Source organism: Mytilus californianus, unplaced genomic scaffold (assembly GCF_021869535.1).
Source record: "Mytilus californianus isolate M0D057914Y unplaced genomic scaffold, xbMytCali1.0.p SCAF_3, whole genome shotgun sequence".
Classification (NCBI taxonomy): domain Eukaryota; kingdom Metazoa; phylum Mollusca; class Bivalvia; order Mytilida; family Mytilidae; genus Mytilus; species Mytilus californianus.
Window position 1 is genome coordinate 54,947,215 of NW_026262679.1, and position 288,358 is coordinate 55,235,572.

The 288,358-nt window shown below is 31.8% G+C and overlaps 1 protein-coding gene across 3 annotated transcripts; it reads right to left on the reverse strand.

Annotated features, from left to right (window-relative positions):
- Window positions 1-16,960: 16,960 nt before the first annotated feature.
- Window positions 16,961-234,086, reverse strand: LOC127734904 (adipokinetic hormone/corazonin-related peptide receptor variant I-like). 3 transcript variants are annotated; one of them, XM_052244936.1, is made up of 6 exons: window positions 233,484-234,086; window positions 33,946-34,150; window positions 31,388-31,495; window positions 24,052-24,115; window positions 19,515-19,603; window positions 16,961-17,667 (listed from the first exon to the last, which is right to left on the reverse strand). In XM_052244936.1, the coding sequence occupies exons 1-6, from the start codon at window positions 234,012-234,014 to the stop codon at window positions 17,315-17,317; spliced, it is 1,350 nt and encodes a 449-aa protein (XP_052100896.1). In that variant the 5' UTR covers window positions 234,015-234,086; the 3' UTR covers window positions 16,961-17,314. The 3 variants fall into 3 exon arrangements, with proteins under 3 accessions (XP_052100896.1, XP_052100895.1, XP_052100899.1); XM_052244935.1 differs by lacking the exon at window positions 233,484-234,086 and adding an exon at window positions 94,868-95,659; XM_052244939.1 differs by lacking the exon at window positions 233,484-234,086 and adding an exon at window positions 94,868-95,659 and having other exon boundaries at window positions 17,534-17,817.
- Between the last annotated feature and the right edge of the window lie 54,272 nt (window positions 234,087-288,358).

Genomic DNA, 288,358 nt, shown 5'->3' on the forward strand with positions numbered 1-288,358 from the left:
TATTTAATTATTATTTTCTTTCGTTGTTTTAAAGATTAAAGAAGAAAACTAATTATTAAAAGCAACCAGCCTTCTAAAGTTCTGATGAATCACAAGCTTACCTAGTTTATCCTCTAAATGGCTATCAAAGTAATACAGAACTGAAGCCTGATTAGATGAACGCCCATATTTGTTTTTACATAATTTCTCTGCTTTCAAGGTTATTATAACTACTTTCTTGTTAATACATAGATCGTCATTGTCATAAACCGGATGTACAGTTGTACAGAGGGATACACGAAAAGTAAACATGACTCTCAAGAAGGGAGAACTTAGTTTGCTAAACATTTTTCTCATTGTAAAAGGTTGTTTATAAAACAGGGACGAAAGATACCAGAGGGACAGTCAAACTCATAGATCGAAAACAAACTGACAACGCCATGGCCAAAAATAAATAGTCAAACAGACAAATAATAGTACAGATGACACAATATAGAAAACTAAAGACTAAGCAAAAACTGGGGGTGATCTCAGGTGCTCCGGAAGGGTAAGCAGATCCTGCTCCACATGTGGCATCCGTCGTGTTGTTAATGTTATTACAAATCCGGTTAATAGTCTAATTCGGTAAGTCACATTCGTGAAAAGGGAAGGGTATAGTAGTTACGACATAAGGAACATATCCGATATCATCTGTGAAACGTTTATTCCATAACGGTCAACCAACTCGTGATGGCGTCCGTAAAATTTACGAACGTTAAAAACGTTCCCCATGTTGTTCAGAACCACACTATGATAATAAAATCAATCATTTTGAAAACTCTGATGGTACACAGAGCAAAGTTCTTTTTCATGTATCGGTAGTAATTTACAATCCCTGTTAATATAAAAATAATGATATATGGTACGATTGCCAATGAGAAAATTATCCGCCAGAGACCAAAGGATGTGGGATTATTATTTTCTCGCGGTTCGAAAATAAAGCGGGAAAATATTGTATTGACATTATGGGTAATATGCTTAAGGTCCAATCAGAGGGGTTGATGTAGATCCAGGTATGTAGGCATGCTCGATTTGTTTGTCACTTTCTAGCCGCCGTTCGTACAGACAAGACTTAAAAATGGACGCCAACCTCCGAGAAATAACCCAAATCGAACTTCAAAGCGCCATACAAGGAACTCAGGACAAACAACTGAACAGCTTAACGTCACAAGGTTAAATGGTTGCAGCAAAACGCCAGGATAGCCATAAGGCATTATCCGAGTCGCAGTTAGCAAAAATTGACGAGACCATGACAGAGACCTTCAAGTGTCGAAAAAGGGGCAATGAAGAACAATATAAAAACAACAAAAGGTCTTCGTGAAATTTCTGGAAGCAAGCAACCATTTAGAATCAGAAAATTTGACAAATGACACCATCCAAACCGTGAATAGAAAGATTTCAGAAGGTATGGAACTAGCTAAGTCAAGACAAAAGCTTATTAAGTTAACAGATTCATCAGACGAAGGATGGAGAGTTGTCGCCGAAAACACCACAAATCCATTAGCGGAGGATTCCGAAGATGAAAAAAGATTATACAAGGCACAGTGTAGAGCCGATTCAAAGTTAAAGAAAGAGAAGGCTAAACGCAATACAGATTTAAGGCCAACACATTACAAGACATATTAACTGGCCTTAGAGAATCCGATTCCAGTTAATACGAACAAGATGTTTCGCCAAGGAATATGTTTCAATTGTAATGAAACTGGTCATATATTGGTATCTGACGTCAGGGCTGATATGCATAAAACTACTTAAGTTAAGATTTGTTCCGAATGCACGGATTTTTCTACATGTCTTACGATAAATTGGTACTACGATTGGATATCTCAACTTAAGTGGTTTTATTTATATCAGCCCAGACATATCAATCAACATTTCTTTATATTCCGTCACAAATACGAAGACGCCGTTACAACTAGACAGATGTTTAACAGACAAGATTACACTTTGTCATATGATTTGAAAAGTACATACCATCATATTAGAATTTCACATTCTGATACTACATACCTAGGTTTCAAATGGGGGAATGAGTATTACGGATACAATGTATTACCATTTGGCTTGAAAACTAATGGTTATATTATCAGTAAAGTATCTCGAGAAGTCGTAAAACATTGGAGAAGTAAATTGTTGAAAATAGTTATGTATTTAGACGATGGCTTAGGGGAAGGTGCTTCTTTTTCAGAGGCATTAAACGCTAGAGATACAAACAGGAATGATTTAAAAGATTTTGGGTTCGAAATAGCACATGATAAATGTAATTGGACACCAATTCCAAAACTGGAGTGGTTAGGTTTTTGTTGCATGGATTTTGTGAATGGAAGAAGGTGTACTGACGGTCACCGATAAAAGGTTTAACAAGTCAAAAGGCTCTTTGATCTGTTACAACAATATGAAAAGGGATTGATATATTTCAAAGTAAGGTCACTTCCTAGTATTATTGGACAGATCATTTCAACACAAGCTGTTTCAGTGGATATTGCACGTTTAAGAACACGATTTATATATGATTAAAATTGAGAATGGAAATGATTGCATACTTACAACAGAAGACTGGAATTCCAGCGTGATATTCAGTTTGGAAGCTGTAAACGAATGCAGGTTGCACTGAACTAGTATACATATTTGTTTAGGGGCCAGCTGAAGGACGCCTCCGGGTGCGGGAGTTTCTCGCTGCATTGAAGACCTATTGGTGGCCTTCGGCTGTTGTCTGCTCTATGGTCGGGTTGTTGTCTCTTTGACACATTCTCCATTTCCATTCTCAATTTTATTTGTTTAGACAATATAGTCAGTTGACATACAACGAAGCACAAGACTATCACGTCTTTTGTGACGCTTCAGAAACAGGTTTCGGAGGTCATTTGACCACAGGTTCAGAGGACGAACCGATAGAGATATACGGAAGTTGGTCTTCCACTGAAAAAGAAAAAAAGCTCTACATGGAGAGAACATTGAATCTGAGTAAAAAGGGTTTTAAAAAACTGTTATCAAATTGCACGGTATGACAATAAGACTTTACACCGACAATGAACATGTGCCTCACATTATGAAAGTTGGAAGTAAGAAAACAAAATTACACAAAAGCGTTATGTCTGTTCATAATGTTTGTCACGATAACAAAATAAAACTAAAAGTAGTATAGATACCACGTGAGCATATTGATAAGGTAGACAGCCTGAGTAGAAAATCAGATCGAGATGATTGGGAAACCGACGATTGGATTTTCATGTATCTAAATAAGTCATAAAGTCCATAAACGTTTCATCGCTTTGCACAAGATTACAATCCAAAATGCAAGAATTTCAATTCGAAATTTTGGTGCAGAGGTACATCAGGCATTAATGCTTTTTCTATGTCGAAGATTGCCAAGAACAATTGGTTAGTCCTACTATCTCGGTTGGTCCCACAGACCATTAACAAAATGATACATGATAACGGTAACTATACTTTGATTGTACCTGAGTGGATATCTTCAGCTTATTGGCCTATGTTAGTGGACGTACAAAGTTGGTCAGTTTAAAGCTACAGTTTTTTTTCAAGGTGAGAGTCTCACAAAACGAGGGGTTGGTCAAAACGTTATATTTGGCTCACAGTTCTAAAAATTCAGATTAGTTGCTATAAGCATAAAATGAAAAACATAGATATTTATATTTGCATTTTCTTAACAGGCATCAGTGAAGATCGTCATGTAAAGGACGCAATAAAGGATGTAGAGTAGAAACAGGAAGCCTACTAACCTCTTTTGTTATTTGCATCGTGGAAGCTTCTAAACAAACAACAACTAAAAGAAAATCCGATTTCAGCAGATATATTAATTGAACTATGTACAAAATTTAAAGATTCGGCTGATTTGCTCATATCAGATCACTGGTTGTAGATCTTACATATGTTATGATTACTATACTATATAATAAAATAAATGTTTTGGTGAACCATTTTGGTCGGAAAATTCTACCAGAAAATTCAAGTATAGGGAGAGAAATACAAATCATGTGCATACACAGAACCCCGTCCAAATCCTTCTTTTGCTTAAAGAGTTCATTATTCTCTGTTTTGTATCTACTAAAAGCGTTCTATTTTTTTATAATTTCCATTTAAGTCTGCGAATATCTGCATCACAAATAGTTATGGTCAAAATTAAAATTACGCTGATTGGTTTGAATTTACTTTTCGGAACGCATTAAATGACGTCAGCTGTCTTCGGAACAATCTCAACCGACAAAAACATCAAGAAAGAAATAGAAGGCCATCGCTTCAAAAGTAAATCGAACCAACTAAAATATTAACGTACTGCTGAGAAATTGTTTGTCTTTAATTCTGAAATGGGTTACACAAATATATCTGTATTCAGCTGGAATGTTGATTAAATCTTAAGATTACAGATAATCTAGTGAGTCAACAAATTGTCTCCCTTGAAAGCATGCGGTTTTATGTAGGGTACCCTTATGAGTTTGAATGTCCCTTTGGTATCCCTCACCTTCCTTTTAAAATGTTACCTGTAACTATAAGTAAAGTACACCAATAAGGTAAGCCTAGAACACAGTTTATGTAGGTTTATATTTTATCCAACCTGAACAGTTCAATGAATCTGAACGTACAATGTGGGCACTATAAGAACGTACCCTGTGTATGCTGGGTACGTTTTATGTAAGTTACCTGTGATGAAATTGAAGCTGCCAAAGGTACCCAGGATGAATTTACCTCAATCTTAACGACGTACCATTGCTGCAGTTTTAGGAATCTTTTGGTAATTAAGTTGATGAAGCTGATACTGTACTTACATCATGGCAGCATTACTTGGAATCAATAAACAGTTTTAATTTGCCAAAATTCTAAATGATTTGAGTACCTTTCTTCTTCCAAGTTAACCTGGTCACTATTACACAATACAAATAAATATTGGTACCATTTGATCAAGTGTTAGTACCTGCACGGTAGTGTCGTATGGTACCAAGTACAACAGGACCTGTTTTGCTTTTATGGAGTTTATCGACAATATAGTTTTTGTTAAGTGATGGTGCAGAGTAAATCTTCCGTCAATATATATGGTTGCATATAATTTTTATATTGCTTTTTCCCTTCATTATTATGTATAAACTACATGTATTTTTAAATGTATATGCAACCAAATATATATATGTAAGTATTATCACTGAACTAGTATATATATTTGTTTAGGGGCCAGCTGAAGGACGCCTCCGGGTGCGGGAATTTCTCGCTGCATTGAAGACCTGTTGGTGGCCTTCTGCTGTTGTCTGTTCTGTGGTCGGGTTGTTGTCTCTTTGACACATTCCCCATTTCCATTCTCAATTTTAATGTTTGCTTTATTTTACTTTATTAATCATTTTTTGTAAATAGGCCATGCATGCAGTAGAAATTAATTATTATCAGCCTGCTTGATAGTACATATATGTTGTATATTTACCTTTGCGGAGCACCTGGGATCACCCCCGGGGATTGTGTTGCTCAGTCTTTATTTTTCTATGTTGTGTTTTGTGTATTGTTGTTTGGTTTTTTCATTGTTTTTTTTTGCTACCACATTGTCAGTTTGTTTGAATATCCCTTTGGCATCTTTCACCTATCTACATTGTATTAAAGAAGAATTGGAACATTAATCTGTAATCTTATACGACGTCAGATTGTACGAATTCAATCCTACATACTACCACCATTTCATGGTTCCAACTGTCACATTAATGATTTAATAGTTTACAATTTTGATATAGTCAGAGGGGCAACAATCTAATGTTGTCTCTAGTATGCATATTGTACTTTACTTTTTTACTTTACTTGATTTCCTTTATTAATTTGTGTATCATGTTTTTCTCCTCTATTTTCTGGTCCATAATTCTTTATTCGGAAGATCCAACAAAACATTTACTAATTTTTACATTAATAAGATGGACTGCACATAATTTGGGAAGTTCTGACCTGTTGGTTCTGTTCTGTTTTTACATGTGATATCAATATCAATAAGAAAGGTCTTGACATGTGAAAGATATGTTCATGATAACATTCTATAAAAAAATAGTAAATCCGAATGAAAATGTTTGCGACCCTAATCGCTTTTCGGTTCGCATGCTTATTTCTCATTACAATAATAATATTTCTTCAAAAAGGGATCATAACTAATTGGGCCATATAGACCATTTTCGAGATTGTTGCATTTCCGTCAAAACTTTGGTTTTAGTGTTCAGACATCAATCGTGTGTTTATGGTCATCGTCACTTCCTTCCCATGTTGAGCGAGTGGTTGAAAAAATATGATGCTATATTGCACGAGTTATTCGGCAAATTAAAATCTTATAATTGATAATCAGCACTGCTGTCATAAGGGAATTGTAATTAAGTACCTACGGAACAAACATTATTTCTAGTTTATCCTGCATAATGACCATCACGAAGACGCTTGATGAATTTTAATAGTGCAAGAATACAGTCGGTCCTTTCTATCTGGTAATTGACCAACTTTTCCGGTGAAGGACATAACTCGAAAGTGGTCTATTGGCGGAAGACTTACTCTGCACCACCACTTAAAAAAAACTAAATTGTGAAAGAACCCCATAAAAGCAACACAGTTCCTGTTGTCTTTGGTACCATACGAAAATACCGTGCAGGTGCTAAAACTTGATCAAATGGTACCAATATTATACCTACATAAATTGTGTTTTAGGCTTACCTTATCGGTGTACTTTACTTATACTTACAGGTAACATCTAAAAGAGAGGCGAAGGATACCAAAGGGACATTCAAACTAATAAGGGTATCCTACATAAAATCGCATGCTTTCAAGGGAGACAATTTGTTGACTCACTAGATTTTCTGTAATCTCAATATTCAATCAGCATTCCCGTTAAATAAAGATACATTTTTGTAACCCATTTCAGAATTGAAATACAAAAAAGTTCTCACCACGTTAGTGTTTTAGTAAGTTCGACTTACTTTTGAAGCGATAGCCTTATATTTCTTTCTAGATGTTTCTGTCGGTTGAGATTGTTCTGAAGACCGCTGACGTCATTCAATGCGTTCCGGAAAGTAGATTTCAACCAATCAGCGGAATTCTAATTATGACCATAGCTAGTTGTGATGCAGATATTCAATGCATTTCAACCAATCAGCGGATGATCATATCTATTGTTGATGCAGATATTTGCAGACTAAAATGGAAATTATCGTAAAATAGAACGCTTTTAGTAGATATAAAACAGGGAACAATGAACTCTTTTAGCAAAAGAAGGATTGGACTGAGGTTCTGCGATTCACATGATTTGTATTCCTCTCCCTACTCTTGAATTTTCTGGTGGAATTTTCCGACCCAAATGGTTCACCAAAACATTTATTTTATTATATAGTATAGTCATCATAACATATGTAAGATCTACAACCAGTGATCTGATAAGACTACAATGAGGCGTTTGCCAACAATTCGTTGATAAATTATTTAGATTGCTGAAATAAGGATAGTTTCATGTGTTTTAGAAATAATGTATATCATCAAAGTTAAATTTGTAGACGATGTATTTATAGAATTAGAAAGTATTCTAATATTATACATTGGCTAGACACCACAAATTACGAAACCATATAAACTATTTTACTTGTTACATTATACTATTACGTAAAATATATACAGCAAAGATAGACAATTTTGTTATAGTAATTGATTGATGCAGACATTCATGTTCGTTTTTTTCTGATATTACATGTCCATTCACAATTTTTTGAATTTGTTTCATTGAAATACTTATTTTCAAATAAATGAGTTAATATACGTAGTAGCTGCCAATGGGCGTAACCTCCCAATTAACCGCTTCCCAATTATTTCTTTTGTCGAAAAGTACCCTCTTTATAAGAAAAAAAAAAGAGTTTTAATTGCAATATTTAATGTACTACATTTTCGAGTTATTTTAAGGTTTATTGTGCTCATGATTCTGCTGCCTGTTCGCACTGGACAACAGGTGACTGGCACAATTGGTATGGGTGATATTTTCATTGGGCTGTAAAAATTAAAATATATTCAGTTTATTTAAAAAATAAATTGCATTATTTAAAGGTGCGACATGTGTAAATATACATGTTTAAACTCTGATGTTTGCTTTTTGGAGGTTTTTGGAGATTTTGTTTATAATTTGTTTATCCCATTTTACTTTAACATAGTTCACTATGTGAACTAATTTATTGTCGCGTCGGACATTTTACAGATTACTATACCGTATGGGTTTAGCTGAATGTTGAGATAGTATGTGACCTATGGCTTAGAATTATCTATACGATCTATGCCTATAACAAACAACAAAAACGCAAATATCAAATTTGCCGACAGCCGCCGTATTTGATAAAAATAGCACATACAACGGGGCCAGAATAAAACAAGAGAAAAACAAAGACCCAATTTTTCGAGACCTGCAAGCCTTTCTCTGCGGAGTCAACAATGTAGCGATCTTTGCTAAAATAAAATCTGACTTCCAAAGGCCGTGTTTCTTCAAACACCTCTCGTTTACGTTTTCATTTGCCGCAGCTGTTGCCCCACTGGCTCTGAAAGAATCAGAGGCGGATTTATGGACCTACATTTTTGGTAATCCAGACTTTTTCCCGGTTCCTCTCCAAACTTTGTCTTATTTAGGGGCCCGCGGGCACCCCCTTTTTCAAAATCCTGAATCCGCATATGAGAATGTAGACATTTATTACAATCTGGTGACACTAAGCTAACTCTACCCAACAAAGCCTCTCCCTATCCGCCGTATAGCTAAGTTTTTTTTTATCTTTATATATAAATTTACAATTTTTGCCCGGTCTGCAAATGGGCCTTAATAATAATTCACTTTTAGAAGCCAGTTTGGTTCAATTTTGTCAAAATAAGCTAAGAGACATCGTTGATGAATTATTCACTTGTAAGTGAATAATTTCGACCTCATTGAATCCGTATTCATGTGACCTTCAATTTAACTCCTTAGCTAGATATGGGTTACGCATGAATCAGGCGTGTTCAGTTATTAAAAGGAAAAGAATGTCAACATTGAAAGTGAAACAAGGGTAAACCATTTGATGGACTGATTCGATCCACAAAAATTCATTCTTATACAAGTAAAAACGATGATTAACATATATTTTTAACCTAAAATATGAAATCAAACATACCTAGAAAAATCAAATTGCACGAGTTTGCTATCTATTTATACCTATATTAATGTGTATATTGGGATATATTACCGTCGGCAGTCTTCGGAGGTCACCTCGATGATAAATTAGATTGCGTCTAGACTAAAATACACACGAAATGTTGATACATATCATCGAGCCAAAACATTGTAAATTGTTTATTTTAGACTTTTTATAATTTGGATGTACGTTTTAGTATGTTATTAATCAAATATGAGAATTTGAGTCAAATCGTTGAACATGAATTTGACAGCTAATGCCCTTTTAAAGATGACAAAAGGCTTGAGATCGAAGTACCGATCTAAAAGGATTCGCATTTACGAAACTTTATTCGGATTATAATTTCAATTAATAGTTTGATTAGAGGGGACACAGTAGTAAACCGATGTTCAAATCCCATAAAACCATTAAAGATAAAAAGCGAAAACTGAGGGAATCACATAACCTACACAAGGATCGAAACGTCATGCATCTCAGACTGATCAAATAACAATTAGTACTTTCTCAAATTATTAGTGTGAAAGATACGTCATTTGCAGTCTGCGAAAATCAAGTATTTGTCTTCTTAATATTTCACTATGGATTTTCTTTTTTGTAAAACAGCATATTGATTATTTACTCTATCAGTCTTTAATCACCCTAATGATTTGTATGCAGCGTTAAGAATCTTCGGGTTATATAACGCCCGTCATCGCAGTCATCCAATTATACTTACATTACAAAACAGTTTACAGGTAAGGTTACTCGTGTATCTTTCGAGTCTTTAATCTAGTTTGAATGCCAAGGAAAGTAAAATGTAGGATACATTCCTAAAGAAAAGATACAGGAACTCTAAAACTAGTAAATGATTACGCTATGGAATTCATTACCACAACTCACCTTAAGTTAACCTTTACCACAATGGTTTATACATACACATATTTAGTTTCAAACATTGTTACTCGATGATTGTTTTACTAGCTAAATTGTTAGAGCAGATTTTGGCAAATGGGAATGCTTTGATGGGCGCGTACTCAACGGGATAAAAACTCTATTTGCAAATCATATAAAATGTTTGGATGGGCTGTGGAAATGAATTAAAATTTTCAGTCGTTCTTTGCATTTTAAATAGTGCTTTCCTGTAAGTGTTACATAGTATAATTATCACATACTATTTATATGGTGCAAATGTGTAGTTAAGGATGTAGTCAGGTGAAATAAAAAAAATCTGAAATTTAAAATGGATACTATAAATAGGAAGAGCATTAGTTAAGGAACAAAATAAGCTTAATATATTGATAGGTTATGGAACTCCTTTTCGAGATATTTAATTTAAAAAAAAATGGGAGGAAAAGGCTGACTCGGACTTTTACCTTATATTAGCATTGGCATTATTTGGGTCTCAAATCCTAAGAAAAGAAATAATCTAGAATCTGCTTAAATTTTGGTAAATGACCTTTTATGAGCTGTTGAAGTCTTATATGAAAAGAAAAGTGGATAATATGGTGCAAAGTATTTTACCCTTTAGCGTAGGAAATCCAAGGAGTCCGGACATTTGACAAAAATTCTCAAACTTGACATGACTACATCCTTAAAAAAAAGAGAATATTTATAAAATAGTCAAACAAATTATATCATTTCTTTAATTGAATTCATTGTTGAATAGATGAACACAAATGCTCGAAATTAATATCTCTACATGAGGGCCTCCTTCAACTAAAGGCAACAGTAGTATACCGCTGTTCAATAGTCATAAATAGACCACATGATTTATGAAAAGTAAACTATAAAAGGTTAAATCACAAAAATACTGAACTCCGAGGAAAATTCAAAACGGAAAGTCCCTAATCCAATGGCAAAATCAAAAGCAGAAACACATCAAACGAATGGACAACAACTGTCATATTCCTGACTTGGTACATAATTTTCTGAGGTAGAAAATGGTGGATTGAACCTGGTTTTATAGCGCTAAACCTCTCACTTGTATGACAGTCGCATCAAATTCCATTATATTGACAACGATGTGTGAATAAAACAAACAGACAAAATAGGTAAAAAGGTCAAAATAGGGGTACAGCAGTCAACACCGTGTCACAATCTTAATCATAACAAAAAAAAACAAATATTCAACAAAGAAGCACAAAAAAGCATATATCACATTTAACAATCTCGTTCATTGCTTACTTATTTTTATATTTTATTTATGTATGCCAAATCAACCCATAAACGCATACTTAAATCTTTTGTTTCAACACGTATCTGACAAACGTACACAATTCATTGAAATTTTCAATTAAAAATTTATATAATTGTAAAATTCCGCTTCTACCATGCATGATCGCAATTAACCTCTTTTTGTTAAGACGTCATCTTTTTTATGTGGACTAAGTAGAAATTCCAAAAGAAACATTGTATCTAATGTTTTGTTAACGAGACCTGTTTGTTTGGTGTGAAGTTTTGAAACATTCTTCATGTAAATACACTCCTCATAGATACTGGTCTTAACAGTTTGTACGCCAGACGCTCGCTTCGTCTACACAGGACTCAACAGTGACTCGAGAATCAACAAAAGGTAAAAAGGCCGAATAAAGTACGAAGTTGGAGAGCATGAAGACCTAAGAAGACCCAAACTTCCGATAGGTTTTGCCAAGTACAGCTAACTAAGGTAATCTATTCCTGTGGTAGAAAATCCGTAGTATTTAAAAAAAAATCAACGTTTTGTAAACAGTTAATTGAAATAGCAAAACAGTGGATTATATTCCAGCAGTTTCATGTTTTATAAACAAACGTTTAGGCAAATTTGTTCTTAGATGGATTTAACTATTATTTTTAGATTCTTATGGTCAAATAGCTCTTCAACTGTTTCGGTTCTTATACATCATGGCTTTCAAATATTCGACTTTGCGCGTTCCTGAAAAATGTTAATCCATAAAAGTGCTTCGAACGCATGCAATTTATAAAGTGTTGTTTTCATTTTAAAGACAGGTTGTGGCCACGAACATTGTGGAATTGTGTGATTTCTTTTTTCTATTTTTCAGCATTAGAGTTGTTTAAAATGTAAATCGTCGTACAAAACGACGTTACTCAAACCTATTTTTAATTTTAAGGTGGTACAGTCCTTGGATGGTGTAAACTTCCCACTAACACCATAGATCATTATACCATTCACCATACACCATTACATCATACACCCTGTGCCATTACACCATACACGTTACATCTTTTCCACATACACCTTACACATTACACCATAATGCAATTTAATTTCAAAGAAAGTGTGCGACTACAAAATTATTTCTTTATTTTAAAAAACGAATTTTGATCACAATATTGTAAATTAATGTATAAAATTGAAAATCAGTTCTAATCAATATTTTGCATAGTTTTAAATGTCGGACACCATTCATTCACACGATTCCCGATCGCACGTTACACCATTTCACCATTCCCTTTACACCATACACCATAGCACCATACACCTTCTACCATTGCACCATATGCCATACACCATTACACGATACACGTTTTTTGGTGAAGTTTACACCATCCAAGGGCTGTGCCAAACACCTTAACTAAAATTAATTTGGCTCGTTTAATTTTCATAAAATTTTGACAAAATATTTACTTTGACCCTTTGACCAAAAAAATTCAAAAAACTTGAACCACACACTTTATCGGAAAATTTCATTGGATATATAGCAGATTGACAAACACCAATTTTGATCATTGAGAAGCTTAATATTTCCTTAACAATAGAACGTGATTAAAACGTTCAGCTGATTTTTACAGAGTTATCTCCCTGAAGTGTTATGTACCACCTTAATGTTGTTTTGCTTTTTGTTACTGGTAACCAATTATAGAAAAAAAAGTAGATTCTTCTATGAAATTCAAAATCACCCTACAGGAAAATAATACATCTACAGTTTGAATAGTAATTTGGTATTTTTGATGCAGATAGTTATTATTAACACTTGTACCAAGTCAGGAATATTGCAGTTATTTTCCATTCGTTTGATGTGTTTGAGCTTTTGATTTTGTCATTTGATAAGGGACTTTCCGTTTTGAATTTTCCTTAGAGTTCGGGATTTTTGTTATTTTACATTTTGAAAATGAAGTTAGAATGTCTATACATGTGCTTGCGTTTCTTTATTTGTTCTTAGCTGCCTAATTATTAACCTTTTCGTGCGAACAAAAACTACAAGAAGTAAAATAATCACATTTTGTTATTTACTTATAACAATATATTCCAGGTTCAAATTGGTCTAGTAAATTATGAGTTTCGGTATTAAATGTTGCTCTTAACCTTCGTATTTGATCGAGCGTGTCTAATGAGTCTGATGTAGAAGAAACCCGCGACTGACGTTCAAATTTTAATGAGTTTATACAACCACTACGTCGATGCCACTGCTGGTAGACGTTTCTTCCACATGGTATCACCAGCCCAGTAGTCATCACGTTTGTGTTGACATGAACTATCATTGATATATTCTTTTTCTATGAACTTACTGTTATTAAATGTTGAAATATTCGAAACACTTTGGGTTTTATAGATTACCTTAGTCGTATGTGACACAACCTATCGGAAATTTCTGTTCAACTTTGCAATTCATTTGGCCTTCCAACTGTTTTGGTGGAACGTCACTAATGAGTCTTATGGAGACAAAACACGCGTCTTGCCTACAAAATTACATGCCTTGTATCTTTAATGAGATTTTACAACCACTGGCCTGGGTCGACACCACTGCTGGTTAACGTTTCGTTCCCCAAGTTATCACCAGCCCAGTAATCAGTACATGAAATATCATAGATAGGTACTTGTTGTGAATGTACTGTTATAAAATGTTGACCTATTCGAAAAACTAAGGTTTGTATATCCACAGACATAGATTGCCGTTGTCGAATTTAGCCCATCTTTTCGGAATTGTGTTGTTAATGATTTTCAACTCTGTTTTTGTTTTGAATTTCAAATATTTTGGTTCAAGTACCACTGTCTAATGTAGGCGAAACGTTCGTCTAGCGTACCAAACTATATGCCTGGTATCCTTGATGAGTTTTAACAACCACTGTTGTTGGAATTTTCTTACCCGAGGGTATCACCAGCCCGGTAGTAATCACGTTTGTGTTGACATAAAATAAAGTTGATAGGTTCCTTTTCTCTAAATTTACCCTTCCAACTGTTTGAACGCCACTTCTGAGTCTGATGTAGACGGAACTCGCATCTGGCTTACCAAATTAAAAACCTGGAATTATCAAAGTTAAAACGCAAAACTATCTTAAAACAATAGCGTTTAAACGATTGTGAAGTATTCACTTTAAACAATTATTTTTATAATAGTTGTAAAAAAAACCTCACTTAAAAGTAGATGGGGGTCTAAATAGAAATTCATAGAATATTTTGATAATTTGCCAAAATGTAGTTTAGAGTCACGTGACTCGTTTTCTTACTACAAAACAAAATAGATAAATTCATCACACATTCGAGTATATAAGTTACATTATCTGAGTTATCTCCCCTTATATGGTAAAGGAAAAACAAAATGGAATCAATCAACAAATATTTTGTATTTGTAAAAATACAGTCACAAAATTTTTTTAAACACACTATTGTCTTCATGAAATTCTAACAAATGAATGACATTCTTCTCTCAAAATTTGCACATTTCATTGAAGATCTAGACTGATTGTTTATTGATATTTTACAATTCATGATGGCGAAAGACTCCCGAGCTACCTTAAGTGAAATGTGAAGCCATCCAACCAGACAATTGCAACATTTTTCTGACATGAAATAACATTCAGCAAGATGTAAGATTACTATTCCGTCATCAAATTGTCCAAAGCGGTGAATTGATTCCGAGAAAGTTTTGAAGTTGCCTTCTCTGAAATTACTTAACTTTTAAGTATAAGAAAAATAGCGCTAATGAAAAACGCTGTGCAATTTCATTACTGGTGAACTGTGCATTTCATTGAAGAGATGTATGTTGACTGTAGTGAGGTATACCTTCGCGTAATGTTTCAAAATGTCGGTTTTTACTGGATTCTACATGGAATTCGGTCCTCCACCGTCGGAGATATCAAATATCAAGGGTACAAAAAAGTCATATGTTAATTCGGTCTTATTGATTTATGCGAAAGACAATGCTAACCTTAGCAGACTTTATGTACTGAAAAAAAAAATTCTTGATAGAGGGAGGATATGGAACCAAATGTTCCAAGTGGTAAATTTGAAGTCATCATTTCGAAAGTTTTACGGACGCCATCACGAGTTGATTGACCGTTAAGGAATATATACGTCACAAAACACCACTGATTTTTCCCAATTGTCGTAACAATAATCCTGTCCTCTTTTCCTCAGTTGTGACATCACCGAGTGAGACTTATCACAAAATGTGAACTTACCATGAACATCATGACGAGATCCACTAATGTCTGCTTACCCTACCAGAGCACATTAAAATCACCCCTATGTTTTTGTAAGGTTCGGACTGCCCAGTCTTTAGTTGTCTTTGTAGTGTTTTTGGATCTGTTTGTCCTTTATTTGGATTTGTTCTATTAATAATAATAGTATGTTCCTTTTGGTGGTAAGGTAATTGTGCATCCAGGTTTCTGGTTTTTGGCTTTAGACGTCCCGGATGCGGGTGTGTCCATAAGTACGATTCGGACGCATGGTTTTTTTTAAGTTATGTTTTCATTTTGTTTAGCCTTGTATATATATGTTACTTAATTTGTACTTAATAGGGAAAGTTTATATGACATTATGCTTACTATAATGCTGTATGTACTATCAGCTGCTGGGTCAAAATTATTGTCACGTTACCCAATTATGTCTGTTTGGTCAATATAACGGAATTATACCACGTCCGGTCTGTGTTTTTGTTAGATGTTTTTCTGCTTTGTATCCATCTAATGAGTAAGGCTTTTTTTTAACTGATTTTTATATTTTTTTTCTTATGTTTTTGCAGTAAAACTTCTGTCCAGGTTAGGGGAGCCCGCCACATTCTTTATGTGCATGTCCCAAGTCAGGAGCCTGTATTTCAGTGGTTGTCGTTGGTTCATGTTTATCATATTTGTTTTTCGTAAATTGTTTTGTATTAAATTTGGTCGTTAGTTTTCTCAATTGATTTGTTTCATATTTTTCAATTTCAGGTCTTTTATAGCCAACTATACGATATGGGGTTTTTTCATTGTTGAAGGCCGTACGATTGTCTATAATTGCCTACATCCACTTCATTTGAACTTTGGTGGAAAGTTGTCTCATTGGCAATCATACCAAAGCCCTTTTTATATACACAACTGTCATGCAAGTGGGAGTTTTAGCTAGAAGTATTTATAAATGATCTTGTTAGTGCCAAAAGGTATTTGAAGTAAGACAGTGTGCAGGTGGAACAATTGACTGTTTGTGTAGCTTCACTTGACATTTGTAGCTTAGACTGGTATCGCACTGTTGTAGAATATTGAAGTTAATGCTTTTCAACAGTTAAAATGCTTCTTCGCAGACATGTTATGGTATATTTGAATCAACTGCAAGTCAGATCGTAATTTCTATAGACAATTATTATACAGTTAGGCATTGCGGTTCATTCAAGTCATATTGAATGTTATTCCTTTTACTTTTTTAGATTTTTCAAATTAGGATTTGTATATGCTTGATGTGGATCGATCCTTTTAGAAGTCCTTTTAAATAGCTGATTTTGTTTGTATTGCAAATCATTTTAAATGTCATGATGCTTGTCAAATTTTTGATTATAAATTGTTTTAAAATGAATAAAAAGTATAAAGTTCATCTCAAAGAAGTTCTCAAATAAATTTATACACAGTTTAATGAATGAAAAATGTTTTTTTATTGAACGTCTGAGTTATGACATGTAATTCCCCCTCGAAAGACACCCTTTATTATTTGCATCTTCATACATGTGCAGAAAGAATTACACAAAACTCTTTTACAAAGGTAGCGAGAAGTGTATCCACTTGCATCGCCTTTAAAGAAATCCGATAAAACATTGAAATAGAGAAAGAAATATGCTACTTGTCCTTTAAAGTATATATATATATATATTTTAATCACATAAGAGCAAAAATAGATAGAAAAATAAATTAATATAAGATTAAGTTTCAAGTGTGAGAATTTTTTTTAGTACTAGAACAAGAATAAAATTTCATTGAATGGTTGTTGTCATATTCTTCTTTGTATCTTCTAGAGGTAAATTTAGACACAGAAAGTTATTCATATTAGCTCTGTTCTCATTCACAATCCTTGGTTCCGGCGTGCATGGTCGATACCGTGACGATCTGTCGGATATCGATGACTTCAAGTTTGACGATGATTGGTCACTGTCTACTTCGACGTATGGCGTGGAGGTTGATTTTCGCAATGACGTCTTGAGCGGTGTCCTCTGAGAATTCACCTGTGGATTCCGGGTATTCTCTGCCATGTGTCGACTCCTCCAACTTTTACTCAGACAGCAGCAGCATCTCAAGAATTCTCTTTTGAAGTTTATTGTAAACATCCCTGGAACAAAGGGAAATAACTCTTATTTGGATCCCAGGATGTTACATTGAATTGGGTGTTGGATTTGGGGCCTGTCTCTTCTACCTATTTGCACTTTAATCCAACGACCCCATTTTCGTGCCTCTCGACGGAAGGCTGTTGTAAACATCCCTGCAAGTAAAATGTGTTTCTTTTTTGAGTCTAGGGATCACTCTAGTGTCGGAAATTATAGTTACATTTTACGGTGGTTTTATTTGGGTTTGTTTGTCCTCTCAAGTCCGTATAAAAACAATCGTCGTCTACATTTTTGTTCAATACGACAAGTAATAATGGATGGGTATTTAGCCGATGAAATTTCCCAAAGATAGAAAACTTCTAGTATTTATTTTCATTAAAATCTTGAAATGTATTCCAAAAATTAACAAAAAACTAAAAAAATTATAAAAGTTCGGTTTTCAATTGTTCGAATGAAAATGAAGCGAACCGATCGACTTTATGCAGAAATTAGCGGACCCCAAATATACATCGGCTATTTTTGATCCGAAAGTTCTGTAAAATTTTAGGACAAAAGCAAACAAAAAAGTGGATGATGAAAAAGAACAAAAGGAAACAGTGGTAAATCATGTTTATTGAATTAATAATTTATCAGGGTTCTCGAAGGCCAAATTGTCTACGTAAAGTAGACGGATTTCTACAGTTTGACCATTTACTAAAATGACTGACTGACCTACCGACACGCGAAGTATTCTGTTAGTTACGCACCGATCGTTAAGTGTAACACCCCAGTTTCCTCCTCTAAAAATATAGGACTACATGTATCTCATTAGAGTATATGCATGTTTAGATGTTGGTGGAATTCGTGTTGCTCAGTCTTAAGTTTTCTATGTTGTGTTTTGTGTACTGTTGTTTGTCTGTTTGTCTTTTTATTTTTTAACCATGGCATTGCCAGTTTATTTTTGACTTATGAGTTTGAATGTCCCTTTGGTATATGTCTCCTCTCTTTTAAATGGAATTATACTGCAAAAGAAAGAAACTTTACCACAATTGTCTGTTGTCGGGCAAATATTGGTTTGATTTCTAGACGACTTTATAATGCGTCATTCACAGATTCAGCCCATCAGATTGACCTACTAAGACCAATAAGTTCTTAAATTTCAACTTATGCACCATTCCGTAGCGATCTTTTCTTATATATTTTTTTTACATCTATTAAACAACCTCTCTTTTTAATACGTTTGTAATTATACACCTGTTGTTCTTTCATGGACCACTAGTCATTCCATCGATCCAGATTCAAAGAGATAGTATGAAGATCTCGAGAAATAAGTGCGCATGTGCCTATCCAAAGTAAGGTATCTTATGATCATCATCATTAGCATTTAAATTTTTTTAGTTTTTAGTATATCATATCCATTTACTAAATCTGCTACAAATCAATTGTTAACTGTAATTAGTATTGTCTGGACGTTTTGCACAAAGCAAATCCGTATTCTCTATTCACAGATTCTTATATTTTGTGATAGCCGACATACCAAGTGAGGTCAACAATTTTTTAAAGAAAAGAAAAGAAAATGCGTAATTTGCATATATACACGATATAATTATTCTCCTTTTGATGAGCTATAAATATATAAATACGGCTTCTTGCAATTCATATGCGAATGGTAGTGGTTATACTGTGAATGTTATATATTCATAATTGCTTTCTCATATACGGAAATCATAGCATACGTTTATAAAATTTAGATTTTCAGGGTTTCTGGTAAATAAGATAAAGAAATGATTCTTTTTTTTGTGTTAGTTTGTTTTGATTTGTTTGTTTGATGTTTTTATTGCAGGTTAAAGTTGTCTTTGTAATGAAAACTTACCATATACAATAGGATCCATACATGAATTAGATACTGCGAACAGGAATAAACCTTTCTTTATCTTAGAATTTAATCTCTTTGCTGATTCTCTGTAAAAGACATACAGATAATTGTTTGAATCGTAAACTAGAGAAATTGTATTGCGTATGTATAAAAAGAGATATTGGGTATACAGACATCTAGAGATCAACATAAATCTCCAACAATAGGCAAGTGTCTTTACAAAATGAGTCTATAAAAGTCGTGTATAAATTCCCAATTCACCCACTTCTCCAAATAAAGAAATACATTAAGAAAACCGTATGAATTAGTATCTATATCCGAAATGATATTCCTTTACTTCAATGTATATCTAACGTATCGTAGATAAACAAAGGCAGTGCTTATTGACAGTGGAAATGTATTAGAAATTATATCTAAAATAGCGAAGACAAATGTGCAAAACCATGTACCAAGTGGTTTTGTCACGATCTCTAACTTACATAGTTTAGTGATGATACTAATAGGTGTAATACAGATATGAAAACATATAGGAACGCGGACAATCAAAAACCACGTCAAAGAAATTTGACCATTAAATATTGGACAAAATGAATAAACAAAACAACACCCGACAAAACACACTACGCTTAAAACTAATAATTGAGCTACAACAACCTCATTAAAAAAGGTAAAGACGCTCAAGTGCGTCCAAAGTGTTAGCTGTATCTGCTCCAATCATCGTGTTGTCCATGGTCTTCATGGAATGTACAAATACGTTAATACGTTGCATTCGGTGATATCACAATCAAGGGAAAAAAAAACTTCAAAAAGACATTTTTATCATATGCATTGATAATATAAATCTATCAATCGTATTTTGCCATTTGGTGTTAAAATAAATCATCGACTAAAACAGATGAAATTTGCTGAGTAAACTTTGTACGGTTAAAAAAAAAGTTTAACAATTGAAATATCAATTTGCAACAGCATCTCACCAAATAAAAACTGATTATTCTCTACAAAAACAGTAGTAACAGCACTTCAATAAATTTCAGGTTAAAATATATAAAATTGTTTTTCAGTAGTTAAATTTGATTCAGTAGGGTTGAAAACGTATATAAATATTAATCTTATATTTACTGTTAAAAGAAACTAAACTATATTAAGATGTTTATCACATAACACAATTCATTAGTTTTCTTTTTTGGTTCCTTTAAGTTAATTTGAATCTTTTTATATCTCTTTTATCCAGTTATTGAACGATTGTGATTTTTTTTTACATCATGGTCATTCAAATCATTAATTAGATATATTTAAAGAAAAATATAAATTGTTATGCTCTTATCAAATCATCTTCACAATTTAAATCTTCGTAAAAGGATGAAATGAATATAACCTTTTGTCTGAAATGGTGCTTAGAGCTTTCGAGATTGTTAATATCATAGGTTGGAAATATTTATTATAAATCATGCTAATGATTGCAACATAAACATTTTAAAAACATGATGTCCTTCTTCGCCTGCTATTTGTCTTTTGTCATTTTACTATTTGCAAAATATTCAAATTGAATACTTGAATCATGCGGAAAAGGATTGTCTACTCTTTACCTTACATGATCTGATGGTTTCTGTGTCTGTGTAACTCAATATTTAGTTTTTTATGTTGTGTTTTTTACACTGTTATTTGTTGTATTTCGAGTTTTATGTTGTGCTTTATACACTGTTATTTGTTGTATTTCGTGTTTTATGTGGTGTTTTATACACTGTTATTTGTCGTATTTCGTTTTTTGCAATGTATTTGTCGGTCTCTCTTCGGCATATCAGTTTTGATTCTTACTTTGGTATCTCCCGTCTTTTTTTTTTGAATGATCAGATTTCTTTTAGATTACCGACAGCATCTAACTCATATTGATTTATTACGATATGTTTTTAATTTAATGAAAAATTTAAATTACTGATTTTATATTCCCCCATATGTGTATATCCTGGTAATGGGAAAACCTTATTAGCGTACAGATGAAACTCCATAAATAGGAGAAAACTATTTTCTTAATACAACGAAGAATTATTAGCATATAATAAATAATAATATGGTCTAGACTAAGGTCTATTTCATCAGATGTAAGATTAAAAAAAAGTCAATATTATACCAGAAGAACTAATTCAATAATCAGGCAATACAATTATATCGAGGTTAATCAAGTATTATGAAAAGGTCACTTCCTTGTAGAAAAAAACATCCATAACTTATCAATTGGCATTTTTGTTTCCCAAATCTTTTTTAAGCAACAAATACAATCATGTTAACGTTTTGCATCCTGAAAACTAACAAGGTGCTACACCGAGGACAGTCAAAAGCGGAAAAAATAATTTCAATTTAAGCTTGTGGAGTAAATCTTAGTTTTATATAGAATTTCACAGAAATCACAAAAGCGACACTTTAACATCACCACGTATTTATTCAATCATGTCATTTTCTCCGGACTGATTACAACAGGGAATAATCAAAGTACTGAAGTACTGAACATCGGATGACCACAAGTTCTTGAGGATGGTCAAAAGCACTTGTCTCAGAAAAAAAACAACATATCTCTTTACCTGAAACTGAGGTTAATGTACAGAGATATATTTTTTTCTAGACAAGTGCGTGCGAGTATGATGAATAAATGACAGGAAATTCAACTTCACCGTAATAACTATTATATTGTAGTGATACAAATCAGTATACACTGATTTGTTGTTATATATTATATTAAAATAACAGTTACATATATATATGATTTGCATCCGTTTGTATATCATTCTATTCTACTGTTCTAATAATAGTGCAATGCAAGTGCATGGTGGACACTTTTCTGTAAAAATTCGATTTTTCTAAGATTGGATACGAGTAGGCATTCATATTTTCCCGCAAAAACAATTACAGAGTTACCGGTCCTGTCGCAAAACGTTCTTTGAGATATTCTTCCGCATGCTTTAACACAATTTTTCGGTACGTGTGCATTGATATTATCAATGATTTTTTACTTATATATATATATCTAACTACAAAACATTTTCATATTATTAATTTATGTTGTAAACAAAAATATTTTTTATCAGTATTCATTGAAGAGATGTATTTATATCAAATGACAAGGAATGTTATTTTGCACTCGTTTATGTGCGCATATTTATCATGTTTATAGATCGGTTACAAACCCAAAACTAATTTACATAATGGAAATCTAGGCGATAGCAATACATCGATAATGACCTCAAGGTCATCGCGATGTAAAAAGCGTATCATTCCAGTGGCTATTATTGAAACTTATTGCACGACAAAGCTAAACGAGGAATATAGTATTTTAGTGTATATTTATATCTTTTTCACATGACAATAATCTATGAAAACTGATAAATATAACAATAAGTCATCAGAATGACTTACGGAACAAATGGAAGACTGACTAGATTGATAAACTCATTTTCAAGATAATTGGAAGGAACCTTTAAACCTATCCCTTAGATTTGTTAGTTTATATCTTTTGTAATCCGGTCTTGTTTTGGTGTTGTTTTCATGCACAATATTCATGTATATAAAAAGAGGTGCACAGAATACAGAAATTCAACAGCAACAACAAAATTACAAACCCAAATAATCATATATAAAGGCCATCACAGTGTATTCAAGAATGAAGTTTTCATTTATAATCAAGCTCTACGTTGCTTTAGTCTGACTAAATGAAAAACTATGTTTTCAGAATAACACAAGCTTCCTTATGAGCGCGCTAGCTTCCACTAAATGGGTATACCAATCAGTTTAATGCAAAAGAACCCGAATGGCCATTAATCTATTCAAGTTTAGATATGTGTCACTTGTCGTTACAACAATTCCGTCCTCTTTTCTTCCATTTTGACATGACTAAATGTTACTTATTACGTATTTTTACTTACAATGAGTAACACGATGGGTGACGATAGTGGAGCATGAACTGTTTACCCTTTCAGAGCAACTGAGTTCACTCTTGGTTTTTGGTAGTATTAGTATTACTCAATATTTAGTATTTTGAGTAGTGTTTTGTAATAGTTGTTTATCTTTTGTTCGTTCGTTTATCATATTTTTCTCGTTTTTTTTTGGACATGTACTTGCGATATTGTTTTCCCCACGAAAATCCCCTCTCTCTTTTAACATCTACTGTTTTCAAATAAAAATAATATTTTTCCATCAATTCATTGCCAAGTACGAACACAAAACGAATTTCAAACATAGCAATCAGAATGTCATTACCGTATAAGCAACGTAACTTTTATATTTACTGTGTAATATGCTGCGTCGCACGTTGCTTCGCGAAATTTCAATATTTTTAAGACGGTACTACTTTGACTATGACCCTCCTTTACAAACTGAGAGGTTGTGGAAAATTACATGGCTACCAAATTGGTCTCATATAAATTTCTAGCAGCTACATGTATGAACTGAGTTACGTTAGTACACTTCATTTAATCATTATTATGTGACTTATCATCTTAATGTCCGTGAGTCTTATATAAAATTTACTAACATTAATACTTACATATCGAACCACCACCAAGCAGATATAACATAATAAGGCGTCCAACACATTATAAAAACACTAACTGAAAGAAAGAATAAACAACATGAACATATTTTAAAGAAACATATCAGCTCAATTAAGTCTAACCTCAAATATTTAGTAGTTGGGTTGTTCACCCAATTTTGTCAATATAAAAGAACGATAAACAACCGTCATACAAATGGGAGGTTTAGCTAGCAATACAACTGGGTTTAATCCACAATTTTGTTCGGCAAATGTGTTTACCAAGTCAGGAATATGGCAATTGTTTTTCGTTTGTTCCGTTGATTGTAAGCGTTGATTTTGTTAGTTTTTATGGACTCTCTCTTTTTAGATTTGTCTTGGAGTTCGATATTTTTGTTATTCTATTTTGGAAATACTAACATGAGTATAAAAACTCATTTGATGCAATATGAATCTTTTAAGATTTCAAAAAAGTTCAAAAAACCTTATTAATAGCTTAGAGCATAAACACCAAGTGCAGAAAGTCTATTATTCTCAAGCAAAAAAATATTTAATACTGATAACAGTCTGACATTTTAGCATTCTAATATCCTAACAACTCTTTTTATGAACATGTTTACACTATTTATTCATATTGAACTATAAGTTTTCTTTTGATTGTAGTAACTTGACTCTTTTTTTCAAACATTAATTGAAAAAAAAACATTCATTCAATGTCATTGAAATGTTTTCGAGGCAACATATAACTGCTGATCTTCGTTGTTTATATTAAACAGAAGAACTATTCGAACTTATTTTGTTAAGCACTTGTAATTCATCATTCCTGTTAGGTCGAGCATCTTCTGTCACTATCATATAATAAGTAATCCCAAATATATATTGAGGAGTATGGTCATAAAAAGCAGATTCGTTGGCGCTCATTTGTGTTTCAATTTTTTTCGCATTTCTGCAAGGTGACTTTCATTCTGAGCTGGTAATTCGTGGCAATTAAAAAAAAAACATTAAAAAATTAAGTAACACTTATCGAATCGATACATTAATTATGAAATGTCAACGTGTTTGTATTAAGTAAGCAAGGTCAGAAAGTTATTGTATGTTCTAAGAAACTACATATTGAAATTTACAGATATGAGTTCAAATGAATATGTTCATAAAATTTTCAAGTTTTGAAAATGCATACATGCAATAAAATAAAAAAAGGTGGCTTACCGGGTAACATCAACAGAGTGACAAAAGCAGAGCGTTATACAATCTTATAAAAAGACATGATTGTAAAGAACAGACATAAAAAAAACAAATGCGAAACATGGATGAGAAAAATACCATAGGTTCGGCTATAGAATTATTCTTCAATATAATACTTTTAGTCTTTTTTTCATTTCTTACGTACATTTATAAATGTCGTCCATTCTCAGAGCTAGTCGAGTTCAAGTAAAGCCCAGTTGGAAGAACAGCGGCTTACTATCATAGACTATCTTAGGTTCTATATCGTCCTGAATATACATGAAATCTCTGCATCTTGACTTAAACAAACTGTCATCTCATATCTATCGACCCGTACCCGTCCTCTGCATATCATGTTCCGGCATGGGTTTTTAATTCTCCTCCGCTTGACTATACTCATAAAAATAAGACATGCTTAGTTTGAGTCGTTCAGTGTACATTTCAAGATTTCTTGCTGTTTTCTCAGCACCCAGTGGCAAATTCTTTATGCACAAACAAGAGGATAACAAATTGAAAATTTTTGAAAAAAATGTCGGTTATGCAGATGGAAACTGTGACGGAAGGCGATACATTTGGTTTGCCATTTTGAAAAGGAGGCATTGTGGGATACTAACAGAAAGGTGATCATGCAACTGACAAGGAGATTTCAAGTGCATATAGTGTGGTACTCTTTACGAGACATAGTATTTAAGTCCCTTTCTGTCCAGAAGTGGCATTAAAAGAATAGTCAGATCTGTTCTTTACATGTAGCTACTTTACTTGAGGAATTTGCATCAATATCTTTTTTTACATTTGATAATGGTAGTGGCATTTAATTGTAATATATCAAGGTCAGAGTCGAAACACTTTCTACTTTGGGAATTGATTGATGACGTATACTCCAGCCGGATTTTATACAAAAAAATAAAATTCATAGAGATCAGAGAAAATAAAATGTAGCAAATGATTAGTAAATGGTAGATGATGGTCACTGAAACGATTGGTTTTTTTTTATTCAAAGAATCGTCAAGAAGTCAAAACTTCTTTGTAATTCTATTTTTTTTAATAATTGTTTTAAAAAGTTTCAGTTAAATAAATAGACGAAGGGACTTCTTTGCCATCAATTTGCCTGTCACGTTTTGCCGAAATAGGATTGACCAAATCGCATTGTTTATAATGATATAAGGAACTATGATATGCAGATGAAGTTTGGTGGTTATTACTTTGATACGGTTGCATTCTTATTACATGCTTGCCAAACGGGGTCGTACCAAATATCTTGTTTCTACGATCTGCTACTACAAAATTACAGGAAACAAAATAAAGTTCCAATTCAATTGGGTTTGAAAGATTCAGATAATGGAAAAGAACTGATTTTTGTGGTTGGAACTATATAATGAAGATAAAAAGAACACAACACAGAAGAGCGCTTGAAATGCAGCCAATTATGTATGAAATATGGTAATAATTATATATAGTTATGATGATATATGGTTATGTCAATTTTTACAATTTAGCGACACCGATTCCGAGCGGCTGATTTATTTTACAGGATATCAAGCGCCCAATGCGCGCATTCCGAATTTACAACCATTGCAGACAATGGAATGTTTATTGCTATTTATTCTTGTCGCAACTGAAACCTAAAACGTAATTTATCAAGAGTGATTACTTTACATAGGTCATTAGGTTAACTGACGATTAAGGTCACTGTTACGTACAGAGCGGTGTAATAATGTTCAGCCCAGAAAACTATTTTAGGATGTTCCTTTTATGTCATTTTGGCGGATAGCAGGGGAAATTGGGAATGTATAGTTTTAGCCTATATATAATAACCTTCTAAAACAAATTCATCGTTTCATCTTTAGAAAAAAAGATTGATTTGATTCTATTCTTGTCTTAACAGTTGATGAGGAAGTCCGAAGTTCACTTGTATTAGAATTTATTACTCCCATGACATTTTGGGAGGAATTACCTTTTTTGTTTCTGTAATGACATACTTTGAAGCAGTCATAATACCTAATGATTTAAAGCAGTTCTAATTAGTTTGAAAAGCCATGTATAGTTAATATTGACAGGGTTCATAGTAAATAATACGGAAACTTCCACATCATATTAGGTGGTTTATTTGGTTTTGATTATGAATGAAAATTGTATACGGTCACTAGTGTATTATCATTCCGTGTTTAAAATAATAATAAAAGTGCGTTTTTCAAAAAAGATCGTTCACATTTTCAAGCTGCGGAAGAAAACTATTTGCACGGCACGATACACTTTGTCTCGCTACCTTTTGGAAGTAGAATTTGCAACAAACAACGCCTGTGCTAACTACAAACAGGTCAAACAGTATTCTGAATGTGCAACTCATACTTTTAGTTTTCTTATCCACTTTAATGATACAAACATGGCTTATCCCAGCTTGTGAATATTGTTGGTTTTATGGATAAAAATGACGTCATTGCAAACTTACTAAAATGAAGAAATTTGTATACTTTTTTCTTCTAAACACATTCCCTGAACTAAACTACTGTACAATACATGTTATCTTTCCTCAAAAGGTTAGAATGATTCAAATGTTAAAGGACGGATTTATGTGTTTGGAACTATATAAAGAAGAGACCAAATGACAAAACACAGAGAAGACAAAAGAGCGCTTGAAATGCAAAACTATATAAAATATGGCAATAATGATATATGATGATAATGTTAACTGTTACGGCTGATTCGACACCTCTTCTGGGTTTTTAATATATTTTGAGGATATCATCCGCCCAATACACGAGTTCCGAGTTTTTACACCCTTGCAGACAATGGAATGATTATCGCAATTTGCTAACCTGTAACGTAATGGATCATGAGTGATTGCTTTGCAAACGTCATTAGATTAACTGACGATTAAGGTCAGTGCTACGTACTGAGTGGTAATGTGATGTCTAGTCCTGTAACCTATTTTATGATGTTACTTTTAAGTAATTTAGGCCGAGTAATCAATTCGAGCAGAGGAAACTGGGAATGCATAGTTTAATCGAATATATATAACCTTCTTAAAACAAATTGATAGTTTCATCAGACAGTTTTAGTAAAAAAGCTTAATATGATTCTATTCTCGTGAACAGTTGATTAGCAAGTCATAACTTCATTCGTGTTAGAATTTATTACTCCCATGACATTTTTGGGGGAATTACATTTTTAGTATCTGGAATAAAAGATTTTGAAGCTTTGGCAAATACTTTATTATTTTAAGAAGTTCTAATTACTTTTAAAGGACCGTGTCTCATTAATATTGACAGGGTTCATAGAATATTATACGGAAACGTCCACATCATATTAGGTGTTTTTTTTGGTTATATTATAAATGAAAATTTTATACGGTCATTAGTGCATTATCATTCCATGTTAAAATAATAATAAAAGTGCATTTCTCGAAAAAGATCGTTTACAATTTCAAGCTGCGGAAGAAAATTATTGACAATGCATGGTATTCTTTGCCCTGCTACCTTTTGGAAGTAGAATTTGCAAAAAAAAAAAAAAAAAAAAAAAAACTGTGATAACTACAAACAGAAGCAAACAATATTCTGTATGTGTAACTCATACCTTTAATTTTCTTATCCACTTTTATGATACAAACATGACTTATCTCAGCATGTGAATATTGTTGGTTTTATGAATAGAAATGACGTCATTGCAAACTTACTAAAAACGAAGAATTTTGTAATTTTTTTTTCTTTCTTCTAAACACATTCCCTGAACTTAATTACTGCACAATAAATGTGAACTTTCCCTAAAAGCACTTTTTGCAATGGGAACAATCAACAAACTAATTCAAGTCCTTAGAATGATTCACATGTAAAATAACTGATTTTTGTTTTTAGAACCATCTAAAGAAGAGACCAAACTACACAACACAGACACGACAGAAGAGCGCTTGAAATGCAAAATATATAAAATATGGTATAAACGATACATGGTAATGTTAATTATTACTGTTGAGGCGAAAAAACCTCAGAGTGGCTAATCAATTTTGAGGATAATTCTATTCTCGTCAACAGTTGATTAGCAAGTCATAATTTCATTAATGTTAGAATTTTTTACTCCCATGACATTTTGTCGGGAATTACATTTTTAGCATTTGGAATAAAAGACTTTAAAGCTTTGGCAAATACTCTATTACTTAAGCAGTTCTTATTAGTTTGAAAGGACCGTGTCTTGTTAATATTGACAGGGTTCATAGTATATTATACAGAAACATCAACATCATTTAAGTTTGGTTTATTTGGTTCAAATTTTGAATGAAAATTAAATACTCTCACTTGTACATTATCATTATGTGTTAGTAATAAAGATAAAAGTGTATTCTGCAACAGGAGCATAAACATTTTCAAGCTGTGGAAGAAACTTGTTGGTACTGCACAATACTCTTAGTCCAACTACTTTTTGATAGTAGAACTTACAAAAAATGCCTTTTGCTAACTACCAACAGGACAAAACTTTATTTTGTATATGAACCTCTTATTTTCGTAGAGTTTTAGTAGTTTAGTAGTTTTTTTTCCCACTTTAATGATACAAACATGGCTTATCTCAGCATGTGAATATTGTTGGCTTTATGGATAAAAATGGAATCAAAATTTTGGTATATTTGTTTTATCAAACACATTCACTTACCTAAACTACTGTACATTAGATAATAACCCTACTCCAAAACACTCTCTCAAGTAAGTATTGCATTCTGACATGTTAGTTGAAAAAAATTATTATTGATGAATCAAAAGGCTATCTAGATAGAGGTTTCATGTTTTAGATCGTCTGGGAATTTTGACATAAAGCGCACACACCCCGTATTACCCCTTAGTTATATATATGTAAACAAACAAAACTATATAATCAGAAGAGTTTCAAATGTCAACAGGGCACAAATTTATAATGAAAATACATTTTCCATTTGGGAATGTTTTAAAAAAGTAGTAATTTTGCAATTTTGACAGAGTACAAATTAAGAAATCAGTTTTCTATACTATTTCTTTTTAATACGTTTCCATAAATAGCAACTTAAATTGATTTTGGCATTTGGGATTACTAGAACCGTTACTTGTACTTCTTCATGAACGTAGAATGCTTGAACAAGTACATTTATCAAAGAGGATCGTGTACAACATCTATTTGTATTTGGAAGAAAACTAAAGTGTTGTCGGAATACATATTGAGAGTCGTAAACTCATCATAGATACTAGGATTAAAGTTTTGTACGCCAGACACACGATTCTTCTACAAAAAACTCGTCAGTGACGCTCGAATAAAAAAGTCTAAAATGCCTATAAAGTATAAAGTAAAAGAGCATTGAGGACTAAAAATCCCGGAAGGTTTTGCCAAATACAGCTAACGTAATCTATTTGCTATAATGTATGTACTTACAGGTTATAACATTTACCTATAATTTTCGCCTTCTCATATATCTATATTGTCAAATAGAAAATGCTAACTAATTTTATACATTTGGTCCTGCTACATTAAACATTTCTACTTGTGCAATGTTGCTCCTACGTAACAGAAGTTAAGAGGAGCAAACCTGGACATTTTTTTTAAAACTGAAATAATAAAAACCGTAAATTTAAAAAAATCAACAACAAAAAAAAAACCGAACCCCAAGGTAAATACAATAAGGGATAGTCAATAAAAACTGACAAAATCAAACGTTAGACTTTATCGACCAATGGAAAGAATGGAAAACAACTGTCATATTCCTGACTAGGTACAGGCATTTTCCGAAGAACATGGTGGGATAAACCTGGTTTTATTATTAAAATGAAATATTTTATGGTTTTTGGATCATAGGCGACAAAACAGGACGAGAAAAGAGGATATATTGCCAACCAGGATATCATTGGAAGGTTTTGGGGTTTAAAATTATGTTCTTGTCCCGAATTATGAAGTCGAAACTTTAGAAAGGCATTTGAAAAATCCTCAGTTGACCTATACTGCATATGCATTGGCGTTAAGAAAACTCGATTTACTTATAATATCTATGTATCTGTAAATTAACGTATTTACTGTCTATTGTATATCAATTTCAACTTTAACGTCCATTAACATATCGACACAGTTGTATTAGACATCCACTTCGTTAAAAACAAATCTACAAAACAATTATTACCTATTACAAGAGTCATTTTTAAAGTTCTCGATCTTGCTTTTTCTATATTTCCAACAGCAGATCGACGTAATCGAGATCTTCGTTTAGTTGCAAAACCAAGTGCCTCTTCTGAAATAACAAACATCAACATAAATCGTATTACAAAAGAAAATTGGTGGACGTAGTTTACAAAATTACAACACTCCTGTATATTATTTGTTAACACAAATGTACTTTCTGAAGGGGATGACATCAGTCATCAATTATGGTCCGCATAATTGAAGAAAATAAAATTCCTTAGACAATTCTACATCTATAACAAACAAAATGTTAGAACTTTGATGGAATATGTGTACAATCAGATAGATAATGAAGTAAAACATCTCAATTAAGATGATAAATGTCCATTTTCTTATGTTTACTACGGAAGTCAAAATCAGACAGAAAAAAACTCTGTATATTTGTGTGAAACACGATCATAATATTTGATTTATTAACTATAACATTAAATTAAAGATGTATTTAATATTCATATAATAACTTTGATTTTATGTTCAATAATACAAAAGTTGTGTTCTAATGTTTCCCCGGAAAATTTAACAAATATGTTTAGTTTTTATTAATAAATAATAACACCTGCTAAGCATCATGTACACAGAAAGAATATAATTTCACTTAATTGTTTTGTCGAGAATACACCCATCAGTTTTACCTTTGTATACAGGAATATTACTACGCTTTCTAAAGTTAACATTCAAATGGAAAACAATTTCAAAAACGCCTCTCTTTTATTGAAAGTAAAGTCAAAGTACTTAATCTGGTGATATGAAAATAGCGAGGAAAAAAACCAAAACTGTAATAACATATGTTATTATTTCCAGCTTTGTTTTTATCTCCCGTCATGAGACCTAGTTGAATAAAGATGGCAAAGACGCGATATCGATGAAATAACCCTATGTAGTGTTGACAATGTATTTCGACTCATTTAGTAGTAAAACATACAAGGTACGAAAAATGTTCGGTATACATCTCCTGAACTGATTCCTGATATGCAGAAATAACTTCTGAGAGATTCGCTACTCAGCGCCTAATTTAAGGAAATTTCATAGGATTCGATATAAAACCTCATAAAAATACCAGGCTGATAATTTATGACGTCGGACGCGTTTCGTCTTCATACGAATTATCAGTGACGTCACAGTTAAAACAGTTGGAAGGGCAAATCATATGCGAAGTTGAAGGCCAAAGACGAGTTTATATTTATGCAATAATGAAAATATAAAGATCCAAGCACTGATTTTGAAACTAAAAATATGATTTGGAAAGATAATCGGTGTGTACATATCCCCTGTACTATGATTAATTATCCTCCTATTCTATAAATGCTTAAGGCAATAGTTTTGTCAAAAGTTATAAACATACACTTGTAACGTCTTAAGAATATAGATCCAGGCAAATTGAAAACAAAAGACATTCAAAAACACCATCTGAGGTTACCCAGTGTTTGCGGAATAAGTGTTCAGACAATTTAAGAAAGACAGACGTTGAATAATTTTACCTTAAGAGGTTAATTGTTTTTGATAATAAACAAATAGGGTTCAAATTCGAAGAAAACGATAGCTTACTATAGTGATTTTGGTTTCGACCTTCATTTTAGATAAAACCGCGAAATATATAGCAAAGGAAGTACAGATTACCACCATGCATCGTCAGTAAAGACAAATAACTTTGTCATGAATTGTCATCGTACATATTATTTTATATAGCATACAGAATTTGAAATTTTCATGAAATTATCATAAACACACCCCATTATGACTTATATGGCGTAAACCATTGTCCCTTCTGTAAAAGCTGACATTGAGTTAAATACAACAGAAAGCCCTTTATTGGGAACATAAAATTGAGAATGGAAATGGGGAATGTGTCAAAGAGACAACAACCCGACCAAAGAGCCGAAAACAGCCCCAGGCCACCAATGGGTCTTCAACACAGCGAGAAAATCTCGCACGCGGGTCCTTAAACAAAACTGTGTACTAGTTCAGTGAAAATGGACGTCACACTAAACTCCAAAACATATAATAGAATTAAAATAATAAAAAAAAAATAAGAATACTAACAAAGGCCAGAGGCTCCTGACAAGCGCAAAAATGTGGCGGGGTTAAATATGTTTTTGTGATCTCAACATTCCCCCTATACCCCAAGCCAATGTAGCATAAACAAATACACAAACGTTCTTTGGATCATATTGACGATGCTTGATTGGACAATCATTATAGTAACTGTAAACCAAATATAACTTCTTTGATTTGACACGTGTGAAATAGGAACACGTGCATTTATCTCGAAAAGATCTTCTTCTAATGGAAACGACTAACTTGTCTCTGCTCGTTGGCGAGTGATGCCTGTATAGCAGGAAACGTTTATCGTGTTGACGCAACCGGTCTCGCTTCCTTTAGAGTTCATGTGAATCCCTCAATTTAGTTTTATTGCCTTTTAAGTCGATTAACGAGATTTGAACATCCGTAAACTACTGTCGCCTTTATTGATCTAACTTTGTAATGGAATACAGTACTTACCTTTACTTTGTCTTGTTTTCTTTGAAATTTGATATAAAATTGAGCAATATGACACAGATATAATAATTAACGGTAATCCATATAAAGTTGTTAAATTGAATAGATTATAGGCAAGTTCGTGAGCTGTCGTTGGAAAAAAATTAAATGTCACACACTGTGTAAACCATGTATATTTCGGATGTCTATCTACATGGAATATAACACTCTGAAAAAGAAAAAGTCAATAATGAATGAAAAAAAAAAAAATGAAAACGCAATACAGAAGTTATGACGAGTCTTTAATCAAAATAAAGTAATGCCAGCACGAATATTTTTTCATGTTGTTATAATCCAGACAATCTATCTTCTGACACTTGGAAACTGTCCATAGGAATTGTTTAAAATGTCCATAGATAATAATGCTAATTCAATTAAACAAAATAGTTGAATTTATTTTAGAAAAGATAACCTTTGTTTGTCCCATGATATAATAGACTAATGTAATATCACCAAACAATGATACATTTTCGTTTTACTGTTATTATGAGAAGGGAGTGCATGTGTAAATTAGTTACAGCAGCCGTTTTATTTTTTGGTTTCAATGTATAATCTTCAAGATTCAGTCTAGGTTATACCTTTTCAATTCAGAATTGCGATGCCGCAAAAAATGAAAAAGACAGGCTAAACAGCCTTCTTTAATGGATTAAGACACAATATCCATTAAAAGAGGAATTCCTTTATCGTCCCCTTTGTAGTTTTTGACGAGTTTTGATTATCTTGTTATATACTTTCTGTTTGAACCATAATTCTTTGTCTTTAGATTCATTGTATTTTCCTCGTTCGTTTAGGTACCTATCTCCCAGTAAAGACAGGGTTAAAGTAATCTCACACTGAGATTTTTATGTGATTACTTTAATTTTAATCAAGAATTGAACAAACTGAAATTGATTTTTACCATCAACTGCTTAGTTTTTTAAATTTTTTTTGTGATATAGCTGTTGTTCCGGTTGTCAAGGATACTTCTTTTCTTTTGATGAAGGATAACCAGAAGTTACATTTTAAGTGCTCATCAAAATTAAACCAGATGAAGATTGCCTTTTTAGTTTATTAAGATGGCAGCAAACAAGTTGAAGTACATCAAATATACAGAGTATTACATAATTACAAACCATTCTTATGCAGAAAACAACTGATCAAAGAAAATGTGTTAAAACTTAATCTGCCTATCTTAAATTTGGAAACCTTATTGCATTGATAAATGTATGATTTGCATTCATTCAGTACAATACGACAAAAAAAAAATTATATCCCAGATTCCGTCCAATTAAATTCATCAGAGATTAAAATGGTTTACGCTAGACGCGCGTTTCATCTACAAAAGACTCATCAGTGACGCTCGATTCAAAACATTTAAAAAGTCAATTAAAATTAGGTGTTGAAGAGCATTGGGGACCCGAAATTCCTAAACGCACCCTTACAAGTATGTGTCATTCAATGTTTCATTTAACAATGAGGGATTAAAATGTGGTCATTGAATTCCATTTTAACTAGTACATATCTGTACCATATTAAATTTGCTTGAAATATGTAAGCATATGCAAATATTGATTCTGGTTCATAGTATATCGAATCTCAAATACTCAACTTTAATGTATACAAAAAAACCTTAAATACCATATTTAAAGACAGATTGCACTAGTTTATTGCCAATAATTTTATAGGCAAGGAGTAATTAAATTCGTTAAATTATTGTTAGGAAATAACGGTGTCAAGACAGATCGCAATGTTTTGTTCTGATTGGTCATAAAACAGTTGATTACATTGTTATTTAACCATTAACGCCGTTTGTTCCGTCTGTTGGCTTTTGATCATTCTTTACGAGGAAACGACACGAATGTGATACGAATAGCTGTAATCGATATACAAAAGAACGGGGAATCTGCAAGTCAATTGTCGTCTAGTCGTCACTTTACAACACAAAGCTTAATTGCAATTTTCTTCTTTTTAAGGCTACTTTTCTTTCTTTTAACCACATTTCCTCTACATTTAGCCCATCAGAAGGTTATTGCGCCTCAAAGACTCGAGCCTATAAATTTTTTTAGCGAAATGAATATCCTTATTGCGATTTCCTTTTTCTATATCACCCTGCTTAGTAGCTCTTGAGACGTTAGCAGGCTTGACTTCGTTTAATTGTCTCAAGGAGTAGGAAAAAGACCAGATTTAGCACGATCAACAGATTATCAGATTTTATGGGTATATATATCGTAAAATATCAGCCGTTCGACACAATGTGAAGCTTTAGAGCTAGTTCGTTATGCTCACTCGCCTAAAAGATTCATATTGTGGATTGCGGTGGATTATTTACGTTATCAATGTGTAGAAAACCCGATAATCTATACTAATTTAATCATATTAAATATATAATGGAGTTAATTCCAAAGTAATTTTTATCTTTTCATTCAAGATGATCTCTACCTTTTAAAATTTCAATAACATATTCGTTTCTTTATCAAATTAGGATTTTTAAAAAAATATTAGTATTATTTTTATTACTATGTTTAGAAGTATTGCATAAATTTGTCGAAGAGTTTAATCAGTGTTGTCTTCCTTATTATAACTTTTGAATATTTCGCATGTAGCAACGTTCACTCAGTTCTTGCTTACTATACATTTCTTTTTGTATATTTCATATGTAGAAAAGTTCCCGCAGTTCTTCGTTCCTACCATTTCCTTTTTAATATTTCGTGTGAAGAAATGTTTATATGATAATGTTAATGTTAATCAGTTTTTGCTTCCTTACCATTTTTTGACATTTCGTTTGTGGAAACGCTACTTTATTCTTTCTTTCTGATCATTTTTCTGTAATATTTCCTACCAGTACGATAACGAATACCAGAATATAGAAATTTCACTGTCTTTTTTTTTTAATGTATCACAAGGAGAAAAGTTCATTCAGTTCCTGCATCCTTACCATTTCTTTTCATGAGTTTTAAAGAAGTTAGCTCAGAACGAATTGCGCCTTCACAGTAAAAATAAAAATCACATGATTTGAGGTCAATAGCCTTTATTGGAAAGTTGTATGTCCAATTTGTCTCCGTTTTTGTAAAATGTGGGAATAAACATCAAGATTTTTTAGGACAAATTGGCGTTACGTGCAGAATTTTGCTGGCGGATGTTCGGCTTCTATCCCTTTTTGTTTCATGCGTAACCAAATGACAGCTATTAAAAACATGTCTGGTACAATGAAATTAGTTTCGTGCGTTTTATTTTAGTCAGTTCTAAATGGCTTTATAAGAATACTTTTATTACTAAATAGACGCAACATTAAATGTTCATTCAATTTATTGGTATTTTATATTCAATTATAAAACAAATTACAAACAAACACGACAACAAGTACACAAACTGCCATTAAATGACTATCTTCAATTAAACAAAGCTCTTTAGTATATAAAAAATATTTAAATGAAACTGCTGCAAACTGAATGTAACAAAGCAATAAAACGATAATACAGTTTCTTTGTCCAATTCCAAATCCAAAAAGTGTTTTAATATTGTTATCTTGTTATAAACGTGGCTAGATGGATATAAACATTATGTCAAACCGGTTTTATGATGTTTTTGCACGACAATGAAAACATTTTATTCTTTATTGCTCAATGTGACATCATTTCAGAGGAAGCTACAAATAAAATCTTGTCTGATTTTGTGGCAATTGGTTATTGATGTGGCATTAAAAGGACATATATGTATATAATCAATGAACCATAAGCTATGACATGATATTAGCAAAATAATATCATAATGGGCTGATGTCGATATCAATTGACAATAGTTCTAATAAACTTTATTTGATATTGCTTTAGCTGTTTTTGAAAAAAAACATGTCGGAATTTGGGTCCTCAATGCTTTTCAAATTCGTTCTAAATTTGGCCTTTTTAACTTTTAGGATTCGAGCATAACTGATGAGTCCTTTGTAGACGAAACGCGCGTCTGGCATACAAAATTATAAGCCCGGTATTTATGATGGGTTTATTTAAAAAGTGGAATTACTAAGAATATATATTAGGAATCATTGATGTACAATGTATGTACTTGCTCTCCATGTCGTACGATATTCTTTAAATAGATAAAAGCATATATGTCTCACTAAAAAAGTGTACTCGACAACCAAGCTAATCATAATTTTGAAGAGTTGAATCTGGTTTTACGTTGTGTAATTCTTCGTACCAAAGACCACTTGCATAAACAGTATGCAAACAGTGTTGGAAAATATATGATGTTTGTATACGATCTACAGAAAAAGTATGAGAAGCAAGACTTTTAGATTTTGAGTTTGTATTGTGTTTAGTCTAACAACCTAATGTCCACACTTAAACCTTAAGTTTTTAAAGTTATATTAATTACCAACCGATACCTGTAATTTATGGTAAAAAAAGTATCGAAAAATACCGAACGCTACGGTAAATTCAAAAAGGGTTGGTCCATAAAAACTAACAAAATTAAACGTTAGACTTTATCAACCAACGAAACGAATGGAAAACAACTGTCATATTCCTGACTTGGTGTAGGCATTTTCCGAAGAAATTGGAGGGTTAACTGTGATGTTAACGGTAATAAGCGTATTACAGTAAGCTTGTAATAGAATCTGAGTCACGAAGATGATATCATTTTAATGTGTTCATATTTGTTTGATTACAAATATGACCGATTGGATGATAACTGTATTGATGAAATTCATTGCACAATATTCCCACGAAAACACGGAAAGGCGACAATGAACTGGTGGTGTAGAAATCGATTGTTTAGAGTGTAAAGTGATTTTGGCCCAAAGTAAAAGCAGAGTAGTCAATTGAACGTTGTCAGCATTTATTGAACATTTGATTATAAGAATTTTGTTCTGCAATAATGTTATCTTATACTCTTAACGGTTCTTTTATTTTCCAAAAAAAATGACCGTTAAAATAACTGTTCTGTGGCATAACAATGAGTTTTACTCAGTAATGTAGTGGTTTAATTTTTTGATGATGGATGTCTCTCTTGAAAACATGATCTTTAATTGCCCCTTGACACATCTTGTCTTCTTTTAATCACTAATAACGTTGAAACAACCGGCCATATTAAGCATTGAAACACAAACAGTGTACGTCTTTTTTTCCATTTAAATTTAATATAATTTTTTCGCAGCAACGAATGCAAAATTCATTTATTTATTTTGATTGGATAACAACATAAATTCAATGTCAATTCAAGGATTGATTGTCTAAAATTGTGAGCAATAAAGCGCCGTTAGTCAACTCAATTTGTGACCATCAAAACGCCAATTGATGCCAGCAAAATTTAATCTTTAAGTACAGTACTATTATCTTCTAATTATAATGACTAGGAGTATAAGGGAGACATATTTATATAAGAATACTCTCCCGTCTCCAAATGTTAGAATTACTTGTATATCTATTTTGTATCTATTTACTCTTGAAGCTATATATATATATATATAACGAATTCTTTGATAAAATATGTTTAAACTATAATGACTGGCATGCACTTATACATAATGTCCAAGAAGTGCTAGAAATCTGCAGTCTAACCTCTGAAATTCACAGGACAATACATTGAAAGTATGCTAAATCTCTATGGGGGTTGATCGATTAATACTATTTTCTCAAATGTGAATACAAAATGTTTAATACAGATTAATTGCAGTAACATTATAGTTCAACAATCATAAAACAGATACAAAATCATCACAGTGGGATCATGTCACTCGTAATCGTTTATTGTGATAAGCTTCACATGGAAATGATATACTGTTAATGTCAATTGTAATTTCCAAACCATTTGTTAACATGGAAAAATTATGAAAATGAATTACAGTCATAATTTTAGATTACTATTGGCAAAATAATAACCGACAATTATGTAGCTTTGATAACTACATTGCACTTTAATAAAATCGGTTACTTGCATGCTGGCATTTTGAAGTCAATGGAGGACTTGTGTTTTGTTTATTCCTATTTCTAATACTCTCGACGATTTTTTCATTTTGAAATGATTTCCCGTTAACATAACCGTGATCTGTAGCATAATAATGATTTTTTACTCAGTTATGTGGTCGATGGATTACTTATTCAATATTGCTAAACTGATAAAGGTGACTTTTTGTACATTTTGAAATAACTAACGTTTAAAAAAAAAATAGGAAATCATTCCACGAAAAAAATGCAGACACACATTTATTATTTACCAAATAAAATTAAAAACACTTTAGAATACATTAAGAAGAATGCCAAAGTACAATTAGTTTTTTTTCTTTTCTCATCCTTGTATTCAACTGTTCACTGTTGACTTTAAAAATAAAGAAATAAAAAATATATATTTCAGACGTGTAGGCTGCCCAAGTGTTTACCTTCAACTTTTGTAATAAATGTACGATCAAGTCCTTATGAAGGGATTGTTAAGAATTATAAACAACATAAACAAATTCTGAAAATACGTTGTAGAAAATTCTTTGTATGCTTAAAATAAATTTCAGATCCATACAGGTTGCCATCTTATTCTCTTTATTACATGTTAGTTCAGTCGCACTATATGGTGGGATTGTTAAAAATTACAATACACTCAAAAACAGTTGTGGAACTGCTTTATTGAAAAATCTTTTTTATGCTTGTATTATATATCGACAAGGCTATTATCTCACGCCACTTAACAATCTTATGATGACAAGTATCTCATCATAACAACGTGACACATGATAACGTTTTCATAATAAAATATCTTCCAGGATAGATCGGATTTATAATGCCCTTTTGTTAATTGTAGTAACCTGCATCACAAAGTTTTTATTAGGAAGATAATCATATCACTGTATAGAAAGGACTGTTAAATCGATCTTATGTAAGGTACATTGTAAGAATCAGATCTGAAACACATTGAAAAACAGCAAAAATTTAATTGTTTATTGATTTTATTGAAGTTACTCGAAATAATTCCCCTTATAAGGATTTTCTTATAATTTTATAGTTAACTGAATTTTTTCTTCATCTGAAAGTAAGGAAATGAGGTCCAGACAAAATCGTATGGATTGAATAAATACAGAGTCAGATAAATATTAAGAAGTGCTGACTGCTGGCCTGGTGTTGACATCCATCTACATGCAATGGCAAAGATTGGGGTTTATTACTTTTCAACATATGAAATTGTTTATTATAAAAATGAGGAGATGTAGTATGATTTCTAATTAGACAACTATCCAACAGAGTTAAAATGAAGTGGTAGTTACCAATTACAGGCCACCACACGGCCTTCAATATCAATTTACACCCGATACACCTTTAGAATACAATCACTAATTTAAACATTCTAATTCGGCAACATTAACGTCATTTGTCTTTTTCGAATAAAATAATTTGCTTCCATGCATCTCTGCAAAATAACATTTCAAATTTACTCTTTTGTCGAGAGCAGTATTGTTCATATCAATAATTGCACTTTAAAACAGTATGAACACAAAAAATTGTCAACCGAGTTCATCAATGAATAGAAATTGAAAACATTCACATTTAATGAAAATCTATAATACGTGTATTACTTTTCACTGAGACAACGTGAATTATATATCAAGATACCTACACAAAATAGATTTTATTTCGCGTGTGTTTGTTTTTCAATTATCCGAATTAGAAAGTCAATCCTGTAATCATAGTGCATGTACCGATAAAGAGAAAGAGGTGGTGTCGAATTGACATAACCACACGAAGAGTGATGAAAACAAATGGTATTAAATAAAAGTTGATTTTTTCCAGATTTGGAGAACATTATGCTGGGAAAAAATCTTTTTTTGCACACAAGTGTGAGGCAAAGTTGCTCATCCGTTTGACATTGCAGGAAAAGTACAAAAAAATCATTTTTACATACAAGCGTGAGGCAAATTTTGTTTAGTCTTCATATACTCTACTTTCAAATATGAATAACCTCATCATGGATACCAGGATTAAAATTTTGTACGCCAGACGTGCGTTTCGTCTACAAAACACTCATATGAGACGCTCGAACCAAAAAGATAAAAAAAGGCAAAAAAAAAAAAAAGAAATATATAGAATTGAAGCATTGAGGACCCAAAATTCCGAAAGGTTTTGGCAAATACAACTACGATAATCTAGTCCAGGGGTTGAAAATCACTAGTAGGTCAAAATTTCAGTTTTATTAAGAGTTAATTTATTATTTTGACCATATCGATGATAATTCATGTCAAATCAGAAGTGCTGGCTACTGAGCTAGTGATACGTTTTTAAAACGATTTTATAAATGAGAACAATCCAATCATATTACGATGATGAAGCGTGATTTTAAGTACAATTTTCTGCTACAGTTCACTGTTTTCGTCCAAAAAATCTCATTTGCATAATGAAAACGCATGTGATCCATTATTACGTTTCACTGAAAATTCAAACAGATTAATGTCCAATTAACTTTAATTTTAACCGCTCAGCGTAATAAATTGGGTTAAATAGTTAAAGCTTTTCAGCAAAATATATTATCCCATTATGAAAATTCCTATTGATGGCATTTCTGTAATATAATCCAGTTTAGATTAATTAGCAACGTCAGACGCCATTCCCCAAGAAATTGGAAAATTTTTAACTGGACACGCGTCAATCATTGAAGATTTTTTTGTCCACCAAATGCTGTTTTGTACATTGGTGTTTGAAAGTTGCTTATTTGTTTGATGAACACCTTAGATCCTCCTGTTTTCATATGTAATTAACTAATTCGTAAAATGATATGGTAGTTAATCGCATATTTTTCTTTTGTAACTAACCGATTAACTGGGTTAATGTAACAGATCCAGAAACAAAATATATGAGATTTCTATAAAAGAGAAATGCATTGTCGTTGAAAACTCTACATAATAGCTAAAATGCCCTTGATTCAATTACAGACTGTAAAATCTATTTCATCACAGACAATGTGATTTTAAAAATCCAGCACAGGGTGATTAACGAAGATTAAGTCATGAAATATGAGTATTTAACTTAAGCTAGATTCATTGGAAAGTAATCTAATCAGTATTTGTATAATGTTATAATTTAAAATATAATATTTTATGTCAAGTTTTCTCGAGATACATGAAATCGTTTCAAAAGACGCAACTGCCATGGCTTACTTTGTTCTGCCGTTTATGCGAAAATTACTCAGAAGACAATAAGTCTCATTCTTGTTCAGGAGCACTCACTACAATCTGCAGTTGTTATAATTATAAGTTAATTTTATTTTCAACTGCTGGCTTCACCTTAAACATTGGTTGATATGCAGTGTTTCCTGACTCACAGAAGACAACAGATGTAGTTTAACCAGTTCAGATTCGTTGCTGCACACTGGAGGCTTACTTCATATACGGTACCAAGAAAGAGCATAGGCTTTGACAACATAAAAGGATACAATCATTTTCAATCCAAATGGTTGGAAACATCAAATCCAAATTAAAACAGAGGTCAAGTATAGAGAAGTTCCAAGGTCAAGAGACAGTGATTTCATGAATGTTATTTAATATGGCCTAGTTGAAAATTAACGCATATTGCACTGAGTATATTACTTTTCTTTAATAAATTATAAAAATAATTAATTGTTGCGTTTTTTGAGAAAAGACAATTTAAAGCCTATTTTGGTTAATATCCGATCTTAAAATTGTACATCCCTTTTCTTTGTGAGCTATGTTGATATGACATTTTGAGAAACATTAAGTTATAAACTATTGTATAAGATATCCATTAAAACGGAAATGTATTTTCAGTGAAATGGCTACAGGATCATTAAATTGTTCTTGGTTTAATTACTCTATAGGTCATTCAGTAAAATCTTAATGGAGAGTAGATGAATCCTTGACATCAGCCCGATTGACGTTTAATAATAACTCATAAAGTTTTATCCTTTGTAATTGATTAGATATATATCAAATGTGATGCTTTTTGCGGAGGTCCCCACAGTATATTTTATTCTGTTTCACAGCCACTTCCTCTTAATTCTGTGCATTAGATACATATGTAAATGTCATCTCTTACTCTTTTTACTACTCCTAGCGTATCTACTTTTCTTTAAAATTTCTTGTCGCTTGGTAAAATATATAGTCAGACATCGAAATTTCATGATATGGCATAAAATTGCTATTTTGACAATATAATGAGTTATACCTATTGATAGAATTGCTAGGAGGTGAACATATCACTTCTATTTTGTCTCAAGTGGAGAGTTGTCTCATCGGCAGTCGTACCACATCTTCTTATTTTTATATAAACCGCTTGTGAATATTGATTTTTTTTCACACTCAGTAAGAAGTACGCAATAGACTTCATGATCTGTATCATCAAAGAATATTGAACATATTCAACGACGTCAATAAAAGATATACTCACCTTGAGTTCAACAGAGTAAAAACTACCAAAACCAATTTTAAAAATAAGAGTCATGTCAAGAGGATCTTCGTGTATAAGCTCGTGTTTCTTTATGATTCCAATATACACTTAAGGAGATGTAATATGATTGCAATTGAGACAACAATCCACGAAAGACTAAAGGACAAGCAATAATACAGGTCACTGTACGGCCTTTAAAACTGAACAAGACGCATATCTCTGTTAAATTAATTTTTCAACTATTCTAACCTCGGGATGATTAAGAGCTTAACATAAAATACATGTACCTACATCTAGATGTCTTGACTTTTTTTGGCTGGTCTGCTCTAACTTTTCCTTTTATTCATATGTAAATTGTTTTGTTTTTTTTACAAACCATTTTAAACAATTAGCTGCTTTCCCGAATTAACGCAAGATACCGATGTCAGTGCGTAAAGATAAAGGCAACAGTAGTAAACCGCTGTTCAATAGTCATAAATCGATTGAGCGAAAACATATCCTGGTCACAAACCAAAACCGAGGGAAACACACCAACTACAAGAGGAAAACAACAGAACAACAGAAACACTGAACCGCAACAAAAACAAACGCAAGCATACATAGAAACAAATGGACTATTTGATAACGACTGCCATATTCCTGACTTGGTACAGGACATTTAAAGAAAACATGGTGGGTTAAACCTGGTTTTATGGCTAAAGAACGTGTTTCTGGAATAATCCTAATAAGATTTACTCAAGATCAAACGGTTAATAGTGGCCTCGGGGGCCGAGTGGTCTAAGCAGCTTGTCAACACTGAGGTTGTGAGATCGAATCCTGCACGTGGGGGCTCGACTACAATCTTAATTGACTGGGCTCTCAGTTTTCCTACCGAAGGTCAGTGGTTCTCTCCGGGCACTCCGACTTCCACCACTAATAAAAACTGACCACCACGAAATAGCCCAATAGTGCTGGAAGTGGCGTTAAACACCAATCAATTAAATCACAAAGTTAATAGAATGATTTTGATGATGGTAGTAGAAAATTTATGTTTATTTTCCAGTTGAAAACATAACATCCATTTAAGGATGCGAAATGATTATAAACACTATTATGTACTAGACCAACATGTTGAGCTTGAATTCCAACATGTTAGTTAACAAAGTAACAGTCTGTAGGATACATTTATCTTACTCCTACATACTGAGCTTAACGGAGGAGTAGCAAATAACAGTTTCCAAGCATTTGATTTGGCCCGACAGGGGATTAAGTCAAAGAACTCTTTCACTCGAGGCCAGCAAGCTTCCTCAATACATCCATGGTGGTTGAATCATTAAAGTTTGTGAGCATATAAATCAAATGTACTCGCACAGAAAAACTGGCCAATTTGTCTGAGGAAGTTTTAATCTTAGTTCTGCACAATATCAATATTTACAAGCAGAACAGAGTCAGAATGAATCATTTAAATTAAGACATGCTAATTTCGAAGTACTGATTACTTTGTTGTTATTGACAGTCCACCAGAAACAATATGTGTGAATAGTACAAATGCATTTGACATATTAACATTTGGTCTTTTCAGTATTGGCGAGACTAACCAGTCATTTAACAAGCGCTTCAATAAGTATATGAGCAGTGTAACAAAGCAGTCGTATCTCCCAGTGAGCCAAAACTTTAGACTACAATCTCGATTACTTCAATCTCACTAAAGTCTGTATTGTTAAACAGAACTATCAATGTTAAAATACTTAGCTAGAGGATGAAGAGGGGTGTAAAGGGGGGTATCTGCACGGAAGAACGCGAAATAGAATTGCCATTTCACGATGAACGAACAATTAAAAATTTCTTGCACGTTGATCTTTTTATCGATTTCACGAAACACGGTGAATAACGAACCTTTTTCACGACTGCACGTGAAATAAAAATGGCAAAACACGTTGCACGAAAATAACCCTTTACCACCCTCGATGACAGAAGACTTTGGAAGACATTATAAAAACTTCTCAAGATGTTAAGTGTTGTAGGATTTGTAAATATATTTTTGGAGTGATAAATACATTTTAGGATGTATAGATAAATGATGAAGATATATAAACATGAATATAAAGCAAATCGTTTCTCATTACCGTCAATGTGACGATTGTTTTGTTTTATATTGTTCAAAAGGTTTAATATATATATATATATATATATATATAAAACATTATATGGGTAGGGGGGATCTGAATTTGCAAACAATGGATTACACAGAATTTTTAAAGTGTATTTCATTTCGAAAAAGCATTGATACGTACGAAGGCCGTTTGTTGTGGCAAAACATGTTTTTCCTTAATTCCATCTTTTACGTAGTTATATATATATTACAATTTCAAACTCAATATACATTTCAAAACTAATTTAGAATGGTTTAATGCACTTTAATAATTGCTTGCTGAACTAGGTTAATGAATTATTTTTTTTCAAAACATTTAATTGGTACTCGAACTTATGAAATATGCAAATACATGTAGCTAGAAATGTATTACACGTCTAGATATTGAAACGTATTCTACATATTAAATAATATATATATATATATATGATTTTTCAAGTATACTATATTCAATTACTGACTTAATATCTAACTCAGGACATAGCTGATGTAATTTTGAAAATACGAACATTCTCTAAATGTTCAGTACTTTGCAAAAATAATAGAAAATCCCCTATTTAAAAAAAAAATGATTCTTTTACCCTTGTATTTTATATGTGATGTGGTTGTAAAGATACTTTCTCTGACTTCATTGTAACAAGCCTCAGGTAAAACTATGGATGTTTTAATATAGTCTTATGGTTACACTGCGCCCATTATTATTGTATATATTAGATAATTATTATTATTCGTTCTGCTTAACGATTCAGTAACCTATAATAGATATGGGTCATTTTCATTGTTTTATGATGATTTCGATTAATCATTCTTTAGAAGAAGAAAATAGGTCATTATTTTTACCATGAAATCGTCAAATTCAATAGTTGTTGTGACCAGAATAGTATATCCGAATGCAGAATTACTTAATGATTAGTATGACATATAATCCTAAGGGACGTTTCCAAAGTCATATAAAAACCATATAGACTTACAACTGATAATGCGTTTTTAATTGCATTTTGAAAGAGATCCTGTTTAGTATAATTTAGATCCAATGAGGTCATATTGCGTATGGCAATACACAAAGTAAAGAAAACTTCGTATAAACTAAAAGCATTTGCCGGAAATTCGTCTACAATTGTTGTAAATATAACTCTTCTATACTCATGAAGCAGTACAGCAAGGTCGTCAAATTCTCTGTCGGAAGTGAGATTAATGAAACTGATTAAGTTTTCTACATGTACTGCACTTTCACAATTGTTAGTTGAAGTAGGTTAAAGAAGCATGTGTTCATAACCTTCAAATGGCTTTTGAAAATGTAAAAAATGCAAATGACAAGATCTTTATTTCCCATTCATTCAAATGAAATGTTTTCTAAATCAAATGTCTGTAGGATTGTTAAATTACACTGTATTCAATTACAGATTTAAATTTAATTCAGTAAAATATATGGAATTTTAAAAATAGGGACATTTGCAAATCTTATTTAATGAGTTTCTGTAAGTTCAGTTCTTTGCATAAGTAATAGATGATTTCGAGTTGTTTGTAGTTTAAAACATAAAAAGACATACTATAAAATATCAATTGAAATGGCTTAACTCGATCAAAAAGACATTTAAACAAAAACAAGTAAACATACACTGAACGAATAAGTTTGATCTATGACACAATATAAATACAATATTAAAACGTAGGTGCCTATATAACATAGACGTTACAGGTAGTAATAAAAAAAATGTAGTAATAGTGTCAAAAAGACAACTCTTACCTGGGACAAAATGGCATTAAATAAAACAACGTAAATTTAAATACAATAATTTTGTAAAAAATGTTTACTTCCGTAATTAATAAATTTTTTGTTCAGAGTACGAGTACAGATGTGAAAATGTATCGTCATACTAGATATTTATCAGAGGTGGTACATATAAAAAGAAAATGTGAGACTAGATATAACACAAAATAAGTAAACATTGAAATACAGAAATGCATTATAAATTGTGTCAACAGGTCAAATTAAAACGAAAGTACGATATGATGGAGCCAAAGGAACATCGCCGACTAAAAAAGGAAAATTAACAATAGGGAATGAAAAATCGTCTCTTTTGTCGTAAATTTTAGTATGGAGTTTCCCTTTAGAAATTGAAATGTCTAAATCTAGAAACGGACAACTACTGCTGTTTATGTTAGATTTATTTAAAGTAAGTTCCTTTGGGTAAATTTCGGTAGTATATTTAGAGAACTCTGGATTATTTAACGAAAATATATCATCAGGAACGAAACAATATCATCAAGATAACGGTAGGTATTGTTGAATGTGTCAACCAAATGTAACAATGACGTGTCTTTACTGAGTTTTGCCATAAAATGTAATTCATAGCAATACAGGAATAAATCTGCTATTAAAGGGGCGCACTTAGTGCCCATAGGAATACCTACTACCTGTCGATACACTTTATCGCCGAAATGTACATATATGTTGTTCAGGAGAAAATTTAAAGCTTCAATCATATCTTCACATTTCCAGTAAGTGTATCTAGCATTTAAACTAGTTACAGCAAATAAATTTTTCAAAAGACCATTTACTTAGATATGTAAACTTTTTCTTGATAAGATTGTGTGGAAGTGTAGTGTAGAAAGTAGAAAAATCATAACTGTCAACAGCATTAAAAGGACCATCAAAAACACATATTTTATCTAAAACCTCTAAAGAATTTTTAACACTCCAAAAAAAATTAATACCATTATTTTCATAAACTGTATTACAAAAGTTAATAATAAGTTCTTTGATAGTAGTAAAGGAGGTAGTTAGAAGCACTGACAGATTAGTAGTAGAACACTTACTAGATGCGGAGATGAAACGAAATTTAAATGGTTGTTTGTGTAATTTAGGTAACCAGTACATAGTCGGGACTTTCAAATGTTCGGAAGAGGCTTTAAGCTGGGTAGTGGCAGTGATATGCTTGTTTATAATTTGACTCTCTGTGGAGCGTACGAACCTGAATGTAGAAGAATTGATAATTTCGTTTTGGAGAACTTCTGTGTAGTATTAGCGTTACACCAACACTACATTATTGGCAACTTTGTCTGCCGGTGCGAACACAAACCGCTTTGCGAGTACTTGGAGTTTATTTTTTATTCTAGAAATGGGTATATCCAGAATTGTACTTTATTTTATGCAATATGGGTTAAAAGATCCTTTCTCTACTTAACAAACCTTATATAAGCCTGAAAAGTTACATTTGTTCATTGGGAACTGTTGGTTATAATACTCCTTGCATTTCAATATGATAATTGAATTATATTTGGCTTTTCAGACTTTTGCTGTATACTCTAGATATTTTGTTTTTATTTATCAAGATGTTTCGGAATGCAATCTTCGTTTCGGGTCTTTTATATGACCCCTGAAATATTTAAACATTAAGATAATTGAATACTAGTTGTGGTCAAAATAGAATCTAAATGAATAACATGATATTCAATCCACAGAACATGAATTATTATTTTTACTTTCTGTCCACCCATAATGCATTATCAATCGTCATGTATCGGGTTTAACCTTTTTATCCTTTTAGAATCTTTTATAAATTGTATTGTCGTTGGAAAAGACCCTCCACAGTTTAATCCTTATCCGTTTTGGTCTTCTTTCGTAAGGCAATAAAATGTTTGGTTTAAGGGAACTAAAAGCTTTGGCCGGAAATTCGTCTATAATCGTTAATATTACTTTTAGATACTCGTATAGTACACCAAGGTCGTCAAACCTTTATCACGCAAGGACACCGAACATGCGTACTGTCAGCAGAAAAGGGTACAATAACCTTTAAAAAATGTAACATTGAGAAAAAAAACCCAAAAGATACGAAAACAAAAAACAAGTCTTAATTAATAAGAAAAGTCATTGTTAAAACATAACGGATTAAGGAATAGTTAAAAAGGTTTCCCAGGAGAGGTAAATGAAACTAATTAAGGTTGATTAAGCTGCTGTTCTTAAAACATGCCTGTTAAACTATGTTAATGAAGCATCTGTTAAAGCATTTTAAAAGGCATTTAGATTTATAACAAATACAATCGACAAAAAAATATACTTCAAATTCATACAAAATGCAATATATTCTAAATAAAATCAGTGTAGAATTGTTTTAAAATACTCAACAAATATAATTCAGTTAATATTTGATAGAATTCGTAATAAGAAGATTAGAATCTTTGGGTTTAGTATTTTCATAAAAAATAGATAATTAGATTTGCAAGGTGATGTTCGTTCATCCCTGAAGTACTTAATCAAGTGATACTTTCTCTTAATAGTTAGTCTCTGGCATTGAACAGACACGGTTGTTCTTTCAGGCACTGTTGTTTACACAGGTCATAGAATTCTTATATCATTATTAATTTTTGGTTTTCTAGACTTTTCCTGTAAGCTATAAACATGTGTGATCATCATCAATAATGTTTCTTACTGCTAATTTCCTTTCGGGTCTTTTGTTTGTTTCAGTTTAGTGTCAGTTAGAAATTGTATAGAAGTCAATATTTGAACCATAAAATTTTTAAGATAGTAAAACATGTTGTTGTGACCAAAATAGAACTTTATGCAAAAATACTTAAAAAATTATATTCAATTAGTAAATTTTACTGCAACTTGCTCAAAATATATTTTATTAATAAACTTATAGTGCATCATTTATCGTCATGTTTCACATTTTATTTTGTTGATCCATTATAAAAGTTGTGTCGTAATAGAGAAGACCCTGCAAAATATAATTTTATCCATTTTTGTCTTATTTCATATGACAACAATAAAAGTCAACTGTATCAGGTGTATAGGGAGTTTTATGCCAACCTTTAAAATCATTAGCCGGAAATTTGTCTAGAGTCGTTGTTAATAATGTATAACAACATTCTTAACTCTTGAAGAAGTAGACCAAGGTCGTCAAAATGTAATTAAGAAAGGACACTAAACACGTTAAAATATACAAGAAAAGGATACAATGACCTTAATGCAACCTTGAGCAAAAAAGGCATAATTAAAAGAACTGATGTCGTCTCATTTGTTGTTACAAAATAATGAACTTAGGAATAGTTTGTAACATCTCTTTAATGAGATTAATTAAAATACTTGGTGTATGTAATATGCCATGTTGTTAACGTTAGGACTTACTGGGAAATTTAATATGGACTGAAATATCAAAAACTATCACCTACCGTGACTCACTTCAATTATAATTCAGAAAAAAAATGTATTTTAAAGAAATACAAATTGGAGGTATGTTGCTTATTTTGTTTGTTCATTTTATCTTAACAGTAGCTTCATTCTTTTCATTATTAGTCATATTATCTATGCTAATCAGGTAGAATGTTCACATATGTAAAACTTATAAAATCATTAGACTTATATTTTAATACCAAAGGCATGCGTTTCGTCAACACAAAACTCATCAGTTGCGAACCCAACCATGAGGAACGCCAAATAAAAAACGAAGTTAAAGAAAATCGAAATTCTAGGATTTGTGCCAAATCTTGCAAAGACTATCTATGCCAGAGAGTAGAAAAACCTTTGTGTTTCTAATTTTTTTTAATTTCATTTACATACAAACGGTATCATTCCTATTGCATGCAATCACAGAAGACTTATGATACCTTTATAGACAAAACCCATCAAAGACACAAGACTGATAATTGAGTACGCCAGAACCGTTCCATAAGACTACATTGAGATATTTTCGGGAATTGCTGGACTGCTTTTTTGTAAATGTATCGCTTAATGTATAATACTATTACACCAAAGCACATTTTTCGATGACATAAATATTTATTAAATAAGAAATCTATTAATAGCATTTGAGATTCAGTTTGATTGTATTTGATTACTTCTGTCAGATTTGATTTAATTACTGAAAAAGACCTCGACAGATTTTGTTTTCGTACAAAATGTATATGCTTTCATATTAATCTACTTTAAATTTAGTGAATTGAACAAACACAAAGCATTTTCAAAACGATTACCGGTACTTTAAATTCTTCCAGATATTTCTTTATAAAAATCATTTTTTAGTACAATTGTAAATAAGGGCATAATATGTAATATTACAAACCGAATATTTACCATTACCAAGGACAAAAGACAAGAATTTGACTAAATCTAATTAAGCAGGTATACATTAGGAGGTATATACTACTGATCGCTAAAGTTCTTTCAATTCAAATTTAAAAATGTTAAATCTCACTCAAAATTTGTACGATCACGGAAAATAATTGAATTAAATTGGATTATAAAATTACAGAGTCTATCCATAATATCATGGTAATTGGTAATATATCCAGAACCGATTCTGTTTTGAATATAGTTTCTAAAACTGTTCATAAAAACCGTCGTTCTCATGGACGCAGAATAAATCGCATCAGAGAAAATTTCGTACTAACAAAACATTTCGGACCTCAATAACTATTTCAAAAACAACGGCAGACATTTTCTGGTAACCAAGGTCTGTCCTTTACCTGTTAATAAATTACATCAAATTTTGGAGGTTTGCAACACAATTCCATATTGCAGTCCTAAGTATGAAATCGTCCAAATTATAATGGCATATTGTTATTCTAAATTGTTTCCCAAAATTGATCGCCCTGAAGATCATAAAAAAACATTTTATTAAAATCAAATGTCAATAAAGATTTCAATTTTGTAACTATTGCCGTTATTCTTAATGATCATTCCGTAAAAGAACAAATTCCTAGTTATTTTGATAATACTGAGCTCCCTCTTATTTGTTATATTTACAAAAAAATCGACCCGTAAATATGTGTTTAATTATAGCGAGATGTGTAAAGATGTTAATATAGGTAACAATACACCTACGTCATGAAATTGCAGTAATTCAAAATACATTTATGGCCTCAGTTCCGATGTTATAACATGAGACCTTAACATTGTCCAGGACCGAGAGTTGAAATCGTTCCTTAAAAAAGAAACTAATTATCAATTGGAATGAGTGTCGTAACATCATCAATGACTCACTCCATACTTACTGTATGAAATGGATAAAACGAGAAAAAGCTGACAAAAAAATCCAGATTCTTTGTTTAATTCAGTAATGAACATAGTTGATATTCATATTAAACATTTTAAAGAACATTATATTCCTAACAACAACCATAATAGCCTTATTTCTCGTATCAAACATAAGCCAAAAAAAACTCGCAAAGGAATTGTCTTTTGTCCCGGCTGATAAGGCTGCCAATTATATCATTATTGTTTGACGTAAATTTTATATTGCGGTTCTATAAAAGGAAATCACGAGTTCATCAACATTTCAACTGACTCAATTTTCGAAAAATGACATCTGTAACAAACGTAAACTTTTAGCTACCTCTTTTCAAGCAGACCGAATAACATGAAAGTTCAAACTATGTACTAACTTCCGAAGCTGCACAAAACACCTTACAAATATAGATTCATTTCGTCTTTAAGACATTTTCCACCCCCTCAACTGCCTATTCTACTTACTAGTACACTTGGAACAATCAAAAACCTGGAAATAAATTGTTCAGATAAGGCCTTTGAAAATGGTGGAATTAATTACTTTTTGAGTGTCAAAAATTCATTGGAAGTACTTGATAAATTGCATGCTCATATTGGTGATTTGTTCATAACTTTTGATTTTTTTACCCTATATACTACTTTGCCTCGTAATCTCATTAAGAAAAAATACACATACATAATTAAATGGGCATTTAGAAAGTCAGAATGCATATATACATGTTCAAACTCTTTTAGGTCATTTCTTAGTAACAACAAACAAAAGAACTATGTCAATCAGACCTGCTTTGATACGATAACTGCACTTGAATGTTTATTAGATAACAATTTTGTTCGCTATGGAGATTCCGTATATCGTCAAGTTATCAGAGTTCCAATGGGGACTAACTGTGCACCACTTATTGCGCACCTGTTTCTGTGTTATTACGAGTTACAATGTATGACTAGAATCAGTACAAAGACCCATCGAAACAACATCTGATACAAAAATTCAATAATACTATTAGATATTTGGATGATGTATTGGCTCTCAATAATGACGACTTCAGTATGCATACTAAAGAGATTTATCCTGCTTAACTGTCTTAAGATAAAGCTAATACTAACAATGAACACTGCCCTTTCCTGCTTCTTGATATCTATATCTTTAACGGAAAGCTTAATACTAAAATTTACGATAAAAGAGATGATTTTATTTCCTATTGTTAATTATCCATTTTAAGATGGTGACGTTCCCTTGGCACCATCCTATGATGTTAATATCTCAACTTGTTCGATTAGCTCGTGTATGTAACAACGTATTAGATTTTAACGAAAGAAATCTCTGTATTACTGAAAAATTATCACACCAGGGTTTTCGATATCACAAACTTGTCAAAACATTTAATAAATGTTATCATCGGTACAAGGACATCATTCGTAAATATAAATCAACGTGCAGACATCTAATACATTAAGGTATTTCACCTCCCATCTTTTATCTAATATTCGATACAAACAACAAACATGTCGTCATTCACCTCAAAAGCTTACCAAACCTTTAAATAGACTTATTCAGAAGGGATATAGTTACGATACTGTTGTCAGGTCATTAAAGAGGGCATTTTTTAGAACTAATACTGATTCACTCACATGGTCTTTGCATCGGAAATAAACACATTTATTCTAAAACCAGTTGTTGGCATGATACGGGTTATGTTCTTCTCGTATATTTTATAATGTAATGATACTGAACCCCAAACGGGAGGGATTGTGCTTGATTTTCATATGATGAAGACATAATCTTTCAGTCAGTTAAATTGAGGTCTGGAGGTGGCGTGTCAGTAACTGCTAGTAGTCATTTGTTAATTTATGTTGATTATTGTCATTTTACTTAGTTTCGTCTGTTACCAATTCAAACATCGGACTCTGACGTCTTTTAAACTGAATTTTACTGTGCGTATTGCTGTGTGTTTGTTCATTCAACATTGGCTAGAGGTATAGGGGAGGGTTGAGATCTCACAAAACATGTTTAACCCCGCCGCATTTTTGCACCTGTCCCAAGTCAAGAACCTCTGGCCTCTGTTGGTCTTGTATGTTCTTTTTTTTAATTTGGGTTCATTTATATTTTGCGGAGTTTAGTGTGACGTCCGTTTTCGCTGAACTAGTATACATTATTGTTTAGGGGCCAGCTGAAAACCGCCTCGAGGTGCGAGATTTTCTCGCTGTGTTGAAGACCCATTGGTGGCCTTGGGCTGTTTTTTGCTCTTTGATCGGGTTGTTGTCTTTTTGATGTATTTCCCGTTTCCATTCTCAATTCTAAAAGTTTTAAGTCCATTCGTTTTTTAGTTCACTAATATTGAAGATACAGAATAAAAATGATCGGATGTTGAGCAGGGGTATTCCATCAATATAATGAATAATACATACAACTGGTATCTTGACAGGAAGATAGGATTGTTTTCTGATTCAAAAGAGTAAATTTGGACTAGAAATGGTCATTAATAGTTTCGTATCAAAGCAATTTCGAATTATGCATAGCTTGTTTATCAAATCTTACTTGATATGCAAATGATAATCGGATTTCAAACTATCGTATATTTTGAGAAAATAAAATTTCGATTGATGGCTTGGAAGTTAAATCTATTTAAATTCACGAAGTGTAGTGTCTACTCTAATGCAAATGTAATTGTACGTATGGATGAACTCAGGTGAGGTTTAGGAATTTTTGTCAGATGTTCGGACTCCTTGGTTTTTTTCCTACCATACAGGGTAAATTATTTTGCCCCATAACACCAATTTTTCTTTTCATATAAGACTGCAATAGCTCATAAAAGGTCATCTACCAAAATTTAAGTAGATTCTAGATTTCTTTTCTTTCGATTTGAGACCCAAATAATACCAATGCAAATATAAGGTAAAAGTCCGAGTCAGCCCTTTTCCGCCATTTAAAAAAAAATTAAATACCTCGAAAAAGAGCTCCATAACCAACAATATTTTTTACCTTTTTTTGTTCCTTAACTAATGCTCTTCTGACTTATAGTATCAATCTTTAATTTTAGATTTTTTGAATTTACCTAAGTACATCCTTAAAAAGGATTAAAATGATTTGCAAATAAACAATATGATAATATATATAATAAAGGCAAATAACACCCTTTTGTTGTGACACTTTATAAATCTAAAACAAGTGTTGATATTTCCTATCTACAAAGAATTGTCTGCATGCAACTTATATGTTTAGCTGATGAAATATTTGGCAGATATGATATATATATTAATATTAATTAGCTGCGAACATTTCTTAGCTTGATGGAATGTAACAGGTTGTCTTGTCATGAAAAGAAATACAGCATAGGTGTACTTGAAACAACATTTAATTAAAACCTTGTTATGCTGATCATTACCCTACTGAAGGAACTGTACTTTTGTTTCTGTTTTTCATCTTACAATTAACTAAAGAAAATTGTGCAGCCCCAGAGCCATGTATGCTTGCCATCATGCATCATTTCAAAATACCCCTTATACAATATATTAAATATTATCAATGAAGTAATTCATTTACACAGAAAACGTGCGCGTTAAAATTTCATTATTTAAAAAACGTAAATGTAAACCCCTCAAACCGGTTCCAAACAAACAAACAACCTACCAAATGAACTATTTGTGTAGCAATTTATTTCTTGTTTATATTTTCATTATGGAGGGATTGACCATTTAAATGAAATCACCGCTGGTTTTTGGTTTAGTACGTGTTGCTCAGTCTTTTGTTTATTGAGTTGTGTTTTGTGTACTGTTGTCTGGCTTTTTCGTTTTTCGTTTTTTTTTTGCATTGTCAGTTTGTTTTCGACTTGTGAGATTGAGTATCCCTTTGGTATATTTCGCCCCTCTTTTAAAATCTTTAAAGTTTACAGTATCACTGTATCTCTTAGAACAAACTTAATCGAACTAGTAACATAAAACTGCCAAAAAAGTAGTTCGGATTTCAAAATATGAATGATTAAAGCCGAAAACTCCTGGATAGCCTTTGTCTTTCGCACTGCATACTTCCATTTACCAAGGAGTAAATAAGGTACACCAAAGCGGTAGGCATAGTCTGCTAAGTGTGCGATGTGTTTAATGTAAAAAATATCACATGTACTATCAAATTGATATGAAGGTGATATTCAAAAGTGTCTTACTTATAGTTTTGCACTGACGCACACTAGCTTCTACAGGCAGGATTGATTTATTTAATATTCATCGTATTATATGGCGTCACATTTGTCAATGTCAAGTTCCAAATTGACAGTCTTAAACTCAAGAAAATCACACTGTCTGCCCTTTATTTCATTTAGAATTGTTTCCATTTTTGTTTGCTTTTTTTAACATGCTTAACGTTCTTAAAAAGTGAAGTATTAATTAATGTCAATCTACTATTATAACAGCGTGACTTCTTATTAAGTTTTTCTGCACCGTATGCAACAAACCCTTAAAATAGATATATGAAATTTAAAATGATTAGGGGGGATTTTGCTATGACGTCTTCTGGCCATTATAAATTCTGAGAGTTATTAAGTCTTGTTATAATTGAGAACTATTTAAAAACCTATCGCGCGAGTCTTAGAAATTACGTGTGAAAAAAGAAAGAGATAAAACATAGGCACTTTATTACGTGCACACCCATAACAGAGGAATAAGTCAAAATGTAATTAGGAAACAGAAGCTTACATGACATACATACTTCTGATCTAGACAAGACACATAATAGGAATGGACGAACGACATAAACAAATATGTGGTTTTACCGTTTCAGGATTTCATGCAATCTGTGTAGTATTATATATTTTTATGTTATTTCGATTTTTATGTTCAAACAATTACCTATAAAACCTAACATTCTATACAAATAGCAAGGAAGTGGAATCAAGTGCATCGATATTGTCAATATGATTACCTATGCATGCGAAATACGTAAAGGAAGACAGAAATACTGTGCCTGAAAAGATTTTCTTTTTTTCCACTACAGAATTTTCCGTCTACAATATATCACATCCTTTGAGGTTCAAATTACCCTTTGATTTTCTTTCTTTGCCTAGAAATACGAAATTTGTACTGAATAACTTTTAGTATATTTATATTTTGAATTGTCATATATTTTCCAACTACTCGTCCTTCAGGGAAAACGGTACTATTTATTCTGCCATAGGCGACAATACTAACATTTTCTAAATTTACCACTTTTTATAATAAAAACCCCGATAAAACAGTTATGTGTGGTGTTAGTACTTTATTATTCTGTTTTGAAAATTGAAGCCAAATAGTATCATGACCAACTTCCAATGGAGCTTGTTAATGTTATCCATGCCCACCGTCATTTTACACCAAATTTATGAAATTTTTGAAGTCTTTTCGAATAATTCTCTAGAAAATATTTCAATAGGTTTCAAAATTTATATTGTAAATATACACACTGCAGTTATTCATAGATAAATAAAAAAATATATTGTACCCTAACATCCAATCACAGCGCTCCTAAGTTGACTTCCTTCACCTGCCTTGGGTACACAAAAGACCAACCTAATGCTGGGAAAATGTAATAGTACCGTTTTCCCTATACTGTGACATTAAGATATAAAGAATTCTTTTGACACCATTAATGCAATACTGGGTTATTGTGAAAACCTTGGCTATAATAAGTACTTGTATGTTCCCATTACTTAAAGAAACATGGATCATTTAATGTCCCCACCCCTACATTCTGGTTTACCTCTTTCTCTACTTCTTTCAGATAAGGCTTAATAAACAACATGTATCCAATCATATCTTATCTTATTTAAAAAGAATAATAAACAGTTCCATTTAAACAGAAAAAAATAACAGTTCCATTCAATCTGTATTCATTTCATCCAAAATTTACAACATAAGCACAAACTCAAGATTTTTCATACTAATCTCCATTCCATGCTTTAGTATATGCCATATTGTGGTTCAAAATTTCAGAGCTTGTTATAAAATCCATTATTCTGTCTTGAGATGATGAGATCAAAGATATTAGACACTTTTAACATTAAATATGCAAAATACTCAGCTGTAAAGTTGCCTTTGTTGCCTGTATTAATCTATGAAAAAGCTGAATTATGTCCCTTGGGAGTATTAATTTCCAACAAAAGTCCTTTCAAACAGTAGAAAATGAAAAATTATATATGCCTGATATAATAAAAGATAGAAACTACAAAATGAAGCACTATTGAAATATTTGCTGCATGAATTGCCAAGAATATGACCAATTCTTTACACAGGAGAGTATAAATTCTATCTAAATTTAGCCTCAAGTGGGCCTCTTTTTTTCTTAGATGGACAATTTTAACACTGAAAATGCTTCTAGTATGACCAAATGTTGCCTTACTCCATAAACAGTACAAACTTAACCAGACAATTTCCCATTTGAATAGATTATGTCTACAGAAATACCCAAGTGATACATTTAGGGAATTACACAGCAAAAAAGGCAAATATTTCAGTTTAAAATATTTGTCGCTACTTGAATTCTGGTGTTTCCAATTAAATTAATCATTGCGAAAGGTGAAAACAAATACAAAAGAACTATAGTTTGGTGCATTTTATACAATATAGTTAATATTGAAATCCTAGAATAAAGTTTTATATCAGTACCCATCAATTTGACTTATTATGATGACTCAGCACTTTTCTCAACACAGTATTGTTCTCAGTGAAAAAATTCTATTCTTTGTGATAAAAATCAAATGTACTAACCAAAAGCTTCAAAATAGTATACTTTAACTGAAGTCGGATTGATTTTGATTTCCCTTGCTTTCTTCAGTATAGGGAAAACGGTACTATTTATTCTGCCATAGGCGACAATACTAACATTTTCTAAATTTACCACTTTTTATAATAAAAACCCCGATAAAACAGTTATGTGTGGTGTTAGTACTTTATTATTCTGTTTTGAAAATTGAAGCCAAATAGTATCATGACCAACTTCCAATGGAGCTTGTTAATGTTATCCATGCCCACCGTCATTTTACACCAAATTTATGAAATTTTTGAAGTCTTTTCGAATAATTCTCTAGAAAATATTTCAATAGGTTTCAAAATTTATATTGTAAATATACACACTGCAGTTATTCATAGATAAATAAAAAAATATATTGTACCCTAACATCCAATCACAGCGCTCCTAAGTTGACCTCCTTCACCTGCCTTGGGTACACAAAAGACCAACCTAATGCTGGGAAAATGTAATAGTACCGTTTTCCCTTCATATGTTAACCGTATACATATTATTCAACACAATAACGGACACGTACATGTTATTCTTATATAGGTTTTAAAATGTTGCACGTGCATTTTTCATGTGTAAAGAAAAGTCATTTATGAATCTTTAAGTTTATAATTAGTGGCATGCATGTAGACGAACCACGCATTATGCGTACAAAATTATAAGCCTCGCATCTTTACAGAGTATACAACCACTGTGTGGAAAACAGTACTGTTTGACTAGGATAGTATCAGCCTAGTAGTCATCACTCATAGGTTGACATGGAATATCATTTATACGGTCTTTTTCTATAAATTTACTGTTTATCAAATAATGATCATTATCGAAATAGTACGGTTTTCCTTCCGCAAGTCAATCATGGCCTTAGCCTGCTTTTCAGTGAGAGCGTAGCCTGATATAAATCTAGAAGAATAACAATGACAAAATATTCTGACTTATACTCCATAAATTCTGTTCTCAACAGGAAGAAAGCTATTTTATTCTGGTTCGATAGGAATGTTTGGCGATAAATTCCGTCGTCTATACGTCTAATGAAGTGTAATAAATATATTCATTATTACAGATTGAATATTTCTTTTTTGATAGGAAAGAGGTATGGGAATTTTTCAATGTATTTGTGTCAGTCATCCGGTCAATATTGGAAATTTCATAATGAATAAAACATCCAAATGTTGGTAGTTATTACCAAAAAAAAAAAAATAAGCAGTACAACTGACCATGAACAACATCAAGACTGGACTCCGCCGATAATACAGACATACACGCATAAATAATTACAAACAGCACTTGTCGAGATAGCCTAAAATCTTACAGGTACATAATACGATGTCTTTTAACCTACTTTACCTTTACAAACTCTCCCTTTACCCTTTTAGACCATCTGTCCGAATATTAAAACACATAATAAAAACCTTTGTTGAGACTGAATATAATATAGTCTAAATATTAACATACCTGAACCCTAAAAGTTAAAAAAGTGTGTACCCCTTTGCAATGTTGTCGCAAAACAACTCTGAAAACAAATTGTAAATTTTTAATTGTTTCTGTTCTATTTTGAAATAAAAACCTCCAAAACCAGAAGAATTTTTTGTTTATCTGAAAGACATGTACGGTTGCCTATAATTGCTTATATTTGAATTTTGGTGGATAGTTGTCTCATTGCAGTCATACCACATCTCCTTAAGTTTATACATTTCAGCTGTCGTTTCCGTAAAGCTATGTTTTGGGGTTAGGATGTACTTTCTTTTCATATAAGCGATAAAATCTCGAATTTGACAAAATGTTCGACAATAAAAATTTGCAGTTACGTGCTATTTTAAGCATTCATTATTTAATTAAATATTCAGAAACATCACGAAATCTTGCCATACTTTATATAAACATATGAATTTACTTGATAGGAAATATATATATATATGAAATTATCGAATGGAAATTAGAGGCAACAGCAGATTACCAATGTTCAAATCTCATATATTTATTAAGAAGATACATATCGAGGTTGAAAAAAGAGGCAAAAAAGTATTAACAATAACACCGAACTCAAAGGTAAAGTAAAAAAGGGTGAAAATAAAAAGGAGATGTGGTATGATTGTAAATGAGACAACTCTTCACAAGAGAGCAAATGACACAGAAATTAACAACTATGGGTCAACGTACTGCCTCCAACAATGAGCAAAGCCCATACCGCATAATCAGCTAAGTCCATAAAACTTGTCAAAATAAAACGTTAGACTATATCAAGTAAGATGGCTTCAAAATGACTTCCATAAACGTAGTGTACATTTATGTCACCTTATGTTAATAAACATCGCATGAGATATAGTTGACTAAAATTTTGAATATTTATAAAAGGTAAACACCAACAAACGGAAAAAACATAGAAAAGAGATCTATAATAGGTTAGAGATATATAGGTTAAGATTTCGTCTCAAAGACCAGGTAACAATACCATAACTCGAGCCTAAAGATTTCCGAGAAGAGACTAGTTGTTAATATTTTTGTGAGATAGAACATGTATTAAGGAATTGCCATCAACATCCAGTTTTTTAAATTAATTGTTTTTGCATTGCACTTTTCGAATTATCTAATACAAAAAAGGAGACGAGGTGTTATTGCCAATGAAACAACTAACCATCAAACGTATAGTAGTTTTTTTTTCCAAATAACGCTCTGATGATTAAAATGTTTCTGCAATGAAACAAATGTTCATGTATAATAACAAGATATTCAATAGAAATACATCTGCCATTTAATATTTAAAACAATGCTGCCATTACATTTAACATCCTGTTTGATGTAAAAGTAATAAATTAAGAAATCTGTTAGAGATGAAAGGCATTATCAAATATTCGGTACTATTAAGATTTAATATTATTGACATATTTTTCACTGAATTGCAATAAAAGACAAAAGCATGTATATTAATGAGACGTTTACCATTTCTCGTAAGCCCTGGCATGAATCCTCAATTTAGAAAGCCAAGGAAGTGAAATAACTCATCTCGAAAAAAAGTAATAGTGGTACTGCGAGCAAAGCTAAAACCCAGTCTTTTGTGTATAGCATGTTTTAATGTGGTTATTAAAATAAGAAACTCAACCGTTCATCCGTCTTAAATGGCGGCAAACAAAATAACACTAAGTCAATCATTCGAAAACTATCCATAAGCGTATATTTTTTGCAACAGACCATCCACATTATGTGATTTAAGCAGTGGGTTTTGCTCATTGTTGATTGTTGAAGGCCGTACGGTGACCTGTAGTTGTTAATTTCTGTGTCATTTGGTCTCTTGTGGAGAGTTGTCTCATTTGCAATCATACCACATCTTCTTATTTTTATATTTAGACAAATGCACAGGTCAACAAATCAATACTCCATGAGTTGTGTTGTACAACTTAAAAGACAATTTAAACACTCAGATAAAAAAACATTTCCTTGGAAAGATTTTTTTAACTTTTGGAATTGTAAGTTGAAAGTTGCTTTTAAAACAAATGAGAACGTAGCTTAAAATTAAAGCAACGAAACTTACCTAGGATAGAATGGCTATAACCTAATATTTTTATAATAGATATATGAAATTATTAGATTAACGTTATTTACATCAATCAGTAGTAACAATAAATCACAATGATTTTAATAAAAGAGAAATTAAACCCATTTCTTATGTAGATAAGACAGGAAAGCATTAGTTATTCCAAAATAAAGAATCAAATTGACTATCGCTGTTAAATCTTAACGAAAAAATGTCGAGATTCGCATCATTTTCTATTTAATTTGGAAACTAATTTACCGCATAGAATACAACCAACTTTGTAATTTCTTGAAAAAGTGATTTTTAAAAATGTCAAACGGGAAAATTGGTTTTGTATTATACGTAGTATCAAATGCAATGAAATAGATTAAAATGGTGACATTGGTGTACTGAATTCTATCTTAATCAGGAGTCTTCTGCAATGTTTACGTGTCTGATTCAAGTCAAGAAACTCGTCAGTGGTTGTCTGGGTTATGTTTTATTGTTGGCTTTTTTCCCTTTCAGGGAAATTTGTGTTGTGGTAGATCTGTCAGTCTTTATATCTGTTGTTGAAGACAGTATGTTGCCAGCAAGATGTCTCTGGTTGTGTGTTTATATATATATATATATATGGCTGTCTAATTGGTGTATACTTTATGTCTCATTTTATTCAAATTAATGTGTCAAACCAGTTCTTTGTATCTATATTTTGTACAACGTCCTGTGTTTAAGATAATTCTTACAAAGAAATCTCGAAAAGTACTGGTATTCATTAAGTCATTTGGTTGTATTTGCTAAAATAGCTGCTATTATTTTGGAGAGACATTTAGGTCAGCCAACCTATTTAAACGTTGTTTAGACATGGCGTTGTCAGTTTATTTTTGACTTATGAGTTTGAATGTCCCTTTGGTATCTTTCGCCTCTCTTTTATCCACAATGTAGTTAATATGGTCCTTTTGTGAATAATAAAGCCCAGTTAATCGAAAAATGAAAAGTTATTCCATTGTTATCATGTATGGACGGATAGCGTTTTAGAGTATCTCTTTTTATTTTAATATATCTTGTAAGTAAACTTTAACAATCGATGATTTATAAAGTACATTTGTTTGATTTTGGATCTATACTTTTGATACATTTAATGTTGAAAAAATAAGATCAACATATTAATTATCTTTTTTTTTATCACATTCAAATCATTTTAATATATCATTTGAAGATATGTTGCGTCAAAATAATTGAGCTGTTATTATTTTGTCTAGTTGCAACAAACGTTCTATAATAATAGTTTGATAAAATGCACCGTACTTTGAAGTCTTTATGAACATGACCATTATATTTTACTACCCAAGGCGACTCATTCCTCATTTTTTGACGTTTTCTATCTCAAAGATAAAGATCATTCGAATTCAATTATTCTGACAATTCAAGTAACCGATAAAATCTTTTTCTGCATATCAACAGCAGGGAGGTTTAGTTATCAAATTGATAATAATCATTAAATATTACTTTTCATGTATCAATTGCACACAGTTTTTGCCACCTAGTAAACATGTTCTTTAAAATGACTATTCAAATGAATGTAATATATCACCCTCATTTTTTCTGTATTTAGCCAAACAATGTTAGATCTTCAAATTTGCGTTAGCAAATTTTGGTCTTCCCTCCGCGGGATCCGAACCTTTGCGTCTTTGACATCGTATCAACACCGCCTGCACCGTGTCCAGCGCCCTAGACCACCCGACCTACAAGGCTACATGAGTCCCACCGAGGGAAGAACAAAATTTGCTGGCGCAAATTTGAAGATCTAACATTGTTAGCCTAAATTTGAGACGAATTATATATATATGGTGTTAGCACCTGTATAACCACGTGTTATCCGATGGAGAATGTCTGTCATAAAGTTGTCACATGTTTAGACGTGTATACATATACATATATATATAGTCTATAATAACGACCAACCAGCAAGTTTAATGGGTATCGGATCGTCTAGGATAGACGATACTACACAATTAAGAAAAAAATATTAAGCCTTGGGATTTGTGCAAAGATACTGATACTAGTATATGATAGTAATATACAAACAAAATGTAATAAAATCGTAGTCAAAAAGTTAGGCTCAACAAATTGAGATCTTGAGTGTCAATGTTTTCTATTGATAAACTTTCCTCGAATATTTGCCGTCATATATATAGTTTTTTTTTACAAATCATTATTTACAAACTTGTAGTATAGCATATGAAGTATATGGGTCTTGTAGAGCCATTTATTAAAATAATTGGTTTTGTATAAGAGTTTGTTGTAACACGTCTTTTTTATTAGAAATAAGCAAAAAAAAAAAAAAACAAATATCGCAAATATTCAGAAAAAAAATGATCATGAAAGAATAAAACTCATTTAACTAAAAGAAATAAGATTTGTTAAAGATCAACAAACGATTCACTGTACGTTGTGTTAGTTAAGCTGGATATATCTGATGTGTTGCGTCAAGTCAAATTTTCAAATCTACCAGCCAACCAGGTGACAACACACGAACAAAAATTAATAATGACCCGTACACTAAACATGCTAAAGATGGCATACAGTTTGATGTCATTTTAAGGTCAAAAACATTTGTGTTGTTCATAAAGTAATCTAGTAAACAACACATTATTATTGAATGTTTGTCTTTGAAAGGGGCATAGCTCTCAAATTCATGATCACAGAATTGCCTTAAATTTTTATATTTGATTCATATCATACTTGAACGTTTATCCAAATTACAAAAAGTCCAAAAGAAACAATTAACAATGCATGGACTCATGAGAATGTATCAGCATTCCGCTCGTATTTCAGACAAGACGCCATCTAATTAACTATCGAAATTGCCTCCGAACACTGTCGATAGTCATTCGCCTCGGTATAAATATAGATATCAATATAAATAGACGGAGAAGCACGTGGAGTTGTGTAATTACGATTTTTCCTGATTTGTTTGATTTCATGTCATAGATTTAAAAAATGAAAATCACCGTTTTACCTGTATATGAAGGATTTCTTGTGGGTCGAATCGGTCAAAGAAATCTTTTTTGATGGTGGCTCTCTTGTTTCACTTTTCAATGTTGACATTCTTTTCTTTTTTAATAACTGAACACGCTAAGGGCATACGTATCTGATCTTCAGCTAAAGGTCAAGTTAGGGTTAATGAATACGGATTCAAGTTAGATTAAGTTATTAACCTGCAAGTCAATAAATACATTTGCGATGTTTTTGATCTTATTTTGACCAAATTGAATCAAATTGACTGTTAATAGCGAAATATTATTTCAATATTCCGCTTTAATAGATGTTTGAAACAAAAAAAAATTGTCTAATCACAGCTTATGTCCTTAAAACCAAATTATAAATGATTTCAGACATACATTTGAAATGTCACATAAACCATATAAAGGGTCCTAATGTCTTGATTTTCTAAAATATTTTTGTGTTTTGTTTGTGATCTTAGACCACCAAAAGCCTTCTAACAAACGATATTCAAAAACTAAGAAAAATACACGATTGGCCTTTATACTAATAAAACACCTGGAAAAGATCTTGTCAAACAAAAAAGTCGGACATTGCATAGCATGGGGATGTTATGATTAGTTCATCAGCTGTCAAAGATAACTCAGTATTTGAGCACAGCTGTCAATTTCACCTTTAACAGGAAACGAACAAATTAAGTAGCCGTGAAAATTACATAAAAAGGAAGTACATATTTTTTATTCTTTTGACTTAATAATTCATTTCTGTGATTAATACAATGAAAAGGATATTGGACTTTCATTACACCCACTTAAACATATGGGCTATGCATTAGACATGAACAAGATGCGATTGACAAAGGCGCTGAAATACTATATATATTGATACAAACGTGATCAAAAATGCCGTCCATCGATTTTGAAAATGTTTTTCATATGAGGAAGAATCGCCTACCATTGATGGATATGCATGTGACCAGGGAAAATGCAGCTTCAGTTTAATATTTTGGACTTTAATATAAAATTCTCAATTTTGATAATTTAGAATTTATTTCTACGTGTTTTAAAATTCATTTAATTTTATATTTTCGTTTCTATTTACATTTAATATCCAGGACTTAAAATCAACTTGCTTTGATATGCAATTTAATTCTCAGTTTGGACATTGAGTGAACATGTTTTGGGGTGTTTTAATTATTTTACAGTGGAGTAACTGATGATTGGTTAATTAAAGACAAGACACTTATATATGATGTTATGTATGTTTATATGTTAAATATTATGTATCGTATTGAGTTTCATTCTGACCAGCACTGAATAAAGTTGTATTCTTTAAAGCTTGTTTTCATTACAGTCTCGCAAGCAGCAGAACATCAGCAAACATACAAACAAGAACATCATCACTACATTCAGTTGTCATAACCCCCAGAACACACCCAAAACCTCGTTCACAGCTATATCAAAACTATATGAAAACGAGATTTTGTATGATCGCCATATAGTATCAATGGCATTCACACAAGAAGGAGGAAAATGATAAAAACAATTACGAGTCATCGTATGGCCATAATCAAGTATACAGTTTACATGAACTCATTCTGAATTAATTTTATTGTGCGTTATTGTGCGTTTTACATGCATATTTGTCTGTTACTGATCCTGATGGTAGAAGAATGATACCCCATAAAACTAACGCTAACATGTGTAGATGTGAATGAACTACGTCATGAATATCGCCAATGGCTATTAATGTTATATATTAAGTGTTGGTGATATTTTCCACAGTTTGTCTGCACTAGAGGCAATTTGATATTTGATAAAGTAATACTTTCTTAGCATAATACGGAAACTGTTTTATATTTTCTTTTCTGTGGTTTTGGTTTTGAACGCACCTATTATAAATGATTGAAACAAACATGTGTCGTGCACATATACCATAATCCTACTGGTTCGGTATCGTTAGGCGCTAGTGGTTGTATATCAAGGGCATTCCATCAACTTCGAAACCAGTACCTCGGTACTTGTATAGAAAAAATGATATTTTGATTAAATTGTTTGGAAATAGATTGTATAGTTGTATTTGTAAAACCTAAGGCTGAAATTTCCCCAACAAAATAGATCTTGAGCGGTTTAAAATTGAAGTTGTACTTCTAAGGTCAATCTGGTTTGAGTGATCATTAACATTTTCAAGTATTTTTTTTCTTTCTGAATCTATGCACTTTTACACGACTTGACAAATTATATGTCTAATATCACTTCCACGTTGATGCAGCTGCAAATTGTCACAAACATAGAGTGACATTTACATTTATTGTAAAAACTTGAAAATAATGAAATTCAAAATGGAATGAAAATAGATGGAATTATATTCCGTTGCTAAGCTGTGTATTTATAATCTTCCAATTAACGCGAGACATGTCGGAAGTGTGGAAAAATCAACCCTTAATGAGATTGAATGTACAACTTTACTGACATGAGGAATTAATAACTCTTTGTAAAAGGATAGTCTAATGTCTGACTTCATATGTTTTATCACAAGTCTACGTTTTCCATCCAAATGCTAATCGTTTTCCGTTTCTTAGACTAAATTTGAGCTGTACTTTTTTTATTCATATTAAACCAACATTCACGTGTTGTTTCAAACAACTTATAGACCACGTGGATATTGAGATGATAAAAATAGTAAAGACTAAGTACAAAATCCCATAAAATTGCAAATAATTCGCTTTACTTTAAATGCTTCCTCAAAACGAATGGTCAAAGATAAATGAGATTAGACGGCAACAGATAATATTAGTTTAAGGTAGAAAAGTGCCACAAAATGCACTTTTCTTCAAAAGAAAGCATTTAAACTGTATTATCTTAGAGTGTGAATTACAAGTTCTAAATGGTGAATTTAAGACTCTCTTTAAACTTTGCTTTATAGATGTAATTATGTCAAAGTCAAAATGAAACATAACATTTATGAAGTAAAATGCTGTTATTGAATAATTAGCATCAAAGGTTTTGCTACTATCAAATATAATGACAATGTCCATTTGTGATAAGATTCATACATGCTTCTACGTTTATCAGTCTAATATATTAAGGAGGAAATGCATACACGTAATGTTGCAATAAACTTGAAGAACCTTTTAAACAAACAACACGTAGATATTAAGGTAATAAAAAATTGAATAGACTAAGTTCAAAATTCCATAACTATGCAGATATTTCGTTATACTTAAAAGGCTTCTTCAAAGCGAATGGTCGATGGTAAATGATATTAGACTGTGACGGATAATTGTAGTTTTAAGTAAAACAGTGCCCCCAAATGAACTGTTCATCAAACGAAAACATTTCAACAATTATAATCTTAGAGTGCAAATTACAAATTCTAATTAGTGATCATAAGACGCTCTTTCGACTTTGCTTTATCAATGTAATAATGTCAAAGTAAAAAAGAAACATTACATTAATGAAGTTGCTGCTGTTATTTAATAACTATAATCAAAGGTTTTGCTATGATCAATATAATGATAATGTCCATTTGTTATAAGATGAATGCACCATTCAACGTTTATCAGTCTAATATGTTTAGTAGAATATGAATCCAATATTGAAGAATGCTGAATATGATAATACAGATAAAAGTGGACTCATTGTTGCTTTAATGATTTTTTTGAAATATAATCCTGTATTCGTGATCCAAACTATGCAGTTGTCTCATTGGCACTCATACCACATCTTCCTATATCTAGAGATTGCATTTTAGTTGTATATAAACTTAAATCGCTTCAAAATCGTACAACTACCACTTTTTATTTCATTTTTTAGGGATAAAAAGCCAACTGATAATATTCCGATATGTACGAAGAAGGCATACAATGTATTTATGAGAATACGTTATTTTGCTGTTTTGCTCTTCCTCTTTTATGTAAACATATTTGATGATTGTATTTCAAAACAAAATTTAAGATATAGTAGCAAAATAAATATTTCAAAATTATTTTGATAAATTACCTCTGATTGTAACTTTTTAAGAACCTGATCCACTATAATATTACATTTGTACTAAAAGCTAATTCACCCATCAATCATTCTTATCATTATTTACTCATAATTCACGAGAAGATTAGGAAATTAGACAGTGATATTGTAAGTTTCAACCTATATCATACATTCTATATTAAAACTAATTCATCAATTTTCTAAGTGTAATATTGACGTAAATATGGTAAAACAAAGCACTAGGGTTTATAATAATATAAGATCGAAGACTTATTACAAATTCCCAAGTCAGCTGATATGTCAGAGCTTTGAATGATTGATGTTAAAACCTAAAGTGTTTATTTACGAGAAAACATATATTCGATTTTTAAAAACAGAAAGTACATACTGCTTTAACTTTCACAATTTGAGAAACATATACTACTTTTTGTTCCATATGTTAAAACTCTTGAGAGAAAAATGTTGCTAATAAATTATTTGGTATAAAATTTTGAAGAAAAAATTTCTATTTTAACGACAAAATTGATCAATTTATATATATTTTTTTAAACGCATATTGATGAAATTGCTCTTCTGTACATAAACGAATTAAATTAAAGAAGACATTTTTGTAAACAACAACTGTACAGAGGTAAAGTTTGTACTCTTAATCGGCGTAAAGATTTTATTTTAGTCACATCATTATAATTATATTCCTGTTATATACGGATTATTAGTGTTTATATGAAAACAAATATTGTTGTTTGTTATACTAGACCTTGAATAGTCTAAACTACTAAAATTAATAGGGTAAAACTTATAAAAAATATAAGAATTATAAATTTAGTACGACAGACGTACAATTTCTCTACATAAGATTCACTAGTGGTGCTCGAATAAAAACAGTTGAAAGGCCAAATCAATTACAATCATGATAGCAAGGAAAACCCAAAGTTCCAAAAAGTTGCATCAAATATGGCTAGTAGTTAGTTGACCTATGTCTGGGATAAAACAACATTGTGTTTGGAATAGTTTTAATATTTAATGAACAATTTATTGACAGATCAGGACGTTGTAATGCACCTGAATTGCACAGAAGCGCTGACGACTGGGCTGATGAAACCCTTTGGGACGAAACGACCATCAGCATTGGTATCGACCCAGTGGTCGCCAAAACTAACCAAGGTAGCAGGCTTATAATGTTCGACCCCACACGCGCGTTTCGTATGTCAATATTATCAGATGTTATAGCATGATACGGATGTTTTATCTGCGTCTATTGAATCTACAGTATTACTCATGTTCAGTTATCATAAGTCATGATCAAAACTATTACGTGACGAAAAATATTTAGGAAGTCGTCTTGGACAAAAGATCTAAGGCGTTATCCTTAACATTGCAGTATACCTTGCGTTCGAAATGGCGTCTTTCTGCGTTGCACTGTTATTTTGTTTTCAATTGTGACTTCTCATGGTAATTCTAACTGTGTCAAAAAGTAAAGCATGGTCTGTCTAATTGTAAGTTTAACGTTGATAAAGGATATTTGCTAAATCGCCGCAGTTTCTAACTTTCAATTAACCTCATACATTATATACAGTAATTCTCAGTACGGCATTTTGAAATATATCATTTCTTTATTTTGAGAAAAGATCAAATAAAAAGTGTTCTCATATCTTTTTCTCATGCATGTTTTTCGAAAACAATGTCTTTTGAGAATAACACTATCATTGTTGAAATGGCTGATTCTGGCTTTCTACAACTCATTGTGACAGGTATTGTCTTGTTAATGATTTTGGATTTATCTTCTGGCACTTTTCGTTTGTTTTGATGAAAGTTAGTTCGAAATATATAATAATTTACTGCTATCGATCATGTTCTTCAACTATAATAACATACTTCAACACACAACGACATTACTTTTATTTAACACTTGAAAACAATTCAAAGTTCTTCAGGTTCCAGGGCGTGCTATAGTATGACGTTTTCTTTTGCAGTAATATGTATGACTCAGGAAATACAACAAAGTCTTTGATTTTGTGTTACTGTCCACCACCCTTTTAATCATATCTTCCGGTATAATGAAATGAGAAAAGATTATTTAACTAATTTAATAGTAAACGGCAACGTTTTCTAAAAGGAAAAGGAAAACTGCAAAAACACCATTCATAATAAAAGTTTAACATACTCGAATGTTTTTACAGTTTTTCTTATGAGTACCAAATGAATGAACCAGATTTGAACTACATTATGCCAAAAAAGAAAGGTAAAAGAAAAAACAGCACTAAATTGCAATAAGAAGTTACAACGGCCAAGGTTCACCGGAAACGTATCGTACAGCTATTCCTGTCTCTATGCATTATGGAATATATTTGAATTAAATGTTTATTGTGTCTTTAAGATTACGAATTTCTCAAATATCTACATTTATTTGATTATTTCTGAGCACCGGAGTGGGATAAAATTCAATTATAGACAATGGTTTTACTGGAAAAAACGTATACTTATGATGTAATATTTGTACACTACAAAAAAATGGCAATAACTTTTTTAGAACTTTGGAAAGTCCTATGAAAATCGCACCAATTCATCCTCTGCAAATTTTGATACATAATGCCATTACACAAGCCAGCTAGCTAAAATACTTATTCTAAATTATATAAATGTTTTTTTAGCAAATGAAAAGAAATAAAATGTAAAAAAAAAATACTTGTAGTGATTAAATTGCTATTTCCTGGACATAAGAAGCAGACTTCAAACGGTAAATTCTAATATGTATTAAAGATAACGCGAAGCAAATATCTTCAGGAACATCATGTAATTATCACGTACATAAACAAGTAATTAAACCCCATTTATTAAACGCTACAGTTGCTACACAAATAGAAATATGACATCGAAGTATTTTGTTATGTATTTTGCTGTGGTGAACTTCTGACGGTTATGAAATTGCAAATATATAAGATATCTCAGAAATTTCATTACATTTTATCTTAAATTTTAAACACGTTTTGTTTTGTGAAATTGATCGAGTTTAAAATGTTTGTTTCCAGTGTTGTCCTCCTTCAGTATTTGATCTTGAGAATTTTTTTTTTGGCAGAGAAAATAAAACGGTCAACTCTCTCTGTAACTGAATGTTCAAAACTTTTGTTAATTTCTATTGTTCTTCGTAAGGTTAAGAAATTCAACGTGGTTTTACTGCCTGTCCAGTCATGTTAGGAAGAAAAAAAACATGTCTGCCCCAAAGAACCATTTTCATGCTTATTTAATGTCTTTTGAACATTAAATACACCGAAAAGTACTGTAAATTCAGAAATTATTGCGTGCATTTATTATTGCGATTTTGGAAGAATGGACTAAAATGCGAGATTAATTATTGCGATTTCAGGAAAATCAACATACAGATATAAGTATCAGATATCATAATGCGAGTTCTTATTATTGCTATCTTCATCCACTCGCATTATTCGCATTAATAAAAACCTCGCAATAATTTCTGAATTTACCCTTTGCGTATTGAAAAGAGCCGTGTAACTGGCCACAATTTAGATAGATGACCTCATAAATTACTAACCCCATCATGATTCCGTTCACCGTAAACCGTAAAACACATTAATAAATAACAGAAGGAAAAACTGTGGTATCAGGACTAACACCATATCTTCGCCTCATACCAGAAACTTTGCTTACACCTTCAGTTGTTTCACATTTTTCCATTTTTCTTGTCGGGGCCTTTTATAACCGACTATACGGTACGGATTTTTGCCATTATTGAAGGTCGTACGGTGGCCTATTATTGCTTACAACTACTTCATTTAAACTCTGGTGGATAGTTGTCTCATTGGCAATATTACCATGTTTCATTATTTGTATACAGAAGTTTTGGTATGATATCAGGACTGATAAGGAGCATGATATATCACATCGAATAAATAACCCAATCGTATGTAGCACTTGATAAAACATACACTTATTCCGCTAAGGCCAACCAAAGGAAAACTTATATGTTGCCTTCAGCTATCCTTGATTAAGCTTGACCAGTACCAATGAAAAAGGCCAACCAAAGGAAAACTTATATGTTGCCTTGAGCTATCCTTGATTAAGCTTGACCAGTACCAATGAAAAAGGCCAACCAAAGGAAAACTTATATGTTGCCTTGAGCTATCCTTGATTAAGCTTGACCAGTACCAATGAAAAAGGACAACCAAAGGAAAACTTATATGTTGCCTTCAGCTATCCTTGATTAAGCTTGACCAGTACCAATAAAAAAGGCCAACCAAAGGAAAACTTATATGTTGCCTTCAGCTATCCTTGATTAAGCTTGACCAGTACCAATGAAAAAGGCCAACCAAAGGAAAACTTATATGTTGCCTTGAGCTATCCTTGATTAAGCTTGACCAGTACCAATGAAAAAGGCCAACCAAAGGAAAACTTATATGTTGCCTTGAGCTATCCTTGATTAAGCTTGACCAGTACCAATGAAAGCAAAAGAATCGGAAAACATAAAAATTAAACATACATTAGAAACTACATGTAGTCATAAAAAGGCTGAAAGTGTCTAAACTTAATTTTCTCAAAGGCTTTTGGGTCATCTTGTGCGCTTGTAGCTAACTGGTTAATCTGTCAATACATTCAAATTAGCGTCAAGCTGAAAAACAGCAGTAAATACACAAGTCATTTTATAATTATTAGTGTTATTCATATAACACTATGTTGCTCGTCCTTAATACGCACGAAATATATGCCACTGGACGTAAACAAACGGCAATCAATCAAACATACATGAGATTGACGAGCCTAATCATATTTTTTTCCAATCTATACGCCAGGACATATAGGAAAAACAAGGGTCAAGGCAATGCTCAATACTGATGTCATCTCTTATAATCTAAGTCAATGTCACATTGAGGCTTGACTTATGACATTAAATCAAATATATTCATAATTCAAGGTTCAGTTTCTCATTACAAGAAAAAATCTTCATACATATATATATATATAGAGATATCTCAAAAAGACTTTATCATGTTCCTATCTTAAATGAAGATTTAAAATGTTTCCTGATAATCAATCAAATTGACAATTACATATCTTATTTTTATAAATATGGGAAAAACAGCGATATAAAAGTCTTTGTAACAAAAGAGAAAAAAATTTAAATCAAACATATCGTAAAATTAGCATAATTGTTTATAGTTGCTTCATTTCCAAAGTGATCAAATGCATTGCAAACCTGGTAAGTGCATTAAAGAAAAAAAGGCAAAAAACTTAACTATATATAATAAGTTACACAAAGAAAAACTGACATTAACGACTACTTAAAACCCACAAACTAACGGTTTTATAGTCAATAAACAGATAGTTTTAAGATAATACAGAAATCTTTGCAATAGCTCATATGAACTTGTGACCCTTTTAAAAGAATTTGCAGTTAAAAGCAATTAGTTAACGCCACTTTCCACGTGTGCATTCAGTTTTGCATACCATAATCACTTTTGTTTATAAAAAGGCAAAGGTATACAGGAAAACCTGCTACGATCAACAAGTTACTTACAAGAGGGTCTGGATAGGGGGTCTTTAATTTCTGTATTCTTTACATATCTAGGGCATTTTTTTTCTGTATCTTTACAAACAATGCTTATTTTGTAAAATTCATATGATAATAATTTTACAGTGATTTTTATCTGTAATTAGATGATTTGTTTATTCTATACATCGTTTATTTCTGTAATCAGTATAACATAACCTTACTCTTTTATTTTCCAGTTTTTTTTTTTACGTTTGCAAACCTTTACTCTCTATTCTTTATGTTTTGCTCTATTCTGTTAAACCCACCCAGACCCTCTTACAATGGATCAATGCACTTACTAATTTTACATCCACAGCGTCACACAGACTAAAGTAATGTGAGCAAATATCTGTAGAACCTCATAAGAGATACCAGGCTTATAATTTGGTACGCCAGACTCGCTTTTCGTCTACATAAGACTCATCAGTGGCGCTCAGTCAAATTAAAACAGTTGGAAGGCCAAATCAAATACGAAGATGAAAAGCTTTAAAAATTGAATATTCCAAGAAGTTGCGCCAAGTCACGTGTCGTGTTGCCTGTCATAGTAAATATCAGCCATCTATCCAGACTTTTGTAACATTTAAAAATGGTTCACCGTATGTTGAAAAGGAGTGTCAATAAAGTAGTTTAAAGTAAATTTAGGTTAAAAATATTGGTTGTTCAATTTATCTAGTATAAATAAAAAAAAACCTCTTGTTACATATTTTGTAAGAAAGGAAATGAGAACTATTGAGTAGAATAAAAAAAAACAATTTATTGTTACACATGTAGCGATAAACAATATAAAATCTTATAAAGATAGCTTTGTGTGATAAGTAATTTACAAAATTATGGACAAAAATTAAGTAGAGTCAAAAAGGAAGGAATTGTTACAGGTTTTTGGTGGGGTTCGTGTTGCTCAGTCTTTGGTTTTCTATGTTGTGTTTTGTACACTGTTGGTTGTCTTTTGATCTTTTTCGTTTTTCGTTTTTTGCCATGGTATTGTCAGTTTTTTTTTCGACTAATGAGTTGAATAGATATAAGAAGATGTGGTATGAGTGCCAATGAGACAACTCTCCATCCAAGTCACAATAAAAGTAAACCATTATAGGTCAAAGTACGGTCTTCAACACGGAGCCTTGGCTCACACCGAACAGCAAGCTATAAAGGGCCCCAAAAATTACTAGTGTAAAACCATTCAAACGGGAAAACCAACGGTCTAATCTATATAAAAAACGAGAAACGAGAAACACTTATGAACCACATCAACAAACGACAACTACTGAACATCAGATTCCTGACTCAGGACAGGTGCAAACAATTGCAGCTGGTTTAAACGTTTTAATGGTACCAAAACTTCACCCTTATCTGAAACAATAGTGTAACATCACAACATAGAAAGACACACTATAAAATATCAATTTAAAATGGCTTAACTCAATCAAAAGACATATTAATACACGTGAACATACACTGAACGAATAAATTTGATCTATGATACAATGTAAATACAAATCAATAAAATGAATGTCCGTATGGTATCTTTCGCCTCTCTTTTGTAGCGATACACAACATAGAATCTTTTAAAAATATTATTGTTTCTCAAGTAATTCAACAAAAAAAGTATTAGATAGGGTCAAAAAGCAATTGTTTGGCGATACACAACATATAATCTTAATCACCTAGTTTTGCGTTGCCAGTAATTTACCAAATTATATACAAATCAATTTTACAAGTGGAAAATGTTTTCTAATCTTCTCCTGTCGAGTTCGTGATATCAAATGTACTACTCTAGTAATTGCATCGAAATAAGCAAACAATAGTTCTTGATAAAATATCGAAAAGAAGCTAGAACACAGCACATGGTCATGCATTGTTATACGAATTTCATCAGTAATACTGGATTATGTTATAAACATAAAGGTTTTGCCAATCTTATATAATTAAACTAGTAGATCCATCTATTTATATGAAATCAAAGTGCATAGGCAATCGAATATCAAGTTTCATGGCTCCAATTTGTCAATTCAAGTCCTTCCTAGAAAGGAGACACTTCCTTCTATTTAGTTTTAGACTAAATAGTAATATAGAAAATCAGTTTCTGTTTAAAGAAATCAATCTTTTGATACTGTGGATTCATTATTATTCGTTGGATACCAATTTTCGTGCATTTCGTGATCACAGGAGAATCACGAATTTAGATGTTCAACGAATTTCTAATTTTCTTTAGGAACGTATGCCGACTTTTGCAAATCAACGAAATTAAATAGCCAAGAAAATGCAAGTTTTCCTCAATACACGAAAATTGGTTCCCACGAAAATAAATGAAGCCACAGTAACAGCCATCTTCCATTAAATTCTTTGAATATTTATCATATTTTAGTAATACACTCAACACATGCTTAGGACAACTTCATTGTGTGAGGTATTGAAATGATTGTTCAATTGATTTGACAAGACAATTAGTCTTTACATTTCTAAATGATTCTAGGTTACGATAGGCAAATACTTGTACGAGTTGAAATTAAATGAACTCCAAACAAAGAGAATCAAATTACATATCTTGCTATGAATCATTCGTTCCTCCAATCAATGAAGAATCAACCCTTTTAATTTTGACGTTGAAAACCACACAAGTTAATACTGCATTTGACAATAGACAGAATTGTATAATGCAATAAAAATGCCACGTCGAAGTAATAAATTGTTTTGACATTAATTGAACATTTTGAGGAAATAAAAAAAAAAGTTCTTTTATAAATTAGATCAAGAAATGGTTTAGTTTACGTCATCCTTGTAATGCGCAAGCGCGCGACTTTAATAACTCCCGGAGGTACAATACATCGAATTCAAACTAATTTTTATGTATGTTTCGTATAAAGATTAAGTAGCAAAATAATGAAATAGATATGATCTGTCATCTTACGCGTTCCTAATCACAAATAAATTTGTAAAAAAGATTTCATGGGTACTCAAATTTGAATTAAGCTCCAGCAGAGAAGTCGATGGGGTTTTATACGTTAGCGTAAATAGCCAATTAAAGGCTATACCGAATAAATGAAAGAAACGATGTTTTAGATTGCAATGCTAGTATACTTTTTATGTAAAATAATCATCTTTGACATAAAACGTTGTAAAGACTAGGAAAGTCGTGACATTTTACATATTGAATTATATTCCTACATCGTGGGCTTATGTAAGATCGACCAACGAATGAAACAAATCAATTCGGTTCCACAATAACAGTTTAAGAATGGTTGAATACCACTAGCATGATGATTAATTTTTCTTACTTCATAAAATGTAAATATGACATCATTGCCCAACTACTAACATACTTTTTGCATTACCATCGAGCGATAATGTACAATAACAACTTCCGATTTTTCATAATTTCCATGTATTCAAAATTAAGGAAACAAATATTGACACTAACATTTTGCAGAAGGTGCAATGAATTTTAGTCATGGACAAAACAAAATATGTAATGAAATGCAACTTTCTATATTTATACAGTTTTATGTAAAATCTTTATCACAATGAATAAATAAAATAATTACCATTTAATACTAAAGTCACTGGATGCTTCTTTTTGTAGTTTTTAGGGTACAGACTCGTTGACCGAATCCCAGTTTGTTCAAACTAAAAATGTGCGCATTGTCAAAATTTTATAACTCAAAAGCGAAACATTCAATTCTTATCATAACATTGTAATGCTAAGACCAGGGGTTTAAAAAAGAAGCGGAATACACCAAAAGGACAATAAAAGTTCATTAGTCGAAGAAAACCCGACAAATACTAACACTACTAATCACTATATCAAAAACTACAGACTGAAAAGCACGAATCTCGCATAACCCAAGGGTGATCCCAGGCGTCCCAGAATGGTAAGAACATCCTGTTTCGCAAGTGAAACCCGTCGTGTTGCTCAATGCAAGAACACATTTAGTGAAAAATCTCATTCGGTGATGGATCGAGGGTAAAAAGACGGGATTATGACTACGACGATTGGAAAATTTAGTAATACGTTGTCATCTGTGACATTGATATTTAACCGTTATGGTCAAACAAAGCATGATGAGTTTTTAAAGTATACCATAATTATGTATTTCATGTAGCGTATTCATATTTAAGATATCACATTGATGTTGTTACCAAGTATGTGATATATTTCAAAAATTGACACGAGTCTTTAAGTTAACTAGTACATTTTGTACAATAAAATTAGTCTCCACATGCATGTATCAAAACCTCTCAATAGGAACACCACATCGATCAATGTTTTCCAATGGATTGCAAGGGCAACAAATACTCATGGGCCCGTATGCATGAAGCTTCTTAAGTTAAGATTTGTTCCGAACGGACAGATTTTTCAACATGTCCAACGATAAATTAGTACTACGATTGGATTGTTTAACTTAAGTGGTTTTATGCATACGGGCCATGGTCTTTACAATTTGTTAAACTATTATAATATACTGATTTCTGATACAATAAAAATTAAAATATCGTGTAGGAAATATTTTTTTCGGAATATTAACAATGACCTTCATCAATGTGGATCTTTTTATTTACGATGACAGTACTCATATCCATGTAAAGTTAATTTTGTGTTGAAAATCTTGAACTTCATACTATACAAACACAGTTCAATACTTGTTTCAATTAGAAATAATAATTGTTCTTGACTATAAATACTTCAATTGATTCTATATTCATATAAACTTCATGTATTTATACATCATAGAAGTAGTTTTACATCACAAATCTATTATTTATCCAGCCTCTTTACATAGACATGAGCACATTGTTTTTCAGTGAGAAGAGGTAATCACAACGTTTAGTGTACACTATAAGTGTTAGATGCACTTTAGAAATGCACGCTATTATATTAAGTACTAAAATGCTCCATATTAATGTTAAGTATTAAAATGCACCCTATTAATTTTAAGTACTAAAATGCACCAAATTAACATTAAATACTAAAATGCACCTATTAATATCAGACAACTAGTCTTTACAAAAAGTCAAAAACTGTACTCTTTTCAATTTGGGTCATATTCGAACAAGCATACATAACCGAGTCTCACTGCATTTGAACGAATCACTATGCATGCATCTTATACATGTCTATCAAGGCTTAATCTGGCTCAACCGAACTTAAACTCTCTTGATATGGTATCTTTTAATATACTTGGTAGATTTTAGTTAGTTCATACTTGGTATTATATGTGTTGAATTCAATCCAGAAAGGTAATGCAATACAATTTTGTTTACAGTTCATATTAGAAGTATTCAGTACAGTTGAGACATAACTAAACTTAAATTGAATACAATCCCAACCTTTCCATTCCTGTTCAAGGCAAATCAAGTACAGTTTGAACTTCATATGTTATTTAAGTCTCTTGCTGGAGTATTGGTACAAGTTTTTGGTGGGGTTCGTGTTGCTTAGTCTTTAGTTTTCTATGTTGTGTCATCTGTACTATTATTTGTCTGTTTGTCTTTTTATTTTTGGCCATGGCGTTGTCAGTTTGTTTTCGATCTATGAGTTTGACTGTCCCTCTGGTATCTTTCGTCCCCCTTTGAACACATATAACGTAATCGTCCAATAATCTGGTCTTACAATACAGTATTATAGTAAAATTTTCGTTTAAACTGAATCTGCAAGGACTTAATTTCCTTTTTTTCCGAACTACAGCCATGTTGATTACTACTTCTATATTTTTTGCCCAATATGACTAATCGGTAAAAATAAAACACAAAATAAGTTCAGATACATACAATAAGCTCAAGATGCGACATTGTATTTTAAGAAGTGACGTTTTAGCAACTTTTAACTTACACATTGTATCTTAACAAAATTAATGTTATCGAATGTGTAGATGAAATTAAAAAAAAAACTCTAATAGAGAAAGAAATAATGTAAGTTGACTGCGTTCAACTGATAAGGTATCATATTTCACATAGACCTACAGCTAGATGGAAAGTTCATGTGTGAGACGTGTCATTTGTTTTTATAAAATAGGGGGAAAACACCAGTCATTTTAACTTAATGCGTACAAATCGAAATAGAAAGTAGTTTCCAATGTAGTAGATTATGCACTACCACTTATTATATAAACAAAGAAACTAGATTAATTTTACTCAATGAATTAAAAAGAAAATCAAAAACATGCTTAGTATAAAAGAAGATTGTGTTTTCCATAAAAGAACATCAACTGTTCTGTTACTGGCATTGTGAATATATGTCGCTAAAACGTATTCGAGTTTGACTAGTAGACAAAAACGGCTATTATTACCAGTGTCATTTCTATAATGATGAATGCGATTTGTTTACAGATTTCAATTCGCTCATCAATTCTGGTGTCAAGGCAATAAGCCCTCCACCGAAAAGATATAATGTTCACATCTTATTTTTGTCTGGCATTAATTATTTTATCGACCGCTGGTAAAACCAAAGTCACTATCTAAAATAATATATTCTCAACATAAGGGTCACTGACTCGCACTTTATTACGAGTTCGTGGATATCCAGTTGTAGAAAATAAATGACTTTTCAAAATGTATCTTTTCAAACTTTCATTTTGTCAATTCAAAATTAATTAAGATTGGTCATGAAAAAATCGTCAAGAAATTACATCATTTAATCATTTCTCATTTTATATTTCCGAAATGATAAACTTATTGGATAGGTTTTCAAGGCTTTTATCAATGTAATAATGAAGGAGAAAATTGTAATTAGATACAGAAGCTGTTGTAAGAAAATTGTTCAATAACTACGTAATCTTTTGAAATTTTATTTAACCAGAGCATGAAAAAGGTTACAACGGCAAGAATAATTATATTGCTTAGACACAATTTGAAAACAAATACCGCTTTAATATGGCTTGAACATTCAAAAAGACAAATGAATTGCCAGTCACTTACAAAATTAAAAGTGATAAGAATAGTCAATATTTAAATTCTTTTCGATTGCAGTTAATTCAGATTTGTTTAGACACAAATTCAGTTATAGTCAAACATACTAATTTTGCTGTGACTAAGCGCACTTTTTATAGGGACCTCAAATGATAAGGTAAAATTTGTTGAGGTGAACTCTGCCTAGGGTAATTTGACATATATACTTTCGTATTGAAATAAATGATGGTAAATCAATCGACAGCAAGTTTATTTATGTGCCTGTTATAGTCACCACTTATAAATGAGGCTCATGTCGGAGCAACAATATTACAATTTAGATTGTGTTTGACATTGAGGAAAATCACACATTTCTCGTATTTCGTTAGCATTACAACAGAAAGCGTTTTACACAATGTTTTGCAAAGGTCATCAGTATAAAAAATAAGGCGATAGCGGTAAATTTGTCAATGAGACATAAATCTACCAAAGACCAGCTAGATTGACAATTACTGACAAATTTGTTTCGAGGTTAGAACTAATCCCAGATAACTAGTATGGGAAGCAAATTACATAAAACATTTAAGAGCTTCGAGAAACAAGTAAAAGGAAATGCTCTTCGCTGTTTTCCTTTGATTGTCATACGTGTATATGATAAACTGGACTCGCCATCATCACAACAGGTGATTCCTGGTCACGATTTATTAATGATACGTATTCATAGCTTAACTGAATGCAAGTCAATAATGTCATTCTTGTTTACTAATATCTTCACATAATCAATAGTATTATAGTCTTTAAAGTATCCTGTTTGCATTAAGACCGTTCCTGAGACGAAATTAATCAAGTAATTTGCAATTTAACAAACAAGTCTCGAACGGCGTATGACATTTGCGCCGATTTTTTTTTAAATTTTCGATCTTTCATTTGCGCCGATTTGATTTTTTCATTTGCGCCGATTTTGTACAGGTAAACTAAAGGTGAATGTTATTTTTATTTATCATTATAAACCTCTTCCGTTCGCCAGTTGTACATATGTTATGAAGGGTCAATTATAAATTGTATATAACTGCTGTCCCCTGCAAGTAGATTTTTGTCGTTTTCATCTGGCTCAGAACTGGTGTTATACGCTAAGCACAGAGTATAAAGACAAATCAAGTGACACTGGTAAATGGCTATTGCAATTTTTCGGGCTACGATTCCTTCCCCCAGATGGAATCGAAGACTGCTTCATGTTTGACATCATGTCTAACGCTCCTTCTGATGACAAATGTCATGCATTGTTAGACTACGTACTAAGTACTTATATAATTATAATAATGCTCAACTTCACTTTATGCTCCTCATTTCTGGGAAGCTGCACCCATTGAAAACTAAGAGGATCGACGAATAACAGTCCAGAATCATTACAATGAACAAATTTTAACATATATACAATTAGCTAACGGAAGAGGTTTACAATGATAAATAAAATTCAACTGTATAAATTTACCTGTACACAAATCGGCGCAAATGAAAGAAAAAATGGGCGCAAGTGAAAGAAAAAATGGGCGCAAATGAAATGCAGATCGGCGCAAATGCAAAACGCCGTTCGAACGTCATTGTACTTATTTTTTTTAATATTTGTATACACTAAAACACATTAGTGTCATTGACGAAGTTTCTTCGGTCTTAAAGGCTGATGGCAGGTTATTTACTATCTCCAAAAAGGATAAACTTTATTGATTTACTCAAACAATTGAAGTTTTAAAAAATGCAGCTTTACAGGGCGTTTATTGTGGTTGTGTGCATGTTCATTTATGAATTTTGTTAGGTACAATAGGAATGTATAATGGAAAAGAAGGGTAAAGGTGCATCAATAAAAAACTTTACGCACTTAACAAACAAAAAGCTAATGTACGACGCCTATATTGCTGTTCTTCCTCTTAACGTCATAGTGAGGCTTTCAACCAGTATCAAAAGCTCATAAACCGGTGCAAGTTCAAATACTGTTGTCCACATAATTCTTTTTTTGACGTCGAAAACTCTACAGACAGCAACAGGGCACACCAGGGTATTTAATTTTTAATTTTTGTTAGTTACCTTATCTATGAAAAGGACAAACAAATCGGATGGACAGCATTGCAAAGCCGAAAGAGAAAAATTAATTTCAAAACATAAACAGGCCGAAAGAGAAAAAGGGAAATACACATTACAGAACTTACCTAAAGAATAAAAACACCATTTCTTTAGAAATATGAAACCTTTTAAAAGAAATGGGTCACTTTCTGTTGATTCCCAATATAAATATACAATGTACTCTGATTTGCAATGCTACATTATTTTGCAATTGCTCTGGTTTACGATACGTAAAAATTAAAATAAACTACCCAGTTTTATAAGGAAAGTACTAGAAAACTTAATTATGTAAGCGGCAGAAAATTGCATTAACAATTAAGCGATACAACGTCAACTACTATAAAAAAAAATGAAAAAAATCCACAGCATAATTAATTGATAGATTGCTAATTCTTTCAAGTAAAAAATTTAAATGAACAGGCATTAATTCAATTTTGAGGCCGTTCAATGCAAGGTTAAATCTATTACGTAAGAAAAACATATAATAGTCAATAAAGTCTGTTCGCAACTCAATTAGTGTTAAGTAAATTACTAAATCTAGATAGCATTGAAGTAGAAAAGGGGGATTAAGGTACACGAGACCATACAGCGTATTTGAAGTTAAAAATAAATTAAGCTTATTGACGCGAAAATCATTGTTAATGGAACATGACACAATCAATGAAAACGTAAGCTTCTTTCTGAATTTATTTCTTAGATTCAATAGTTCAGGCACGAACAAGAACAAAAATTAACCTTTTATACAAGAGAGGCTATACAAGTAATGTTGGAAACCACAAGTTGATAACAAACCTATACGCTTTGACAAACAGCGAAAAAAAGACCGAGAGACAAACAACAGTAAACAATGTAAAGGCATGACAATATATATGTTTTATTGTAATTAAAGATTCATTCAAATAAATTGCATTTATATATCAAAGTTTACTAATTTCTAGTAAAATGTCAAATTTATACCAATCATTTGAAATTCAAAACGGCCACCATGATTTTTAATCATCCGAACTTGAACTTATAAATAAATATGCATTATTTGAAAATCAAAATTCACATGGGCCCCAAGTAAGGAACCTTGTTAATTATGTCGCTTAGTGCTACTCTTATTATGTTTAGTTTTCTTTCCTTGATGGCAATATTCCGATGGCACTTTCTTACTATTTTAGTTGATTTGATATGCATGTTTTTGAATTAAATTAATGTTTAAGAATAAGCATGCACATTTGTATTACTCAAAAATTACAAGAACGCAACTAAAGAAATCGGCTGCAAGTTTAACTAAATTTCTTAAAGAATAGTGAAGTTTATTCTGGAAGCACAGAGTAATTCCACTTGTATGAATTCAATTAAAACTGACATTTTACATCTATATATTAATGGTTACCGTACATATTCTTTATAATTACTCATAAATTTAAGACTGAAAGTGTCGACAAGCCAATATTACTCAATATACCAAGGGCGAGAAAAGATTTGACTGCATTCATTAAAAAAGTTAAAAATTATCCAAATTGGGTTTTTAAAGCCATATTAAACTCAGGAAGAGAACCAACAACCTTCGACAATAAAACTGGCAATCCTAGTCAATTAACATGGATGTCTAACGCACCTTGCCACGAGCGGCAACTTCAACGTCACGCAGATGAATCACTTAGACCAATCGGGCACCAAGGCCTCAAGAATTAAACTGTCTGCACTTGTTATTACTATCTGTTCTAGTGGTAGTTAGACTAGTAGACTTAATAGAAAGCCTGGTAAATTAACCAATGGACAACCTAGAATTTCCCTGTTTCTAGATAAGCTAGATAATTTGCACGTTATTTTTGTAATGTGCGAAAAAGGAGAGAGAGACATCACCATGGCAACAGTGAAAGGGCGAAAAGACAAATAATATTACATTTAAATTGATCAACCATTTCACAGAAGACAAATGAATGAGCAGCTTTAACGGCATCAAAAACTATCAATGAACCTCAACTCAACATTAGAAAAAAAAAATAACAAAGAAAATAAATGACATAAAGAGATATAATTTTCTTTTAAGACGCTTAAATGTTTTGAAAATAATAAACATAACTTGTCCGAAGGTAAATGTTTATAGTTTTTTACGATGAAAAAAAAATCAGAGCTGCACTTGGTTATATACACAGTGACACAATCAGATGTGTCACATCTGTTCGTACACAAAAGGATTTACCTAAAAAACGTTCACCTTTTCCGCATCCTACATAATGGAAATGTCATCGTATATGATTGATATTTTCATAATATCTAATCTGTATTTAAATTCGTAAATGGAGGAAAATATGGTTATTATAACATAATGTCAGGATTTTATACCATAAAACAAGCTTTAGCGTAGGAGATGAAACCATAAAATATACTTTGAATGAAAGGATTTGATAATAAAAGACACTTTTGATGTCTTGATACTATTATGATAATTAATACGTTAGGAAAATGTACTTGGTAAATAAGAAATGATTAGTCAATTTTTTTCATATACGTGTTTCAGGTTTGATCAAAGTCTGTTAGTTTCTTCTAACTTTTCATTTTTGTATCGTCTAATCAAATTATGCCTTGATATTTGTAAAACAAGGAGAGGTAATAGAAAGGTGCAATCAAAAACCAGTCGAAGAAAAAACAGTTTTTACTATGGACCAATGAAAAAAAAAGAAGAACAAGCAAACACCAATCAACTAAAAAGAAAATCAAAATTTAGCTACAAGTATTCAGCAACAACAAAAAAATCAACAATAACCGGCGACGAACTCAAATTTTCTTGCTATATAAGAAACATTACCTTTAATCATAAAATATGAAAATGAAAATAACACTTTATTTTTTTTGTGCGTTCGAAGAACTTTTCTGGATGAATACTGTGATCCAAAGGAGTTATTAGTACATGAACACACGAAGAGTTAAAGGACCAAAAGTAATGAAAAGTAAAAATCATATATGGTGAACCTAACGGTAGATAAACGGAATCATATGCAGTATACTTTGCATACTAGGATTGACTAATTGCTTGATTGATGGTGTTTAACGCCACTTTCAGTTCCCTTGACAATTTCATGGGTGCCAGATTCTGTTGGTGGTTGAAGCAACCAACAAATCCACGAATATAACGAATGAATCAACCCGACCACACATGTATTATTTGAGGAACTTTAAGTTTTAGAGTTCACGGAAATTACTGTCGACATTCGGCAGGAGAATTAGATTAAGATCGGAGTTGAGAGCACTTTTAAACGAGCGTGGTTCGACTCGCAACCTCATTGTTGACATGTTAGTGATCACTTTAGATGAACTACTTAAACCTCTAAGGGATGTTGTTAGAGGATGCATACCATATTCTAGCAAGGTTTTCTTTTATTTCATACATATAATTTTTCATTTCTCAATACCATACCACAATGAAGAATCGAATATCAGCCACTTAAATTCCAAAAGGAGCAAAATTTAATAAGAACAATTACAGATTTCCCTGAACGTAGGCATAATTTCCTGTAACACATATAAGTGGCAGGCAATGTCATAAAAGTATCTTACTGGGGTACGGAAACAACAGACTTAATTAAACATATTCCCTGCAGTTCGAAAACAATCGCCCACTATTTCCCTTTTCTTGTTTCATAAAATTGTGTTCATCAGACTGTTTATCACTGTATGATTGCATCGCGGAATCACAATCGATCACGTATTAGTTATTTGTTAACATGTCTTTATTCGGCACATTGACGCTTGTCCAGTTGTTATTAAGGATACATTTTCTGACGAAGAGTGGCATTCACTTGTACTAATATAGACAAGGCAATTAATCTGGCCAGCAATACTCATTCAATCAAGACAGGTTAGGTTTGACTGTAATAGGGTCACGGCTGTACTGTAATTCAGAATGTGTTATGTGAAAACTCTGTATAATTTCTATTCACGAATATAAAGCATTAATCAAGTCAATCACACAAACATGATTTGGCGAACTCTATGTTACCTCCGAGTCTGGTAAAATAAGAAAAAATATATTAACAGAAAATGACAAAACTCCTCAGGACACCTTGTCATTAATACGAATTTTCAGTCAAACGTGGCATAGCATTGCGACTTTCGATTAATTATAAGCTGCTTTAATCGAGTTCTGTCACTGCAAATACTTTAAGGGGTTTAGATCCAACTGTATTTTATCTAGATTAATTTTAAGCGTTGCTCATTTTATTTTTGTTAAGCCCAATAAGCAAAATGATAAATCAATACACTATATGTGCAAGCATCCTTTATGATCACGGTTTCAATGATTATAAATGTAATGCCTAAATAAGACAAGTGCCACATGTACAAAGTAGAGGTATATACTCATCTCGTATAACAAGAGTTTAAAACCTTATTTTTTTTTCAGTTATGTTAGTTTCGATTAAAAGAAATACAGGATTGATGCATTAACATCAAACACATGCGCAGATATGTTCAAGACATACATTATCATTTCAAAATATTTTTGATAAAAAACATGATATCAGTCAAATACTCTTCTTTTTCAAAGTATATATAAAATTAATAATTTGTGCATAAAATTATTGTTTGTCACCAAGAGGACTTTAATATCCATATCATATATACATTGTAATTCAATCAATCCTTCAGTCAATATAGTTTATTTCTTGTCGTTGTAGTCTTCAATATCGACAACACCTGCTCATAAATATGAGGGAAAAGATTGCATTACTCAAAGGTTAATTTGTTATACTTTTATGAAACCCTAGTAGTTTTTTAAGAGATACAGTGCGTTAAAAAATTAATTATTTTTATGAAGATCACACACAATGTGCATACTAATATTACAAAATGGTGTTTCAATCAGAGTTGAATAATAAACAAAACAAAAGACAATAACAAAGTTCACAGATGTACAAAATATTGGCAGTTAAGTTGTAATAAATAACAATTACTGTTACTATAAAAACAGCCTTTACAATCTCAGCGATGTTTAAAACACAGCCAATAAACATTTTTATACTCTCGTGGTGAATGAACTAAGAACGTTCTGGAAAGAACAACGCTATACGTCTAGTCGTTCTTTTTTATTTATTGGCATGGTCTATGAACAAAACAGAATTATAAATCAGGAGTAGAAGAAACACGATTTATCGAATTTAAGGAATAAATGGATAAAGGTCTAATTGAATTTTATAGATTAATACGATAGGGTTAGACATTGAAACCTTATTTAATTGTCATCTGATATATAGTATAGGTTTTCTTTGTAACCTTGATGAAAGTGCAGAATACGATAGATATACCAACACTGTTATTTGCTTTCACAAATCAAATCAAGGATAGAAGAAACCTTTCAAATATAATCTTGAATCCATACATTGTTCGTATATACCACTCCATCCCTATTGTTATATAACATTTCCTGGATAAGTGTGAATCATTGAAACATAGAAGATTTTTAAAATTTTTTGTTTACAGTTAAAACAACAATTTTATTGCGGGGCATACTGTCGAAAAAACCATAACAAAATTCATCTACAGGGCAACCTTCAGTCTTGAACAATAGGCAGGTGTCCGAACAATATGACTAGCTCTAACTTAATCGTTATAAAAATAGAAGCTATCCAAAGACATGATTGCCGCCTACACCAATTTTAAAAATAATAAACACATAAATGTATGACTTTAGACTGATTAGATTAATGACATGGAAAATGCACATGACTAAGTCACTGTGTAAACTATTTGATGAGATACCAAATCCTTTCCCTGTCAACTGAATAACAAAAGATACCAAAAAAGAACATAGTACGATAAAATCAATTACAAGAAAAGTACCATCTTTTGATAGTCCGACATCCCCCACCAGTACAAAACTGATCGCCATGTTATAGCCAAGAGTTAAACAAAAGCAAGTAATCAATCAATCAATCTTTTAAGACAAGTCATTAACCTATCCTAAAAAAATGCATTCAAAAGGAAAAACGAGTGGAAGGACGAATCGAAAAGTAATTGCAGTCGTTGATCTGCAGCGCTCTATAATCATAGAATAGCAACTCTAAAATAAGTATCCAGCTGGAATTCCAAAATATAATACAATGGTATCTCTTATTGCATCATAAGAACTCATACTCGAAGTTTTACGAAGTGATAAGTCGAACTCCAACTCGAATTTTGACTCGAACTCAAAGTCTTACTCAGATTTTAACACGAAGTTTAAATCGAAGAGTAACTCGAAATGTAACTCGAAGTGCAAGTCGAACTCTAACTCGAACTCTAATTGGAACTCTAGCTCGAACTAGAAGTATAACTCGAACTTTAGCTCGAAATTCAACTCAAAACTTTTACTTGATTTATAACTCAAACTTTAACCCGAACTCTAATTTGATGGTTAGCCACACTCTCTCTTGCATACTTCGCGTAAACTTTTCTCCCCCGAGGTTGTCTATCTTTATTAATGTATAGTCTAAACATATTTTATTGTCGAAATAATAGATGACAAAAGGATCGGATAGTAATCTAACAAGAAAAGTTTAACGTTTGACACGCTCGTGCTAATTTTTATTTGCGTTATTCTTCTTCTTGCGAAGTTATTAATTCTTTGGCAAAAGTTCTTTGCAATATGTCCCGCAATGGAATTGTTATAACACTATAACAAATGAAATTCTTCCATAGATAATATTTGGCAGACGTTTTTGAAGGTTAATACAATATTTAAGCACCCTAATCCAAATAATGACTGCACGAAGCACTCATAAATAACACCGTTTATTACGTACTATTTGCTAAAAGTACAGCTAAAATAGCATTATAGAATTTGTTTAATATTAGTCTGAATAATTAATAGTTAGGACTTTTTGAAGCTAAATCTAAATTATATCAAAGTAAAGCTAGTTATTGCGTTTAATAAACAAATAAATGTACCATTAGTATTGTAAGTTAGACAACAGCAATTTTACATTTTGATTCAATATTTTGTTCATTTAAAAGTTGGAAATATTTTCAATGCAACATTGACTCTTCGATATTGACCCAGTGAGTGAGATCAATACAAGTAAGATTGACTGATTTGTCGATGAATTATCGTAAAAAGTAAAATAGCAATTTGCACACATATAAAATCACAAATTGATGATCGGAATTGTAAAAAACAATATTGTGGTAACCCCCTATAATGTAATAATTTGTTTTTATATAAAAACTTTTTTGGACGAAGCAAAAAGAACATGTTTAACTAATATTGAAGAAAAAAAGCATACGATACTTAGCCACGTTCGATAAATTGTCTTTTAAATTGAAAAAAAATTGATCGTAATATAGTGTTTTAACATTGGCTGTGCCCTTTTATTAATTTCTTTGTTTTGAAATAAATTTATATTAAGATACCAAGTAATCATAAGTCGGAGAAAAAAAACCAACCAAAATTAATGTACAACGAAAAGACAAATAACAGTATAAAGAAAACTAAAGACGGATGCATATGTGTACTATGCAGAGCATGCTTAACTAGTCGCACCCGTCATGTTGTTCCTTGCAATTAAAAAATCGGGGATGAGTAGCATTCATTGATGTCATAAACACGTAAAAGTGGGCGGGATTGAGGCAATGACAAATGGAACATAAGCTTGGTCATTTGCATATGTGACACAGATATTTCATACCAGTCAATCAAATGATGATGGCGAACGTAAAATATTAGAAGTGATAACTTCAACCTTACCAATAGGAAGCCTTGGTTTAGTAGCTTCCTTGTATGCAGCATTCACTGTCAAGAAAATCAGGATAATTAAGAAAGTTAACGCAAGCTCTGTTACATCGAAACAACTGGGAGATATATAGATTTCACCACTGCAACAAGTGTATTACAATATTTCTCCACTCGAGACAGTTAAATTTTAATATTTAAAGCGCGAGGCTTGCCGAGCTTTTTAAATAATTAAAATTTAACTGTTGAGAGTGGAGAAATATCGTAATACACGAGTTATAGTGGTGGAATCTGTTTCTCTAATGATTTTTATCCTTCCTTTTCAAAGATTTGCAGAAAGTTGTGTTCTTTATATGTGACGTCATCAGGCATGGTCGCCTTTTTTCATGACGTCACAACAGGAAATTCAGAAGAAACCCAAGAAAATCTGATGTCATAATTAAATTTCGACCAATCATTTGCCGAGAACAAATATTTCACTAGTGAGGAGAAATATTTTTCTCACACAGATCAAGAAATGTGAAAATAGCACAAAAATTACAGAAATCTCCATATACAGGCGCTGATGAATGAACACATGTACATTTGAAATTCTTGTTAAATGGTTGAGAACCATTTTCTTTTCTGAATACCTCAATGTTATTAATGAATATATTTATAAATACGACATATCTGGCTTTAAAGTGCGAATCAGAGCTGAACAAAATTTGTTAATGCTTATTATTTGGTAAAACACGATATAAGGTTCAGCCTAACATTCATACAAAGGTCAATTCAAGATGGTTTGATTCTCAAAACCGTTTCTTATGGCCCCTCGTCCTCCCCATCCCACCCCCTCCCCATCCTAACCCCCATTCTCGTCTTACCTAGAGGAAGTTAACAAAATTGTTAACATTTCTCGGATCCTACTTGAAATTTTTCATTTCTAAGTTGACATTTCTCAGTTCAAATTGAATGCAACTAGATTACCACTTGGAAATAAGGCTAGGAAGCGAGAATTATCATGTTGCATATGAGAAATTTTAACAACAGTATGTCCCTTCCGTTCTCTTGTTAGTATTACCATCATTAATCAGCCACTTGAAATCAAATTACACTTATCAATATATATAAAGTTTGGTTATTTTCAAATTCAACAAGTGGACAATTTGTCGATTGAATGCTATTATTTCCCTAATAAAATGTAAAAAGGCAAAGTTTTAAAATTTTGTAAAAAAATATGTTATTATAAGAAATGTATTTTAGTTGGTATATCTTTCAAGTTCCGAAAGTAAGAAGAAACTTTTTAATAAAAAATTATCATGTGGAATTAAGCGAAAATGAATTGTTCCAACAACTTTGTACTGAAAGACGGACATACAAAGATGATCAGCCTTCATACCCTCCCTGACAAGCCGTTCCTGTTAATTAAACTATGAAAATTGAAAAAAAAGACTACGAATTAATCATGACAATATTCTATTCCTGGAATCTCACTTACAAAAGACAATGTTTCCAAGAAAGAATATGGTATTGGAATTATCTCAGATTTCAAGACAAACTTTTCATCTTTAAAAATTGATATATTGTCTAATCATATTTCAATGAGTCTCGACATTGTAATAACATGTAGAAAGCTAATGATATAAGTAAAAAATCAATATCACAAGGACAATATACTAAAGTTACGATTGAAAGTCAGCTACATGTATACAGATCGAAAAACAAGAAAAAAACGTATACCAACAGCTTACAATTAAAACTAGGACGTTGGGCAATACGGAGTCCTATAAAAATACATACAATACAATGAAGACCCATTGGTGGGCTTCGGCTGTTTTCTGTTCTTTGGTCGGGTTGTTGTCTGTTTGACACATTCCCCATTTCCATTCTCAATTTTACATTGAAACTTACCTGAGGGAGACTGGCTATGGCCGAGAATATCCAGGCAAGGCTTAACATAATCTTCCCTCTTTTGTCACAGTCATTTAAGCTCAACGGATGGACTATGGCAAAATACCTATCTAAACTTATCACCACAAGAATAAACGACGAGAGATAGAGCCCAAACGTCCGAAAGAACATCATAAAACGGCACATGAAGTCTCCACCTTTCCATGCCACAGTAGCGTTCCATGTTATTTCCATCGGTAGTATGACGAATGCCACTATCAGGTCCGCTATGGACAGGTGTAAAATGAAAAGATTTACTCTTGATTTAACATGTCGGTTCCTAAATAAAGTTATAAAAACAGTCAGATTTCCACAAGCTCCAATGACAAACAGTATAGGATAGCCTGTTACGGCTACTAAATTTTCTTCTGTAAAAAGAAGGGCACCTGGTATAGCTGGCGGTTGTCCGAGAGAGGAGGAATTTGTTAAATTATTAGTTGACATATTTTTAATGTCATCCAAATCATATTTTCGAACAGTTTGGTTGAAGTCATCACTTTCCATGCTGTGGAAAGTTATTTACATACATCGTCAAGCATACAAGTTAAATCCATTTAAAATATTGCAGCTTTTCTAAAGTTTACTTTTTCACGAATAGTTCCAAAGTACCTTTATAGAATCTCTTGACTACAAAATATTCATAAATAGATTGCTAAAATCTATTTATCGGAAATACCGATCATGTATATTTTTCCAAAAGATTTGATTTAATGAAACAACGGCTTTAGCAACACGTCAATGCTTTAAGGCTGTACGAAGTTTCAAATTGGTTGGAAGATAGATCAATGAACCTTGCGCATGACAAAATAAAGAATCATATCGAAGTGTTAATAAAAGACAAAATTTCCGAATTAGCCTTAATTATGGACGATGGATGAAATCTTGACTTTGATTATACCTTCCAATTAGACCAATTAGACAAAGTAAGATATTGCTGTAAACAGTCAATAATACACTTACATTCAATCAATGTAGCAGATATACTAGGTTATATATCTTAGACGTAGCTTGAAACAAGAATAATTCATTACTCAGACATTTTGATAAGTATTATCAAAGAGCGAAGATATATAATCATTTGATAAAGCTAATTCTTTACACAATATATTTTCTTTTCTATTAATATTATTTTCATAACAATGTATTACGGAAATGAGAACTAGTTCTTTTCTTTGAAATTGAAATTTTTTACATTTATTTAGTATATGCTTATGATTAGTATCCCTACAATATAAATGAAATATAAAAGCCAAAAAAAAAAAAAAAAAACGGATTGAGACAAATAAATGTATGTGATTGTTTTAAAAAGATCATCGAAGATAGAAAAATATCTATATACATATAACGACATAGGATTTTGATATATATATATATCTATTATTATTGTTAAACATAACGATTGCTCCTATATTTTGGTATTGACGTCATTGATTATCTGGTTTGCTTCATTGATTTAAATAGTCATTGTGTTTTTATTATTTCACGTATTGGCATGCTAAGTGACTCTACGGCTTGTCTGTTGTCTGTTCCCCGTTGTTCAACTATTTTATAGTCTCATTTATTTTGTAGTTCATATATGTAGTAAGGCACCGAACATTCATCTGTTGTGTGTGTGTAAGGGGTAAGGGTAGCAGGGCAGCGCATGAATTTTTAATTTGGACCAACAGTTTCAACTTTAAGCTATTTTTTCTCAATATCCTACAAAAGCATGAATATTACTTTGAAATTCAATGTTGATTTTCTTTTTATAATTTTCAATAGATGCAACATATTTTTTACACTTTCCTTCTGAAACTTATTTTCTCAAGAAGTTGTTTTCAGAATTCTATTTGGAAAGAAACCTTGCTCAAACTAACTTAAAGGATGAATGATTGGTGCTTAATCAAATTCCTGTTTCCATAAAAGTGTAATTCCGCCAAATATTAATATGCTTATTAGGCACCCTCTCAGTGGTTCTCAGTGGTTCTCTTATGTCGTATCTTAATGATTTAAAAAAAAATTTATTTGGACAATTTGGAGAATTTCGTGTTGATTGTAGATTTCCGGTAGTTTCTGTTAAATTCATTTATTACTTTTTTAACCTTAGAATTTGATAAATTGTAAAGACACCTGGCCTTGCGGTCATAAAACTTTCGGGCACGATTATCGTACTCAGACTCAGAAATTAACCAATCAAAATACTGGGTTTGGTGTTTCGAGCACAAATTTTGTACTCCGAGTAGCGAGTAAAGTTTTATGACAGAGGGCCATACATATTTCGAGCACGATTCTCGTTCTCAGAATATGTCACGAACAAATGAAAATACTGGATTTGGAGTAAAACTAAGTTTTATGACCGAGAGCTGTATATAATTATTAAGACACTATGTCGGTCTATGGCTAGATGTCGTTTGATTATTTGTTTCGTCGGGTATAGAATCTCAATGCTATACCTGTATTCCCCATCTTTTCATCCATATACACAATATCTATATACATATAACGATATAGGATTTTGATATATACAAGTCTAAATTGAAAACAACGTTCAAACCTATGATTGCGTTGGATTTTGATATATATATATATTATTCTTTTTACATAACGATTGCTCCTATATTTTGGTATTGACGTCATAGATCATCTGGTTTGCTACATTGATTTAACTAGTCATTGTGTTTTGATTATTTTGGTCATCATTTGTGTAAATATGATCAGTCAGACTTGAAGCAAGTGCAAATGTTTAGTTGTTTATATTGTTGTGTGATAATTTGATGATTCCAATTTACGATGGCTGATTCGCTTGGTTCGATCTGTCTCTTTTATTTTGGTAACTTAAAGGTTGACACGTTGAAAACAATTATGATCGAGATAACTTAAAGTATTAATCAATTAACTTTAACTGAAAGGTTGATGTCATCACTAATTCGTTATTTCAAGTTGTATAACAACGAACACAATAGAGAGAATTGTATCCAACTTTACAAGGACCAGCATAGTTCATATATACATGTAGTTGCAATGGTGCTGTACCTGATCGCACTACCTCTACTGATATATCATGCCTCAAATATAATGATACAAAAAATAGCATTTCATTGAAAACTATTTTCTTTATTTTTTATTTCTTTGTTTTCATTTATATTAAGGGAATCACCGTCCCAGTAGTCAGCAGTTTTTCTACTTCCAGGAAATGATTGCATTAGCCAAATTTGGAACTACTTTTTCGAAATTTTCGGTTTTTAATGATCTTCCGCTTTGTATATGATTTGGTATTCTAACTGTTTTTGATTCAAACGCCATTGTCGAGTCTTATGTAGACGAAAAGCGCGTTTGATGTACCAAATTAGAAGCCTTGTGTCTTTGATGAGTTTTTATTTTAACATTGGAAAAATAGATTTATTGCTTGTTGTATCCCTGTGTAATAATTTATTGCTGCAAACGGGTTTAACTTTGTACCGTCCAATGGGAGTGAACGACGGATGACACACTTTCTCGACATGAAAAAGAATCCGATATTATCGAAAGTCGTAGATTTGATTTTTTGATTTTTGTTGTTTTAATGCCACTTTTAAGCACCGCTTTTGGGCTATTTCGTGGCGGCCATTTTTTATTGGTGGAGGAAGCCGGAGTGCCCGGAGAAAACCACCGACCTTCGATAGGAAAACTGATAATCCTAGTCAATAAAGATTAGAGTCGAGTGCACCCGCACGAGCGGGGTTCGAACTCACAACATCAGTGTTGACTGGCTAGTGATTATAGTAGTGACTACTTAGACCACTCGGCCGCCGAGGCCCCCGAAAGTCGTAGACAGTAGGGCGTAAATTGTATATATTTCTGAATTTAAATAAATTTCACGTTTAATATCTTATTTGGCAGGATTTTACATGAATGGTCCTCGTCTTAAAAATAAACCCAATAACCTTTAGTTTTTATTATAACGTTATGCATTCTTGATTGTAAACTATTGTCTTTTTGCCAATTGAATGACTATCAATTGAGCGTTAATGTTGATAGAAGTATCCGTTTAATCCACACATCTATTCATTTGACAGCATCTGCGTAAATTTAGGACTATGTCGGTCATGTTGCCTTTTTCGTGTTTACTAATGGACATATTGGTAACACGATGCATGTCATCACATTAGTATATTAAATACCCACACATTTTGTGAAAATGAATAAATGGATTATAGATATCATGCTGGTTTCCTGAAGCAAGTCATAAAATAAAGCCAGACGACAATTATGATAGGAAGTCAATGTTTCGTAATTTTGTTAAAAAAAATATGTACTAATTATTAAACATCCGATATTTCTAAATGTAAGTAGAATGTTGTCTGATCCAAATGACCAAAGGTCATTCAGTAAAAGACGTGCATAGTTTATAAAACTTTCTCTTTCGAAAAAAAAAATGTGTGAAAGTTATACTGGTATCATATTTACTCTAATGTCAAAATAAAAAAAAAAGTATAATACGACTTCGAGAAAAAAGTCCGTTGGTCAGGATGGCGAAATTGACATTTTCATGGTAATCGACACTACATTTTATGACATCTGTCACTGACAGTTAATTATAGAATTACAAAATTGCTTCTATTTTAAGCTGAAATTGGAGAGTTGTCATGGCCTCATTATTTCAATTATCAATTTTGCATTCAAGGCAGTCATAATCATCAAGTTTGTCAATTGGACATTGTATCAGTTTTATTAGAATAGCTATTGTGGAGAACCTTCAGCTGTTTTTCGAATCTGTGGATTTCTGAAAATGTTAAATGGGATTTGGTTTAAACAATATTTTATTCGACAAGTCAAATCATGCTATATGATATAATACAGTATAAACAATGGGATCCAGAAACAAGCAACATTGCTTATTTTAATCTGTCTCCAAAAGAATATTGACATACAATATAATGATTACTTGGAGCATGCTCTGTCAATTGGAATATATTAAGAATAGTAAATACAAAATAAGATTGATTATATAGTTTGAGAAAAAAGGGAGAAAAAAAAAAAAAAAACAAAAACAAAACAAAAACAAAAAAATATGAAATGCAAGGAAAACATACAATGTATAAATGAAGCTTTCATATTATGGTGTGAATCTTTTACTTTTCAATATATATTTCTGTACCAATACAAAAAGAGTAAAATATTCTTCTCATCAGTTAAACAATCTGACCCAAAAAGCAAAATATTTACATCAATACGCTGCGGGAAATCAGCAAGAGAATTCAGTAGCACTTGGCGTATGTTAGTATAGTAAGGACACGTTTATAAAAAATGAGAGCTTGTTTCTATAGCACCACAACGACAATTTGACAAATGGGATTTGTGGATCAATATGGAATCGGATAGATTTGTGATTCAAAACTAAAACAAAAGATCTGCATTCTCCTATATACTGTTGAACATTTTAAATAATCTCTTTTGTGACCAACAATGTAAATATTTCATAATGTAAATATGTGTGTATTTTTGAAAAAAAAAAAAATCTGCAATGCCAGTGTTTTATACAGATATAATTGCATGGATAATTATTTCAGTAACGCCCTGAGGCTTGAAATGCACGTAAGTTTTGGACAGAAATCACGGATGGTTTTAAATCACCATAAATAAGTCGATTACGATTTCCCGTAAATTTTGAAATTGTGAGTTTATGCATTTCTGGAAGTCGCTTTGTGATATTATGATAATTTGCAGAAACTTGTTTCTAAATGAATTATTATAATAGATAATAGATACAAGAAGATGTGGTATGAGTGCCAATGAGACAACTCTCCATCCAAGTCAAAATTTATAAAAGTAAACCATTATAGGTCAAAGTACGGTCTTCAACATGGAGCCTTGGCTCACACCGAACAGCAAGCTATAAAGGCCCCCAAAAATTACTAGTGTATAACCATTCAAACGGGAAAACCAACGGTCTAATCAATATAAAAAACGAGAAACGAGAAACACTTATGAACCACATTAACAAACGACAACTACTGAACATCAGATTCATAGTTGAGCTATATCTGTCTGTCATACAGTTAAGGTAAGGTATAAAAAAAAAATGTCTAAGAAAATAAGTTTGTAGAGCCTTTTGTTATTGGTGCAGATTAAATAAGTGTCTTCCCTCTTGTTCAACGTCCGATTATTCCGATTCAACAATCCAATACCTTGAGACCACAAACCGAATGGCACAATTGTCCAACAAACCATGAGTGGGACAAACATGTAACTAGTATAATTGTCAATATTGTTGATAATTTTTGGAAAAATTAGGTTTTCGCATAATCGCGGAATATACTTCAGCGAAATAAGTTGATGTTATAATAAAAATGTAATGAATTTGCTACTTAGCACACACATTCAGCATAATTAAGTAATACATTGTTTTTAGTGTACAGTCTATCAAACAAACGCAAACTTAGTAATCTGCCGAAAGTAATTAGAGCTGGAAAGTCAGTTGAAAAACATGCGCAGAGTTACATTAGAGCACGTTACTGCTAGAAATATAGAATAGATCCATTAACCATCTACAACATTTAATAAATTCTTAACTTTATGTAATAAAATGATGTAAAAAGTCAAAAAAACTACATTTAGTCCATGCTTCTATTGAAATTTAAAATAACTCTATTGAGTAATTTAATAATTTTTAAAAACAAAAATTACCTATATAAGTAACTAAAAAAAAATAACTTGTTTAAGTAACGCCCCTGACTGGTATACAATGTATTTTAATAAATTATAATCTGAAACGGCAATAAATGAACAATGATTATTTTTTGGAATAAATATTTTGATCGAGACAATAATAACTTTGAGTAAAATTTCCAGGTACTGTACAACTATTTCGACAATTTCAACCCCTGTTTGGTTTATATGTTGTGTTTTGTAGACTGTTGCTTGTCTTTTTGTCATTTTTCGATTTTTGTGATGGCATTGGGTTTTTTTTCGACTTGTGAGTTTGAATATCCCTTTTGAATCTTTCTCGACTTTGACAAACAAGCAAATGCATAGAAACAGTTTGGAGAACGTACTGTTTAAGACACAATGTAAATATCAGAGAAAAAAATATAAAAATGTAGATGTCTTTTTCTGGATTTTTTTTTTGTCTGATGTCGGGTATTATTAACGGACACACAACATTACCTTATAAACAACTACATTTCTTAAGTAATTCTCATAAGAATTGCTGCCTATTTAAGAAGCAAATTAAAAATATATAATATTTTAAAGATTTTATTAGCAACATGAACCAAAACAGAAACTACGGTGCTTCGAAAGGCTGAGCATCTCTTTGAGTATCAGAAACACTAGCCGTGTTGCTCATGACATTAAATGACGCCATATTTGACTGTAAGTTACAAACGAAAGAAGGAAGAAAGGTATATGTCAAATGGAACAGATCATGCATGGTATCTGCGCGACAAACTTTCCATAGCGAAAAAAACGCCATATTTAATCAACTTATGTTGCTTTTATTTTGTATTATGGAGTTTATGACGACAATAAAAGTGTAACAATAGAGCACTGCAACACAAGTACCTATACATTTTACACAAGAGACCAATTATAGTCTTTTATAACATTTTTATTTGAAGAATAATTACTCCCTAAATTTAGTTTCCGTCTTGTGTTCACAAGCTTAAATCGGTCATCAAGCGATTCAATGGTCATTTGAATCATATATACATTTTGTATATAATCACAGCTCTAACGCTCAGTTGTTGTCTAATTATAACTCCTTTGCCAACCATTATACTATTGTCAGTGTATGGCCATTAACTATGATTGAAGACTTTGAGATAAATTATTAGAACAATACGATCCTTTAAGTGATATGCTTTAACAACATTTCAAACTTGAGAAAAAGAAGTTTACGACTGTATAAATGATCTCCTTTTCAATCATTTTGGGACACGATGGCACATATTCAAGAAGATAAGTAAGTGAACTTTAATTCCTATGGGGAAGGAGATAATCCAAGAATATTATGTCTCTATCAACACCAATAAATTGTGATAGCTTTTTCATAAAAAAAAATCGTTTAGTGATTGTCGCTAATGTACAAATGGTTGATGAGTTTGCTTTTTTGACTTTTGTAAAAAGGAATATTTGATAAAGAAAAAGCAACAGTCAATTTGCACTGAATTCATTCAATACAAAGGTATTTTCCTAAAATTCATCAATCTTGACCTAGCACACTTTGGACAAGGCATTTCATTTTCATCTTTGAGAAGAAATTGTCAACTCTCCGCAAAAAAGTTTCCACCGTCTTGTAGAATACAGTTGTACCAAATACCCGCTTCCAATAGTTGTTAAAAACAGGAAGAAAAACAATATTTCCAGACTGTCTAATGCAATTACAGAAGATTTTTTATCGTAAAATAACGCATCAGTATCAGTACGTTTGAAGTGCAGACCATTAATATTTTAAATGGAAAAGTCAATTGCAAATACTCGGCTTTTTTTCCTTTCCTAAATTGATGTGCACTCCATTTTGTGTTCATAAACTGATTCTGCAGTCGATTGTAATGCACTGTCTAACATCAAAATGGAAATTACTAATGTTTTGGACATTTGAACAGGAACAAAAGAAAGAAAACAAGAACTGTTAGAGAGTAAAAGCCAAGTCCGCATTATCGTGTTTGACATGCATAATGGCAATTGACCGATTTTTTGTTAGGTGCGCTTTCTTGTCTTTTCATATTTTTATCTAAGCCATATAAAAATAAAGATGTTCAATCAGTGCAGTACTGACATAAAATTGGATCCGCAATGGAACTGGTAAATCCTAAGGGTCAGATTGGCAGTAACTTCTCAAGATGAATGAAAAGAAACTAGCGTTATTCCATATATCAATAATTTTACGCAAAAAAGTGATGCCATCCACCGAATCATTCAAAGTTTGGTGACTATGATATTGATAGCTGTTTTACCATTTCACTTGAAATAAAAGATATCACAAATACAGTAAGGTCTGGTACATATCATGACATGCATCTTGAAATTGGCACCGATGGTCTATTGACAACTAAACTTAACGCTTTATAACGAAAAGGTTTATTTCAAATTTCCTTCGTGATCTTGCCAGTTTTATGTAGAAGCATTCCAGCCGACCCGCGTATGTAGTTGGTCTTTCAGCGACTTGTATTTCAATATTACCACTTTTATCTTCTTCGTTTGTTTTTATAATCAGTTATCTCCAGTCACCAAAAATAACAACAGAACATCAATTTGCTTGTTAACAAAATGAGCAGAATCCAGTAGGATTAATTCCAAAATTAATGTTTGACTAACATTTACACTGTACTTTTTTCCCGTTTTCTTTATATTTATTTGCATTAAACAAACTTCACACAGGCTTTTCTTAAGAAAAACGAAATGAAAGGGAAACAGATGAATGTACGATGAGAAAGTTAAACATGAATGTTCGAAGAAAAAGTGACACGAATGAATATTCGAAATGTTCTTCAAATTGAATTATAAGTTGATTGTTACTTGCTTGACGGTTCAGTAACAAATATTTGACTTTATTCGGAATTTCTCCGATTTGCTATAATATTTTTTTAAATTAATTATCTTAGTTTCTTTTTTCAGAGCTTTTTTGCAAAGGGTAACAACTCATAGGAAGAGTAAACTGGTCCTATACAAAACAAATGACCCGAGCCTAGTATATTGTGCCGGATATACAGTCGCTGAATCTCATATTTATGGTGAACAGGAAACTGCAAAATAAGTGGTAGAGTTGGTAAGGAAGGATAGTTCGTAGCAGCTTACATACATCAAAACCAATTCCACCATTAGGTCTACATTGGCGTGGAACAAAATCTGTCGTACTAAAGAGGTTTTTTTTTAGATTATGTAATAAATCTTTTTAACTGGAATTAAAGTCGATAATATGGAAGTCATTGGTGTTAATAACATTATATCGGGGCATTAACCGGTGAAAATATTGTAATTCTGCCTGTCAACAAAACTGTCGATGTTTCTTAAAATGAATGAACCTAATAGTCTCAGTTTGTTAATATGATATTACATTATTTGAATAGAAAAATAAAATTCAATTGAGGATAAATAAATTTAAAATGCTAAACAAAATGCCATAGAAGGGACAAAGACTCTAAACCTGATGAAACTATATGGACTGCCATTGTAAGTAAGGTTGGGATTGTAATAGGACATTTTTTGAAAAAATGTTGAAGGGTTTATAGTATTTTTTTTCTTTATCTTGTTGTATAATCAATGAAATTAGGGTTAATTCAGGCGACATTAGTTTATCGATGTTCAAATATCGTAAATCTATATGGATGCGACAAATCAAGTTAACAAACACCAAGAAATGGGCTGTCAAATTAACAGCAAAGCTTTCTGTATTTTCAAGGCGCTTTCAAGCTTTATCGACCTGTCATAATTCTATGCCTATTTTACAAATCTATAAAGGACAATAACACCTTTACGGCAAAATTAAAAAAAAAAATCATTAAAATCTAACTTAACCTTCGTTTGTCATCAGGAACAAAGTATAAAGATTTGAAAAGCATTAGTAGAACGGTTCATAAGTTATTGCACGGAACCGACATAAATTGCCATTTTCTAATCTACCAAGGACCATAACTCCTAAACCGTAACATGGAAAATCGTTAATATCGAACTTGACCGCCATTTTGTCATCAATTATTATAATATATCAAAATTTGAAAATCAATGGTGGAATAGTTCTTAAGTTGGTGCATGGAAACTGTTGGAATTGCATGAACTCCAAAAAGAGAGAGACCTTACGTTTTGTAGTTCATTAAAATAAAAATATCTCGTAATTTTTCATTTATTTTACAATCAGATAAAAGTATTTTTACTCAAAAATGAATTATAAAATGTGACATCCTTTGGTCTTTTGAAATATTAAACATGGTCTGTGGACACCTACCTTGTTACGGACCGACCTAATACATCTATCAATTCCTGTCACGTCTATCGATAACCTTTCACTCACTACAGAAATTAAGTATTGGACAGCGTTAGAAAACAAATTATCTTAAGAAGATCTCATTCAGGACGTAATTATAGGTATTAATCATTTCTAACATCACTGGTAAACAAACAACGAGCAGACAAAGTCAAGGTGTTACACATTCCAATACAATACATCAAAAGCAAATGGACCAATAGATGATAGGTTATTGGAAGTACCGGAAGTGGGAAAAATATCAGACGTCAGAGGAAAAGGGATTTTGGAGAAATCATTGGCAAGTCTGTACCCTGTCCTTATGCTAGACAATCTGAGTTTGTGATTTATTTAGGTGATCTCTGTAAAACAAATGAACACAGAACATATACGAACCTCTCAAGCTCGTAATATAGGTAAATATGAAAAAAATCCGTTTTTCATTGCAGAAAACTTTCGATACGTCATGCTATTATTTTCTTTATTTATAATCAGAAATTCATGTCTTTTAGTCGACACACTCATCTTTAAAAATCAACAAACAATAGACACCGAAGCCTAGTATGTTTTTCAAAGTAAGTAAGTAAGTGTGAAAAGATAAAAAAAATATATTGTTTTTTCTATTAGGTTCTTTTGCACTTTGCTATGATAAATCAATAAAACATTGAGTGTTCGTTGCGTTCGTTTGTCATTAAAAGATGAAACGTTATCAGAAACACTCAAGACTAAACCGTGCAAGTACAAAAGAAGCAATTCTTGCCTTCTAAGACCAAAAATAAAGAAACAAAATAATAAAAAGGATAATGTATTAATACCCAACAGCACGATCATGACTCCCAATATTTTGAGCATGTTGAATTATTGATAATTGCTTGAGGATCATGCGTCATGTTATTATATAGAATAAACATAATCTGATATTTCCATTTTTTTAAAGGGTTATTGATGTCATCTAGAAGTTCAAGAAGGACAAGATTGTTTCTATTGAATTGAAGACAGAGTAGTCAATAGGCTCCTATTACACAATCGAGCATTATATATATATTGTAAGATAAGTACCGATTATCAGGTTGTCTGCATATTGTAAAATATAAGCTGCGAGTCACAATATGAAGCTTTTTGTCGAGTGATATAAAAATAAGGAGATGTAGTATGATTCCCAATGAGACAACTATCCACCAAAGTTCAAATAAAGTGGATGTAAGTAATTATAGTAACCGTACGGCCTTCAACAATGAGAAAAAACCCATACCGTATAGTCGGCTATAAAAGGCCCCGATTGAGAAAACTAACGGCCAATTTTATAACAAAAAAATTGCGAAAAAAAAAAATTTACTGACAGCTAGCTCAAAGTCAATAACAACTATAATAATAAAAAAAATCATGTATCAAAAAATAAAACACCAATCAGTACACATCCAACATCCAATAGATTTAGTGTAAAGACGTCATTTACAGACAGAGAAAAACATGACCTTGTGCAATGCCAAAATATAGGTATCGCCAGATTGTAGTACCGTGAATATGCATATGTGTATAACAATATTATTAAGTATGGTTTTGAGGCCAGCGAACGAGTTCAAAAAGGCTTCATATTGTGTCGAGCAGCAGATATTTTACAATATATATATGATGAAAATCTGATAATCGATTTATCGGATTGTATTTGTGCATTTTACATGATTAAAACAACTGTTTTTCTTGTTTATCCAGCAAACCGGAAGATGACTTGATAAGTTCGGGTCACACTTATCAACGTCGGTTCATTCATTATGACATCGATGATATGTCCGGGTCAAAGTTATTTAGGCCGAGTTAACGTATTTGACGTCACAAAGCCGTAATATGCAAATTTCTGAAGAGCAGAGCAGACTGATACAGACAGTGGGACGACCGTTAATTAGGACTGAATCCGTTGACAGGAACGGGAGAACCGTTGGAAATCTTAAACTCATCTTCGTCACACATTACAGTAGTCATGGCATAAATCATAATTTAAAGTTAAAAGCTAATGATCACAGTGCTTTTTTTTCAATGACAATTATACCGAATACTGAAATACATATCGCAAGAAATTTTAAACTTTTTACGTAAATTTGGGTCATATTCACACAACACATCATACCTGTCGGACGGACATTTTACACTTTACGTGTTTGCTCAATCTGGTTTTCTATGTAATGTTGTGTATTGGTCGTTTATATATTTGCCCATAGTGTTTTCCTTTTTAATTGGATTTATGATTTTTGATTGCCTCATAGTATCTTCTCTCTTTCTCTCTTTCTTTATTATATGAATATAAAAAAATATTGTTTATATAACATAGCGAACATTATTTCAAACACTTTAAATTGACTATCCAGATAAGGTTAAAGCCATGTACAATAGCTGATAAAAAATTAAACATAAAAAAAACATCATACAAACTATGTTATTTACATTGATAAGATCTGCTGGAATGATCTGTGAGAACCAGTCGCATAGATTTGCTATAGATATGTAATTAAATCTCATGATCGTATTGTTTACGAGAAAAAACGAGAAAGGTGGCTGGCATTAATTACTTCTAAATACCATATTATAGAACACAGAAATTGAATCAAGCATTCAATAGATCTTGATTCAGATTTGACAAACGATGCTGATGGTATGAATTGGATGTCAAAGGCTTGTGAAGCAGTTACGCTACTTTTTTTTTTTATTTAGTTGTAATATGTGATTTCCTCGGATGTAAACACAGATTTTAAAAAAGAAGACGAAGTCGTAAAAATAATAAAAGAATACACAGAGATCCTTACAAAGACAATGACTGAAAAAAGGTGCTTATAAGACTTTGACTAAAAAGATAGAAGCTGTTAGAAGATTTTAAGCCCCCAAAAAAGATGCTCTGATAAGACTATAATAAAAAGAAAAGATAGAAGATATAATAACACGTGTTTTTGCCTAAAAACTGAAAAAGCCTATATATGACCCGTCTATGACCGAAAAATAGATGACATGAAAAGACTATAACCGTAATAGAGAGGCCATAATAAGAATATTTATAAACGAAAAAGATAGAAGCTATGATTAAACTATGGCCGATAAAAACCGAGGCAATGATCGTACTACACCAAGAATAATAGATGTTGTTCTAAGATTATGACCGAAGTTAAAATAAGACTATGATAAAAAAAAAAAAAAAACTCAAAATGATAAGAGACAACTATTAAAAAAAAGAATAACACATCATCTAAACATGGCTTGTGATCCGATTTACAAGATGGTTATTGTATTGTCAATACAGAATCATATTGTAAATTTGTTTCATCACGTAGTCTCGATGTACTATTGGCTTTGTGCAATAAAGAAACAACTTGAAGACATAAAATCGGTGACAAAATCTGTCAGACTAAGTATAACTTTGTACTGTTTTAAGACATTTATATATATTATGTTTTCAAGTACTATTGAACTTTGCTTGCTTGTATAACCATTCTTTTTTTAACTTAAGTTTGAATTATGTTTGATGTTCGTGCTGCTATGACGCATTTTCTTATCTGCATTCTTCCCTTGCGGGCTCCTATGATTTTAATTCTAGTCAAAAGCCCAACACCATATTCATAAATACTATAATTGAATATAACACAAGTGTTAATTCAGTTCTATTGATTCAAGATACCAGCTTATAGCGTATATAGTTAACTGATCATCATCCAAAAAAGTGTCTATAATTGAATTGCTATAATTTCCTAATCAGATGTTCAGTTGACATGCAGACTTGTTCAGAATTCGGTCGTCATTCTTTCTTTTATATTCAGTGTACGAGTTAACCTTTTATCTTGTATAAATAAACGTACTCACTACGCTAGTGTTGTTTTGGGGTCTTCAAATAATTTCATAATTTCCGTTAAACCATATTTTTGTAAATTTTGCCTTAGAAACATAAATAAAACATGTGTTTATTTTCAACAGGAAATGCAAAATGCAGAAAGAATATAGTTTTATCAATTTGTTAGCAGAATTCATGCCGACGTTAGATTTATTATAAATAGAGCTTAAATTTTTTTTAAATCAGATTATCTGCTCTCAGGACAGTAATTACCTCACACATTTACACTTTTATTGCTATTTTTATGCTTGCAAAGGGGTACTTGAATCACATATAAGTTTACAACTAACGCAAGTGTTTTCCAGTTTTCAATTGATTGCATCTTATGATCGAATCGAAAATCTTAAGTCATCCAAAATGGGAGGACATTTTTTTGTCTATTAAAAAAATCGTCGATAAGCATATCCAATTCTGTATCGAATAAACCTTAAGCTCGTAATTATCAAATTTAATATATCTAAGATACATGTATATACAAAAAACTTGGCATCTTTGAAAAATGTTTCTCAACTGATTAGTTTTGTTTACAAAATGTATGTCATATCGTTTCTTGAGGGAAAAAATAAATAGTATAATACGCCACACTTGTTTTATTCAGAACAACGTTTTTAAATATCCAAGAAGAATTTTTGTAAACTAATTTTTCACTGCAAAGGGCTATTTTCATACAGACAACGCCGCGGTGGTAACAGTACTAGGTAGCGTGATCACCAAATTGTGGGAGAGCATACGTTCAGTGCTCGTTATGGCCAATTCGAGGACTTTATTAATTACATTGATATTGGATGCTTCCGCTTTGCCTAAATACAGGTAAACATTTTGAATAAAAATAAATCCTGGACTGGCAGACGACAAAAACGTAATGCCGCTTTCGTCTCTCGATAATATCAGTGTAGTTATAGAGTTTTCCTCGGCGTCATTTTACAACTTCACAATCGATAAATTTTGGTCAAATATCACGCACGAACATGATACATTTCTATGAAATACATTATCATAACCATAAAACAGGTCAGCCGACAATGAATAACTACGAATATGCTACATGTATCAACAAACCAATCTAATTTAGCTTTAAAGAATTTAATAACTGGTTTTCATTTTACTAGGTTTTCACACTGAATCGTAAAACTCGAGATACTTTTAGAATTCAAAATGATTCTCTTGTACGTGTTCAGGGACTTAAATCATTTCTTCAATACAAAATATGTATCTCTAACAATTGTAATATCATTACGTGTAAGCGGACGAATATTGCAGAGTGCAAATTTTATATTCTATGAGGGAGGGATTATTCGTTCAATAGTCTCTAAAACTAATAACATTATTTTCACTTAACGATAATGTCATCTATTTTATGCTCCATCACTTTGTAATAAAGTACATGAAAATGTAAGAATGAAAGGAAATTTGGTTACACGTCAATGATGTGGCAACATAAAACTCTAGTCAGCCGCCAAAATAGGTCATCACCCTGCCTACAGGCCTATCGAAATAGAGAATTGATGGCGTACACGACATAGTGGTTGGTCTCGATCATGTATACCATAATAGATTTCGTATGGCATATATTATATTAGATATAGGAGGAAGCATTTGACATATCAGCAGGTCAAATCTGTGAATTCCTGAACAAGAAGCTAACGGGAACTTGGATCGCATACTTGATATTCAAATTGATTATAGATAGACCAAATGATTGCCTTGTCACTCATACACAACAATGTGGTGCAGCTGTCTGGGACAACATTGTTAGGCTTTAGTTGGATCCTGCATTTTGTATTTCCCTGAGGTTTTCGCATTGTTTTTTAGAAGTTTGTAAAAGTACTGTGCAGTTGCTATTTATAGTAACGACAGCCATGTTCGATAAGTATATAGCTTCCTTAGTACTATTGTGTCATTGTTTGATTAGCATTCAATTTGGCTCAGGGTTGTCAGAGGATAAAGTTATGGAAAATTTTGCATTATTCCACATAATATATTAGACAAATCATAAATTCCACGGCGGTACCCATACTGGACAAGTTGCAGTGTCATATTCCATAGTTCGGATAGAAAACCATTGGAAGCCCATGTTGTACAAAATTATTCAAATTGGATCAGCCATTACATTAATCATATTTTCAAAAAAGAATTTCTCATCGAATTTTCTATTATCAGCAATGGCAGCTATCTTATTCTGAAAGGGCATTACTTAAGGAGCATTCCAGTCACATTTCAATTATTTAGATTGCTTAGCTTTATATGAGATTAATTGTCAAATATATGCATAGGACCGATATGTTCTATTTAAAGTAGCGGCAGCCATGCTATTATGTCGACGGGCAAAATAGACGTAATTTCCGATCTAGTTCTTTAAAAAGAAAACGATTTTGATCAGTAATGGTGTAGATTTACCTACTGGTTTCAAGGAGTAGATTATTGTTCACACATTCACCTTTAAGGATGTACTTGGGTGAAATTAAAAAAATATAGAATTTAAAATTGATACTATAAGTCAGAAGAGCATTAGTTAAGGAACAAAATAAGCTAGAATATTTATAGGTTATGGTGCTCCTTTTCGAGATATTTAATTTTAAAAAATGGCGGGAAAAGGCTGACTCGGACTTTTACCTTATATTTGCATTGGTATTATTTGGGTCTCAAATCGAAAGAAAAGAAATCTACAATCTGCTTAAATTTTGGTAAATGACCTTTAATGAGCTATTGAAGTCTTATATGACAAGAAAAATTTGTGTTATGGGGCAAAATATTTTACCCTGTATCGTAGAAAAAAAAAACCAAGGAGTCCGAACATCTGACAAAAATTCCCAAACCTGACCTAAGTACATCCTTAAGTGTCTATATAGAAAAAAAAGTTAAGTTCACCGGTGACGTTCATGTTGTACAAGTGGTGGTATATATTATGAAAGAAAACTATTAGAGAACCATATCAACAACATATCGGTGATTTAAGTTGCAGAGCTGCAGAAAATTGACGATTATAGTCTTTGATCCTTACGTTTTTTTAACAGCGGCCATGTCAGCAGACCGACGGGCATAATCGCTTAAAAAAAACCAAAAAATAAATATTAAAGCCAAGTTGTTTCAGAAAACTTTAAAAGATTATGACGACGATGGATTCCAGTAATAGCAATAGCTGAAATGGGACCAAACAGCTACAGAGACACACTCCTCGGTTTATCTTAATTGAATAGCATTGACCTGATTTACGAATGTGTTTAAACGTGTTAAACACAATAAAACACATCAATCATATATATGATAGGATTAGGGAAAGGAGAGGGGCAAACAAATATCTTAAAGCTTGATAATAAATGACAAGTAGTTCAAAATGATATTTTTATTTCAAAGTGTAAATACGACATATCAATCATCACAAACATATGTCTAGCACCGGAAAATAATGACAAAAACACTTAGTTTAGATAAAACTAGAAAACGATTTAACATTATTTGTCATTGATCTTGCGTAAGAAAGAATCCAATCACACGCCTAACACTTCGATAATTCTTCATAGTAAAGTAGAGCAACAGTGCTGGAAGGTTATGAAAGCACATCAAGGAATCACCACGAACTCAACAACAGACAATTACAGCCTAAATAACACAGAAAAGCACTTAGCCTTAAATACATTTATAAAGGTACTATGTACTTCGTTTTTTTGTCAATCGCAGTGATTGTTTCCATTCTGAAACAATAAATAAATGGGCGAAAATATCCTTTTGTAAGTCGTCAATTTTTCCAACCTATTTACATCAATTACGAAAATTACATAACCCACAAAATGTTTCCGTTATTGCATGTGGGCTTTATAATCCGTTTTATTCCCAGACGGCTATAATTTATATGTTAAAACTTACTTAGTTGTCTAGGGTGTTCTTTATTGTCAAATACGTATTTTTCTTACAATGTACAAACAGAAATGAAGCAGAAGGAACCGTTTCAAAGAATTCAAAAGTTGACTGAGAAAGACCTCATTATCAAATTCAATTTAATTAATGATTGTGTTGTGTGTACAAATCAAAAGAGTAAGTTCGGTAAGGGTCATATTTGGCCCCGATTTTAAAGTTCAATGTTACAAGATAAAAAATGTTTTAAGTTGACTTAAAGTAATTTTTGGGGCCCTTTATAGCTTGCTGTTCGGTGTGAGCCAATGCTCCGTGTTGAAGGCCGTACCTTGACCTATAATGGTTTACTTTTATAAATTGTAACTTGGATGGAGAGTTGTCTAATTGGCACTCATACCACATCTTCCTATATCTATTAAAGACATTTGAGAAAGTTAAATAGAACTATTTGTGTCAAATTTTTCTTCTAAAGCGTTGATTTTTACATCCCAAATATGTCAAGATAAGAGATTTTGGCGAAATTTCACAAAATCAGCCAGATTTCAACCAAATTTAGGACCAGGAAACATAGAGCGCAGGCGTCGACAAACTAAATATTCAAGTTAGACATGTAAAATGTCTTTACAAACATTATTTTAAAAGATCTTTTTTTCGACGTATGCGCTCTATGTTTCCTGTCCAATAATCAATGGAAATTTACCCATTTTCATTGATTTTTCGTGGAAAATCAAAATGTGTACTATTGTGACGTCATGAATAAAACGCAGGAACATAAATTTTCAACAAAAAGGCTTAATTCTTTTCTAGTCACAGTATTAACTATGATTGATTGTGATATTGGTCAATAAATCCTAATTTGAAATTTAAGCTAAAAAAGGAGGCCATTTTGGGGCCTTATCGAACCTTCTTATTTGGCGACGCTTATTGTCAACGTTTACTTTTTTGTTGGATGTTATTAATTACTGATATCATATTTTTATGTACAATGTCTACTAAATTAGCCCTGTTCAGGAATGCGATTCAATATACTAAAGCATACAAAACCATATTTTTATAAATATAAGAATAAGGAGATGAGGTATGATTATAAATGAGACAACTATCCACCAAAGTTCAAATAAAGTGGACGATATTCAGTTACAAATACAAAAACTCATTGCTTTAACTTAAAATAGTCCTAGCTTAAGTTTCATCGGTTGCGTAACGGATGCAAGTGGAACAAGGGCACAGATGTCTTCTCAATTTGAAAAAAGGACAAAATTAGGAAAGGCATCAATCGATTCACGATGGTTAAATTATTGTATAGCCTACATGTAGTTGGCCGAGTGATCTAGGTTGCTGAAAACAGTACAGGCAGGGTTGCCACTATGACACAAAGGCATAGGTAATCCCGCTGAGGGAAGAACAAAAATTCTTCCAGCAAATTTGTAAATATAGCATAGTTCGGCTATGTTTCAGATTATTCTTGTTTTTTTTCACATACGACCTTTTTCGCAGGTGATCAAAATATGACCGCAATCATCATCTCTTAAATCAGTTAACTTCTATGTCAATGTAATGGAATAGTCAAAAGTCTCAGACAGTATTCATGCAATGTCTTTGAAACATTTGTTAAACATCAAAATGTCATTTGTAGTCTAAGCACGCAAAAGTATATTTTATACACGTGAAGTATCCACTTAATAGAAATTCGTATTTCTGAATTAATGAATATAAAACTATTTTAAAGCTAATTATTATGAAAAAACTAACTAAAGAACATTGAGAAGTATATTTTTTTCATTTAAATGATATGGAGAAATATAGAAGTATTAAATAGAATAAGACATTTCCTAAAAATTCCTTAATTTTTTTTTTGATTTATTGCGAGAGATATTTATAAAAGATTTGATCCAAAAACATTTGCCTTCCGATAAAACTAATCTTCCTATCTATGTAATATTTGCCACTGGACATTAAGTACCATCCTTATCACTTTTCAACTGTATTAACGTGATATTTGAATTAAAAAAAAGTTTGGCTGGTATAAACTACTACGATTTTTGCTGCAATGATCATGTTGTATTTCTGAATGGATAAAAGAGGTACAGCAATCATCCCTGATAGAGGCAAAATCCAGGCATTTAATAATATATTTTCAACAATAAAACATCATGGACTTATTAATATTCTTATATGTGCTAATCTAATTTGTAACTATAATACATAAAAGTTGTTACCCGCAACTTTATCAATATATATTATAAATAATCATAGACTCAGTTTATAAAGTTTCTAAAGTTTGATATTTAAGATTTCCGACATTTGGTTTCGAGCACCGCTGACGTGAAATACATTTTGATGGTGTACACATGTTCCTGAGGTTGCTAAAACCAGGTTGCCAATTTATAATTCAGAAATTATTGCGTGCATATATTATTGCGATTTTTTGAGGAATTCACAAAAATGCTAGATTGATTATTACGATTTTAGAAATTTCAGCATAAAGATATATGTATCAAATTTCCGAATTCGAGTTCTTATTATTACGATACTTACCCAATCGCATTATTCCCATTGATGAAAATCTCGAATTTACTTCTGAATTTACAGTAGTCAATGTCTTTGTACTAGCTTGACATTGCTTTAGTATTGGTACCAAAAAAAATCTCTAGTTTTAAAACAAACAGATTTAAAAATTCATCTGTTTAAAAGATAAGCTAGATTATCCTCCCCCCTTTTTTTTCAAAGTTTATTGATACATTCAGATTCTTATATTTGGTTTCCAGCATAACAACATAGGCGCATCAAGTTGATTTTGATAATCGTAAGATTGTGTTATAATTAATTATGACTTACTCAGTGCCACTGCTAATGGATTAAAGTCTCTGAGTTTTATCACGACATGAAAAATTTTAATAATAAGGTGATGTGATATGATTGCAAATAAGACACCTATCTTCCAACAACCAAGGACAGGGATACAAATAACAGTTCACCGTACAGCCTTTAACAGCGTGGAAAATCCATACTGTATAGTGAACTATCAAAGACTAACAGATACAAAATTCACGTAGATAGAGCTTTTGTATTTTATATACTAAATTTGATATTGCTTCGATATTGATACTAAATAAATTTTGGTTTGCCAAAAAGATTCAAAATTTGTTTAATTCTACGGATATTTTCCAGATACCATTAAAATAATTTAATGATTTTAACATAAGTCAATAGTATTTTCTTTGCTGTTCCCAGCCAAAAAAAAAACAAGATGATTTATATTACATCAAGTTAATTTCTGTATCTTGTAATTTTGTATAGCAGTTCCTTTAACTGGTTCCATGTAAATGCTGGATGATTTCTAATTCCTAAAGATATCAAAAAGCCCGGTAGTCAGGAACCTCTGGTCTTTGTTAGTTCTGTATGTTTTTTTTTAAATTTTGGTTCATTTATAAATTTATGTTTAGTGTGACGTCCATTAACTGAAATAGTATACACTTTTGTTTAGGGGCCAGCTGAAGCCCGCCTCCGGGTGTGGGATTTTCTCGCTGTGTTGACCCATTGGTGGCCTTGGGCTGTTTTCTGCTCTTTGGTCGGGTTGTTGTCTTTTTGACGCATTCCCCGTTTCCATTCTCAATTTTATTATAAATTGGTATGTACGCCAGACGTGCGGTTCGTATACATAAAGCTCCCCAGTAGCACTCAAAACAAAACAGTTATTGAAAGGCTAAATCAAACAAGAAGTTAAAGAGCACCGCAAGCCAAATATTCCGAAATATTGCGCCAAATTCGAATAGACCTTTTATGTCTAGGGTTAAAATAACGTTGCCATAGTATTTTGAACAAAAAAATTCTTATTACAGAAAAATTTCAGAAGATCACTATATCAATGAAATTTCATGTCCTCACAAAGTTGAAGAGATTTTGAGTTGACAATAAGATACACAATTATTTAAATTCTTTAAGGAATGACTGTAATATTTTGTTCTGTCTATGAAGAAATAACATAAAAAATGTACTACGCGGGTTATTCAGTGTGCACTACATTTTTGATGTGACAGAAAAAATATTACAGTCATTCCTTATAATTTAATTCTAAATTCCATTTTTAAGGAGTACATCATGAAAAAACGTTGATGACGTCACAGTCAATCAGTAGACACAGTGTTACATCCAAAATTAAATTATTAGGATATCATCACAATGCACAGATGTTCCTTAACAGGTTTGGTGTCCTTTACTTTTATTCTTTTTTTAAATTGATTCGTAACAAATGATTTCGTTGCATCTAACCTGATAATAAGATAATTAACTTTTCACTCTATTACATATGATTCCTTACAGTAATCGTTTTCAACATCAAATCTTAAATCGTATGTTATCTAATACAGTGAACGTGTCTGAAATTTTAATTTTTTTTTCTGAAAAAACAATTTGTTTTTAATTCATGAAATTACACATATGTATCTGTTTAAAAAAAAAATGCTATTGATTCGAGTGATAAATGCTATTTATAATTTTTGAATTTGATATACTTTGTTTTGTCTCAGCGTAACAAGGTGAATAAAACTTGTTGTCATTTGATTCCTGCATGCAGAACATGGATTGAGATGATACTAGATAAAATGATTTCTGTTTTTTTTCTTCATTTCATTGAGAGATATTAAAAGTTTAAATTTAAAAACTATGCAAAATTGTAGAAACAAAAACACTCGGATTTACAGCAAAGTAGCAGCTGACTATACAGTGAAGTTTCTCAGAAGATAATTCATTGAATAAAGCTAATTTACATTATAGATAGCTATTTGAAAGAAACTATCCATCAAATTCACAAATTAGTATAAATTTCATTCTAAGCATGCGTAAAATAATTGATCACATTTTTGCAAAACATTTATAAGCACTTACAATATTTTAAAGTTTTCGAAGATGGTCATATTTTTTTTTTGGTGCACAAATTTTGAAAGACAATTGCTGTATCAAAAGGTCAAAAATTTTCCATTAAAAAATGCAGACAAAATAGTTATGAACCAAGTGAACCTCTAGCGATCAAAATATTTCACGACATTTAAATCTTTATGACCGAGCTTTTTATTTGAAGTCATGCTATTTACTACTCAAAATGATATTTAAAAACTTGGTTTTTGTCTTAAAATTGCTTTATATGATTCTATCGATTGGGATTTAATAAATTTTTAAGGTCACAGTAACTGTTATTAGTACAATACTGATTAAAACAATAACTTTGGTACAAAGAAATCTTAATCTATTATATTGTAAAAGAGCTTCAATTTGATAAAGGGTGAAAATAAATTTCCAAGCTAAGCTTGCGATAAAGTTTCAATTGACTCTTACGATTTGATTTTGTGCTTAATCGTATTATCAAATCACATAGAGTAAATAGAATATAACGTTACAATTGTTCCTGGTAAATGTGTCACAGATTTGACTGTAATGTGTATTTATTAGAACAACATCACTAATGTAGCTAATTGCAAATTTTAAATGCGAATGTACCAATCACAATTCTTTGAGAGCAATTATCACTATTTCATTTGCAATTACATCAAAGCTAGACGTTTCTTGAACTTAAACACTCCACAATTGCATCTGGAAACATTATAATCGTTTATAAATGAGGATCAATTTTCTCTCATTCCTAATGTCCTTGAAGTGAATAAATAAACTCCAAATTATTGTCCTTTACTTTAAGAGATGAAGATTTCAGAGATATTTATTAACCTCCCTCTCAAACAATAAAAACAAATGATCTTGCATAAGATATTCAAAACCTTTACCATTTATCACAACCGGGAGGTTTAGGTACATTTAGCGATCTAACCAGGTTTAACCCACTATTTTCATCGGAAAAAAATGCCTGTGCCAAGTTAGAAATATGACAGTTGCTTTCCATTTGTTTTGTTAGTTGATACAGTCTAATGCCCCCCCCCCCCCCCCCCCCCTTTTTGAAGTCTGGAATTTTTGTTATATTTTTTTAATACTTATTAATATAGAGGCGAATTTCAGCAAATAATGGCTCTTATCATACATCCTACTTTCACATTTTTATCACCAGTAAAGAAACATAGAAATGCTCGTTACTTTTCATTTCTATGAATATAGAATTTTCTGTAGCTAATGGATTTTTGATTGGCTTTATTGTTTATAGATACTGAAAACTCTAACATAACATTTTTCTATTTATTGACATCGAAAACTCTCAAATAACAATATATGCCATTTAAAATCATATCAACTTTTGTTATTCATGTTTTATTTAAAGATAATGTTTCGACTGCATATTATATGAGGTAAGTAGTGTCAAAATTCATCCTTGAATACGCAAAATCACCCACTCACTGGACTCAATTCCTGTAAAGTATAATCCGTAACTGGTAAATTCTCATAAAAACAACCAAATACAACGTCATAGTTTTCAGTTTTCTTTTTATTCAACTTGAAGGCTTGGATTAAAAATTGAACGGTTGTTTTGTTTTTTATCCTATACGTAGATAATAAGACACGTGTCGCTCAGTTTTTAGTTTTCAATGTTGTTTTTTGTAGACTGTTGTTTGACATTTGATTGTTTTTCTTGATTTGCCAATACATTGTCAGTTTGTTTTCGACTAATGAGATTGAATATCCCTATGGCACACATCGCCTCCCTCCTTAACCTTTTTAGAATTGTCATGACGTTTTAACAGATAATCTAGTGTATACAGTCTACTGCAGTTCTTTCAATATATTATTCAGAAATATTTGTAAATTAGCACTGCAATTTCACTAGCTTTATAAATCCAAGGCTATCCTTATTCGTAATTTCTTGCATCTTCCAAGGTTTCGTAAATCCCAAATGGTTAAACTTAATTTTGTAAATGATTACGGCAACCATAAATATTAAGGCAATCTTGCCAGTAGTGATGTTTTCCAGTGCTTTCAAATGGTCTGAAACATTGAAATAAACAGAAACATAGTTTCGATCAAGCTTTTATCTGATGCTCGATTGTACAGAAGTGGTCGGTTAAGAATTATTTTTACAAGTCCATGAGGAGTTACAAGTGGATAATGCAAAGTGCCTGTTTATGAATAAGAAATGTATAAGTTCATTCGAATTTTTTTATGCACATTTCACGTACGACAGACCCAGTGTTGCTGTCAATTTAATACTAATTCAAGAACATATAAACTGGATAATTAATGCACAGAAAGGTCTTTAATTATAAAATATACTGTTCAAAAAAACAAAACATACACTTATTCTTATTCTTTGTAACAAACAAATAAAATTAAATGGTAAAAACGAGTAAGCACAACTTATAAACTGATGAAGGAAATGACTCGTCACTTTCGGAAGTAGCATACTGGTGCACTCGATGTGCTGTGTTGGATTTATCTTCAACAGTAAATTTTAAGTCCAGTGCAAATAGTAAAAGATACGAAAGATTGATAAATACACATAGAGCTATAAACCCGATTTAAATCCACAAATAAGACCTAATCTAGGGTGTCCGTTTGGTTATGCAAGGTGCATTAGATCGCAGTAATACAGGTAAAACCAGTTGGAATAGGGGCGCTAGATCCGATTCCCCAACATGGGAGTGTGCCACGCTTTGCGCTTTTCATAACCTAGCAAAAAAGCAGAAGACACCAAAGGGATATATCAAAATCGAAAGTCGAATAAAAATCGGACATAGCATGGTAAAAAACGAAAACCGACAAAAAGACAAACAACATACCACAAAATACTACATTGAAAACTGAAAGAATAAAGGCTGAGCAACACAAACACTATTCAAAAAGCATTACCAAACATCGAAATGATTTTAAATGCTCCAGAAAGATCAACAGATCCTGCTCCAAATGTGCATCGTTTTGTTTATGGCAAGTACAAATTAAGTGACACTTCTCAGTGGATGATGTCACAATCGAGAAAAAGGACGGTATGGTGGTTACGACAGTTGGAACATATCCGTGGTACTTTTTGACAACGATATTCCATATTGGACAACTAAATCATGATGACGTCTGTTAAACTTTAAAAAGGATGATCATCAATTTCTAGATTTAAGTCAAGATATGAGGTAGACGTAACTCTATCTGTGGTACAAATGTAGCTTTTATTTCAAGTTCGACGGGATAGGTGCTTTCAACATAGTCACCAAACTTTGCATTAATTTTTGAGAAAACATTATATATATAGCGGAACGTGAAGTTGAAGGATAGTGCTAGCTTTTTTCTGTTATCATTAGAGCTTCTTGTATGAAGTTTGCCTCTTATGAAAAAAGGGGAAAAGTTGGCAAGAAGAGCAACACGGTTGGTTCACATATGAATGCTGATGGTCTGTTGAAAAAGAAACACGTCCTCTCAAAGTAACATATATATGTTGTAAATGAAAACATTCAGAATCTTGATGATGTCAGTTGCAGAGATTACCTTATTTGAGTGACAATAATTGATATACTGTAAATGTAAATGTGTTATCGCCCAGATAATGAATGAAGTATTTGCCGTTGGACGATTTACAGACGACAATAATCATTTGAGCAATTTATAGTCATCTTTTCCTAATGAAGTTCATCCACAGCTTTTAATAATCAATAGTTGGAAAATTGATCATTTGAGAATCTATCAAACGTATGAACCAGATTAAATGGCGCCAAAACTCCCTATTGTGTAATATTTGTCAAGGTTGAATAATTCAAATATTCGAGATAACATGAAAACATATGCATCATGTGCCAATCGAATAAAAGTTAACCGTAAATTAAATGGCGGTAATAAAATCTATAATCTTCTTACGCAAATGCAGAAATATTCTTTTGATCTATTTAGAGTCCCATTCTTGACTCTTGAGACTTCAGCTTTCATCGTAGCAATGAATTATCCAAGCTATTTAGATCATATAGAAGATGTACAACATAGTTTTGCTATGGAAGCCAAAAAAATCCAACATTTTCATTTCATCTTTGCTAAAAAGAGAACTTCTACAAATAACATGCTTTCCTCTGAAATGAGACGCACATGCAACATATATAATACATCTTTAAAACAAAGCTTTTTTATTACTTAAACTGTTTGTTAATTTTCCGCAACCATACGTTTTTAGTAATATATTACTTAGCTTTCATACAAAACAACGTTTTCCTACTTTGCGGTTACTGAATTTCCTAATTAGAATTTTAATAGATTTTATAATTGATCTTTTTTTTTTAAACCTTTATTCATACAATATAACTTCGCAATACGGTGTAAGAGTAGTATCATGATCATTATCATTATGAGAACATTATCGCATTTCCATATTAGTTTACCAACAAGACAAACAAATGTACGTGAATATTTAAATATTTTGGCTTTTCCGCTGCTCTCTGTTTATTTGGCTTATGTTTAATAAATGAAAGGGTATTAAGATGTCCGTATACCCTCTCCTTTTTCCGTTCTAGCATTGAGTAATAATGTTTTGTCTTTGTTTTTGTTATGATTCCAAAAACAGACATGACCTCTAAAAACCAAAACCTGGCATCATGGATCTATTGCATTTACTTTTTATTTTATGCAAACTCGACATGACTTTTGTGAGTTTTCGATTAGACTTCTACAATGTCTAGCTAGAATGACGAAATAAACATTCATTGTCTTTCATATTTATGTAGACTCAGTTATTATAAAGAAGATATGTCAATTAAAGTTACAAATCACAAACTGGCAGGATTTATAGATTTTGGCATTTTAATTGGACTGAATATAAGGGATAGGTGTACTGTTCCATGAGTTATTATTCTAACCTGAAAAATATCTCTGGTTGAAATGGAAAGTAAGGAGACGCATTCTTCCGTTGTCTTCTCGTTTAAAGGTAATTAAAAATTCATGACGCACTTTTATAAATGTAAATAGGGAAAGTAGAAAACTGAAATGAGGTGATAAATCATGAAGCAAACGATAAATAAGATACAAATTCTTACCAAAATTATAGCAAATTCAAACAAATGCAAAGGCAAGGCTATTTTTTAATAAAGTTATTGTTATTGGGGAAATAACAAAAGGAATAGGTAGAGGTTGCAATATTTTTCGCTGTTATAGTTAGGGAATTTAGGAATCCCTATTCCGTCACTTATGGCGATATACATTGTAGTAAACAACATTTCCTTTGCATATCTACAAACAGCAATAATCTCAAACGAAATTGCTGAACGTTTGATAGTGAATAAAGTAAACACAGATGGGCTCCGTCAAACGATCCTATATATATATATGTCAACAGTGTCAAACATAAGTTGAGAATCAACCTCGTAATGTTGTTGAAAGGCATAGTTGCTAGAATCTTGGAATAGGGTCTAGTTGAAAATCCAAAAGATCTCGTAATGGAATGTTTTATTTATTAAAACACATGCAATTAGTAAATTTAATATAAAAAAGAACGAGTGTCACCCTCGATATGTTTATACTATAAAAGAAAAGTAATGCCGCTTTCTACAAGTGTTTGAGTTTTAAATTCTGGTATTTTGTTTGACGTTCCTTTTATGGTCAAACAAGTTTTTCGAACGAAGCAATTTTATAATAAAAGAAAGCCAATGCCTATTTTTTCATTAAGTCATATGCTGTGTTATAGTCTTTAATATTTATTTAAGTATTATGTTATGAAATGAACACACAAAATGGCTAGGCGCACTATGGCTTCAACGGTAACTGGGAATATTCATACAGGTTAAAATCATCTCTAAAATGAATTGATTGATTGGTGATTGCTTTGAGCCGCATCATCAATCTGAAATGAATACGAGCTTAATAATATCGTACAATTTAAGGTATTGACTCTCTCTAAGCTGCTGATGAAAATGATATCTGTCACACCTACGCATATTGCATTCTAAACTGAAGTTTCTTGTTTCCCTCAGATCAAATGGTTTTTTTTTTTCATTTTTTACTTATAATTCAAATATTCCATGCGTCACAAACCTAAGCTTTTTGAAGTCTATAAATACGATATTTCTTATTAATATTGTATAAATCATTACAAAAAGCTACCAAAATAAAATCATCAATTATTCAATATTGTAAAAAATATCTGATATATGAATCTTCTGTATAAAGTAAACATCCTGAGATATTTTGTATTAAAGAAGACCAATATAGGATTGAAACGCTATACCTTCCAAATCATATTTTACTTTTTCATGACTTTATTAAAACCTTCTTGAGCACAACTATCCAAGTAACTTATTCATTTGACGTGAAGGCATAACTTTTAAAAGTTATGAGCTAACATGTATTGCCTCCCTGATATGATTCATCAAATGTTTGGGGTTTAGCACCAATTTTGGAGTATTTATACCCCTTTTTTGTTCACAAATTTTCCCTTAGGAAAAACTAGTCCTCAAAGGAAATCAAATTTCCCTCAAGATACTTTTCCTCAGGGGAAATTTTCATTTCCTCAAGGGACAAAGTTTTTCCTTAGGAAATGTTTTGCAATACCTTTTCCTCAAATGGAAAGTAATTGTTTTAGGTAATTAATGTCGGACATGAACTTTTACATTTATTTAAATCAGAATAATATATGTTTTTGTACATTCTTATTGTTTATAATTTAATTTTGGATGTAACGCGTCTTCTGATTGGCTGATGTTGTTTTGTTTATCAGCTCATAATTTTGTCATGTGACCGTGACGTCATCAACGTTTTTTCATGGTTTACTCCGGTTTAAAATGGAATTTAGAATTAAATTATAAGAAATGACTGTAATATTTTTTCTGTCTATTCGAAATAACATAAAAAATGTGGTGCACACTTTAAAATAACCCGCTACACGGGTTATTTAGTGTGCACCACATTTTTGATGTTATTTCTTCATAGACAGAAAAAATATTACAGTCATTCTTTAAATAAAAAAAAATTAAAACAGTTTATTGAAGAAAAAAATCAGTATTTACTTAATGAACAGAATGTAAAGGTGGAATATTTAAGAAGTTAAGAATGTACAAAAACATTATATGACAGGCTGAACTGTTTTCCCGTCATCCTTTTCGCTTTACCGGACATGATCCGAAGACTACACAATTAATGAAAAGACAATTTTGTTATTTGTAAACAAGGCTTAAAAAACATGTAAAACTATTTTAATCATTGATTGGTTTTTGTCTGCTTAACGACAAGTGACAAATATGTCATGCATACTCAGGACGAAATAATTATTGCGATTATCATTTTTAAATATATTATATTATAAAGGTGTACATGTCACATGTTGTAGGTATTTAAAATATTGGTCAATACACCATTCAAGAAATAATAATTCAAAAAAGCAAAATTATAAGCTCATGTATGATGCGTCGAATTCATTTAGGGATCTTGTAAATTTATATAACAAAGTTTAACTCGAATTATTTAATTTTGGCTTATTGGACAAGACCTGCAACATTGGGTGTTATATATGAATTGTGATTGATTGTGATATAAGTTAGATATGTGGTGCCCAAAAGGGTATGGTCTACAGTACTACAGAACCTCTCAGAGTGATGATATAGTTAGTCAGCATATGACAGTAAATCTCATGTTTTCCAGAAAAGTAATGATTGTTTGTTGAATTATCTCGAGAGAATTCTGTATTCGTCAACAATGATTTTGTATATATTGAGTGGAGAACATTTGCTTACCCTTAGTCTTCTAAAAAATAAAAGAGCATTTAAGTGTTTGCATGCTAAAGAATGATTGTGTTTAATTCACAATTGGTCATTTAATGAAACTGATGGACTTTGAAAAACAAAATAAATGCTATGGAAAAGGCTTTAATCTGATAAATGTTAACTTGTTTTTAGTTATTCTTATATATAATATGTAAGATCGTACCGAATTAGATTCTAATATTTGATGGAATGCAAAAATATATTGCACCGCTCGACAAATATAAATTATCTTATTTTTTGGGGAATGCTCGCAAATCCGTCTTCTTTTACTCGAATGTGACATCAACGAATGAGACTTATCATCGAATGTGTAATATTATGAGCAACACGACAGGTGCCCAATGTGAGCAGGATCTGCTTGTCCTTCCAGAGCACCGGAGGTAATCTCGTGTATTGATGGGTTCGAGTCGCTCAGTCTTTAGTATCTGTGTTTTATTACGTAGACAGTTGTTTGTCTTTTCGTCGTTTAACGTTATTTTGTCATGGCATTATCAGTTGTCTTCGACTTCTGAGTTTGAATACTCATTCGGTATCTTCCGCCTCTCTTTTACCTGTTGACTGTTGAAAAAGGAGCGACAATATATAACATGAGATTAAAGAACAGATAGATAATAACAGATACTTATTTTGTTAATATATAATTTTTTACGATGATTGAAACAAATAGACACTTTGGAATTGTGATCTGAATGCAAATGATTTTCTTCCAGTTTTACTTCTTCAGACATAGTCGCATTGTTTCATGCATTTGCAATACCAAGCATAGAACGACAAGAAAATTTGACAATAATCAATTTTGAATTAGCTGTGAGCCGGAACAGTCGGATTATATGTTGAATATGTAATATTACTGTTCGGGAAAATTTTGGAATTGAAAATATAAGGGATGGATGCACGTGAATCAAAAATGTTCTGAAATTCTTTGAAACAAACAGAGACATGTATTCTTAGCATGATCGTGTAATGTTTCTGCTCTCATTTCTTATCAAATAACGATGCCATTGTTGTTGTAATAATTGAAGGTTTTAGACATCTTAAATTAATGAATTTTAAGTGCAAATACCTTCACTTGATAGGAAAGCAAAATCTTATTTCAATGTCGTCGTTGTAAAGCGGAAATGATTTTCATATACATTCACAACACATACTACATGTAATATAAAGTATAGAAATTGAATCTTGTTTTTGGAAACCGCAAATGATGTCCATTTAAAAGGTCGTTTCTTAACTATCAAATGTCAAACTTTTATACATGTAATGGTACATGTATATTGATAAATAGATTGAACAGAATCGTACGTAATATAACTTCTTAATATCAACGGAACAACCGTTGTAATGTAGGCAGTATTTACAAGACACATTTAAAAGTATCAGCGTATATTTCTAATGAGAAATAAAAAAGCAACATTTCTTTTCATTACAAAAATATCAAAGCAACCGGCAATGTGATGAATGACAAAATTCAAACTAGAAAGGTTTGGAAGTTTTACGTGTTTTAAAACTTATTTAAATGCAACATGTGAACCTATGGCAGCTGTCAGTTTTCATTAAGGAATAGAATTTGTATATCAATTATAGTGACATGTCTTACAAAACTAATGTGCAACTTCCAAAATGAGTTACAATCTGCTGTTATTGTTTTTTCATATTAAATATGTACAATCTATTAGGACCATCCTTTCAATATTTAACCTAAATATCTATCATATCTAATTTTTCAAACGAATGCACAATCTAATCTAACGGAAATAACACAAACAATCCTATCTTAAACTTATAAATATGTCGGTTATAGAACTGACACCTGTATCCTAGAAATAAATCAGGATTATCTAAAAAAACATAAGTAAAAATTGAATAAATCATTTACAACGGCTAAATGTGTACTTCTATTCAAATATACAGATATGTTCGTAAGGGAGAGGCGGAATATACCGAAGGAATTATCAAACTCATAGTCGAAAACGAACTAACAATGCCATGGCCAAAAACGAAAAACAACAAAAGACCAGCAACAGTCTACAAAACAGAACAGAGAAGACTAAAGACACCCCACCAAATAATGGCGGTGATCTCAATTGCTCTGGACGGGTAGGCAGATCCTGCTCCATAATAGGCACACGTCGTGGCCGTAGTTTTTGATTGAAATATCAACAAAAATTCGGTTAATTTTAGTGGTTAACTTATAAAAACATTTTGAGCTTTTTTGTCTAGAAAAAGCAAATCATATAAATCATTGCAGGACATTGGACACGTGTACAACAAAGAATTTAAACAAAAGTAAAGAAGACTTAAATAGATAGATAGTACTCATAGCATTAAAACATGTAATTTTCAAAAAAAAAATCCAGGAAAATTACTTGAAAAATTCCTTGATATTCCATATGAAATTTAAAGATGATTTGATTAGGGAAAAACATGTAACTCGATCGAAAAAGTCATCAGCTTTTATCAATCTTTGGATTTTTTCAATAGCAGTGACCGCACTATAACAACTAAATCAATCATTAACTAAGAGAGCAAATGACAAGGATGTAAACAAATTCAGGACCCAGTTCGGCTTTCTGAGTGGTAAACATCTTCATAATGACCAAATGAAACACCACTTGTAAAATTATGATAAACACTAAGGCAGCGCCAACGCAAATTTGAAAAAGCGTAGACATAAAGTTATAACCTCTGTACATAGACACTGACATACAACGGTTCGTTGTTGTCGTACATTGACAGTCGAATTTAGTTCAGCAGTGAGTCGCGTTTATTCCTCTCTAAGGATGTGATGAGCCCGCGTATACAGGCGTATACAGGCGTCGAAATAAGCGTTATAGAGACGAATTTTTGCAGCTGCATATGATCAGTGTTATTCAGCTACTAAATGAGAAGTTTCAACCGGACAATGCCTGGCCCCATACAGCAAGGATCACCATGTAATTGTGTTCATGTCGCTAAAGGCACCGGAATTGAACCTTATATAACATCACTGGAATGAAAATGATAGATGCGTCCGCCAAGGCAAGTCGATCTTAATAATTGGGCCAGCTAAGTCAAACTTTTCAACGTGAACTGAAAAGGAAGGATATTTAAAGTCGAATACAAAAATGTATTCGATCCATGCCATGGAGATGTAAAACTATGTTAACTTTTACACGATGGTCACAACAGATACTGACTTTAACGTCACCGGAAATTGAACCAATTTATCGTATTTGACATATCTTAGTTGAGTATCTTGTATCAACTTCTGAACAGTCTGAACATAGACTGAACTTCTATGCCATTTGGTCTCTGGTTGGGAGTTGTCTCATTGTCTCATTAGCAATTATACCATATCTTCTTATTTTTATATGAACAAACAAACCATAGTTGTATAAAATATACTAAATTTTACACTGAAAGATTGAATATGACTTAATACTTTGAACCAACTTATTTTAGCGTTTAGTCAATTACAAAATGATTTATCCATAATAAAATATCATAGTTTGACGTATTCGTGACTAATGTTTTTCGGGTTATTTTTACTGATGAACTTCAAAAAGAGCGAGACCGGTTGGTCAAGTGTCTCCTACTATGCATGCACCACCCGCCAGTGGTAAACATTTCATGCATGTTTAGAGATTGGGAATAGGGCCCAATCTGTAAAAATACCCATCAGACGACGTTTCTTGTATCCGATCATAAGATCGTAAAACATTGAATATTGTATACAATTGCTTTTTACAAACACTGATTTAAGTTAACCTCTACGATACAATTTTATGCAATTATTTTTCTATCTTTATGACAACGTTCCAATTACTAATGAGGAAAATTGGATGCCTGGAGATCTTCATTTCATTCAGCGCGTTCATATTCGTTTACGTTGGTGTCATCTGAAGTTAGGATTTTCAGAATAAAAAAAATCAGACGTAGTTGGAAACTAAAACTTTACTAGTTAATGAAAAGTAAATTAAATTTTAATACAGAATACCACCATGCGTAAATGTTTTTGTGTTAAAATATGCTATTTAATCAAAGCAGTATTAATCAATCGTTCATGCATTTATTCTCAAAATGGAATTACTACAGAAGGCAAAATGTAAATTTGATGAAAGTTGCTATAGGCCATACTTATGTAACACAGCTAAATATGAAGTTTTATGTGCTTAATAATAGGTTGATCAGTTTATGTAACAAGGAAGATCTTTGGAATGGATTATATAAGATACTTAAATCCCAATCTGGTATCGACCTGGTTCCATTGCTTTATTTGGCGCAATAAAAGAGTCTTATATATCTTGATAGTTTCTAATTTTCGACCTGGTTATTTCTTCTTCTGAATACCAAAAAACAGTATGCACAATTGCAAACAGTGAATTTCAACAACTACTTCAGAAAGTATAAGGTAAATTAATGACATTATATATAACATTAACGGTACCAATTATTTTGAACCATATGCCTCTTAATGATGCTAGACGCAAAAATGTATGAAGGTCCATAACTTATACACATATAAAATGCGTATTAATCATTTTTTTAAAAAGATAATAAGGTAATACAGTGAAATACAAAAAGTTACAATGAAAGCTTAGAAATAAGAGAAGTATTGTAGAAAATACGTATCGGAATCAGTTATTACTGAATCCAAATACGAAGTGGGTCGTGATTGATTAAAACCTCCTGTATTCAAACCGAGCAAATCATTACGAGACAACACTATATCCTCATCAAGTACCTTGGTTATCATTGTGCCACGAAAGAATATAATACAACAATCCCTATATTATCAAAAATGTTGACCAATGTTAATTTACCTATACGTTAAGTCATCAACGACTGTCATAATTACAGCAAGTCTTCGATTCTTGTCTTTAACAATTTTCGTCATTCCGTCTTTTCGTCGTTGTAATCTTCCGGATTATAGCAGTTGTACGGACGATTTCTTTTCGGTATTACTTTCTTAATATTGAAGTTATGTTTGTCCCATCAGTGTATAAAGGCGAGTAATATATCCAGTTCTCGTATTTTCATTATTTACGGATTTTTTCTTAAAATATTGGTTTTCCTCATGAATCTACCAAATTAATCTTCGTCATCTTCAAGTTAAAAACAAAGCTAATCTAGATAGTACTTTTTTTTCTCTCATTTCAATATATATTTAGACTTGTTTATATTTGTTCGTTTGGGCTTGTATTATATTTTCCTTCGGGTTTATATGATCCGTTCATCCTATTTCGACTCTTCAAAATACAAGAGTCTATCCTAAATTGAGGTAAATTATATGGCCTTCCAAATACCGTTTCGATTCCTAACATCACTGAAGAGACATTAATTGTCGAAATCCGGATATGGTGTACAAATATTTGCACCTTATTTTTGCGTTATACCATCTTTTCCGCAAGTTTATTGTTTTCTGTTTGGTATTAAATTAGTAATTCGATCCATTTTGTTACATCTTGTGATACGTTTACTTGGCAATCGCCATGGCAGTCAGCAGGGTTTAAGAACATCAGTTGTTCGACCTGTTAGTCAAATGCGTTATGTTAAAGTATACTCTTTTACTTTTTGGTCTTTTGGAAAATGTTGTTTGTACTGTATTTAGACCCCTCTACCAAGAAATTTGTTTTGAATGCACACGTAAAAAAATTGCGGTTTTTATCCAACACAACTATAGGTTTGAACGTTGTTTTCAAATCAGACTTGTTTATATTATTTCGTTTGGGCTTGTATTATATTTTCCTTCGGGTTTATATGATCCGTTCATCCTATTTCGACTCTTCAAAATTCAAGAGTCTATCCTAAATTGAGGTAAATTATATGGCCTTCCAAATACCGTTTCGATTCCTAACATCACTGAAGAGACATTAATTGTCGAAATCCGGATATGGTGTACAAATTTTTGCACGTCATGTTTGCGGTATACCATCTTTTCCGCAGGTTTATTGTTTTCTGTTTGGTATTAAATTAGTAATTAGATCCATTTTGTTACATCTTGTAATACGTTTATTTGGCAATCGCCATGGCAGTCAGCAGGGTTTAAGAACATCAGTTGTTCGACCTGTTAGTCAAATGCGTTTAGTTAAAATATACTTTTTCACTTTTTGGTCTTTTGGAAAATGTTGTTTGTGCTGTATTTAGACCCCTCTACCAAGAAATTTATCATGCATGCACACGTATAAAAATTGCGGTTTTTATCCAACGCAATCATAGGTTTGAACGTTGTTTTCAATTTAGACTTGTTGTATGCATATATATATATTGTATATACCAGAATAATTTTCGATCAGAAAGCAAGTGACACAATAGGTAATTACATTATATCAATTTAAGCTGAAGCCAGTTGTTAAGAGTGCTTATAGGGTAAACGTCAGTGACTCTATTTTTTTTATGAAAAGTTACGTTACAATACAGAAAAGAAAAGAAAGTTTAGCTGAAGCCAGGACCAAGTGAATAAATGGGGATATAGGGTAAACTTCGGTGACTCTTATTTTTTAATTAACAGTTACGTTACAATACAGAAAAGAAAAGAAAGTTTAGCTGAAGCCAGGACCAAGTGAATAAGAGGGGATATAGTGTAAAGTTCAGTGACTCTTATTTTTTATTAAAAGTTACGTTACAATACAGAAAAGAAAAGAAAGTTTAGCTGAAGCCAGGACCAAGTGAATAAGAGGGGATATAGAATAAACTTCAGTGACTCTTATTTTTTTATGAAAAGTTACGTTACAATACAGAAAATAAAAAAAAAATAAAACAGCCAATTAAAATGTATGGTTAAATTGCAACGCAAAAGATTTAAGAACAATAGTATAATTTGATCTTTATCGAAATTTTGTATTATTATCGGTTATCCGATGCTGGTTAAGCGGTTGTATCCTCCAGTAATGTAATCGGCATTATTATCCGGTATACTGTAGTATTACAATTATCCTATTACCTGATATACAGGTATCAATTATGTCTATTATCATGTAAGGACAACTAGAACCAGAATGAAATAATATTTGTTTGAGTTGACTTTATAACTTTACTGTTTAGATTTTTTCCTGAATCAATTTCATAGATAGACAATTTCAAAAAGTTTTTTTTATAGATCATAAAGGCCCGTATTTGTACCGCAACCACAGAAAGTAAACACGGGTGTAGAAACGCGTTGTCACCTATTGCAGACAGATTTGTTTGAAATGAAAGGTTTCGATGAAGAAACGTTGTGTCCGTGCATACCACAAGTTAACACACAATTAAATTCACGCTTTCTTTCCATGTGTCTTCACATGTTATGTGTGTGGAATCATGAAAGAGTATTCAAAAGATGCATATCATTATTTCTTATATAGTTTCTGCAGCAACCAATAATCGTTTGTCCAACTCGAAAAGGAAACGTTTAATTGACTACTAATACTACAAATCATATTTGTCAATTAAGCCCTAAAACTACTTATCTTATTACAACATATATTACTTTTATTATGCTGTACTATCAGCTTACTGTCCTAGCAGTTGGCAGGAAAATGAATGGTTCTATCATTAGCGTTATCAACATTTAATTGACGCCTACTTGACTTTATTTTAGACCAATGACATTACAAAAAATCTGTTTCTCATCTTATCATCAAAGAGTTAGATACCACTCCATTAATACGGAAATATCCAAATGTAGACACATGGATCGTCATTAAAATTAACTTCAGTTCAGCAAGAACGTTAATTATTTGATCTCAAGAGGCATCTTGGAATATGCGAGGCGCCATATGAATGCACATTTCCCTTATTTCTCTATTAAAAGTTATTTACTTTTTGCAGAAATGCGGCATTAATGAAGTAGAGAAGAGACACGTTGATGGTGTTTTAAATCTGAAATTCTGAACAAAAGGAATGAGCAGATATTTTTGTTTTCAAACGAAGAGGAATAATACATAAACTTCATTTTTATTTAAGGAAAAAATAACTTACATGGCAAACGGAACATTAACATAAGCAACAGTAGTTTACCGATGTTCAAATCACATACATCGATTAAGATAAAAAATAAATGTAGCAATACACTCATCATAGATACCAGAATGAAATTTTGTACGCCAGACGCGCGCCTTGTTCACAAAAGACTTATCAATAACACTCGAATCGAAAAGTTTAAAAGGCCAAATAAAGAGTTGAAGAGCATTGAGGACCCAAAATTCCGAAACGTTTTGCCAAAAAAGGCTGAGCTAGTCCATTCCTGGGGTAGAACATCATAAGTATATCGAAAAAATTCAAAGTTGTGATAACAGTTAAAATATAATTATGATTGTATCAAACACGAACGCAGGGAATCGCATGAACTCCAAAAGTAGCGAGACCGGATGCCTCGACAACTGTTATTAACTGCACACCACTTAGTGAGCCTGACGTTCCTTTAAAGTATTTATTGATAACCAGTAAAAAATATCGCAGGAAAAAAGGTCGGGACAATTTACCCTAAATCTAATTCACAGCTTGGCAGTTTTGGAAATTTTTCCCAATCTTTCCTTGTGTATGTTTTGAGGTTTTTCTACAAAAAATAAGTAATGATCACACAAATGAATAACATTTTTAACAAAAACTAAATTTCTATCTATTAGTAGCAAAACTAAGTATGTTTTTCTTTTTCTTTTAGATGCAATCCATTAAAAGAATATATTGGTTAAAGGTGATCCAAAGGCCCGTTGTCACTATCAAACTCTTCTTATCCAAGTTTTGACCGACTTTGATGGAATTGAATCTCATCCTATTTTTCGAAACCTAAATGGACTTTGACAGCGGGAATTATCCAATCATAATGTAATTAAGGAATGATGCCATTTCGATTACAAAATAAAAACACATGACAAATTTGGCGGGAAAATTAGGATTAGTTCCAGTAGAAGATTAGAGAATTACTAGGAAAGAAATGAAGATTTATCAAATTTATTTGATCAGTGGTTCAACTGTACCTAGAAGTAGATTGAAGATTACTTTGTTCATTCTAAAATAATTCCTGAATTCGACTGGTTCCTCAGTATGAAGGTTTTTAAGACGAGTGTTGAAGGTTCTTCTCTGTCTTAGCAACCAGTTTCATGCGGCCTTCTTCTCACTCTTGTGCGATTTCTAATCACAGAATGCACAGAAAGTGCAATACAGTCATTCTGTGATAATATCTCTTTGTGAGCAATTAATTCACGCCTTTCCTTTCGCCTTTTTTTGACCAAGTTTTTGGAGAAACACTTTGATAGTGACAACAGATGACTCTGATCAAGTTGTCTTGTTCAAAGATTTCTTTGACCAAGTTTTTGATTGAAAACTTTGATAGTGAAACAAGGGCTATTGATACAAGATTGAACAAAACATTTTAAAATGGCGATATTTCATCAACAAGCGCCTAATCATATTTTGACTTTATAGATATATGAAAAAAAAAAATTGATGTAAAAATAGGCAACAGTAGTATACCACTGTTCAATGGTCATAAATGTAAAATACTTTATAATATCATTTAAACACTTTTATATTCAAAATCCAGCAGATTTTAACAACTAAAATTTGACTCTTTGAGTTCACAAAATATTCATGTTTAATCTGCCCTTCTTATCTCCCTCCAAAGAATTAACTTAGAAATGAGTGGTATTGAACGTAAACAATAAACAACTAATAACAATACTAGAACTCGAAAAAGATATATAAAGAGCTTTCGTCCAAACTGAAATATCTTAGCAAAATTGCCCTTGATAGTGAATATTGCCTGGATTATTCTTTATGGTCAATATGACCATAACATAATGCACCACTTAAGGGTTAAAATAAAAGTATGCAGACATTTAACAAATGTCTAGCCACATGTGAAGCAGGATTTGCTTATCCGTCCAGAGCACCTCCAGTTTGTGGTGTAGTTCGTATTGCTCAATATTTGTGTTTTGTATACATTTGTTTGTCTTTAACGTTTTCCGTTTTTTGTCACGGCGTTGTCAGTTCCTTTTCGACTTATAAGTTTGAATGTCCCTTTGGTATATTTCGTCTCTGGTCTAATCTCCCAAAGATCCAGATTACGTGTATTACTATGTATCTGATATTTTTTTATCATGAATTTTTATTAAGTAAAAAAACATAATTCTAATGTCTAGAATTACTACGGAATGATTTCACATTTAAGTTGTATTACGGAAATCATCATTCGAACGTTTTTGATTGGTTCCAATATCATTTACAAGAACGCGAAAACTGCGAAATGTTATTTACGAGGACAGGAGGTAAATTTCTGAATTGGTCTATTTTGAAGAGTAAGCTCTTCTCAGTCGACATTAAAAGTGACATTTATTTTTTTTGAATTTTCTTAAAATAGCTCGCATAAAATAAAGCTAAACCATTGGTTTATTTCCATTAAACATAGTTATTTTGAGTTGATGCACACTCGTCACTGGTTTATAAGGATTTATGTCTGTAGATCAATACGATCTACATTGTGGATGGGACTATTTGTCGACCATCCTGCATACTAGTACCGGTAGATAAAACATCATTAGATAATATGCAGATGGTGATTTCAAATTTCGACAGATTTATCACAATCATAATGGCTATAAAATGTTTAATAAAATTCGATATCATTTTAATAGACACACAAATAAATTCGTTTATCCTGATTACATGATAACAATTTTGCTAAAGCAATATAATCTAAATAATGTACGGGAAAATGTGCAGATATTAGAAGTTAGTAATTATAAACTTACGTTTGAAAAAGATATTATTTTGTAAAAAAAATTTCTTACAACTTCGTTATATTGTAAAGACTTGTCCGATCCATAAAGAATTGAAACAAAGGCAGTGGAACGGAAGTTGGACAAAAAAGAGCACTCTTACACTTCTAGATGGAGAAGAATGTTTGTACCTTCAAAATCTTATCCGTAACTTATTGCAATACCATAAACGGTACCAATTTTTCTGCACCAGATGCGCATTTCAACAATCAATATCTCTTCAGTGATGGTTGAGGCCAAAATATTTGAAAATCCAAAGCTCATTAAAAAGATGAAGGGCTATAAACCAAAAGCCGGGCAAGGAATCAATTTTTTGCAAGTCATTCCTAAATCTTAAGTAATTGCATTGTTTCCTCCTAAAACATTTATGCCACTCACTCAAAAACACTTTTCGTCATTGCTTCAAGTACATGAGCAATTAGACGGGTGCTAAGATTGCAGAAGGAACTACTTACCCTTCAAACGCACTTGAGATCATTCCAAGTTTTATGAAGAGATTTTCTTTGTGTTATTTTGTTGAGTATTATTGTCCTTTTGTTATCTTCATTTGGCAATTGGGTTATTTGTAATTCTTCTGATAGTTTTTATTACACCCTTGAGCTTCACTTACATTTTGTACCTTTCTTATGTTATGTTTTAATCATTGCCAATAAAATGTCAAAGTCACCTTTGATATATTGAAATATCTTTCTAGATTATGCAGCCTCAATTATTTTCATAAAAGCAGTTTCAATGTTAATACTGAAAGAATGAACATAGCTTTCATTAACACGTTTATGTCAATATAACAAAACCAAACCATTTTGTATCAAGTAAGGAATATGGCAGTTGTTTTTCATTCATTTCGTTGGTTGATATGGTCGAGCGTTCGATTTTGTCAGGTTTTGTGGACTAACATTTTCCTTGGAGTTTGGTATTTTTGTTACTACTTTTTTTTAACGTTTCTCAACTGTCAAGATTATGACGACAATTCAGCTTTTATGCTTGTTCGGATTCAATAAAACGTCTCCTCTTTAGCAGAGATCCATATTTCTTATTACTTTGTAATAATTGAAGTTTTTTATTTATGACGTTACGTTCTCGTTATTTCACAGTTTGGTTTAGCTTATGTTTTGTTTGATATTATTTATGCAATTTGGTCTTTTTCTTTGCACTTTAATCAATATATCTCTGTCCAGTTATCATTTGCCTTGATGAAGTTTTTATTGCGGGTGTTTAAGTTGTTGGGCTTCATCGTTCAACTAATACTTTTAAGTTTTTAGATGTTGTTACTGATTACAAAATGGAGTTCAAGTTTGTTTATTGTAGATTTCATTACGAGTTAGAATCGAATATCTCTTGATATCATCTCGAGTTACTTAATTTCACTTATATGATAAACGAGCCTCTTAGAGAATCAAAAAATGAGTGTAAATATCAAGCGATTTCCAATTCTCATGAGTTGCAAAACCTATTTTTCTTATTCTGATAATTATCCTTGTCCGGGTTAGTCTTTTCGATTTTGCAAACTTCACTTCAATATAAGACCGCTAATGGTATTGAGATTATTGTGTCCGACTACTGTTAACATCAGAGGTTGCCAATATTTTTGTACGCTTCAAATTAGAATCAAAATAGACTATAAAAATATTTGCAGGAACTAATATTACTGCTAACTTCAGACGTTTCAAAATTTGTGTTCCCTTCAGGATGGAATAGAAATGGACAAAAATAGAATATTCGCTGGTGGAATATGTGTTTCTTTGCATATTATGAAGAAATCACAAATCTTCGTTGCTAGGGGGTACATGTGACCTTTGAAAGTCACCATTGCCTAACGAAAAGGCAATACAACTGTTTCAAAATACCTTGCAGGATATAGCAACAAATTTATACATTCTCCGTATCGCTTAGTCATATCACACTCCATTCAGCACAACTCGAGAAATGTTTATATATTCATGCTGGAAATGGATAACAGGCTACAAACATACGAGAATGACGATTTGCGCATTTACCGTTTATGAGTTATGATCCTTGATTGTTTTGATAATGACACTTTATATCGATTCTGTTCGATAAATTGAGAACGCTAGATCCCATCCATTTCAAGTTTAATTTGTTGTTTTTCATGATATAACGGAGATATTTGTTTGGAAGATTGTCATTTTGTCGTCCAGGATTTATGATCTTTGGTTTATTTACCAAAACACTTAATAAATGTACGAAAAACCCATTCGATAAGCTGTCGAAAGACTCTTGTTGTTTTTTGTTTGTTACTATGATGAATATAAACTTGTTGGACAAGGAATGATTAAAACAAGTAGGCAGATGAGTTTTTTATGAGTAATAAAATAATAGATCTCTTTCAGTGTAAAGAACTTTTTTTTTATTGAAAATAAAGTAACACAAAACCAAATCACACATGATAATTCATATTAGCTCCAATAAGCATGTTGTATCAGTTGAAAACAAATGCTTCATTTCAATATAATAGCATTTAATTACGTTTTAGAAGTGGTGACTAGACAAGATAAACTAACTGAATCATTTCACAATCGGTGATAAATGTTCAATAAAGTCTAGTAAGACATTAGTAGACATTTATAGGAATGAGACATCGTATGACATAATCCATTCATTACAAATAAGGTCATATTGGGCTTAATTTTAAAATACATTTGCTGTACGGCATGTATAACAAAAAGATGAATTACACAATTATCCTAGATCTAGATTATCACTGCAAAATAATCAGTTCAATTCATAAACAGTTAACCAGCTAGAGGTAAAATATGACCATGACTGCAAGAAAGGCATTTTACGGAAATTTTTTTGAATTAATCGATCAGCCGAAAAATTCACAGCAAATAACATTGATAGATTTGTTGAAAAGAAAATACTTTTTGTCCTTTTTTTTTTTATATATATTCTTAATTTTCCTAATAAGTTTTGGATTTTCAATATTTTGGCCTCTAGCATCCCTGAAGAGACATTTATTTTGAAATTCGCATCTGGTGAGGTAAAATTGGAACCGTTAGCGTTATTATATCTTTAACTACCTAAACACATGAAGAGCTATATTATCAAAAGGGACCAAAACAGAATAATCAATCTATCTAATATCGAAATTACATGAGGGAGTTGGAACCCATTTTTTTTTAATAATTCCTAAATTTATCATCAGAAATTTTAATTGCAAAAAAGTATGTTATAAATTATGTCAGTACCGAAGTATTGACTTCTGAGCTGATGACACCATCGAGGACTAGTACGGGATCAACATGGGGCATTTGTCAATAGACAATAGACAAAATGCTTATTACACATGTAACACTCGAAATTGCTCCAAGTCTGCAAAGTTCAAAATCATTCAACATGTTATCGAAAATAAAAAAGGACAAAACATTAAGACATAAGCTACAAATGACGAGGTTCCTACTTCGGACAGGTACATCTTTTATTCAATACTCATCTTTGTCTTTTCCATTCACCTTTGCCTTTTCCATTCTAATTCTTGCAATATCATAGCACATCGTTCATAAAAAAAAAAACGTTCAACAAAAATCAGTTCGGAACAGGCACTTAATTATATAATATAAGTATTACATACGGAAACAAACCACAGTTACAGGTCAATTAGTACTTTTACCTTTTGACCCTATCACTCCTCTGGCTTTTGAATATTTGGGTTTTTTTTCCTGATGAAGGTTAAGTAAGAAAACACTTTGGACGCGCCAAATGTATAAAGTGCTATATTTGTTTGAATGGTACCTTATCAGGTAATTTTAATTAGATTTGATACAGCAACATTATGAACTGTGAGAGGAAAACGTGGTCGTATGCAATTCCTGAGTAATATGAATACATTAATTCTTTGTCTTTAATACACCCGACAGAAGTGCTGAACATTGTATTCCAACAGAAATATTACTTGCCATTTTTATTATATAGCCTAATCACTGTTAAAATAATATAATTTAAAAATGTTTCAAATGGTTTTGAAGTTTCAAAAATCTTGTACTAGGATTTTAGAAATAGTGTTTACTAAAACATATCAAGAATGATTTTAAATGAAACGACTGGTCGAAATGTCAGCTTTAAAATGATGGTCGTATTATGTTGTGTATGTTAAGTAATATTGCAAAATCCATAATTGACATTACAGGTCTATACCGAAAATTTAACAAACAAACAAACGTGTTTCAAACTAAAAGATAAGTAAAAAAAGACAGAAGTGTCATAACAATTCATTCTGATGTCTGTTTTATTCTTTACTAGTATTTGATCGAAAATAATATCGTAGAAATTAATATAAATTCTTTCAAGAACAAAACATAATATAAAACAAATTCAATCCTATAAAAATGTTTTTCAGTAGTTGAAAATATTTACCGAATTTTCTGGAATATTATTTAGAGATTTCAAAATTTGATCTGATAAGTTATCAATAGAAAAGTTTTAAAAATGGAATTTGATGAAGTTATTTACTTTTCAATAATATGTTGGTAATATTGAGATTAATTTTGCCCGCTTACAACTTAAGTGACACTTTAAGAAATGTTAAAGAATCTTTTTTACAGTTCAACTACGGACCTCTAATCAAAACCCTCTTGATGATGTTTAAATACTTTTCACATGCCAATATAATTGTACCTAAAATTCCATAAGTAACAATTTCGAAATAGTACATAATTAGAAAATAAAAATCAATATAATTAAAATAATCTACAGTAATCTGAAAATGAACTTTCTTTGATCATATGAAATTTCCATTGATTGGCATTTAAGATAATAAGAGAAAAATATGCGTTAGTTCAATAAATTTTAAATAGAAGACTTGATTTTGTTTCTCAAATTCGCCTATACTAGAATATCAAGAAAACATAGTAGGCCAAAAAAAATGTACAAAACGAATTCCGATGAAAACACGAGATGGAATCAGATGATCCAAAAAGGCAAGGAGATATAGTCTTTTGTTGGAGATCAATCCAGGTTTTACTCCTGGCAAGTTGAGGATTTCGGGAAGAAATCAATTCAAGGTAGAGGAACAAATCTACGATTGATTCTACTTTGGAAAGGAATGTCATGTTACAATAAATAAAGTCATAAAGGAGATAATTAAACTTCTGAAGACATCCAAAATGGAAAAAAAAACATTTTTGAGCTTTATTGATTTCAGATCGTTTACATAAAATTCGGGCTACAGACATTTTGTTCCTAGTCCCAGCACATCCTTATGGTGTACTTTCATATTATTTAAAGCTCATGAAATTCATTTCCATTTCATTAGATTAAGATGATCTAGTTCTATGCGGCCGCATGGTTGTGGAAAGACTTATTTAAAGCACTAATCAAAGATACCAGATTTATAACTCAGAAGCGCATTTCGTCTACAAAAGACTCATCAGTGACGCTCGAATCTTTATTTGTCATAAAAATAGTTTATTAGTTATTGTGTGTATGCGGTTATTCAGTTGTACGAAGTTCATGATCAGTATCGTTGATATTTTATATCCTGCCTATTTTTTCAGGTCGTGAATCATCATGTATTTTATTGTCACCATTTTCGGTCAAATTTCTTTTAACACTCCCTCCACAACACCTTAAAAATCAAATAGATGTTCCGTTAGCACACACATTCATCGTATTATTTGTATGCTATAAAAACGATTTCAATATTTACTTGTAAACTAAATGGTTTTTTTGTACAAAACTATGAAATTTCTTAACATTTACATTAAAACTTAAAATAGACATTTCAGTTGCAATCAAATTTATCAGATGATGCAATGTATAAACTGATTTATCTGTATATTCATTCACTTTATTTATTCATTGAATATATTTTAAATTTTCGTCTTCAAGACAAATGTCTAATCTTCAGCTCAATAATACGTTTATATTTCAATTTCCTTTTCACAAGGGATAACATAAGAAATAACTTGTTTTTTTTTCAATCCGTGACTAATGAATGAAATGTTATGTTTGATATATTTCTTCTTTCCAAAATAGAATGAATTTGAATACCAATTAATAGTAATCTTGGCTTTAAACTATGTTTTGTAAATATTGATAACATATCACTAAGAAAATCTTATTCAATTTACGCCATGCATATTGCACCTGTCGTAAGTCAGGAACCTGTTTCAGTGGTTTGTTGATGTGGTTCTTAAGTGTTTCTCGTTTCTCGTTTTTTATATAGATTAAACCGTTGGTTTTCCGGTTTGAATTGTTTTACACTAGTCATTTTGGGGCCCTTTAAAGCTTGCTATTCGGTGTAAGCCAAGGCTCCGTGTTGAAGACCGTACTTTGACCTATAATTGTTTACTTTTTACACATTGTGACTTGGATGGAGAGTTGTCTCATTGGCACTCATACCACATTTTCTTATGTCTAAATAAAGTAGTGAAATCAATTCTTTATACCCTGATTTCTTTTGATTCTACAGTTTAATCTGCTAAATTAAGGTCATATCATGGTACGAAATACTAAAAAGCGTAGTTGGCTAAGTTGTCAACGGAATAAGACACAATGCTAGCGATCATGTTGTTGATCTTAAACTGCTTGATGTGTCCAGATGAGAGAACGATATTTATTTGCAAAAGTTTAGTTTTAACATCATTGGACCAAAATTTTAAATATGAAAGCTACGATAGTTGACTTACAATGATCAAGATGTCAAGTAGACTGTAACAAACATTTGTAATCGGAAGCAAAACAACAAATATGTGATTATGATCGTATAAAGAAATTAACCAATTATGGATGATTAATTCAGAAACCTCAAGCCCTTGGTTAATAATTTCCTTCTTTCAAAGCTTAATGTGATACGAATTTGTATATAACATCTACTGTTCGCATTAAGTTTCTTGAATTTCACCAATAACATGTACTAAAGGAGGTCACAGTTTCCTCCGTTTTTAAAAATTGAAAATAAGATGTGGTATGTTAGCCAATAAGACAACTATCCACCAAAGACCAACTAACTTAAATTTTAAAACAATTAACCGTACGGCCTTCATCAATGTTCATACCCATAAAACAAAGCTATGCAGAACCGTTTTAAACTCCAATGCGTTTAAATATTGGAAAAGGTAGATTTTATCAAACAAATATATAACGATGATAGAACGATATTTTCAGTGATTAAAGAGATAGTGTTCACACTACATGTGCAAATAATCAAATAGAAATCCGTATCAATTAAAAAAAACCGCTGCATTACATAAGTCTAAAATGCAAAAATGACATAGATGCATTTGTTTAACTAGATTTGTGGTTCAGATTAGACTATTTATGAATCAATATATATCATGTCTTCTTTCTCATATCTTATCTAATATCAGTAATTTGTAAAACATGTCGATAAATTGATGTTACATCCCATTTAAAAATTAAAAAAAACAATCTTGAATGTTCAAATTAATTCATTAAAGAGGCTCATAATTTGGAACGCCAGACGCGCCTTCCGTGTGCATTAGACTCACCATTGGTGCTCGAGTCGAACTGTATTATGTTGCAGTGCAACAACCTCATATTAACTGCAAAGAGGACATCAATGTAGAAATAAGGAGATGTGGTAAGGTTGCCACTTAGAAAATTATCAATCAAAAATCAAAGAACACGGATATGAACGACTTCAACAATGAGCACAACTCATACTGTATAGTAGCTATAAAAGGTCCCTGTTGACAAATTATGAACTATTATAGATTTTTTTCTTGTTCTCTATTCTATTATTATTCCGTGTAATTTCAAAGGGGGTAATTCCAATTTAGAACATTTTTTCAAATGGGTAATTCCAATATAGAATATTTTTGAATATTATCCTTTAAAATATTTAGCATAATTGTCATTTGTTCAGTAACCTTGACAAAATTTTGAAAAATTACAGTATTGTATGAGTTAAAATTCAAATGATAGCTTGCAAGATAAAGAATACATCGACCTATTTTTTTCAGATTTATAATTTCGTCATTACTAGACGATAGTTGCCAAATACAGTGTACATACATCGACATTTTACATAAAAATCATTATCAAAGGCCTTTTTTACAGTTTAAGCATTATGCTCAATAATAAATTGCTAAGGTCAACGTTTTATGAAACGTATTTTCTTTATGTTGATAAATATTTCATGATTCGCTTTTAAAAGACATTTATTCCCACTTGTATAATATTAGTAGTATGCTTCTAGAACTTTTTGTCACTAGCAATAACATTAAGCAGGAAATTCTTGGGTTTTTTTTTTTATTTTATCGAAATAAAAAGACATAAATTAAGTTTTAATTTGTAATGTACAAAATTTGAGACAGTTTATGAAATATAATAAACATTAATCATCTTTACAAAGGCAATGGGCGAAACTAATATAATAATCAATAAATAAAAAGACTGCATGTGCAAATAATCAAAGCAAAAGTCGTATAAATTTATCAAGAAAATACAAATACATAATTCAAACATGCCAACATGTCATATCCTGACGAGATAAATGCTTTTGTTTAACTAGATATGCTTTTTCAGATTAAACAAATGTATTCAGTTTTTTAATTTATTTCTGAATGATGAGAAATTTGACTTCATGATGTGCTTTTGAAATCAATGTACCCCACGCGTATAATACTAGAAACATGCATCTACAATTGTTTTTGTCACGAGCAATTGCATTTATCTGGAGAAAGTTTAAATTCTTGGTGCTTCCATATTTTCGGAATGAACAGATTTTAATTCTACATGCAAAAAATATTATTTCAGTATAACATTGATAAACCAGTGGGCGATAATAAAATAATAATTACAAAACCAAGTCTGGATATAACAAATCTTGATTACATAGTCAGAGCTACACGCAAAATGATGTAAACGATGTATAATAAAAAAAAATGTTAGTTAAAAGTACAAGGCATACGTCCTATAAGATAGCAGAAACATTCATTTTGATTGAAGATGTTTTCTCGAGAAGTGGGAGTAAAAACCGTTCAGCCCTTACCTAAGAGGGAAACAAATTTCGATATAAGCTTCAGGCCAGTGTCAATAAACACAAGGCTGCATTCATTCGAGAGCCAAAAATATAAATGCACAAACGAGATATATATCCAAAAGTGGTCTTTAAGGTATTGACAAAAAGCGAAAAGTTAACTAGTCTGATTGAGTTTGAACTTATATTTTTTTCGTCTAAATTGCAATCTAATTCAGTTATGAATTTTTTACGATGTATGTAATAAGTAGTAATAAATGCGGAAGCACTGGCCTCTTGGAAAACATAGAAACCTTAGGTATGAATTTTCCACCAGCAGTAATATCGAACCAAAGTCGAACACACTGAATATTCGTCTTTCTAAAGCGATCTCCAGAACTAATCTCCATCGTGAACACACACGAATAAACTCAGAAAAAACGACGTTATGCATACTCTACCATAAGCTTCTTTACTTGCAATGATTTAGGCGGAACATATAAGAGCCGACTTTATTACTGTTTTTGGAGTTTCTATGTATATACAATTGAAAGCCAAAAAAGTATGTGATTCTGGTCATACAAAAGAAATAAACCAATATCACGGATTATCATACCATCTATAGTATGAAAATAATACTTCGTACATTTGATAAGTCCAAAATGCTTTTCTGTATAAATTTTCACCAGGAATTCTCAAAGTCAACCGATTCAGAATTTAGAGAATGCGATACAAATACGTTATATTAACTCTACTTCACATTACACGTATCTGAAAATTGACACATGTCCATATAAACAAGTAATCAGTTGTCTCTTCATAATTTTGATCGTTTTGGTCTTAAATTTGACTTTTTGAAATATGAAGCAACTTATTGTTGAAGAAGTGAGATCTGTTAACATAATATAGAATTGTATCGGATAATAATCTCAGTGATTATATATACTGTTAAAACTGCATGTGCAAATGATAAAGTGCATGTGCAACTTATCAAAGTGAAAGTCGTATACATGTATTATTATATTTATATATTATTTTCATTTGTGATGTTAAAAGAAAGTTCAAATTTGGGGTCAAATTTAGGCAATCCCTATCCCTCTTGTAGGCAACGAAATAGTTAACAAATAACTGAATTTAAATTAGTTCTTATCAGAAGACACACCCATTTACATTAATGTTTGCAATATGAAGAAATAATACCTTGTTGAACAAATGTGTGTATCTCGTCAGTATATGATAATTCGGCAAGTTTGAATTAAATTTTTGTATTTCCTTGATAACCACAGTAGAGTTTGTTTTATATCGGTATAGTTAATATTTTCCAGTTTAGCCATATTTGACCATATAAGGGCAGTATAAAGGTCTTTATCCTCTTTCGAAAAAAAAGACACACTCCCGGAAGGAAACAACAAGTTACAAAAAGATGTACAACAGATGCACAACAGCCAAGTGTTTCCAGAACTACACTAGACCAAAAGTTTGGAATGCTACCAATATGAAACGTAAGCGATGACATAAACTAACTAATTGCTCCGTTATAATTATAAATGTTCTCATCAAACTTTTATGATAATTACAAATATAAAACAATTATGATATATTAGAGAAGTTGTCAGTGTTTTCTTTTGAAAACAAATACGCACTATCTGAAGTTAATATTCTATTTATGATTAGCAGAATTGGCTAAGTCTTCAGAGCAACTTGGTATCTTTAAAAAAATCCTTTTGCCACTTTCATTTGAGAAGACTTCAAAAGGCGAAGATTCCGTTTGATTCTATGTTATTTTCCATGTTGTAAGTAGCTTGTTTTGCTGCAGATGTCTGGTTGGGGGTTTAATGGATTGTAAAACCTTATTCAACCAATTACTTTCTCCGAGAATGCCTGTACCAATGTAAAGTGTATGACAAATAATAACAAATTAGTTTAATCCTTTAGCAAAGGCATTTCTCTAAATTTTAGGAAAACATTAGGATTTTCATCGCTTCGTCTTGTTTAACTAATCCCCAATATTACCAACATTTAGATCATATGATCGAGAATTCTTCTGCTTTAACCTGTCATTTTACAAACATAGAGAGCGCATGGTCACATGTTCCATGTATCGCGGTCATGTAGTAATTTAGTCGAGCGCCAGAGTTACATGAATGCTATACTAGCATAGGCGAATTTGAGAACAGAAATCAAGTCTTATATTCAAATATAACCGCACTTACGCAAAGCATCCGCTTAATATAAATATTAATCAATGGAACATTCCTATATATAGATATATATATATGATCAAAGAGATGATAAGTTCGTTTTCCCATTACTGTAGATTTATAAATGATAGTGATTTTCATTTTCTAATTATGTAGAGTTTTGAATTTTTTGTTATGGAATTTTAAGCAAAATCATATTGGCATGTGAATTTTATCAAACATAAGAAAGTAGTTTTTCATATTAAAAGTCCAAAGTTGAAAAGTACAAAAAGATTCCTTAATTTTCCTGAAAGTATCACTTAAGTTGTTGTAAGCATGCTAAAATCCTCTTAATATTTCCAACATATTATTGGAAAATATTTAACTGCACGTAATAAGATTTTGACGAATTTTCTATTAAAAATTTAATTATAAGATCAAAGTGAAACTTTACAATGATATTGAATACGATATTAAATTAATAATTGGAGTTTTATTTGTAATTTAAATGGTTATATTTTCATTTATATAATGGTGAAGAATAAAACAGTATACTAGGTTCAACCCACCATTTTTTTCTTAAAATGTCTTGAACCAAGTCAGGAAAATGGCCATTGTTATATTATAGTTCGTTTCTGTGTGTGTTACATTTTAATGTTGTGTTTCTGTTGTGTCGTAGTTCTCCTCTTATATTTGATGTGTTTCCCTCAGTTTTAGTTTGTAACCCGGATTTGTTTTTTTTCTCAATCGATTTATGAATTTCGAACAGCGGTATACTACTGTTGCCTTTATTTATCAAGACACTTCGATCTTCAGTTTTGCGATTCTTTAAGTTTGATACATGCTTGTTTGTTGGTTAAATTTTCAGTCTACACATACACACCAATTTTCAAATTAATTATCATATTGTTTTCAGATGTTTGATTTAGAAAAATCGAATTAAAATACAGATCCTGTTAATGCTTTGCTTACAAAGATCTGACAACATTCCGATCTACTATCAGTCAATGAAAGTGCTGCCTAAAATGTTTGAAGGTGTGAATCATTAGAACAAAACCAGAGGATACAAAAATATCTTTAAAACAGAAAGTAGAACAGAGCGAGCGTTGTTAAATCATTGTAAGCAAAGCGTTGACACTGATTTGTTTTTTTATTCAGATTGAGTTTTATCAAACTACAACCAGTTCGTATGTTGTTCAAACGAAATTGAAATTATTCTTATTGGCAATTAACCCACATCTCCTTATTTTTATAAATGTCCATTTAATGTTCACTGTCATGCAATTGGGAGGTATAGCTAGCTATAAAACCAGGTTTAACTCACCATTTTCTTCGGAAAATGCCTGTACAAGTTATGAATACTGCAGTTATTTTTTACTTGTTCCGTTGATTGATACCGTTCGATTTTGTCAGTTTTTATGGACTTCCCCTATATAAATTTGCCTTGTAGTTATTCCAGCTATTCTCACTTTTTAAAAATCACCATTCCTTCTATTCCCACATGCAAATAACAACAGATGTTTTAATAAATATTTTTGTTTTTATAACATTCAAAGTTATTTAAAAGTCATCTTCCAGCTACTCCCACTTTTTAAAAATCACTATTCCTTCTATTCCCACATGCAATGTTTTATAAATATTTTGTTTTTATAACATTCAAAGTTAATTAAAAGTCATCTTCCAGCTATTCCCTCTTGATTAAAACCACGATTCCTTCTTTTCCCACAAGGAACTAATAAACGGTATTTTTGTTTCTTTTTTGCCCTAAGAAAGGTGTAACGATTAATCTTTAAACTTTCTACAATTTATGTACCGACATAAAGTATCAATCAAATCATGGTAGTATCGAAACAATGGATTTTGTACCTACTCAAGGGTAGTAAACAAATGTGATACCAATTTCTGCGTGCAGAAGACGTGCTTATTAATAACGTACGTGACGCGCTCTCTACGCCAAAATTTTAGAAACCAAAACATAGGTAAAACAAAGTTTGAGAAATGTAAGAAATGTATAGTTAGGATAATGAAAAAAATTAAATATCGCAAGAGAGAAAAAAATAACATATATTGCTTAACTTTAAAATTGTTAAAAATATTCTTTTTGTTTTGAAAGACTGCTATCTTTGAAACGTAGAAAAATGACGCATTGCTAGAATTTACGAATGCAGTAATCAAAATAAAATAGCAAAGATAAACATATTTTCTAAAGATATTCTTATTATAGATGTAGTATCGCATTTTTCATACACAATAAATGAATGTTTCAAATTATATTTACTTGATTAATTACTTAGAATTCTTTTGAATATAAACACAGTATTAACTACCATCCCATACGGGATAGGATCTTCACAAATATTAACCAACAGAAAAATAATGAAACACATGTATAAAAGATAAAGATTGGGTCCTTCGGGAAGTGATTTGAATCGGTGTTGTCCCACATTTAGGAAATTTGGCCCATTTCCCCTGTAGTAGTTTTACCAATATGGTATAATATATATTGGCAACAGTTAATTTACCGATGTTAATGTTACATAAAACGGTTAAGAAGACTAACCAAGGTAACAAACAAAACCTTAGGCAATCGCATGAACTCAAAAATGAGGAAACCCGGGTGCATCGACAGAGGTAGAGTCGCCTGCCATGCATGCATTATCCGCCATGAGAATTCAAACTTAGTCGAAATGTCATTATCGGGAATAGGACGTGGAAAGTTTGTGAAACTTGGTGAAGTTTTAGGAGCCTTAATAAAATGCATTTAAAAAACCGATTAATCTGATCTAGATGTCATCTAGTTTGTATAATTTATCATATTTTTATATGCCACTTTTAAAGTATAATGCATATTCATATATCGTTTATGGGTTTTGTAGTGTTATTGTCTACATTTATATACTCATATTAGTCCTACTGAAAATTAGTATAAAAATGGATTTCAGGCACAAATGTACAGTTTATCTTCATACTAATACTTTCATTTTAGCTTACTACTTATTATGTAAATATATCAAAATGATGCTACTTTCAATGAAACATACAAAAAATATTGTGTTTAAAACTCAATTTAATTTTAATGTTTGGCACAAACATTTCGAAAATCAAAGACCTGATGTTTGATTCAATTGCGTCTTGTAGCTCTGGTTTTATTATTGAAACGAAAGTGACTAGATTTTCTTTTTCTTTTTTTTTTTTTTTTTTGGATAAAGCATTATTTGTGTAAAACCATTGAATTTCATAATGCTAATAACTCAAGTTATCTGAAATTGTGTTGTCAGAATAATGTAACTTTTGCAATGATTCTCTTTTCAATTTGTTATTCTTAACATTCTCAATGAAAATATAATAGGAAGTTGAAAGCTTTCAAAATGTTTTATGATCTGATCTAAACGTCGGAAATAGAGTGTGTTCGTATAAATTTTGATACGAATTTGAATATTTTTGTCGTAAATATGACATTCATGACATATTATTAGTGCTTTTTTTATATCAAATGATTACTTTATAGAAATTAAATATGAAGATGAAAGATTGAGAAATTCAATAAAGTAAGCATTGCAAAATATGCACTAAGAAAACACTGTTTATTCCTTAGGGTAGCATCCGTAACAAACAGACAAGAAGTTGTAGTTGAAGAATAAGAATGATTACAACTGGGTATATATACTTGCGGTTAGTTACATTCATTAGTATTAGTTTTAATCAATTTTATCATGTGTGATACGAATAGCTTCAAAGGAAATATTTCATTTTTAACACTTGAAAACTGTATTCGTATAAAAAAATTGGGTCATACTGAAAAGTGTAAGTAAAGTGTGTGCGCTGGATATAATCTACCGCAGTTCAAATGTTGGTAAAAAAAGCTTTTTGTTACGACAATTACAGAGTGTTATATCAATATGATAAGTTGATAAACGATCTTATATTCTATATGAACCATAAGTTTCAGTCTCTTACAGTCCTTGAATAATAACGATTTTAATGTTAATTATATATAAAGTTGTGACCTAAATAACATATCTATTCGAACTGATAGTTCTGTGAGCAAATAAAAAACGAATAAATAAAACAAACCCCATAAAACAAAATGGAATTTTGATGTTTTCGAAAGTTTACTGACGCCATCATAATTTGGCTGACTGATATAAGGCATTTGTGTCACGAGCGACAACGTATTTATTCCACTTGTCATATAATGTTATACGAAAAAAGTATTTACAGAACTACCGAACTCTAAAGTAAACTCCAAAAAGGGAAGTTCATAAAACCTGACAATCCCGTCCTCTTTCTGTTACTTGCCATGACCAAACGATGGGTACATTCGGTAGAGCGGGAACTGCTCACCCTTCAGGAGTATCTCAGGTCAATCAGGTTTTTGGTAGGAACGTTTTGTTTTGTGGATTGTTGTTTGTCTTTAAATAGTTATTTTTTTAGCAATAAGGTTGTCCGATTTTCTTCGACTTGTGGTTTTTGATGTCCCACTCTTTATCTTTCCAAATGAAAATAATACATTTGTACGGAAGGTCTACTTAAGTTTTGTTTATCATTTGTAAGTGAAAAATATATGCATCTAAATAAAATTATCCACTTAAAATGTACAACATCATTTTAAAAAAAACTTATCAAAGAAACCTGACTTATATTTCGGTTTCTTCAATATAAGACTCCCCAGTGGCGCTCGAATCAAAGCAGATGGAGGTTTGATTTTAGAATGTAAAGCTTATAAACATTGAACATAGTTCCCTAATTCGCTTAAACTAACTAAAAATACATGAAAAATAATATTCATTTTCCAGTCGTCATTGGTATGTAAATAGTCATATATTCTAAACAAATCTTGTGTTAAAAGGATAGGTCTTTTACCACAGTTTGATTTCGTGTGTTCTGTGAAAATTATAGTCCTTGTCGAGATTTAACTCATCATAGATACCTGCAAGCTTAAAAGTACATTTCTTAAACTTCTATTTGATTTAGATTTTTAATTTGAATTAGAAAGCAAGACTGTGTGATAACTAACGTTGTCAACCGCCATAACAGCTACTTAATTGTGTTTACTGCAAATTTGAAGCCTAGCTAACGAACGTCTCTTACACAGCGTCAAAACATTTTAAAAGAATATGTTGATTACGCTTGTCATTGATTTTCCATCAAAATTACGTAATTCAACCTTTGTTTTCTAATCTAAATTACGTAAATTTTGATACATTATTACATTTAATTTGTCAAATAGACACACAACTGAATTACGACAATCACTACTGTACTGTTAAACAAAAATAATGATCAGGTTACCTCTGTCTTATACGTAATTGTAAGATTTAAACCGATTTTTAAGACAACAATGATAAGTATTATAAAAATCATCCAATCTGATCCTTTGTTAGCAAAAACGTTTTTAAATATTCTTAAAATCAAAAAATAAAATGAAATGCGTCATAAAAGCACTATCACTCATCAATTGCAAAATTGAAATATAATTTCTGTGTAACTCAAAATATACATCTTCAAATAATAGTAATTTCACTGAATACAATCAATAAACAAGAACTTAGAATTTGGCGGTTAAATTTGATCCTTATTGTGCGTCAAAATAAAAGTTAAGTTTCAAATTGCCAATTTAATAATTTGTAGACAATGACGTTCTTTAATTATATTTGCAATACACATACCTGTATGTTCATAATGTAATTCTGAATGTTGTTATTAAAAATTTAAAGGATTACCACAAAATATAAAAATCTTACGGAATTTGTTCAAAGCGTATGACTGATGCACATCTTATCGAATGGCAAATGCAGGAAAGCGCATCGGAAATAAAAATATTTATATTTAATGAAACACTTTTACACCTCGATAGTTCGGTATTGGTCACGCTAAGCACATACATTTTGAGTTAGAAATTCTGTTGAAATTATTAAAAACATAAAAACAACTCTCTCATCCAAAATGACATTAGTTGATTTTTGCTATACATCTTACCAATTGTGTCAATCAACAGATTTCAGGGGTGTTTATAATGAATTAAAAGTACAATCGGTATATCAGAGGTGCCTTATAAGAAAATCGCCTATCATAATTTAAATTTTGTGTTTTCTTGATTATTATCCTTCTCTTATATACATGAATATTGTAATTATAATTTTTTCCCTTCTTTATTATACAATTTCGCTGAACTTACACGTTGATGAAAATATTTAAGAAAATATCAGATGCATACTTTTTAAGAATTTATTTGTAATGTGATTTCCTATCAGAAAATGTATTTCTTTGCGTGAAATATGTCGTTTCCATCAACAAAAATCCATTTAATGCTATTTAAGCACGATACTTTCTGTCAAAGAAAGATAATCATGATGAAATAAACATAAAAAGAACCATATACAGCAGAAAACTGCACGATTTGTAAAATTTTTGTAAGTTACAGTAATCGAATACAGCTACCAGCAACTTCGTCAAATAGCATCAATATTGAAAAATTGTGATCATATCCCTGCATTGATATTTGTTCAAGAATTATACTTGATAGTTATATCTTCCGACTATCATCTTGATTAAAGAGAAATTTAATAAGGCATTGCCATAAAGAATCCAAAATTAAACAGACAAATCTTCTGTTTGAAATTCTGTCTTGTTTTGTAAACTCGAGATCTACACAGAATATATTAAAGAAAGCTAGTTGGACCCCGCCACATGTAAATTTGTCTGTCCTTAGTCGTGTATCTCATCAGCGATTGTCATTATTGACATCTTAATGTTTTTATGAGAACAATATACTATTTTGCGGGAACAAGAAAACCATTTTGTGGGAATAAAATACTTAAAATATTGGAACAAAATACTATATTGTGGGAACAAGCTAAAATATATTTCTTGCATTGCCTTATTCTGCAACCGTAAATGAAACTTTTTGACTTAGTAGATAAAATAGTTTTTGTTACATGTGTTTTATTATCTTTTTTCATTCATAAAAAAAATCTTGAATTTCGTATACCAATATGATAAATGACTAAGTTTTCTACAGACAAAAAAAAAACACAATCTTACTTCTCTAACATAAATGAAATGATATGAGGTGTATACGCCAATGAGAGAGCAACACAACGGCACAAAAACAAAAGAAATTAAGACGTTAGCATACAGTTTCATCGGTAGACTGGTTTCTTTATAATGTGTCATGATCTTAATGGCCCTGTTGCTTACACCTGTTAATTGTGATATATAAAAAACAGAATTTAAAAGATGTCTCAAGTTCATTTCAAACTCTTGGAAAATAACATGTAATAACCTTGCACTGGCATTCGTTATATACAAGTTCTATAAACATTTTAGAGCGTGGATACTATAATGTACGTTTTCCTTTTATCTATTAAATCTGATTATTGATAACTCCCACATTGTTAACGTCTTGAAAAAACAAATTAAGTAGATAATTTAAAGGAATACCAAAGGTTCAGTTCAAGTCTATCTTCACCTTAATAGTCGATGTTCCATTTGAAATCTCAAATTAATTTGAAAAACATACCAGGAATTGCTAAGATGGGGAAAGCAAATTTAAAGTGATGTGATGTATGGTGATCCCCCTATTTCTTTGCCAGATAGTATCATGCTAAAATAGCATTAAATGGATTTTTGTTTATGAGGACGACTTTTTTCACGCAAAGACATATATTTTCTGAAGGGAAATCCCATTACAAATAAATTCTTATAGTACTGATACAAGTCATTTAGGTAAATATCGGCAATGATTAGCATCGTTACACAGACTGATAGACAACTACACCAAGTTTAAGGAATGGTTTTGATTTGTCAATTTAAGCACCGAATTTTTATAACTGATTGGGTAAATATAGGACAATTTGACATGTTACTTCAATGTTTAAATATCATACAATCAGTTATTACAACTACAAAAATAGGAACGAAAGCGTGACACAGAGTCAATGCCCATGTAATAACATTGCAGCGAAAGAGGGACGAAAGATACCAGAGGGACAGTCAAATTTACAGATCGAAAACAAACTGACAACGCCATGTCAAAAAATAAAAATAAAAACAGACAAATAATAGTACAGATGACACAACATAGAAAACTAAAGACTAAGCAACACGAACCCCACCAAAACTGGGGTGATCTCAGGTGCTCCGGAAGGATAAGAATATCCTGCTCCACATGTGGCACCCGTCGTGTTGCTTATGTTATTACAAATCCGGTAAATAGTCTAATTCGGTAGGTCACATTCGTGAAAAGGGAAGGGTATTGTAGTTACGACATAAGGAACATATCCGATATCATCTGTGAAACGGTTATTCCATAACGGTCAACCAACTCGTGATGGCGTCCGTAAAATTTACGAAGGGATGATTTCAACTTCACCATTTGGAACTCTTGGTTTAATAGCTTCTTCCTTGTGAGCAGCAATCCTCTATCAAGGAAATACAAGCCCGGGAATATCGTATCAATTGGGAGATATATACTCCGTATGCAGGCGCTGCTGGAATGTTGCTACATAGAAATGGACAGTTCACAATTGGGAAGCTGAAATCATATCTTTCGTCTTAAAGTTTTGTTTTCAACCGACCCTCATTGTCAATTTCAAGATGAAAGTCAAGATATGAGACAGACAACTGTATCTGTAGTATCCTTTATCTCTAATTCGATGGGATAGATTCGTTCAACATAGTCACCAAATTTTGTATCATTTAGTGAGAGAATATCATCTATACAGCGGAACGTAAAGTTAAAGGATATTGCTAACTTCTTATCTTCCTAAGAAGTTTCTGTATGAAGTCAGCCTCATAATAATAAAGAAACAAGTCGACAAGAAGAGAGGCTCAATTGGTTCCCATTTGAATTCCGACAGTCTGTTGAAAAACACGTCCTCCAAACGTAATAAATATGTTGTCAATCAAGAAATCAAGCATATTGATAATGTCAGTTTCAGAGAATTTTTTGTTTGAATCAGAGTGAAGAAAATCAAGATGAAATAAACCCAAAAAGAACCATATGGTGTCTGTTGTTGATGGAATATGTTCGTTGTTGTTCTGCGGTTAAAGTTGCATGTTGTGTCGACTATTATATTATGTGTTACTGCTGTATTTCTGTCACGTAGTGTTGTAATTTTAGCGATATTTTTTAACATTGTCATAAAGCGGGAGGTTTGGCTAGCCATTAAACCAGGTTCAACCCACATTGTTTCTTAAAATGGCCTGTACCAAGTCCGGAATATGGCAGTTGTTATCAAATAGTTCGTTTCTATGTATGTTGGCGTTTGTTTTTGTTGCACGTCAGTGTTCCTGTTGTTCCTAGTTTGTTTTCCTCTTATAGTTGATGTGTTTCCCTCGGTTTTAGTTTGTAACCCGGATTTGATTTTTTCAATCGATTTATGACTTTTGAACACCGGTATACTACTGTTGCCTTTATTTATACAGCAGAAAAACTGCACGATTTGTAAATCTTCTTTAATTTACAGTAATCGAATACAGGTTATTTTATTCCACCAGCAACTTCATCAATTAGCATCAATATTGAAAATTTATGATTATATCACTGCATTGATATTTGTTCAAGAATTATACTAGATAGTTATATCTAATGACGATCATCTTGATTAAAGAGGAATTTAATAAGGCGGCGAGCATGAACATAAATAATCCAAAATTAAACAGATAAATCTTCTGTTTGAAATTCCATCTTGTTATGTAAACTCGAGATCTACACGAAAGCTATTTGGACCCCGCCACATGTAAATTTGTCTGTCCTAAGTCGTGTATCTTATCAGTGATTGTCATTTTTGACATCTTAGTGTTTTTTATGGGAACAATTTACTATGTTGCGGGAACAAGAAAACCATTTTGTGGGAATAAGATACTAAAATTGTTGGAACAAAATACTATGTTGTGGGAACAAGCTAAAATATATTTCTTGCATTGCCTTATTCTGCAACCGTAAATGAAACTGTTTGACTTAGTAGATAAAACCGTTGTTGTCACATGCGTTGTATTATTTGTTTTCATTTATAAAAAAAAAATTCTAGAATTTCGAATAACAATAAGATAAATGACCAAGTTTTCTACAGACAAAAAAGCAATCTTACTTCTCTAACATAGATAAAATGATATGAGTGTTATACTTTAATGAGAGAGGAACACAACGGTGCAAAAACAAAATACATTAAGACGTTAGCATACGGTTTCATCAGTAGACTTGATGCTTTATACTGTGTCACGATCTTAATAGCCCTGTTGCTGAACACCTGTGAATTGTGATATATAACAAACAGAATTTAAAAGATGTCTAAAGTTCATTTCAAACTCTTGGAAAATAACATGTAATAACCTTGCACTGGAATTCGTAATATACAAGTTCTGTAAACATGTTAGAGTGTAGATACTATAATGTACGTTTTCCTTTTATCTATTAAATATGACTATTGATAACTCCTTCATTATTATTGCGAACCAAATGATACTTTTCCACAGATTCGCTTGAAGGTAACCTGTCAATTTAAACTTTTGCCAGTTCTTTTGTCCCATTGAATAAATACAATAGCTATTGTTCTCTGTGTAGTTTATTCACTGGGGCCTTTAAATTTCGTCTAGGAGAAATCTATCACTCATTGATCAATTTACCTGAGCAAACAAATTATCTTATAAATAGACAAAATTACATGTTTTATACTCAAAAACTACGTGTGATGTTGTGTTTAAATCAACAGGTAACCTTCAAGTGAATCTGTGGAAAAGTATTATTTGGTGCGCAATAACGTCTTGATAAAAACAAATTAAGTAGATAGTTAAAAGGATTTAGTTCAAAGTAGTTACCTACTATGTTCACCTGAATGGTCCATGTTTCATTTGAAATCTCAAATTAATATTAACAACTACCAGGAATTGCTAAGATGGGGGAAAGGAAATTAAAAGTGATATGATGTATGGTGATCCCCCTACCTCATTGCAATGTTAACACATGGGCATTGACTCTGTGTCACGTTTTCGTTCCTATATTTGTAGTTGTAATAACTGATTGTATAATATTTTAACATTGAAGTAACATGTCAAATTGTCTTATATTTACCCATTCAGTTATAGAAATTCGGTGCTTTAATTTACAAATTAGAGCCATTCCTATATGGTACATGGACATGTAAGTGAGAAATTGGCGAAGTTGTCTATCAGACTGTGTAATGATGTAAATCATTGCCTATAATTTACTTAAATGGTTTGTATCAGTTTGATTATTGCCAATGTTGTGTAATATAGAGCGTGTTTAGTGATTGGTGGTTTTTCAATTATCACATATGACTGTCGATGTTAGTTCAATCTTAATTCAAGGAAGAAGTATACTAGTAAAGTTTAGTGCAAACAAACGATTGCATAATATATCAAATGTGTATATGGTGCCCAGATTCGACCATGTCGCCTGTAAGTCTTTGGTAGTTAATGAATAGTTAATGAATATAGTTTTTGTTTCATTCATCTTCGTTCGATAATTAATGTGTTTGCTTTTGCCTTTTCAGTGCGTCTGTCGTACTAATTTATAGCCTGCTAACTTTGAGGTTGTTTTTAAAAAGCAAAGGAGAAAATGCGAAAGGGTATACAATAACCCACGTGTCAGTGAGTGCTTGAATCTCACATATCCCAGTGAACTCGAGATTAAAGGTACCATCAACACTAAAAAGTATGCTTCATATCTTGATCTTTTTCTCGATATTGACACAGATTAACGACTTCAAACTAGAATCTATGACAAACATGATGGTTCCAACTTTCCAATAGTCAACTTCCAATTTCTGAGATATAACATATCGCCAGTCCAATCGTATGACGTATTAAGAATCTAAACTAATACGTTAAGCTATTGCATGTTTACACTATGCAGACAGGATTGTGCTCCGAACACAAAGACTCCTCCAACTACTTAAATTGACACTACGTTACCATCACGAATTGATTTACCTATTATCTGTGTTTTCGCTGTCTTAGATCTTTATATACCAGATCGTCTGATCTTTTTATTTTCCGATTGTGTTTTATCTTCGATTGTGACATGTTTGAATGAGTATGGATTCACGTGGCGAGCAGGAGACTTTGACCTTGTCGACGCACCTGGTCACGTCCTTTTTTAGTTCAATCGGTTTGCTCAGTTTTTGTTTTTACCTGACTTTTGTCTTCTTAATGGATCTATGATATTGAACATCGGTAAACTACAGAAACCTGTTGCCCCTTATTTACCCAGATTTCGAGTTTATCGGTATTATATAATTTTATATTACTGTCACTGTGTCGATGTCATTACTGAAGAAATCTTGCATATTCACTTGCTCAAAAGCATGTAATTACTTAGATATCTACACTGAAGATATAGTAAACAAATAAATGTGGTACTTGTTGTACTTTAGATGCTCTACATTGATTTATATTTTTGGATTGTGGTCACGAAGGTATCGGATGAGGTTATTAAAAAAACACGTGTTGTGCGCACGGAAGTCATATCATACGCACGTGTTTTAACTCCCCACAGCACTGGTGTTCCCAAGCTGATTTTGGGATCTTTGAATGTTAATTCGGATTTATTGCTTTTCAATGACATTTACTTCTGACTTTCGAATTCATCACTGACCAATTACGAGGTATGAACTTAAGAAATGGTTTTACAATTTCAGTGTATTTTTCTATTGCGATAACTTATTGTTAATTTAATTTGAAATAGTATTTAAATGTGTTTGTTTAACAGACCTTTATAATTATATTAGTAAAATCAGAAATTGAGCAGTAGCTTAACACATTTAAGTAATGGTCACTCTCTGTCCCTATACAAGTCTAATCATTATAATTGCCTCGATAAGTACACCTAGAGGTTGTTGTTTTCCTGAGAGTCAAACCTTGCTCCTAATGTCATAAATGGTTAAATATCTTGAAAACTGCTGAGATGCACGTCCCTAAGCCATAGTATTCTGAATTGCCATGATATGATCTTTTGAGCTCATAGGCAATCATGCCCATGCCACTCGTATCATAAATTGTTAAATATTTTAAAACCAGTCGACTACCAATTCCTTAACCATAGAAATTCATTTTCAAGATCTTTTAAATGCACCATATATTGGGTCTTTTACATTATTGCGAATATGAGTTTAAACTCATTATCTTCTAAATGAAGAGATATGAACTGGCAGTAGAATGGTCAATTTATCGACACAGTATAACTGAGATTATGCGGGACAGTGATGTTGTGTTAATTAAACATCATTCGTCTTATTCACAACTGTTGCATAATTGTTAAATAGTATGAATGTATCTGTAGAAAAAACGTTATCTTTCGAGTTATAAAGATAAAATGTAATCACATGCAATATTTATATTGAATTAAATTATATTAGAATGTGTATTACTAACATTTTGCACCATGTTATTTTTCTCTCGAGAAATTAAAAAACGCACTTCTACATAAACATATACTTTTAAGGCTTTAATTAGGATACAAGGAACCTAAAGTGAAATCATATGCGCAAAACACTTCTCTAGCGTACCCGATGGCAGTAATTCCAGAAACTCATATCGTGCTCCCTGGATATAAAGACAGTATCGTTGTTCAGTTAATCTAATCAGTTCTGGAATAAAGCTGACAACAATGAAACGTAATGAAAACAGATTCAGTCCTCAAGATGGCACCATAAGATTGAAATGAAGTTATACAGAGTAACATTTAATCATTATTATTACTACTTTATTGCAGTTTACAAGACTTTTTTTTGTAGTCAGAGTATCAAAGAACTGCTGTTCTTTCTAAACGCACAATATAGCTGCATGTACAAATTAAATTTCTACATTTATATGATAGGAGAAATGCTCATATTTATCAATGAATATGCTTTTAAATATTAATACTTTGTTGCAAAGATGTTTTGAGGAATCGATTACAGTAATAAATGATCAAGTTAAGACACAAAAAGAGGTCAGTTGATCCAATTTATTAGTTAAAGTAAAATCCATAGAAGGCGTGAACAATACTATACACAGTTTCCTTTTATCCCTTTGATATAGACTTGATAGAATGCATTCTATCATTCTAGAAAGATAGAGAATATATGTAATATTTGCTGATGGACAAAGAAAACAACTATAATAATATTAATTTAGAGAATTACAAGTAGCACTTTTAAATAGTTGATTGTATAAGAAGGGAACGCTCACGTATCATTTCGATAAGAAGGGTTGATTTACATGAGTGTGTTGAAAATTTTGACAAAATTAAAACATTAAAACTTAAATAGATTGTGTGATTGAAAACTTCCAATGACGCGATCATTAAAGAGCAATATAACATGTAACAATGATGCTAAGTCAATTTAAATCTCAAATCCTTGATATAATGATTATCGCTGCTACATTTCGACTAGAAATTTCTAAGCTATATTTCAAAAGACAATTGCCTTTAGTTACTAGTAAAATCTATTGCCAATTTCCTCGTAATTCAAGATGCACGATAGTAATTTGTCATAATAAAAGATTTGAAGAAGCGCATTTTACGGTTGTTTTGTTTGCAATATCAATTCAATTCTAGAGCTAAACCATTTAATAAAGTATTGCATTTTGCACATAGTAATGCGGTTTATTGCTATGGTACTCAGAATCTGGAAACGCTTTTATGAAGTATTTCCTCTCCTCTTTTGTTGATTTTGGTGTGTGAAATACCAAGATTACATAACGCTTTAAGTCTCATGTTCCGATTTAATTTATTGACTGTCTTTGGATCTGATTTGTTGAATTCAAGTGATGGTTCCAATTGATTGTAATATTTTAATCTATAGACTTTGGATCGATTGTAAAAGTATCCGATGTTTCATACCAGTACCAAAATACTTTTCTAAAGAAGGTTAATTTAATTGTTTGAACTCGACCGACTCACTCAAAAAATGAATACAGCTGAAAAGATCCAATTTTGTTTATTTTGTAAGTAACTCGACCTCGTTAACACATCAATGAACCCTGTAAATAATATGTTTTACATATAATTCCAGTATTATGCACTTAAATGGTGTCCAGATAAAAACTATAGAAGTTCATACTTGTGACCCTCATAAAACAGGTTTTATACATGTATCATCTTTCTTCTTGTTTTGCCCACCAATGAAATAACTAAAGATTTAACATACAACATTATAATTGCAGACTATTGAAAATATGATAACTCCTAATTTTCATATGTAATAAAAACTACTTTAATTGATATTTTAGACAATTCTTATTTAAATGGTTTCGCAGAACCACGGGATACAAATAAAAACACAAAGTGACTGTATTTTAATTGATAGCGTTTAGTTGTTGAATGTTAATGTTTTGATCGAAGATAACAAACGAGACGACGTTTTATTGAATTTTACTTGCGATAAGCAACACAACATTTGCCCTGAATAAAACAGGGACTGTTTACACTATTGGAACACTTGCGTTAATCCTCGCTTTTGTTGGGCTCCTGTCTAAATATTTCGTTTTATGTGTAGGCTGTTTTTATTTTTTGCCATTATATTGTCTGTCATTGTTTGTTTATGAATTTATCTGCTCCTTTCGTATTTTTAAAATTTTTCTTTTTTTTTCTGGAATGAGAGTACAAGTACAAGAAAACTTATAATAAGTATACTGTAAAATGTAAAAGTACCAATGATAGTAACTAGATGCCCTACACATTTATATCACCAGAAATATGATTGCTCACGGGAAATAGCGTTATGTCGAACAAAATATAATCTTTTTTATGTCATTTAGTGAACGATGAAGTGAAACATCTTTCTGAATAGATCAAATTGAGTCTTTAGGGAAAAAATTGAAGATGTATTACCGAAAAATATCTATATCAAGTTGAGTATATCTGGACAGGATATTACTTAAGGTCGATGGACTCATTTCAGATATTGGTAATATGCTTGTGGCTAAAATTAGAAAGATAGTCTGCTAATGTCAATATTATTCAGTAACACATGATAAAAAGTCAATTATATTACGGGCACCGTATTTTATATAGGGTAACGTGTTGTTAGTATCCTTTTACTGTGTATCACGCAATATTAAACTATTATTACTGTGTCATTAGGCATACGACACGTTCTAACGAGTCCTAACGAACTGTAGCATAGTTTTATAAATATAACTTTGAACGACGGATTTGATTTTTGTGGAAAGAACCTTATAATTTCTATCTTGGAGAAACAGTTTAGAAATTATCTGAACTCGAAGAGTTTTGTACAGTGTTTAGATTGAATTATAGATCCTAATCAACAAAAAGTGTCTTTAACGAATTAAACCTTGAAAAGTCTCGGCGTTATCTGTTTTTTTTTTTTTTAACTTTTCTTACGTTAAACGGAGAATATTATGGATTATTAATTACCTTAGCAACGCCACGTATCGTTATCTAACTGCAGTAAAACAACATAGAATTAGGCCACGAACGCTATGACTTTGGCTGCGAGGGTAAATAATCCCAAAAGGATTCAAATTTGTTTTGCTGTCTACCGTAGTCTCTAATAGAAATAAAAGTCATTGGGTTTTTTTCCTCTTTAAGTATAATGTTCATAGGACCGGTGAAAAACCTGAAAATTGTAGCATAAAAACACTACATTTCAAAAAAGTATATTCAGTACCAATACATTTTTTTCTGATATCACCTGATGTTTTCGGTTTTAAGATTTTGTTCCTGAATCAGCAGTTATTAAGCTTATATGTATCTCTGTACTGTTTAGTAGAATGTTAAAACTATTTAAGAGAAATGTTTAATTTATATAGGTAAAACCAGAAAGTATTGCATTTTTATTATGTACAAAATGAATATATCAAAATTGTAAAACAATGACATTGTTGAAAATAAGGGGGCAATGTTGATTTTTCTTATGGTGTATTAGCGTTTTAAATATGATGGCAAGCTTACCCCAACGACAACCGTTAAATTATTTACAGTTTTAGCGCAAGCTTCAGATGCTACCTTATTTTGTGAAAGTAGTCCTCAATAAGGTTTCATACAATTTCTTATAAATATTATAAAACAAACGAAATATGAATTGATTGTTATGTAAAGACAAAATGTCGAAACTTCGAAAAGTTATTTATTTACATTTAAAAATGTGTATCTAAAGCTGGTTACGACAAAAAACAAACACCTTTATGAATACATTTTGAAAATTTTAGAAAATGAGGCTAAAAGGTTGAATCATTAAAAATGGTTTTCGTTAACTTTCGGTTCATTAAGAAGGCAATAATTGGTAATGATTTAGAAGCAGATAAATAAATCGACTGCTGATTTATGTATTTTATTGCTTTTATCTTAACAGCAACACAACTTGTTTTGGTTTCTTTAACAAAGACGTCTAGTACAAACTAATATTATGATCATTGCATATTTGTATCGCAGTATGAAGATACTTATTGTATTTACTTCAGTATATTTAAATGAAAATATTCACACCAACAGCTAAAAGTTTGCTAAAAGTTACATGTTAGGCAAAATAAAAACTCGTGCAGCTTATCTTCAATTTGTTAAAAATATCCTATAGTTTGTCTAACAAAATTGAACCCTCGTTTGAATTTTCATGACAAGGCCTTTAATAGCCGACTATACGGTATTGGTTTTAACATCGCGATGACCGTGAGGGCATTCCGATGTATCGTTGCCACAGAGATTTCTACTTACGTAACTTTCGTTTTTGACCGGTAACCGTGTATAAATACGAGGACATTATAGAGTGCAGAATAACATTCCTTATCGCTTGTTATAAATTCATTTCTTCAATGAATACTCATATAAATATTTTTTAGAACATAAATTAATTATATGAAAATGTTTTGTCGTTAGAAATATATATATAAGTAAAAAATCATTAATACCTATGCACACGTACAGAAAAATTGTGTTAACGCACGCGGAAGAATATCTCATGAGCGTTTTGCGGTAAAATATGAAAGCCTACTCAAATACAATCTATTAGAAAAATCGAATTATTACAGAAGAGTGTCCACCATGGACTTGCACTGCACTCTTATTAGAAAAGTAGAATATAATGATATACAAATGGATGAAAAAATATATAAACATGTATTAAACTGTTATATTCAAATATTAATATAATATATAACAACAAACCAGAGTATACTGATTTGTATCACTACAATATAATAGTTATTACGGTGAGGTTGAATTCCCTGTCATTTATTCATCATCCACGGACGAACTTGTCTCAAAACAAAATATATCTCTGTATATTAATCTCACTTTCAGGTATAGAGATGCGGTCATCCGATGTTCAGTACTTCAGTACTTTGATTCTCATTGTTTAAGGCCGTACGGTGGCCTATAATTGCTTATATCCACTTCATTTGAACTCATGTAGAAAGTTGTCTCATTGGCAATCATACCACAATGACATGTCTTTATTTTTATATTGTACATTGTGTTAGTCTTAACTATGGTTAAAACGAACAGACAGTGCTTACTTAATAAATCACGTCAGTGGTTTAGGAAAAATATTTTGTTGATAAAAGTGTTAATAGTATAACGAATACTAATCCATACAGTGTTGCGTGATTTTAATCCCTTTTCCACAGTAAATATACAGATATTTTTAGCTACGTCAAAACAATGAATTCATCATGTCAACATTGATTATGCTTTTAATTATTTGCGTGCCAAATAATTCTTACATATTCTTACATGTCCAGGACGTCTACCGGGATGAAGGATTGTCACTGAAAAAATTGATATGTAATTCAGCGACTGAAAAGTTTACGATCAAAATATATCGGTCGAATCATGACAGTACCGAAACATTAACAAACCAGAAAACAGTATGTCATCAATGGTTTCAATCTAATGATACAAATATAAAGGAATAATTTAGGGTATTAGATATCAATTAAGTGAGATAACTCTTAAATCTGTAATGTGTGTGTAATAGGTGTTTTCATCAGTAGTTTTTAAGCATTCATGTGACATCAATTTATGTGTTTCGTACAAGCTTACTAGAATATATGAAATTAAACTAGCCAACACAAACTAGGTTGGTTCCCTCCGTAAAATATTCAGTATGCCTTCGGAATATAAAAATTTTAACGGTATTGTCAAACTTGTCAAATAACGGCCGGGTACCATTCTAAGCACAAACATACTTGTGATTTTTAAGAGTTATGACCCTTGGCATACACTTTGAAGTTCGCAAGACAGATGTTTCTTGAAAACGCCAGCATCGAATGCAAAAGCACAAAACCGTTTACGTATTCTTCGCAAAAAGGAGATAGTTTGAGAGACTTGTATTTTTGATGAGTTTTTTATGAACCGGGTTTAATCTACCATTTTCTACATGAGGAAATGCATGTACCAAGTTAGGAATTTGACAGTTTTTTTCCATAAGTTTGATGTGTTTCAGCTTTTGATTTTGCCATTTGGTAAAGGACTTTCCATTTTGAATTTTCCTTGGAGTTCGGTATTTTTGGCTATTTTACTTTTTACCTGGTAATAGAATGTTGAATTATTCGAAACACTAAGGTTTTTCTACTTCCAGGCATAGTTTGCCTCCGTCGTATTTGGCACAACTTTTAGAAGTGTTCAATGCTCTCCAACTTCGTACTTGATTTTACTTTCCAACTGTTTTGATTCTAGTGCCACTAATAGGTCTGGACGAAACGAACGTCTGACGTATCAGATTATAAACTTGGTATCTTTGATGAGTTTTAAATAAAAGCAACAGTAGTATACCGCTGTTCAAAAGTCATAAATCGATTGAGAGCAAACAAATCCGGGTTACAAACTAAAACCGAGGGAAACACATCAACTATAAGAGGAAAACATCGAAATAACAGAACACAGAAGTGCAACAAAATACAAACAACAATGCAACATACATAGAAACGAACTATTAAATAACAACTGCCATATTCCTGACTTGGTACAGGACATTTTAAGACAAAATGGTGGGTTGAACCTGGTTTTGTGGCTAGCCAAACCTCCGCGCTTTATGGCAATGTTAAATATACCGCCAATGACAACATTACATGACGGGAACAGAGTACAAATAAATTCAAAAACACCAAAGACAGAGAAATACACAAATAAATAATATAATAGTATATTTAAATCTTATATGATACAATCTTATATAAATAAAAAATACAAATAAACTTTGAGCTCAATTAAAACTGTGAGCAACATCCTTGTGTAGCTAAAGCAAACATGCAAAGGGTCCGTTTGTAAGTGATTTGAGTGTTTTGTAGTAAAATCAAGTAAATAAAGTAGAAATGGGGTAAATGTCAATGAAGCGATATGGAATTCAGTTAATAAAACATACATCTAGAGGTTACTATACAATTTCAACTGTGGAAAAGCGACCACAACATCTGAAAAACCCTTGCTCGCCCAAAGAATTTGTTAATATTCACATTCATGTCATTAACAACGATATTAGTATTACAAAATACCCAAAGGCAACAACATATTAACATTTCTTTATAATTCCATATAATTCCTGATCAAAGAATTCTCATAACTATTTAAATCTAGATAGCTGAAAGTACTTTGAAAATTGCCTTGTTACTAAAAATACATCTATGGATATGTGCATAAATGTTGCTTACGTGATGACATAAAGCTTATTCATCCCGATTGTTTTGTGATGAATTTTATAATGATAAAATAAATTCTCAAGGATGGTATTTTTAAAAATTGTGTAAAGGAACTATGTAATAAAACTTTCAAACTTACAAATATATTAAACTGACATTGATTGTTTGTTTATTTTCAAATACAATGACTATAAAAGAAACAGTGCAATGAAAATATGTACTTTATGAAAACCGTAAAAGAATGGACGGTCACGATTATTTTTCTGAAATGTAAAGGACTAGAGGAAATGGACACATTACTTTTATGAACATCGTTAAGGAGATACTAAACAATAGTATCTAAAACTTTACATAAGAAACCGAATACCACATGTTTAACGGACTTATTTAACTCCAACAATTGTTAACTTCCCATTTCTCAGCAGTTATATACCCTCTTCTACGTCATATGGTGTTTACATATTTTAGACAATACATTACGCTTGTGCATGTTCACAGTATACAGACTTCACTAACAGAGTTGTAAACCTTACCGTTTTACAGATGATATCGGATATGTTCCTTATGTCGTAACTACAATACCCTTCCCTTTTCACGAATGTGACCTACCGAATTAGACTATTTACCGGATTTGTAATAACATAAGCAACACGACGGGTGCCACATGTGGAGCAGGATCTGCTTACCCTTCCGGAGCACCTGAGATCACCCCCAGTTTTTGGTAGGGTTCGTGTTGCTTAGTCTTTAGTTTTCTATGTTGTGTCATCTGTACTATTATTTGTCTGTTTGTCTTTTTATTTTTGGCCATGGCGTTGTCAGTTTGTTTTCGATCTGTGAGTTTGACTGTCCCTCTGGTATCTTTCGTCCCTCTTTTACACATAAAATTGAGAATGGAAATGGGGAATGTGTCAAAGAGACAACAACCCGACCATAAGAACAGACAACAGCAGAAGGTCACCAACAGGTCTTCAATGCAGCGAGAAATTCCCGCACCCGGAGGCGTCCTTCAGCTGGCCCCTAAACAAATATATATACTAGTTCAGTGATAATGAACGCCATACTAAACTCCAAATTGTACACAAGAAACTAAAATTAAAAATAATACAAGACTAACAAAGGCAACAGCCTCCTGACTTGGGACAGGCGCAAAAATGCGGCGGGGTTAAACATGTTTATGAGATCTCAACCCTCCCCCTATACCTCTAGCCAATGTAGAAAAGTAAACGCATAACAATACGCACATTAAAATTCAGTTCAAGAGAAGTCCGAGTCTGATGTCAGAAGATGTAACCAAAGAAAATAAACAAAATGACAATAATACATAAATAACAACAGACTACTAGCAGTTAACTGACATTCCAGCTCCAGACTTCAATTAAACTGATTGAAAGATTATGTCTTCATCATATGAATATCAGGCACAATCCTTCCCGTTAGGGGTTTAGTATCATACCATCATAACATATATGAGAAGAACATAACCCGTGTCATGCCAACAACTGGTTTTTAAATCAATGTGTTTAGTGCCGATGCAAAGACCCTATAAGTGAATCAATATTAACGCCAAAATATGCAATCTTTAATGACCTGACAACAGTATCGTAACTATATCCCTTCTTAATAAGTCTATTTAAAGGTTTTGTTAGCTTCAGAGGTGAATACTGACATTTTTGTGCTTTATAAAGAATATTTTCATAAAAAATTGGATGTGAAATACCTGAACGTATAAGAAGTCTGCATGTTGAGCTATATTTACGAATGATGTCCTTATACCGATGATAAAATTTAGTAAATGTTTTGACTAGTTTGTGATATCGAAAACCCTGGTGTAATAATTTTTCAGTAATACATAAATTTCTCTCGTTAAAATCTAAAACATTGTTACATACACGAGCGAATCGTACAAGTTGAGATATATAAACTGTTCCAACAGAGTTATGAGAAAGAATGACCGAAATAGACACTTCATAAGTTTTACGGTCACCATCACGAATTGGTTGACCGATATGATGTGTCATAACTCAACTTTAATCTTTATATACCTCTACAGTCGTCTGATTTGTTATTTTACCGATTGTTTTCTGGTCCCGATTGTGACGTTTTGGCTGAGTGTGAATTCACATGTTAGGTGATATATGCATAGCAGGAGACGATTATCCTATCGATGAACCCCTGTCTCGCTCTTTTTGGAGTTCATGCGATTCCCTGGGGTTTTTTTTACGTTATTTTGTTTTATATTTTCGTAATCGATTTACGAGATTTGATCATCGGTAAACGACTGTCTCTTAATTTACTTCAAGATGACTTGTTTTATAATACTACACTGGCGTAGGAGCCGAGGCAGAGGTGGAAGGTCAACACAATGTTTACCCAAAAATTTTTGGCAATTTCATAAATTTCTTTTTATTGAAAAAAAAAAGAAAAAGAAAGAGGACACTGACTAACTTCTAGACTATCAGACTTTGGAAAAGCTTTGTTTTTGCTTATCACTTTCAAAAGTTCCCCCTTTTCAGTCCACTCATATGCCACTGTACCAACATTAATACACACATCAAACATGGTAGAGTAGCTCAACGGTATCTATAACTTCACCATGCCAGCAACTGAAATTAGTTTGTGAAGATGTAAGCCATTTATCTGATAATAGGTCATGAAATATATTTAGTTTAATTTAATTATGATTAATAATATACCATTCTAACAAGCTAGCCAAGGACATATGTTATAAACAAATAAAAGAAATAGGTATATACGAAACAGGTTTATCTTTTTCTTTTTTATGTGTTTTAGAATATTTTTATGTTATTTTTACAAGTAAAAATGCTATAATATCACAGAGATAAAACGTATATTTAATTAGCTCTGGCTATTATGTTTAATATATTCATATTAAACAAATATAAAAAAAAAATGTTAACATCATAATAATGTCTTATAATCTTTCATCAGAAATTCTCATATAAGTGGCTCATGACTTGTGCAATTATTATTTGTATTTACCTATCGATTTACAATTCGGAAGTGAGAGATGAGTGAGTGCAAATGTGTTTACAATTTATTTATTGTGCAATATATTTACATTTTTAACATCGTGCATTTCAAATTCCAGGCATTTTGGGTTGTCAATTATAACAGTAAATTTTGCAACTAGAGTCAGGTAAATCGAAAAAGAAGAAAAGTTAAAGACATCAACTATACAGATAATCAAAAACAAATTGTTTTAGAAAAAATCAAGAATGACATTAAGCATATCTTTCTCTAAAGTAAGACACATTTTCAAATCAGAAGGTATGATAAGTGAATACATAAAAAGGATAACAGGAATATTCAAAATTATTGGGCAGTAGAACCATTCATGTATGAATTCATCTTTGATATTTTAGTTTGTTACATGGATATGTTTTTGCTTAATCGAATTATGACTATTGAACAGCGGTGTACTACTGTTGCCTTTATTTGATATATCATAGTTAACTCAATCAGCCACCAACAACGGAAAAAAGAGTTATTGTTTCGCCCAATACATTGCTAAAGTAGTAAAATTCTTCAATTCTTTCAATATTTATAATAAAATATGTTCATTTCATTAATGATAAATAAACATGATGCTTCATGTATGATATAATCATTTAAGAGGAAATCGTCATGTTTATGTCATCATGATGTCATATACATGTAGAAATTGACGTATTAGATCTAAAGTTATCATTTTAGCAATCGTTTAGGGTCAAATTAGGTATGAGGAACAACATTGCTCAATAAAACATTTTACTCGCATAAGGATCTCTGTATGATACATTTTTTTGGTAAGGCTGTTGCTATTACCTAAAGATTAATGGCATTACAAGGTCTTTGGCAGTTTGAAGGTCTAATGCAAATATGAACAACATATAAATATAGGCATTCACATCAAACTTACTTGTGTTATGTGAATATCTGAAGGATGTTACTTGTTAAATTTGCGATAATTTCAAATTCTTATTTAAGGGAAAAACATGGACTTATTAAACCATTATTTTCTTATGAGAGGTTTGAACGTTGTAAAAAATCGATAAACTGAAGTTAAACGATTCTTATCGCATCAACAGGATAGCAAATAGTTTCTTGTTTTTTTACCTTCACATTCAATTATCATGAAACAAGAAAGTAAAATAGATAAGCATTTTCGAGGTATTACTAATGATAATTTTAAAATTTTGCACTAATGATGGGACATGGGGTATCTAAACTTAATTTCTAAGGTTCTTTCATTTATAAAGTTTTTCTTCAAAATTAAATAAATGTCTGATATTGCAATGTTGTTCGAATTTTTATTGAATAGATATGTTAAATCTCTTTAGAACGTCATTGTAATATATGATGCACAACAACAAAAAATCATTAGTATCAAATTTTAATACACAAATCTCCAAATAAGGGACACAGTATCCGCCAAGAAGACAAACAGCGACATGAACCATAACCATTACAAAAAAGAAAGAAAAATGTATATTTAAATGTATTTGTATACCTAATTTCCAGAGTCGTAACTATCAAACGATGATATTACTAATGCTGTTTGGTTTGTTTTAAAAGACAAGCTTTAGATTTGACGGGGATATTAGCCATACATTTGTTTTATTGACGTAAAACATTTATTATTTCTAAAGCGAAAATATTATATCCCATGATAATTCTACCAGAGTGAAGTGAAATAAATTTACGACAGAGTTAGATTGTTTTCATGACAACAAACGAGTTGAGAGCTATGGTCCAGACATGTGTCCATATGCATAAGATATATTTGAAGGAACATAGTGATAAGAAGGGTGCTGATGGCTATTAGCAGACGTAATCAATTACAAAGAAAAAAGGGCCATTTGTGGGGAAAATGATGCAAAATTTATCAACATTTAGACTATAAGAAGAAACCTATATTTCCCTCCGTGAACACGTGACATTTCAGGTTACACAATCAGGATGACTATGCTTTTTGTTGTCGATACAAAATGAAAAACAGTTTTGCCCTGAAACTTTGAATAATTGTTCTTTGGTTTATTAATATACTTGGACGAATTAGCTTTTTAATGGTTTAATGTTAAATACTCTGATCTACTCTGTTTGTCTGTTGTATAATTACGTGTTGTTTATATCATAAATATAGTATAAAGGTCTTTATTTGTATTCATTGGCTTTAAATTAACTGTAACGTTATTATTAAGTTCGAAAAGGAAATTAAATGTAAAAGAAATAAATATGCCAATTATTGCGATACAATGACATCACAGTTGGTTGCTCATGTTCAGATGACATGCTTGAATGCAATCTTTTGGTATAGATTCCAAAGTATTCACGACTTTATTGTTCTGCTTTATTTTTCTCTATTTTCAACAACAAGTTAGCTTACAATATTTATGACCAACTATTATGTTACTAATTAGTACGTAAACTATACTTTTTTTATAATTTGTATTATTTTGTATTGGACATATTAGTCTGTATCGATCATTCCTCTGCCTGTAACTCTCTACTTTACTCTTCATAAAATTGCATATCACGGCTTTGTCACTTTGCTTTAATAAATTTGATCCTGAAGTGTCTTATCACCGACAGCTTTGATTTCGACTAGATCTCATGAGGTCATATTCCAGTTTGGTGGTAAAACAATAAAAGTTATTGTTGCCTTCAAGAAAAAAACACAATTACAATCACATTAATAAATTATTCGGTGTTCATCATATTGTAAAATATCAGATGATCGACACAATGTGAACCCTTTTTGAGCTTGTTCGGTGCGCTTACACAACCAAATCCTCCATATTGTTACTTGCAGGTGATATTTTGCATATAACCTGCTAATCGGTACGTATGCCTCTTCTTGTATATATAGTTTAAGTTATTATTGGATATCTTTTCTTTCTGAGCTAACGACTGCGATCGAGAGTGGATGTAATTTCCGCCGTTTTCAGTATGCATCTAATATAATAATATAACATTCTTATCTTCAATAATGAAAAGCTTCCAAGAGAAACGATATAAGTCGTGTCAGTTTTGTTTTACAGTGTTTATAATCAGTTTTAACTGCTGGTGCACTGTTAATCCCGAAGATAATGATCAGCTCGGTAGTCAGTGCTTCAGTACTGGCATGATTTATAACATATACTTATTTAAAATTCCCCGTTCATAAATTAAGAAAGTATTAAGAAACTAAGGTTAAAACGCACTCGGGTAAAGTTGGCCTAGCTGAATTTGGACTATGTTTAGGGCTTTTTTTATCATATAGCTCCTAACGTTGCATCGTATTTACGCTTCCTGGCTTTCACATGTTTAGGTAGTGGGTTCTTGATGAAAGCTTATCAAGAAAAGCGCTTTAATTTGGGTGAACAAAATTTATAAAGGGTTTATTTGATTTAGAAAAGTATTCATACTGCTTCAAATTGATTGTATTGCTCTGTTCGAGTATGATAATTGTATGAAAGAATTGTCTTATATAAAAGCCACGCCGTTTGTGTGTTTAGTTGTTTAAAAACAAAACAGTAACTGTTGATGATGAAGGATAGCACTTCCGTGCAAATACTTTAAAATAACTAGCATATATAAGGCGTTATAAAAAAATTTTGACACTTTCTCGTTTCTTGAGCTTCAATAGTCAACTATAAAGCCCGCCACATTCTGTATGTGTCTGTCCCAAGTCCGGAGCCTGTGATTCAGTGGTTGTTGTTTGTTGCTGTAAACAATATTTGTTTTTTGTTTATTGTTTTGTACATAAATCAGGCCGTTTGTTTTCTCGTTTGAATTGTTTTACATTTGTTATTTCGGGGCCTTTTAAAGCTTACTATGCGGTAAGGGGTTTCCTCATTGTTGAAGGCCGTACGGTGATATATAGTTGTTAGCTTCTACGTCATTTAGTCTCTAGTGGAGATTTATTCCATATGCAATCATACCAAATCTTCTTATATTTAAAAGCATAAAATAAAACATTTTCATTTATTTGATATATTTCCCAAATATCTTTTTTGCAACTTTTGAAATGCAAATACTTTTAGTAACCAAAAATAAATGCGGACAGTGATCTAGACAACTTTGTATTGCTCAATAGAAATAATCTATCTATAATATTAGTGTTAAGCACAGTGCGGTTGACTCAATTTTCTAATATGGTATGTGTTCAAAAGTGAAGTCATGGGAATAGAAACACTTAATTAATTGCAATTTATTTCGTCATTAATGGTGAAAAGGCAATATAATTGGCAATAAAATAAAACAAATTAGGAGATAATAAAGTATCTAAGCACATCATGGACCTGAGAATAGAACGAATTTATTTCCGTCCATATTTTACTGCATTTGCACATGAGTATAATAAATAATTTTGCTAATAGTCAGAAAACTCTATTAGTTTTTTGTAACGGGCATTAATCATTAGATTAATTCCTGGTTGCGACAAAGATAGTTCTTTTGGCCACTTTAAATAAAGGCTATACATATCTCCAGTTGCGTAACATTTGCAAAAGCGATCGTCTTTTATACTGTTCGATGAATCTTTATTTATAACACGCAGAACCAATGAATCTTTATTTATAACACGCAGAACCAAAATGAGGAAAATACATGAGTATCTCGGTAAACTGTAATAAAAAAACTACTTAGATCAAAATCGTTCTTTTGTGTCTAGTTGTGTTGATCTGATCAGTCCAGGTCTTTTCATTTGATTTTTACAGTTTGGTCTATTTTTGTACTGATGCGCAGATACTCTGTTTATTCTGTTAATACACAGAATCAAAAGAAATGTAGGGTTAATGTATAAAAACGCACATAAACTACTGTGAAAAGGGGAGAGTGTTGGATACTAATACCGTGCGCACAATACGTGTTTCAAAGGTATGACTAATTGGTCAAATTTAAATTTTGGCTAATTATCTTTTTTACCCGTACTGGTAAACTTACAGTAGAATTTGATATCAAATATATAAGATAGTTATCAAAAAATAATTGTAGAAATACAACCTACATAAAATTCCGGTCATTGGGAAACTATGCTAGTTTGCAAAAAAGATAAAAAAAGAACTTGAAGCTTTACATCATTCAAATGGTGAACAGAGCAGATACTGTCTGGTAAACGAAAGTAGAACTATAACAAGAACATGTTGTTACATAAATAGAATGTAATGTATCGATTGATTGATTGATTGGTGTGCTATTTCGTAGCGGTCAGATTTTATTGGTGGAGGAAGCCGGAGTTCCCGAGGAGAACGACATTCCTAGTCATTTTAAACTGGTGTCGAGCACACCTGCCACGTGCGGTATTCGAACTCAGTGTTGACAGGCTAGTGATATAGCAGTTCGACTGGTTAGACGACTCGGCCACCGAAGCCCCTGTAGGGCATATGGATTATTAGAATATATTTAAAATATAGATATTTTATATGTAATTAACCTGTGTATGGGAGGAATTTAGCTCAAATGTTAACTTTAAAATTTAGCTCAAATGTCGACTTGCCATTGGCCAAAACGTAACATATTATTAGCCTACATGTTTCATCAATTAGCCCAAACGTGCATCTCTTAAATTTATCATAATGTTTCTGGAATAACCTCTTGAAGGTACGCTTGAGACCAAAAAATTGAGAAAGCCAAACGTTGTTGTGAGCTTTAAAACAAATGCCTAAACTTGCCTAAAAGCAGATGCAACCTTAATTTATGTACAATCATAAAGTTAATTTATAGAAATTTACAGTTAGACTATATGATTTAAATCATTGCAATACTGTATCTCAAAATATTGTTCAGATGACACTTTCGAGGATTACAGTCAACTGGCAGCTGCATCGAACAGAAAATCCATTCATTAAATCAGGAAGCTAAAATTAGTTTTTCTTACTATTTTAATCAAACTTATGCCTTTTCGTATTCAAAACATTAGGAGATGAATTAGATTTAATATGCTGTCAGAGTTAATTACGAATACAATTTTAAAATGTTGAAACATAATTGATTTTGATGAGGTACAAAATTTAATGTAAGCCGTTATGATTATAATTTATTTCTTACACTTGAAGAAACTGTTGAAATTCCTGAATTGAAAGAATGCATTCATCTTATTAACAAGTAACACATTAATTTATGTGATAAGGCGTAATTGGTCTTATCAAATTATTATACCAGGAAGTAATTGATAGGCGAAAGATACCAAAGGGATTATCAAACTCATAAGTCGAAAACGAACTGACAATTCAATGGTAAAAAAAAGAAATCGACCAAATTAAAAGATAAACAACAAAAAACGACCAAAAAACAAACAACAAAAAACGACAAAAAGACAAACAACAGTCTACAAAACTCAACATAGAAAACTTAAGACTGAACAACACGAACCTTACCAAAAACTAGGGTGGTCTGAGGTGCTCTAGAAGGGTTAGAAGATCCTTCTCAACATGTGGCACGCGTTACTCCTATTAACAGTGTTCAACTGTCAACTGTCTTTCGGCTTCTTGTATTGAATATCACTCTGGTGTAATGCATATTTTTTTAGTTAAGTCCAATAAACGAACTGTCGAACAATACTATTGATTATAAAGTACTACTACTACTACTACTACTACTACAACTACGCTATACTAAATAAAACTACTACTACTACTACTACTACTACAACTACGCTATACTAAATAAAACTACTACTACTACTACTACTACTACAACTACGCTATATTAAATAAATAAAAATGAATTCATTTGAATTAACATAACAGAATATAGTTACTATCGACTCCACAAAAATTCCTATGTCAAACCTAAAGCATGTTCCACAAAATAGTCGATGCACAGCAGAGTTCGCCGTTTCGGAATATTATAGACAAAATTACTAATTGCATTGCTCGTATTATTAAAAAAGGAAAGAAAATGACGTCACGTCATTGGTTGAATTATCATTTGTTTAGAACGTTGTTAGCCAATCACAACGTTTTTGTTTTGATGTACGCTTCTAGAAATACCAAAAAATGTATGGCAAAAAAGTTAGAACATCTAATTAAAGCTATATTTTCCAATAAAATGTTTTAGATTTGTTTTTGTTTTATCAACAGTTTAAGTATTTACATATTCATATTTAACATAATTCAACAGATTAATCTGTATGTGCTAATCTCGGCAGTGATAATGCCATTGATAAAGTACAAACGCAGTTATTTGAAACATTATCTGGAAAGCTGTTACACTTGTCTTGAAGGCAATTGCTTCAATATTGCTTCATTCTGACAATTAGTCTGTTTTAAGATCCATCGAAATACTTATCAATTCTATAAGAAAGCAGAAGATTGAACAATCAAAGTGAAGATCTCACGGTAGTACATGTATCAGTTTAGATGGTTATGCAACAAATATCAATCAATATATAGAATTTAATAACACCATTCTGATAAACCTACTCAAAACATACAAATGACAATTGAATCTATTCATTTCCAGAAATATATTTTTCATTTGATGAATTGCTTAGCTATAATACTAAATCCTTCTTAAAATAGCCAAGGTTATTATTTTCGAAATAAGGATAAAGTACTCTTAAGAAAACAACATCCTTACAAATATGAATTAACTTAGATCCCGTCATTAGTGCATGCGAGTTACTTTGTATGGCGAATAAGGCTTTTGATAGTGTTACTTGTTTTGTGTATGCCTGTCAATATCCGTTTTTCTACTTAAATATTTATATACAATAGTTACAATGTACGGAAATTGCAATCTGGAAAATATTTGATTTGTATACAAAAATTGTAAATAAGAACTCCGGGTTCTTTGCGATCCAATAAAGCAGTTGAAATAAAACATTAAAGCTGCTTGCAAATACCAATCAAAACCGTTTATTTTGACTTCTCTTAAACTGAGTTTTACTGTGCGTACTGTTGTACGTTTGTTTTTTCTACATTGGCTAGAGGTATAGGAGGAGGGTTGAGATCTCAAAAAACATGTTTAACCCCGCCGCATTTTTGCGCCTGTCCCAAGTCAGGAGCCTCTAGCCTTTGTTAGTCTTGTATCATTTTTAATTTTAGTTTCTTGTGTACAATTTGGAGTTTAGTATGACGTCCATTATCACTAAACTAGTATACATATTTGTTTAGGGGCCAGCTGAAGGACGCCTCCGGGTGCGGGAGTTTCTCGCTGCATTGAAGACCCATTAGTGGCCTTCGGCTGTTGTCTGCTCTATGGTCGGGTTGTTGTCTCTTTGACACATTCCCCATTTCCATTCACAATTTTATTAGTTTAGAGAACGATGAGTAAACGAATACATGTTACAGAATCCAATAGAACATACCTTTAAATTGATTGATTGATTGATTGATTGATGTTTTCTTAACGCCGCATCAGCGCAGAAGTCAACGACGAGAGCTATTTCGAATATTTTAACAAAATGCCATACTGTAAAAGGTTGATTAAGTTTAGTCGCGCCAGTAAAATGATTGTTTTCGACATACTTGTCGAACCTCTAAAACGATAATCATTGTATCTGGTATAATTTTATTGCTTGAATAAGCACAAATTAACCGTCTTATTTATTTGTAAAGCATATCAATGAACAATTTAACGAGTTGAAAAAATAAATCCAAACCGCTCTTGTACGCTCCGTACATTATATTTTGTTCATGCACAAGAAACAGAAATATTGAAAAAAGTTGATCATAGCAGTCGAAACGGTAAAAAATATTGTTTTCGTATTCTTTGCAGACCGATAAACCGACAATTGCTTGCTGTTATTTGAACAAGCACAAATTAACCGACTTATTTGTTCGTATTTAGCATACCAATAATCAACTTCATCTCTTTGGAGAGACAAATCAACCATTTTTTAGTACGTACTTTCGGTACATAGGTTTAGGGAATTCCTAGTCAACGGGAACATGCAACAGACGGATATTAAAAAAGGAAATAAGTTACCAAGTGAAACCATGCCCATAACTCCATGTTAGCAGAAAGGAGTTTTCAAACAATAAGACACAAGAACGCCTAAATTCCACAGTCAACTCAATTTTGACAAAACCGTCAGAATCGAGAACAATTGCAAGATATACTATTTGTATTGAAAAATTACACCACTGACCATAAGGATCAAACAACAAAGATAAAAATTCATACATGTTGTTCAGTGGTTGTCGTTTATTGGTGTGGTTCATAAGTGTTTCTCGTTTCTCGTTTTTTATATAGATTAGACCGTTGGTTTTCCTGTATGAATTGTTTTGCACTAGTCATTGTGGGACCCTTTATAGCTTGCTGTTCGGTGTGAGCCAAGGCTCCGTGTTGAAGGCCGTACTTTGACCTATAATGTTTACTTTTTATACATTGTGACTTGGATGGAGAGTTGTCTCATTGGCACTCATGCCACATCTTCTTATTTATATGTACACGAATACAACAAATGAACATTTAATTTTGGATGATATTTACTATATGTATATATATTGCACTAGTATGAGTATCGTGAACCTGCCCGACACCTTCAGATTGTTTTGAAATAAAGATTTCAATATGACAAACAAGTCCAGGGGTGTGGCAAAGAATGTGTACTAATCTATTAGATTTATAAAAATCCTTCTCTGTCATGCATCTCAAGAAAGATTTATGAATACGAAATATTGATCGATTGATTGATGGTTAATGCAACTTTCAGCACTATTGGCTAGTTTGTGGCAATCTGTTTTTATTGGTGGAGGAAGCCGGAGTGCCAAGAGAAAACCTCCGACCTTCAGCAGGAAAACTGACAATCCTTGTCAATTAAAACATTAAGATTGGAGTCAAGCACACCTGCCACGTGCGAGGTTCGAACTCACAACCTCAGTGTTGATAGGCTAGTGATATATAGTTAAAAGTACGAAATGAGTTGACGAACTGAAAACACAAAAAAAAAAAAACATTTATTTTGTGAAATAAAATAAAGACCAAATTATTACAACTATTATTTTTTTTCGTCATTATAGTTATATAATCTCAAAAATACATAATTTGGCTTAAATTAAAAAAAAAACAAGTCTAAGAGCATAATACGTGCAATAATTATGAATGAAGAGTGCACAACTGATCATTCACTATATTATAAAATGCTTCTAATCTAATAAAATTTCTCATATCTGCCTATTACTATTTGCAATGCTTAAACACTTGTTTACAGCTGGTGGTCTAACAGCTGTAAACAAGTGTTTAAGCATTGAATATATTAATAGTAATCATCTCAGAATTTGTGACAAATTACATTAGGACGATACCATCAACCTAAAAGTGCAAAACCCTCCATTATGATTTTTTATCATTAAATTATATACCTTACTGCGGAAATGGCTACTGAGTACTTTTTAAAAATGAAAACGAGGCATGATTTTATATTAATTCTCCTGGCGATAACCTTCCTTATTGCGTGACAAGATACATTTTGTAAAAGTGTACACGACCTCTAGATGCCATTTGGGTATTTTTGTTGTTCGGTTTGCTGTTTCATTGACACAAGACACGTTTTTCTTCAAATTTCATTTAAAAAGTACTAAACGAGAACTTTGAGCGCCAATAAAACACTAAATAATCATCAGTATCCAATTCTAATCATAGAAACCAAAACCATCTGTGAAAAACTTTGCTTTTCTGGCTTGAAATGTTCATACAATAACATTAGTTATCTATAAACTAAAAATTTACAGTCAAACTGTGTTACGTGTAAATAAGTAATGCTTATACCCGAGGGCACTGGACATTGGATGGATGGTACCATCGGTGACTGACAGTCGACCGACAGTGAAACTGATCCAGTGATATGATTTAAACGTTTAACACAGGTTTCATTTCGCATTTTATCTTTTCTGGAATACCAGCAAAATAATGATTCGCTGATGTATTTCATTTCCCAATATTCTATGTTCTTTTCTAAATCTATGGTTAAAACTTATTTTGTTGTGTAAAACATAATATAAAATGTTTTAATTTACTTGGTTAAAATATGCTGAAATTGTGTAATTTACATTATTAACTTGTCAGGATTGTTGGCATTTGATGAGCAGAAGCTGAGTACTTCAATCACGATTAACGCCGTTTAATTTTTGCTGAGATTTAAGTTCCTTAAACTATAGATTTCTGGAATGTTTTAAAGACTATGAGTTATTTGTTGTTTTTTTCGGCTTTTTCTCTTTCAACAACGATGCAGTGCCTACCTGTCTGTCTATTTGCCTATGATGGAATAAGTATCATGTCCACACGAAAGCGTTGAATTTTCTCATTCTTCATCTTAGCAAAGATATTTAAATAATTAATGTTATAATAATTTATTCAGCATAACCAATATTAATATCCGTTCCAACACTAATTTCTATATTTTAAATCTTTATTTCAGTGTTGTTGCGAAACGAGTAACAATATCAGTTGTAAGATCTCACCATTTGATTTAACAATTTGTGTTTTTATCAATAATTCAATCATCATAATAAGAATATTGTGTGGTAAGGTAATGACTGAAATGCACTTTTTACTGAGAGTAAGAGTCTATGCAACCTTGACCTTTAAAATATGGTTGTATTCGTTTCCGGTGAACATTTGTGTGGGGTGGCTATAGTGAATATGTATAAAAGTACTAGTATGGCTCTTAAGTCTACGTTTGAAGCCATCTACATTTTTCTAAGGATTCTTTAAAAGCTCATCGTTGAAGACATACTAGTGCCGCTAACATGAAAATGCAATGTTCATTTGATTTTTAATTCTCCAGTACATGATTTAATTGCTTTGGTTTTTTTTTTCTTACGTGCAAAAATGCACTTTTCACTTTCATAGTTTAGGTCAAATGCTTATAAAAAAAAATCACGCAAAATCAAAAAAACTCTAAATATTGAGGGTTCATATGCAATTTTCTTCTGGTAAACAACTTTTTTAGTATCATGAAAAAATAAGAAGATGTGGTATGATTGCCAGTCAGACAACTCTCCACCAGAGACCAAATGACGTAGAATTTAACAACTATAGGTCACCGTACGGTCTTCAACAATGAGCAGAACCCATACCGCATAATAAGCTATAAAAAGGACACGAAATGACAAATGTACAACAATTCAAACGAGAAATGTAACGACCTGTGTACACAAAAAAATAAAGCGAAAAACAAATATAATATACAGCAACGTACGACAATCTCTAAATTACAGGCTCCTGACTTGGTACATGTTTTATATGATAAGATTACATGCAGATACATTTCAAACGAGAAATTCAACGATCTGATGCATGTACACAAAAAAAAATAAAACGAAAAACAAATATAATATACAGCAACGTACAACAATCACTGAATTACAGGATCCTGGCGTGGCACATGTTTCATATGACAAGATTATATGCATATGCATTTCAAACGAGAAATTTGACGATCTGATTCATGTACAAAAAAAAAATTAAACGAAAAACAAATATAATATACAGCAACGTACGACAATCATTGAATTATAGGCTCCTGACTTGGGACATGTTTTACATGACAAGATTATATGCAGACAGGTTAACTCCTAACTATCCTACTGCCTGTCGATACTTTTATTTTGGCATTGCACAAGTCATGCCTTCTTTGACTGTCCATGACGTTAAAACACTAAATCCCTTGGATGTGTTTTAGTTGATTTTAGTCTCTGATGCATGATGTTTTATTATTAATTTTTTTGGCTTTCAACTAGCTTTCAGTAACTGCGAGTACTCTCAAATCGTACTTTCGTGTTAATTTGACCTGTTGATACAATTTGTAATGTATTTTTGTTATTTAATGTTTACTTATTTAGTGTTATATCTAGTCTCACTATTTTAATATATACCTCCTTTGATAAGTGTTAAGTATGACGATAAATTTTCACTTTTGTTCTCGTACTAGGAACAACAAAATTATTTATTTTGTAAAAAATATTTCCGTACTCCATGTATACCTTACAACGAAATTATTTTAATTACCTGTGTACGTTATTTTATTTGGCGGCATTTTGTTCAAGGTTATGGTTGTTTTTCTGATATTGTTTTACATCTAACCCCGTTGTTTTATTAATTTTGCATTTACATTGTGTCATAGATCAAATTTATTCGTTCAGTGTATGTTCACTTGTTTTTGTTAATATGTCTTTTGATTGAGTTAAGCCATTTCAATTGATATTTTATAGTGTGTCTTTCTATGTTGTGATGTTACACTATTGTTTAAGGTAGGGTGAAGGTTGGCGCCTATTAAAACGTTTAAACCCGCTGCATGTGTTTGCACCTGTCCTAAGTCAGGAACCTGATGTTCAGTGGTTGTCGTTTGTTGATGTGGTTCATACGTGTTTCTCGTTTCTTATATAGATTAGACCTTGGTTTTCCTGTTTGAATGGTTTTACACTAATCATTTTGGGGCCCTTTATAGCTTGTTGTTCGGTGTGAGCCAAGGCTCCGTGTTGAAGGCCGTACTTTGACCTATAATGGTTTACGTTTACAAAATTGTGTCTTGGATGGAGAGTTGTCTCATTGGCACTCATACCACATCTTCTTATATCTAGATATATTTCAAACGAGAAATTTGACGATCTGATTCATGTACAAAAAACAAAATAAAACGAAAAACAAATATAATATACAGCAACGTACGACAATCACTGAATTGCAGGCTCCTGACTTGGTACATGTTTTATATGACAAGATTATATGCAGATACATGAACGTCAAATTGAATCTCTAGTGAATAACTCCGTGCATATTTTACGATGTCTCTTATAAATGTGCTAGAGTTATCATGGTGAATGGTCCGAATATATTACTTAGAAAACTGGGGACAAAATGTATGAACTATTTTTTTTAATTTTCATCAGGTAATTAAAATATCTTTAATCGACGTGCTAGTGTCCCGGTGCAAGATATTTGTGTTTGATCCAAATGATGTAATAACTGCTAATAAAGTTGTTTAAATTGATTATTTCATTTAATTAAAATTGAATTCGCTGTTTGTATAGAGCTGAAGTAATACGTGCACAGAATACGATTTTATACCTTATGCTTATGGCAATTCTACTTTTATAACATGTATCATGCATGAGTAAATTATGCAATTCGTTGAAAAACTTATTATAAGGAGACTGTGACAAAACAAACATTATAGACCAATCAACAAAAGAAAGGATAAAGGCTAAACCTGGTTTATAGCTATCTACTTTCCATGCTTGTATGACAGTCGCAAAATTGTGTGAGCAACTTAGATGGAAAAATAAAATGTCAAATTGTTTCAGTTAAAGAAGATTTTCACCAATTGCGTTATAAGTGAGGTAATTGTGGCGTCATACTTCTAGGTGAATTTCGATAAAACTGATTCTTTTGACTTGCATTCACAAATTTCAGACAGTTTACTCTAGTTAAAAAATAATTTAAAAACAAAAAATCGAATTTTTAATTTAGTGTTGTTTTTTTTTTATATCTATGCTAACAGACGCTTCATATTTTTGACATCCCAAAATTTTGGTCTGATGTGTGTCTGATGACGGTTATTCCAGAAATTGTAGCAAGTACTGAAAGAACGCTCACGGCTTTTAATCTATTTATGTAAATATCAAGCCAGCAGCGTAATAAATAGCTTTCATACAGTAGCGTAATGACTAGCTTTCATACAGCAGCGTAATAAACAGTTTCATACAATAGCGTAATAAATAGCTCTCATACAGCAGCGTAATAACTAGCTTTCATATAGCAGCGTAATAAACAGCTTTCATACAGCAGCGTAATAAACAGCTTTCATACAGCAGCGTAATAACTAGCTTTCATACAATAGCGTAATAACTAGCTTTCATAAAGCAGCGTAATAAATAGCTTTCATTCAGCAGCATAATAACTAGTTTTCATACAGCAGCGTAATAAATAGCTTTCATACAATCGCGTAATAACTAGCTTTCATACAGCAGCGTAATAAACAGCTTTCACACAGCAGCGTTATAACTAGCTTTCATACAACAACGTAATAAACAGCTTTCGTATATCAGCGTAATGAATAGTTTCATAGAGCAGCGTAATAAATAGCTCTCATACAGCAGCGTAATAACTAGCTTTCATACAGCAGCGTAATAAACAGCCTTCATACAGCAGCATAATAAACAGCTTTCATACAGCAGCGTAATAAACAGCTTTCATGCAGCAGCGTAATATCTAGCTTTCATACAACAACGTAATAAACAGCTTTCGTATATCAGCGTAATAAACAGCTTTCATATAGCAGCGTAATACATTGTGTAAAACGCGGTGCTCATGGTGTGATGGACTAATAGGTTGGCTTTTTATAAATGACGTGCATTACGGATTCGGTAAGGATTTTAATTAACTAATTTTAGTTTTTTTAGGTTCTTTCTGATAACACAGCGTGCTTTCTCTGATTATATCATACAAAAAATCAGATGCAATGCTTTTCGTAAACCTAGACTTAATATAGATATAATTTCTAAAATCTAAAAGTTGTAAATATTGAAAATCAATTGTTCGGCCTGTTATCCCACGCGGACAACACATATAACGTCTTAAACATGAATGGAAATATTAGTAGTACAAGAAAAGGGTTCGCCTAGAATATAGTGTTTTGTTCTAAAAGTATTATAAGCTCCTTACGATTAACAGCAGTTACATTTTATTTCGAAAGGACAGCTGTCAGTTACAGTTACAGTTATTATTGCGAGTTTTATAGTTATTATTGTATTCAACCTAGTTTACTCTCAACTTCGTAAAAGGACATTGTTACAAGTACAACTGAATACGCAAACGGAAGACTTCACAAAATCTAATTCACTGATATATACTTTTATATTATTTATTTGTGCGTTTCTCTGTGATGAATGTTCTTACGTGTGTTTGTTCTGTCACGTAATATTGTCATTTAAGCGATATTTTTTAACATTGTCATAAAACGGGAGGTTTGGCTAGCCATTAAACCAGGTTCAACCCTTCATTTTTTCTTAAAATGTCCTGTACCAAGTCAGGAATATGGCAGTTGTTATCAAATAGTTCGTTTCTATGTATTTTGGCGTTTGTTTTTGTTGCACTTCAGTGTTCCTGTTGTTCATTTGTTTTCATCTTGTAGTTGATGAGTTTCCCTCGGTTTTGGTTTGTAACCCGGATTTGTTTTCTCTCAATCGATTTATGACTTTTGAACACCGGTATACTACTGTTGCCTATATATATAAAAGATAAACATCTACAAGTTACCCAAGAGTCCTGGAAAACGATCCGTACCCTCCAAAGTAAAAGATTCAGGGCATCGAAATAGAATTGTCAGACAATTAAAAGAAATAACTCACGACTTGATTTAAATAATCCATGATACTATTATTTATCACGTGATCGCTAACATATCCTGGCTGTAAGATTGGAAGTACAAACTTTACAGCAAACCTTCTGCTAACTTTAAATTTCCTTGGCAAACGAGCGCAAAATGCATGATTATGATAACATGTAGGACGTATTCCTTCTGAGCAAATATTCTTCTTTTTAAGACAATAACTCCTGATGAAATGGATTTCTTTCGAATCGAGTTATTGTCCCTGAAGTAATATTTTTTTACAAAATTTCTCTGTTTTTACTTATTATCCTGAAAAATATTACAGATATAGTGAAATTATGATAGACAGAGAGAAACATTAAGTGGCAACTAGTAAAATCTACGAATAAGATGACGTAACCAAAATCGTCAATTGATCTTTTATAGGAGTTATTGCCTTTATCAAAGAAAAATAGTTTTTTTGCAGAAACTATGATAAATACAGATAAACCTATAGCAAACATGTTTATCAAAATAAGACCTACACATAAATCAATTAACCGAAATTGTCAATCGACCTCTGTTAAGAGTTATTGCCCTTGTTTGACATTTTGTTGCTATTGTTTCAAAAACTAAAGAAGCTAGGTTAAAAGTGTCATATGTAAAATCGTTCAGCACGACACGATGTAGCTACCTTAAAATTTGAGAACAATCTGTCAAGCTGATTTGGAGTAATTGGCCCTTAAATATTAATGTTTGCAGTATTTTTTGCTGTTATCGGGAAAATATAGGTGCTAGGTTAAAAGATCTATTAACCCTGAAAATGACAGAAAAATCTGTCAAACTGTTTCGAGTTATTATTTTGAAAGCTATAGGTAGCTAGGTTAAATGTGTAAACTGCATAAACTAGATATCACTGAGATGGGAGCCATCTCTATGGGCCCCGCTGTGAATAATGTGTGGTAAAAACAATTGTATCTTTATCATTGTACATGGGGTTGTCAACTGAAACCGAAGTTTATAACCTTGACCTTTGACCTAGAAAATTGTACATAAATTATGACACACCCTCTGGTGTTGGTTTACATACATGTCAAGTATAAACTTTGAAATCATAACGGTTCTCAAGATATAGAGCGGACACGATTTTACCATAGGACATGGGGTTGTCAACTAAAACCAAAGTTTTTGACCTTGACCTTTGACCTAGGAAGTTGTACATACATTATGACACACCCTCTGGTGTTGGTTAATATACATGTCAAGTATAAACTTTGAAACCATAACGGTTCTCTAGATATAGAGCGGACACAATTTGTTACGGACGGACGGACGGACAGACGGACGGACAGACGGACGGACGGACGGACGGACGAACAGACGGACGGACGGACGGACAGACTGATCACTATAGGGCGTCCGCCATTCGGCGGGGCCCTAATGATCAGCATGACAAGAGCTATTTGCTCTGATATTTTTGACAACCAGTTTTGGAGTTATTGCCCCTGAAATGTTGATTTTTACTTTTTTTGCAGTCTTGACTGTTAATTAAAAAAACCTATATATGCTATAGGAGCTAGGTTATTGCAAATATCATCAGCAACACAAAGAGTAACTCAGGTGATCGATGCAGGCACAGGTGTGCCTCTTGTTTTCATTGAATTTTTCATCATGTTGAATGAACTTGAAAATTATTTTCTAAGAAACTACCGAATTTCATATTTTGTCAGCAGCTGAACAATTATAATGAGTTTTACTTTTTGTGCAGTTTGCACATCCGCCCGACACCTACTTTCTGTTTTCTGATACTTTGAATTACGAGTGGGGGTATGCTTAGCACGATAAAAAATGCATCCTTGTCTTACAATAATTTCATATTTTGTAAAGTAATATATTGTTTGCTATAAAATTCACTTGAAAACTTGTACAAAAAAGTACACCTATGATACAGATTTGACTGTATGTGTTCAAATTATTATATAATATTTAAAAATGTTATATATTATTTAAATACAAAGAAGTTCATCTTCATTCACCTGTAAAACTGATAAGACTCTCAATATTATGTATTATTTGTACAGAAGGAAGTATAAGAGTCCGCCATTTCGATGACATAATGGCTTTTTCCAAGTCATTACCAAAAGGACAGATTCCAGTAGGATGTCAGCTGTGCGAGGGTGGTAATAAGATAGAATGGAAATGTACTGATTGTAACCTGTTGATGTGCGTCCGGTGTAAAGAAAGAGTTCATTTAAGAATTGCAAACGACCATAAAATTATAAACATTAGGGAGATGAAAGAACATGAAGACTCATGGGACAGTTTCGCCTTCAGTGACTTGAAATGCCAAGATAGATCATCCTAACAAATCCTGCAGTCTTTATTGTAGAACCTGCAATAAAGTTATCTGTCTGAAATGTATTGTCAAGGTCCATAATGGACATACTTTTATAGATGAAGAGGAATTTGCTGATAAAAAAGAGAAATTGAAAGATGGACAGAAGAAAATTCAGAGGAATTTAAGCCAATTGAGCTCTGAAAAAGGGACGAGAAATTCGCATGAAGATACTGAAGGTCATAGACAGAAACACCTTGAGCAGACAAGTTTAGACCAGAAGAAAAAAATACACAGGGCAGTTGATCAATATGTGGATAATCTTGTTCAAGATGTTGATCGTCACTGCATAATATTGAAACATGACGAAGATACAACAATTGATAAAAAGATTAAAAAAATACATGCGAAGAATGAGGCTTTGGAAAGTATCATCACCTCCAGAGATTTTATGCAGTTCTTCAAGGATAAACTGAATGTTTCATTAAATGAAGACATGTCTCAAGAATCCATTTATTCTTTCCCAAATTTTGTTCCTGGGAAATTTACGCTGCTTAATTTTGGAATACTGGAAGGTAGTAGAAAGTTTAGAAAACACCTTCCTTAGCTGAGTTAAAGGTTACAAATCAATTGACCACAGAGTTGAAGGATATTCATTTCATTGTTGAATGCCATGATGGCACTCTATGGATAGCTGACTTTATAAATTACATGTTACAACATGTTAAACTTGAAAAAAACAATGTTAAGGTATTATCAGTCTTCAACAATCCAATTTTTGGCATATCTGACATATTTGACAACATTCTGGTGTCAACAGGACTGGAATCTATTTTGAAATTGATCAATGGAAGAACACATAAAGTGACTGACTCTGTTTTTATATTGCACCATTCATACCAGGTGATATTCATATCACTAAGGATCAGAAAGTGATTATAGCAGGCACATTTCCATGGTCAGCGTCCCCGCCAACAGGAAGAGTATTGTCATGTATTGTCACTGTAATGGATCAAACAGGCAAACGTTTAATTGAATATGGGAAGGATAGCAACAATAAACCTTTATTCACATATCCTTTTAGGGTAGCTAGCACTAGTAATGGAAATGTGTTTGTAGTGAATTCCTTAGATAAAGATTTTAGAGGGAGAGTGGTTGTGGTTGATCAGGCCGGAAATATTAAAGGGCTTTATACTGGTCATCATGAAGTCAATACTGAACACAAACCATTTACACCAAGTGATGTATTTGCTACACTATCGAATAACATTTTGGTTGTAGACTTGGAAATTCATGTCGTCCACAATTTAAACAATGAGGGCGAATTCATTTCATACTACTGTGTAGATGAAATTGGAATTCGATATCCAACGAATCTGACTCTATCCACATCATGAACACTTTATATAGGAGCTGGTTTGGGTGAGAAAAGTCAAGAAAATTTCAGAACTTTATGAGGTTGAATATTAAGGAATCTAGTTGGTAGATATCAACATTATTGTCAACATTTAGAAGTTGTATATCTAACTGAGACTTAGAGATAATTGAAACATAGTGTAGAAGGATATTAAAACAAGAAAGTGGATGTTATGTTGTTTTTATAGTGAAAACATTTATGAATTAATGAGTTTTGACAATAATAAAATGCTGGAGATCCATTGGAAATAAGATAAAATCAATGTAAATTGGACAAAAGTTGAAATATAGAATTTGTTTTGTAAAGTATCAAAATAAAAATATAAAAAGTAGAGAATGGGTCAGCACTATATTCATTGATACAAAACAGATGCTGAAGTTATGATCATTAAAAGGAAAGAGAAAAAAATGAAATAAGCCACATCCTAAATACATTCACTAACTAGTTACATAGAAACATATCATACACTACACATGTGTAGCAGGATCTGCTTACCGTTCCGGAACACCTGAGATCACCCCCAGTTTTGGTGTTGTGTTTTGTGTACTGTTGTTTGTCTTTTTGCCATGGCGTTGTCAGTTTATTAGCGACGTATGAGTTTGAATGTCCTTTTGGTATCTTTCGCCTCTCTTTTACATATAGAACTGTACTATCTGATAATTTGGAATAAGATGTAAGTAAAAGCATTTGATTCTTTAATCTTAATAAAGGACTTGCATATGTAAATGTTACTCAAAGGTTTTAAACTGAAAACAGAAGTTTTATGGCTGTAAAATTAAGCTATTCTGTAGTGACACATGTCTGTAATTCATTTCGAAAAATGCCTCAAGGCTTAAATTGGTAGTTTACAAGTGGCAACTATTTCACATCGTTTGTATTGCTACACTGAAGCAGAAATTCATAATTTAGCTGATACAGAACAATTTGAAAAGCGATGTTTAGTTTACCTCAACATAGTTAAGGCAGGACTATTGGAGTACCCTCCTCCTCTATGAGCACTTCTGTGTAAGCAGCCAGATCTCGCAAACTACCTGGTCAATAATCTTGTTACATTATATAACGGTTCATCTTAGGGAGTCATAGGTCCAAGACCGCAGGTATTATCTCCCGCGGGTGATATTGTAATGGTCTCTATCCGTCCGTCCATCCAAAACATATCAATACTCCGAGACTTTTTGACAAATAGTTTTCATACGTGGTAGCATTATTTGTAGTCATATTCTCTTTACTTCGTGTTATATCGTCAGTTTAATTTGACAATACTTACGGGAACATTCAGGGACTCCAACCATTGTTTAGTCCTTCTGGCCCGAAGGACCAAGTGAGTAATTCTCATCACTTGGCATCCGTCGTCGTCGTCCGTTAACTTTTACAGTAATCTTCACCTCTCAAACTACCGGGTCAAATCTAACCAAACTTTTCAAAAATCATCACTATTATGTCTTGTTTGAAAGAATTTATCCGATGGCCCCGCCAGCCAACCAACATGGCCGATATTGCTATAAATTTAACATAGTGGTAAAATGCAAGTTTTGTCTATAATTTTGAAAGCCGAAAATCTGACAGGGGCTTAAGTGTTAACAACTGTGCGATCTGCCTACTGTTCGATTACATCAAAACTGTCAGAAGCATTCTTATTATAGAGTGCTTGCCCTTAAATGAACAATTTTACCATTTTCCCCTAGTTGTGCCTATAATTTTGAATATATAATAGATAGACAGAAACTTTATAAGCAAAATTATCAGCAAGACAAGATTTACAAATAAGTCAATTAATCAAAATCAGCGGTGGACTCCGTATAACTACGTAATTATATTGAAACCATGTTATAAAGTGGTAGAGCCAAATTTCCTTCGATCTATTTTTTATATATTCAACTATCCCTTTCCTTACAGTTAGTTATCGTGTCCGGTGATCGCTGTCTCTGTTGTGTGCTTTGTATCATAACAGAATTTGGTTTTGGTTTTAAGATATTCTAATGACAATGGTTCTATAGAAATAAGCCTTTTTTTTGAAGTATGAGCAATTTCAAACTTTCCGCACGATCAAGGAATTTATCTAGTTGAACGGAAGATATTTTCTGTAAGTAATATTATTGGCGAGTGAGTTTTTGTCTGATTGATGTTTTGCCCAACATCCACAATTATCCATCTTCATTTGATACATCAACCCTGGTATGTGCATCAATATGTTTACATGTACAGATCTGAGGTAAACAATCCTTTTTTTTATGCTTTAATTCGTCAGGAATCACGTAATGCACTGTATAAACTTCATTAAAATGCAAAGAAGAGATGTAACAAAATTTTCAAAATGATTAAGGTTATCATATTTCAAATCTAATCGGGTTAAATGAACACTGAATCTTAAGCGGCTGATTTATACAAAAGGCATTTGCTGTGAACGAGGATTACAGTACTAATTTACCAAAACAGTTTTGAACTTAAGGGGGATATTTCTATCTTCTAGTAATTCTTCTTCTTAATGACAGATTAAGAAACGGGTTGCAAGACGAATTGTTGATCTTAATTTTAATTAAGTCGTCCCTATCGTTTATGTTCCTATTTTGAAAAATATTGAACATTCGATTCCCATTACAAAGATTTTAAATTACGAAATGTTGATTAAAATATTTCATGAAAAGAATTGATTGCTTACGCATTAAAATGAAACAAGTTTGATATTGTTCGTCAAAGACTGTATATCTGTAAAGTTAACAGGTAGGCGCCAGCTGGGGGACAATAACAAATCTTAAGTCGAAGAAAAACCGACAATAACAAAGTCATGGAAAGAAAAGAAAAACGTTGAATTATTCTACAAAACGCTACATAAAAAAGAGGACAGAAACGGTTACCTTACATCAGCTCAACTACTCACCTGTCAAAAAGAGTTGTTGCAAAGGATTATAGTGTGCATACAGCATTAGGTATTAGAATTAACGTACCAATTCCAAACGGATCTGGCTGATATCTATAATTCGAGACATTTTAACGGACCGTCGCCTCCTCAGCATGGTTGTAATTACCAGAGGGAACGAGAGTCTGTAACCCCAATCGCTCTTTATGTCTGTAAGCGAGACTTGTGGGCTCAAGTATATATATATCTTTTACTTTTAAGGATGAAACATATAAGCTGTTGCAATTATTAACACACGATTGAGATTTATTTAACTAATGATCGTTCAACATATAGTGAGAATTGTTGAATAGTTGATTCCTGTTATATACTATTACTGCAATATAACGACAATCAGCGGTTCTCATCGTGTGTCTTTCTAAGGGCAAATTGAGAACACTATTTAATCCTATTGCCAGTACAATTACGGCATAGAGTAGATTTTGTACTTTCCCGATTCGGACTTCTACATAAACATCGTGAATTCAAGACTGAATTTTAAAATAATTACATATTCTGTTGAATAATCTTATATAGACTGAGATACTCATAAGTATGATAAAAATGAAATGTGAATACATATTTGAGAGATTACTTCCTTCACGACAATCATCGGAAACATTTTTATATCTCATTTCAAATGATTCAAGAATTTCGTATAATTTTGCAAAGAAAGACAGTAGTTTTAAATTGCCATTAATTCTTGTAACTATTCAAACAGAATGGTAAAGAAAATAAATTCATTGGATTGTAAAATATAAATCAATTTTCTTGAATTTCTCTCTATATGCACTAACTTTATCTATCAGAAGGTCAGATCAGTGTAATTCAATTTCTCTATTCCCACACTGTTTTGTGTCTGCTGGCAAAATCTCATCTTTCACGAGATGATACATTTTGTACGTGATCATCATAATATTAGAGACATTAATTGTCGAAATCCATTTTGTTACATCTGGTGATCCGTTTGTTTGGCAATCGCCAATGGCAGTCAGTAGGGGTTAAGAACATCCGTTGTTGGACCTGTTAGTCAAATGCGTTTTGTTAAAATATACTTTTTCACTTTTTTGGTCTTTTGGAAAATGTTGTTTGTGTTGTATTTAGACCCCTCTACCAAGAAGTTTGTTTTGAATGCACACGTATAAAAATTGCGGTTTTTATCCAACGCAATCATAGGTTTGAACGTTGTTTTCAATTTAGACTTGTTTATATTTTTTTCGTTTGGGCTTGTATTATATTTGCCTTCGAGTTTATATGATCCGTTCATCCTATTTCGACTCTTTAAAATTCAAGAGTCTATCCTAAATTGAGGTAAATTATATGGCCTTTCAAATACCGTTTCGATTCCTAATATTACTGAAGAGACATTAATTGTCGAAATCCGGATATGGTGTACTAATTTTTGCACCTTTTGTTTGCGGTATATCATCTTTTCCGCAAGTTTATTGTTTTCTGTTTGGTATTAAATTAATAGTTAAGATCCGTTTTGTTACATCTGGTGATCCGTTTGTTCGGCAATCGCCAATTGCAGTCAGTAGGGTTTAAGCACATCCGTTGTTCGACCAGCTAGTCAAATGCGTTTTGTTAAAATATACTTTTTCACTTTTTTGGTCTTTTGGAAAATGTTGTTTGTGCTGTATTTAGACCCCTCTACCAAGAAATTTGTTTTGCATGCACACGTATAAAAATTGCGGTTTTTATCCAACGCAATCATAGGTTTGAACGTTGTTTTCAATTTAGACTTGGATAAATTTTATCATATATACCTGTAGTTATGATAAGGAAGCTTAGATAATTAAACGTGATATTATTTGAAATAAATAAATATTGAAAGAATTAAAAAGTTACAGTGTATCAAAAAGAATAGATGATGTAACTAACAGGATATTATTGAAAAGAAGTTTTAAGATAAGCAGAAAATCAAACTTAGATAAAGTAACAAAAACTTCACAAAACATAGGCGATGAACTCTGGCATCCGCTTGTTTACTATATGAAAAAAAGTATTGAATTCAGGATATAATACAGTAATTTATGAAATATAATTCCCTCACAATTCCAAATAAAAAAGCTTTTCTAGTGACTTACCTTTCACGAATGACGTTTTTTTCCGAACAATTTGTATACTGCATCAAAATTATTGAAAAATATAGATATTTTTGATACGTAAAAAAATATAGAAGAATTAATATTTTTATACTGGGGAAAAACCCGAGGAGTTGCAAAGTATTCAGGAAAAGATAAAAACGTGAAAACGGACACCGCTGAATTCCATGACAGGAGCATGTGACTCCTGAGTTCCATTGTAGGAGCATATGACTCCTGTATTCCATGGTAGGATCATGTGACTCCTGTATTCCTTGGTAGGATCATGTGACTCCTGTATTCCCTGGTAGGAGCATGTGACTCCTGTATTCCATGGTAGGAGCATGTGAATCCTTGATTCCATGGTAGGAGCATGTGACTCCTGAATTCCATGGTAGGAGCATGGTAAGAGCATGTGACTCTTGAATTCAATGGTAGGAGCATGTGACTCCTGGGTTACATAGAAGGATCATGTGACTCCTGGATTCCATGGTACATGAGATACAAAATGCAGGAATTAACAGAGGAGTTACAATGTATTCAGGAAAAGATAAAAACGTGAAAACGGACATCCTGAATTCTATAGTAGGAGCATGTGACTCCTTAATTCAATGGTAGGAGCATATGACTCCTGGCTTCCATTCGCCTGTGACTCCTGTATTCCATGGAAGAGCATGTGAAGCTTGTATTCCATAGTAGGAACATGTGACTCATGGATTCCATGGTAGGAGCATGGCAGGAGCATTTGACTCCTGACTTCCATGGTAGGAGCATGTGACTTCTGGATTCCATGACAGGAGCATGTGACTCCAGTATTCCATGGTAAGAGCATGTCCATAGTAGGAGCATGTGACTCCTGTATGCCATGGTAAGAACATGTCCGTAGTAGTAGCATGTGACTCCTGTATACCAAGTAGGGGCATGTGACTCCTGGTTTCCATTCGCATGTGACTCCTGTATTCCATGGTAGGAGCATGTGACTCTTGTATTCCATGGTAGGAGCATGTGACTCTTAGATTCCATGGTAGGAGCATGGCAGGGGCATTTGACTCCTGACTTCCATGGTAGAAGCATGCGACTCCTGGATTCCATGGTAGGAGCATGTGACTCCTGTATGCCATGGTAAGAACATGTCCATAGTAGGAGCATTTGATTTCTGTATACCATGGTAGGAGCATGTGACTTCTGTATACCATAGTAGGAGCATGTCCATAGTAGGACCATTAACTTCTGCATACCATGGAAGGAGCATGTTCATAGTAGTAGCATGTGACTCCTGTATACCACGGTAGGAGCATGTCTATAGTAGGAGCATGTGACTTCTGTATACCATAGTAGGAGCATATGACTCCTGTATACCATGGTAGGAGCATGTCCATAGTAGGAGCATGTGACTCCAGTATGCCATAGTAGGAGCATATCTATAGTAGGAGCATGTGACTTCTGTATACCATGGTAGGAGCATGTGACTCCTGTATGCCATAGTAGGAGCATATCTTTAGTAGGAGCATGTGACTTCTGTATACCATGGTAGGAGCATGTGACTCCAGTATGCCATTATAGGAGCATATCTTTAGTAGGAGCATGTGACTTCTGTATACCATGGTAGGAGCATGTGACTGTTAAATCAATTTCAAAGATACCGAATTAGCTGCATTAAAAGATTGTTTTTCTGCACTTACCATTTCCCTTCATTTGCATTTAACAATGTCATGTATTTGGTTTGCATAAATCACTCATTGAAACGGGAAGGTGCGGACATAACTGCATCATGTTCAACTGATTTATAAACGAGAAATGATTAAAAACTGTCTCATCTGAAATAAGATTGTGCTACCTGAAACAAACTAATTATTTTTGCTTTATGTGTCTTTAGGAAGCCATTAATAATTTCTTATGCAATACATGTCAAGAGACGACGATAAGTTTGTAGCGGCTGAAGTAAGGCCAGACATTTATGTCTATCTTGATATTACAGCTAATCAACTTAAGGGGAAAAAACAAATGATTTATTAATTCATAATGGTTTCAAATACTAGTGTGCGATTTATAGAATATAAGAATAAGTGCAGTGAAACTGCTTCTAAGTCAGTGTCAATTCTTCTCTCCAATAAAAACCCTGCCCGGGTTAAACCAGAGACTTGAAAAGTGGTATTTGCTACTTATCGGCTAAGCACGTGGCATTAAGAACTAAGAGCAAAAACTGGTCGGCTCGGAGTCAAAATAATGTGTCCGGTAGTGTATCATGTTTTCCTGCGGACTGTTACCTTGCGAACTAGAACGCTTAAAATCCGGTTCAGCGCGTTGGTCAATTACATACATTCTTAATATTCATATTACATAGACATGTGCTCGTCCTGAATATGCATTTAATTTGCCGCTGGACGTTAAGCAGCCATCCATCATCGTCATCATCATCTCTCTAATTAACATCCAACAAATTAAACATTGTGGCATTTTAACTACCCAGCTGTATGGAAAGAGGTACCTCTTGTTGTACAGTTCAGTGATTTTAAATACTTTTTAAAATTTAAATTTGAATAGACGTGCATTTAGTTTTAGATATTGACTATTACAATATCACGATCGTGTTTGCTGTTTTCTGTTTCCTCGTAGATAACCACAATCCCGTCCTTTTTTCCTCGAATGTGACCTACCAAATTAGACGTATCGCTTACATGAGCAACACGACGTGGAGGAGGATAATAATATGCTTGTCCGCGCTTCGCCTTACATGGACACAGGACATGTATTTGTATTTTAATCAGATTGTCTCAACCTCTTAAATCATCTAGCGTAATTATCAATAATATATAATTCTTTTATTTCGTACGTCTTTAAAAGACGTCTAATAGTTAAATCAGTCAGACTTGTAACAGTCCCGAAGGCAAAATACAAATACGAACTATACAAACTGGAATTATTCTCTCATAGACAAAATTCACAACAGACTAATTTCATTAAATAACCTTATACGATCTTACCAGATTCAGGAAGTTATCCATAAAATAAAAAATAAAAAAACACATTTCACAAGTTGGTCAGACAAATTATACATTTAACACTAATATGAAGTTTCATTTATTGGACAAAAACGGATGGTTTCTTTCAGTTCATGTCTTTTGTTTATTGCCCAAACACTCACTGTCTTCGTTAATTCAATTTATGAAATGCTGAAAAATTGTAAATGTCGAAATAGAGACTCATGTTCTTGTATATAGAGGTAGTCAAGTGTTTTTGATATATCATTAACGTAGACAAATGTTACACAATATCCTAATTCTTTTAAGAGTCATATTTTAGTGGTCGGTTGCTGTTATTAAGTTCTGCTTATAACTATAAATATAAAATATTCGAAATATGACGTAACAAATGTTAGTGAACTTCACGCGAGAAATATGCCTTACCCTTACTGGACTTACAGCAGACGAAATGTTCTTAAAATATACAATGTTAATCTTAACCTTAAGGATGTTCGCTACTCTATTTCAAAATAACAAGCTTTTTAAAAGACTGTTATAAATTGATAGTATATAAATGAAGGAACTAAAACAGCAGAAAAAAATGAAGGGTCCGTGTACTTGTTTTCGAGATATAAGCCATTGAAAATTTGGTGGGAAATGATTCTCTTTAGATTTTTCATACATTTAACATTGTCACCTTTTTTCTTTCATAAACAATGAAAAAATAACAAGGATTTTATAAGATTTTAAAATAAGGATTTTTAAACTATATGTAATAAAATTCTGAAAAGTAGGGTTAGCGGGCAAAATTTTTAATGGCACTACATGGATAAAACCAGAGGATTCCGAATATCTGGCAAAAACATCCTTTAAACCTATTATAAAAATCATCAAATATACTAGGCTAGCTCATAATTCGGCAAGCCAGACGCTCGAATCAAAATAGTTGGAAGGCCAAAGGATAATACGATTAAGCAATCTTCTCCAGGGTGTAGAAAAAAACCATAATGTTGATGGTCAGACTTTTAGATCAAAATGACTTCGTATACCTTGTGTGTGGCTTTCTGTTCGTTTCTGTTCGCCCTGTAATCACTGTCCTTAGCATGCGAACAGTATACGTGTAACTGGGGATATCGTTTGTTTCAGAAAGTAAAATGTTCTGAATTTTCTTGTTCGCTGTGCGTATTTTTAATCTATGCAAGCAAAAGAGACTAGTTTTGCCCAGGAAAAGTGGGAAGTGAAAATATCTGTCATCGTCTTAATCGATGACTTATATAGGTTGTGATTCTATGCTGATTCCAAATATATGTATCAATAAATGCAATGGGAGGTTTATTGGTAAGTTGAGAAAATATTATGTCATAGTTATATGGAAATCTCTGAATTTTCGGTTTGTAAAATGCAAGGCAAGTCCGTATGTTACAGTTCCCTAAGTTCCGGTTTCTACTTAGATAGAAGGAGACTTTTTATTATTTTTTTATTTGCAAATAATGTATCACACCTTCACGAGGATACGAATACGAATACGTATGCGAATACTTTATTAAACCAATTATCGGCCCATAAAAGGCATGTTACATGTAATGATAACAAACAAACATAAGTAAAACAAACATAAAAACAACAATGATGATAATGATAAGATATGAAATTCCAGTTACATAGTCCCGTATATTATTGAATTTAGATTATGTACCTTCGTTACTAGAAATTGGGTTCTTCTTGTGGCGTCAATAGTCATCTGGTATCAATAGATTGTACTAATCACATGCATAACAAATGGATAAAGGTCAATGTCCTACATGCTGTACATATCAGGCAACACAGATTTAGTAAGCTATATTTGAATATATATAGTAAATGAGGCAAATAAAGTGAAAATACGTTAACGGTCGTGTAAAGTATGACCAATGACCGACAAACAAATAAACACAACAATACAAAAAGTAATAAACCGCAACTATAATGACAAATCGATGACACTGCGAAGATTTAGCTTAGCCAATCTGTTACAAGTACGGAAATGAACATCATAAAACATATTCATTACACCGGACTTAGTTATTTTGGTTATAAAAAGGATATAAAATAGTTCGTTTTCCAAGTTCATTTATTATTTTACTACTGACATCAGGCGTGAAATGAATAGCAAGATCACATTTTCTCAAGATTGACCACTCTTTCATAACCTTAATAACTGTTGTAATACAATGTTACGGAAGCGTATTAGGGACATAGAAAAAATGAATTATCATTGAACTTTTATTTTTGACATTTAAAATCTTGAAATTTCGACTTTAACTCGAAATTTAAGTTCGAAATTTTAAGATTTTAAATGTCAAAATTTTGACTTTGAAAAAAAGATTAATGATAATATAAATTTATTTGTTCTGTGTGTTTTATTACTTTTCCGTACCAATATTTATTCGTAAACTGTACAATATTAGTCTAATCAATAAAACCATTTGGAAACCTCAGAAACAAACCAAAAACATAACATTATATCTACACCTATCGACTTGGCGTGTATTTAAAATGTAATAATTATAACACAAAAACTATATTTTCAAGTAGAACGAGCGGGCCATTGTATGAAGCTGCTATTCAGAATGAAAAGTATTGTAGTAGCGACACATTATTTCAAACATGGTGAAAAAAGTATTACAAGTGTCCATCATTGCTTATTTCATTTCCCATTCCATTGCAAATTTCATTCTAACCATTCATTGTCTAGTTTTCTTAAATAGTTAAATTAAGCAATGCGATTCTTCGTTCATGATTACATCACGGAAGTAGTCCTTTGGCGGGCAACAAATAATCAACTTTCTTGAAAGACATAGTGTCATATGAGCACGGAAATTGGTATCAAGCGTGGATATATTTGTAACATGAATGGTAATGTTTCCTTTGTACTTCGAGTTAGTCAACTTCTGTTATTTTAAGGTGGTACCCAACACCTTCACTAAAATTAATTTGGCTCGTTTAATTTTCATAAAATTTTGACAAAGTATTTACTTTGACCCTTTGACAAAAATATAAAAATTTCAAAAAAATTGAACCAACCAATTTATCAGAAAAATTAGACTGGTTATATAGCAGTTTGACAAACACTAACTTTGATCATTGAGAAGCTTAATATTCCCTTAACAACACAACGTAATTAAAACGTTTAGCTAATTTTACTCCCTTTTACTTGAGTTATCTCCCTGTAGTGTTAGGTACCACCTTAAAGGAGTGTAGTTTTAGTTGGTGCACTATCCAACCCCTGTTTTTTTTCTATTTTTCACACGTGAACAGAATGCCTAAATGAAGTAAAACAAAATTGAAAAAGGAAAAGGAAAACAATTAAAAATGTTTTATATTACTTTAAACATTGATATTTGGTGATATTTTAGGCAAAACGAACATTCAAAACTTTTTACAAGAATGCATCAATGAAATACTAGTTTCAATGTTTTCCCAGTTAATATTTGTCCCATTCTCGTGACGATTCTGCCATATTCAATGCAAATAGCATGACAATAAGTTTTGCTCAAAAACAATGCAGGTGATTCATATAACGAGGCTAATTTCACTAATCAACTTTGACCCGTGTGTATGAAAGTTTTCAGTTTGATCAGTTGATGTAGTTGCAATTTTAAAGTGAAACGCATATACAAGAATGTAATCGATAATAAAACCTAAAATGCATCAAAATGTTGTTAAAAACTTTTAAATAAAAGAACAGAAAATGGCGGCCTGTTGCGAAATAAATTCAGAGAAAATTGGTAACACCTCTTCTGTGTGTCCACTTTTCTGGATTAACCTTCATAAGAAACGCTAAAAATGACAGCCAATGATGTATAAATACACGTACACATGAAGTCTATGACACAAAAGGACCTAAAAGAATAACCAAATCCATCTATTGTCAACTTTACCTGAATGAGCAAAGGTAAATGATAAATCTAGTCACATTAACAGGTTTTTAATTGTCACTTGACGTTAAGCAAGCAACAATTAATCAATAAATTTATATGCACATCCTGGTCCTTTTTAGCAGTCACGTGGTCAGTTAAGATCCGTGTTCCTATCTCTGCTTCGCTTTGAATTCTCAATTGTCATTTGAAAATGAAAAAGAGATGTACATTGTTATGGGTTGTTATTTACTTAAGAATTGCATGCTTCTTTTTGTAAATTTATTGGGGTGTAAAAGCGTTGACCGAAGTACATTTTGTATGTTACGCGCTTCATTCTAAAAATGTGCGCACGGTCAACGCTTTTACAACCCTATAAAATTACTAAAAGAAGCATTCAACACTTATAATTACATTTTTTTGCTAGGAACATGAAAACACGATTTCTATCAAGTTTTTCTTTTATTTACCTGTGCACTTTATTGTGGAAGCTCGTGTCATCATGAATGTTACATTTCATTTTGAAATTAAGGTTAATTTCAGAATGACGCGAGATTGCTGTTAGCCAATCAAAATAACGTATTATAATGAAACATACATGTAATGTAATTATATGTATCACATTCCTCTAAGATGACAATAAGTCAATATAAATCGTCAATTTGACGGAATACCGTTATCAGATATCTCTTTTTAGCAGGTTTTGCTTCATTCTTAAAATAAACACATTTTAGGTATATCTCACCGAACAAAATGATCTATGGTCATAATGCATTACAACTGGACCATTATTTTTCTTTGAGAGTCAATTTCCGAGAAGTCTGAGTTAACTTTGAAATAAGGTTTTTGTGTCTGATTAACAAAATGAATTTATAACATTTATTATAACTTTATCAAACCAATTATCGGCCCATAATGATTACAAATAAACATATTAAGTAAAACAAACATAAAAACAATTAAAAACCAATTGTTCAGAGAACAATTGAAGGTCTTTCCACCCGTAACAATATATTTTGATGTGAAAAAATATTAAAACTCGGTTAGAAATGTAATTTTCAGCACCAAATGCATTAAAAATATATGGTTTCTATACATTTTTGTTTGAAATAAGGGAGATAATTTGTTACTTCCGGTTTGAAAAAGGTCACTTCCGGTATCATTTGATAGTTAACTTGACACTGATTACAAAAATATATTGTTCTATGTACTTTTACATTAAATATGGACAAGAAATAGCTACTTCCGGTTTACAAAAGGTTATTTCCAGTTGATTTTTTCAAGGTCATATGGCTTGCAACTTAATGCACAAAGTACCATAGCTTTATCAGGCATACATGAAAAGTTAAAGCAAAGGTCAAAATCTAGAACGTCAAATCAAACTTTGACCTTGACCCTAATTTCAAGGTCATGAAACAAGGGCCTCAAATCAAAACACTCTAGGTCTCTACTATATATTGTTAATGAGTTATATTACCATACAACTAATATTAGATATAAAAGGGGCGAAAACTCCCATTAAATGTCTCCGTTCCCTTTCAACTCAAATTTACGCGTTACGACATGTCGCAACTAACAATTCTGTAAAAAAATTTGTCGATATCTTATAAGATTTCTGAAAATTAGTGATTACAAGCCAAAATCAAAATTTTTAACATGACATTGACCTTTGACCTTGACCTCATTTTCATTTTTATGGACCAAGGACCTCAAATCAAAAGACCCTAGGCCTCTATCACTTATGGTTTTCCAGTTACAAATACATTTCACATATATCAAATACAAAAGGGGAAATAACTCTCATATGGAGTCTTCGTAAAGCTTCGCTCTAAATAAAACCTAACATCCTGAGGATATAACGAGCAATTTGGAAAAATAAATTTGTCGCTTTCTTTTACGGCTGCGGAGGAGATCTCATAACAAGAAAAACAGTGTTTGGGGAGATAACTCTTACAAAAAAAAGTGTTCGGTTAAACAGGGTCAGTTTCAAAAGCGTATAGACTGTATGATATCATATACCAAAAAACTAAGCGACATCTTTTGAAACAAAAATACACCGCAAGAAAAAAATTAGGCGGAAGAAAAAAAAATAATCAGAAGAAAACCAATAGGTCTTTCCACGGAAAGGTGGAAAGACCTAATAATGATGATAATGATAAGATATGAAATTCCAGATACATAGTTCCGTATATTATTGAATTATTTAGATTATGTACCTTCGTTACTAGAAATCGGGTTCTTCTCGTGACGTCAATGGTCATCTGGTACCAATAGATTGTACTTATCACATGCATAACACATGGATAAAGGTCAATGTCCTACATGTTGTAAATATCAGGCAACACAGATTTAGTAAGCTATATTTGAATATATAATGTAAATGAGGCAAATAAAGTGAAAATACGTTAACGGTCATGTAAATGAATTTATAACATTGGACATTATTGATTGTTCTTTAGGTATGTATAACAGGTTGTTTTGGGAAGATTGTTTTCATTGTTCTTTGATTTTTTTTTCATTTTATTTTTAGGTCTTAAGTAACATATGATTTAAAGGTTAATTTACATTTGATATAAAAATGGAAAAATCATTTATTTGTGTATTACTGTTGTTGCTTTTTGTATGATTGTATATATGAAGCAAGGTAATTTATAATATACATGGTATTTGCTATCAAAGTGTTCAACTTATTCAATTCAATATGAATACATAAATATGAAAAATAATGTTATTGAAAGTCATCCAATACATAAAGTTTGCAAAGCGATTTGTGATCTAACCATAAATCTGTTGGTCCCACTATAATATTTATACTGTTTACATGTAAGAGACATCAACAAACTCTTTTATTTATTATTATTTTTATTATTTAAAAGTCATTCAAATGCTTATTTCGAAAGCTATCATTAATGCTAACTAAACTAAAATTATATTAATGCATTTATTTCCTATTCGTATTAATATAATCTCCAAAGGTTTTTTTCTCAATATATATATTTACTCTGTATGTATATTCATAATTACTTTAATTATCAGCACAGCTAAGTATGTTGAATCTGCTTGCGGAAGCAAATTTTTGTTCTTCCCTCGCTGGGATTCGAACTCATGCTATTGAGATATCGAGACAACACCACCTGCACTGTGTCCAGCGCTCTAGACCACTCGGCCACCTAGACTGATCTAAAAATTCAGCTTTCGGTGGCCTAGTGTTACCTTTCCTCGTCAGTAGAATCTAGAGTTGTAACACAGTACATGATATATTAGGCATGAAGATGGAATTGATTGCAGATTAGCTAAAATATCTATCGTAGAGGATCGTAAGTATATATATATAGAGAATATTTAATTGTTTTAATAACGTTGAATCTTAAGGCAATATTTAATTTTCCTGTTTGTAGGCGCTTGTTTGTTTGTAATTACTCGTTTTGTCATTACTGTACTGGAAATTAACAGTTTGAAGGATATATCTGTCTTCCTATCTTCCTGTCTTTCCGTTTGTTTTAGCTGAAAAATACCAATTTTCTACAGGATAGGAAGTTATTCCCGATTCTTGAGTAAAATGTAACTAAAAATAGCTAAAGGACTATGGTAATCATTCGTAAACAACTAGATATTTTAAAGTGTTGGTTTATGTTACATATATGTGTATTAAGGCCACACTGGCCAACTTATTTAAATGTCAGTGTTTAGTATCATAGCCTTCCCATAAAATAGATATTCTGAAGAAAAGGAATGAATTTATCTAATTTAGATTGAATAAAGAGGTTTTTTTTTCTGTTGTCGTTTTGCTATACTATACAAAGACATTAAAAAAAAAAAAAAAAAAAAAAAAAAAAAAACATGTCAAGGCAACACAGGTAAACAAACATTGAATATTGTGAAAATTCTAGAATGCAAATAATGGTATTAAAATGCAACACAAGAGGCTATTTACGAATATTTAGGTTCAAAAGATAAAAAAAAAATCCTGATGATTGTTTAAGTTTTGATGATGATCGTCCGTGTCAGTATCAATAACACTCTAATAAATTGCTAGACATCTGTTTGACCTTTTAATACAATCTTGAACATGCTGGAAAATTAGGAGATTTTTATCATTCGAAAACTCAAAGTCTCCTCCAGTTAACAGTTAAGTATCTAAAACAAAGTTTTCGGTAAGCTATTAAGATTGCTGAGTTAAGTTTTTCTACATGAAGTGTATATTGGGCAAACGAAAAAGAAATGATGATCATCCTCATTATCAGACCCACACGGACAAGAAGGATCTATTATAATGTTAGCTTTGAAAAGTTCATAGTTTGAAAACAAAGCGGAGCATCGCAATTGAGTTAAAATAATATTCAGTTTCCTCGGACCGTACAGATAATACGTTGCAACTTTACTCTGGATACTATCATTTTTTCAATTCTTTTTTAAATTTAGATATAGAATCTATGCTGCGAATTTTTTTTAATCAATCTTATTCCATTTTCGTATTGTGGATGGAAAAAAAAGATTCTGTAGTAAGGGAAAGTCTACAAAATGGAACAGTGATATTTTGACCATTTCGAAACGGATGGTTAGCTGTACTTTGTACACATAAGTGGGACAAGATTATACAGGTACTGAAAAAAATATTGGTGTAATGGTTAAGATCTCCAAAACTAGTTTAACTCCGCCAGATGTTCATATACCTCTCCAAAATCAGAAACCTCTTCAGTATTTATTTCGTTCGTTATATTGATAATGTTTTGGACGAATTTGCATTGGTATTGAATGGCAATCTTTTACAATTTACTTTCTGTTTTAAAGTCCTTTTGGGATCCTCGGATTTTGTGGTGATGGTACACGCCTTCAAAAAATTGAAGGCATCACTTTGATTGGCTGATATAAAAATGACTAAAACAGAAAATAGAACCAAGTGTTTTTTCAGATCCTTGTGAGCAAAGCGTGGACACAGGATCTGTATTTTAACCAGATTAAATAGATATAAGAAGATGTGGTATGAGTGGCAATGAGACAACTCTCCATCCAAGTCACAATTTATAAAAGTAAACCATTATAGGTCAAAGTACAGTCTTCAACACGGAGCATTGGCTCACACCGAACAGCAAGCTATAAAGGGCCCCAAAAAAATTACTAGTGTAAAACAATTCAAACGGAAAAACCAACGGTCTAATCTATATAAATACGAGAAACGAGAAACACGTATGAACTACGTTAACAAACGACAACTACTGTAATCAGATTCCTGACTGAGGACAGGTGCAAACATTTGCAGCTGGATTAAACGTTTTGATGGTACCAAACCTTCTCCCTTATACTATTATTCTGAAACAATAGTATAACATCACAACATAGAAAAATATCTATAAGACTAGCCTAAGGGTAGATTTAGAGCTTGGCTTATTGTATAGACACCTGTCTATTGTTAATGACAGTATGTTTTGAAATATTAGTTTTTGTATCGTTGGGAAGCTGATTCAATGATGAATCAAAATATATAGGACCAATGACATGTTCTTATTTGACCAGTGTAATTTTGGCTTTGGCCTATCTTTGTTAACATTTTTAATTGTTTCAACTGCTCTAGATAGAAATAAGACTGGTATCCGGCTGTTATTTGACAAGTTTGACCATACTTAATATTTGTGTATTCCGAAAACATACTGAATATTTTACGGATGAAATCAAACAAGATAGAAATTCACATTCCGCATATCGTTTAAATTCTATATACAAGTTATTGTGAATAATATAGCTGGGTATAGCAGCAATAAAGCTTTGTTTATTGTCATTCGAGAATATGTGCTACTTGTATGCTCTGTAAGAACTCATTTCGCACTCTTGATACACGTATTTAGGATTTCTAATGTAATTAAACTTTATGTATTTAATCTTGTGCAGTTTAACTTCAGGAAATTAAACGCCACGAATAAACTTTACGGAGGTTCCTCCAAAAAAGGTAATCATCAAAGAATGTCTAATAAAATACAAAGCGATGAATAGAAACTGTAAAGGAACTTAGCAGGTACAATATCAGTCTTTTATAGCTATCTCAAATAATTAGAGACTAAGAAATGTGTACAGCACACAAACTTTGCCAACCTCCTAAAAATAATCCTCGCAAAGATTAAGAACAAGATATAAAATAGGATACTTTTTTGTGTGATGTTTTATTGGTAGAGCTTTATTTTTTGATTGGTTTAACATTGAAGTGAAAAAGTTCTAATATGCATTTCAATTTAAGAGAAACATTTACATTTACATATTAAAATAAGAAGATGTGGTATGATTGCGAATGAGACAACTTTGAATTATGAAAAGGCTATATCAAAGTACATGTAAGCACGATTTAAGCATTCCATATTTTCCACTTACAATTGGATCAACGCAAAGACGCGTAATTAAGTTTTTTTTTCTTTAATTTGTTCTATTCTTAAAATTTTAACAATATTGAATAAGAACGTAACTATGCTTATGTTACTACCCATCGTATTAATAAATGTATTGAAAGTAATACCGACCGTGCGAGAAACTCATGGGTAGTCAAGGTCGTTAATCACACCCAAGTTAGTTATTGACTAGTTCAACTTCTACATGTCCAATTTTTAAACGTCAGCTTTGCTGTTAGTTTTTGTTCATGATCATTATCATTAGCTTTATAAGGTCTCACCACAAGTAAACATATGAACATGTTTTTTTCATTAGTTGTTATTGGCTTTGAACTAGCTTTCAGTAACTGTGAGTACTCTGTGTCTTTTGTGTTTTAGTTAGCATTTTACAGTGCTTTGTATCGATCTGGTGAGTTAAGCTCTTTTCAATTGAATTTTATAATATTTTTGAGGGTTTTGGCACATTTTCATTATTAAATAAAAAGATAATTATGTTTTTTTTCACTATCTGATAGCAAGTTAAAATGTTCATTTAACGTATGGCTTCATGTATCATGATTGTCTTATTAAATAAATCTACAATGGACATTATAGAATTACATGATGTTTAACCTCTATATTAAATTGCAGTTGAAAGATGTTCTCTCGAAAACTTCTTTTCTTTAATAACTTCCAGTTTTTATTAGCTCAACTGGCCTAGGGCCAAGTGAGCTTTTCTCATCACTTGGCGTCCGTCGTCCGTCGTCGTCTGTTAACTTTTACAAAAATCTTCTCCTCTGAAACTACTGGGCCAAATTTAACCAAACTTGGCCACAATCATCATTGGAGTATCTAGTTTAAAAGATGTGTCCGATGACCCCACTTGCCAACCAAGATGGCCGACATAGCTAAAAATAGAACATAGGGGTAAAATGCAAGTTGTGTCTATAATTTTGAAAACCGTTATTAATAGTGAAAATCTGACAGGTGTAGAAATGTTCAGAATATTGAGCTCTACCAATTGGCCATATACGTTAAAACTGCCACACGACTTCTTATAGAGTTATTGCCCTTAAATGACAAATTTTACCTTTTTTTTCATTTTGCCTATTATCTTGAAAACTATAATAGATAGAGAGAAACTTTAAATGCAAAAATGATAAGCAAGACAAGTTCTACAAATAAGTCTACATGGTCGAAATCGTCAGTCGACTCCTTATTAGAGAGAGTTATTGCCCTTTGATGACGATTTTTACCAATTTTTGGCGTTTTTGCCTTATATCTTAAAAATTATAATAGATTGATAGAAACTTAAATAAGCAAAAGTGATTACCAAGACAAAATTTACAATTAAGACAATATGGAGGAAATCGTCCGGCGACTCCTTATTGGAGTTATTGCCCTTTAATGACGATTTTCACCATTTTTTTTTTTTGCGTTTTGCCTTTTATGATTAAAATTCTAATAGACAAATAGACACTTTAAATCACAAAAAATGAACAGCTAGTCATGATCTACTAACAAGTCAAATTTTGCCGCTATATATAGTGTAGACTGTCACTCTTTCTAGGAGTGATTGCCTTTAAATGAGGATTTTTTTTACCCTTTTTTGTGTTTTGAGCAAAAACTAAAGAAGATCGAGAGAAACTAAACAGACTAAATTATCAGCAATACAAGATCAACAAAACAGAGATTTTTGTCATGAATTCTATTCTCGTCTACAATGTTGGAGAGTGTCCTTTGTTCAATATCCACATAGACCAAGGTGAGCTACACAGGCTCTTTAGAGCCTCTAGTTTTAAGAGGAGCTATCCCACATCTAAAGCGTGCAAAAGTATTTCTATGTATAGTTGATAGAATATTTTTCAAATGAAATTCAGGAAAATTATTATGTTTAAACAATTTGTAAGTCCTAAAATTACTTCCCTCTGCATAATTAGCAATTTTTGTACACCAATCTGTCTTAAACTTATTAAATACATCTTCCTCTATTTGTTTGATACTATTTGTGTTTAATACATTTATCTCAAAATCACAGTATTATAACAGTCATATGAATTCTTAAAATCTATAAAAGCTACATAATTATGTTGACAGTTTACACTTTTTTCTATTTTCTATAATTGATGTAAGATTGCTTATATGATCAATTTACTTCTGCCTTTCATAAAACCATTTTTGGTTACCATTAATCATCACCCATTCATCTAACCATTTTGACTAAGCTTTCATATAAAATGCTACGAATGCATCTTGTATACAAATGTAGCTAGAGTTATACCCCTATAAGATAAAGGATATCTAGGATTCGATGTAGAACATTTTGGTATTGGGGTTATAATTCATTTATTCCACACATTTGGTACATTACCAGAACGGAAAACAGTTTGTTGAATAATTGATGTAAAATAGAAATAACAGAACCATTCTTGCATGGCTCAGCTTGTTTAAGGTCAATACCTGCACTTTAACAATTCTGTGCATTCATTACAACTTTAGGAACCTCATTTATAGTAATTCTTTACGTAAATCAATACAGATAATGTTTTCTTGAATATCACAATTTTCAACCGAATTTTGATTTGGGTTTAGTAAACTCTGAAAACTGTTTTTTCTTTTTCTTAAAATAGATTCTAAATTGTTAGTTAAAGTTTCATCATCTAGGGTAACCTCATTTGGAATAATCATCAGTCTCTCGTTACCTATACCAATATTACCAATTCGCCGCCAAAACTATTTTGGATCATTGTCATTAAAATTAACTAGCTCTTCCTGGCAGCGGTATTAATACGGAGGCTTAGATATTTGTGCAAGACTGTCAAAGTCTTACGCTTTTCAACGAACATTTTTACGTAAGTGTTACTCTGCTTCCAAGTAACATATTCATTTTCTGCCGTGTAAACATAATTCGATAAAAACCAAGTCATTTCAGTCTTACCACCATCTCTTGGTATGAACATTGAACTTGATTAATTTAATACGATCTACCGGCTACGATATTAAACATAAAAACATGAAAACCTTTGCACATTAAAGTAATGAGATGTGGTAAAAACTATAATTGATATTGAGACAACTATCAATAAGAGATAAAACAATGAGCATGTTAATTTTACAACATATCTGAACAGAGGACTGAAACTTCTGGAAACGTTTGAAAATAGGAAGTGAAATAAATAAAAAAAATAACAAATTGCGAATTATGTTATACCATGGAAATATTCTATAACTTCTATTCACAATTTGGTTTAACTGATAACAGTGGTGAAGTTTATTTTTTCTGTTCTCTATGTATTCCGATCGTTTGCACTTTTACAACTTAAAGCCTTTTCATTGTATAATATATAAATGCCGATTCTGGTCAGCGCTTCAGGCGCAAAAAACTGTATAAAATATCTGTGATTATAACTATGTCAGCTGCACAATGAAGCCTCTTTTCTGCAGTATCATTATTTTGAAGCTTCTCTCTAAGACTATAATCTTGAATAACGCCTTTTAAGAAATCATAATAGATTTTGCTTGAATTTATCGCCAATTGCTTTTTATAACAATGATCCTTAAAATAAGAATAATTACAATCGACAAATTTTTGAGATTGCTTGTTAAGGAGAATGCCGAAATGTAATTATGTAATAGAGCTAAAAGTACATCTAATATGAAATAACCCTATTTCTAAACCAGACGGCGTGGAATTAATTAAACACGATCACAGTTGAAATAAATTACTACTAATTTCGATCGCTATTATCATTATCTTGATGTAAAAATAGAAGTCCAATTTAAACCTACAAGTACTCTTATCAAACAATATATGTCTTTCAGATAGTTTCACCATTGTTACAAACACTTCTTAGATCGACAACTAACATCTGAAAAATTCATGAGCATAAAAGTGAAAAATCAATTGTTATTACATTATCTGGGCATAATTACTCTTTCTACATGTAGTTAAGGGGAAATGATTACATGTAGTAAAAAGAAACGTACTTTATGATTGTATTATTGTCTGTCGATTTGAGTCCAATGTCCTGACCCTGACGTGTATCCTTTAATTTTATTATGTCCACCCATGTAATTCATATCTTGTGGCCAGTTTTGTCTCTTACTAGTTCGTACGGTACTGTCAAGGCCTAAGGCTTCCTTTTTGGTTTCGTGTTTTTCTAGATTCCTTAGGCTTATTTTTTTGCTAAGCCTTTTCTCGTTAACTACATTGTAGCACAATAAGCGCTATGTTAGCAAATTCCATTTTAAATGAAAAATGATAATAAAATTTAAAGATAAAATTCCATTTAAAATCGCATTGTACATAATTACTTACATGTACATCAAGTGAGGAACTTATCAATTTGCAAATGGCGGAAAACGTTTACTCAAATAAAATATGGATTCCTTAATTTAGTTAGACGAAAATCATTACTAGCATACTTATGCAGTGATTAATCATAACACTAGTGTTAAAATTATTAAGCGCTTGATTTTGAAAATGATACAACTGATATTTTACCTTAACAAACATATTATAGGTTACAAGAGCGCAATTATTCGTAATGCATTTTCCATAGGGTACCAGTGGTGTTCCATATTTTATTTCTCGAAGACTTCACACACTAGGAAAAAATGGGTAGCAGTTCCTGTTACTAGAAATTTCAGCGTTGCATATAAACAAAAATAAATATATGGTTATACGACAAATATTGACTAAAAATGCAGTTGAAAAAACGTAGTCTATTTTTTCGCTTTATGAAAAAGGAAGATTTTTAATGGCTCCGACGTGCAGATATTGAAGATATTTTCTATTCTTTGTAAAATGTAAATTTGATTTTCTTGATTTTTTAAACCTAATTGGATAAGCTGTCGATTAAAAGTAATTCCAATCCTGTATCATCAAATCAGAAGCCGTACAAGATTCTATTCTGAGTACCATCTTAAAGGTAAAATATGAAGAAAAAAAATTGCGCTCTTCTAACCTTTAAGACAAAATTTACTCGATCATAAGGATTGGAAACCGTAGATCTGTATAAATAAATATCATTTGAAAAGACTCAGTCAAAATGTAAAAAATTGTGCAATTTATAGAAAAGAATGCATAATTTAGAGGAAAATGTACAAACGAGACAAACAAAAACAACGAGACAAGTATGCGGATCCCATTTTTACGCACAGCCAACCTGATAATAATGATAATATTTGGAATTCACTAACTCCATTATCAAAGTAATCTATAAAGAACGTTCAGCCTGCTGTAGAATTAGCCATTACTTTGATAAATAATAGTTAATAACAAGTATCTTAGGTTATATATCAAATTTACTGTCGTTTTTTTCTGCACTTTTGGTACCGAGTTACATTTGTTCCAGAAGTTATCGTGGCTTTTTTGTAAACCTACTAGACAGAAGATATTACTTTATATTTGAATTGAGCTCGTTTGAAATGAACATTATCAATTTAGAAAATATAAATCTGAGCTAATTCCTTGAATTATATCATTTCTTAAATGTTAATGTTCTGTTTTCATGTCAGATGATGTAACAAATCAATTTTCTGTTGCGTGACATTATAACCCAGCGGAGGATTACTTAATAAAACAGTAAAGAATAACTGAACATTCCTAATATTATAAGCTTCCTTGATTTACACATTAGGTTATGAAATTCAAATACTTTTTTTCTATTTGGAAAGGTTAAACTATTTGTTTTGTAGGTAAATCAGGCCGTTAGTTTTCTCGTTTGAATTGTTTCACATTTGTCATTTCGGGGCCCTTTATACTGTAGCTAACTACCAGGTGTGGGTTTTGCTCATTGTTAAAGGCCATATAGTGACACATACTTGTTAACCTCTTCGTCATCTGGTCTCTGGTGGAGATTTGTTTCATTGCCATCAATCCACATCTTCTTATTTTTATATTACAAGCGGAATACATCACACTAAAAACAATTCTTAGGTCATACACACCCTGTCTTATTTATGAAGTGTACGTCTTTAATCATCTAGATTAAATAACATGAAAATGCGGTATGCATGATTGCCAATGAGACAACTATCCACCAAAAACCAAAGGACAAGAATATAGACAACTATAGGTCATCGTATGGCCTCCAACAACGAGAAAAACGCATACCTGTAGTAAGCTATTATTATAAAGCTACAAAATTCTCCGAGAGAATAAATATTTATAAACTTTTTCCTAGTTCCCGACCTTGTCGTTGAACTTAGATTAGACATGTATTTGGAATTGCATTAATAGTAAGTTATTATTTCTCTGTCAACACTTCTGTGATGTCAGCCTGTTTGTTAGACTTGCACTGTCTTCACTCTCATATCTCTGTCCGTCTTCAACTTTGTTTTTCATGATAACAAGATAATGTCATGTATTAAAATAATAGTAAATATGTTCACATCCTTTTCTTTTATTCCTAATTGGATAGTTGTCTTATTGGTAATCATACCACACGCCTCCTTATTTCTGTATGTAATGTAAACAGATATATGACAATAAGACAAGTTGCATTTAAAAGAGAAAACTAGACAAAACTTTCAAGAATAACAGCACTGTACACTATTTATGTTAAGTCTTATTTCATTGTTGCAGTCATGTCAATGCAAAAGTCTATGCATGTATAAAAAAACGTGTCATGACGTGACGAATATAAATACCTCCACACGCAAACTACATGTTGTTCTATATATGTTTATAACATATTTCGGTTTTAATGCATTTAATTTGGAATATAAGGCAAATATTTTATAAAGGTTATTTTGATGACGTTTGTCAGTGAGTAAAATCAGCGTTTTACTCAAATAGTTTACCCATAAACCTTTATTCAGTCTATCAAGAACGAACCGGTCGTAGTAAGATTGTCAATGAGACAACTCTCCACCAGAGTCTAAATGACGTATTATAGTAGAAGGTTAGCTACAACAATAGTTTCATCTATATCGACCTGAGTCTGGAAAAGTTTTAAATGAATTCAATACGGAAAACATAAAATATCTTACACCAACTCTATACTCAAACTAAATAATACTTAAGGTCTCATCGCAGTTATACAAAAAACTCGTGATTTAAGAAGGCACGTTAGTGGGAGAGGGATCGGCGATCCCTACATACTTGTTTTGTCCAGCCAGGTATTGTGTGCTTGTTCCAAGACAGGAACCTTTTCAGTGGTTGTCTTTTATTATATCTTAATGTCATTTGGAGAGTTTGGTGTTGTTGGCGGAATTATGGTGGTCTCTGTTGGTTTTTCTCGGAATCTTTTCAAAACTGCTGATTATTTGGAGCTTGACACTTATCTATTTTTGAAGATCGCATGTCTATATATAAGTAAATACTTTGAGTCAATTGTTTTAGTTATTGCGCATTCTCCGTTTATGCCATGGAATTGCCTGGTTTTTCGATTTACAATTATTTATTTCCTGTAGAATTTTCTGTCTCTTTTTATTTTGCCCAGTAGAAGAAAAATAAACATTAAAAATGACTTGAAAACAGAACTGCACCTAATTAATTTATGTCGGTTTATGGATTGCAACAATACAAAAATAATAAAACTCAAAGTACTGAAGTACTGAACATCGGATGACCGCAAGTTCTTGTGGATGGTCCAACAAGCACTTGTCTCAGAAAAAAAATCACATCTCTATACCTGAAAGTGAGGTTAATGTACAGATATAATTTTTTTCTGGGACAAGTTCGTGGATGATAAATTAATGACAGGGAATTCAACATCACCGTAATGACTATTATATTGTAGTGATACAAATCAGTATACTCTGGTTTATTGTTATATATTATGTTAATACTTGTATATTACAGTTACATGTATATATAATTTTCATGCATTTGTATATCATTCTATTTTACTATATTAATAATAGTGCAGTGCAAGTGCATGGTGGACACTCTTCTGTAATAATTCGATTTTTCTAATAGAATGGATTTGTTGAAGGCCGAACGGTGACCTATAGTTGTTAATTTCTGTGTCATTTGGTCTCTTGTGGAGAGTTGTCTCATTGGCAATCATACCACATCTTCTTTTATATATTCGTATTTTCCCGCAAAAAAATGTTTAATCATCCATGCAGAGTTATCGTTCCTTGAGATTGCAAACGTTCTTGAGATATTCTTCCGCATGCGTGTGCATAGATATTAATGATTTTTTACTTATATGCATATACATACAACAAAACATTTTAATATTATTGATTTATCTTCTTTAAAAAGTATTTGATGAGTATTCATTAAAGAAATGAATTTAAAACAAGCGATAAGGAATGTTAGTTTACACTTGATGATGTCTACGTATTCATCATGTTTATAGATCGGTTAAAAGCCCCAAAACGAATGTTACGTAATGGAAATCTAGACGACAGCAATACACCGGAATGCCCTCACGGTCATCCGCTGTAAGAAGCATGCGTTAAGTATAATTATTGTATTTTGCATTGTGGAATCCACTGTGCTTTTTGGTTTATCGTCCAGATATCTTGTAAAAGAAACAAGTGTACTACTAGTCTTGAATGTCCTATTACAAGTATCAATCAATGATGAATTGCGATCAATAGGAGCATAATACGGCTAATTTAAGAACAATCTCCGGAAATTACCAACTCGTTGTACGGTGAATCGTCATTATTCTAAATCCTTTCCATTTAACCACTCTGATTATCTTCCAAATGTTTTAATTGACTTGTTATCTTCCATAAGAATAATTTTAATCTTAAGAAATCAGAGAAAACCTATTCGATATTCATTAATTTCAAGGAGCAATCATGTACTTAAGTTCAATTCCAAACAAGTTTCATCGAATGATCCTTTTGGTACATGTATATCATATTCAGATTGAAAAAATAGTGTTATTAGGTATGACAAAAACAATATTATTCTAGCTAAATATCAATAATTGATTGTATTTTTAATTTAAGATTTATATTTTTTTTTATTAATATCTTTCATTATAATTGATTAAATAAAAAAGTTGCAAAAAAGTCCATGTTAATGCTAAAAAAGTAAATAAATAAATATAAAAAAATACTTTCAACAACATTTTGTAACTTTAATGTTATCAACATTTTGTTTAAATAAAGTAACTATTGTAGCATATATTTTGCTCATTGTTGAAAGCCGTACGGTGATATTCACGTCATTTGTCTGTGGTGGATATTAATTTTGTCTCATTGGAAATCGTACCAAACATCTCCTTATCTTTATTTATTAAACACATTTTAAAGTAAAATTTACATAAAATACCTTTTAGAAATTTTATATATTCTAGAGAAGTTAATGCAGTATGTGTTTTGCTCATTGTTGAAGGACGTAGTGTGACCCATAGTTAATTACATTCGCGTCATTTAACTGCGATGAATATGTGTCTCATTGACAATCACATCACATCTCCTCATTTATATATCAATCACATTTTAAAATATCAACCGAAAACTATAATAACAAAAGTAGGTTAAGTTGATTTAAAAATTTGCGTTATGAAAATTGAGCCTTTTGATGATATAAATTTCTCTTACTGCAATTTTTATTAACTATACATTATGGCAATCGAATATCTAATTATGATGGATGTTTCTGTTATTCGGGACAATAATGAAACGAAACATTATCAATTTAACCTAGGGAAATAATAAGAAAACAACAAATGGAATACTTATAGAATTATACGGGATGTCTATCTCGGGTCCGACTTCGACAACTGCTTTAAAGAACTTAATACTATTACAAATACCATTAATGTGGAACACATAAAAAAACCTGTTTCCTTTGATTGTAGCAAAATTGTCAAAGAATCTAACGCATTGAGGCTCTAGAGAGATGGTCTGTTTTGTTTACACGCAAAGGACATATAGGATAATCAGTCAGAAACAATAAAATATAACTGTCTCGTACCAAAAGAGAGAAGAGACGGAAGATACCGAAAAGAGATAATCAAACTCATAAGTCGATTATATTACAAACTGACAGCACCATGGCAAATAATAAAATAAAACGAAAAACAATTAAACGACATACAACAGTATGCAAAACAAAACATCGAAAAGTAAAGACTGAGCAACACGAACTTCACCAAAAAAAAAACGTAGTGATCTCAGTTGCTCCAGAAGGGGAAAAAGATACTGCTGCACGTGAGGCAACCGTCGTGTTGCTCATGTAAGTAAAAGATCGGTGATAATCATGAGAAATTCTTTCGTTTACTGTGCTAACTCACAAAGTCACAGCTCACAGGATGACACAATTACCTTATTATGATGAATTATTTTAAATTACAGCCAGCTACACGTAACAATACAGTCTTTATACTGGTTCCTAATGTTACATGATTGACGACGAAATAGAAACACTTATGTGTAAGCATGGCCTTACTATGTCGTTAATCGAACCCACAGTCTCCCGCATACACATGTATGAGGAGAACACTCTACCACAAAACCTGTGAAGCAGTTCCGTAATTGGACTTTTAAATGCAAAATCTTGCTTTAAATTAAAAGTCTTCCGGATTTTCTGTATTATGTGGTGACATTTGGACTGAAAAAAATCATAACAGACAGTTGTGCACTATAGAAGCTTTTTTTTAAAGATCGTTATTTATTCGATTTATTAATAAAAGTTTGCATAGAGGTATCGTTTTACTAAAAAAAAAAACCTTGGGAATTAAGTTCTCGTGGAATAAAATGTAAATCTGCGACAGGAGGATTTTGAAAATGAGTATCCTAGCCTGATAAGAACTGAAATAAATATTCGTGCTCAAGACAGGATGAGAATAAATAGTCTGTAACGTAGCACAAAACGTAGGGAATAATGGTTTACAAAAATGAAAATATAAGCATGCGTAGAAACTGATAAAAATGTGAATATGCAATCTGCCAAAAAGCCTCGGTTGTCCCTTTATCTATATTAAAACTACTTATTATTTATATACCAATCGCCTGCTTTGATAATCTAACTGTTCAAATGCATGCATGTCAAATTGAATTTAAAAGTGTCGAAACATCAAAAATATAAAAACTACCGTGGGAAACATAGAAGCCTAGAACGTAAGAGTACGATAGAGGCAGAGAACAAAGCGTTATTTCCATTGCGCCATTTTAAAAACAAAAGCATTTTTTTCATTTGCACAAAACTTTTATAGTTATCCCAAGTCAGGAGCCTCTGGTCTTTGTTAGTCTTCAATTTGTACATTTTTTTTAATTTTAGGTCATTTGTATGTTTCGGAGTTTAGTGTAACGTCCATTTTCACTGAACTAGTACACATTTTTGTTTAGGGGCCAACTGAAGCCCGCCTCCGGGTGCGGGATTTTCTCGCTGTGTTTAAGACCCATTGGTGGCCTTGTGCTGTTTTCTGCTCTTTGGTCGGGTTGTTGTCTCTTTGACACATTCCCCATTTCCATTCTTAATTTATAAATTATTTTATTTCGGTCATTTCAAAAAACATGTTCAGATACCATTCCTTTTAAATAACTAACCATTACATAGAGTAATCCAAAGGCCAGTAGGTACCAGTAGGTACCCCAGTTTATAGGCACGTTACATGTTCATGGAAGAGCTCATTGGTTCAAATATGCACATTTTTTTATGATTCTTATTGGTACAAAAATGATAAAGAAAACAGGGGCTTTGTTTTTTTAAAGATATAACAAATATTCTGACAAAACGGACTTTAAAAATATCTTAACGTACGTCTGAGGTCAATGTGTTTACTATTGAAAATAAATTTTTTTTTTAAGTTGCTGACGTAAATAGTTTTAGAAACTTATAAAAAAATTACTTAATTCGAAATGTTATTTCCATCCTCCCGGTCGATGAGCAGGGACTATGAGATTATGACGGTCTGAATAGGTATGAGCAGTACAACCCATACATGTACCAATAAATTATATAAAGCTTATATTTTAACAATTTGAAATGGAATATTTTGTTGGCGCAAAAACAGCAAACAAATATTGGCGCAGATGAAAAACAAATATTTTGGTGCAAATGAAATGCTGATTGCCTCAAATGCTACGCCAAGGACAAAATAAAATGATATATACAGATACCTAAATAAAATGATATATACAGATACCTCAATAAACAAATCCTTTTCTCTATGACGTACTATTCTGTGTGAAATTTCATTAACTTTGGATTTGAATTATTGAAAGCACTATATTGATAATAGAGTTAGTTGTGTTATCATAATTAGTAGGTTTTCATTTTCAAGTCTATTTTATCGGAATAAAGCTGAAATACAAAGCTTAATAAAATACAAAAGGATACAGACCACGTTTTATAGTTAAGGAGATGAGGCATGAATGCCAATGAGAAAAATATCCACAAAAGACCATAATACACGAATGTGCAGTATAATATGACACTGTACCATCTTTAGCTATGAGCAAAACCCATATCGTATAGTAAGCTATAAAATCCTCGGCTTGAACGTTTATTAATCCTTAATTAAAGGTAGCGTTTACGACAATAGCAGTAGTTATCAATATCGTTTATTTTGTGTGTTTACCAGGAATAAACACAGCAAATAGGGCAATACAGCTCATGTAAACACCATTTGACTTAAAGTTTGTTTAATTACATGAATTACTGCATATTTTACACAGGTGATAGTATTAAGATAATGTGCTCTTAAAAGCAAACGCGCATTTTCGACTTCTGATAGCTATCTGAGATATGAATGGATTCAAATTAATGCAACCATTAATCCGTGTCTACAGTTACAATGAAAGAGTAAAATTAAAGTGAGAACGTGATTTATTTTGATACACAAGCTGTTGGATGAAATGACAACACAACAACTGTGAAACATACAACCACTTAAAAGTATAACAAGTTAGCTCTATCTAAATTTTCAGTAAACGTAAAAGTTAGACTGGCTGTTGGTATGATGTTTACTGCATATATATACATAGAAATGTTATGCAAATATTGGGTTTTTATGATATGTTGTTTACTACAGTAACTGGAATAATTAAGAATATTGAAAATATATACATGCAGTACTATCATAGTTAACGTTTATATTTCTAAGGGTATATATACTATGTTGGAAATGAGTTTAACATACAAATCTGATGACTTAATTTACCAATTCAAATTTTAGATAACAACATATTTTATAGAGAGTTCTCAAAAGCTTATTAGCTGTAAAAAATGAAATGTTGTTACTTAACTTTCTGTTTTATTGCTAAAAAAATTTATAACATAAAAAAACTACTTTGTCCCACTGAGCAGAGGATATATAAGATAACGCTTGTATTAACATTTTGAAAACTGTTTACAGGAATACACTTTGATAATGTTTTAGTCTATATATTATCAATGTATTTTTTGGAGAGAAAGTGAACCGTATTGTTATTGGTATGCCGACTGGACTTGTTTCTCTCATCCCAGATTGGTTCCTTCGGCTGTTTTTAAAAAGTAAATTCTATGGATAAATATAATGAAGACCCAACAAAACACCAATACATATTTTTTTTCAAAGATATCAGCCAATTTTAGATGTACGATGTATTTTACGGAAAAGGGAAGAAAATACCAAGAGGCGAATGAAAACATTAGTCAAGAAAGACAGACAACACTATCGCGCAAAAGAAAATAAAAATCTGTCCCCATAAAATATTTGGAAAACTAAACATTGAGCAAAACAAACTTCGACAAGAAGGTAAATGTTGACATTTTTATGACGTCACAATTACATCACTTTTAAACTTTTAGTAAACTGTAATTAGACTATACCATTGCTTTGATATACAATGTATCAATAAAATAGGGAAAGCATTCAAGAATTATTACTACTTCAGAGGTCAAATAATGGCGTTTCATTCAGCTTCACATTTAAATGGAAAATCATCTGTTCTAAAGAAAATCTGCAGGAAAAAGTTTTTAAAAATTCACAATTTAAAGCAACAAGATTCCTGAGTTGTTGGATGTACTACATCTTTGGACAAGTGTCGATGCTGTTGATTTACATGTACTTAAATGTAGTTTTGGATAGTATTGGTTAAAAAAAACCTATTAATTTGCCATTGTTGCCTAACATAAAATAACACTGTCAGGTTAAACCTTCATCTAGAGAAGTAATTTTGGTAGAATGGACCCCACCATATCATAACATAACATAAAATAACACTGTCAGGTTAAACCTTCGTCTAGAGAAGTAATTTTGGTAGAACGGACCCCACCATATCATATACTTCATTCGTATGCAGGAATTAAAAACTTAACACACATATTGGGACATTATCACACATGAAATACAGAAGTTATTGAGTTTATTCATTTTGTTCAAACATTTTATTTAAGTAATCAGGCATATATTTGCACTTTCATTAATTTAGCGGTGGCCTTATTTTAATTTTTATATTATACATTGAAAAGAACAGAACCTAATGCACGATAAAACCATTATAAATTGAAACCCATTATACCAGTGAAATAAAACTTTGCTATCCAGGAAATATTTTTACCAAATTAATTTTCAAATTGAATACTCGTTAAATCAAAATAAATCATAACTCCTCCGGAAAATAATACAATGTAAAGATGATTATATTTTTTAAAATTTGCATTTAAATTAATTTTTCTTAAAAGAAATACTAGGGTTTGCCTCAAATTATGTCGAAAGAATTGGTGACTTATTCATTATTTAATTCATATAGCATTATAACATTTTAAACCTGTATTTATTTATTTTTAATCAAAATTTTCATAACTCATGTGAACTAATATTTCAGGAATTATTAAGATAAAGCATTTATCGTATATGCAATGTTATGACAAAGCGTACGAATGTGGAAGTTAAATTATATGAAATGTAAATATTTTATTTGTTTTTTATGCGTATTTGAAACATTCAAATTAAAAAGAAACTATGTCATCGTGGGATATAATTAAGTGTACAAGTTATGGCGATGTTTTTGCATACGGCTTGACATGCATCTAGTACACAAATATTTGCTTTGACGATTATATAATATAAAGCATTAAGAAGACCTGAGATACAGATAAAAAGTCTGCATCGTTTGATCCAGAAAAAAACTATACTGACACAGAATCGGTTGTATAACTGGTATGTAAATTTCATCGACTTGAAAGAATTTAAAACACTCTGATGTTTCAACCATTGTTGCGTTTTCAGAATGCATTCACATTAATACAAAGGAGCTCAACCGGTGTTTCTCGTTGATATGTAAATTTCATTGTCTTTCAATTCTGACAACACTGTGACGTTTCATCCGTGTTATAGGTGTGAAAATCATCAATAAATATTTAAATAATTGAACAAAACACCCTTGTATGTGTTTCCGTTACATCAGACGAAGTAATATGTCCTGTTTATTTCTACAGACGTAAATGCAATTAAATAGTTAACCTAAAATAACAAATCAAACTCGCAACTACCAAGAATAGAATTATGTTTCAGGTAGACTAAAAACGTGTTTGTTGATTCAAAATATAACCAAAGAAAAGTGCAATTTATAATTGATAGACGTAAATGCAATTAATAGCTAACCTAAAATAACAAAAATCAGACTTGCTTCTACCACGAATAGAATTGTTGTTTCTTGTTTCAGGTATATAGACTAGAAACGTGTACATTAATAATCTTGGGTTTGTTTTTGTTGATTTAAATTATAACCAAAGAAAAGTGCAAGTTCGACTCACTAACAACAGTTTTTACTTTTTGTACATAATGTCTAATCATTCTGACTTCACAAAAATTTTTTCGGTAAATTTTGATTTGTGTGTTAGTTCCCGCAGAGATATAACCTCCCTAATATCCGAACTGCTACGATATACTCCCTTTAAAACAATACACTATACTCGAAAATATAAAAAAAAACTATAAAACAATTTTGTCGCATGCAGAAAGCTGAGATATATTTCATTTCAATTCTGTTTTTATTTAGTATACTGTAAATACATATATTGATTGATTGATTGGTGTTTAACGCCACTTTCAACACTAAATATTGTGATATTTCGTGGCGGTCAGTTTTTATTGGTGGAGGAAGCCGGAGTGCCCGGAGAGAACCACAGACCTTTGGTAGGAATATATACATATAGCCGTAGACACTGTATTATTATATTAACAACAAAAACTGTCCATGTTCGAGCAAGAACAAGACTACATTAATCCTTGTAGGTTGATAATTTCTGACGAGGTAGTATGTGAAAACACTAAAGCAGTAAAAGATAGGTTATAATTGTATATTTTAGTGACAAACATCTTGGAAAAAAACCCAACTGATATGCTTACCACGTGAGTTTTTAGAATAACGAGTTCACACCTGTTTTTGTTGGGGTTAGTGTTGCTCAATCTTTATTTGTCTGTATTGTTTTGTGAACTTTTTTTTAGCAGTACCGCATTTACTAAAAAAATCAGGATTTTTTTCTCCAGTTTCAGACATGGGTCACCTCTGATAAAAACAATTGTGAAAATTCAGAGAGTAATGGCAGAACGTTTTGAGGTTGATATATCTGTGGCATATATGTGTGTGCATCATCATAAATTGCATGATTTTAGAAAATATTAAATACGGTTTACAGCGGCGACATTTCTTTATGATAGTACTCAAAAAGTGCAAAAAACAGTAATGTGAAACCGTTTTTTTTTTTGTGACAAATAAATAATTGTTCAACGAGTTTTCAAGCTATAGTCTGTTTCATATTTGTATTGCGTTTTACATTATAAACAAGGTTGGGCTCGTCTTTTCGTAGTTTTTCATATTGACCTCATTTGTGTCTGCATGTGTTTGCATGGTCTTTTTTCGACTTGTAATTTTGGATTGCCTCCTTGGTATCTTGCCTTTTCTTCTAACGTTTCGCCCTTGGAAGTATATACGCTGCTGATTTACTTCATACATGTACTACATATCTGTTGTTTATTTACATAGAAGTGTCATCGTTTATCAGCAAAAGATACATGTACCATAAAACAGACATAATAGAATCTTAAATCATATCATCACACATTAAGCAGTGCTAATGTTTCAACAAGGTGACAGATAAAATGTAAGCAATTGAGTTCTCAACCATAAAAATTCCCCAGAAAGTGTAACTGCATCAATCATTTTACACTCCCTATTTACAAGCTTAATATTCTTTTTACAAATCAATTGCACATATATTGAGGGTTATTTCATTGCAAAAAATAGCACTTAAGGACCACAAAAAATAAGAACAAATGATATGTAATAGATGTAGTCTTCTCATATTTGTGTGGCGTCTGCCGCGAAGATGCATGTATGAGACTACTACATCTTATTTACATAGAAGTAATAATTTTTTTTTTCTTTTCTCTTGTTCTAAAAATAGCAATTAGTTTTGATAAATTAGGAATAGTGTCATTACCTCAAATTTTCCAGATGCAGAAGATGTTTTATAGTTGTGGATTTGGAATGAAATTTTAATTGTGTCTGTTATTCTGTCACCAAATTGATACCTGATCACTGCCTTTTGTATGGCAATATGAATCGCTGTACTATCTTGTCTTTTCTGATTTGATTGCCAAAACTTGAAATATTTGCTGATAGATGATAACACTTCAGTGTAAATGTAATTAAAACTAAGGAATATGACAAGACTGAAAGATAGAAAAGTTGGTCATATCGCAATATTGATCAACTATCCGAAGGATTCGTGAAAACATCTGTGATACAAATGCGATGATGTAGATTTTCATCATTCATTAAAAGAGAGGCGAAGGATACCAAAGGGATATTTACACTCATAAGTCGAAAAGGAACTGACAATACAATGACAAAAAAAAAAGAAAAACTATAAAAAAAAACAAACACCAATTATTTACAAAAAGAAACATAAAAAAATAAAAACTGAGCGACACGAACCAAACCAAGACACGTGGTTAATCTCAGATGCTCCGGAAGAGTAAGTAGATCCAGATCCACATGTTGCACCAGTCGTTTAATGTGTCAAAACATATATTCTAAAGTTAAATAACATTTATGTAGCGTGTTTATTTCGTTGTAATAATTATCCCGAGGTACATGTATCATACCACATCTCCTTATATCTATGTATGGATTTTACAGGAATTCACAAACTCATTTATTTACATCGGATGACCGTGAGGGCATTCCGGTGTATTGCTGTCGCCTAGATTTCCATTACGTAACTTTCGTGTTGGGATTGTAACCGATCTATGAACATGATAAATACGTGGACATTATCGAGTGCAAAATAACATTCCTTATCGCTTGTTATAAATTCATTTTTTCAATGGATACTCCTAAAAATGTTTATTTTAGAACATAAATTAATAATATGCAAATGTTTTGTCGTCAGAAATATATTTATAAGTAAAAAAATCTTTAATATCTATGCACACGTACAGAAAATGTGTGTTAACGCATGCGGAAGAAAATCTCAAGAACGTTTGCAATCTCCCATGCAGAGTTATAGGTCCTCGCTCTCTCTCAAGGACCGATAACTCTGCATGGGAGATTGAAAGTTTGGCGGGAAAATATGAATGCCTACTCAAATCCAATCTATTAGAAAAATCGAATTGTTACAGAAAAGTGTCCACCATGCACTTGCACTGCACTATTATTAATATAGTAGAATAGAATGATATACAAATGGATGAAAATTATATACACATGTAACTGTAATATATACATGTATATACAAATATTAATATAATATATAACAACAAACCAGAGTATACTGATTTGTATCACTTCAATATCATATCATATTTATTACGGTGAAGTTGAATTCCCTGTCATTTATTTATCTTCCACGCACGAACTTGTCTAAGAAAAAAAAATTATATCTGTACATTAACCTCACTTTCAGGTATAGAGATGTGATTATTTTTCTGAGACAAGTGCTTGTGACCATCCACAAGAACTTGCAGTCATCCGATGTTCAGTACTTCAGTACTTTGATTTAATGGCTTACAAGCAATTGAGATAATATAAAATGAGTAGTTAGGTATGATTGCAAATGAGACGACTATCCACCAGAGACCAAATGACGTAGATGTTAACAACAAGGCCTTCAACAATGAACAAAACCAATACCGCATAGCAAGCAATGAAAGGCTCTGATATAACAAAACGTAATACATTTTAAACGAGAAAACCAATGACATGACACCGTTCTTGTCTATTAATACACATTGCCTTTTCTGACCATTATTGTTAAGTACAAAGGAAACTTGAAATTATTATTTTTATAATTTTATATATTGATTGCATTGCATCCCTGATGTGACGTCGGATAGACAAGGCGCATCGTAATCTATACAGAAATTAATCGTACTATATCATTCTTTATTACTAAAGACGTAGGTGATTACATGTATCGCGTGCACAGAAAGATAGAATACATCTTTTATCTCGATTTGCGTGATTATAAAACAAAACACTTCTCTATCTCATAATGTAAAACAAATTAATTATTGTTAGAACATTTCCTGATTTTAAGATAAAATGTATTTGTTTAAAGATTAGGTAATTGAAATAATGCATTTAATCATAATTTTCCTTTTAAACAATGGAAATGTTTCAGTTATTTTTTTTTCTGAACTCATAGTCATCAATTATACTCTAACTAATGGAAAATAGGCTGTTATGACTAAGAACTAAAACATGTAGGAAATGGAGCAGTCAATTACTCCTGACTTGAATATTTAAAAATATAATTTACTTAAATGAACTGATTATAATTGAACTTACATGTTCTAACAAAATTGTGTCGTATTTCTTAAAATATTAAAAATTGTAAATGCTTAGAATTTGTGCAAACTGAAATGTTGACAGACTTTGAATTATAGTTAGCCAAGAAAATAAATGAAAAAGACACTTTAAACTATAATTGAAATTCTATGATACGGAGTAAAATTATTACATTATCATTTTTCAGAAACAAAAAAACAGTTCAAGTACTTTATGTAAAATTTACTAAGATGCATCAAGATTTTTGCAAATTTACAAATATGTGTTGAATAGTAAAAACCTTAATAAATAACCATATAGAAGTTTTAATATTCATTTTTCTTTGATTCCCTTGCTTTCTGCTGTTAATTTAACTCTTAAACAACACATAAAATTTGAGATAAATTGGTCATATTCCTTTCTTGCCGCGAAACTGAAATTATAGCATTGACCGAGTAAAGTTTAGTAAGGAAATCGTTTTAACAACAAGCAGTCCATTGGTGATGTTATATTATCGTCATAGCTGAGGGTCTGGATGGGGGTCCTCTATTTCTTTATTCTTGAATCTACTAAACTATTTTTCTCTATTCTTTATCTATTTTGCCCATTATTCTCTATTCTTTATATTTTATCACCCCATTATTCTCTATTTTTTTATTTTTTTACCTATTTTTCTCTATTCTGTATTATTTTTTTTTGCCCTTTTTCTACACTTTTTGCCCATTATTCTGTATTCTGTAAACCCCTTCCAGAACATAATCTATGACCTTACATATTAATTATAAAGTAAACCTTGCAGAGAATCAATGACTAACTTAATGATAAAACTGCTGCGTTTTCTTTCATTTCCTGTCTTATTCCTAGAGGTCTATAAAGAATTTAAGCAAGCACTTCAACTATCCTTTAAAAGTATGAAAGATTTCAATAATTATACAAAAACTCTTAAGTATTCGACTAATATATTGGTTTCCTGCAAAACAAGGAAGTGTTATGTTGCGTAAAGGAGATTTGAAGTCGTGCGTTTCATGAAATGAAATAAAAAAAAAATATATATAAAACATATGTTAGCTAATACATTCATGATATATAATGTAATTTTTTTAACATGAATAAATGTATAGCACCAATACTTGAAATTCCGTTTGGTGGCGACCAAAATCGTAGAAAAGGGGAAAACGTAAGATACAAAAGGAGGCATATAAAGAAATAAATTCGTCAAAGAAGGTCAGGCAACGCCATGACCATACGAACAAGGCAGAAAGACACATACAATCCCGTGAAATGATCACAGAAAACTTTACTATGAAAACCGTCGGTAGCCTGATGCAGCTCAGAAGGATAAGAAAAGCAGTTCTTTTCTTTTAGTAAGTAGCTGGTGATAGATACGCAAAAATCTGAATTAAGATATATTATATTCGGTGATAATTTATGAACCAGGAAATGAGTACGTAGTTAAGGCTACGACAAATGAAAACAGATAAATTCAGTCGATCTATTGCGCTGCTCTATGAATGCATCATTGGGAGAGTCAATCGCGGAGAGGGACTATATTATTCGGGTTACGACAAACGAGACATGTTTAGCTCATACTTCTTTAATCATAATAATAGTCACACTATAGTTATGATAGCACACATAATTCTACACATAGTCATTATTTTGTGTTTTAACAATCCTATATACTACTAATCGTAGTTTATTGGCCTTTAGTATGATTTATACACAGCATTTTATGTTACATGGCCTACGTATAAAAAAAATAGCAATATTTTACATCTGTTTCATTAATGAAATATAAAAATCGGTTAACACGAAGTTGATCAACCAATATTTCATTCATACTACATTATTTGTTGCGCATGCATCGATATCTGTAACAAAATATTGCCGACTATTTGACCTCAATCAAAGATATTTGAAAACTCCAAAACGCATAATTAGTTGGAATCGACATTCCCGTCATTGCTGACATGGCTGTCAGGCTGTCAGATAATTGGGAGGTTTGTCGTAGCGTTAACCTAGTTAAATCAGTCACTTGCAGTCAGTCAGGACTATGGCAGTCGATCGCCATATATACACATGATAATTGTTTGAAGACATTGATCAACATTATCTAGTATAAAAAAAGTATACTAGAACATCGACATTAATCTTTTATAAATTTACACGTACTTTAAAGTTCTTAGTACATATGTTATTTCCAGTAATCGTTGTGAATCAATAGTAAAATAGTGATCTACTAAATGATTAATAATATTATCAAAATACTACCTGAAATTCTATGCCCGATTAACATTTAAAATTGAAATATTATGAAATATTAAGAGCCTGTTTAGATAGTAAAATGTTCATGAAATTATATACTCATGGGAACGAAATTAATGCGGATTGTAGATTACAGTTCTATACGAGTTTAGAATAGTACATTTTGTACTTTAATATAATAGGTCCGTGTATACTTCATCCATTCGTTTTTCGAGAAATCAAAAGCGAAAAACGATTTTGTTTTTCGTATTTGAAATCTTAAAACAAAGTATTTTCGTTTTTGATTTCATAAAACAAAAACGAAAAAATGAGATTTGGAAAACGAAAAACGACTTTAGGAGAACGAAAATCGACATTAATTTGGATTCAACTTCTTTTTCCGATACTGAGTATAGTTGTCATTAGATAAGTGGACAACGTACTAGGTCCATTCATATTTGGGTCGATTCATTTTTAATTTTGCGAAATCTAAAAGGAAAGAAAAATAAACCGAAAACTAATTCGTTTGCCGTTTTGTATTCACAAAACGGAAACTGAATTGACGCAAATAAACACGAATCTATAAGACAGTGTACTGTAAACAAGGTTAACTAATCTGTTCTCATCATTACGAACATGTTGCAGCGCTACCATAACTAATGAGGATACATCCAATAGAAGTATAAAGTTAACTTTATCCGTGTAATTTAGATAACGTTTTACTTATTTATCATGTTATTACTTAACCCTGATTTATCAATATCTAAATTGTAACATAATCTCTTCAACTAATACATTCAAGGTTGTACTTATCAGCAGGTTGTAAAGATTATAAACTACATAGTATTTTGTTGTGTGTTGACAAAAAATGTCTCCATTAACATAATTACTGCTATGTCGTAAAAATGTATCTGTCCTCTCCGTTGTTTTTGAGTAATTCCCTTCATAGGATATTTCTTTTATTCAGATCGATCACTTAATCTATTGACCTATACCAATCACAATATGGTTTATCGCCGATTTATATGTTGCGCTTGACGTGCAATAACATGATAAGCGTTTGAACAAAGAACTACTCCTGAAATATTCCATTATCATCGTTATGGTTGAAACATCAAGGAGGTTATATGTATATGGAATATAACCTCCTTAAAACATGCATGCATCTTAGAAGGGAAGTAACTCGCACATGCTATATAGGTGTATGACTATTGGCGTACCAGCCTTTTCTTGATATAATGTATATACAACCCGTGGATGTCATGGACGCTTGACCAAGATAACTGATTTGGATAATAAAACCATTCAATAATGAAATCTACATTATAACGAATAGTAAGAGATGTACATCTGATTTGGAAAAAAAATCTTTGGTTTTAAATAATTTTGAATATGCTAATGATACCAAAAAGAAATTAATAATAGAGAACGAATAACTCATAACAGTAAGATTATCAATACACAGAAAAAATCAATATACTAGCAAGTTCAAAATCGTAAACTTTTTTTTTAAACAGTTGCACTTCCGCGCTCACACTGTTGACACAGGCTGTCATGTTGTAAAGCATACGATTATGCAAATTTGTATTTTTAAATATCTGATTACCAAAAAGCATAACAAAAATAACAGTACATGTACTTCGTCCCCTGTCACAGTTAGTAGCTGCCTCATATTAAAATAGAATGTTATAAATAAGACATAAAAACTTACCTGTGGTATACTTGCTACAAAACTGAATATCCATGAAAGAAGGAGCATAATCTTGCCTCTTTTGTTGGCATCATTTAAACTTAATGGATGAAGTATGGCAAAGTACCTATCTAAACTTATGGTAACTAATATAAACGATGAAAGATAGAGCCCAAACGTTCGGAAAAACATTAAAATCCTACAGGCAAGATCCCCGCCTTTCCAGGCAACTGTTGCATGCCAAATAATTTCCATTGGCACCATAATAAAAGCAACAATTAAATCTGCTAGCGATAAATGTAAAATGAACAGATTTACACGTGATTTTAAATGTCGGTTTCGGAACAAAGTTATAAACACAGTAAGGTTGCCACTTGCAGCAATTACAAACAATACTGAATACGCCACCACTGCCATTAAATTTTCATCATCAAACGTTAAATCCGTTGGTAAATCTCCTGATTCTGACTTCGAAGCATTTCCGAAAGAAGTCAAATTCGAAGAGTTTAATATTTCATAAAATGTCACTTTTTCAGTTGGTTTTTCTGGCATATTTTCTATAATACATAAAACTTGCCTAAACTTTAAAAATGTTTGAAATATGCATGGTTAAACTTCAAACATGTGAAAAGTTGATAAAACACCACTGCTTTTAATTAGCTAATTTACATAAAACAGATCAATTAGCCTTAATCGTATGTATAAATGCCAAAAAATTGAATCAAACAACTAAATGCTGATAATGATAAAGAGAAACTGTTATTCAATCTTTCCAATAGTTGCTTTAAACCACGCTTTCCAACAATCCTTCAAACGTAACAGTAATTTTATAACGATCGATAAAAGCACTTCTACTGTTCTGAGGAAATAAATTTGCAAGATGTTACATGAAGATATTTAAGCTTACCATTATTATATATGTTGACTTCAAACAATATCAACTAGTATTATTAAGAAAGCGATGAATTGAATATAATAATACTAAAAAGTTTGGGAAAAAAAATTGCCGATCCTAATTTTTTTCCGGTGAATGTTTTTGAACACATTAGGGACTACGTTGAACACCCTGAAATTGTAAAGAAATGCAGAAGTATAAAAAGCTCCAAAGAATTATTAAATTTGTAAATCATATATTCTCATTGATAAACTACTAAAAATCACAAGTGTAAAATTGTTATTAGAATAACATATAAATAAGTAATTATTTCTTCGCTTAACCGTCACAAGATGATGATGATGATGGATGTTTAACGTCCAGATGCAAATTAAACGCATATTCAGGACGAGAACAGGTTAATGTGATATGAATATTAACCCTGCTTTGTAATAGACTGACACACGGAGCCGGATTTTTAACATGCCAATTCACAAAGTAACAGTCCATAGTCAGCCTACCCGGACATATTTTTTTGACTCCGAGCCGACCAGTCTTTGCTCCTACTCCTTAATGCCGCCTACTTAGCGGAGAAACAGTAAATACCAATTTCAAGACTTGGTTTGACCCGGCCAGAGTTCGAACCCACGAATTCACGCACTCCAGGCAAACATGCTACCCCGAGAAAATATAAAGTAAAATTCGGAATGATGTCTCAACCACTACGGGACATGTAGTGGTACTAGTTTCCTTCCTTCTGGCATTCCGCAATTTTGAAATCCTACTGTTCTCCTAATTATTCAAGTGTGCCTACATACACGTATTAATCCTATTTTCAGTAAATTAGTATATTATTATGACTTACAGATCGAGTTTGTGTTTCGGAGCGCGATTTTCGGTCGTTTGGCTGAATTACGACAATTGGATGTAAAAAAGTAAGTACTTACATTAGCAACACGACGGGTGTCACATGTGTAGCAGGATCTGCCTACCTTTCCGGAGCACCTGAGATCACCCCAGGTTTCTCATACTTTAGTTTTCGATATTGTGTTTTGTATACTGTTGTTTGTCCTTTAGTCCTGGTTCGTTTTTGCCATGGCATTATCAGTTTGTTTTCGACTTATAAGTTTGAATATGTGTTTGGTTTGCTCCAATATGGCCTCTTATTTTAGGTTTCATTTCAAACTATGATTTAATGGCCATTATCACGTTGTTTCATTATTTTGTCAATGACAAGATTGGAAATAGATCTTTTTGTTTCAGTGTCAGCAGTTTTTCTTATGAAGTCATAATTAGCATCAATTTAAGTATTCATCAATTTCAATGAAAACATGCTGAATCAATTGTATTGTGGGATCGGAAACAAAGCGGACTTTAAAAAAAAAAATCTTTTAACATTATGTTTGTTATAACAAATGAGCTATCTGACTTGAATGTTAAGTTTGTCGAATTTGTTTCCTTCCCGTTAACGGTCTTACTTACACACTACAGTATCTTTTAAACACTCATAATCGAGAAAGAAAAATCAAGCTTGAAATATACACCATATGTGCAGGATTAATAATTAATATACTTAATAAAAATATTTTTTCTAAATTATAAAATTGAGAATGGAAACGGGGAATGCGTCAAAGAGACAACAACCCGACCAAAGAGCAGAAAACAGCCCAAGGCCACAAATGGGTCTTCAACACAGCGAGAAAATCCCACACCCGGAGGCTGTCTTCAGCTGACCCCTAAACAATAATGTATACTGGTTCAGTGAAAATAGACGTCATACTAAACTCCGAAACATATAAATGAACCAAAATAAAAAAAAAACATACAAGACTAACCAAGGCCAGATGTTCCTGACTTGGGACAGGCGCAAAAATGCGGCGGTGTTAAATATCTTTGTGAGATCTCAACCCTCCCCCTATACTTCTAGCCAATGTGTAATAAACAAACACACAGCAATATTATACTTACAGTAAAATTCAGTTCAAAAGAAGTCCGATTCTGATGTTAGAATAGGTAACAGAAGAAAATAAGCAAAATGACAATAATCAACATAAATCAACAAAGGACTACTAGCAGTTACTGACATGTCAGCTCCAGACTTCAATTAAACTGATTGAAAGATTATGTCTTCGTCATATAAAAATCAAGCACAATCCCTCCCGTTAGGGGTTTAGAATCATACCATCATAAAATATACGAGAAGAAAATAACCCGTATCATGGCAGCAACTGGTTTTTTAGAATAAATGTGTTTATTTCCGATGCAAAGACCCTATGAGTGAGTCAATATTAATTTCAAAAATGCCATCTTTAATGACTTGACAACAGTATCGTAACTATATCCCTTCTGAACAATTCTGTTTAAAGGTTTAGTTAGTGAATGAAGACATGTTTGTGCTTTGTATAGAATATTACTGTAAAAAGATGGGATGTGAAATACTTGAACGTATAAGACGTCTGCACGTTGATTTATATTTACGAATGATGCCCTTGCACCGATGATAAAATTTAGTAAAAGTTTATGTCGAGAACCCTGGTGTAATAATTTTTCAGTAATACAGAGATTTCTTTCGTTAAAATTGAATACGTTGTTACATACACGAACGAATCGAACAAGTTGAGATATATAAACACCATAGGATGTTGCCAAGGGAACGTCACCATCTAAAAATGGATAATAAACAATAGGAAATGAAAGATCATCTCTTTTATCGTAAATTTTAGTATTAAGCTTCCCGTTAAAAATATAGATATTAAGATCCAGGAAACGGCAGTGTTTATTATTAGTATTAGCTTGATTCAAAGTCAGTTCAGCAGGATAAATTTCTTTAGTGTACATACTGAAGTCTTCATTGTTGAGAGCCAATATATCATCCAAATATCTAAAAATATTATTACATTTTTGTGTCAGATGTTGTTTCGATGGGTCTTTGCTGATTTTAGTCATAGATTGTAACTCGTAACAATACAGAAACAGGTCCGCAATAAGTGGTGCACAGTTAGTTCCCAATGAAATTCCGATAACTTGACGATATACAGAATCTCTATAGGGAGCAAAACTGTGAATTTACTAGTTTATAGCTTACTAGATGACTTTTTTTAATCTTTCTACAAGCATATAAAGACGACAAGCTATGGGGGCAATCAAAGTTTTATGTCAAACCGAATAGTCTACACTCTACACAGTGATTGGAAGGAAGAAACGAAAAGACAAACAACAGTCAAAGAAACAATACACATAAAACTAAAAATAGAGCAACACGAACCTCACAAAAAACTGGGATGTAACCAGATGCTCCGGAAGGGTAAATAGTTTCTGTTCTACTAGTCACGCCAGTGCAAAGTCTATCGTTAATCATGATTGTTTAATATATCATCAACAGGCCAAACCACAAACTTACAGAAATTAGTTATCTATTTAGAATTACAAATTATTTAATGTTGGTCATCAGAGTACGAGAAGGTTTTTTTTGTTGAGTACATAACTTATTATGTGTTTATATATATTGTAAGAACAAAACAATTCCACGTTCTTTATCGGTATCCTGCATTCAAATAGTGCGCACTTAGAATTTGTCTATTACAGTTTACCAATCTTAAAAGTTCCTTAACCGATACGAATGGGTTTGTACAGAAAGACAAGCTATATCTATTTTTTGAAAGAATTCAGGTTTTAGATTTTTCAAAATTTCCCCAAAATTCAATTCAGTTTGAGTCCTTGTTATTTAAAAATGATTACAATTAGAGTCTACTACACCAACCAGTTGACAACGATACCTATCCGCTCGAGAAATTTATATTTGAAAATTTAGCTCCTGAGAGAGGATAACTATTTTAGCCAACGGGTTGATTGGCTCATATTACTAATGCAAAGTGTCGGGGGCAATGTACATAATGAATATGGCGGGAAATAACACGAGCCAAATTTGATGAACGTTTGGTTTTATATTAGGAATAATATTAAACTTGTCATAACTACTTAAACACACACACAATTAGAGAAATATAGATTCTACAACTGCATCGAGTGTGAGGCGAAATTTCTCAACTCGAGGAATTTTATATTTAAAACACTTGTCAACCTCTGTGGTCTAGTTGACTAATTGGTTTATATATAATAAAGACTACTGTGAGTTCGAACTCCGCTCATGGCGAAGTGTGTTCGTCTCCGACTTCATTACCCACGATTTCTAGTTTTCTGTCCATGGTCGGTGATTCTCTCTAGATACTTCGGCTTCCCATAGCAATAGAAACTGACCTCCATGATATACATGTAGCCGGCAAAGTCAATGGAAGCAGCGTTAAACACCAACAAACAAATATATTAAAAAGATATGCCTAGATGTAAGTTTTAAAATATGGCAAATAACACAGACTAGGAATCATTGAAGAACTCTTGTTGAATGTTTATTTTGATTAATTAAAAACATGTTTGAATATGAAAAAGGAGGGCATTTTCAATTTAAAATATTTTATTTATTTATTTATTTTCTACTAGTCTAATGAAAACCACACGGACTAAGTTTACAAATGTATAACCCAGTAAAATGAATCTAAGTTGAACAATTGGATTTTTCTGAGTTCGATGCGCATGTCTAAATTTATCCTTTTAAAGAACATAAAGACCTAAAAGTGACATAAAAATAACAAACAAAAGAAATAAAAAATAAACCAAGACGAATGTTGCTTGAAATAGTTGCTATCTTAGTTTTTGTGAAATTTACAGAATTTAGCAACTTGGAGTTTATAAAAATAAACGTATTAAATCATTGCCAATATTGAAACAATGTCTTCTAGACGGATGGTTTCCTTTGGCTGACAAAAATATATTCTGTTTGAAAGAAAGTATCTTGATCTGATGATAGGAACAGCATGGTGAAAGTAAACAAATAACACTTTATAAACGTACGTCCGAAGCGCCTTTTTGGATTTACCTTCATCAGGCATGCTCAAACCAATATATTTGAAAGCAATGGATTTATATGTACGTAGAAACGCTATATGACCAAAAGGAACCTTAAAAGAATAGCAAAATTCAGCTAACTTAAAGGTCAATCTTGCCTGAGGGAGTTGGAAAATTGGTAACTTAGTATTTTTTTAATTTATCATCGTGCAAGTTATGATATAGTACCTGTGAATTACCGGTCCTACAAAATATTAAGAAAAAATCTGGAATATGCAAACGCGATATACTTTGTAAAATACAAGTAAAATATAAAAATCGTACACCAAAATGAAATTTAGAAATAATTTATTATAATTAAGGAATGTATCACCTGCATGCAAAACTTTGATTTCTTGTCCGGGTTTGGTTAAATATTTTTTTACATTTCGGTTCTGTCAAATCTCCAAATGCGCATCTGGTGCATTAAAAGTTGTACCGCTAATGTTATTACTACCACTGGATTGATACCTCTGCTGGCGGATTTTAAGTCCCTGAGGGTATCACCAGCCCAGTAGCATAGCACTACAGTATTCGCATGAAAACACGGATATTGTTTCATTGAAGCTGTTATAAATTAAATAATTGCTAAGATACAACATTCATACATGTACGAATTGAAAAGGGCATCACATGGTATATCTTCACCAGCTAGAGGACGCCTCCAGGTGCGGGAGTTTCTCGCTGCATTGAAGACCCATTGGTGGCCTATTATTACTACCACTGGATCAATACCTCTGCTGGCGGATTTTAAGTCCTTGAGGGTATTACAAAAATGTACCAGCCCAGTAGCATAGCACTACAGTATTCGCATGAAAACACGGATATTGTTTCATTGAAGCTGTTCTAAATTAAGTAATTGCTAAGATACAACATTCATACGAATTGAAAAGGGCATCACAGGTTTATTCTATTGTACATACTTTTCCTTCACAATAAATCAAACTGTTTGTTACATTTTCTAAACCGAATAAGGCAGATGACCTGTATATAACCTAATGGAAAGGAAATCTGCATTGAAAAGCTGTTATTATCTTCATAGAAGTTAATGATATAACAAGATAATGTATTAGAGATTAAGAAGTAAGCATTCATTATTAATGCAAGAACTTCGATTTCACTTAATTGCAAATATATAAGTTAAAAGCACCGTTTTCCGTTTTCCACTGTATGCTGATTTTGGTCTCGCTTTTGTTTTTACACGAACATGTAAGATACATTAACCGCAATAAACCAGTTCGCATGTCCATCAGCACAGAAACAACAAGACTTTCCCAAAAAACGGGAGAACAAATTTCTAGGTAATAAGACAGGTCATAAGTGAATTGAAAAAAATCCAAAATTGAAAAAGAAAAAAGTTTCAAGTTGTTGGAAGTAATAACTCTACACCTAACTGGTGTGCAATAACAATTAAATTTCTTAAAAAGCAACAGGAACAATTGACTGGCGTTTAGAAGTATATATGGTAAGCTGAACCTTTCAAATCCGGTCCTAATACCTATGATAAAGGACGTTTGGTTGTGCAGGATGTACGAATAATTAGTCAGTCCTGGAATGAATGAAGACGCATGATCCGGTGCGTCGGGAGAGGAGAATGCTCAGCGCTCTAAACGCAACAAAAACCCTTGTAAGAAAAGTCCTTAGTGGCCATTTGTAAGCGAAATTTCTGCCGATGATTTTATATAACATTCCCCTTTTCGCAAACGCCGGTTGTCTTAATTGCCTACCCTTCCTCCCGATCGATCCATTTTTCAAAACTACCTATCGGATCATGTCATCTAGCTCCTTTCCTAAATATGCATGAACTATTTTCCACTGGACTCTAAACAAACACCAATCAATCTTTTTAAAAGCGCATTTGCATATGAAAAGATTGAAAAGCATAAAACAACATGATTTTTATTTGATAGTCATAGTTTAAATTTCTTAGCCTTTGTTAAGTTATTGTTCAATATTGCTGGGAGATTCTGTCAAACTCATGCATGCAGAGAGGTCCTGATTAAAGATGTCGATGTATCATTAGAATAGGACAGGATGTTACATAATAGACATCGATAATCACATGCAACAACTAGCATATCGTTCTTATTTATGTGGTAATAAATAGTCTGCAATAATAATTAAATTTTCTGCCTCATTATTTTCAAGTTATTTCACTACTTTATACTGAAAAAACGATAAATTCACATGCAAATATCTTACATATATGTTTTCGAGTACATTGCATTCGATATACAATTCATTCAAATGAAAAATACATTTTCTTATTTGTCTAGACTAGAAAATGTGATAGGAAATTGAACTTTATTATGAATGAGAATATGTATTAAACTCTTTAATTGGCTTTATAATACATACAATATATACAAGTTAATATGAATCTGCGATGATAATCAATGCCAGTGATGATGTATGATCTTAATTCAGAGGTGAAGCAAACAAATCCATCAAATATACGTTACGATGATAATCTTCAAACAAGGATTTCTGTGATTTTATGACGGCGATGTTTCATTATATTATATTATCTTACACTTTTAAAGTATAAACAAATGTATTAATAAGTAAGAAATATCGGTAGTGACATTTTATTGTAAAAATAACTCATTTCCAACTCGACATTTCTCACTTCCATTTTGCTATTCATCTGTTTTAACTCGAAAAACTCACTTATGAACTTGGAACTGAGAAATGCCGACACGGAACTGAGAAATCCCATCCCTGTCTTCTGTTTATAATGTCATAAAAGGAGAACATTTACGATAATTCATTTACGAGTTTCACATGTTTTTGTGGCCTTAAGATATTTGAAAGTATGATTTATATTTAATGGAAAGAATATGCTATCGTTATACATATTTTATTTACTACTTTGTTATGAAGATCGCTCCAAAATTCATCTACAACAACTTTGTAATGAAGATCGCTTCGAAAGTCATCGAATCAAACTGTGTCATGAAGATCGTTCCAAAGTCATCAAATAATAATTTGGACAAACCAACACCAGATTATATTGACGAAGATAAATTACGACTAAACAAACATTTATAGTGAAAATTCGAAACAGAGACTTCGTTTCATTTTAATCAACATATGCAGAGAAGCAGAGAAAAATAAGACATCATTACTTGTGAACTTTCTGAGAAAAAGCTGCGTACCACTTAGTAATGTACTATTGTTCCTCCTTTGGTCTCTGGTAGATAATTAGCAATCATAGTATTACCACATCTTCGTATTTTTTATTATTTAATAAATTTTTTAATGACCGCCCAACCTACTTCTTAAACTCGAGTTTATTCAATGCTACTGTAAACTTGATATTCAGCTGTAAGTTAAAACAAAGAATTTCGAGCACACCCTTTTAATTTTAACATCTTATCAATTTAATTATATGAAGGTCATATAAAGACATGTACGCTGTATTCTCTCGTGTTTACCCCAATTAGTATGATCTTAAATATTAGTTGGTGGTTGTTAACTGTTTATATAAATTCGAACGTAAAATAACACTTAATACATCGTATGCATTCAAAGCGCTGTTCGGATTTACCTTCACCAGGAACTATCAAAACATTATTGTTGAAAGCCAAGGATGATTGTATAAGAACAGAATCATGTGAAAGCTTTATGAGCAAAAGGGGCATAAAATAAAAGCAAAATATATCTTAGTCAACTTTGCCTGAGGAAGTTTGAACCTTTAATTAATAAGCGAACAATTAAGAATGGTATATTATAGACGGGTTTATCTATAATTGACATAGAAAACATGGGCGCATCCATTAACCTCTCACGTGACCGATCAGCCATAACAACCGTGAAAAATAACATTATCGATTTTCTGTTTACATTTGTATTTCATTCATTTTCAGATTTATTTTACTATGGATACTGCCGAAAGTTATGAAAATGTGGAGGCATTTCTTGTGCAGTTAATAGTTGTACAAATAATAGTAGATGTGGAAAAAAATCAATATTTAAATTTCACAACGAGTTGCAAAATGATTACCCCTCTGCCCTTGTTTGATTCCATATAACATGTTTAAGTCTCATTTGATGCCTTCTGACGAGCCAACAAAACTTGAGTGGATCAAAGCTATAAACAGAAAAACTTTACATGAACAGGTTTTTGTATGGTCCGGACATTTTTTTTCTGGATGGTGCACAGACTGCACACAATCCGTTTATTTTTTAAAATAAAACTTGTTATGAAAGTAAAATTACACTGGCAGACGAATGTTGACACGTCGTGACCTTGTTATGAAAGTAAAATTACACTGGCAGACGAATGTTGACACGTCGTGAAACGACTGTAAAAAACTTAAATTAATCTATGAAAATTAATCCGATGACTACAATGTATCTGCCTCTTTTTGTATAGAAGATCCACACATCAGATGCGGATCCAGAATTTTTGAAAAAAGGAGAGGGGGCCGCGGGCCCCCAACTATACAAAATTCGTAGTGGAAGCGGTAAGAAGTCTATCTTAACCATAACTGAAGGCTTCAAGCTCCATAAGATGTGCGCGGGCACCCCCCCCCCCCTAAATCCGCCGCTGCACATTTCTTTAGATAATAACAATGAAACCTACCCCGAGGCTACATGTAGTTTTACTTGTAAGCAAATCAACCCAAGAGCCTGTGTGCTTAAAGTATATATTCACTTTACTTTCTTTATACGACGTATACAGTAACTTCTGTTGAAACTTGATTTGAACTTTCCTCATCAGTAAATTATTCTGTGCATGAATTATAAAGTCTCTTTGAAAATGTTTATCATCAAACGGTACATGTCTATAGGTATATTTTTTCAGCAGAGACAAGTAACTGCGCGTCGGAGAAAACGGGCTGTCGAATGATAGGGCCGTCGGATTAGAGGATTGTTGAATTTTAGGACTCTCTCATCATAGGTCTAACCACAGAAATTTCTATGATTTGATAAAATTGCACCTGGTTTTTCCAATATATCACATTCGACCCGGCAAGACAATTTATTTTTATTTATGTATGTGTTATAATAATCAATCATGATAATAATCGATATGTAACCTCGGATTGATATTGATCGTTTATATTATGTGCCGGGTGTAACGTATCAAATACAGTTATATTTCAAGGACACAACACCCGGCCTGCAATACACTTATAATAAATGTCAATTCCTTATCTAATTACTTTATTATTTATAGCATTTATAATTTTGCCGAGGTCAAGTACGCTTTCACATTCTTGTGTTTACATTAATCATATGCGGTCTGGGAAATAGATGTATCTCTAGGTTATATTTCTTTTCACGGTTGTAATGGCGACCGCTACTACGACGACGCCTAGGAGTCGCATCACAGGCAAACTAAGGCAGATAATCGGAAAAACCTGTCTATAAATCTTGCCAGTACCGAGGCACTGACTACTTATCTGATCAACAAAGTAAAACGTCAAATCACAACAGACATTCATAGAAAAGCGGATTAACAAAGTTATCTTTATATGCTGGTAATTTACGATAAACAGAAAATCCCGCTGATGTCTAGATATCGACAATAATTGTTAAGATTAAGTAAGACATTGTATATTACGACTCTGTAATTCTCTTCTTCTTCATTTCGATCAAGTGAAGAACTCTGAAAATGCAGAAAAGATATTTACGAGGAAACAACAGTCAACTATTGGCAACAATAGTTAATTGATATTCAAATCTCATTAATCCAATAAGTCATAATAAATCAGGTAAAAATCAAACACCGAAAGAATCACAAGAATTTCAAAACGAGAGAGACCGCGTGCGTCTAAAAAAGAGAAATCAATCGGAATCGCAAAAAATAAAAAATAATCTTGACGAAATAGTAACAGATGAGTTGACAGACTATGTGATTAAAGCCAGAAACCTGACAAGACTGTCGATGATAAAGTGAGATGTCAAACTGATTGACTTAAGAATATAGTGTCATTAACTATTACACTAAGAATAGCTGCATAATATGTAATGCATATAACACTGTATGAATTGGACGCATCTGAAGCACTTTTCTGGATTTAACATCATCAGAAACGCTAAAATGGTCAAAGTTGAAGATTATTTGAAGAAATACATGACTGTATATGGCTTAAAAGGATATACAAATTGTATTTGTGTCGTTCTTATGTTTTACTGTGGATGCTGGTTTTGGAATAAAAGCAGGGGTTTCAGTATCTCTCACTTGATTTTGTTTATATCAAAGAGTACACTTCTACAGCTGAGTATGCAAATTTCAATACGATGCATTTAGTAAAACAAAAGTATGAAATCATACCAATTTGAAATCAATCGTCTATTTAGAAAATAGTACAGTTTAAAAAATATAAATTTTTTGTGGCATAGTTACGGTAAACATGCACGAAATAGAACCCATTTTTATTGTTATTGTGATAAAGTAACCTACAATTGTACATAGACAGGTGATACAATGTCATGTGTGTATGCACAAAATGTTTTTTTTTTATAATTTATATCAAAATTTTTTTTTTTAAATTTATATCAATATAAACCATCTGAAATGTTGGTCAAACACTGTAATACAATCTTTGAATATTGTCTTTATCGGTACAGGCGTTGATTTTGTTATGACTGAATAAAAACATGACTTAATAATATTGCTATGCAGCTATGAACATTAACGATCCTATATTCTACCGATGCTGAAATTTTGGCTTTGCACATGATCATGTTTTTCTCTGTCTTTTCATGAAGTCGTTACACTAGATCCAGTGGATGTCTCGTGATTCATTTATAGTCATGGATGCATGATGTTTTATTAGTGATTATTGGCTTTGAACTAGCTTTCAGAGACTTTAAGTACTCTCAGATATGTACATTCTTTCTGAAGTCTTTTTGTTAGTCTAATACGGCAAGCGTTTTTGATCTGATTTTTATAGTATATTTTTATGTTGTGCTGTTACACCACTGTCCCAGGTAAAGGGGGATGTTGACCCCTGTAAACCTATTTAACATTCTGTATGTGCCTGTCCTACATCAGGAGCCTGTAAAATTGTTGAAAGTTGTACTGTGACTTATAGTTGCTATCTCTAACGACATTTGGTTTCAGGTCCAAAGTTGTCTTATGGGCAATCACTCTAATCTTCTTATTTTCATATTGTTAAAACATGACCAAGTAGACTTTTCACAGAATGTCTTTTTTTATAATTTATTACTCCAATCTGCTACCATAACTAGCTTGCAATATCTAAATAAACCAATTTCTACAACAACAAAAAACACAAATCATCGGTCTATAAAAAAGAGAATGACAATGCTGTTATATGACTAGACTAGACAGTTTTTAATTAGATATTGGAATTATCTTGGGAATTCAGATAAGTCCTATGTATCATATTCATGTTCACTGTGATACTATCTAACTATGTCAATAGGTGATAAATTTACTTGTATGATAAAGAAGGAATAATTTCACGACAGAAAATGTTTGCCTGTTAATTTCATATACACACTGAGGTAGTTCGAGCCTCAGCTCTTATTCCGTAAATTTCTATTTGATTTATTTCAGTCCAATTACACTTGTTTGATGTCTGATGGTAATTGTGCCATTTTGGCTATGTCTATGTATTTCACTTCCGTTTCAATATTTGGAATATGTTATTACATATCATATTACATTTTACTGATATAGTTATAAAACCCGTACATTTATATTCGATTTGTGTGCACTAATCGATCCTTTGAATAAACTTATCTTGAACGGTTATAAATTAAACTATGTAGTAATATTTTCGAATATTGTCTTCACCTATAATGGTTTATTTTTTACAAATTGTGACTTGGAGAGTTTGGCACTCATACCACATCTTCTTATATCTATTCATCGGTACTAAAAAGTAAAATAACATATATACCGAACTCCAAGGGAAATCCAAAACGGAGAGTCCCTTATCAAATGGCAAAATCAAAAGCTCAAACACCTCTAACGAATGGAAAACAACTGTCATATTCCTGACTTGGTACAGGCATTTCCTAATGTTGAAAATGGTGGATTAAACCTGGTTTTATAGCTAGCTAAACCTCTCACTTGTATGACAGTCGCATATAATTCCATTACAATGACAACAATATGTGAGCAAAACAAACAGACATAATAGGTAAAAACTAACATTGATTTTCTTTAATAAATTGAAATACATACATTTGTACTTTTATATGTACAGCTGTACATGCATAAACACTCAGTTAGTCCTACATCCTGTCGATACTGATAGTTTGTCATTCAAACCATTTATTCGGGCCCGCTCACATTGAACATATAAGACAGTAGTACATATTTAAAAGAAGTAATTCATAAACGACATCACAAGTCGACCATGGTTGACCGTTGTTATGGAATATCTGTCTCTTAGATGACTAAGGATGTTTTTCAATCGTATTTACCACAATCCCGTCCTCTTTCCTCGAATGTGACCTAACTAATTAGACTAATCACTGGTTATTTACGTACACGAGTAAAACGATGGGTACCATATGTTGAGCCGCATTTGCCTACCCTTCCGAAGTACCTAAGGTCACCCCGGTTTTAAGTGGGGTTTGTGTTGCTCAATCTTTATTTTTCTGTGTTGTGTTTTGTATACTGTTGTTTTTATTTTAATCATTTTTCGTTTTTTGGTATGGTATTGTTATTTTGTTTCGACTTATGAGTTCAAATATCCCTTTTCTATCTTTCGACTCTTATTCGAACTTTGACTGCTTAACTTTAATCTCTTGTAAAACCTGTTAAAACTGTTAAAATAGTTCACACTTGTTTTAAATTGTTATATTTCATTTAATAAAATTTCGATGTAAATCTGATTTGTTTACTACTAGTAACTTGGAATAATTATTGAGAAATGCTTTGGTCTGTTATTGAAAAAGGGCGTTCACTATAATATTATAAACCATGATACTGCTTTAAGTTGGATTTGTTACGGTAGATTACCATAATCCGAACAAAACATATTTTATTTTGTGTTGTGATCAATGATCAAATAAACTCATCATAGATACATTGTACCAGGAGTGAAATTTTGTATTTGCGCAAGACGCGCGTTTCGTCTACAAAAGACTCATCAGTGACGCTCGATTAAAAAAAGGTTAAAATGGCCAAATAAAGTACAAAGTTGAAGACATACCCTCAACTACGAGCAGTGTACTTATAATACCCACATCCTTTCACATATCTTAATTCTATGTATATATATGAATTTAGTTACAAAAGTAGAAGAAGAAAAAAAGGAAAACCCTTGTAATGTAGGATAGACGGAGGTGGACATATGACACGGAAAATAGTCACTAAGTGTCTTTTTTTTATTTTTGTCGTTGTGTTACTGTTCATTTTACGAGTGGAATATCCCAAATCTCTTCACAATTTTACTAGAAAAATCAAAAATGATACACTGAGTCACCGTTATGACCAATCTATTCGTGATAGCTTGAAGACATTAATTTATTTGTTGTTTAATAAAGCTGAACTTTGTTTTTTGTACACTCAGTTTGTTTTGACTTTCCAAATGTTTGGCCTCTAGCATACCTTATAAAGGATATTCAAGATACACAAGATGCGCGCAGGGAAATCAATATTATTACGTTTACATGATCTAAGAATAATATAACTCTGGTAGAATTAGAAGCTGATAAAACTTATTGCAGAGCCAGTATTAATGGACTTACCTAGATCTAACCCAAGCTCATTATTTGAAAAATAGTCAATATTTAGTTCATAAGAACTGATAAAATACAAAAAAAATGAGTTTACCTTTATGTTTCTATATTTGAAAAAGAAAATGCACCACATTGTATCAGAATTTCTATACTTCCTCAATAAACTAGATATCTTCCTTGTGCACATCTGTTTAATATATAAGTTGTAAGTGAATTGATTCTTCCCGATTTGTTTGATTTTCAGGATTACACAGTCGTTTCAGTTTACATTAAGAATAATTACACACTTTTCGCTGAATCTCCTAGGTGACATAACATGTTTTTCACATACTTGTTATGCATTTATCTTTGATTAGGCCATCAAAGACTGCAATGGAATTCACTGATCAAATAGTTTATTTCTGTTTGCGTTTTACTTCCTTTTGTAGACTTTTCAGTAATGCTACTGGGCAAAATTAGCCAAAATAAAGTCCCGTACATCCCAAAAATGTAGTCTATTTATATGATTTACATACATATGATTGAAAATAAAACTGTACGACAAAAGAGACTTCCCAATTGTGAAACTTCTATTTCTATGTAGCAACATTCCAGCCGCGCCTGCATACGGAGTTTATATCTCCCAGTTGATACGATATTCCAGAGTTTATATTTCCTATCATGATTTACTTGATAGAGGGTTGCTGCTCACAAGGAAGCTATTACACCAAGAGTTTTAAGTGAAGAAGTTAAAGTCATCCCTTCGTAAATTTTACGCACGCCATCACTAGTTGGTTGACCCTTATGGAGTATCCGCTTCACAGGTGACAACGGATATGTTCGAATTGTCGTAACTATAATCCCGTCCCCTTTTCCCCGAATGTGACCTACCGAATTAGACCTATGGAGTAGAAGGTTTGTAACTGCTGAGAAAAGGGAAGTTGAAAATAATTGAATAATTGAAATCATCCCATTTGTTATAGATTCTAGTTTGAAGTTGACCATCTGTGTCCATATCGAGAAAAAGATCAGGAAAAGAAGCAGACCCTCTACCTTTGGTTGTATCCTTTATCTCAAGTCCATTGAGATATATGAGATGTAAGCACTCACATGAAATTTTAGCTACTAAGTGACAGAACATCATCAATATATCTGAACGTGAAATTAAAGAACCTTGCAAGTTGATTTTTCTTTTTGTCTTTGAGAAGGACCTGTCATTGTATGAATTCTGCTTCATATGAGTACAAAAACAAGTCGCCCAGTATTGGTAAACAATAAGTACCCATTGGCATACAGACTGTCTTCTGAAATATCAATCCCTGATAATATGTTGTCGATCAAAAAGTCCAGCATTTTGATGATATCATTTTCGGTGTATTAGTTGTGGTGATAATCGTGGTAAGATTAAAACAAGATATTTGTAAACCAAGAATTTAGGATACTTTTGAGTGGCGCTAAACTTGTGTTATGCGTGGTATGTACTCATCTGAATTACAAACTTTGTATACAAAGTTATTTAAAATTTTCAAAGATTTTATATAAGAGTAGAGTGACATCATGTATACATCTGTTCATGGCCCCACCTTACACTCGATTATATAATCCACCATTTGAATAACATGTTTGTTTGTCAAGTCATCTAAATATGTACGGCGCATCTTTCAGCAAGGACAGTAGTCAACAATAACGTATTCTCATCGTGCAAAATGAATGCAAAGTTACATATTCGGAATCCGAATAACAGTATAATGTTACTGAAACATGCAAATTCTGTACTACAGATTATGACTTAGTCCTTTAGGAATCAAGCACTTTTTTTTAATATCGTCATGAAATCTGCTTTCATCGGAGTAAAATTAATGATTATATTTTAATATGCAATCATTCACCCTACTACAAGCCCTCAAATGTTATTTTGTATCATTAGACAATAAAAATATACACGTTGACAGTGTTATTTGATATGACTTTCGATCAACATTTCTGTTACAGTAATATCGAATTGCTTTACAATTCTGTCACTGTTGTTTTCGTTCTGAATATGCATGGAATTTTTAGAATATTGAACGTTAAGCTAACAAGAATCAATCAACGAACTACGCAATAATCGTTGCCCAGTTTTTTTGTAATAACATTTGTTTTAATATATATTTTCTATATATGTGCAGGCGGTTAATTCTATGACATGTTAAAGAAAATCAACCGATTATCGCTGTTCCCTTTTTGTGGACAATCAACATTTATTTATAGAGGAATAATCCTACAATACCAATTTGTTTCGATTAAGACATTGTGTCTCCTTTTATCGTATCTTTCCAAACGTGAAAAATGAGGTCTTGAATGTTGAAATTTTGACAACTGTCTCTTCCCATTTTTATTATTCATTAGGTCAACTTTAAGTATGTATTTTATACTCATAAATCCTCGCATTTCTAATAATCGAGCTTGGAATTCAAAGTCGCACATGTACATCGTAACTTTGTACGTTTAACTTACATTTACATCTGCTTTCAAGTTTTCAGATTTGATTTTGTTATACATATTACGGCCAGTTGAATGATTGATGTAAGTTACACTATAAAAGTGCATCGCAGGCGATAAATATGTTCATCTGTGTTAAATGTTTTATTCCAATGGATTACTAAGGACAATTTGAACATCAAGATTTATTAAGGCCATAGTTCTCCGTGTTAACGAGAATGTACCTGATATCATCTCACTTAGAAATATAGCATATCTATCTATGAACATTCATTTGTCTTAACAAAATACATCTGAGTTTTAATTTTATACGCAGTATCATTTGCCTTAAATCAATGACTGTTATTTGTAGATTATTTCTTAAACATATCATGTTATGTCAGGACTCGAGGGGTTATACTATGAACGGTACTAATTTTTCGCACCAGATACGCATTTCTACAATTAATGTTTCTTCGGCGATGCTTGAGGCCAAATTAGTTAAAAGTCTGAAATGTTATACAAACACTGTGAAAATGGTAAAACCAAGAAGAAACAAAATTGATGTAAAAGTAAAGTAAAGTTAAAAGGGTAAGTTAATGATTTCATTGTATTTCATAGAATGAATATGCTGTATCAACATTTACCTTACTAGTTTTAAGTTCATTCACTTTTAAATATTCGAATGTAAATTCATTTGAATCGTCTATATATATATATATAAATATATAATAGAGCCTAGGTGGTCGAGTGGTCTAGCGCGTCGGACATAGTGCAAGGCGATTTGGCGCCACGATATCTCAGTAGCATGAGTTCAAATCCCAGCCAGGGAAGAACAAAAAAATTTGCTTCCGTAAATTTACAGATGTAACATTATTGGGCTGTTGTTTAGACGAATTATATAGATTTTTGTGTTTATTTTGATGTTTATTTCATTTCAAATATATAATTCTGTGCAATGTTTCGAATTATTTGTACATTGTATGACCTCCTAAGAGTTAAGTCCCAAAATTTTATACTATCTTCATAAAAATCCTGAATATTTTCAAGACTTTCTTAGTCAAGGTTAATATTATCTTCCTTGTTTATCTGACACACTGTTTATTGTGAACCAAAATTAATGTTTTATTTTAGGGGTAGGAGTTTCCAATTCTAATCATACTCAGTTATTAGATTTTATACCCATGGAGCTTTTAAAGCTATACTATAACTTTTTATATCAATAATTATATATATTTCACTCTTTTTTATGATCAATGTTTTAAAAATCTTATCGGGTTTACCTTGCGAACTTAATTAACCACAGTTGTTTTCCATTCCTTCAAATCTTGTTATGACCATATCGATGATAATTCATTTCAACATGTTGATTATGATTTGTTTATAGTAAAAAGATGGGTTTTGGTTAATTTATATTTTGAAGTTTTATGTTGTTTTTGGTTTTGGTTTTTTCATGCAGTTTAGCAAGTTGTTTATCTGGGAGATTTATAAAATGCTCTTGTGTATCCATGTATGGTTTTTACCAAAAACACTTCTTCTCCAACTTGCAGAAAAAAGAGGGGGGGGGGGGGGTCAAAATTCTCTATGATGTTTTAATGCATGTTGAACTACTGTACTTTATATTCATTGAACTACCTTGGATTAAAATAAGAGATGTAGATCAGAACATTGGTATTTGGGTAGATATAATAAATTTAAGTCTCATATTGGTCACTGTCATTATCCATATGCAGTTTTCATCAGATAACGCACTATATATAATTACAAGTCTAGGTTGAGCTTGATTTCAGGGAAATAGTGTTTGGACAAACGCTTTATGCGGTTTTTGTTTGGTTAAAACATGTAGAAAGAGATCACAAAATAACATTAAGTAAAGCAGAAATCAATATAGCAAATATGGTTTTGTTATAGGTTTAGAACCAGTAATTCGGGGCCGGTCACAAAGAAAATACAAAAAGTAGTCTTATTTTTAATAAAATATTTCTTACGCATACATGTATCTATAACTTTGTCAAAGGTAACACATTTGGGTAACTGTGGTATCAAATGAAAGCTTTAGGACTTTGATCACTGTAGAACCCTTGTTGAAAGTTTCCCTTGAATAATAAAACACATGCATGACATTAAAATATCAGAGTATATTGCTCTGATGCTCAGATTAGGAGTACATGTTTTTGTACTACCAAACTTCCGGGAACCAGTTCACTCTTACATGTATTTAATGGTATGTATATTTTAGCATGAGTTGAAAAAGGCATAGATTTGACATGAAATGACTGTCACTTTATTTTGACTTAAGACAAAATAGCTATGGGTTCTTGGAATTGCAGAATTAAACATAGAAAGCAACGGGCCATGAACTATTGGTTTAGTCCTTGACCTTATTTGAACTATGATTACTTAGTTTAAAGTTCTTCTACAAGCCCTCAAACGTTATGTTGTATCATTAGACGATTGAAATATACGTGTTGACAATGTAATTTGATATGACATTCGATCAACGTTTCTGTGTCTGTGGTTTCGCATTACTTAAAAAGATTCTGTCACTGTTGTTTTCGTTCTGAATACGCATGGATAGAAGCTGCTGGAAGTTAAGCTACTTAGAATCAATCAACGAACTGAGCAATAATCGTTGCTCACTCAAATGTTAAAAAATTTGTTTTGATTTATATTTTATAATATAAATATATATACAGTCGAACCTCGTTGTGTCGAACTCGGTTGTGTCGAAAACTCGGATGAGTCGAAGTAATTTCTCGGTCCCGGTAAAATTCCCGTTTGATCAATGCATATGTACTAAAACCTTTGCACCTTTTGATTGCGGTATACCATCTTTTCCGCAAGTTTATTGTTTTCTGTTTAGTATTAAATATATAATTAAGATCCATTTATTACATCGGTGATCCGTTTATTTGGCAATCGCCAATGGCAATCAGCAGGGTTTAAGAACATTTGTTGTTCGACCTGTTAGTCAAATGCGTTATGTTAAAATATACTTTTTCACTTTTTTGTCTTTTGGAAAATGTTGTTTGTGCTGTATTTAGACCCCTCTAACAAGAAATTTGTTTAGCATGCACACGTATAAAAATTGCGGTTTTTATCCAACGCAATCATAGGTTTGAACGTTGTTTACAATTTAGACTTGTTTATATTTTTTCGTTTGGGCTTGTATTATATTTGCCTTTGGGTTTATATGATCCGTTCATCCTGTTTTGACTCCTCAAAATTCAAGAGTCTATCCTAAATTGAGGTAAATTGTATGGCTTTCCAAATACCGTTTCGATTCCTAACATCACTGAAGAGACATCAATTGTCGAAATCCGGATATGGTGTACAAAAACCTTTGCACCGTTTGTTTGCGGTATATCATCTTTTCCGCAAGTTTATTGTTTTCTGTTTAGTATTAAATTTATAATTAAGATCCATTTATTACATCGGTGATCCTTTTATTTGGCAATCGCCAATGGCAGTCAGCAGGGTTTAAGAACATTTGTTGTTCGACCTGTTAGTCAAATGCGTTTTGTTAAAATATACTTTTTCACTTTTTTGGTCTTTTGGAAAATGTTGTTTGTGCTGTATTTAGACCCCTCTAACAAGAAATTTGTTTTGCATGCACACGTATAAAAATTGCGGTTTTTATCCAACGCAATCATAGGTTTGAACGTTGTTTACAATTTAGACTTGTTTATATATATATATATATATATATATATATACAACTCGTCTAAACATCAGCCCAACAATGTTAGATCTGTAAATTTGCTTTCGCAAATGTTTTGTTCTTCCCTCGCCGGGATTCGAACTCATGCTACTGAGATATCGTGACACCAAATCGCCTGCACTGTATCCGACGCGCTAGACCACTCGACCACCTAGGCTTCATTATTACATATATATATATATATATATAGATATATATTCCAGAGGTTAATTCTATGACATTTTAATGAAACGCATCCAGCTATCGCTGTTCACTCTTTTTGAACAATCCGCCTTTCTTAACACATGAACAATCCATGAAATATCGAGAGGTAGTAATTATGTAAGACATTCTTGCAGTTTTGATCGCGTCTCCATTTTAATATCTTTCCAAACATGACAAACATGAAAAATGACGCCTTGAATTTTGACAACCGTCTCTACTCATAAATTAGGATATTTTCCTTAAAATTTATAAGTATGCAGGATCTTCTGCAATATCTCGACATATCGAATATATTATGTATCCTCGCCTTTCTAATTATAGATTTTCAGATAAACTGCACAGACATGTTAATGGCATTGAAACTCGTACATGTACATCGTTGTATTTTTAGGAAGACTTTGTTACGTTTAACTCAGAGGGATGACCGTTTCCTTTGCTTTCAAGTTTTCGGATTTGATCTCGTTAAACATTTTACGCCCATTAGCATAATTGATATTGGTTATACAACAAAAGTGCATCGTAGGCGATTAATATGTTTATCCGTGTTTATCTTATTATTGGTGTCATCAGGACTATTTGAACATTAATGTATTTACGGTGATGTTAACCGTGTTAACGAGAATGTACCTAATATCATCTTACCAAATATATCATATTTATCTTAGTATGAAAATTTATTTGTCTAAAAAACTGAGTTTTTGTATTATACGCAGCATCATTTTACCTTAAATCAATTACTGTTATTTGTAGATTATTTCTTCAACATATCATTTTATGTCAGGACTTAGGGAGTTATAATATGAACGGTACTAATTTTTCGCACCAGATACGCATTTCGACAAGTAATGTCTCTTCAGCGATGCTCAAGGCCAAATTAGTTAAAAGTCTAAAACATTAAAACAAACGTTGAGGAAATGGTAAAACCAATAACAACCAAAGTTAATGTAAAAGTAAAGTAAAGTGTTAAGTTAATGATATCATTATATTTTATTAGATAGAATATTCTTTATCAACCTTTACCTTAAAGTTTTAAGTTCATTTAATTTTAAATATTTTAATATAACTTCATTTGATCGTCTTTATATACTTATTTTTTTTTATAGAAAATACGCAGCCAATTATCAGATCCAATATCTGGTTCAATGTTTTAACAAACAATAGATTTATACAAATTTTTGCTTGATAATGTTTTTTTAGTTCCACACATACTTCTGTCAATACGATTTGTTTTTCAGTCTTTAAGATGGTGATCTAGTCGTTTTGTATTGGTTTCTTTGCTTTATGTATGCTAGCTTACCAGTTTGATTTATCTAAAATATCATCCCGAAATACACAGCTTTACCCACCTAGATTATTATTTACATTATTATCTTCAAATTTTTAAATTATACTTTATTGTCAAAATTAATTAAAAATTCCATAATATTTGTATCTCTATCTCTAAATGTTTCGGATTTTTTTGTTAGACCGTCCCTAGAGTTAATTCCCAACATTTTATACCATCTTCATAAAAATCTTCAAAACTTTCTTAGCTAAGGTAATTATCTCCCTTGTTTATCTTTTTCCCAAAATCAGTTTCTACCACTCCAGTATTTTTTTTCTGACATTTACACCAATTGCCTCACCATGTTACGCGCTGATTTTCACAATTTGTCCCTACACGAGTATGAACTTTCCTACCCATTATATCTTTGTTTTATTTCTATATAATTTCAATGCCGAAATGAACCTCAGATCGCAAATTTCTAATTGGATGTGATTTAGACCAGAAAATAAAGTGGTAACTACTCTCATTGTCAGTTTGGACATTTTCATACTGCGATCTTTACAATTCAGTTTGATATATTTATTACATCTTAATCTTGCATTGACGCCATGATTTCCACAGATGTAACATATTCTAAACCAGATAAAGAATATTTCTGATGTATACCGGATTGTTTTAAAAGATAGCAATATCTGACCAATGTTTACAACACATGTTTAAGAATGCTTGTACTGCGTTTCCGACCATATTCATTAAATTAATGATCCAGATTGAAAGCAGATCTGCTGCTTTCGGTAGTATCCTTTATTTTCATTTTGTATGTCATGCCAGTGATTAGTAGTCTCTTTATCACTACAAGAGTAACCATACATGGCAATTACGCGAAAGATTTAAATTCAAATGTTTTTTGGTGTTGTTTGAAAATAAAATTAATGTTCTAAAGTATCTAGCGTAAATATATAAATTGGACAATGATTTAGTAAAACTAATTAAGTGTAAAATGTCAAACTGTATCATTTAGGTATAGTTGCTAGCGTAGTTACTCAATCAATTCGAAAGCCAACATTACGCAAGCTCTGTTTTGTACTACTGCAATTGCTTACTTTCCACTGGTTAAAACTTGATTAACCTTGATTTGTATCTTAAAATAGATGAGATTTGAAGTACTGCATAATGTAATTTAGCTAGTGCTTTGGTATTGTCATAAGTTTAGTCATATATTTGCCTGTAAATTACCAGTCAATAAGTTATATCACTACCGGCACTAGAACAACAGATTACTAAGAAAACTTGGCAGTGGACGGGATGACATATTTTTTTCTACCATTTTGCATTGTTTGATAGTGTTTCAACACACTTCCAATATTATTGTATTGGGATAAAAAGTAAAATAACAAAAATGCCGAACTCCAAGGAAAATTCAAAACGGAAAGTCTCTTATCAAATGGCAAAATTAAAAGCCCAAACACATCAAACGAATGGAAAACAACTGTCATATTCCTGACTCGGTACAGGCATTTCCTTATGTAGAAAATGGTATGAAATGATCAAATACAATGAGAGCTATATTTTTTCTTCATATTTTATCTATTTTGAAATAAACTTGAGACCTAGATGCCGGAAATTCCTTTCGTCTTTAAATAGACAGACAACTCCTTTGGTTTCTGTTTAATCCAAGAAATGAATCTTCTAAATCCGTTTAATCTGCTCTATTATATTGTCATTTAAGCAACCAACACTCGGTTGTATACCATTTGAAAACAAAATCTTGTTTCTTGGTCTTGTTCAAGGTGTCAGCCAAGTTAATTATTTGGGTTTTCGAATAATTAAATAGTTTATGGAAACATGCATATTTACAGAACAGAGTATGACAGTGCGTAATAAAAGGTGTTTTTAAAAGTTAAATGACGTGTCTTCATATTAAGATAGTTTAAATAAAAGAATTAATAAGCAAAAAGCAACTCGGATAACAATCCATTGGTGGTTAGATTGGTGAATGAATACGATTATTGCCAAGCTCTGAGAGAAAGGCTAAGTTTGTCATAGATTACTGAAAAAGACAAACAAAATGAAACTCAACGATAAAAATCAACTATGAAATTACGACGATACGGAAAGAACCCTGTCCATAAGTGTTTTTTCAATAGTTGCATGAACTACCCGAAAAAAACAAAGCATGAATCTTAGGCTAAACATGCTAGTGAAGTCAGCATTACAACTACTAAAACAAGACACAAAAAAAAAACTGCACATGGGTGACGTACAGGATTACTTTAAATTAATACAAAAATTACTTGTAATTTCTTAAATATGAATTACTAGAAATTACTGATATTGATCACTCGAAATTAATTATTAAATGGATTATTTGAAATTACTTTTTAGTGTTAAGAAATTAATTACTAGTATTTATTAAACTTACTAATAATAAATACCCATGATCAATAATTTTGACAAGTTCGAATACTTGATTGGAAAAAAGTTACGACTTTTTTTGTTATTCAAAGTAATATTTTGATTGTGCATCACTGATTACGGATGCAACGAATGCAGGTCTCATCTAGTACTTGCATTTGGTGAAACTCGTCCAGTATACACTTTTGATACATTGCATAAACGTCTGTATGTTGAGCGCAGGATGAGTTTTTGCTTTTTTGACTTGAGTAAAGTTGTTTATTGTTGTTGGGTTTGTTTATTTATTGTATTCTAGAATACCATTTGTTTTTACTCCAGTGCTTTTCATGTATTGATTGTTATTGTATGGTCCTTAATAACGTTTCTTTTATTGATTTAATGATTTAGATTACATGTATATGATTGAGATCTTATTAACTGGTTTCAACCCCCACATGTTCACGTGTGTGTCCACAATCAGAAACATCGTTAGTGTTTTTCTTTCGTCATATTTATTAAATTTGGTGGTGCATTGATTGCAAATTTGCAAAACCTCTGTTTAATTAATTTTCTACTAACCTAAATAAAAAGTGTTCTTTACATTAACATTGAAATATACTAACCTGGAGAAAAACACGTTGGTATGAATTGTATTCCAAACAGAACGAGACTGAGTGCCATAGGAATCTCAACTTAGACAAAAATGTCACGACAGTAAATAGGACGTGATGGCGATCGTAAAGCGTGTGTAGTGTCGAAACACCAATGCTAAATGCGATTATCTGAGGGGAGAAGAACCTTGTTTAAAATACATATACTGTGTGTGAACTTGCACGCGGGTAATGTTTCAATTGCGATATGTACACACCATACGACAAGGGAAGTTACTATGTAACTGTTGAGAAATGGGAAGTTGACACTGAAATGCAGAAATTGGAACTTCTTCGTCTGAAATAGATCATGCTATTAGTTCATCTTTATAATTATGTCAATTCAAGAAAAAGACCTAGATGTGAAGCAGATATACTTATTTCTGTAGTATCTTTGATTTGTTGTTTTAAAATTGCATGCCGGTGTGTTTATGACACCTTTATCACGACTTGAGCAACCATGCAGAGCAAAACATGAAATGTTATTAGTTTGAAATATTTGGTGATTGAAAATAAAATAAATGTACTAGACTATCTATGATAAACATGTCAATTAGAAAATGTTATAAGTAAAGTTAACTTGACTCACACGTAACCTGTTTACTGTTTCACTGAAGTTATCGATGCTGTTATCATTTCCTTATCAATTCAAAATGTCAACATTCCGGAAGTTTAATGTCAGCGTCTTATGCATTCGCTTACTTAGTGTTGGTTGAAACATTGGTCATGGAAGTCTGCAAAATGGAATATTCTCTCATTAACTTGAATAATCCGACTTGTCAAGTAATAAAATGAAAATTACAGTTTATAATATTGCGCGTCCGAGAGCGCTTGTCTGGATTACCATCATTAGGAACGTTCAATCTGAAAAAAAAACTTTACAGCCAAGGAAGAATAAATACTTGAGCAATATGACCAAAATTGACCTAACTGTTAACAGTGTCATCAACATTTCACTACGAGGGACAAGGAAATGTGAACCTACACCAATACGCTGGAGACCACAATTATGATTTTGAGTTCTTATGTGGATTATGCCAGATAATTGGTAGACCTCAGAAAACTGAGTCATGATTGTGAGGTCGTTTATACAAATCAAAATTAGAAATCTTAATGAGTCTACAACTATTCATGATAGATCTATCTTCAAAGACTCAAATGGTACCGAAGATAAAGCTCAAAACAATTTGCTGTACGTTAATCACATTAGATGAACTGCTAGATAAATGTAACATGTATTGACAATTGACTTGGAAATCGAATATATACTAAAATGACGAAAACATTTTGTAAAGAGGAAGAGTTGAACAGTCATAGACTTATTAAATGTTTCTTTGGAATTCATCATGTCTGGTGAATTTAGTTTTGGAGACAGATCTTAGATAGCCTCTATTAAATTCATTTTACTACTTTCATAGATTAGGAGCAATAATTAGCTTGATATATTGAATAAACATCTGTCAGTGACAAACGTTGAAATGGTTGTGTTGTTTGTAGAAATATAAAATGATTATGCATGTGTGCGTACAGTCCAGCTTACAGTTATAGTTTTATAAATTAACCCTGATTTATACCACATCACATTCATCTAACATCTGTCTAATGAGGATCTGTATCTTATCTACTGGATTTAAAATCAACATAATGTCCTTATAAACAACGTTATTTTGCAAGGTCTGATAAATGGCAACAAATGTGTTATTCCAAAATATAAACATATATCTTATCAGCAATCAAACCCAAGCTAAATGGTCCCTTTGAATTTTTTCTCTTATTGCTATTTGAAGCCGTTTTATAAATTTGTTAATGTTAGAATGCCATACGATGACATACAAACAGATTGAAAGAATTACAAGAAGTTACATGAAAAATGAGCAGAGTTGATACAAGTATATGGTTTTAGGAAGGGATAAACACATGGTTTAAAAAGCAATGATTTAAACATGTGTTTATTGAGTTCTAAAATAACGGCATAATTAAGATGTTTGAATTAAAAAAAAACGAAAAAAAACCCATTTTATTTGGTACGTTCGGTGGACCTGTCCAAGAAAACATTTGGTATTCCCATAGTGACCAACTCGTCTCATTTTTTACAATGGATGTATATTGACAGACTTCAACATAACTAAATGAGTAACATGACGGTTGCAACTAGTGAAGCTGGATCTGCTTACCCTTTTCGACGTCTTTTGGTTTTTTTTTCTGGTAACGGTATTGCCAGTTTTTCTTTGACTCATGAGCCTTGAATGTCCCTTTGTATCTTCAATCTCTTTTTGTAAAAGAGATGTTTTCGAATTTCCGATTGTCAAAATTTCATTTCCATGCAGCAACATTCCAACAGCATATGGAGTCAATATCTGAAAGTTGATATGATACTCAGAGTTTGCGTTTTCTGTCGCAAGTTCCCTAATAGAGCACTACAGGGTTCAGGCCTAACATAAAGCTATTGAATCAACGTCAACTGTTTTAACGGAAAAGTTCAAGTCATTTGTTATATATTTAAATATTTTACGGACATAGTTATCTGATAGGCCGTTATTGAATATACAAGTCCAAGATTTTCACGGATGTATTCTAATTGTCATCACCATAATCCCGTTTCATCATTGAATGCGATATATCACCGGATTTCTACCTGCAAAGAACTACACGGAAGGTACAGAAATCTTCCGAAAAGCACTATTGTCTGTCCCTTCGTGTTTTCTTTTATTGGTCATTTGGTAATCTATCTTTCTTTCAATTATGGTTCTGAATTGCGCCCTTGGTATCTTCTCTGTGAAAGTGTAATGTTTAATTATAGAATTGAATGTTATTTTAAGAAGAAATAAAAAACGAAAGAAAAGGAAGTGACGATCACATTTTGCTTGACGCGCGTGGTCGTCAATTGCTTTCATTTAGGTGAAACTTGCATACTGAAAATGTCGATTTCAAAATAGAAAGCTCATACAATATGTATCCAACTTCAATAATAGTAATATAGCCTAGGATAATAATTTATTGTTTTATCTTTCTATTTAACAATTTTTTCATATTCATAATATATGATGTATAATGTCAATCACTTTTTAAATTAGTAAAATTTGCAATTTTATTTTAAAACATAACCGTTTCCATGAAGTAAACGAACAACATGTAAAAATAATGTTTATTTATTATTATGAAGGTACGGTTAATAAGTTTGTTCTTGGAATATGTTTTATAAATTTGAAAATATGACACAATGAGGTGGTTCATCTTGCAGCCAATAAGAATTACGTCTTGTGAGCGGCACTGTTCCTCCAAGAAGACAAAATGATTAATAAATTAAAGTAAAAATTCAGTGTTTATGATGAAAATAGTTTCAAGGTCAGAGTAATCTTAACTCATGTTATTGTATCATATTCATTTCTCTGCAAACGGCATGTGATTCTATAGTTTTTATCGTACGCTTCAGGTAAAAAGTTCTTAAAGTAAAAATCTGTAATTGTTAAAAATTTTAAAATACACATATAATGTAAGATTTGCTTGGGAGATTCACAATCCTAATCTTAGCTACATTACCAGTAATATCCATCAAATAAAATATTCGAATCGAAATGTATCCTTCATCTAGTGCTCTTGTATTTTGGCGTTTCAAACGATTAGTCTTTAGCGTACATGATAAAAACAAAAACAAGTTCAACAGGCACGTGTTGTGCAAATTGAAATCAGTATAATGACGATCAAATGTTTTAAGAATAATCCATCTGTGGTAGCAATGTAAAAAGTAAAATTACAAAAATACCGAACTCCGAGGAAAATTCTAAACGGAAAGTTCCTAAGTAAATGGCAAATTCAAAAGCTCAAACACATCAAACGAATGGATAACAACTGTCATATTCATGACTTGGTACAGGCATTTTCTTATGTAGAAAATGGTGGATTTAACCTGGTTTTATAGTTAGCTAAACTTCTCACTTGTATGACAGTCGCATAAATTTCCATTATATTGACAACGATGTGGGAACAAAACAAACCGACATAATAGGTAAAAATGTCAAAAATAGGGGTACAGCAGTCAACATTGTGTTATAATCTTAATCGCTACTAAAACAAGCAAATATGTCAACAAAGACAAACAAAAAGGCATATAAACAAACCACATTAGCAAAAACGACAGAATACAAAAATTTACCATAGCACAACAACACAATGACGGGATGTACAAGTACCGAGCCACGTCAAATGAATCACTACAAAATCAAGCAAATATGCCAACAAAGAAAAACAAAAAGGCATATTGACAAAGCACATTAGCAAAAACGAGAGAGAAGGATACAAAAATTTACCATAGCACAATAACAAAATGACGGGATGTACAAGTACTGAGCCTCGTCAAACAGATATTACAAAAAATAGACTAAACAGTAAAAGTAATAATTTACAATGACAAATAAAAGAATAATATAACACGTTATTAAGATGATAAACAACGTCAGTACCTAGAATATATACTTCAAGACCATCGTGTATTATTTGTGAAGTTGATACCTAATATTTATCAACAAGGTCTTGGTATCTTCCAATGAACTATTTTAGAAAAAGGACAAGACGTTCTTTAACATACCTCTGGTTCATCAACTTTCTGCTTAGACACTGGTGACGTTGTACAAAGTCTGAGTAGCAGCAGCTGCAAGCTCTTTAATATCGAATGAGTTGGGAAATGTATATACCATATGCAGGTGAAGTTGGTATAAGCGTATTATACAGTTTTAGTGCACGTGTTAATGGAATAGATTTCATTAAGTCGAGCGAAATTTTTTTTAAAGGCAGTATGTTTCAAAAACAGGATTTCAAGATTTATTTCATTATGAAACATGTCTAAAATGATGGAATACAATAATACAATAAGGGTCTTATTGATTTTTATTTAAACATATAATTCATTTTTAATGAATCTACCTTAGTAGACTTCATCATACACTATTTGAAACAAATCTTTATCACCCCAGTTTTTTGTGAAGTTCGTCTTGCTCAATCTTTAATTTAAAAAAAATGTAGATTTTCACGATATTATAAGTTTAACGGTTAATGTAAGTAAGAGAAAAAAAGATTGATTACTTGATGGATTAAAAAATACTTAACTCCATGCTTAAACAGAAGCACTCATTTTGTAGTAAAAGCGTTTTTACAATGTTGTTTTTATTTTGTTTACCCTTGTATTTATATTTTACTTATTTTTTATTTTATCAAGGAAGTGTATACGGTATGTGCTATCAACGACAAAAACGTTTTCCGGTGTCCTCGTCAATTTATTATCAACGACACAAACGTATTGTGTTGTGTTGTATGTCTGTGATATGTGTTTACACATTTTGGGCTGCAGGATCCAAAATATTGTCACATTAACTAATTATGCCTGTTTGAGCTGCTCAACCAATGTAGTCAATATAACGGATTTATTAACAACTGTCATACAAGTGAAACGTTTATCTAGCTATATACCAGGTATAACCCACCCTTTTCTTCTTTAATTACCGGACAGGTCATGAATATGGCAGTTGTTTTCCGCTTGTTCTGTTGATTGGTAGCGTTTGATTTTATGGAGGTTCCGTTTTTGAATTTATCTTGGAGTTCGGTATTTTTGTTATACTTTTTGTTTGTCATTATATAAGGAAAGGCGAAATTGAAGATTTCTTAACGAATAGAATATAACTCAAATGATAAAATCAATATTAAATGTCGATGGTATGTAACGAACTCTGTCCTATACTATTTTCCAAATGATTTCATAAATTACTCGACAAAACAAAACACGACTGTCACACTAAAAATCCTGATTCAGGCAACACAACATCAACTGTACGGTATTTGAGTACTAGGTATATGGAGTCAGTCTAATTTTTAATAACCGCTAAAGTAGCTTTCAAATATAAACAAATGAAAAAAACCCAAGAAGCCAACAGATGTATCCAATTTACAAAACAGTATGCGTTAATCAAAACAAAAAAAAAAAAAACTGACAAAGGTAAACTTAAGAAACAAACGTTATATTTGAATTAACATAAAGAAAGTCTACTTAAGACTTAAACACAGTCAATGACACAACCACTCCTTCAAACATAGTAAGCAAGTTACGCATGCGTACACACAATCCAAAGTAAATTGTGCATTTAGACGATTGTATTATATAGGTAAATGTAAGAAATGTAAACAACCCAAATTCACCGTGATATACAAATGAATAGATAAATTAAAGACAACAGTGACAATTTATTCTACATTAATAAAATTCAAAAGTGTATAAAGTAAATTATTGTTTTATTGATTTCATGGTTTCATGGCTTATTTTGCTACCTACTCCAGTGAATATTGTAAATTTAATTAAGCTTCTAGTCGGTTATCTCTCTTTAATATATATAGAATTACAGACACGTGAATTGGAAAAAAGTATTAACAAAAATACCGAACTCAAAGGTATATTCAAAGCAGGGAAGTCCATAAAACTTGACAAAATCAAACGCTCAACCAACGGAACTAATATAAACAACTGTCGTATTCCGGAATTGGTACAGGCATTTTCTGAAGAAAATAGTGGGTTGAACATGGTTTACTTTTTATAGCTAACTAAACCTTCGTATTATGTGAAAGTCATTTATAGTTCTGTTATATTGACATAATTTGATGAGCAGCCCAATCAGACTTAATTGGTTAAGGTGGCATTCAACAGCTAAAACTGTGTAAACATGCATCACAGACACACAAACACAACTGACTTAAAAATTCAAACAAACAATACATAAATCTGATAAAGACGTCAACAAGATAAGCCGAATAGATCTGGGAAAATATATGTTGTTTTAGTTTATTCAGATATTTTAATATTAAGGACCATTATTGAGTCATAGCTATCAAGTGAAATGCATAAACAAACCTTTCCTTTGTAAATTTCATGTATCAAGCATTTAATATATCTTCATAACATCTGTTTGGACGGGATTAGAATAAATGATTAAATTTAAGGCTATAACCATTCATTCTCCTACAAGCACTCACTTGCAATTATGGATCATTAGACGATTTAAAAACTATGTTTTTCAGTGGAATTTTAGTATTACATTCAATAAACGTTTCTGCTTCAGTAATAGCAATTTGTTTTTCAATTCTTTCCATGTTGTTTTGTGCTCAATTTGCATGTGAAATTTTCTGTCGGACGTTCACCTTCCAACAATCAATCGAACATTTAAGCAAATATCGTCGTTTTACCCATATTTTTTCCTATTTTATATTAAATATAAATTATTTATTTCGTGCGTTAATCGTTTCACCTTTTTAATGAAATCGTTTTTTTTTTAAATATTAACAATCCTACAGATTAAGAGAGAGTATTATTGTATACTATAGTTTTCTGCTTTGATCATGCATGTCTCTTATTTAAAAGGATTATTTTTCAAACATGTATATTGAAGTTTGAAATTTCGACAACCGTTTTTTGTTTAGTGTACATAGAGCTATTCCATTTATGTTTCATTTTGTTAAGTTAGAATTTAAATGTGTGGGTCTCTGCAATGTCTCAGAATATTCATTTTTCTAGACACAATTCCTCTCATTTCTACTTCTTGTTTCTCATACTTTTTGCAAACCATTTAATCGATCATTAGAAAAATTGCACTCATATTTCAATGCAATTGCATCTCACACATCATAGTAATTGTCAAAGGTTTTGCTATATGAATTTAACAGGAAAGGAATTTTCTACTGCTTATTTTTTTAGATTTTCCCGTTTGTATGTTTTACAAAGTTTACTGTAGACGTGTCAGACCAGTTTTTTTCAAGGCAGTTTTTGTTATAACATGCATCTTGTTTATTATTATTTATACCTATGTGGGTTTCCGAATTTTCGCTCTGAGCGTTCCTGATTAATGTAGATAACAATTGCTCATCAGACGCAGAATACTAGTTCTTTGATTGTATAATTTCACTTAATTGTAGGCTTGACAGGATGTATCGTTAATTGTCAATATGGAAATATGAGCGTCACCAGCTGTTCTAACACTACTTAATGAGGAAGTTCAGGGACTTCCTGTCTCCGGGTGTTTTCATTTTGCATACACCAGTCGAATTATTTTGTCCGCGTGAGGTACCATTTATATTGTTTACTATTATTTATACATATGTGCATGTGGCCTTCCGAAGTTTCCCTCTGAGCGTTCCTGATGAATGTAGATACACAATTACACATCAGACACAGAATACTTTGATTGTATCATTTTACCTAATTGTAGGCTTTACAAGATTATCGTTTTAATTGTCAATATTGAGATATGAGCGTCACAAGCTGTTCTAAAACTACTTAATGAGGAAGTGCCTGGTCGAATGAGTTTGTCCAAAAGTCTACAAAAGACTCATCAGTGACCAAATAAAATACGAAGTTGAAGAGCACTGAGGACCAAACATTCCGAAAGGTTTTGCCAAATACAGCTAAGGTAATATATTCCTCAAATAAAATCTAACTTGTTAAGCTTGGTACCCCATTGAGTTTTTCGCAAAAACCGCTAGGTTTTCTTCATAAATTAACGTTCACTTGAGACCAAATGACGAAAAGGTAGCAACTATAGGTCACTGTACGGCCTTCAACAATGAGTAAAACCGTTACCGCATAGCAAGCTATAAAAGGCCCCGAAATGACAAATTAAAAACAATCAAGCGAAAAAACTGGCGGCCTGATTTATGTACAAAATAATAAACGAAACACATATGTTTATGATATACAGCAGCAAACAAAAATCACACCTGTGTTTGTCAATTATGAAGTACGAAACTGACAGTCAACGGCGATATATTGAGTACTAGAATACACAATGATTATGCAATATGCAGAATGTCAATGTTGTTTTAAGCTCAATTATTTTCGATGATTTCCTGCATTAAGAAGCTTAAATTTTTTTTTTGTATTTCAGTTGATTACAATTGGGACTGGGATATCAATCAGGACAATTACCATTTTCAGGTTCAACTAAAACAAAAGCCTACGCATGTTTAGTAATTTGATTGTCATTCTAACGTACATCATCATTAAATAAAAAAAAACTATTGGTAATTAAATGTAATGATCCATTACATTTGATAAATACATATTCAATCAATATGATGATACCAAAAACAAGTGTAAAACTATTTAATAGTGATATTAAAAAAAAAAGGCGGAAGATATTAAAGTCGAAAAAAACCAGACACAGCTTGGCATAAAACACCACCAACTAGCTGGAGTAATATCAGGTGCTCTGGGATGGTAAGCATATACTGTTTCACATATAGCACCCGTCACGTTGCTCATGTATTTACAAATTCAGTAATAAATCTCATTGAATGATGTCACATTAGAGGAAAAAAGGACGGAATTGTGGGTACGACAATTGGAACATATCCGTTGTCACCTGTGAAACAGATAATCCATAACGATTATCCTACTCGTGATGACGTTCTTAAAAAAAAATCTTGGAACAGTTGATAAATGCGATCAACATAGTCACCAACTTGATTACTAATTGAAAGGACATCATCTATAAAGGGAACGTAAAGTTAGGGGATAGCGCCAGCTTCTTTGCATTACTCTTAAGAAGCTCCTTTATGAAGTCTACTTAACATTAATAAAGGAAGAAGTCGGCAATAATTTGTTAATATTTTCATCTTTAAATCCATTTCATAGAACGTCATTACATCTTTAATCAAATTTCTATATACTGGTTCAGTGCATACATATTTATAAGTGGGGATACGACTAGCGTTAAGGGGAAAACGGGGTCTTAATATTGACTAAGGGAAGATTTTGAGTACATTTCCGAGTTCCAAAACACAGATATTAGGTCAAATATATACAAACTTGATTCAAACCTAGTTTCACTTTTTCTTTAAAATGCCTAAAAATGAGGCATTTTGTTTTTCATTTGTTATAATCAATTCTCAATTAACCACAAAAAGCATACGGCTTACATCTACCTAACTCGAAGAAAATATATTAAAATATCTCAGATAAAAATATACATTCATTACAGTACACTGAATGAACTCCAACGAATCTCCTTTTTTATATACATATAACTGTTATATAATTGTTGAGTTTATGCTTTCAGTTGTTATTTTTTGGGGGAGGGGGTTTTCCCAACTAATGGTCTCGAGGGTACCTGAGATATTTTTTTTTAAAGAGATACGTTTTGTGCGCAAAGTCATCAGTAAGAGTATAAATGTCGAAGTAATGTATTCATAAACCGATTTTATTTCCCCTGTATCTTGAATAACCTTTGTTAAGTCGACCAAAACAAAATTCAATATTTTAAAACAAAATTCGAATACTTACACAATTATGCTATAAATTCAATAAAGGCTCTATATTAACTAATTGTTTCTATATTTGTAACAGAAACTACAGATCACATTAGCTCAGCATAATCCTACCTCTTGAATAAGTAATACATATTCCTGGTACATCTGTATGATTCTACAAACAGTTTTTATAAAGAGTAACTACATGTTGACTTCAAATCTCTTAGTAGGTATTACAAGTTTTCATTTTTTTTGTGGAGGGGGGGGGGGGGGCAATTATCTTTGCAAGAGTCAAGCACACATTATTTGTAAATTATAAATCTTTAGTCGCTAGGTACTTGAAAGTGCACGTAGAAAATTAACTAATAACCTATTTTGTACACGCCATTTAACGTCTGACTAAACAGGCAGATGATAAACTTACGTTTATTGGTCAACTAGTAAATTTAAAAAAAATTGTTATTCTGACAAAGAAAACGCGCGTAAACTAACACTAGCATTTCGGAGAAGGAATACCAAAAACATGTCCACTCCGCGTTAACGTTGCATATAATATGAGTTATGCTTAGTTGTATCCATTTGTTGTACAATCTTTGATTACGTCGTTATTTAAAACATTTCGAATGTTTTATATTACAGTTGAATGGCACAAGGTAAATGATAAATTTTAATGGACTCTTTATCTCGGCTGTATCATATACCACTTGAAATATATCTTTGTTTGTCTGGTGTTCAAACTTTCCACGGAGCAATATCTGTCAACCAATATCTGATCAAGTATGAACAATTTATAATTGTGCAAGCTGTACGTTAAGTTTTACATTCTAGATCATCAAATAATATATGAAACAACGAAGTATGTAGAATAGGATATGACAGTCCTTAAAAATTGTAAATAGGTTTTGTTTTATGTTTATTTAATTTCTTTAGTTTATTCTCCCCACTTTTGTTTATTTAAAATAGTAAGATATATGGTTATTGAGAATTGTCAAAGATTTAATTTTAAGATGATCTGCTTATCGAATATCTGTCATTTATTACGCTTGAACCCTAAAACCTCTGAATTCAAATACGTAAAATATTTAATAGCATCAAAATAAAAAGGAACTAGAAGAAGAATCAAAATTATCCGGGATTTTCCTTACAAGCGAAAGTAAAAACCCTCTTGGATGGCGATCATATTTGACACTACGAAAAAAAAACCCCAAATTGCAAGAAACGGACAATGTTAAAGAGTCATCAGTGAAAGATTTCTACAAAGAGAACAGTTGATTGATTGATTGATTGATTTTCAACGCCAATCTCAGTATAACGACTTATTTTTGTCATTGATGTATAGGAAAGACGGGATGTAGTTTTTCTACTAGAACTGTTCGACTATAGAAAACACGACTCTTAAACTAAACACATTCTGATGTAGTCACAATTTCAACTAGACAAAAATCTAAATTCTTTTATTGATTGATTGATTGGTGTTTAACACCACTTTCAACGCTATTGAGATATTTCGTGGCGGTCAGTTTTTATTTGTAGAGGAAGCTTGAGTGCCCAGAGAGAATCACCAACCTTTGGTAGGAAATTAAAGCTGACAATCCTAGTGAATTAAGATTGGGGGCGAGCGCAACCTGCTACGAGCGGGATTTGAACTCACAATTTTGGTGTTGACGGACTATGAATACAGTAGTTCGACTACTTAGACCTCTCGGCCACCGAATCCACGAGACGGCACATACCGTTCAGTAAGGTTTTTAAAACCCATTAGAGTACTATAAAATATTATCACACTATCAACCACATAACACCCAGAGTATTGTCCACTTATCAAAACAGTAGGCGTAACATGTTTAATCAAAGACACTGAACGCACAGATGGCTAACGTAGACAATAAACACACACTATATTTACATAAAGAACTACTATTATAAAATTAAAACATGATCTATGAAAGGGAAATACAATACCGTTCTTCCCTTAGCAAGTAAGTAACGCATAGATGCCCGACAATAAATTCAAAATGGACTGAATTTTTAATCGTTTTATAATAAAAGTAAAGGTCAAAGATGCAAACAAACGAAATTCAACATGAATACAAAAACAATTTGAATGTGATATCAAAAGTACATTCGATTCTTTAAACCGGTTTAAAGAATCGAATGTACTTTTGATATCACATTCAAATTGTTTTTTTGTAAGTACTTTTGTTTTGTTTTCAGATTTTATTCCTGTTATTGTTTTTCTCACTCTGTGTGGAATATTAATTACTCTATTTTAAGCTACCAAATTTCCTGCAAACAACCAATCAATTATTGTTTTTATAGCTGAAGGCTGAAAGTTTTATTGTTTGTACAAGTGTACGAATGTATATTAACAATCCAGCTTACAAAAATTCCGAGGATGTAATAATACTACCTCTCTTATATTAGACCATGCTATCGTTGATATTGTTACGTGATAACTTGCAAGATAGCTACCCATATTTCAATTAAACCTCTGACTAAGTAGATCAATCTTTTTGAGTACTTCTACATGCCGATTGTTTAACGACAAGAGGCAAATACACATTTGAGATCTTTGGTTTCACAATGCAAGGGATACAAATACCCTATACCACAGACAATAACGCATAGAATGAAATGTATCGGTTATTTTACGAAATCAGTTTTAACTTATAGGAAATAATCGATTTGAAAATTCCGAAATGGCACATACTTAAATGTTCGAATAGGTAAGCTTCCCATACATATATTGTATGTCCTTATTCATTTTGACAAATTTGAGCTATTATTTTCGACACAGTTTTGTTAATATAGTTTCTCCCTACAAATATCTATCGATATGTGGCATTCCGAAGTTTGGCTCTGAACGTTCTTGAAAAAGGTAAAAGCAGAAAAGGACATCGGACGAAGCTATTTCTGTGTCTCTCAGTTTGTTATATCACCGATTGATGCGTATGTTTGTTTTTTTGTCGTATTTGTTGGGTTTTTTTCCCATTGTGTTAATAGTTTATCTTATGAGTTTGAATCTGAGTTGAACCCTCTCCCTAATCTTGGACAATGTTTTAAAAGCACAACATAAGAACAAACTGTAAAAATCAGTTGAAAAGGGCTTAACTCATCTGATCGATACACATCGCAATGACAAAAACACAAAAGGACACAAAGTACAATAAAGAGAACACTAAGTTATTGAAAGCTTGTTCAAAGCCAATAACAGCTAATATAAAAATCATGTATTTAAGACTTAAATAGCAATCAATAGACATCCAACTTCCAATGGATTTAGAAGCAAGGCGTCATTATGTGTTTGGATATTTTAAGTGGAAATCTGTGAAAATTACTCCATTTGCCTAATTCGCTTATGAGATAGATTACCCGATTGCTTAGCCAACCTCAAAGTTGAAAAGACATCTATACCGTAATAACTGATCTAAGATCGTTTTAAAAAAATAGCGCCGAATTTTACAAGTCAATGGAGTATTCGAACAATGCTGACAGAAGAATGCCACAAAAGGGATCGCGATACCTTTTCAATCTACCAAACGTAAAAGATATAGAGTAACAACTGTTTTCTATAATACGTTACTGGTTATTTATTCTAATATCAATACTAGATGTTTGATAAACTTTTTGATATAACAGAACTATAACAAATGTCATACAAGTAGGAGGTTAAGCTTGCTATAAACCAGGTTTAACCACCATTTTTTATTGAAAAATGCCTGTACCAAGTCAGCAATATGGCAGCTGGTTTTCATTTGTTCATTTGATTGGTAGCATTTGATTTTGTCTGTTTTTATGAACTCTCCCTTTTTGAATTTGTCTTGGAGTTCGGTATTTTTATCATACTTTTTAAATGTCAATAAACTTTGTTAAGCTCTTCATCGCCCGAAATCTCAAACAACTGTAAATAAATTTAACGCAGACAAGACATTATATTGACCTCTAGAATTCTTTTTATTGTTATAGTGAGGAAATAAGAGGCTGATTGCTGTCTTTACATTTTTTTAAAATGTATTAATAAATCTATTTTTCATCGTGATTTTAGATTTAGAAAGCTATTGTTTAATTGTACTGTATTGATTGTGAAACAAAAAATATTTTCATTTATGATCTACACATCTTCAGGTTATATCTAAAACATTCTCAGATTGTTTTTGGTTTTTTTTGTGTTTTTTTTTTTGTGTATTGTCCTTTGACGTTTAGCATTGGATTGATTTTCGTAACTGTAAACAAATCCTCCCTCAAATTGCTAAAATGTGTTCCAATTGAAATATTTACATCTTGGTAGTATTTTCAAAAAAAGCAATACGTGGATTTTCTAATATATCAAAATGGTTTTTAACATTTCTTTGTATGTCCAATTGATTAAATATCTGTTTCTAACACTGGAAAATCACAATGCTTTAAACCAATATTTTTACAACGTTTTATTACGCACGATTTTTTTTATTAATGATTTCCGTCATTTTCATAGCTTAATTTATTTTGTTTTGTTTAAAAGATGCGAAGGGAAAAGCGGATACAATTCAAAAACAATTAATTTCTAATGATATTACTAGCAGACAAATCATTCGATGATGAGATTTATTGAGTTTGACTTGTGAATGTCTCTGAACCAGTATTTGTCTGGCGTTTATCAAAACCAAACTGACAAATATCTGAATAAAATTATTGAAAACAATGTCAAGTAACCAGATACATAGTATTTGTCCGTTGACCGAGTGGTCTATCACCATTGTAGAGAGTTGTAACATGGTTGAATGAATAAAAAATCAAGTCAACGTGTAATTGTAGGCTATAACGTTTGTTGGTTACTTATCCAAATTCGATATTTGCCGACGGACACTCATGCCCTCTCCACCACTACAACTGACCACAAAAACTATATACTGGCGTGTACAAAGTAAAATAACATAAATACCGAACTCCAAGGAAAATTCAAAACGGAAAATCCTTTATAAAATGGCAAAATAAAAAGGTCAAACTCATCAAACGAATGGAACGGGTTATAACTTGTTTTGCACGCACTAATCACACGATTATGTCTACTCAGTAAATTTGTCAAGTTTGGAATCAACAACACGTCGTATACATGAATATCAAATATAACAGGTAATGTCACCTCCACATCATTTTTCAACTAGGTCAGTATGTCACAATAAAATATTGGGATATTTTGAAGTGTAAGTCTGTGAAAATAACTCCTAATTCCCTTGTTCAAAAGACTATGCGAATGCTTAGCCAACCTCTGCGTTGAAAAGACTACTCTACCCGATTCGGAACTGATGCTTAATTAAAATCGTTTTATTCAAATAATATCGAATTTTGCAAGTAAATGGTGTGTTGGTACACAATGCTGACTGAAGAATACTACAAAAGGAACCGCGATACCTTTGCAGTCTACCAAAAATAAAAGAGTTAAAGCAAAAACAGTTATCCATAATACGTTACTGGTTACTTTTTTCATATGAATAATAGATGTTTGATAAACCTTTTAATGTCAATATACTTTGATAAACTCTTAATCGCCCAGCTGTGAATAAATTTAACGCAGACAAAACATTATATTGACTTCTAGTAAAGAAATAAGATGCTGTCACTTCAAGGTTTTTCTGATTTTGTATTTCTATGGTCCTTTGACGTTTGCCAATATATTGATAACTGTTAACAAATCATCTCTCAGATGGCTACAATTTGTCCCAATTGAAATACTTACATCTTGATAGTACTTTCAAAAGGGGCATAACGGCAAATTTTTAATATACATGATATATCAAAATAGCTTTAATAATTTCTTTTTATGTCCAATTAAGTAAATATTTTTAAATCTAACACTGGAAAAAACTTTAATGCTTAAATCAAATATATTTCCAACGTTTTATTACGCACTATATTTTTTCTCCGTCATTTCATAGCTTAAATCATTGTTTTTATTACAAAGATGACAATTAAAAAACGGATACAAATCAAAACAATTAATTTCCAAGGAATCACTATAAGAGAAATCCTACGTTGATGAGATTTACTGAGTATGACTTATAATTGTCCTTAGACCTGTATTATTCTTGCGTATATCAAAGTTAAACTTATTGAGTATGACTTATAATTGTCCTTAGACCTGTATTGTTCTTGCGTATATCAAACTTAAACGTATTGAGTATGACTTATAATTGTCCTTAGACTAAAGGTCTTTTGTCATCTTTGTAATAAAAACAATGATTTAAGCTATCAAATGACGGAGAAAAAATATAGTGCGTAATAAAACGTTGGAAATATATTTGCAAATGGTTCTTGCGTATATCAAAATTAAACTTATTGAGTAGGACTTTAAAAAATGTCCTGAGATCTGTATTATTCTTGCGTCTATTAAAATTAAACTAACAAAAATATCTTATCAAAAGTATTGAACGCAATTTCACGTGACCATGGTGACCAGATGCATGAGTATTTTTCTGATGAGCTATAGGGGCCTTGGTGGCAAAGTGGGCTCGGAAGCTGGATTAGTTGTACATACTACTGTAACATATTACCATTGCAGTGAGTTTAAACCCGATTTAGTGAATACATATTAGTCAAATTGCAAATGTAGGCTTTAACATTTGTCGGTTACATACCCAAGATCGATAATTCATTACGGGCACTCATGCCCTCTCCGCCCCTACAACTGACCACAAACATATTATACTGACGTGTACAAAATTGCTTTGTACTACAACATTCAATTTTTATGAAAAAAATATGATCACAGATGTATATCTCATACCTATAAACAGTAGCTCGGTACATCTGATAGTAATATTATGCGGTTTGGGGATGGTTTCGACCTTTAACTACGGTTACAGTTTTATTGCCTCAGTGAGTAAGACTTAAAATGTGTTGAATTTAAAAAAAAAAAGAACTATCGGAAAACATCCCTATAACCAATTTGATTCCTGGGAAATGAATATGTCTGCATGATTCCTAGAACTTAGAATGAATACATTTTGTACATAAATCAGACCGTTGGTTTTCTCGTTTGAATTGTTTTACATTTCATTTCGGGGCCATTTGTAGCTTACTATACGGTATGAGTTTTGCTCATGGTTGAATGTCGTACGGTGACCTTTAGTTGTTAACTTCTACATCATTTGGTATCTGGTTGATAGTTGTCTCATTGGCAATCAAACCACATCTTTTGATTTTTGTATGCAACCTTTTGTCTGAAATCTTTTATTCAATGTTCACTTAAACACTCTTAATTCTAAAGTAGAATGTTGCAAATTAATTAACATATTTGTGTGGGTTGTCAATATCATTTCAAAGAAATTATCTTTAGCGTTTGTTATGACACACACTGATGTATTATTAAGAATTAATACATTAAATACTTGAAACACGTGTACCTATCAATGATACAACCATATATGCATGCATGGATATCTATCAAAGCAATGGATTTTTAATGTTTAGCTACATGTAACAGTACGTCATTTTTCAAAATATTAAGGACGGGATTGTGATAATGAACTATTTTAATGAATAGAATTGAATATCCTAGAGTTACATTATGTATGAATGTATGCTAGTATATACATCATGTGCTTTGTATATTTCATATTAATACATTTGTATATAGTGTATTTACTTTATATAATTTGTGTGAGGGCAAAATGGAAGATAAGCTTTATGCTAACTGTGTTACCCTCTAAAAATAAACTCATTACTCACTTACCTACTAGGTATTGAAACAAATCCGGCTCGAGTCCATGCCTTTCACGCTTATCGAGTTTTATATTTGAAGTGATGAATCTAAGTTTTCCGATAGTTAACAGAAAATAATTTGCCTATAGTTTTGTATTACACAACACTGACCTTAATTATTTGGAATTTATTTTTTCGTTGTATGTTTTATCATATTTCAGGGTCCTGTTAGTCATTGTTTGATTTTGAAATAAAAGCTGAAAGGGAGAAGAAAGATACCAAAGTAATATTCAAACTCACAAGTCGAAAACAAACTGACAATGCCATTGCAAAAAAAGTGAAAGTGTTGTTGTTGTAAAAAATACTGTAGAAAGATATATATGTTTATGAAAAACAAAAGTGATTTGACATATTTCCGATTCCTTAAAAATAGAATACGGAACATCTATGTGGTGGAAATGTTAACTGTTTTCAAATCATTCTACGGTTTTATCGTTGTCCGAATTTCTAAATCTGATAGTTGTATTAATATTTTTAAAAACTTTGAAGAAACAAAAATCTAGGTCACTGATGGATATGCAATGTTACATGCAAGTTCTATCATTGTACAGTAGGAAGGGATTTTTAAAAAAGAGAATAGATGAATGAAACGTTCATCAATTTCCTTTTGCTTTTTTAATTTGATTTGTTTGTATGTTCACAAGCACATTTTTTTTATATATTCAAATGAAAACAATGCATTGATAAGATAAGAGATGAAATCAATTGTCATTGCAGATTGTTTTCAATGATTTTTGTTAAAAAAAAAAACCAAACACACACTCTCCTCTTTCCTTAACAATGAAGAGTTACCATGCTTTATGACGTCTTTAAATTCAATCTGTTAGCTGTACATTTTCATTGATAGATATCTTAATCTGGGAAAACATATGACATATTTTTATAAGTTGAAATTAGCTTTGAACCAGCTATCAGTTACTTTGAGTACTGTTAGTTTGGTACCTCGTGGGTTTTTTTTTTTATTATTATTATTTTGTGAGGTTTCTTGTGTCGATATAACGAGTTCAGCATTTTCATACAGAATGTTATAGTTTGTTTTTATGGTGTGCTATTGATATATTGTCAGGAGTTAAGGAAGGTTTGAGCGCTTACACACATATTCTTAACGTGCATGTCCTAAGTCAGAAGCTTATAAGCATAGGCTCAGTGGTTGTGGTTGGTTAGTATCTGTCATATTTAGCTTAAATCAAGCAGTTTGTTTTCCATTTTGAATTGTTTCGCATTTGTCATGCTGGTGCTTTTTTTTTTAGTAGCTTACTGTACGGTATTGGTTCTGGATTTATTTTCAATTTCTCCATTTGAAGGCTCATATAATGGCTCTTATCTTAAATCCTATATGATAGTGTGTATTTTCATGGAATAGTCGTCGTCTAGTAAGATTGATAGAACAGAGCCCGTGCTTTTGTAACAGAGTCTTACTGACGGCAATAATGTGACGCTTCTCTGCATTTAACCGGATATAAAAGTATGTTCATCTGCATGTATAAATTAAAGAAATGCGGTATGATTGCAATGAGACAACTGAAAAAACATAAATAAAAACCACAGTCCATCAAGTCCAAAATGAAGCGAGTTTAAGCAATTCTATGTCACCTTGATTCCTTCAATAATGAGCAAAACCAATACCGTGTAGTCAGCTATAAATGTTCCGACACGACACTATGTAAAACAATTCAATCCAGAAAAAAATCGACCCATGACGAAACAATAAACGAAAGCTAAATATGCCAGACACCTACCATCGACAACCACCGAGTTACAGGTTCCTGACTTGGGACAGGCACATAATGAATGTGGCGAGATTAAATATGTTTGTGAGCGCCTCACCGTAAAGAAAGTCAGTAACGTTAAGTTCCTCTGCGTATCAATTAATGTTTGAAAGCGGCTTAATTGCTAAACATGATTATTCACCCGTGTTTAAAAGTTACAGAAAAGAAATTAACGACGATAATGTTAATAAAGTTATATTTCCTATTCCATTTTTAATCAGTAAGTGGAGTTTCAAAAATATAATTTATGTAAAAACTCGTTTATTCCTCGAGTTTTGTGGATGTAAAATTATATTTAAATGGCTCACAACAAGAAAACTATATAGTGTTTATCAAATTCGTTGGCACTTACCTGACAGTTAACGGCAATATTTGGTGTACCAGAATACACAATGATTATGCAATATAAACAATGTTAGTATTGTTTACGCTCGATTATTTTCGTTAATGATTTCCTGCATTGGATATTTTGCAGGTTCAAACTAGCTCACAAGCCCACGCTTTCGAGGTAATTGATATTGCCATTCTTACATGCACCAGAATTAAATGATGAAGATACTGATAATTGAATGTAATGACCCATCATATGTTTTTACGTTTTTACATTTTTAATTGTTATGATGGTGCCAAGACAAGTATGAAACTCGCTAATTGGGATATCAAAAGTTAATATGTTCATCTTTAAATCCATTTCCCGGAACGTCCTTGGTCATAAATAAATATGGTTTGGAGAAAACATATTAACAAGGCGTGATACCACTCAAATCTTTCTAGTCGGAAAGAGGGTCACAAGGGTCTTGTTCTTACTCTAAGAGAAGAGTTTTCGACTCGAATGTGAGTAAGGCATTAATAAAATAGTATTTGACTGCATGTGCAAAACAATCACAATTTAGTTTCAATAACCCTTTAAACATGTTGAATTGCCACACACATATTCTCTATTTCTATAATTAAGGATTAATAATTAATCAGGAAAAGCCTACGTATAAACTATTTTACTATCTTGAGTGAATTGTATACAAATATCTCATAAGTCCAATAAAAATCAACATTCAGCGCAGTAAAAAAAAACATCTCCTGATATTAATTGTCAAACGAAGTGACTCTCAGGTATATCGATAGAGTGATCACATCCGGTTGTGAATAAGTTAAAAGTTCATGCGTTAAGAAACTTTTGCGATGATTTTATGTTAGCAAAATTTCCGGTAGGGATACGTTTTGCCAAAAAATAAAATTCGCAGTTTAAATTGTAATTATATTATTTGTATTTAGTATTACCTGAAATCTGATAATGACTATCGTATTTCGTCCATTTATTCTGACATTTCGGTAGTAAGGAACATGACAAAACCATTTACGTCATATATGATAAAATGAACATCAGAGGCTTATGACAGATTTAAAAGTAATAAGTGAGTTGAGAAATTGAGGCATAGTAATGATGAATCAATTCATTATTTTGACCTCCAAACGTATAAACTTAGCATTCATTTTGTCAGATTTTTGTAAAGTATGTAAAATCTACGACTGTTAGTGAAACCTGCATTAATATAGCAAGGCTTAGAACACCATGTTAAAGATATAACGTGAAATACTGGGACATAAAGCTTGTAACTTCTCAAAAATCAAAAGAAGATAAAGGAAAACTATAATTGTGGCATTTGTCATATATTTATTCTTATTTTCAGTTTTTCGTTTCATCAATTTTATAAAATGTTTAGGTTTAACCGAACGTGCATGTACACCTTCCAGAAATCGACTTCAAGAAAATTTGAGCAACTGATGAGCGAAAATCTGAAAAGTCTTGATATCTGAGTGGTCGCATATACAAATCACAAACAGAAGCGAGAAGGTAAGTCTTATGATTTAGTCAACATATTTCGAAAATATCTTTATTTCCAGCTAGTTGGGTTTTCACTGTAATATTTCGTTGGTATGAACAGGAAAACATTGAATAAGGAAAACACAGAGATTAAAAGAAAAGAAAATCTTATTAAAAATATGCATTTTGTGTCATGGATTGATACGCCATATCCTTTATTTTTCTATTATAGAAAAATTAAATATAGAAGAGGGGAATAGCAGCAAGTGCCAGTGGAAAAACATAGTTTAATGAGAAGATGAGTACAGACAATAATGAGAACTAGCGGTGTTATGTGTCAAAAGTCGAACCTTTTAATATGGTTACAAACTTTTGCTAACTGTGATTAAAGACAAATCTTAGAAAAACGTTTTTAATAAATTTCGAACATTTCAAATTGGAGGTTACCCGAGGCAATGCATACCATGATTAGATATCGCGTCGTATCATTGTGCAAATAGTAGAAAAATAATAAAATTGATTTATTCTGAACTCATTTTTGTTGAGAAACGTTCCTACGACAAAATCATATAACATTTCCTAAGTTATTGTAGTTAGGAGCTAAAATTTCAGAATAATTGAACGAAAACATGTTGAGTACTTTTAGAGGAAAATAAATTCAATGCGATTCTGACTTCTAGTGACGTAATTGTCATTTCCTCTTGAATTATGACTTTATAAGCGTGTATATAATATTTGGATATTGAATAACATAAAACCTGATTTATTTACTTGCTAAACTTGGATTCAGTATCTGTTGTACTTTTAGATCCGTATTTTATTTCCCTTCTTATTTGTTTTGATGGGAATTATAGGTTTGTTTACTTTTATGAACTATGAAGGTGAACTGTAAGTTCCTGTTAATTATATTTGCTGTGTAGTTTATGTAACCAGCGATGTTTACATACAATTTTTTAAATTGTTAGTTATTTTGTTCATTTTAAAACAATTTTTAAGATATTTTCTTAACAATATTTAAATTACACGTGTCTTATTATAGACAGTTAATTATGTATTTGGTTTTTTACTGAGGTTAAATATGAATGAACTGTTCTTGTTCTTGTTTGTGCTGTAACAACAATGTCCCAGGTTAGGGAAGGGTTGAGCGCTCACAACCATGTTAAACCCCGCCATGGCCGTACGGTTGCATAGAATTGCTTACATCCACTTCATTTGAACTTTGGTGGATAGTTGTCTCATTGAAAATCACACCGCATCTCCTTATTTTCATATGTATTTATTTTTTATATATTATGTAAGTATTCTAGCAGAAAAAATAGACTTAACATCCTAAAACTGCCCCAAATTTACAACCCCTAAAATGTTAAGTTTTAACATGCCAAAATCTTGTTACATGAACATCTCCAGTGGCGTGGCATATTTCAAACATTAAAACCTCAGCGAAAGTCAATGGGAAACATTTCAGTGTACGTGGTAGGTCGATATTGTATCACTTAAATTCAATAAATATGTTCTATTAATCCAACACTTTCCCCGAAAAATGCAAAATGCTACTAAACTGGCGATACAATATCGCATAACGGTACGTTAACGTGGCTGTGTCCATGGACCATAACGAGGTTTGAAAAGAGAAATCAAATACTTTCTGCAATTCTGAAAAGGTTAACTATGCTCATTTGTTTTCAATTACAAACATATAAAGGTAATGCTTGAAATGTTTGCCATACATTGAGGAATTAACAGTTTTTGCTAGTATATAGTGATATCACATTCGAGATAATATTTCATTTATTTTTGGAAGACAAATTGCATCTTCTTAACGGCTTCGTATTTTAACTATCAAAGTTGCAGCTATAGTTTTCTATGAATTATGCAAAAAGGTTAACTTCGTATGAGACTGATTAAATTATTAGAATTGAAATTTTTTTTCAATATGTTGAATTTCAAAACAGCTAAGACCTACGTTTTAAATAGATAGCTACAATGATGTAACTGGACAGATTGTAATTAGTTTTCTAACACAACGCTTTTGTCCAATTACAGTCTGCTGGGGACCTTTCAGTCATAATGTTGATAACCACACACCACCATTCATCAAATAAAAGTGTTCCACATAAATTTAAAAGAATTTGTTTCCATCCTTATTTTATATAATTACATCGAACAGTTGAATGAAGTTCTGCAACTCATTTTACCAAATAATATTCGTACGCTAGGAACCTTTAACGATAGTTTCCTCGCTCTGAACTGATTTTTCATTGCATGGACCATGCAGTCATATAGAAGACTCAATGTTTGTGTTGATATATTTATATTTGGTTCCTTGGTCCGTATGCATAAAATATTTCTTACACTAAGATTTCAGGATTTAATTAGTTAAGAGATATTCATATGTCGAATGCATACACTTACTTTGACATTAACTAAAGAAATCTAAAGTGTGTCTGTCATTGGAACTTATCTCTGTGTACGCGACACATTTAGCATGTGAAGTCATCCATGCAAAATGTTGTTTTGATTACATTGACTGAATGATGACTGTTTATATTACGAGCTGGAGTTACTAGTATATTCAATGTAGGATGTTTTTACGCATAACAGAAAGGTTGTTCTGATCAAAGAAGGATTACAATATACACGTTTAGAGATATTTAGAGAAACTGAAAATTTAGAAACTGACAAATTCAAAAATCGCTAGAAAATCCAATAAAAAAATTCAGTGGTGAACTTTGCACATCAATTACTTGAAAGAGTCAAGTTTTGTTTTCATGTTGCAATATCTTGTATTATCTTTTATATTTCGTACTATAATACCAGCAAACAAATTTTGCATCAAAAGATACTTATAGAGCATACTTCGAATTATATTCAGGTATGTGTGTTTATAAACCTTTTGTGACCCCCATGCAGATTCTTATTTGTCGAATGTAAATACAACCCTATTTGTTGGTGGATATTTTCTATAATGAAACCAGCCTATGAATTGCCGTGTCTTAGTTGTTCTACAAAAAAACATCATGAGCTTGTATTAAGAGCGTTAATGTTATTCTTGTTTAGAAAGGTTTAGGTTGACCATTTTAAACACTGATAAAACTAACCCAAAAAAATGAATGTTTTGCCGTTACCGATAAAACTAACAAAAGAAATAAATGTTTGACGTTAAGGAACTCGTTTTGAAGTTATAAGGTATATCTAAATCCTGAAATCTTTGCGTGTGAATATTTGTATTCTTATCTTAAATTATTGAATAGAATTATCATTTGACTAGTAAATTGCTATCTGTCTATAATATAATAATGTAGTACAGATTTGAACATCATTTTCTGTCAAAGTCATTATACGAATATACATTCACCTTTATATCATTTGCTTTGACAACAATACTTGGAATGTTTATCTTTGTTGAACACTGAAATAATTAAATTAATTATTCTAATAATGTATTTGTACCAAAGTCCTTTTTTTTTTTTTTTATCTCAAAATCATTCATAATAGTTATTCCCTCTAACGTTGACAACATTTTTAGTAATATTATAAAAGAATTATTATAAACTACATGTAAGCATTATTATTGAATTCAACATACAGGGTTGTTTTTCAGCTTTATTAACATTCAAATTTTGATAACAGTTAAGATCACATAAATTGCTTTTGTATGAATGTATAGATGTGTGACAGTAAACTTTTGGTGTCAATCATAGTTTCACGGTTCATATTTACAGTTTTTGGTTTGAGTGGCTTTACCAACGGAAGTCTAATTACAAACTCATTCACATATCCTTATTTAAAGCTGATTTTCGAAAGAACTCATTATATAAGATATGATCCATAGAAATTAATGTGTCCTGTGAATACATCGTTTTTTAAATGTTATAGATTTAACAGGGTACATTTTGTAATTTCGTTGAATATTGTATTTGATCTGTATCTACACTGTAATTACACTGTTTGTATTGTCAATATACATAACTAAACAAATATAATATTTATATCCAGTTATTGACATTTATGATCCTGCACCCTGTCGATACTTACATTTTAATCAACAAGAATTTAAATGAGATCTAATCAGAATTAGATTTTTAGGACGCCGAGTTTACCGTTAATTGAATTGGCCAAAAACTATTTTAAAAATTAGTATCTTTTATTGATAAATTTACCCTTATAGGTAATAATTAGATTCTACATACAAGCGTGTCTTTAAAATATAAGAAATCGACTATCGGCTTTATGAAAGGCGTAAGTGAGGAAATTTCCCAGTAGTTATCTTATGTCATATTTTAAGCACTAAGTCTTTGTGCAATGGTAGCTTGCCATACTATAAAACACTTCTCTACTATTGAATACTGCATTCTTGCTGCCTTCTAGATTGTCTTCTGGTTATTTTTTGTCGTTTCTGTGACTCATACCCCGTCTTATTTTATTTCATCTTCTGAGTTGCAAAATTAAAAACAAATACATAATAAATCAATCACAAACAATATTTCCACTATCAATTCAAGAACTAAGATATTGATTTATATTTTTTTTTATTTACAATCATTTGATGTTCAAATCAAATTCTTTATTCTATAAATAGACAGTAAAATTAAAAAGATATATTATTCGTAATTACAAAATATTCTTATAAATAAAAAATAAATCTTAAGAATGGGAAATATCCAACAGACCTTAATAACAATAACTGATGTGATTCAATAAGAAAAACTCCTAAGTTTGTCTGAATAAGTTCAAACATTGTTGATGTTGGATAATAAAATATTACCAGTTACGTATTAACTGTTGTCATTAGATGGCTTGATAAAATGATTAATATTTTTATACATATTATTTGTTTATCCTTGCAAGCAAATCATCTTTGTTTACACTATTGTATCCTTGGTTTGTGGCTTAAGACTGTAATTACATCCTTCGCAGTTTTGAAAATGTCATTAATATAAGTCTAAGACTCGAATATTTACAATGTATTATTGATTAAGTATGTGTTTCCTTGACAAATATTTGTATTTCAAAAATAGTAAATGTTACTTGCGCTATGACTAAAATAAATGTTGACTAGAGAAAGCAGTTTTATTATAAAAAAAAAATGAATTCAGCAGATTTTTAAGGTTAAAAACACGGTCTTAAAAACATAGAAAATGGAAGTAGAACATATCCATCAGAAACCTTGAGCAGAAAAAAAAACTCAAAAAAAACCATGGACAAACAAAACAAAAATGAAAAAACAAATAACATTCATGAACACACTACACAGAAAACTAAAGATTGAGTAAAACAAACCTATAAAAGAGAGATGAGCCCTATGTGTTCCGGAAGTTTAAGCAGCTCCTGTTTCATTTATGACATCCGTCGTGATTCCAATTGCACGTCAAAATTAGGTGATACTTCGCATTCGTTGATGTAACAATCGGGATCAACCACGATAAATTCAGTATGTTCAGAAAATTTAGTATGTGTACAGGTAAATAAAAACTACTTTACAGTCTGAACATAGACTGAACATATCTTTTAAAATTAAAATTGGCTGCAAGTGAATTGTCAAAACAATACTGAATTAATCACCAAAGGGCATAAGTCATAAAATTGACCGAATCGACTAAAATGACTTAATAATTTATTGTTCAAGGGTTTAATAGCAGATCAAAATGATCGTTTCATATCAAAATTTGCTTACAAGTGATAGAACTCAAACTGATATGATAAGTTTTTATGCATCGTAAATATATTCACATCATATTTAATTCTGTACAAAAATCTTGTTTGCTGAAAACAACAACAAGGCAGCATATCTCCTCGACCGTGTTACATGTACGTAAAAAGTACTTATTTAGAATTGAAAACTGTGATAATTAATTTGTTATCATTACCAGTAGATTACTAATATTCCCCCATTATTCTGAAAACTAGGCTGCTGATACCTCTTACATTGTTTTATTTATTTCGAGGGTTAGACAAAAATTTCGACGTCATGCCATATAAATGTAAAATATGAGCTTTGGTGTAAGTATGAACCTTCATCTTAAATACTTTAATCTGTTTAACTATATATTGGATAAATCGTAAACATAATGTTTCTTTTTTCTGTCCTTGGTCAAAACACTGAAACCTTGTGTATATTTTAAGTTTTTTTCCCAGTGATTCAAGACCTAAACAGTTCAAAGATTTCACAAATGTATACCCTTGTTGTTATGATCCTGTTTTAAATTGTGTAAGAGGGAATTTAAAACAATTGATTTTTAGCTTTTCGTGCCCCGTTTGCACTGCGCTTTCGAAGATCATGCTTCTTTGTGTAGCATGAAATCTCCGATACTGCTGGTCAAGTTTGCATGTACATGTTTAATGTGATTGGTTCTTCAAGTCTTACCTTCTATCTTTTAATCGTGGAGAAGATTTCACAGATTTACTATTATCAAGAATTAGATTTTCGCCCACATTCCGATTTTGAAACAAGTATTAAAACTCCGAAACCCATAACCCTATGTACTTTTAGTGTTAAAATTGTGCTATTTCAAGATTGATCCATTTGTCAAATGTTGTGTTTGCAGATGATGTAGAAAATCTGAATCAACTGTCGCTTCTCAATTAATATTAAACAAAAACATTTCAAAGCATCCACTAGTATTTTTTTACTTATTCATATCAAGCATCTGCTTACCCTTCCTGAGCACTAGAGATCTCCTCCGGTGTCCTTTATGTTTCTTATTGCTCAGGCTTTGGTTATTTATGATGTGTTTGGATACAATTGTTTTTCCTTTGGTCGTTTTTCGTTTTTGCCATGTCATTGTCAATTTGTTTCCGACTTATGATTTTGAATATCCCTTTGAAATGTTTCGCGTCAGAATTAACTAAAGAGCCTTATAACGGAATAACTAATTTCGTTTACTTAGAACCACTTGGGAGATGTTACGACTAAAGCTGATATATTTAATCAGTTTATGATAAGCTGTCTGATGCATCACACTGTGTTTCAAGTAGTCATTAAGTTTATGTAATTTTTTCTCTTAATACAATACGTACTGTAATTACATTATAAATGTTTTTTTTCAAGTTTGATTTAGTTTTTTAACTTTGTTTACAATTTCAAATTAAATTTCATGAAGGCAAAAAACAAATCGTGTA

Bases quoted from the DNA above. Each gene is read 5' to 3' on its own strand.
- LOC127734904 (XM_052244935.1), bottom strand. From the start codon at position 95,410: ATGGAAAGTGATGACTTCAACCAAACTGTTCGAAAATATGATTTGGAT. The intron at 34,151-94,867 runs GTAAGTTTCAAT...TTTCTTTTTCAG, and splicing joins CCATAGCCAGTCTCCCTCAG to AGTGTTATATTCCATGTAGA. The intron at 19,604-24,051 runs GTAAGTATTAAT...TGTCTTTTACAG, and splicing joins GCTTGGTGGTGGTTCGATAT to AGAATCAGCAAAGAGATTAA.